The 288,358-nt window shown below is 38.2% G+C and overlaps 1 protein-coding gene across 2 annotated transcripts; it reads right to left on the bottom strand.

Moving 5' to 3' along the window:
* Positions 1 to 30,069: 30,069 nt before the first annotated feature.
* Positions 30,070 to 33,625, bottom strand: LOC147619369 (uncharacterized). 2 transcript variants are annotated; one of them, XR_015261843.1, is made up of 4 exons: positions 33,419 to 33,625; positions 33,119 to 33,336; positions 30,238 to 30,690; positions 30,070 to 30,206 (listed from the first exon to the last, which is right to left on the bottom strand). XR_015261843.1 is itself a non-coding variant. In XM_086772995.1 (3 exons), the coding sequence occupies exons 1-3, from the start codon at positions 33,509 to 33,511 to the stop codon at positions 30,405 to 30,407; spliced, it is 597 nt and encodes a 198-aa protein (XP_086629121.1). In that variant the 5' UTR covers positions 33,512 to 33,625; the 3' UTR covers positions 30,070 to 30,404. The 2 variants fall into 2 exon arrangements, 1 of the variants encoding a protein (XP_086629121.1); XM_086772995.1 differs by having other exon boundaries at positions 30,070 to 30,690.
* Between the last annotated feature and the right edge of the window lie 254,733 nt (positions 33,626 to 288,358).

The raw sequence follows: 288,358 nt of genomic DNA, 5'->3' as shown, positions 1-288,358 counted from the left end.
AAAGATCCCTGCAACCTCCGTGTAACGAATTCAGGGGTGCTAGCAGTAGAAGTAGTACTTCTTATGCAGTAGGGCAGAGCCTCTCACTTGGGGCCTCGCCCACGGATATGTGGACAAGAGACTAATCCCTCAGTTCTTCCAAAACCAAACCCAAAAAAACTTCCCTCGCCCAGTAGACATAGGAGATTCCTCGAGGATAATTTTATTCTAACGTAGTCAAGGTCATCACTAACCAAACTGATCCGACTAAACCCGTGAGTCTCATGGTCAGATCAAGGAAAAGACCTGCACTTGGATCATAGAGTCCAACACTTTTTTCCTCATCAAAGAGCACAGCCGTTGATTCTTTTCCATAGAACAAGGCTTATCCGAGATTTACTTCAACTATCGTAACTTAATAGAATTGAGTCTTATTTTAGGGATTAATCAGTCGAGCCTAACCCTATCCAATCCCATGGGTTAGCCAACTACCCAACAACTGTAGTGATAGGATCCATTTAGAAATTTGGTTATGTTTTGCCCTGGGTACCTAGAAAAAGAGTTCCTAGGCCCCCTAGCCAGTGCTCCAAGCAAACTTCAAGATAGTCACACCACTTACACACCCCAATATGAAATTACATGTTTCACAGATTTAGCTGTCTTTAAAACAATCTTTTAATGAAACCATAGTATCATTGATCATAATCCTCCAAAATATCCCGCTTGAATTCTAATTTCCAATCATTCCATCGGTGTACCTATGGCATCATTGGCAACCAGAACGCTCACCACCTGTTCACTCAAAGGGGCCTTTTCAATAGTTCCTAGCTCATAGTACCCGGCAATATAATCACATAAGAAAATCCAGATGGACTCTCCGTTGAAGATCAGCAAGATCAACCAACAGATCCATATAAAAGTGCCATGGTGGACTCATCCGTTGTTGAGGACCATCCATGCTTGAGTTCAGAAAACAACTATAACACCTTGTTCCATTTTTCTTTCTCGACGCGCACGTGCGTATCTTCGGTGACCCAAAGCCCGAGCGCTGTATGGTCAACACCCTCTAGGCTCCTTTGCAGGTCACCTAGTGCTTCACTCATAGGTTGCTTTCTTGGTCCCTCATCCACCATACCGAAAGCTCACCATTTAAATCGAACCGAGGCTGGTCAAGACCTCGACTGACCTTGCTACACGAGATGACCTCGACTGATCTTGCTACGCGAGATGTCCTCCGTTGACCCTGCGTCAGCTATTGTAACTTTATCACTTAGGTCTCCACGACCTCATTCACAAGATGGTCAAAATGCTTCCCCAGCATTCCTTGACATAAAACAGTCATTTAAAAACAAGTCACAAATACAGTTTCTAACAAACTCTCATCTTTCCACATTGTTCCACATCATTTCTCGTTATTCCACATTCTTCTAAATCAATTCACTTTGCTTATTCCACATCCAGTCAAATCTATTCCCATCATCCTTCATCCATTCTCATCCAATCATATCATACAACATCTCATCACATCTATCCACATCACATCACATCGCATCCATTCACATCTATCCATTCACCTCACATCTCATCCATTCACATCTATCTAGATCCACATCACATCTCATCCATTCACATCTATCTAGATCCACATCACATCACATCACATCTCATTCATTCACATCTACCTAGATCCACATTCATCCACCTTACATCTTATCCATCCATTCACATTACATCACATCCATTCAGATATCATTATATCACATTCACATCCATTCACATATCATCGCATCCATTGACATCACACCCATTCACATCCACCATACCCATTCACATCCATCACACCCATCTTACCCATTCACATCCATCACACCCATTTACATCCATCACATTCATTGCATCCTCATCACATCACATACATTCCATCCACATCCACCATACCCATTCACATCCATCACACCCATCTTACCCATTCACATCCATCACACCCATTCACGTCCATCACATTCATTGCATCCTCATCACATCACATACATTCCATCCACATCTATCCTTATCACATCACATTCATTCCATCCATATCACATCACATTCATTTTATCCACATTACATCATATCCACGTCTATTCACATCACATCTCATTCATTCCATCTACATTACATCACATCCACATCTATCCATATCTCATCCCATCCATTCACATCTCATCCCATTCATCCACATCCATCCATTCATTCACATTCACATCTATCCATATCCATCCATTCATTCACATTCACATCTATCCATATCCATCCATTCATGCACATGCACATCTATCCACATCCGTCCATTCATTCACATTCACATCTATCCACATCCATCCATTCATTCACATCTATCCACATCCATCCATTCATTCACATGCACATCTATCACTTTACATCTCATTCGTATCTATTTACATCACATCACATCACTTTACATCTCATTCGTATCCATTTACATCACATCACTCCCATTCACATATCATCACATCTTATTCACATCTCATCACATTCACATCCACATCACATCACATCACATCTCATCCACATCTCATCACATCCACTCACATCTCCTCACATCACATTCACATCTTATCACATTCACATCCACATCCATTTACATCTCATCCACATCTCATCACATCCACTCACATCTCCTCACATTACATTCACATCCACATCCATTTACATCACATCACATCTTATACACATCTCATCACATCCACTCACATCTCATCACATTCACATCTTACCACATTCACATCCACATCCATTTACATCACATCACATCTCATCACATCCACTCATATCTCCTTACATCACATTCACATCTTATCACATTTACATCCACATCCATTTACATCACATCACATCGCATCCACATCTCATCACATCCACTCACATCTTATCACATCACATTCACATCTTATCACATCGTATTCACATTGCATTCACATCTTATCACATTCACATCGACATCCATTTACATCACATCACATCTCATCCACATCTCATCACATCCACTCACATCTTATCACATCGCATTCACATCTTATCACATCATGTTTACATCTCCTCTTATCACATTCACATCTCATCTAATCACATCGCATCCATTTACATCCCGTCACATTTATTTACATGTATTCGGCTCTACATCACACCTTATCACATCCACTTTTAGTACTGTTTTCTACTTTCGATATCGATGGGACTTTTCTAAGTTTCTGCCAATTGCTTGGCCTAGTTAAATGTACTTTTCCTTGATGGATATTTTTATATTCTTTCTCAATTTCTCAAGTGAAATATATTCAATATTCTTATTTTGAGTAAAAGATTCATGGGATTTACAAAAATCAATTCTACCCATATTTTCCAATAAAATTAATAATGCTCAAAATTCCACTTTTGATAAATACTCATAATTTGAATTATGCCAAAAATTACTCTTTTACCATTTAATTACTTGGATATCAAATATCATGGAAATTTCTCTTTTTGCATAAAAATAAATTTACCAAAAATTCCTCTTTTACCATTTAATTACTTGGATCACAATTATCATGGGAATTTCTCTTTTTGCATAAAAGTAAATTTACCAGAATTTACTCTTTTCTCATAATCAACTAATTATGCAAAATTACAAAAAAAATATTTCTCGTGAATATGATAAAAATCATTCTTTTTGCATAGGATATCAATTCCTAGAATATGGTAGGAAGTCCTCTTTTAGCATTATGCATAAAAATAACATATGTATTTTTTTTCTAAAAAATTTACCATAGCTTTGCTGTGCTATTACTGATAATTCTCAAATTTTTCTAAAGAATAAAAACTGGTAATGGAAATATGATAGTAGTTCCTCTTTTATGCTTAAATCAAATTATGAATTTAAACCATAATCATAAACCTAATTATGATTATCCCACTAGATTAAGTTAACTCCATTATTTCTCTTTTTCCAAATTGATAGGATAATCTATTTCTCATTTAGAATCAATCAAAGTAGTTTTTAACTACTTATAAATAATCTAAAATAAATAACAATTATTTTGGTAACACAGAATCATAAAAATATCATTTTCTTAATCTCTAGCTTATCAAGCCTAGAGTTTAGCTTTGAATTAAGAGACTATCATTGAGAAGCATCCTTTTTCAAAGGATTTAGCCATAAAGATGGCTATTCTTATAGAGAGAGATATTTACTTAAAGAAAGCATTACAAATAAGCATAAAGATTAACTTTCTCTTAATTGAGCATTAAGACTTTAAGGGAAAGCTTGATTTGAATTAAAACAATTATTTAGAAAGCTTCTCAAGCTTGAGAGGGGTTGAGAAGAAGAAAGTCATTGAGATAAATTGAAAAAAATCATAAAAATTGATTTTACCTTCAAGTTTGGCTTGATTCTCTATTATCAGTGAAGCCCCCAACCAATCAATTGGTCCACCAAGAGTTGTTGTAGAGAGAGAGAGCTCCAAGCTCCCAAGAGAGAGAAAACTTTAAGGGATAATAGAAAATATGATTATTTTAATATAATACTGGCATGGTATAGCTCCAATATTTTTTTACAAAAGACTAAGGGTCTATTTATAGGTGAGGGAGGCCACTAGTCAAGTCCAACTAGGTTCTAGATATTTCTAGGTTTAGTTTTACTCAATTTGGACAAGATTTGGACCAGTTTGGCTCCCTTTTTTATTTGGTTTGATCCAGGACAGAGGAGAGATAAAAATATCACAACTTTTTTGAATTAAAAACCCTTCCACACATGTGAAAAGGATGCCTACCTCAAGAGTCCCCCTCTCCTTACCAAGGTGTCAAAAATGCATCATTATTTCAAAATATCTCATTTTTTTAGTAATATCTCATAATTTTTAACTAATAAACCTTGCTCAGTCAACTCTTCATCTTATGTAAGCATTTACTCATTTTTGGGTATTTTCTTTTATTCTTTGGATTTATCTCATCCCAACACTTGGATTAATCCAATTGGCCCATTGTATCCTTAATTGGACCATAATCAAAAAATTTCTGAAAATATAGACCCTTACGCTAAGGTCCCTTATACCATTTTCAATTAATTCCTAATGCACATTGGAAAGTTCATTTTGAACTTCTATTTTAGGGGAATCCATTTTAGACACTAGGAGGATTTTTATACCCAAAGATATCTAAATTTTGGACTATCTCTCTCTAGACATTTTCTCTCTCTAGGCCAAAACAGGGTAAAACAAGATCTTTCTCCTATTTCAGAGAGGGGAATAATTTCAAGAACACAAGGGGAGGTTCTTACACCTTTACACCTCAAAAGCTGGAGGGAGGAATCTTACATCAAACTCATGGCTCAACATATCCATTGTCTTCTGGATCATCTCTTCATTGTCACCTGAAATGGTTAAGTCATCTACATACAAAACAACCAAAACAATCTTGCCATGACTTTTTTTTAACATATAGGTTAGCATTAGCAGCACTTCTTATAAACCCAATCATTTTGAAAAATTGGTCTATCATGTGATACCATGCCCTTGGGGCCTGTTTCAGCCCCCGTACAATGCCTTCTTCAACCTGCAAACTTTGTTTTCTGATCTGGGCATCTCAAAACCTAGTGGTTGAGCTTCATATACCTCCTTCTTTGAGATGGCTGTTTAGAAATGCTGATTTGACATCCATGTGAAAGACTGGCCACTTTTTGTGAGCAGAAGGCAAGTACCGCCCTGATAGTTGTCATACGAGCTATGGGAGCAAAGGTTTCATCAAAGTCAAAACCCTCTACCTATGCAAATCCCTATGCAACCAAGCTAGCTTTGTATTTTTCAAGTGAGTCATCAGCCTTATACTTAGCTTTCCAAACCCATTTGGTGTACCAATTATCTTTCTATTTGGTATTTAATTGATTCCTAATGCACATTGGAGAATTTATTTTGAATTTTTATTTTTGGAAAATATATCTTAGATATTAGGAGAATTTTTATATACAAAAATATCTCAATTCCGAATTACCTCTCTCTAGGAAGGGAAAATAATATTTTCTTGCATTCTGAAATAGGGGATGATTACAGGGGATTGAGGTAAAAGCTTATTCATTATTCAGACTGAGGAGGAATCTTACATGTATTGAGAATGATAACAATCTAGGTAGACTCTAGATATATGCACATATAAGAGTGCACAACATAGTGAAGGTAGATCTAAGTTGTTGATCTCAATATGACTAAGAAGACTACCAACTAGTCTTTATGGTATTCAAGGGTTAACCTATGGTCTTTGTATATCTTCTATACCCATTCAAGTTGTCTAGATGCCCATTCAGGCTTCAGGTCCCATAACCTAAGGATAAGGTGTAAGATCACCTGATACCCAAGAGTGCAACCAAATCACCTCTACTTATATGCATTCCTATTTGGTATGGTGTCAAGACCATAAGCCAACATCCTTTATATAAACTAGGTACTTTGGGAACTAGTAATAGGTGTTGTGGTGCTCAACACAATGGTTTCTCATCATGCAAGAGCCTTACAAAATATTATAACCTATCACCCACATAGTGATAGTGATGAGGGTGGAGAATTGATTTCTAATAGCTTGATCATTTTGCCATCTCCACTCTGGTCATGCCACACTTGTTTGTCAACAAGCATGCATATAAATGCCAACAACTTTTGATGTCAAACCATTAGGCCATGATCTAGATCCATCAATTCATGTGCATACATCATGATCCCATTATCATTATGACTATATGAAACCACATTGGCTAACATTACTCCACACGTGGTAACTTCTTTAAGCCATATTGTTTTACCACACGCAATGCGTGTTATGTGAAATAATTATGGGAAATCTCTCAGCTTACGACTTGTGTAATGCTGGAAGGTAGTCAACCACTAAGCTTATAACTTGTGTAATGACATTGATGTACATTTAGGCTAGGAAATCAGCCTAGACTAACTGATTAGGCCCATGATATTAGTTGGGCGGTCGAGCATTATACAAATGAGTATTATATATAGGACATTTTGATTAATGAGAAAACACATAATCCCATTCATAATTGAGTTTGCGTCTTCTTGTTCTTATGATTGAGCTTGTATGCTCTTCTCTTCTTCTTTCTTGCATGCATGCTTAGGGACTATGTGGATGAGTGATGGTGTTGATGTATGCTCTATTCTCCCTCTCGCATTCTCTTATCTACTCTCTCATGCTTTCACTCACCATGGCATAGAAGTAGAGGTTGAGATTTCCATAGCTCTCTCTCTCTCTTTCCTCCCCATCCATTTGCAAAGCTTCTTTGTGGTTGACAATAAAGGAGGTAAGGTTGAGGATCCTAGCTCTCCACAAGAGAGAGTTACTCTACCAAGTGTGGCTTGAGGTGAAAACCAGCATGAACCTTGAATAAAGGAGGTAAGGTTGAGGATCCTAGCTCTCCACAAGAGAGAGTTACTCTACCAAGTGTGGCTTGAGGTGAAAATCGGCATGAACCTTGAATTCTCCTCTCCTTCTCTCTATCGTCTCAATATTCTCTCCTGTGAATATCTTTGGCACCGCCTATTGGGTGAAGTGCCTATGCTTAGGACTCCCTTGCTATACTTTACATTTAGAGCATTGACATGACCAGGTTAGAGTGCAAATCCACCAGTTTAGACTCTTGATTTGTTAATGTTTTATGGTTTATTTTGCTTACATGATGCAATGGAGCATAGAGCAACCCTTCCAACAAAAGTTACATGGATGCAAGTAAGTATTAAATTCAATTTTAGTTAATCAAGAATTAATTTACCCTCTAGGTAGTCCCCAATCTTTCCATGCATTATTGTTCCCAAAAGGATCTATTAATGGTAGTCAAGTTTGTGTTTTACATGACAATGGAAGCTTGCATGATTTCATTTTTGAAAAGCTTGTTAAAAAATTACAATTACACCCCTCTACATATAAAGTCAAATCTACATTTCAAGGAACTCGTCAATGGTATAAGTGAAGTTAAAAGTCTTCAAATTCAGATAGGGCCATACAAAGAGTATCGTAATTTCTTGATTGCACCATTGCATTCCATGAATAGTGTTCTTGGAATGCTATTCTATCACCAACACAATCCTAGCATTGACTACCACACTCACACTATGCAATTCACACATAATGGTGCCACATAATGGTGCATTAATTTCTCTTTCTAGTGATTTTTCACTTAAACGTTTTCTATTAATTACACACTCAAGACAAAAGTGCACTTTGGAAAGGAAACAATGCGTACATGATTTATGTGATAGAGGTAGATAAAGTTAATTAAACACTCACTGCACCCTAGCAACACTTTATTGATTCTTTTCATGATTATTTTGCTAATGATTATTCACCTAACTTACCTCTCTCACACACTGAGGATCACAAAATAGAACTCATACCTGGTAGTCAACCACCACATCGTGCGTGCCTTATAAACAAAATGCTTCACAACAACAAGAAATTCGTCACATTAAATTAATGAATTTCTAGATAAGGGTTTAATTCGACCTAGTAGTTTAGCATTTGGAGCCCCTATCTTGCTGGTCCAATAAAAAAAGACAAGACCTATCGAATGTGTGTAGATTACTGTGCATTAAATAAAGTGACCGTAAAATCATTACCCTATCCATAGAGTTGATGATTTACTTTGATAAGTTAAAAGGTGCTAGTGTCTTTAGTAAAATAAATTTAAAATCAGGATATCATCAAGTGCCTATGGATTCTCTTGACATTTATAAAACTGCTTTTTACACTCAATTTAGTCACTATGAATTTCTAGTAATGCCCTTTAGTCGTATGAATGAATTAGCTACATTTGTTCACATGATGAATAGAATCTTCTTAAATAATTAATACTTTGTACTTGTCTTTTTTGATGACATTCTTGTTTTTAGTCGCTCTAAAAAAGAACATGAGGATCATTTAAGAGCTGTTTTTAGACTTTTAATAAAAGAAAACCAATTATATGCAAAACCCTGACATAAGTTCTTTCATTCAAACTGAAATTGAATATCTTAGACATATTTTTTCTACTGATGGCATCCATGTTGACCCTAAGAAGACAGCAACTATTAGATTAGCCCATTCTTAAAAATGTCCATGACACGAGATCTTTTCTAGCACTCTCTGGCTTTAATAGGAAATTTGTACGAAAGTTTTCCCTCATTACCTTACCTTTGACTTTATTATTAAAAAAGAAAACTACTTTTTATTGGGGAGACATCCAACAAAAGTTTTTTGATTGTCTCAAACATCTTCTGACCTATGCCCTAGTCTTATAGCTACCTAATTTCACTAGACCCTTTTTGTAGTTGTCCATTGATGTTAGTGGATCCAGTATAGGAGCTATTTTAATGCAAGATGACCATTCCTTGGCATTTGAGAGTAGAAAGTTAAAACCCTCTGAGCTTAATTTACAATACCTATGATAAGGAAATTTTGTCCATAGTAGATGCTCTTCACATGTGGAAACACCATCTCATGGGTTGTGAATTCTTCATAAAGACTGACCAGTAGAGCATTAGACACCTTATTAGTTATCCCTTGATCTCCGACCGTCATATAAAACGGGCCTCATTTATTCAAAGATTTCACCCACCAATGATTCAGTATCAATTGATCTTGATTTTTCATCTGCTTGGAATGCACTTACGCATAACAACTTGCCTTTCAATAGTTACTCTTGTGCTGATGGTTTTCTATTCTTTAAAAAAAGGTTATGCATTGTTGCACCCTATAGAGAACTTGTTTTACAAGAAATACATGCATCACCTTATATAAAACATCATGGTATGCTCTTTACTTTGACTACTTATAAAGAAAACTTCTATTGGCCTATCATAAAAAAGGATGTAGCAAATTTTATTTTCACTTGCACTGTTATGAATGTGTTAAGCATCATCATGGAAAACCATATGGTTTTTTAATGCCCTTGCTAATTCCAAATGGTCAATGGGAAGAAATTTCAATGGATTTCATTACGGGATTTCATATCCTTTTTTCATATCTGGACCATAGTAGATAGATTTAGCAAACAAGCATATTTTGTTCCATGTAAGAAAACATTAACTGCTCCACTTGTTGTTGCTAAGTTAGTTATTAAAACTATTTTCACTCATCATGTTTTTCCTAGACTCATTATTTCTGAGAGAGATTCCTACTTTCACAATAATTTTTGGATAGATTTATTCCCTAATTTAGGTACAAAATGGACTTCAATTCGGCTTTCCATCCTCAGAGCAATGGCCAAACCAAGGCTACTAATAGCACTATTATTATAGATCTTCTACAATCTTAACTATTACTTCACCCTCTGATTGGGATGAGAATTCACATATCTTGTAATTTTCTTATAACAATACTCCCCATTATGCCACCATAGACAAATCCCCCTTTGAAATTGTCTATAGTAAAATGTTACCTTCCTAGCCCTGATAATCTTGCTCGTGAGACCATACCTAGATCTTGCCCTGATTTTACTTACTCTATTCAAAAGCTCAAGAAAGATATACCAAGCAACTTAACACCTATGCAATTTCAAAAAAATGATTATGTCTAGTTAATGAATTTAGAAACATAGACTCAAGAGCATTGAAAAGAACCCCAACTTAAACTCACTTCTTCATGATTTTATGGGCCATTTAAGATTTTTGAAAAAATTAATGACAATGCCTTATGATTAGAAATTCTATTATTGGCGTATACACAACCCTTTTCATATCAGTTTACTATGCCCATTTAAGAAAACTTTTCCAGTTTACCCTATTCTAGATGACCCACCCTTTTATAAGAATACTTTGAAATCTTAGTCCCCGAATCATCATTGACCATGACCTAGACCACGACACATGCTGGTATTATTTATCATCACTACTTGATTAAGTACAAAATCACTCTATTGAGGAAGTGAAGTGGCTCCCAGAATCATTGTTGTCCACCTACTGTGCCTTGATTATTACTTATCATTCACAGTTATCTTGATTCCAGCTTCAAGTATACAAACTCACCGATTGTGATAGTACACTATGTACACAGACTCGTCGACTGTGGTAGTATATAGATATCCACTCTTGTGTGTATAGACTTGCCAATTGTGGTAGCACACTATCAAGTCCATTGTGTAGATGCGTCGATTAATGCAACACATGTTGTGGAAAGAAGACTCGTCGATTTGAGGCATCTTTCTAAGTTCATGATCAACTGAGGATAGTTGCACTTCAACCTTGGGGCATGTTATAAAAATAAAAATTATTGAAATGGTATTTTTGTGATGTGTTTTTACTTATCATGAATACTTATTTTTGAGTATTTACCGCATGTGACGTACGATACTGGTCACACCGTGTTGGGTGGATAGTCATTGGATATAATATTTGGCATTTGTTTTTGATAGTAGATTAGTGGAAAGGCTAGTGCGAGCGAGTCGATGAGGGTTGCACATGTGTGCATTTTTTTGGCGACATATATTTATGTGATATTATATTTTTGTAGAAGATTTATGGCCGTTATTATTTTGGATTTATGGTGGATGTCATTTTTTTAAAGCCAAATGCTAGCTAAACACATTTGTTCATATGGTTTATTTACCCTTAGTAGGTTCATAGACCAATTTGTGTTTAAAGTTATAGCAAGGTTTATGTGTAAAAGTTTAGACTTTTTAATTTTAAAAAGCAAGGCTGAAAGTGGCATGTAAAAACTTTTTTTTTTATAGCCAAATGCTAGCTAAACACATTTGTTCATATGGTTTATTTACCCTTAGTAGGTTCATAGACCAATTTATTTAAAGTTATAGCAAGGCTTATGTGTAAAAGTTTAGACTTTTTAGTTTTAAAAAGCAAGGGTGAAAGTGGCATGTAAAGACTTTTTTTGGCTCACAACTAATGCAAAAAAGATATTTAAATATATTGCTTGAAAGCATGAGCCATCAAGAAAGTGGGGGAGATTGAGTGTGATTTTTTTGTGAGCTTTTGCATAATGTGATCTTTTTTTCCAATTTTTGCGAGCTTTTTTCCAACTCTCAAGACCATCACACAAAGTTTATCACATCAAGATCAACACCATAGCAACAATATATTACCTATCACATCAAGATCAACACCATAGCAACAATATATTACCTATCACTCAATATATTTACACATAACCTACATTATTTGAGGGACTACACTATTTAAGAGAAAAAGGAGACTCTACGAGGCTCAAACACATACATTAGATTCAATTTTGCCTATAGAATTTGGTAGTTTTTGACATCAGAAATGAGATGAGAAGGCCCAAAATGGTAGAATTGACTATAAACATGTCTATGTTCCAACCATCTTTTTTTGGCTTATATTTAAGAAATAGGGGTGCTGCCAGCCATCAACATCAAAAGGCCGAAAAATTGTAGAATCAATTGTAAACATGCCTATGTTCTGAATATCTTTGTTTGATTGATGTTTAGGAAAGAGGGGTGCTTCCAGCCCCTGGACCGTCAGCACACCGACACGCCTATGTTTCGACCATCTTTATCCGACTGATGTTCATGAAAGAGGGGTGCTGTGAGACCTTGGAATGGAAAAAGATGGTTAGATCATATGCATGTTTACAATTGATTCTACCATTTGTGAGTCTTCGACCGAGCTCATTTTTGATGTTAAGAATTGTCAAATTTTACAGCCAAGAAGTTTTAAATCTAATGATAGAATTTTGGGACTCCTTGAGCCCTCCTTTTTAAAAATGTCCTTCTTTTTTGTTTTAAGAATTTCTCCCAAATGATCTAGAGTTCAAAAAAGCTTATAAATTTAAAAAAAATCTAACACACAGAAGCTCACAAAAAAAATTCCTTGAGGAGATTTAACCCATTTTGGTGTCGTGAATGTTGTGTATTCTAGCAAGCTGGATATATTTTTATGCTTTGGTTTTGGACAAGTAACGAGAGAGAGAGAGAGAGAGAGAGAGAGAGAGAGAGAGAGAGAGAGAGAGAGAGAGAGAGAGAGAGAGAGAGAGAGCATATCTGGTTAACTAGGAATGCCTTCATATTTGATGCAAAAGTTGGTATTACAGCTCACATAGGTCATATAAAAGGGATACTATTGTGGCAAGTCTCTTCCTTGTGGTCAGCTCATTTGGTGGAGAATGACATGGCTATATATTGGATGAGGGTACTTTGAGCTACACCTGTGGTTGAGAGTAATTAGTGAGGGAAAGCTAGTACATCACATGGTGGACATGTGGCCATTTGTAAAGTAATTTTGGGAATATATATTCTATTACAAAAAGAGAGAGTGACATGGGGATTATTTTAATTATTTTTGTGTAAGAGAACCATCACCCTCTACCAACCTCTACCAACAAATGAACAAAGGAACATCACCCTCTACCAACTCTACCAACAAAGGAACATCAAGATGTGTTTGCATGGACCTACTAAGGACCTCTCGAGCATTAACCCAACCATTTGCACACATAGGATTCCTCATCCACCATTAGGGAAATTATGAGCTCATTTTGGGGCCCTCTAAGGAGTTTCATGCTCTTTCTCTCTCTAAAAAATGGGGCCATGGTGAAATTTGAGAACATCATTTCTAAATTTTTCGAAGTCAGTAGATTTAGAATGTACTCTTCAAGATCTTTCCAATGGTATATAACATGATGGGGTTCTAACATAGGATAGTGAAGCTTTTGTTGGGATGAGATAAATCCAAAGAATAAAAGAAATACCCAAAAATGAGTAAATGCTCACATAAGATGAAGAGTTGACTATGTACAAGGTTTATTAAATAAAAATTAAGAGATATTAGTTAAAAAATGAGATATTTAGAAGGAATGATGCACTTTTGACACCTCAGTAAGGAGGGGAAGCCACATCAAGTAGGTGCCTTTTTCTTCATCATTGCTAATTAAAAAAAATGTGATATTTTTCTCTCTCCTCTCTCCTGGATCAAACTGGATCAAAAAGGGAGCCAAATTGTCCAAATTGAGTCCAAATTGAGTCAAACTGAAGCTGGAAAGCTTTAGAACCCAATTGGACTTGGTTAGTGGCCTCCCTCACCTATAAATAGACCCTTATTCCTTTGTATTCTCATCTTTGAGCTATACCATGCCAGTATTATCTTAAAATAAGCATAATTCTATTATCCCTTAATTTTCCTCTTCTTTTGGGGAGCTTGGAGCTTCTCTCTCTCTCTCCAACAACTCTTGGAGTTTTCTCTTCTCCTCTTGCTTGACTGCAATCAAGAATCAAGCCAAACTTAGAGGTAAGATTACTTTTTACGGTTTTTTTTTCAATTATCTCAATGACTTTCTTCTTCTCAACCCCTCTCAAGCTTGAGAAGCTTTCAAAATGAGTGTTTTTATTCAAATCAAGCTTTCCCTAAGATTTTTAATGTCTAATTAAAATTAAGTTAATCTTTATGCTTATTTGTAATGCTTTCCTTAAGTAAATCTCTCTCTCTCTCTCTCTCTCTCTCTCTCTCTCTCTCTCTCTCTCTCTCTCTCTCTCTCTCTCTCTCTCTCTCTCTCTTAGAAAAAAGAGTAGTCATCTTTTTGCTAAATCTTTAGCAAAAGAATGTTTCTCAATGAATCTCTTATTTCAAAACTAAACTCTAGGCTTGATGAGCTAGAGATGAAGAATTGATATTTTTATGATTTTGTATTAGTAAAAATAATGGTGATTTCTTTTTTAGATTGTTTATGAGTATATAAAAATTACTTTAACTCATTCTAAATGAGAAAAGGATTATCCTAACAAATTGGAAAAAGATGAATGTTTAAATTAGCTTAATCAAAGAGAAATAATCATAATTATGCTTATAATTATGGTGAAAATTATGATATGAATACATAGTTTAAATTTAAGCTTAAAAGAAGAACTTTTATTATATTTTCATTACAAGTTTTTATTCTTTTAGAAAAAATTAAGAATTTATCATAATTGCAGCGAAGCTAAGGTAAATTGTTCAGAAATAAATACATATCTTATTGTTATGCATAATGCTAAAAGAGGAATTCCTACCATATTGTAGGTTTAGAAATTTTAAGCAAAAATAATGATTTTTGTCATATTCATGAAAGAATACTTTTTTGTATTTATGCATAATTATTTGTGTGTGGAGGGGGGGGGGGGTTCTATTGCATAGTGAACTCTACAATCATGGTAGCTATTTTTATGAAAGAAAAAGGAATCAAGAAACCAAGAAAAGACATTTTGAAGTCAACATTTCTAGGGTGCTCCATAACAATGAAGATGCTCAATTCATTTATGATGCACTGCATGATGAGTTTGAACATATTCATAGAACCTGGGATAAGCCTGTACCTACTCTCAAATACAAACTCAAGCTACCTTTTATGGTCTCGCCAATTAGAAAATACTGCAATCATAGAGTTCTTTCTCTGTAGAATGCCCACGGTAAGTGATGTTGCATAATGGCTTCAGTTTATACTGGGGGTGGCAATTACGTGGAGGAGTGTATTACATAGACAAAGGATTTTATAAAGTACTACTCACCGAAAATAAGTATAAGCTACAAATACTGAAAAAAATCACCATTGTACTTTGGAAATCAAATGGTGTATATCTTACCATGGATGCCCACTAAATATTAGTAAGGACTCATCAAACAGAGATGCCTAGTCTGGGTTGAAGTAATCAACTTTCCCAATTACATACGAGGGGATTTTCCTGGGCTTGCTACTTCTTTTGCTACAGTCATATGCCCACCTCATCCTTTGGGTAATAGGAACACATTTTGTATACTTTGGGACACGACTAAACCCCCGCCCTCATCCATTATAGTGAAAGTAGGTTCATATGGGTGAAGCATACTATGAGTTGAAATGGGGTCTAGTGCATGCTATAGGTGTGGTAAATTTGGTCATATGGACACTCAATGTCCCATAGTGTTACATCCTCCACCGCTTGCTGCTGCAGTCCCACAGTCGACACCAAACGTCAATGTGAAAGTTCACGCACCTCCTGTCGTAGGTGGGCAAATAGATAAGGCAAAAAAAGTAGCCTCATCTATTGCAAATTCAAACGTATCATCTTCACAAGCTATGCAAATGGGCAAAGAAAAGGGAAAATAAAAGTCAACAAATAATGATTGGCAAACACCTAAAAGACCAGTGTTGCAGTGCAAGAAACTATTGCCAGCAAGAAATTGGGCCTTGGATGCTTCCTCCTCGCACACGACTACGTTAAATTTACAAAATAATATTGTGGGCAAAAGTGGGAACAAATGGTGAAGGTATATAGAGTGCAAACTCTTATGGAAGTGCAAGCGACGGAATTGCTTAGGCACATGAAGATGCAATGCAAAAAAATATGTTACATAATGATAATGGTGGGGAACACATACAAATGGCAGATGCCTGAGCAGGCCGTGTCATCTATTTTCCTAAACATATTCTTCATAGTAATCCCTCTTAAATGCTTTACATACAATGTCAATGGCCTCTGTGATGTAAATAAATGGAGTCATTTTTAGTTCTATTATGTAAATATAGGTCACTTTGCTAGTTATAACATCTTTCATGCAGGCTTATTCAAGAATTGCCTTGTGAGTTATAATTGGTCTTAGTGCATTATGACCCAGATGGTCATTGGTTGTTGGTGGTTCAATGTTTGATAAATGTTGAGATGTATGAGTTTGCAACTCTTTATGCGCCAATCGCTTTAGTCAAGAGAGCAACGTTATGGGTGGAGATGCCCTTGACTGCATAATGCTTTCTTGTGTGGGGATTTTAACAATGCCCCTCAGCAAGGGGGGATGACTCGTCTGGACATTCACATATGGTAGCTTCTGAGAGGTTCCAGTGGAATGCAACGATAAACACTTTACAAGCTGTTGATTTGTGGACTCACATGTGCCCTAGGGTGTCCGGCTTCACTTTCCACCATAGGGCTTTTTCTCGATAAAGAGCCCCCTTGGATTGATGGTACTACAGATTAGTATGATGATTTTATATGCAAAATTTGGGTGTTTTTTTCATATGCAAAATTTGGGTGGATCACTCACAAGTGTTATTTAATCATGTACCATTGTGGATGGGGTTATGCTTTGGATTGCAATTAGATGATCATCCTCTACACCGTCATCGTCCTACTTCTAATCACAATAACTATTACCTCTCGCATGACATTTTCCACCATGACTTGGTTAAAGAGGTGATTACACTACTAAAGTTGCAAATACTGGAAAGTACAGATGTGGCTTGGTATCATTTTGCTCAAAGGATCCAACTCATCATTAGAGACTATGGTCACTGGTACATGCATGAAGAAAAACATAGGGTCCGTAGTAATGTAAAAGTAACTTGTCGGGCTTTGGAGGAGCTTGCTTACATGAGGAATCTTTCAAAGTTTGAAGAGGAGGATTTATACAATGCAAAACATGTTCTACTAAAAACAACATCCGTAAGCTAGAAAAGTAGCAAGTCAAAGCCAGGCAACAGCCATTCAAGGATAAGGGATTCTCTTCCAAGGATTTCTTCAAAATCTTACACTTTAAATGGTAAAAAGACACCATTAAACGTGTCAACACACCTCAACACAAACTTGGACATGTTCCAAACAACAGTTTGCTGATCGTCCCACTATGCACATGTCTTTGCTACTACAAGTCCTAGAAATGCATAAGTTTGGGTAGCCATGCATCAGTTTCTCTCTCATGTTTTATGCATAGTATCATAGGAAGAGGCACTGTCTATGGAACATTGCTTCACGGAGGAAGAATTGCAAGAGGCAATAAAACAATTGGGCACTTGGAAATCTCCAGGTTTTGGGATGGTTTAATTGTGGAATTCTTCTTGCACTTTTGGGATGACCTCAAACATTCGTTATTTTTTATGGTTAATGATGTCTGGTGTACTTGGGAAATGCCTAAATCATTGAAATAAGGGCTTGTAAAACTTCTTCCAAAAAAGAGCCTATGTGCGACCTTTTGCTGCTGTGACTGGCTGGTCAATAACCCTAATGCCCGTTTTATACAAATTGGTCACCAAAATGTTAGTCAATAAGGTAAAAGGGGTACTTTATGCAAGCTTACACAAGGCGCAATATGGTTTTGTCCCGTGAAAACATATAGCGAATAACATTGCAAATGCCTACATTGGGGTTGAATATACACAATATACAAAACAAGATGTGCTTATTTTGCAAGCGGACATAGAGAAGGCCTTTGACACAGTGCAATGGGGATTTTTTATTACAGAGACCATGTGTAAGATGGGGTTCAAAATTAAGATGTCCAATCTTGTGTTTTGGTTGTTTCAAGGCAGTGAGGCATCATGTAATCTTGATGGTGAACTCTTTGACTCGTGGTCTTTGGGTAAGTCCATGCGTCAAGGATGCCCCTTGAGTGCCTTATTATATTCCATAGCAACTCATCCTCGGCTTTTATAAATGGATCATCTTACTCAGCAAGGTGCACTTTATGGTCTTCAATTGCCATCTAGAAAGCATTTTGTGGCAGAGGCTTATGTAGATGATTCCTTCTTCATGCCACAAGATGATCCTCATGATCTCCATGTTGTAAATAGATGCCTTGGATATGTTTGACAGGACTGCGAATTAATTTCTATAAATCCAAGCTTATTCCTCTCAAGCCACAAGCTTGGCACAGTGACTTGTGGCCAAGGGCTCTTGTTTCCTCCAATCAACTAGTTAGACATTTGGGTTACCCACTTGCATGGCACATGTCATTCAAACTCCAAGTTGATTGCGTTCTCCAAAGAATAAATGCTAAATTGTAGTACTGGAAGTTGGCCACGTGGCCTCTACATGTTAAACTCCATATTGTGCAGTCCATTCTCATTGCATATGTACAATTCTTCTTTCCGCTGTGCTTTCTTGGCCAAAGAAGCACTTGGATGAGTACATGTCTTCTATACTAGAGATACTTTGGAAAACTAAGCACAATACTAAAGGCCTCAGATTGCTGTGAAAGGACAAGCTATGCACACCAAGAAATCATGGGGGCGTCAACATTATCGACCTTCGTTTTGCGAGGGTGGCTCACGGATTTTCTAGCTCAAAAATAGCCATGGGTGGCCACAAATGTTAGCAGCCATGTGCATCACTTTGAAGTCCGCCACATTTGGTGCATGGACCATAGATTACTGGGAGGTGGTTTTTGGGCCCTTTAGAGAAAAAATTATAGGCTGACCCTATAGCTCTAGGCTACTCATGGACTGGAAATTACTCACAGAGAAACTAGAATGGCATGAAAGACCACCCATGGTTGGAAACACCTTGCGGCTAGAAAGCATACATTGGAGTAGGTTGTTTCGTGCTCCGTTAGGCCTTCTTAAGCCAAGGAAAGCTTTCTTCCTGTCAAAAAAGGGAGGGTGTACGTTTTGTGGTGGCAGACATGGTCAATGATGAAGGCTATGTTATCTCCTTCCTAGTAGCATGCCAAAGGTATGGGTTAGGCATGCACTACAGGTCCCTATGGCATCTCATATGCACCCTCTTACATCCTCTTCAACCAGTGGCTCTGCTGAATCATGAGGAGCGTTTGAAGGACTGGCGGGTTGCTTTCCACAACAAGCTACAGGGTTACATGAACCAACAACTAAAAGGGTCTCTATCAAACTGCTTACTCCTCAGATCGTAGATCATGCTAATGCACTTTGGACAATGCACAAAACAGATAGATGGTGGGTGGTTGTTTGAGGAGCATACGAAAAAATGGTTTGCCACCACTGAAAGAAAGAATGTTCCTTTGGAGATGCATTGTGGGAGTTTTGTCTATCAGCATATTCTTGGAAAAGAGGCACATTGCTATGGCAAGATGTCATTGTTGCATGCTACACAATGAGATAGTGCCCCATTTGCTATGGTGTTATGATTTCTCTCATGTCCTCCTAGATAGACTGTTAGTAGGGAATCTTCTCACACGATTCTTGGGAGCTCAATTTGGGAAGACATTATGGCTTTTCACTTAGATTCCACAACGATATACCAACTTTGGGGTATTCTTCACGTCGACTACTTTTTTGGGCACTATGTACAACATAGCAAAATAGAAATTAGATGCATTATGGACACATTCCTCTGGATCAATATGCTTACTTCTAACGCTTGTTGAGACAGTCTCTTCATGACTGACAAAACTTGCAACAAATAGACAACCAGCAATACGTGGCCTTCTTTAACTGCTTCTAGAGGCAGTCAAATCCATGGCCCCTACATAGGGCCCTTAGTTGTATCATGATGTTCTGTTTGTGGGTTTTCACCTCATATGAGGATTCCCAATGGTAATATAAGAATTACTAAAAAAGTGTGTGTGTGTGTGTGGAGAGAGAGAGAGAGAGAGAGAGAGAGAGAGAGAGAGAGAGAGAGAGAGAGAGAGAGAGAGAGAGAGAGAGAGAGAGAGTATGAGTGGAGGGAGAAAACATGGAGAGGTATGAAGTGAGGTGAAGCCTATCAACAGAGAGAACATGGAGAGGTAGGAAGTGAGCCTATCAAGCTCCAACTACTAGGATGGTTAGGTGAGTGGAGGGAGATAACATGAAGAGATAGAAAGTCAAGTGGAGCCTATAAGGCAAGATGAAGAGAAAGGATGTTTGTAACATGGCTAGAAGGAAAAGAGGAGGTGGGATGCCTATTTGGCTATTCCCATTGAGGTCTTCTACTTTTAACACATGTTGCATGAGCATCACCATCATGAGCCTATAATTTGAAAAAGATTAATTAAATTGATTGTTTTTGTTAGGGGCTCTACAAGTTATCATTTTTCTTTGGCACCCTTTCTATGTAAGAACAGCTTCTTGGTGAGCAATATAATGGATCACCAATAAAAAGCATCTCTATTGGATTGTATGTCTAAAACTAGGCATTCCTTCTTAACCTTTCAATATCACACCTTCTAACGAGTGGTTAGTAAGATAAATTGATTTCCACCCAATAATGTATTAGTAAGACACAACACCATCAACCTTGATTACCTTTTATCTTAACTTGTAAATCACATCTCCCATTGCTATATGTCATTGAAAGAGACACCTAGGTTTCGTTGGTAAGTATAAGTATGTAGATAACTGTTCTCTCTCTCTCTCTCTCTCTCTCTCTCTCTCTCTCTCTCTCTCTCACGCACACACACACACACACATGTATAACACATGCATAGGCAGTAGAGTCCCAGGCACTTGCACATGCACACACACGCGCACACCGACATGCAAATGCACATGCACACATGTTGCACACACGTTGTAGCCATATTTGGTGGTGATGTGTGTGAACACACTAGGACCAGTCGAGGCACTTTTGCCCTCTTTAGGAGGTTTTTTCCCACATGTTAGTATACACCCATCTTGAGGTATACTTATCCTTTTTGTATACACTAGGACCAGTCAAGGCACTTTTGCCCTCTTTAGGAGGTTTTTTCCCACATGTTAGTATACACCCATCTTGAGGTATACTTATCCTTTTTGTATGGCACACATTCATTATCTATCTATCATCGCATTATATGCTCTCTTGAGCTTCTCCACTGTGTGTGTGTGTGTGTGTGTGTGTGTGTGTGCATTCCTGCAACCCTATTTCTAACATTTGGATCAGGGCATACGCTCCTCGCTCCTGTGCCTTACTCCTCACCTCGAATCGCCTATCTTCTTGAATCGGATCAAGGAGCCCTTTTGGGAGAAGAAAGAGGATGATGAAGTGTGCAGTACTTTGTATTGAGTATTTTATATTTGACTTTTTTGGTTATATTTTTTTTCCAGGCGCGTTTTGAGGGCCGTTCTTGCAGTGTTCAGTTTTCAACAAACATCTTTGGGGACTCGATTTGCACTGTTCTTCATCAGATTCTAGACTAGTTTTGTCAGATTTACTACAAACAGGTGTGCAGATACACAAGAAAGAATCTACAGGCATTGATCTTTGCATCTTACGAGTAAAATTTCTACTCACTATACTTTGCATTTCTTTCATACACCTTGCAAGTCTCCATTGTCAGCGACCTTATTTTAGCAGCCACCTTGGTTGCATCAAACAACACTCAGCACTTTGCAAGTTTCATGATTATGTGCTTAGGTATTATAAAAAATGGCAGACATTGATGTATTTCGGATATTATCTGAGGATAGGCTTGACGAGACCAACTACCTGTTATGGTCGTATATGATGTGGCATGTATTGGTAGCCAAAGGGCTATGGAATGTTGTGGTTGGTATTGAGAAACATCCTGGTTCCTCTCATGAACATAATGCAAAAGACACATCTATAGACATGGACTCGATTTCACATGGTGCATTACCACAGCATAGCATACCTCCTACATAGGAATAAACAAAGTGTGATGGAAGAGATGTGCAAGCACATGTGTTGCTTGCTTTGTCAGTTAAGAGTAATATCATTCCTCACATTCGGTCATGTAGGACTCTTAAACATGCTTGGGATGTACTTGTGTCATTGTACCAGGTATGTAATGAAAGCACGTGTTGCTTATATACACAAGCAGTTAGAGTCAGAGCATATGGATGAGGCATATGGATGAGGGAAACTCCATGGACAGTTTCCTTACAAAAATCAAGGATTTTAAGGAGCAATTGTGAATGAAATATATCCTGACAGTTCATTGGTGCCTACTGTCTTGAATGGGTTACCGGACTCATATCAAGGTTTTTCTTCTACCATCAAACTCATAATGAAAGGCAATCCAAATGCCTTGAAGTTTGAGGAGTTAGTTTTTGTGCTCTTGCAAGAAGAGCGATCCAAGCAAAACAGATCAATCATGCGTACACGAGATTAGGCTTTTGCTTCCAGTCAACAAAGAAGCGAAGGTAAATCCTTTCCTCAAGATACAAGCCGAAATCAAATTCATCGGGCAAGCCTATAGACAAGGAAGGTGACAAAAGAAAGACAAATGACAAATGCAACTATTGTAGGAAACCTGGTTACTACATTAATGAGTGCAGGAAATGGCTAGAGAAGAAGAAAAAGAAAGACTCAGATATGGTTGTTAGGTGATGCATCAACATCCAATATAGAAAACAAAAAATCTGCAAACTATGCACATGATGATTGGGCTTTCATTGTGCAATATGCAATTATGACCTGTCACATAATCATGTATGCATGGCTGTTATACAGAAGTACATGTTTGGTATTTTGACAGTGGTGCTAGTAAGCACATTACTTCTCATCGCAGTTTGTTCTCATCCCTTGAATCTTCTCCAACAGGAAAACACTGTAACATGTGCAAACAACTCGTCAAATCTTATAAAAGAAGTTGGTAAAATTGTTCTCACTCCTACAAATGGTGGAGCAATTACGCTTTCAGATGTATATAGGTATTATATGTAGAAGGAGTTGGTAAAATTGTTCTCATTGTTGAAAACGATGGAACAATCACGCTTTCAGATGTATACATGTACCAAGAATCAAGAAGAACTTAGCCATTACTAAGATTGGCTTAGTGGTTCAGTTTGAGGATAACAAATGTATTGTTCATGATTGCAATGATGGCAAGACAATTGTTGCTTCTGGTACTTTGTCTCATGGCTTTTATAAGCTAGATGTATATGAAAGACAAAGGCATGCTACATGTACGGTTTTTGCCACAAAGGCAATGGGGTGATGTTAAGTTGTGGCATGCACACTTTGGTCACTTGTTGAACTTTGGCAATCTGTTGCATTTGCATAAACATGACATGGTGTTTGAGCTGCCACATCTTGAAGCCCCTATCAAACATGTTTGTGAGGGGTGTATTCTTGGAAAATTGCAGCAGGCATCATTTTCCAAAGATGGTTCAATTAGAGCTGTCCAAAAATTGTAATTTATACGCAGTGATATATGTGGTCCTATGAGGACACCATCTATTGGGTGCTACATGTATGGTTTTTGCCACAAAGGCAATGGGTGATGCTAAGTTGTGGCATGCACGCTTTGGTCACTTGAACTTTGGCAATCTACTGCATTTGCATAAACATGACATGGTGTTTGAGTTGCCACAACTTGAAGCCCTATCAAACATGTTTGTGAGGGCTGTATTCTTGGAAAATTACAGCAGGTATCATTTTCCAAACATGGTTCAATTAGAGCTATCCAAAAATTACAATTTATATGCAGTGATGTATGTGGTCTTATGAGGACACCATCTATTGGGGGCTACGTCTATTTTGTTATATTCGTTGATAATTAGTCGTCTAGGCATACCTAGGTATATCCATTGAAACAAAAAGCACAAGTTTTTATGTGCTTTAGACACTTTGTTGATATGGTTCAAAATGCTTCTGCATGTAAGATTGGTACCCTGCGTACTGATGAAGGGAGAGAGTATATATCTAAGGAGTTTCATGCATACATGGCTGATAATGGGATAAAACAACAATGTATTGTGCGCTATAAATCTCAGCAAAACGGTGTAGTTAAACGTAAAAATAGGTCTCTCGTGGAGTTGACACGTTGTATGGTTAAAAGTCAGGAGTCACCTCATGGTTTCTGGCTAGAAGCAGTCATGTGTGAAACATATGTTTTGAACATGTATCCTACAAAGGCTTTGCATACAATTACGCCTTTTGAAGCTTGGAATGGCAGAAAGCCCTATGTGGCTCACTTACGCATTTTTGGTTCTTACTCTTATGCACTTGTACTTGAGCACCTTCGCCAAGGCTTGATGATAAGGTGGTTAAATGTATTTTTGTGGGATACAGCTCGAATAGTATTACCATATGGCTCTATCATTCTACTACCAAGCGGATTCTTGTGAGTAGAGATATTGTATTTGTGGAAGATGCAATTCAACCCTTGCTTTCATGTAAAAAATAGCAAAATATATGTTCGCAGGACATATTCGACACTCTCCTTCCATTGTTCAATGCAAGACTAATTAATATAGAGCATTTGGATACTCCAAGGAATGAAAATCAACCTACATAGGTTACAAATTAGCATGTTTTTCAGCCCACAAATCAGTCTATTGATGAGGCAAATGTGGATGATGCAATTGATGAGGAAAGAAGGAAAATTGTGGAGTATAAAAGTATGCCAAAATGGTTAGTGTAAACACTACGTGACAGCGAATTGGCCACTTCTTTGCCTAGCAAAAAACGTGTAGGCTTTCATCATGCATCTCGTGTTGAACGGAGCTTATATACTCTTATTTCCAGTTTATGTGATGAAGAGGAACCTATCTCCTTTGATGAAGCAAAGGAATCTGAAAATTGAATGAGTGTTATTCAATCTGAGTATGATTTGATACTCGAAAATAATACATGGGATTTGGTAGACTTGCCTCTTGGCAAGAAGGTCATTGGTATAAAATGGGTTTACAAGCTCAAACGTAAAGCGAATGGTAGTGTTGAGCAGTACAAATACAGGCTTGTTTGCAAAGGGTTATGCACAAGAGAAAGGCATTGAATATCGTGAAACCTTTGCAACCACATGTTGTATGACTACCACCATGTGGACTATCATTACATTCGCAGGCAGCACATGAAGGTTGGAATGTACTTCCGTTGGATATCAAAACTGCTTTCTTGAATGGAGATTTGTATGAGGTCTATGTATCTCAACCTCATGGTTTTGTTCAAAAAAGTCAGGAATCAAAAATATGAAAATTGAAGAAAGATTTATATGGTCTTAAGCAAGCTCCCAGAGCATGGTATGAAAATATACATGCATACTTGGTTGTACATGGTTTTTGCAATAGCCCAACTGACAGCACCCTCTATATTAAGGGGACTAAGAATGTTTTATTGGTCATCGTGTTATTCATTGATGACATGCTGCTTAATGATGATCATATTTCAACTTTTATATATAGCTGATTTAGAGAAGTCTTTTGAGATGTCAGAACTTGGACCGTTACACTATTACTTGGGCATTGAGTTTTGATAGCGTAATGATGGCATTGTTATGCCGTAGCTAAAAGCATAGATACATTGTTGAAGAGGTTAACTCTTGAAGACTGGAGCCAGGTTTACGACTATGTCTTGAAGATGTAGGTGACTCATTTGATGTTGGCTTGTATCAAGAAGTTGGATGATGCCTTATCTTTTTGTGCAACACCAGGCTTGACATTCAGTATGTGGTCTTAATATTGAGCAGATTTATGTATAGCCCAGGCACAAAGCATTTGGCAGCCTGTCAAACGAGTGTTCTGTTACCTAAAGGGCACGATACACTTTCATTTGTTTTATCCCAAGGGGGGTAAATCACAGTCACATGCATTTACAAACTCAGACTCGACTGGATGTTATGACACACGTGTGTCCACGAGTGTTTTTTGCTTTCGACTTGGTGATTCGTGTATATCATGGCTTAGCAAGAAGCAACCCACCATAGCCACTTCTAGCTGTGAATTTGACTACATGGCAACGTTAACAGAGCAATTGAGTGTGTTTGGCTCATGTGTCTTATTGTTGATTTGGGTATTGGCGAGTTCTCACCCCACTACCATCTTCACTGACACAGAGCTCTATGGCAGTTGCGAGGAATCTGATTTTTCATGCTTGCACAAAGCACATTGAGGTGCACTATTATTATGTCAAGGATAGATGCTTTGCAGGGAAAATCAGCTTGGCTTATGCGCCAACACATGACAACTTGGCAGATTTGTTCACGAAGGCTCTCCCATGAGAGAAGTTTGAAGCTTTTCTTCGCAAAGCTTCAAACTTACTTACCTTTGGGGACTAGTTTGGGCTCCCTATCACAGTCCAAAGAGCATAGCAAATCTATGTATTTCTAGTGCCAGCTCACCCCTTGTTCACACCATCACTCCAAAAGAAAATTTGTAGCCATATTTGGTAGTGATGTGCGTGTGAACACACTAGGACTAGCTGGGGCACTTTTTCCCTCTTTAGGAGGGTTTTTCCCCGTGCTAGTATACACCCATCTTGGGGTATACTTATCTTCTTTGTACAGCACACATTCATTATCTATATATCATCTCATTGTGTACTCTCTTGAGCTTCTCCACTATGTGTGTACGCATGCAAGAATGCGCGTGCACACGCGCGCATTCTTGCAACCCTATTTCAACACACACATGCGCGCATACACGCACATGCATACACAAGAAAATGAAGGGAAAAAAAGTATAAAAATCCTATCGAAAATATAACGCAATCAAAAATTTTAATCCTAGCAATACTTTTACTTTTTTCCAATATTCTACTTTAGTGTGAAAGTAGAAGCCTCATATAAAGTAAGCCCAAATTTTATATGATCAATAAGTGGTGAAGAATCCAACTTAAACAAGTTCCCAAAGGGAAAGCATGATAGGAGTACCAATATTTAGTGAGGTTTTGAGCTCATTTTGTGGGAAGTTAGCTTGTAGTAGGATGTAAAACTTTTGCACCTTATTTTGAATTTAATTAGCTTGTAGTAGGATGCAAAACTTTTGCATCTTATTTTGGACTTTAAGGATGTAGATTACTAGGTTTGTTAATGTATTTTGAAGTTTTATTTAGACTCAAATTAAACTACCTATTTTTAAAATTTCAATACCTCTCCTTAAAAAATCATAATACCTATAGTTTGTCATAATTAACCAAGTTGCCATAATACCTCTCCTTAAAAAAATCATAATACCTATAGTTTGTCATAACTGACCAAGTTGCCATAATACCTCTCCTTTAAAAAATCATAATACCTTGTCATAATTGACCAAATTGCCACACACGTAATCTTGTATATTCTTATTCTTATGAAAAAATGATTTTGTTGCTCTACACATCTAAAGTAGATGTATATATACTTAGCAAAAATCTCAAACAATTAGGCGTATGCATAGAAAAGGAATCATGATACTAAGAATATTTTCTTTATGTTTTGTACAGAACCTTAAAAATACCTTTAAGGGAACACTTCATAATTATCCCCACTTTGCACGAAACAATGTGTGGTTTGATTTAGTAATAGCTTTCATACTGAGCTAGTGCATGGTGGTTTTGGACTAATATTATTTATGTATTTAAAAAACCTTTGGTTTGTTTGCCCTACCATCATGTCATTTTAAGGTGAATTGGCATCACAACAATTCAAGGAAAATTGTGAAAATCATGCTTGTGTGCAATTTGAGCTTCTTTTGATTTAGGCTAGGTTTCACCGTTAATTTTTTCTTGGGAGCTTGCAACTAGGTCACTAAGAAGATGACATGGCACAATGCACAAACACTTTGGGTCATCAAGGTTGCCTTTGAGGTGGCAAGGAAATCCTTTTTATAATTGTTTGTAGCCCGCATGAAATTAAAATGTCACTTGTAAAACTTTCTTGGCCTTACTATATGAACAACTTCTTGTCTTTCTCCATGCCTTGCAAAAGATGAGACATCAAAAAGTGGTGTTTGTAACAAGAGGCTACAATAAGGACCACAGATACTACACAATGTGTGCCGTCCTTTTATGCATCTGCTTGGTATCACGATTCACTAATCTATATGCTCGTGCTATCTTTTTTTCATCGTTAATTGTTGCCTTCTCTTCATGCTCTCTCTCTCTCTCTTTTCTCCACTTCCAATCTTTTCTTCAAAGTGCTTCCAAAAGTGAGACCTTAGGATCACCCCTCCCTTACACACAAATAGTAAAGAATCAAAAAAGCATTCATATAGCTACTTGTCTTTATTGAACCAAAAAAGTGAGACATTAGGATCACCCCTCCCTTACACACAAATAGTAAAGAATCAAAAAAGCATTCATATAGCTACTTGTCTTTATTGAACCAAAAAATAATAATCAATGAGACATTACAATCACAAAGCAAGAGGGCCGTGGCTGACTTCTAATCCTTGATTACTTCTAGCAAAAATCTCTCAAAATCTCTTTTATGCTTTTAGATACTCTTAGTATGAGACAAAGTGAGCTTTCTAGTGTGATGAGGCATGGCACACTGTCTTTCTTGCTTGCTTTTAGGGTTTAACGTAGGGTTGGGTGGCCCTTGGACATCACGAACAGATGTGCCCATTTCTTTTGCCATGCTTGAGAAGCAAAGAATGGAGTCTTTGTTCTCAAAAATTAGAGGGCTAATCCCTTTCATCTTTTGTCTTAGGATTTAGTAGATTTTGACAATGATTAATCCTTAGGTGAAGATATTTCCTAGCCAATATCTCCTTCTACTTTGATCACAAGGACCGCAAGTACTACAGATACCTAGACAAGCTATGGTCTAAGATCATTGTAGTTGAGAGTTTATGCACTCTTATGTGTGTACCTGTAGTATTCATGAGTAGTAATGTCCATTTCTGTTATCATCTCTAGTCTTGGTGTGCTTTTTGTACGTGGGTTTTTCTTTGTATTGTATTGCTGTAAGAGTGAGTAGAGTTGAGTTGGCATCTATGTGATGTTATTTGGTAAGGTGGGTTGAGCACGGTTAATACCCTTGGTGGCCCCTTGTAAGCTAAAGTTACTTGTAACCCTTCTAAACAGTATAGGAATCGCTTGAAGAACCTTTGGCACCTTGATTCTTGGTTACACCAATTTGGGGTTGCTCACCGACTTCCCCATCAACCGCAATATCTTTATTGACTCTTCAATAGTTGATCTATTTTAAGCAATGTGCTGTTTTCCGATATTGTTGTTCACGTAGCATTGATTGCAAGTAGCATTATGGTTGTGACTTGAACACCGTTTCCATTGTAATACCTCATTCCAAACAGAGGACACTCACCAATTTTGTGTATTATTATGCTTCTTTGTCCATGGGTTTCTCTTTGTCTTAACTATTGCAAGAGTGTTGCAGTGTGTGCTTTTGTACACCAAACAACGTTGCTGTCATTGACCCCTTGTTTTGACCTTCCAAACAATATATGATCCTCTCCCGGGCTACATTCAGAGTCTAACTTTCTTTTACACTCCTTTTGCTCTTGTTGACCCTTTGTTTTAGCCCTTCTTAGCAATACATGATTCTCTCTCTTGGCGACATACTACAAGAGAAGGGTAAACCACTGCATACTACACCATTCGAACACCCCGGTAGAATCCAAAAAATTGACACCGTTTTTCTATATTCAGCCACGGGGAAAGTACAAGTCCACTTTTGTCAATGCTGAATGTAACAAGAAGACATTACTATGTGAAAATTCCACAGATGGACAACACCACCTTTAAATAACAATCAAGCACAATAACTGAAGTAATAAAAATAAGAGAGCAAAAGCCACATCGTTATGTCAATAGAAAAGAAACAGAATTGTTTCTAGTGAGCAAATTCTGTGTAGGTCTAAATATACATAACGTGCCATGCAAAAGCCAAAATCATATATTGACATACTTGCTACACTCTCATCCCATTTAACCCAGGAGACCACAACATTCTCATGAATCTCGTATCTTGTAACCCTAAAGTCGTATCGTAAACATCTTTCGCCATTTCAACTTCTCTAGTAATTTACTAAGACCTTCCAAGGACTTCTAACAAAACTCTCACAGCGTAACTTGATAAAATAAAAACTAACTGTGCATAACAAAGTGTTCAAGCTTTAGTAGCAGGATGAGCAGCAACGTTTGTGATCACTTCACCATAGGATCCCTTCCCATCATCCTCATGCCTATCCACGTGGTCTTCCCTGGCATTCATGGTCAACATTTGGCAAACCAACCCAAAAAGGGTGGTGTCCAATGCCAAAAAGGCAGCACCCCCCATGAGGCCAGTTTTTGCAGTGGGACAATGGGGGGTAGAGTGAACAAAATTAATCCGATGAAAATTCTCTATGATGATCGCCCACAACAGAAGTGCCTCCGCCACAAAGAAAAGGAGACTAACATCACCAAGAATATTACACAATTAGTAGAGACCTTGATTACTGAGTCACCAAGAAGCTTGCAGAACATTTCAGAAAGAAAGTTTTCAATCCAAGTTGCTCTACATATTTTGGTACAATGAACAGCTGAGCACTATTGAGAATGGGTACCCTCTCTAAAATTTTAACTCCATCTTCAAATCTTAGAAAACCATGTGCCAATGTAAAACAAAAAAGAGCAAAAATATTCTTTTCTTTTCCAAACTTTGTTTTAAAAAAGCAGTGAGATAGGCAGGCAGAGGAAGGGGCAGCTGACAATAGAAAGAGTTGAAGCACCAGAAGTAATATGCTGTCATTATATAGCTGGTCACAAACCCCTGATTTCTTGGCATTAGGTGCATGTCTCGCTTGGGTATGTATATGATCATATGGGTGGTGTCCATATGGAGTCCAAGAGCATGACAGGATGTCGTTATCCATGGAGTACAAGAAAGGAAACGAGTGATTCTCTTAGCTTACAATTGCATATAGGATACCTGCTGTATGTTTTGGCCTTTCCTTTACTTGGTGTGAATTGTTTTATGTGGACAATGCGCCCAGTAGAGAGCAGGAAAAAGCAGGCTTCACGCATGCAAACCCTAGAGCAGGGCTGGTTGACCCATCTGGGACCATATTTAAGCCAAAAGATTTCATCTAGCGCAGGTCGACTACATACAGGACTGTCCCAGGGTCAGTCTCATCAATCTATCACACTGTCCCAAGGCTGGTCATCAATATTTGGGAAATCTCCACTGCTGGTCAAGTCCCAACAAGGCTGTAAATGTCATGTGCATCCCGCACTCGGATGCCACATGGACATCTGTATAGCAAGTGCAGGACCTGGAGTGGTAATTGGTCCCTGTGAGCCCCAATCCGAAACGAGTCAAACTAGGGTTCCACACTAAGCGTCGAAGGTCAGGTGTACAAATCCCATACATGGTCTTTGTGCAAGTCCCACACATGGAGCAGTGCCAGTCCATATTGTGAGTCACCCTCTGGAATGATGACAGTTGTACCGGGCATTGATAAGCTTCTAGCCAGATGCAAGGGCACCTACAAAACATATAGATGCAAGTAGAAATGCATAAAGTGTAGGGGTATGCCATGCTGCCCTACACTTAGGCCACCTGGGGCATGCCATGGGCCATGCCCCATAGTGTTACATGCGGAAACCCTAGGTAGTCTTCTTTCAGCCCCATGCACTACAGAGGAACTCTTGATGCAAGAACAATCAGCAATAGAGAGAGAGAGAGAGAGAGAGAGAGAGAGAAGATGGCTGTATTTTATGTATATTCATAGTGTATTAAAAAGGTTACAAAATCGTAGGCCTTCCCAAAAGGGGTAAAGAAACCCTACTCTAGGACCTACTCCATCAATGAGTGAGATGAATCAACTGAATGCTAGACTTAGCCTTTTACAGGCCCTTTGGCTGCCCAAGAATCTGGCCGACTGCTGGTCGGCCAGCAGAAAATCCCAATAATTTCCATAGGCTACTGACCTGCTCTAGAAGTACTCCAGCAGTCGGCCAGCGGAAAATCCCAATAATTTCTATAGGCTGCCGACCTGCTCCACAAGTACTCCACATCTGGCCAACAGAATCCTTGTCCTCTGAAGTATCTTCTCTACCTTGTCTGGCCTTCGCATGAACCCTAATCTAGCTGTTTATCTGCTGCCTATCAAGGTTAGCCTTAGATTATGCGCCATGTACATGTGTGCACATGACATCCCTTCCTGCTAAACTTGATGATGGGATTCCAGCTTCTGACCCCGGATGACTGTCATCGTCCCATGTCTCCACATATGGTGACTCTTGAATGAATAGTTATGTCCTTTGGACGTAGAGATGTGTCCTTTGATCAATAGATGTGTTGAATATGAGGAGACAAACCTGGCCAGCCCTTGGCTGAGTGCCTAAACAGGGCTACTTTAGCAGCCCCAGACAAATGGTCACCCAACCTACTCCATCTTGGCTGTGCACATTTCTGATGTCGCTCCATGTGTTCCCAACTTTTAGCTTTAATAGGCCAAATGACTGCAGGGTTCACGGGCATGCATCTCATATAAATCCCTGTGCAAATCTATCCTCACTACTGTCCCCTTCATCAATAGGGCTCACTTGTGTTTGAAACACTCCTTAACCTAACTCTAGCATATCCTAATGGACATGACTCATGCATCTGATGTCTGGGCGGTTGCATATGACATAAAAAGCAAAACTTTCCCAAATGATTATAGCCCAATAAGACCCTTAAAATGACTGCAAACCACAATGCAATATGAAACGGCAGAATGGTCAAGCCTACATGAAGACCAAACATTCGAAGAACTTTGGACAAAGCGATGAGATTTAAGAAGAATTTGGACAACAGTTATAAAGCAAACATGGTAAAAAAGCATTAAAACTCACCAAGAGAGGATGCCAAAGACAACAAGGAGTGTGCTCCTTGCGAGGGCCGCCAAAGGGACAGCCTTCTTGTTGTAGGGGAAAAAGATGGATACCACACTGAGCACCCAGGCCACAGCCAAGAGGACCGCCGAGAAAGCGCCCAAAGCTATATAGGGATCATGAGATGGGTATATGCACACGGTAACATCTTCTTGCTGGGTTGCAGTGCCATTTGCAGGCTGCTCCAGAACCAACAAGAAAGAATTACCACACAAAACACATGTATTCAGAATTAGCGTTAGGGTTTTGAAAGAAGAGTACCTTCTTGTTTTCGCCTATGACGCCCAGCACAAACGAGAGGATGCCAAAAAAGGCAGTTGCACAGGCTAGGATTCCTGCTTGGCCCAGCGCCATTACCACTTGCAATCGAACTAGTTATAACTCGATCTTCAAAATTTTATCTTGCTTTCTGGCCTGCCAAAGGCAAAGGTCTTAGTGTTTGGTTAGGGGAACTTCTTTGGAAGGGAAGAGTTATCAATTATTTATTCTCTAGGGGGTATTTTATTATTTTGCAAGGAAGGGGGATTTATTGAGGGTTATCAATTATTTATGTCCCATCTCTCTCTCTCTCTCTCTCTTTTTATTTCATCATTTTATTTAGTTATTTAATTACTTTCTCCTCATTCCTCTCTCTCTTTAGTTATTTAGTTACTTTCTTTTCCTTTCTCTTTCTCTCTTTTCTTCATAAACTAATATTATTACTTTCTTTCTTTTCATTTTTTTTATGGTAGGCCATCTTAAATTTTTTAATTTTTGTATTTATTATCTATATGTTTGGTGGGAGAGTCCCTAAGTATAAACAGCCAAATTACTTTTATTGACCAACTCTGTGGAATTATTTAAAATACATCTTTATATATTATCTTAAGGAAGAGTTTCACAAAGCTATCACATGGCACGAATATTGAGATTTGGGAAGAGGAGAAGGAGGTTCGAGGAGGTTGGAGAAACTTGGGATAAATTTTGAATTTTAGAAAGCTGAAAACATACTGAGCACGAGTAGCAGACTAGTGGATAGTGAAAATTAAAGCTTTCTTCTTTTCATATCATCAAGTACATAGTGAAGAAAAATTGTGATTTTTTGGGATCACATTGGTTACCTCTAGGATTCTCAATTTAATTTATAGGGCAAATTACAGTTCTAATACATAGCTGTTTGGACTATATTTGGATCAAAGGCTTTAATTAGCCAATTTCTCATTGTTTTCCAAAGTGTTTGGATATGCATTGCTTCATAAACATATATATGGTGTAATACAATTCATCTTCGGCTCAAAAATCAATTAGAGCTCCAAATTTTAGGTCTTAATGAGAATTCTAAAATATGTGGCTATCTCAAAAAAATTAACTTTGGGGATTTTTATAGCTAATCAAAATATTATAGACTAGTACCAAATATTGCACACATGTTCTATACAATGTTATGCTTTACTGGTGCATTTTGCGAGAGCCAATCACATATACACCTATCATTTTAGGCACTTTCTTTTAGACTAAAGTTTACAAAGTTTGAACCATATTTATTACTAAAGTTGAGACCATCACTTTGTCTTTTAACCGGTGACTTTAGTGGAGACCGGTGACTTTAGTGGGGAGACATTGATTTATTTGTATAATAATTAAAGTAAAGCACCATATAAGCTCACACTATTGTTGTATTTTGGGTGTCAAAGACTGAACAACTAAAAAGAGATTTTATGAAGTAAATTTAAATGAGTTAATAATTAATGCAATAAATTTATGAAGACATGCCTTAGAAGAGAAATGTAAAATACAGCCCTCATTCACAAAATATTTTTTTTTTAGTAAATCCTTGAAAAGACATATTTATGTCCTACTAAGCTACCAAACTAGTGTTAAATATGTAGCTTCATCCTAGTTCATTCTAATACATGTGACGTGGATTTCGTATTTTGGCTAACTAAAACTCTTAAAAACAATAAATCTAGTGTGATTCTACATTGAATGTATTTAAAATTGACAAAAGAGAGATTCTTGTTTTTGTGATTTCATAAGGCATCATGGAACCCATGCTATAATGATGGGGAAGGCTAGATGGAAGCTTAGTTTTTATTGTGAGCAAGGGTGATGCTACTCTATTATAGCTATGATGAGATGATCAGGAAGGTTAGATGGTAAGCTTGGCTTTTATTATGAGCAAGGGTGATGCTACTCTAGTATATAGCTTAAAAAAACATAAGGGAAAACTAAAATATAAAGGATTGGGTGCTATAAGATCAAGCTTAGTCCACCACTCAAAAATGTTACAACAACTACAAACTTAAGATAAATAGTAACCACGTAAAGCATTGATGTTTTAGAGAAGAGCCGATCATATGGCTCTGAGAGACATATCTAGTAGATGGTCTTGACCTTGCCCTCATAGTAGTGTAGTTGGATGAGTATCAAATGAAATAAACATCCTTGGAGAGAAGTATCAAGTCAATTCGAAAGCATCTCATGTGATTATTTCGAATGTGGAATTAGTTGCCATCTTTGTCTATGAAGTTGGATCAATTACAAAGATAAATAGAGTATCTCAAGAATCACTAATGCCAAAAAAGAAAAATTATAAGGATAGATTACACATACATCCCCCAAAGATTCTTATTGAGCTCAAAAGTAACAATCTTAAACACCCCCTTGTCACTTAGGGAAGAAGCCCAAATTTCTTTATATCACAAATAATGAGATATCTTTGGGTCCGTTTTGGTATACGTGAAAGATCTCCCTTCTTTATAGGAATGATTACGCACCCATAAAGACTTGAATTAATATGAAGGACTACATTAAGGTCACCCTTTTGGAGAGCTAGAGGAGCAGATATCTAAATTTAGATGTGAGAGAAATGAATAGAGAAGAGTTTAAGAAGTAGAGATTAGAGTTAGCAATAAGTAACTCAATGGAAACATGGAAAAAAAAGAACTTAGCTATGATACTAATGTAATGCTCCTTGCATCAATAGCTTGAGGACTTGTAAGACTAGAACTTTGATTCTCCACCCAACCATATCCCAAATGGATCCTAAACACGTGGTTATATAAGCCTAGGTGATGCATGACCTTCCACCTTCAGCCCCTTGACCTTTCAATGGCTAGGAATGGCCCTTTCACTATCCAATACCTCATCAACTCTCCCTAGAATGGGGCGCCTACTTTTGTGGCCTTTGGGCTTCCCTTATGCACCATCTACATCCCTTTTACATTGACCTTAATTCCTATTAACCATTGCTTTAGGTATTTCCAATTTGAAATCCCTTGAACCTTATTTATATACAAACATTTTACATATAAATAATCTTTTTTAGTCTTACCTTATAGTGTTCCCTGTCAGTCTCATAACAAGGACCTCCTCTCAATGAAGAAAGTTCCTCTAAGCTTAATACAAGTGTTGGTCAAACCTCACCACACAAAAAAGCCCAAAGCCCTTAAAGTTTTCATTCCTGACATGGGCAAAAATAGTGTTTCTAAAGAGGATGCTACCACCCTCATGTGACTCAAAGGACAAAGAAGGTTGTTGCTTACTCGATAGTAGCACCAAGCAGAATAAAGCAAAAAGAAAAGGGGTTGCCTACTAAATTGTTTCACCAGAGGCCAAAATGTGCCAAGGGCATAAGAGTCAAGAGTCACGTTACAAAAGGCCAAATTGTGCTCAAGTGTAAATCCTAAGCACGGCACACACACACTTTTTCAAAAGGTCTTCTCCTTTTGAGTCGTTTGTGCTATAGAGGCAAGCATAATGGTCAAGTTAGGTTACCTATGCAGGATGTGGTAGGCATAAGGGTCAAAATTCGAGTCAGGTCAATCGAGTAATGAAGTAGGTCTTGCTCACACACTAAGGACTACAATTAAATGAAAGCTCAAATTTAAAAGCCTCTTAGGTACCTTCCTAGATGGGGGGGCACCAGGAAGAGGACGGAAGGGAAACCTTCCTATGCTTGGCCTAGTATACGACCCATCGCCTTAAGAATTCCATGGTAAAATCCTCTCTCCCACTATGACAAAATCTCTAAAGTAAAAACCTCATGATCACGACTTCCCAGAGACCCTCACTAACTAATCTTGCACCACATGCTTTATGCATCCAATTGCATCCATAGGTGTGCCTATATCACATGGACACATGTATTAGGCACCTTGATTTTGTTATGAACCTTACCCAAACACCTAACGAAGTTGAAGAAATCCCAAGTGAATAAAGAGGAAAAATTACAACTGGCAAGTTTTGGATCGATCCAAACCCATTTGACCATCCCAACATTTGGATCACACCCTTGTCCTGATCATCAATTGTGGCTTTTGCTGATCTAAACTGTGAATTGCTGATCTTAACTTTCTTCAATTTTAAATCCAAATCACAAAGGTTCCAATCGTGCTTGTTTTGATTGTCAAAGTTTTGATCGTGTCATCAGATCGTCTCATCAAAATCTTACAAGTTTTGATCTTCACATTCTAATCATCATCTTTCAGATCTCGACACATTTTAATTGTTATCATTTTGATCACCCAAGTTAGATCGCACGCATTCAAATTCGTAGGTTTTGATATCACATCCAAATTGCACACATTTGGATTGCCCTTGTTTTGATCATGGAGGTTTTGATCGCGCTCGTTTTGATCGTGCAGTTTTTAGATCATGCAGTTCCGATCGTCTAGTTTTGCAAATGCTAGCCCTGATTACCTACCTTAGGTACTTGCCAACTGGACTAGGATTTTTATAAATAGCTATAGACTCTAGCTAGAAGCCATTTACTTGCACTAGCAAGATCTCAACATAGAAGCACACATAGCTCTGTCAAAATCAATCTAGATCGACTCGCTTGCTCACCCATGCCTTCAACATGCTTCTCTGTAATGATTGGCATCTCTAATTGGTTTATAACTTTATTTCAACCCAATCATCATTAGAGGCATCACATCCTAGTAGGGAAGGAGCTTATCCCCTACACATTAATAGGTCTAAGCCCTCCTCAAAGTGAGTACGAGCCAAGTAAGCACAAATATCACACAAGGAACATAGTAGGCCTCACAACCTTCTTATCCTCAGAAGTTGAAGTCTTGATAAGTTATCTTTTACAAGAAAATTCTCAACTTTGGAGACACTTATTAGAATGTATATCTAACTAGATGGCTAGGAACCTAGAGCTCAAACACCTCCTCATCACTGTCATCAAATTGATTTGAGCAATAGAGGGTTTTATGTTGAAGAAGATAAGGCATGAGCCCTTTCATCTTTGTCAGCCCAAGAATCAATCTCATCTTGAGGAGAAGTTGCATCGGGAGAGGCATCAGTACTAGAAACAATACCCCATAGCTGATGATACCGAAGGAGAGTCTTCATCGGTAGTGCCCAATCAAGATAATTGGTTCCATCTAAGGTAGATTCCTTGGGAAGTTGAGGAATGGATGAAGAGATGATATTCCGTGTAGAAGCCATGAATCCTCCTCTTGAATTTATAACAAAAAGGTTGCAAGTAGGTACCCAGGGGTTGCCACTCCTCCCTAGATGCTAGGTGAGGTGAAAGAAAGATGTAGAACTATACTCCTGTGTCGGAGATCAAGCCACACAGGTGAAGACGCGGGAGTCGACCCGATGCGCGATGAAGTAAGGGAGGGAGATGCTAATGGAGTAAGTGCATGATGCTACCACTAGTCCCACGTAGGGATAGAATATAAAACCAAAAAACAAAAATCAACTTGCATTAAGCTATAGAGAGAGAGGACTGGGAATGAAAAATGCAGAATAAGGGGGCTGCATGAAAAAAAACATAGGTTCTAGGGTTATCCAAGAGATGAAGGAAAGAGGCTAAAAATAGAATAGAATCAGTGCTAAGAGAAGCTCTAATGTGTGCTTGAAGTAGACCTCCAAAATGCAACCACCAAGGGAGCAAAGGAGAAAAAAATGTACGCTAAAAACTCTTCTTGCTGATCTGTGGAAGCACAAGCAAGGGGACTCTAGGAGAAAATTATAGATTTCATCGAGTTTTTGGGGTTTTATAAGAAAGCCCTTATTTCTCCTCAACCTCATTTGATGAGATCTAAAGAAATTAGGCATTTTCCTTAAATCATCAATCAATTGATCAAACTCCATGGATCGGTGCTAGAGGTGGATCTCAGTTCATTTGTAGAGAGACAGGGATGCAAGCCTCAAGACATGCAGACTTTTAGAGGAGTTACTTTACCCTCGACCACATCTTCACCTTCGTGCCATCATTGAGGAGGGTGGATCACATCGAGGATTTACCAGGTTTCATCTCAATTAAAGCACTAGAGTATGTAAACTTGCCAGCTTGCTAGCTTGCAAGCAAGTAGGCTTGTGGTGGACTCACTTGCATGTAGACCTTACAAGCTTGAAAAGTTGCAAGATTTCAAGATTACACGCTTGTAGGCAAGTAGGTCTATGGACTTAGGGCCTTTTACGTCTCTTGCAAGCTTACACAATTACGTGCTTGTAGGGTTATGGACATGTCCAACCTATCAAGGAGTGGGAGAGTGGGCAAGTGGCCAAGAGGTGGAAAAATAATCTTTCCAACTTGCAAGCAAGTAGACTTGAGGACTTATCGGTTTGTGGGATTGCTACTAGTAGAGCAGGTGGGCAAGAAGGTTTGTTTGCTACTATAATCTTGTAAGTGGACAAACAGGCAAGCAAGCAAGTGGACAAACAGGCAAGGAAACGGACTGTTAATCCCATTTTGGATTAATAAACATGATCCTCAAATTGAGGACATTAATAAGTGTCATGAAACGGCACTATAAAAGTTGTACATTGAGATATTGGCCACCCAAGGCCTAGTTAAGTAAGCTTTGGGCACCCAAGTGTGAATAAGGGCCAAATGTATATAAGGCATTTTCTCATAATGAAAAGACACAATCCCCTTTGTGCTATAGAGAGCTCTTCCTTGTGTCTTGAGAGAGATTGAGAGAGAGAGAGAGAGAGAGAGAGAGAGAGAGAGAGAGAGAGCATTCTAGAATTGTTCCTCTTCTATGCTTGTATGATTCATGCTTGTGTAGGAAAGTGAGAGAGAGTGATGATTGCCTTATGCGGCGGTGCGAGCAACTCTACGGTTACAGCGTGGAGGTGGAGCTTAACAAGTGAGCTTGGAGGTCTCAAGGGACTCAAGTTCAAAGCATTAGTAAGTGCCCTACGATAGTTGTGATCTATTGCTCAGCCTTTAGGTGAATGCATTGAGTTCCCTCTTGGAGGTGTGGTAGCCCATAACACTTTTGGCGCTGTTGCTAGGGAAACACCTTTGTTTCTTCCGTCCTCTTGGAGTTTCAGCTCCCATTGCATAAGATTCATGATTGCCATTGCATTCTGGTAGTGCATTGTGTAGAAAATGAATGGATAAGATTTGTGTGGAAGTAAGAAATCGTGTGAAATTGGTTGTGTTGTTGTGTATGTGTGTAGTGGAGTGGTCTTCGAATAGAGTTTCACTATTTTTTCTTGTTAATTTTGATATTCGCATCATTGGAAGCATCAATGTGAATGAACAGGTTGGTGTTCTATTTTTTTTTCCAAAAATTCACAAAAATCAAAAACATAAGGAGCCATTGACTATGCCGTGAACTTGTATTCCACTCCTTAGGCGTGGCACAATCAATTTGGGATCCATTGGATAAGTATTTTGCACCCAAAATACGTAACATTCGACGCGGGAAGTTTCCATGTGAAACTGCAGAAAACGCTCACGCCGTGAAGTTTTTCTACAACTTCATGCCGTGAATCGCTCCTGACATCAATGTCGCAATTAACATCGCAAATCATGGGATTGCCTTGCCAAAAATAGATAGCCTTATCCTGACACCTTTGACACCACAAAGTCTGACAAGATTTTGAACACGTGAAAGTTCAGAAAAATGTTCACGTTGTGAACTTTTTCAGAACTCTTCATGGCGTGAGCCAATTAGAAAACCTTCATGGCATGTGAACCCTTTTTTGTTCACGATATGAACTTTTCCTGCAAACTCACCAACGAACATTCAGGCCAAGACCATAAAGGTCGATAAGGAAGGGACACCTACAATAAGGAAGAGGGGTTCTGACCCTAAACACAAAAAAATTTTGAACACGTGAAACTTCAGAAAAATTCACACCATCAACCGTTTTTTGACACTTCACGTCGTGAACTATTCTCTGCTATCTCACGGCCTCAGAAATAGAGCGATAGAATTGGATCAAAATTAAATTGGATCAAAATTAAATTGGATCAAAATTAAATTGGGTCAACAAAGTAACTTATCAAATCATACATACATGCACTTAAGATCTGGAAAACTCATCAAAGACGATCTTACACCTGATGATAGTGCATCGAATCACCCAAGATCTTCCTATCAAAAAAGTATGGGTTCAGGTCATTCAGCAAAGCACACACCTAAGTGTCTTATGGAACAACCTGACCACCGTTGAAACTAGTAGTGAAGAATCCATGGAAGAAGGGTTGAGGTACTCTGGGTTTGGGAAAGAGGAGAAACCACCCTCCCCAACCAGGTCCAGTGGTATTATTGATATCGCCCGAGGATTTTTTGGTCTCCAAACCAGTCACATGACAAAGAAGCGCAATTTGCGAGCATGGGTCTGTCAACTAGTGCCTGGACTCGGTCCGTGGCGATGACAAGAAGTGCCCATCCAAACTTAGAATTCTAGGCTGTCAAACACCGGCACCTCCCGAATGAGACGGGACATAGAAAGTGTGGCCAAGACGGGTCAAATATTCTTCCCCACTGTAGAGCGGTTCTCTCTACCGTGCAATATAGTGCTCATAGAGTACTACCGATCAACAAATGTGTTAAGAAATACAATGTCAATCCGAGGACTCGACCCGATTAGTGCATGAAGGCTTATCCCATGAGGGAGAGCTCACATACACAAACCACCACTTGACGATTCAACCATTCAACACGTCAATCAATGCTGCTTGAGAACTCAAGAGCTTCACTCAATAGCTTATGAGAATGGCCAAAAACGACCACTTTCTTTAGCTAACATCTCTTTTGTAGAGATGTCACTAACCCTAACCCTAGGCCTCTTTCACACATGGGCGGACAACCCCATAAGTGAGCCTTGCTTAATACACTTAGAACTCTCATTTAGAACCCACATTGGCCTAAAACGATTTACATTGCACTTCGGCACAAAAATATGGAAAAATTATGTGCGTCTTTATGTTCCCATGGCTACAATCCCGCTCTCTCGCATTAATTGCTTCCGGCCTCCTTCCATAATCCATGTTGCCGTGAGTGTTCTCGTGGAACATTTTTCCCTTCCTAAATCGCGCACGTCCTCGGGGCGGTAGAAGCAAAAGCTGCAAAAAATAATGGAAGACAAGTAAAGCCTAAAAAAAAACCCAGCAATGAGGACAATCTCACACGTGAGCATGCAAGTGAAAGGTCGATTAGAGTTTTAAAGAGTGTTAAAAGAAGTGAGTAAAGACTAGTCAAAGTGAGACTAAGTGGTAGATAGTGCTATGCAAAGGCAAGTGTGGTTATACACCGCAGGTTATGACCGCAGTCTCAATGTCCTACAAGTGTTTAAGTTATTCCTAAGTGGCAACCCTACTCCTAAATATGAGCAATGGTGATTGGACCTTTCTTTATTTCTCTTTTGTGTGTGTGTGTGTGTGTGTGTGTGTGTGTGTGTGTAAAAGATGATAAAGAGGAAGGTTCCATCCCAATGAGACCCAAGCAATGGCCAAGAGACCTCCGCCAAGAGAATCTAAAGGCCGCTAAGTATCTCAAGGGCGACAGACCCTTTTCTTTCTTTTTGACATAAGGAGTACCCCATGAAGATGAGGGCATCGGTCTCGAGGGCCCATAATGTACCCCAGAGTCCTACCAGCATCTATCAAGGCGATAGAGTCCTTGAAGGTCTTCTTCGTAATCTTTTAGACGTCAGTGTTCACCCCATGGAAACCAAGGCATCGGCCCCAAGGTGCTAAATGTTGAGATATCGAGCTCTAGTGAGGCGGTGGACACTGATGACCCGCCTGGGGGATAGGCCCCGCACTTACACCACTGGCATGGTTGGTGAGATCTTGGGTGATATGCGGCCAGTGGGATGACAGGCTATGTGACAGCCATTCTAGAGACTGGCATAGTTATAGCGCCAGCTCATTTAGTCGGGTTCACACTATAGAGAACCCGTGTATGTATTGGTTGAGTACCTTTCATATTGTGTGTACTCTTATCTTGTATATGGTGTGTTGAGTGTTGAGTAGAGAAGAAGAAGATTTTCAGCCTCTCACCTTGTGTGTTCTCTATTAGGGTTTTGTGAGTGTGTGTGTGTGCTTGCAAGAGCTCAAGCTCTCTTCCCCCCTGCATCTTTTCATGGTATCAGAGCCTGGTTCGTGCTAAGGGCTGAGCTGCAAGCAAGAGAACCACAAGAAGCGGTACGAGGGTAAGAGCTACAACTACTCTTCCCTATTGTGTTGGTGACTACACCCTTGTCGGGAGCTCTACGGGAGGCACCGGCAAACGATCTCCGATTGAGGAGCTTTCTTCGCGGGAGTGAAGCTACAGGGCAACTATATAGTCCTTCGGACTGAAATTCCCGGGCCGAAAACGCGTTTCGGGCGCGTCCGGACCTCCGTTTTTCAGAAAGCAGGCGATTTCGAGCACTGCGGGTAAGTCACCGATTCTCTGCAGATTCTGTTTTAAGAACTGCAGGAAGACACATTGACTGTGCAGACACTGTGGGTGCTGCAAAGAGGTCTACAGTTGCCATTGGGTGTATGTATGTGCATTGAAGTCACTGGTTGTGACATTTGAAAGTACTACAGTACCGCTGTGCAGAAAATACAGCATTTGTGCAGAAAAACCAGAGTGCAGTTTCTGGTAAAATTGTGTGTTTGGCAAGATGTCTAATGATGGCATAACACAGATTGTGGCTGAGAAGCTGGACAAGAATAACTTCCATGCTTGGAGGTTCAGGCTGACTAATTTCCTGATGGGAAAAGGCTATTGGGACTACATTGAAGGTGAGCATGAAGAGGCACCGGAGATACCGGATATAAATCCGACTGCTGCAGATGTGAAAGAGTTTAAAGACTGGAACCAAGGAGCCAGGAAAGTAATGTATTGGCTTTCCATTAGTATACAGGACACCATGATTGGGCACATTCAGGATGCCAAGTCCCCCAAGGAGGCGTGGGACACTTTGGTAAAGCTTTATGAAACAAATACCAAGGCACGTAAGATACAGTTGAAGAATGAACTTCATACTGTCGAGAAAAAGAGCATGTCTGTGAATGACTATGCGTTGAAGATAAAGGGCATTGTGGAATCCCTTGCATCTATCGGTGTATCAGTAGATGATGATGACAAGGTGGAAGTCTGTCTACGTGGTCTCGGGCCACAATACAAGGCGTTTAAGACGTCTATCCAGACTCGGGAAAACATTCCCAACTTTACAGATTTGGTGTCTATGCTGATTATCAAAGAGAAGAACTTGGGTGAAGACCAACAGTCTTCACAAAGCAAAAACAGTTCAGAGCAACAGGCCTTCTACACGAGTTCAGGAAGAGGACGAGGTAGAGGAGGCCGTGGACGCGGTCAAGGAGGTGGCCGAACAGGTAATCAGAATTATGGCCAGCAGCAGCAGCAACAACAACAACAGTCCCAGAATCAACAACAACAACAACACGCAGGTGGAAGAGGCAGATTCAGAGGCAGGGGGAGTCAAAGAGGCCGTTGAAATTGGCAAAGGCAATATAATGATGCACGTGAATGCTACTATTGTGGTAAGCCAGGACATGTGCAGTCAGAATGTTATAAGAAGCAGGCTGACATGCAAAATGGGAAAGTGCAGCAAAACAACTATGCATCCTCAAGCAGAAATAATGAGGACAATGAAAGGTTGTTTGTTATGCAGCATGTTGTAAATGCCATGTCTGAAAATGTTGATGCAGCACAAAAAGATAATGTATGGTATGTGGACTCAGGCGCTTCGAACCACATGACGAGTCATGGGGAGTGGTTCAAGGAGATGAAGAACCCGGAAAGACCAGGTTTTGTGGAAATAGGGGATGACACTGCTCATCCAATTGCCCACGTTGGAGATGTGCCATTATCTATGCAGGATGGCAAAGTGAAGTACCTTGCAGATGTACTTCATGTACCGAACATAACAAAGAATCTGGTTTCAGTTGGCCAGATGATTGAGCAGGGTTTGCAGGTTCGGTTTAACCCTGATGGGTGTTATGTTGAAGATTTCAAAGACAAGTGCAGGTTGGTTGCAAAAGGCAACAGAGTGGGCAGAATGTTTACGTTGGATGTAGACATGCCTGAAATGAGTGCTGCGATGTTTGCAAATGGTTCAGGAGTTGTTGCAGACACACACATATGGCATAAAAGAATTGGACACGTAAATGTGCAGAGATTGAAGTCTATGCAGACAAAAGGAATTGTGACAGGGCTGCCAAAATTTAAAGTGGAAGGTATGCAGAAAATATGTGAAGCATGCCAATTTGGGAAGCAAACAAAGCATGTGTTTCCACGTAACAGATATGTGAGCAGAAATGCACTAGATATTGTGCATTCAGATGTATGGGGTCCTACGAAGACCGTGTCTATGGGAGGCTGCAGGTACTATGTCACTTTCATTGATGACCACACAAGGAAAGTGTGGGTATATTTCATGAAGGAGAAGAGTGAGGTTTTCACTCACTTTCAGAATTTCAGAGTTTTGGTTGAAAAGCAAACAGGAAAATATGTCAAGTGCCTAAGGTCAGATGGAGGGGGAGAATACTTCTCCAATGAGTTCTCTGAATTTTTGAAGAAGAATGGTATTCGGAGACAGTTCACATGCAGATATACTCCGCAGCAAAATGGAGTTGCTGAGCGGAAAAACAGGCACATTGCTGAGATTGTGCGAGCATTGATGGAAGAGAAGAATATGCCGCATTGCTATTGGGCTGAGGCTGTTTCTACAGCAGTATACATCATGAACAGGACTCCAACTGCAGCCATACATGATGTAACTCCAGAGGAGAAGTTTACTGGCAGAAAACCAGATTTGTCTCATATGAAAGTTTTTGGATGCATTGCATATGTGCATGTGCCAGATGAGCTGAGAACTAAGCTGGATCCGAAAGCTGAAAAATGTGTGTTTATTGGATATTCCCTTGAGCAAAAGGGATACAGGTGTTATAACCCTGCTACACGTGAGTTGAGGGTAAGCAGGGATGTTGTCTTTGATGAGATGAGCAGTTGGTATGCTATTGAAAAAGAAGCTATTGGGGCTGATGTGAGTGGAAGTGTGGTTGCACAGAATGCAGGTCAGCAATCACAGTCTTTGAGTGGACCAGGAGAGTCCTCATCTAGTGGGTCTATTGATAGACCATGGAGTGGCAGGCTGCGTCATAATACCAGCCCTGCAAATGTGATTAGTACATCACGTAAAGGAAAAGAGAAAGTGGTTGAGCCCCTTGGTATGCCTGACATTTCTGCAGGGCATTCTCATGTTGATGGAGAGTCTAGTGGCTCAGATATGAGTCTTGATGAGGAGCTTGGGATCCCAGCTATGAGAACACCTGGTGTAAAGAAGGCTATGGAAGCCATGAATGAGAAGCTGCGAAGATCAGGGAGAGTGAAGAACCCTGTGCAGAGATTTACATATGATGGTTATGTGGCACATCATTATGCATATATGGCAAAAGTTGTGCAGGTTGTAGAGCCCACATGCATTGATGAGGTTGTTGGAAATGTGTGTTGGGAGAAAGCTATGGATGAGGAGATGGATGCACTATATGGAAATGAAACTTGGGATTTAGTGCAATTGCCTGAAGGCAAGAAAGCCATTGGATGCAAGTGGGTGTACAAAGTTAAACATAACAGTGATGGAAGCATAAACAGGTACAAGGCTAGATTGGTAGCCAAAGGATATGCGCAGACATATGGGATTGATTATGAGGAAACTTTCAGCCCAGTTGCCAAGATGGCAACGGTGAGAGTTGTGATAGCAGTGGCTGCATCAAAGCAATGGTCTTTACATCAGATGGATGTAAAGAATGCATTCTTGCATGGGGATTTGCAAGAAGAGGTGTATATGTTGCAGCCACCTGGTTATGAGGATGTGGGTCACCCCGAGCATGTTTGCAGGTTGAAGAAAGCCTTGTATGGCTTAAAGCAAGCACCAAGAGCATGGTCTGACAAGATTTTTGAATATCTTGTCACTATTGGCTTTCATGTAGCCAATGCAGATTTCTCATTGTACGTGAGACATGGTGATAGAGGGGTTGTGCTTGTTGTCATCTATGTAGATGACTTGATCATTACGGGGGACCATGATGCAGAGATCTTTGATGTAAAGATCTTGCTTAGACAGAAGTTCGAGATGAAGGATCTGGGGGAGCTCAGATATTTCTTGGGCATTGAGGTGATTAGGTCACCACATGGTATTGGATTACTGCAGAGACAGTATGGCTTGGACATGTTGTCCAAGTATGGTATGACAGGCTGTAAGCCTATTTCTGTGCCATTGGATCAGAATGGCAAGTTGAGTGCAGATTCAGGAGAGATCTTGGAGGATCCTACTATGTACAGGAGCATAGTAGGAAGTTTGATCTACATGACGATCACCAGACCAGATTTGAGCTATGCTGTTGGGTTGGTGAGTCAGTTTATGCAGGTTCCACGGAAACCGCATTTGGATGCAGTCAGACGCATACTGAGGTATGTGAGGTCTACTTTGCATTGTGGACTATTCTATGAGACTGGGACAGAGATATGTGTACATGGGTACACAGATGCTGATTGGGCTGGTAGTATCTCAGATAGAAGATCTACCAGTGGATTCATGTTTTCTTTAGGGAGTGCTGCTGTGACTTGGAGCAGCAAGAAGCAGCCTACGGTTGCTCTATCGAGTACAGAGGCCGAGTACAGAGGAGCTGCTATGGCAGCATGTGAGGTAGCTTGGTTGAGAAAGCTACTTGCAGATTTGGGTCTATCAGTGGATAGACAAGTTGTCATTTTTTGTGACAACATTAGCAGTATACAGTTGGCCAGGAACCCAGTCTTTCATGCTCGTACGAAGCACATAGAGGTCCACTACCGCTTCGTCAGAGAGAAGGTCTTGGCAGGAGACCTTGACCTTGTTTATGTCAGCACAGAGGATCAGGTAGCTGACATCTTCACCAAAGCATTGGGTACAGAGAAGCTCCGCAGATTCAGGGCTTCGCTTGGTGTACATGAGATGGAGTTGAGCTCGAGGGGGAGTGTTGAGATATCGAGCTCTAGTGAGGCGGTGGACACTGATGACCCGCCTGGGGGATAGGCCCCGCACTTACACCACTGGCATGGTTGGTGAGATCTTGGGTGATATGCGGCCAGTGGGATGACAGGCTGTGTGACAGCCATTCTAGAGACTGGCATAGTTATAGCGCCAGCTCATTTAGTCGGGTTCACACTATAGAGAACCCGTGTATGTATTGGTTGAGTACCTTTCATATTGTGTGTACTCTTATCTTGTATATGGTGTGTTGAGTGTTGAGTAGAGAAGAAGAAGATTTTCAGCCTCTCACCTTGTGTGTTCTCTATTAGGGTTTTGTGAGTGTGTGTGTGTGCTTACAAGAGCTCAAGCTCTCTTCCCCCCTGCATCTTTTCAAAACCCAAGGTCCTACCAAGCATTCCACATGGCTGTAGACACGTCATGTCTCGATTCACTTGTATATATTTTTTAGGGCATGATTTTCGTAATTTTTTTATTAATCGTAGCACCTAGCCCATACCTAAGAGGTAGCTACCACTAGGGATAACTAATATACTTCGAGAGCATAAGAACTTGGCATACTCCGTTGGCATATATCCTACACCATCTTCAAATAGAAATACCTTCTACTAAGTCCTCTAAGAATCTAGAAATCACTCACCACATCGTAACAACTAATTTAAAACTTAAACCAGCCGTGTGAACATGCAAACAATATATGCAAAAGTGAAAAGCACATAAAGAACAAAAGATTATGATTTGAATACACCTGTTGTAGTGCTCGTTGATGTTGTTCGTTTGCATTGATGCATTGCTGATGTTGTGCAGATTGCTTCTCTTTGCTCTTTGTAGGCATTGCATGTCTCCTCCCTTCCTAATTTGTGTGCATGGTAGGTGGACTATTGGGGCATGTTTGTATGCTCTTGTTTAGCTGAGATCTCTGCAAAATGTCTTATTAACAAACAAGAAAAGAAAAGAAAAGAATAAAATTTGTTATTGGTGCCAATCACCAAATATAGCCGAGGGGAAAAACCTAGTGGGAGAAAAGTGCCCTGGCTTGTTGATCTTATTGTGGAGTTGATGAGCTTACCCTTGCACTGGTGGTGGATCCGTGTCCACTTCTGCTGGGAAGATGGTATCAATCACTTCAGGATGCAAGGACAATCCTGTAAGCCGGCCTTTGGAGAAGGTGGTAGAGGAAGGAGTGCTTCCTCACTAAAATATGGCATTGGTTCTATGGGAAGGTTAAGCAGACAATTTCGATTTTGGAATTGCTCAATATAGGTACTCATAGTGATCCAAAATTGACATGTTGAGGCTGGGGGAAGGAGGGCTTGCAAGATAGGTGGTTGCAAGTCATTTATGCATGTATCCCTCCATTGTTGTGCTTGAACCTCCTCAGGTAATCTATGTTGATTTTGTCCTCGGTCTGGTACTCTCACATCAAGAAGGTTATGGCGTTGGGGTGTAATTCCCACAATTTGTTTCATTAAGCCCGTGCCATATCGTCGAAAGTAAGAGCGGCATAGCCAACAAATGTGTGAAGCTTCTCCTAATACGAGTCGTGCACACTCTTGACAATGTGGAAATGGATGATGCTGTTGATAGAATAAAGTGACAAAGTGATGCCCACAATAATTTTCACCTACGGGAGCATAAAAGTGCCTAGAATGAGTTTGAAAAGGAGGAGCACTATAACCCCCGCGATGTTCAGGTTGAGTACTATCAGGGTCAATGCATGGTGGACATGTATCTTGCCACAACAAGTATCCATCAGGAGGTATCTGGGCGTAGAACAATGAAATTTAGAAACTTCAAACTTTATACACTCATATCCATCATTACAATCCCTATCAAAAACAATGTAGATAAGGTCATCTCAAAAAGAACACAATCCTGTAAAGGCATAAGGAACCTCATTAGTAAAAGTGAGGCTATTCAAACACTGATCTACCAAAGAGTTTCAATTGTAGTGTTAATGCCTTACCTTTGGTTTTGTGTATGTCCTTTGTAAGAGGTGGGAAGGATAGCAATTGTCGAGGAATTTGAGCAAGATAAGAGGATTTAGGCAGTGAAGTGCTAGAATCTATGCTCAAAGGAGGCTAATGTAAAGTTGGATTTGTCTTAGGTACACAAGTTGATGGTGGAAGTGTGTAACAAGGAGAAGTTGGGACAACTGGTGATTCAATACATGTTTGGGGAAGGTCAACACAAGGAGATTTGTAGGTGCTATCACAACCACCTATCCTATCTTGAAGAGGTTGTGTTGATTTCCTTTGCACCCATTGATATGAAAAACCAAGAGTGGCTTTTGGAATCTTATTGATACACTCTTCTGGCTCTAGCAAACCATGGCATTTGGGAAGCCAAAGTGCTATTACACCCTCATAATAGCCTTGTGCTTTAAGAACATGCTTTGGGACCCAATGAGTAACAATCTGAGGTTTAGGCTTGAAAAAGATATGCTTTTTAGGAGGTTTAGCAACTAGGCTAGATGGTACAAGTTTGTACGCATCTTTGGGTAGCCAAATTGACGATTCCTTCTTGCCTGGCCTTCTTTGAGCAGTGACTAGAGTAGTTGGAACATGCCAGCCATGGCCCTCACTTGAGGACTCATCGATTATCCACATCATTTGTCTTGGAGCTTGAATAGCAGATGTTGAAAGTGGGTTGTGTAAGGTAGAACTACCACCCTTTTGACATGATAAAACTCATGGAGCAGCAGATCCCAAGATGCAATCAGAATCAATTTGCAATTTTAATTGTCTATTCTTCCAATCTAATGAACAATTGGTAGCACTTAACCATGATCGACCAAGAACAGCCTCTACCACTGCCTTGGACTTACTAGCCACATAAAAGGGAACTGACATCTGGTGATCCTGAATGGACATCATAATGACACATTTTCCCTCTATAGGGTTATCTTCACCTGAGAAGCTTCGTAAGTCAATAGGAATGTGCACAAGTGTTGGTTGTCCCAAGGCTACCCATGTGCCAAATGAGAGAACATTATAATCTGCACACCAGAGTCAATTAAAGCAGAGACAAAGTAGGTAGTCTCATGAAGATGAAGACACACGCGAATATTGAAAGGATGGACATATTGTTCATCAGTAGCCAACTGTAAGGTCAACACAGAAGCCTTGCGACACTCTTTGGCTTTTGCAACTCTAGCTTTAGCTTCTTCTTGAGCTTGACGTTTAAGTAGGTCATGTGCTTCTTTCCGTGTGTTGGCAGCATGCATTTGTTGAAGCATGGCTTCAGTCAGTGGTTCATTGTATTTCTTGAGAGGACGACTTCCATTAATGAAGTTAGGCATTTGCTCACCCTCTAGTGTCTCTAAACACACTGCACCACTAGGAGTAAGCTCATTAATCACAAACGGTCCTAGGCCACGTTTCTTGAGCTTTCGCTTATGCTTCTTAAGTGTGTACAAGAGCACAAGGTCCCCCTTTTTGAATCGACCAGTTGTTACATTTCGATCATACCATTGCTTTTGTCTCCTCTTCTCATACATCCCCATTACCGCCAATAAGCGGGTCTCATCAAGCTTTGGAAGAATTGCATCTAGCCCAAAAGCAAGCTCAAATGGGGTTGTGCCCACAGATGTTTTATAGGCTGTTCTATATGCCCAAAGAACTGAGTGTAACTTTTGCTCCCAATCAGTCCTATGTCCCTCAACAATCTTTGTGAGTGCTGTGCAGAGAATATTGTTAGTACTCTCAGCTTGACCATTGGTCTGTGGATGATAGGGTGCAGAACGCTTTGTGAATTACCCTAAAGTCTTAAAGTAAAAACTCTATGACCTCATTCACAAAGTGCACACCTTGATCACTAACAATTTCAATAGGTAAGCCATAGCGTGTAAACACGTTCTCATACAAGAACTTGGCTGTGGTTCTGGCATCATTTTTGACTGTAGCCTTTGCTTCTACCTATTTGGTCAAATAGTCAGTTGCGACTATAATATATTCGGCATGCGTGTGACGAGCTGGAGGTTTAATGGGACCGACAAAATCAATACCCCATTTGGCAAAAGCACGTGTGCTTAACATAGGCCGCAATGGCATATTGTCCTTCGTGATGGGAGGTTTGGCCCTTTGACAATCGCCACAACGTTTTACATATTCTTCGGCATCGATTTGTAAGGTTGGCCACCAAAGCCCAGACCACCTAATCAACTTAGCTGTGGTATTGCCCGAAAAGTGTCCACCCCCAACACCTGCATGTGTATGAGTCAAGATTTTCAAGTAGTCAGCTTCACATACACACATGCGCAAGTTGCCGTCCTTGCCCCTCTTGTAGAGTTGGCCCTCTATCAGCATATAGTTGGTTGCTTCAACTTCAATAGCACGCTTTCGATGTTTAGGAATTGTTCGATCAGTATGACCATGCTGAAGATATTCCACAATATACTTACTCCAACTTGGTGTAGTTGAATTTTGGAATAATGTGACATTATGAATTGGTTGTTGAATTTGACATGAAGCACAGTTACGAACAAATTTTTTAGCATCCGCATGCATGGTAGGCCACCATTGCCCATCCTCCTGAGTTATACGTCCGTAGTAGTAGCTGATGCATGGATTCCACCAATACCCTCATGTGCCCATTCCATGATCTCCTCATATTGGTTAGGGTTAGGTATAAGCCGCAACACTCCATCATTACCCTGATGATATAATCTCCCTGAGATTAACTTGAATGGTCGCCATAGGTCCACATTAGGACCCGCTAGTTGTATCTGCCCATTTGTCAAAATTTCTAAGATGGGTTCAGACCATTTAGGAGCTGTCCCTACAAGGAAAAGTGTTGAATCTAACATATCATCATCCACACCCACAGGAGCTTCTCCAGAGGTGATTCGGGACAAGTGATCTGCCCTAAGATGAGTTGTTCCTTTTCGGACTGCCACTTCAAAATCAAACTCAAGAAGGATGACAAACCACCTCACAATCCTTCCTGTTGCACAAGGCTTATTCACCAAATATAGCAGTGCTTGATGGTCCACAAAAAATATAAATTTGTTTGCCAAAAGGTAATGGCGAAACTTTTTCACTGCATATATCATGGACAAACCTTCTCTTTCTATTGTGGTATAATTCTTCTCAGCATTGTTCAACTGTCGACTAGCATATGAGATTGGAAAATCCTTATTATGTTCTCCCGATTGAGCCAAAATACATCCAATTGCAAAGTTTCAAGCATCAATATGGACATGAAAGATTTGGTTCCAATCTGGTGCCCGTAAGATGGGTGCAGACACTAATGCTTGCTTCAACTTTTCAAAGGATTCTTCACACTCGTCAGTCCAATTAAACTTTACAAGAAGAGCATATAATGGTCTGGCTAGGACAGCGTACATGTAGATGAATCGACGATAATAGCCACAATGTCCCATGAATATTTGTACCCCTTTAGCGTTGATAGGCCGAGGTAATGAGACAATGACATCAATTTTATCCATATCTGTTGAAATCCCATTGCGAGAAACAATATGGCCTAAAATTTTCCCTTGTCTTACCATGAATTTGCACTTGTCAGGATTCAAGCATATACGATAAACTTGACACTTTTGAAACACAAGTCTGAGGTGTTCTATATGATCATCACGCTCTTGTGAGTGAACACATAAATCATCCATGAAGATCTCAAGAAATAGTCTAAGGTACTCCTTGAATACATGACTCATTAACCGCTGAAAGGTTACCGGTGCATTTGTTAGACCAAATCGCATAACACGATAGGCAAAGATGCCATCTTCAGTAGTAAAGGCTGTCTTGTGTTGATCCTTTGGATCAATTGACACTTGATTGTAACCGGAGAATCCATCCAAGAAACTATATGCCTTTTTCCCTGCAAGTCGTTCCAAAGTATATATGGGAGAATTTGCGTCGATGTATGGCATGCTTAACCATGGCAACTATGGGGAAACACCGCAAGAAGAGGAGAGGGGGGGTTTTTCCGCCGCAAAGAACTATTGTTGATTGCTTTAGTCCGACCCATAGAATAAACACTTTTGGAGTTAAAGAATTAGAAGATAGAATATTTGACTAGTTTATGACTAAGAGTTTATATTTCCCTACGTTTAGAATCAGATTTTCATGTAAACATGAAAGTTTTAGACGCAAGAAACTCTACAAGAGTGTATGAGACTCTAGAAAGCTAAAATTCCTTTCATTTTTGAGCACTAGGCTGCTTTTGGTAGTTTCATGTTGAAAACACAACTTTGGCTGTTTCGAATGCTCTCAAAGAGACCTTAGAACTCATTTTTAGAGAACCATCACTCAAACGTGCTTTTTATAGAGCATTGAAAGTCCTAAAACTCTGTAGTTTTGACTTTTCTCTAATTCCAAATAGATTGGAAGATATTACTCTCCCAAAGAGGCTAGTTGTTAGGCTTTGCCTTAGAAATTATTATCAAGAGATTGACTATCTTATCTATATAGACTGGATGGACTAACTCATAAGCATAGTTACGACTTAGCTATAGTGACTAGAGATAACCTTGCTCGTTAGAACATGATAATTGATTATGTTAAAAACAAGGATTCCCATGTGACTTAAAAGATAAAGAGAAGTTAAAGACTCTTTAAATTAAAAGCTTGTTTTATACTTAAAATTGATTGTGACGATTTGAATATGCATGCCTTGAAAGATTATGGACTAGAGATGAGTGTGAGATGATATTTATGAGTTATGATTGCTTTTTTAAAAGATGAATGATTAATATGCACATGTATGAGTGATTGATATGCATGTGTATGATGAGACTCGACATGAGATTTTGAGATTCGGGTCGGCCGTCCTTAGATAGGGAATGCTGGACAGAGAACAAGATTTATACCCTCTAGGAGCCATGTGGTAGAACCCAGAGAGGACGAGATTCAAAAAGAGGCATACCCATGATAGCTGCGATGCGAGTGTGGAGGTTGGGTGGATGGGCATTGGAGAAAGCCCTAGATTGGCTAGATTTTGGTCATTATGACTAACCATATTGTCCAGCATGGTGATGATGATAGAATCTTGAGATAGACACATACATTGTGATTGATTAAGATGACATGCTGTAATTGATAGAGATTTATATCATGTGAATGTTTGTTGAGATTACATGATTCTTTGCTTATGTGATAAGAACCTTGGATATGGTATGCATGCTTCTTTGCTATTTCAAAAGGTTGATTTGATTGTATTTCTATGTAGAGAGTAGGATTAAGTGAGTTTAATGTTTTCTTAGATGAAGTTGTACGATTAAGATATGGCTAGATTCGGAATTATCACAGTTGGTATCAGAGCATTGTTTGTGTAGTCTGTAGGTCTTGGGTGATACATATTATTTTCTATTTTTTTGATACAACCAAAAGTATATTGTCTTTGAAAAAGCTTTTGCAAATTTTTTGTATAGTCACAAGATGGCTCACAAATCCATTTCATGAATGAGAACGAAAATTTTATGCAGAATAAGAGACTGTAGATGGATCACATATTTGTTTCCACATATGATAGAAAAGGTGTGGCGTGATTTCCATTGTGTACAAAAGGTTCATAAAACTTTTGAGTGCAAAAACAAGCCAGCATCACGTGCGGTACATGAGGGATTAACTACGGGAGATCAAAAACTAAGGCAGAGTACGCAAGAGAATGTATGTGGATTTTCAAGTAATGACAACACTCGGAGTAAGAAGAAAAGCTACTACAACTATGATCGAGGAGATTAAAGAATATGCACATGTCAATGCTACTGTTCAAGCAGGTAAGTCTAAAAACCAAGCTTCAATTATTAAAATTCCTATCAAGATTACGAATCAAGTGTTGATTGACTCGGGAAGCACTTATAGTTTTCAATCACCCACATGGTAAAAAAGTTAGGAACAACTGAATTTTACCAAAAGAATCGTATGGTAGAGCGTGCTTCGAGAAAGCAACAGACATGTAAGGAGTATGTCAAGAATATGTTTTCTGTTCATAGGCAACCTCAAGTCAAAAGCTGATTTTCCATGTGTTGGCTTTGGGAAGATATGTCAAGAATATGTTTTCTGTTCATAGGCGACCTCAAGTCAAAAGCTGATTTTCCATGTGTTGGCTTTGGGAAGATATGATGCCATATTAGGGATACATTGGTTAGTGCCTAGAAAGACTAAGATATAGAAGTGGGTTTGCATGATTAGAGATGATTTGATGGTAAGGATTATTTCTTATAGTGTCAAAGATGTGATGTAGAATTTAGAATGATATCTACTTTGTAGAGCAGAGTAAGAAAAGTATTTCGCATAGTATACTATTTGCTTATTGATAGTGTTAAAATTAAGTGAAAATCCAAGATTGAGTTTTCAATTAGTTAGTATACTCAAAGGAAGCCTTTGAGTGTATAGATGGACATGAAAATCAAAATTTGATAATAAAGTAAAACATGACCTGTTTTGGAGTCCACTTTCACATACAGCTTATTTTGGCGATTCCGCTCGTGGTGGGTTGTAGAGTGCACATATTTTGGTAATTTTAAGTACCCACACAACTAGTATATGATAACTGTGCGCGTGAAGTTATTCCTATTCCAGATTGCTGTCCTCTGACAGTAGATCTGAGAAGCTTGCTAAATCTATAAGCAGCTCTTCCATAACTTCTGGAGAGTAGACATGGATTCCCAATCAATCAAGACATCAACAAATATATCGGAGAAGTACACAGGGAAGTACACAAACACTCTTTTTATTATTTTTCTTTAAATTCTTTTGAGATTAAATAAATATATTAATAAGCGTGTATATGGGAGAATTTGAGTCAATGTATGGCATGCTTAACCATGACAACTATGGGGAAACACCGCGAGAAGAGGAGAGAGGGGGTTTTCCCACAAGAACTATTGTTGATTGCCTTAGTCCGCCGACCCATAGAATAAACACTTTTGGAGTTAAAGAATTAGAAGATAGAATATTTGACTAGTTTATGACTAGATTCTGGCTATTTTGCAAAGAGTTTATCTTTCCCTACGTTTAGAATCAGATTTTGATGTAAACATGAAAGTTTTAGACGGCAAAAGAAACTCTACAAGAGTGTATGAGACTCTAGAAAGCCAAAATTCCTTTCGTTTTTAAGTTATTCGAGTGCAAAGTGGAGCACTTGACTGTTTTTGGCAGTTTCATGCTAAAAACACAACTTTGGCTGTTTCGAATGCTCTCAAAGAGACCTTAGAACTCATTTTTAGAGAACCATCACTGAGATGTATTTTATAGAAGAGAATTAAAAGTCCTAAAACTCTGTAGTTTTGACTTTTCTCTAATTCCAAATAGATTGGAAGATATTACCCTCCCAAAGAGACCAGTTATTAGGCTTTGCCTTAGAAATTATTATCAAGATTGACTATCTTATCTATATAAACTGGATGGACTAATGCATAAGCATAGTTAAGACTTAACTATAGTGACTAGAGATGACCTTGCTCGTTTAGAACATGATAATTGATTATGTTAAAGACAAGGATTCCTATGTGACTTAAAAGATAAAGAGAAGGTAAAGACTTTAAATAAAAGCTTGTTTTATACTTGAAATTGATTGTGGACTGATTTGAATATGCATGCCTTGAAAGATTATGGACTAAAGATGAGTTTGAACTGATATTTAAGAGTTACGATTGCTTTGTTTTGAGATGAATGATTGATATGCTTGCGTATGATTGATTGATATGCATGTGTTTGAGTTTATATATATAGGTGAGATCTAGGTCAAGTTAGGGTGTGATATAGATAGCTCCAACAAGATTGACAGATCAAGCACCATTCTATCTCTCTCTTCAGATAGAGATGGGTGTTAAATTTACAGCAATGTGATGAGCTATAGTGGATCAAATGCTAGAACCAACATCATTAACAAAGAGATTAGATGATAATTAAGATGTGATTAGTGAGTAATTAACTGATAGCTTAATGTAAGCATGGATAATCAAAAACCAGCAAATTCTCAATAGGCCAATGCCTCAATTTATAGAGTTTACATCCAAGCATCCAATCCCACTGATTTCTCCTTGATTCACTCCACCTCTTTTGCTTGATTCTCTCCACCTCTTCCCAAAATATCTCCACACCTCCTAAATCTCCTCATGCTACCCTTTATTCTCTCCCAGTAGATACTTCTCACCTTTTCACAGGTCCTCTCACATTCACAGATTCTCTTTTACAGTCTCTAGCCAAGGGCTTGTTCTGACACACACCCTATTCACTTGTATATTTCAACAATGGGGTTGGCCAACCCTACCCCAACCTTGCTCAGCTCTCCAATGTTGGGTCATCTACTGCATAAATGCAGCGGCCAATTGCTCGACTTGTTGTCCAGATAATGTGGACTCTTTTCCCTTTCGGTCGGTCAGATTTTGTATTAGTGGCCTTGAAAGAGGCTTCAGATGTACCCTTATGAAGTTCTTGGGAACGTGTTCCCTTGCAGTTTTCTTCAAAGTCCATAGCACTCCTACAACATTGCTCAAAGGAGGTATGTCCCAAGGTATACAATGAATTGTGTAAGGGTACGTTATCCAGACCCTCTAGGAATCTCCCTATTAGTCTTTCATTAGAGAACTTGTCTCTGGCACTACAGCGCAAGTGGAGATATCTGACTCTATTGATATAGTCTTGAAGGGTCACCCTCCCTTTGTGTAATGTAACGTAGTTGTTCAACAGAGCTCCATCGGGTACCTTGGCGAGAATATTCTACCTTTTGAAGGCCTCTTTCAAGGCTTCAAAGGTGGCCTTATCCTCAACTTTTAAGGACCTAAACCATTGGCTTGCTTTACCATCCAAAGGCACTCACCTTAGCTTGATCCTCTACGTGGCCAAAGGCTTGACAAATTTGGTTGAACATCTCCAAATGTGGGATGGGGTCTCCAGTCCCATCAAATTTAGTGATTTAGCGAGTTTGTTTCGATCTAATCTGGATGCACGTGTAGGTTGCATTGGTGTCGGGGGCATGATGCCCACAACTACCTCCTCCCTAGAAAATGAATGGATAAGATTTGTGTGGAAGTAAGAAATCGTGTGAAATTGGTTGTGTTGTTGTGTATGTGTGTAGTGGAGTGGTCTTCGAATAGAGTTTCACTATTTTTTCTTGTTAATTTTGATATTCGCATCATTGGAAGCATCAATGTGAATGAACAGGTTGGTGTTCTATTTTTTTTTCCAAAAATTCACAAAAATCAAAAACATAAGGAGCCATTGACTATGCCGTGAACTTGTATTCCACTCCTTAGGCGTGGCACAATCAATTTGGGATCCATTGGATAAGTATTTTGCACCCAAAATACGTAACATTCGACGCGGGAAGTTTCCATGTGAAACTGCAGAAAACGCTCACGCCGTGAAGTTTTTCTACAACTTCATGCCGTGAATCGCTCCTGACATCAATGTCGCAATTAACATCGCAAATCATGGGATTGCCTTGCCAAAAATAGATAGCCTTATCCTGACACCTTTGACACCACAAAGTCTGACAAGATTTTGAACACGTGAAAGTTCAGAAAAATGTTCACGTTGTGAACTTTTTCAGAACTCTTCATGGCGTGAGCCAATTAGAAAACCTTCATGGCATGTGAACCCTTTTTTGTTCACGATATGAACTTTTCCTGCAAACTCACCAACGAACATTCAGGCCAAGACCATAAAGGTCGATAAGGAAGGGACACCTACAATAAGGAAGAGGGGTTCTGACCCTAAACACAAAAAAATTTTGAACACGTGAAACTTCAGAAAAATTCACACCATCAACCGTTTTTTGACACTTCACGTCGTGAACTATTCTCTGCTATCTCACGGCCTCAGAAATAGAGCGATAGAATTGGATCAAAATTAAATTGGATCAAAATTAAATTGGATCAAAATTAAATTGGGTCAACAAAGTAACTTATCAAATCATACATACATGCACTTAAGATCTGGAAAACTCATCAAAGACGATCTTACACCTGATGATAGTGCATCGAATCACCCAAGATCTTCCTATCAAAAAAGTATGGGTTCAGGTCATTCAGCAAAGCACACACCTAAGTGTCTTATGGAACAACCTGACCACCGTTGAAACTAGTAGTGAAGAATCCATGGAAGAAGGGTTGAGGTACTCTGGGTTTGGGAAAGAGGAGAAACCACCCTCCCCAACCAGGTCCAGTGGTATCATTGATATCGCCCGAGGATTTTTTGGTCTCCAAACCAGTCACATGACAAAGAAGCGCAATTTGCGAGCATGGGTCTGTCAACTAGTGCCTGGACTCGGTCCGTGGCGATGACAAGAAGTGCCCATCCAAACTTAGAATTCTAGGCTGTCAAACACCGGCACCTCCCGAATGAGACGGGACATAGAAAGTGTGGCCAAGACGGGTCAAATATTCTTCCCCACTGTAGAGCGGTTCTCTCTACCGTGCAATATAGTGCTCATAGAGTACTACCGATCAACAAATGTGTTAAGAAATACAATGTCAATCCGAGGACTCGACCCGATTAGTGCATGAAGGCTTATCCCATGAGGGAGAGCTCACATACACAAACCACCACTTGACGATTCAACCATTCAACACGTCAATCAATGCTGCTTGAGAACTCAAGAGCTTCACTCAATAGCTTATGAGAATGGCCAAAAACGACCACTTTCTTTAGCTAACATCTCTTTTGTAGAGATGTCACTAACCCTAACCCTAGGCCTCTTTCACACATGGGCGGACAACCCCATAAGTGAGCCTTGCTTAATACACTTAGAACTCTCATTTAGAACCCACATTGGCCTAAAACGATTTACATTGCACTTCGGCACAAAAATATGGAAAAATTATGTGCGTCTTTATGTTCCCATGGCTACAATCCCGCTCTCTCGCATTAATTGCTTCCGGCCTCCTTCCATAATCCATGTTGCCGTGAGTGTTCTCGTGGAACATTTTTCCCTTCCTAAATCGCGCACGTCCTCGGGGCGGTAGAAGCAAAAGCTGCAAAAAATAATGGAAGACAAGTAAAGCCTAAAAAAAAACCCAGCAATGAGGACAATCTCACACGTGAGCATGCAAGTGAAAGGTCGATTAGAGTTTTAAAGAGTGTTAAAAGAAGTGAGTAAAGACTAGTCAAAGTGAGACTAAGTGGTAGATAGTGCTATGCAAAGGCAAGTGTGGTTATACACCGCAGGTTATGACCGCAGTCTCAATGTCCTACAAGTGTTTAAGTTATTCCTAAGTGGCAACCCTACTCCTAAATATGAGCAATGGTGATTGGACCTTTCTTTATTTCTCTTTTGTGTGTGTGTGTGTGTGTGTGTGTGTAAAAGATGATAAAGAGGAAGGTTCCATCCCAATGAGACCCAAGCAATGGCCAAGAGACCTCCGCCAAGAGAATCTAAAGGCCGCTAAGTATCTCAAGGGCGACAGACCCTTTTCTTTCTTTTTGACATAAGGAGTACCCCATGAAGATGAGGGCATCGGTCTCGAGGGCCCATAATGTACCCCAGAGTCCTACCAGCATCTATCAAGGCGATAGAGTCCTTGAAGGTCTTCTTCGTAATCTTTTAGACGTCAGTGTTCACCCCATGGAAACCAAGGCATCGGCCCCAAGGTGCTAAATGTTGAGATATCGAGCTCTAGTGAGGCGGTGGACACTGATGACCCGCCTGGGGGATAGGCCCCGCACTTACACCACTGGCATGGTTGGTGAGATCTTGGGTGATATGCGGCCAGTGGGATGACAGGCTATGTGACAGCCATTCTAGAGACTGGCATAGTTATAGCGCCAGCTCATTTAGTCGGGTTCACACTATAGAGAACCCGTGTATGTATTGGTTGAGTACCTTTCATATTGTGTGTACTCTTATCTTGTATATGGTGTGTTGAGTGTTGAGTAGAGAAGAAGAAGATTTTCAGCCTCTCACCTTGTGTGTTCTCTATTAGGGTTTTGTGAGTGTGTGTGTGTGCTTGCAAGAGCTCAAGCTCTCTTCCCCCCTGCATCTTTTCATGGTATCAGAGCCTGGTTCGTGCTAAGGGCTGAGCTGCAAGCAAGAGAACCACAAGAAGCGGTACGAGGGTAAGAGCTACAACTACTCTTCCCTATTGTGTTGGTGACTACACCCTTGTCGGGAGCTCTACGGGAGGCACCGGCAAACGATGTCCGATTGAGGAGCTTTCTTCGCGGGAGTGAAGCTACAGGGCAACTATATAGTCCTTCGGACTGAAATTCCCGGGCCGAAAACGCGTTTCGGGCGCGTCCGGACCTCCGTTTTTCAGAAAGCAGGCGATTTCGAGCACTGCGGGTAAGTCACCGATTCTCTGCAGAACTCTGTTTTAAGAACTGCAGGAAGACACATTGACTGTGCAGACACTGTGGGTGCTGCAAAGAGGTCTACAGTTGCCATTGGGTGTATGTATGTGCATTGAAGTCACTGGTTGTGACATTTGAAAGTACTACAGTACCGCTGTGCAGAAAATACAGCATTTGTGCAGAAAAACCAGAGTGCAGTTTCTGGTAAAATTGTGTGTTTGGCAAGATGTCTAATGATGGCATAACACAGATTGTGGCTGAGAAGCTGGACAAGAATAACTTCCATGCTTGGAGGTTCAGGCTGACTAATTTCCTGATGGGAAAAGGCTATTGGGACTACATTGAAGGTGAGCATGAAGAGGCACCGGAGATACCGGATATAAATCCGACTGCTGCAGATGTGAAAGAGTTTAAAGACTGGAACCAAGGAGCCAGGAAAGTAATGTATTGGCTTTCCATTAGTATACAGGACACCATGATTGGGCACATTCAGGATGCCAAGTCCCCCAAGGAGGCGTGGGACACTTTGGTAAAGCTTTATGAAACAAATACCAAGGCACGTAAGATACAGTTGAAGAATGAACTTCATACTGTCGAGAAAAAGAGCATGTCTGTGAATGACTATGCGTTGAAGATAAAGGGCATTGTGGAATCCCTTGCATCTATCGGTGTATCAGTAGATGATGATGACAAGGTGGAAGTCTGTCTACGTGGTCTCGGGCCACAATACAAGGCGTTTAAGACGTCTATCCAGACTCGGGAAAACATTCCCAACTTTACAGATTTGGTGTCTATGCTGATTATCAAAGAGAAGAACTTGGGTGAAGACCAACAGTCTTCACAAAGCAAAAACAGTTCAGAGCAACAGGCCTTCTACACGAGTTCAGGAAGAGGACGAGGTAGAGGAGGCCGTGGACGCGGTCAAGGAGGTGGCCGAACAGGTAATCAGAATTATGGCCAGCAGCAGCAGCAACAACAACAACAGTCCCAGAATCAACAACAACAACAACACGCAGGTGGAAGAGGCAGATTCAGAGGCAGGGGGAGTCAAAGAGGCCGTTGAAATTGGCAAAGGCAATATAATGATGCACGTGAATGCTACTATTGTGGTAAGCCAGGACATGTGCAGTCAGAATGTTATAAGAAGCAGGCTGACATGCAAAATGGGAAAGTGCAGCAAAACAACTATGCATCCTCAAGCAGAAATAATGAGGACAATGAAAGGTTGTTTGTTATGCAGCATGTTGTAAATGCCATGTCTGAAAATGTTGATGCAGCACAAAAAGATAATGTATGGTATGTGGACTCAGGCGCTTCGAACCACATGACGAGTCATGGGGAGTGGTTCAAGGAGATGAAGAACCCGGAAAGACCAGGTTTTGTGGAAATAGGGGATGACACTGCTCATCCAATTGCCCACGTTGGAGATGTGCCATTATCTATGCAGGATGGCAAAGTGAAGTACCTTGCAGATGTACTTCATGTACCGAACATAACAAAGAATCTGGTTTCAGTTGGCCAGATGATTGAGCAGGGTTTGCAGGTTCGGTTTAACCCTGATGGGTGTTATGTTGAAGATTTCAAAGACAAGTGCAGGTTGGTTGCAAAAGGCAACAGAGTGGGCAGAATGTTTACGTTGGATGTAGACATGCCTGAAATGAGTGCTGCGATGTTTGCAAATGGTTCAGGAGTTGTTGCAGACACACACATATGGCATAAAAGAATTGGACATGTAAATGTGCAGAGATTGAAGTCTATGCAGACAAAAGGAATTGTGACAGGGCTGCCAAAATTTAAAGTGGAAGGTATGCAGAAAATATGTGAAGCATGCCAATTTGGGAAGCAAACAAAGCATGTGTTTCCACGTAACAGATATGTGAGCAGAAATGCACTAGATATTGTGCATTCAGATGTATGGGGTCCTACGAAGACCGTGTCTATGGGAGGCTGCAGGTACTATGTCACTTTCATTGATGACCACACAAGGAAAGTGTGGGTATATTTCATGAAGGAGAAGAGTGAGGTTTTCACTCACTTTCAGAATTTCAGAGTTTTGGTTGAAAAGCAAACAGGAAAATATGTCAAGTGCCTAAGGTCAGATGGAGGGGGAGAATACTTCTCCAATGAGTTCTCTGAATTTTTGAAGAAGAATGGTATTCGGAGACAGTTCACATGCAGATATACTCCGCAGCAAAATGGAGTTGCTGAGCGGAAAAACAGGCACATTGCTGAGATTGTGCGAGCATTGATGGAAGAGAAGAATATGCCGCATTGCTATTGGGCTGAGGCTGTTTCTACAGCAGTATACATCATGAACAGGACTCCAACTGCAGCCATACATGATGTAACTCCAGAGGAGAAGTTTACTGGCAGAAAACCAGATTTGTCTCATATGAAAGTTTTTGGATGCATTGCATATGTGCATGTGCCAGATGAGCTGAGAACTAAGCTGGATCCGAAAGCTGAAAAATGTGTGTTTATTGGATATTCCCTTGAGCAAAAGGGATACAGGTGTTATAACCCTGCTACACGTGAGTTGAGGGTAAGCAGGGATGTTGTCTTTGATGAGATGAGCAGTTGGTATGCTATTGAAAAAGAAGCTATTGGGGCTGATGTGAGTGGAAGTGTGGTTGCACAGAATGCAGGTCAGCAATCACAGTCTTTGAGTGGACCAGGAGAGTCCTCATCTAGTGGGTCTATTGATAGACCATGGAGTGGCAGGCTGCGTCATAATACCAGCCCTGCAAATGTGATTAGTACATCACGTAAAGGAAAAGAGAAAGTGGTTGAGCCCCTTGGTATGCCTGACATTTCTGCAGGGCATTCTCATGTTGATGGAGAGTCTAGTGGCTCAGATATGAGTCTTGATGAGGAGCTTGGGATCCCAGCTATGAGAACACCTGGTGTAAAGAAGGCTATGGAAGCCATGAATGAGAAGCTGCGAAGATCAGGGAGAGTGAAGAACCCTGTGCAGAGATTTACATATGATGGTTATGTGGCACATCATTATGCATATATGGCAAAAGTTGTGCAGGTTGTAGAGCCCACATGCATTGATGAGGTTGTTGGAAATGTGTGTTGGGAGAAAGCTATGGATGAGGAGATGGATGCACTATATGGAAATGAAACTTGGGATTTAGTGCAATTGCCTGAAGGCAAGAAAGCCATTGGATGCAAGTGGGTGTACAAAGTTAAACATAACAGTGATGGAAGCATAAACAGGTACAAGGCTAGATTGGTAGCCAAAGGATATGCGCAGACATATGGGATTGATTATGAGGAAACTTTCAGCCCAGTTGCCAAGATGGCAACGGTGAGAGTTGTGATAGCAGTGGCTGCATCAAAGCAATGGTCTTTACATCAGATGGATGTAAAGAATGCATTCTTGCATGGGGATTTGCAAGAAGAGGTGTATATGTTGCAGCCACCTGGTTATGAGGATGTGGGTCACCCCGAGCATGTTTGCAGGTTGAAGAAAGCCTTGTATGGCTTAAAGCAAGCACCAAGAGCATGGTCTGACAAGATTTTTGAATATCTTGTCACTATTGGCTTTCATGTAGCCAATGCAGATTTCTCATTGTACGTGAGACATGGTGATAGAGGGGTTGTGCTTGTTGTCATCTATGTAGATGACTTGATCATTACGGGGGACCATGATGCAGAGATCTTTGATGTAAAGATCTTGCTTAGACAGAAGTTCGAGATGAAGGATCTGGGGGAGCTCAGATATTTCTTGGGCATTGAGGTGATTAGGTCACCACATGGTATTGGATTACTGCAGAGACAGTATGGCTTGGACATGTTGTCCAAGTATGGTATGACAGGCTGTAAGCCTATTTCTGTGCCATTGGATCAGAATGGCAAGTTGAGTGCAGATTCAGGAGAGATCTTGGAGGATCCTACTATGTACAGGAGCATAGTAGGAAGTTTGATCTACATGACGATCACCAGACTAGATTTGAGCTATGCTGTTGGGTTGGTGAGTCAGTTTATGCAGGTTCCACGGAAACCGCATTTGGATGCAGTCAGACGCATACTGAGGTATGTGAGGTCTACTTTGCATTGTGGACTATTCTATGAGACTGGGACAGAGATATGTGTACATGGGTACACAGATGCTGATTGGGCTGGTAGTATCTCAGATAGAAGATCTACCAGTGGATTCATGTTTTCTTTAGGGAGTGCTGCTGTGACTTGGAGCAGCAAGAAGCAGCCTACGGTTGCTCTATCGAGTACAGAGGCCGAGTACAGAGGAGCTGCTATGGCAGCATGTGAGGTAGCTTGGTTGAGAAAGCTACTTGCAGATTTGGGTCTATCAGTGGATAGACAAGTTGTCATTTTTTGTGACAACATTAGCAGTATACAGTTGGCCAGGAACCCAGTCTTTCATGCTCGTACGAAGCACATAGAGGTCCACTACCGCTTCGTCAGAGAGAAGGTCTTGGCAGGAGACCTTGACCTTGTTTATGTCAGCACAGAGGATCAGGTAGCTGACATCTTCACCAAAGCATTGGGTACAGAGAAGCTCCGCAGATTCAGGGCTTCGCTTGGTGTACATGAGATGGAGTTGAGCTCGAGGGGGAGTGTTGAGATATCGAGCTCTAGTGAGGCGGTGGACACTGATGACCCGCCTGGGGGATAGGCCCCGCACTTACACCACTGGCATGGTTGGTGAGATCTTGGGTGATATGCGGCCAGTGGGATGACAGGCTGTGTGACAGCCATTCTAGAGACTGGCATAGTTATAGCGCCAGCTCATTTAGTCGGGTTCACACTATAGAGAACCCGTGTATGTATTGGTTGAGTACCTTTCATATTGTGTGTACTCTTATCTTGTATATGGTGTGTTGAGTGTTGAGTAGAGAAGAAGAAGATTTTCAGCCTCTCACCTTGTGTGTTCTCTATTAGGGTTTTGTGAGTGTGTGTGTGTGCTTACAAGAGCTCAAGCTCTCTTCCCCCCTGCATCTTTTCAAAACCCAAGGTCCTACCAAGCATTCCACATGGCTGTAGACACGTCATGTCTCGATTCACTTGTATATATTTTTTAGGGCATGATTTTCGTAATTTTTTTATTAATCGTAGCACCTAGCCCATACCTAAGAGGTAGCTACCACTAGGGATAACTAATATACTTCGAGAGCATAAGAACTTGGCATACTCCGTTGGCATATATCCTACACCATCTTCAAATAGAAATACCTTCTACTAAGTCCTCTAAGAATCTAGAAATCACTCACCACATCGTAACAACTAATTTAAAACTTAAACCAGCCGTGTGAACATGCAAACAATATATGCAAAAGTGAAAAGCACATAAAGAACAAAAGATTATGATTTGAATACACCTGTTGTAGTGCTCGTTGATGTTGTTTGTTTGCATTGATGCATTGCTGATGTTGTGCAGATTGCTTCTCTTTGCTCTTTGTAGGCATTGCATGTCTCCTCCCTTCCTAATTTGTGTGCATGGTAGGTGGACTATTGGGGCATGTTTGTATGCTCTTGTTTAGCTGAGATCTCTGCAAAATGTCTTATTAACAAACAAGAAAAGAAAAGAAAAGAATAAAATTTGTTATTGGTGCCAATCACCAAATATAGCCGAGGGGAAAAACCTAGTGGGAGAAAAGTGCCCTGGCTTGTTGATCTTATTGTGGAGTTGATGAGCTTACCCTTGCACTGGTGGTGGATCCGTGTCCACTTCTGCTGGGAAGATGGTATCAATCACTTCAGGATGCAAGGACAATCCTGTAAGCCGGCCTTTGGAGAAGGTGGTAGAGGAAGGAGTGCTTCCTCACTAAAATATGGCATTGGTTCTATGGGAAGGTTAAGCAGACAATTTCGATTTTGGAATTGCTCAATATAGGTACTCATAGTGATCCAAAATTGACATGTTGAGGCTGGGGGAAGGAGGGCTTGCAAGATAGGTGGTTGCAAGTCATTTATGCATGTATCCCTCCATTGTTGTGCTTGAACCTCCTCAGGTAATCTATGTTGATTTTGTCCTCGGTCTGGTACTCTCACATCAAGAAGGTTATGGCGTTGGGGTGTAATTCCCACAATTTGTTTCATTAAGCCCGTGCCATATCGTCGAAAGTAAGAGCGGCATAGCCAACAAATGTGTGAAGCTTCTCCTAATACGAGTCGTGCACACTCTTGACAATGTGGAAATGGATGATGCTGTTGATAGAATAAAGTGACAAAGTGATGCCCACAATAATTTTCACCTACGGGAGCATAAAAGTGCCTAGAATGAGTTTGAAAAGGAGGAGCACTATAACCCCCGCGATGTTCAGGTTGAGTACTATCAGGGTCAATGCATGGTGGACATGTATCTTGCCACAACAAGTATCCATCAGGAGGTATCTGGGCGTAGAACAATGAAATTTAGAAACTTCAAACTTTATACACTCATATCCATCATTACAATCCCTATCAAAAACAATGTAGATAAGGTCATCTCAAAAAGAACACAATCCTGTAAAGGCATAAGGAACCTCATTAGTAAAAGTGAGGCTATTCAAACACTGATCTACCAAAGAGTTTCAATTGTAGTGTTAATGCCTTACCTTTGGTTTTGTGTATGTCCTTTGTAAGAGGTGGGAAGGATAGCAATTGTCGAGGAATTTGAGCAAGATAAGAGGATTTAGGCAGTGAAGTGCTAGAATCTATGCTCAAAGGAGGCTAATGTAAAGTTGGATTTGTCTTAGGTACACAAGTTGATGGTGGAAGTGTGTAACAAGGAGAAGTTGGGACAACTGGTGATTCAATACATGTTTGGGGAAGGTCAACACAAGGAGATTTGTAGGTGCTATCACAACCACCTATCCTATCTTGAAGAGGTTGTGTTGATTTCCTTTGCACCCATTGATATGAAAAACCAAGAGTGGCTTTTGGAATCTTATTGATACACTCTTCTGGCTCTAGCAAACCATGGCATTTGGGAAGCCAAAGTGCTATTACACCCTCATAATAGCCTTGTGCTTTAAGAACATGCTTTGGGACCCAATGAGTAACAATCTGAGGTTTAGGCTTGAAAAAGATATGCTTTTTAGGAGGTTTAGCAACTAGGCTAGATGGTACAAGTTTGTACGCATCTTTGGGTAGCCAAATTGACGATTCCTTCTTGCCTGGCCTTCTTTGAGCAGTGACTAGAGTAGTTGGAACATGCCAGCCATGGCCCTCACTTGAGGACTCATCGATTATCCACATCATTTGTCTTGGAGCTTGAATAGCAGATGTTGAAAGTGGGTTGTGTAAGGTAGAACTACCACCCTTTTGACATGATAAAACTCATGGAGCAGCAGATCCCAAGATGCAATCAGAATCAATTTGCAATTTTAATTGTCTATTCTTCCAATCTAATGAACAATTGGTAGCACTTAACCATGATCGACCAAGAACAGCCTCTACCACTGCCTTGGACTTACTAGCCACATAAAAGGGAACTGACATCTGGTGATCCTGAATGGACATCATAATGACACATTTTCCCTCTATAGGGTTATCTTCACCTGAGAAGCTTCGTAAGTCAATAGGAATGTGCACAAGTGTTGGTTGTCCCAAGGCTACCCATGTGCCAAATGAGAGAACATTATAATCTGCACACCAGAGTCAATTAAAGCAGAGACAAAGTAGGTAGTCTCATGAAGATGAAGACACACGCGAATATTGAAAGGATGGACATATTGTTCATCAGTAGCCAACTGTAAGGTCAACACAGAAGCCTTGCGACACTCTTTGGCTTTTGCAACTCTAGCTTTAGCTTCTTCTTGAGCTTGACGTTTAAGTAGGTCATGTGCTTCTTTCCGTGTGTTGGCAGCATGCATTTGTTGAAGCATGGCTTCAGTCAGTGGTTCATTGTATTTCTTGAGAGGACGACTTCCATTAATGAAGTTAGGCATTTGCTCACCCTCTAGTGTCTCTAAACACACTGCACCACTAGGAGTAAGCTCATTAATCACAAACGGTCCTAGGCCACGTTTCTTGAGCTTTCGCTTATGCTTCTTAAGTGTGTACAAGAGCACAAGGTCCCCCTTTTTGAATCGACCAGTTGTTACATTTCGATCATACCATTGCTTTTGTCTCCTCTTCTCATACATCCCCATTACCGCCAATAAGCGGGTCTCATCAAGCTTTGGAAGAATTGCATCTAGCCCAAAAGCAAGCTCAAATGGGGTTGTGCCCACAGATGTTTTATAGGCTGTTCTATATGCCCAAAGAACTGAGTGTAACTTTTGCTCCCAATCAGTCCTATGTCCCTCAACAATCTTTGTGAGTGCTGTGCAGAGAATATTGTTAGTACTCTCAGCTTGACCATTGGTCTGTGGATGATAGGGTGCAGAACGCTTTGTGAATTACCCTAAAGTCTTAAAGTAAAAACTCTATGACCTCATTCACAAAGTGCACACCTTGATCACTAACAATTTCAATAGGTAAGCCATAGCGTGTAAACACGTTCTCATACAAGAACTTGGCTGTGGTTCTGGCATCATTTTTGACTGTAGCCTTTGCTTCTACCTATTTGGTCAAATAGTCAGTTGCGACTATAATATATTCGGCATGCGTGTGACGAGCTGGAGGTTTAATGGGACCGACAAAATCAATACCCCATTTGGCAAAAGCACGTGTGCTTAACATAGGCCGCAATGGCATATTGTCCTTCGTGATGGGAGGTTTGGCCCTTTGACAATCGCCACAACGTTTTACATATTCTTCGGCATCGATTTGTAAGGTTGGCCACCAAAGCCCAGACCACCTAATCAACTTAGCTGTGGTATTGCCCGAAAAGTGTCCACCCCCAACACCTGCATGTGTATGAGTCAAGATTTTCAAGTAGTCAGCTTCACATACACACATGCGCAAGTTGCCGTCCTTGCCCCTCTTGTAGAGTTGGCCCTCTATCAGCATATAGTTGGTTGCTTCAACTTCAATAGCACGCTTTCGATGTTTAGGAATTGTTCGATCAGTATGACCATGCTGAAGATATTCCACAATATACTTACTCCAACTTGGTGTAGTTGAATTTTGGAATAATGTGACATTATGAATTGGTTGTTGAATTTGACATGAAGCACAGTTACGAACAAATTTTTTAGCATCCGCATGCATGGTAGGCCACCATTGCCCATCCTCCTGAGTTATACGTCCGTAGTAGTAGCTGATGCATGGATTCCACCAATACCCTCATGTGCCCATTCCATGATCTCCTCATATTGGTTAGGGTTAGGTATAAGCCGCAACACTCCATCATTACCCTGATGATATAATCTCCCTGAGATTAACTTGAATGGTCGCCATAGGTCCACATTAGGACCCGCTAGTTGTATCTGCCCATTTGTCAAAATTTCTAAGATGGGTTCAGACCATTTAGGAGCTGTCCCTACAAGGAAAAGTGTTGAATCTAACATATCATCATCCACACCCACAGGAGCTTCTCCAGAGGTGATTCGGGACAAGTGATCTGCCCTAAGATGAGTTGTTCCTTTTCGGACTGCCACTTCAAAATCAAACTCAAGAAGGATGACAAACCACCTCACAATCCTTCCTGTTGCACAAGGCTTATTCACCAAATATAGCAGTGCTTGATGGTCCACAAAAAATATAAATTTGTTTGCCAAAAGGTAATGGCGAAACTTTTTCACTGCATATATCATGGACAAACCTTCTCTTTCTATTGTGGTATAATTCTTCTCAGCATTGTTCAACTGTCGACTAGCATATGAGATTGGAAAATCCTTATTATGTTCTCCCGATTGAGCCAAAATACATCCAATTGCAAAGTTTCAAGCATCAATATGGACATGAAAGATTTGGTTCCAATCTGGTGCCCGTAAGATGGGTGCAGACACTAATGCTTGCTTCAACTTTTCAAAGGATTCTTCACACTCGTCAGTCCAATTAAACTTTACAAGAAGAGCATATAATGGTCTGGCTAGGACAGCGTACATGTAGATGAATCGACGATAATAGCCACAATGTCCCATGAATATTTGTACCCCTTTAGCGTTGATAGGCCGAGGTAATGAGACAATGACATCAATTTTATCCATATCTGTTGAAATCCCATTGCGAGAAACAATATGGCCTAAAATTTTCCCTTGTCTTACCATGAATTTGCACTTGTCAGGATTCAAGCATATACGATAAACTTGACACTTTTGAAACACAAGTCTGAGGTGTTCTATATGATCATCACGCTCTTGTGAGTGAACACATAAATCATCCATGAAGATCTCAAGAAATAGTCTAAGGTACTCCTTGAATACATGACTCATTAACCGCTGAAAGGTTACCGGTGCATTTGTTAGACCAAATCGCATAACACGATAGGCAAAGATGCCATCTTCAGTAGTAAAGGCTGTCTTGTGTTGATCCTTTGGATCAATTGACACTTGATTGTAACCGGAGAATCCATCCAAGAAACTATATGCCTTTTTCCCTGCAAGTCGTTCCAAAGTATATATGGGAGAATTTGCGTCGATGTATGGCATGCTTAACCATGGCAACTATGGGGAAACACCGCAAGAAGAGGAGAGGGGGGGTTTTTCCGCCGCAAAGAACTATTGTTGATTGCTTTAGTCCGACCCATAGAATAAACACTTTTGGAGTTAAAGAATTAGAAGATAGAATATTTGACTAGTTTATGACTAAGAGTTTATATTTCCCTACGTTTAGAATCAGATTTTCATGTAAACATGAAAGTTTTAGACGCAAGAAACTCTACAAGAGTGTATGAGACTCTAGAAAGCTAAAATTCCTTTCATTTTTGAGCACTAGGCTGCTTTTGGTAGTTTCATGTTGAAAACACAACTTTGGCTGTTTCGAATGCTCTCAAAGAGACCTTAGAACTCATTTTTAGAGAACCATCACTCAAACGTGCTTTTTATAGAGCATTGAAAGTCCTAAAACTCTGTAGTTTTGACTTTTCTCTAATTCCAAATAGATTGGAAGATATTACTCTCCCAAAGAGGCTAGTTGTTAGGCTTTGCCTTAGAAATTATTATCAAGAGATTGACTATCTTATCTATATAGACTGGATGGACTAACTCATAAGCATAGTTACGACTTAGCTATAGTGACTAGAGATAACCTTGCTCGTTAGAACATGATAATTGATTATGTTAAAAACAAGGATTCCCATGTGACTTAAAAGATAAAGAGAAGTTAAAGACTCTTTAAATTAAAAGCTTGTTTTATACTTAAAATTGATTGTGACGATTTGAATATGCATGCCTTGAAAGATTATGGACTAGAGATGAGTGTGAGATGATATTTATGAGTTATGATTGCTTTTTTAAAAGATGAATGATTAATATGCACATGTATGAGTGATTGATATGCATGTGTATGATGAGACTCGACATGAGATTTTGAGATTCGGGTCGGCCGTCCTTAGATAGGGAATGCTGGACAGAGAACAAGATTTATACCCTCTAGGAGCCATGTGGTAGAACCCAGAGAGGACGAGATTCAAAAAGAGGCATACCCATGATAGCTGCGATGCGAGTGTGGAGGTTGGGTGGATGGGCATTGGAGAAAGCCCTAGATTGGCTAGATTTTGGTCATTATGACTAACCATATTGTCCAGCATGGTGATGATGATAGAATCTTGAGATAGACACATACATTGTGATTGATTAAGATGACATGCTGTAATTGATAGAGATTTATATCATGTGAATGTTTGTTGAGATTACATGATTCTTTGCTTATGTGATAAGAACCTTGGATATGGTATGCATGCTTCTTTGCTATTTCAAAAGGTTGATTTGATTGTATTTCTATGTAGAGAGTAGGATTAAGTGAGTTTAATGTTTTCTTAGATGAAGTTGTACGATTAAGATATGGCTAGATTCGGAATTATCACAGTTGGTATCAGAGCATTGTTTGTGTAGTCTGTAGGTCTTGGGTGATACATATTATTTTCTATTTTTTTGATACAACCAAAAGTATATTGTCTTTGAAAAAGCTTTTGCAAATTTTTTGTATAGTCACAAGATGGCTCACAAATCCATTTCATGAATGAGAACGAAAATTTTATGCAGAATAAGAGACTGTAGATGGATCACATATTTGTTTCCACATATGATAGAAAAGGTGTGGCGTGATTTCCATTGTGTACAAAAGGTTCATAAAACTTTTGAGTGCAAAAACAAGCCAGCATCACGTGCGGTACATGAGGGATTAACTACGGGAGATCAAAAACTAAGGCAGAGTACGCAAGAGAATGTATGTGGATTTTCAAGTAATGACAACACTCGGAGTAAGAAGAAAAGCTACTACAACTATGATCGAGGAGATTAAAGAATATGCACATGTCAATGCTACTGTTCAAGCAGGTAAGTCTAAAAACCAAGCTTCAATTATTAAAATTCCTATCAAGATTACGAATCAAGTGTTGATTGACTCGGGAAGCACTTATAGTTTTCAATCACCCACATGGTAAAAAAGTTAGGAACAACTGAATTTTACCAAAAGAATCGTATGGTAGAGCGTGCTTCGAGAAAGCAACAGACATGTAAGGAGTATGTCAAGAATATGTTTTCTGTTCATAGGCAACCTCAAGTCAAAAGCTGATTTTCCATGTGTTGGCTTTGGGAAGATATGTCAAGAATATGTTTTCTGTTCATAGGCGACCTCAAGTCAAAAGCTGATTTTCCATGTGTTGGCTTTGGGAAGATATGATGCCATATTAGGGATACATTGGTTAGTGCCTAGAAAGACTAAGATATAGAAGTGGGTTTGCATGATTAGAGATGATTTGATGGTAAGGATTATTTCTTATAGTGTCAAAGATGTGATGTAGAATTTAGAATGATATCTACTTTGTAGAGCAGAGTAAGAAAAGTATTTCGCATAGTATACTATTTGCTTATTGATAGTGTTAAAATTAAGTGAAAATCCAAGATTGAGTTTTCAATTAGTTAGTATACTCAAAGGAAGCCTTTGAGTGTATAGATGGACATGAAAATCAAAATTTGATAATAAAGTAAAACATGACCTGTTTTGGAGTCCACTTTCACATACAGCTTATTTTGGCGATTCCGCTCGTGGTGGGTTGTAGAGTGCACATATTTTGGTAATTTTAAGTACCCACACAACTAGTATATGATAACTGTGCGCGTGAAGTTATTCCTATTCCAGATTGCTGTCCTCTGACAGTAGATCTGAGAAGCTTGCTAAATCTATAAGCAGCTCTTCCATAACTTCTGGAGAGTAGACATGGATTCCCAATCAATCAAGACATCAACAAATATATCGGAGAAGTACACAGGGAAGTACACAAACACTCTTTTTATTATTTTTCTTTAAATTCTTTTGAGATTAAATAAATATATTAATAAGCGTGTATATGGGAGAATTTGAGTCAATGTATGGCATGCTTAACCATGACAACTATGGGGAAACACCGCGAGAAGAGGAGAGAGGGGGTTTTCCCACAAGAACTATTGTTGATTGCCTTAGTCCGCCGACCCATAGAATAAACACTTTTGGAGTTAAAGAATTAGAAGATAGAATATTTGACTAGTTTATGACTAGATTCTGGCTATTTTGCAAAGAGTTTATCTTTCCCTACGTTTAGAATCAGATTTTGATGTAAACATGAAAGTTTTAGACGGCAAAAGAAACTCTACAAGAGTGTATGAGACTCTAGAAAGCCAAAATTCCTTTCGTTTTTAAGTTATTCGAGTGCAAAGTGGAGCACTTGACTGTTTTTGGCAGTTTCATGCTAAAAACACAACTTTGGCTGTTTCGAATGCTCTCAAAGAGACCTTAGAACTCATTTTTAGAGAACCATCACTGAGATGTATTTTATAGAAGAGAATTAAAAGTCCTAAAACTCTGTAGTTTTGACTTTTCTCTAATTCCAAATAGATTGGAAGATATTACCCTCCCAAAGAGACCAGTTATTAGGCTTTGCCTTAGAAATTATTATCAAGATTGACTATCTTATCTATATAAACTGGATGGACTAATGCATAAGCATAGTTAAGACTTAACTATAGTGACTAGAGATGACCTTGCTCGTTTAGAACATGATAATTGATTATGTTAAAGACAAGGATTCCTATGTGACTTAAAAGATAAAGAGAAGGTAAAGACTTTAAATAAAAGCTTGTTTTATACTTGAAATTGATTGTGGACTGATTTGAATATGCATGCCTTGAAAGATTATGGACTAAAGATGAGTTTGAACTGATATTTAAGAGTTACGATTGCTTTGTTTTGAGATGAATGATTGATATGCTTGCGTATGATTGATTGATATGCATGTGTTTGAGTTTATATATATAGGTGAGATCTAGGTCAAGTTAGGGTGTGATATAGATAGCTCCAACAAGATTGACAGATCAAGCACCATTCTATCTCTCTCTTCAGATAGAGATGGGTGTTAAATTTACAGCAATGTGATGAGCTATAGTGGATCAAATGCTAGAACCAACATCATTAACAAAGAGATTAGATGATAATTAAGATGTGATTAGTGAGTAATTAACTGATAGCTTAATGTAAGCATGGATAATCAAAAACCAGCAAATTCTCAATAGGCCAATGCCTCAATTTATAGAGTTTACATCCAAGCATCCAATCCCACTGATTTCTCCTTGATTCACTCCACCTCTTTTGCTTGATTCTCTCCACCTCTTCCCAAAATATCTCCACACCTCCTAAATCTCCTCATGCTACCCTTTATTCTCTCCCAGTAGATACTTCTCACCTTTTCACAGGTCCTCTCACATTCACAGATTCTCTTTTACAGTCTCTAGCCAAGGGCTTGTTCTGACACACACCCTATTCACTTGTATATTTCAACAATGGGGTTGGCCAACCCTACCCCAACCTTGCTCAGCTCTCCAATGTTGGGTCATCTACTGCATAAATGCAGCGGCCAATTGCTCGACTTGTTGTCCAGATAATGTGGACTCTTTTCCCTTTCGGTCGGTCAGATTTTGTATTAGTGGCCTTGAAAGAGGCTTCAGATGTACCCTTATGAAGTTCTTGGGAACGTGTTCCCTTGCAGTTTTCTTCAAAGTCCATAGCACTCCTACAACATTGCTCAAAGGAGGTATGTCCCAAGGTATACAATGAATTGTGTAAGGGTACGTTATCCAGACCCTCTAGGAATCTCCCTATTAGTCTTTCATTAGAGAACTTGTCTCTGGCACTACAGCGCAAGTGGAGATATCTGACTCTATTGATATAGTCTTGAAGGGTCACCCTCCCTTTGTGTAATGTAACGTAGTTGTTCAACAGAGCTCCATCGGGTACCGTGGCGAGAATATTCTACCTTTTGAAGGCCTCTTTCAAGGCTTCAAAGGTGGCCTTATCCTCAACTTTTAAGGACCTAAACCATTGGCTTGCTTTACCATCCAAAGGCACTCACCTTAGCTTGATCCTCTACGTGGCCAAAGGCTTGACAAATTTGGTTGAACATCTCCAAATGTGGGATGGGGTCTCCAGTCCCATCAAATTTAGTGATTTAGCGAGTTTGTTTCGATCTAATCTGGATGCACGTGTAGGTTGCATTGGTGTCGGGGGCATGATGCCCACAACTACCTCCTCCCTATTTCCACGGCTAATCTTAACATTTATGGGGTTAGCCCTTCCATGGCTAGAATAGGTTTAGGTTGTGGGTGGTCCAAATCAACCATCCAAGGACCTGTATAAACTTGTTAATAGTGATTAATCACTAGAATTCTACAAAACATGAATAAGAGATTGAATGAAACATAGAACATGCACATGAATGGAATTAACACAATTGATACTTCCCTTCTCTTCTATTCACAATAGCAAGATCGATGATGCTCTGATACCATGTTGGAAATACATGAACACGAAGAGATAGGGATTTAGTGACTCAGAGAGAGAGAAGGAGGAATAGAGTTACACCATATATGCTCCTCCCAAAAGACTAGTTCATATTGATTATGAGTTTGTATATATAGGTGAGATCTAGGTCAAGTTAGGGTGTGATATACATAGCTCCAAGAGCCCCCTACCCCAAGCCTTGAGCTTCTACCCAAACTTAACCACCTCATTAGAACCACATCTAAAAGCCCCCCATCCTCGAATTCATTCCACAAGGATCAAGATCCTAACCACTACTAGCTGCACATGAAGAAGAAAGTGAAAACAATGGAAATGATTCATGCATGTCCTTGTCTGTATATGAACATAAGCTCACATACCTGCCAACTTTGTAGGATAAGGACATGTATGCTAGTCATGCAAACAATAGGGGAAAATGTATCATGATAATCAACACCTGCAACTTGTATCCTTTCACAACCAAACGAGCTTTGAACTTATCAAAAGATCCATTAGCCTTTGTGTTTGTTTTATATACCCATTTTGACATGATAGAAACACGATTAGGAGAGGCAAATCAATAAGAACCCATGTACCTTTGGAAATCAAAGAGTAATATTTGGCTTGCATAGCCTCGTGTGAGTGATCCTATTGTGGAGAAGAGATAGCTTCCGTACAAGTTGCCAGATCTTCATGAATATTCATAGCATCATGAAAACTATCATGATACACATGATTTGAACCATGTTCAATATCAATGGGAAGATCAATGTATATATCAAGATTATCACTGGAATCCTTCGTAGGGTCTTCAAAATCCTTCGTAGTAGGAGAAGAAGGATGCACAACATCTTGAGAGATATAATGATTATCAAACATAAAAGGAAAAGTAGTGAGTAAGGATTGTGTATTATGAGAATCCTTACTAGACCATGTACCTCCCATCAAACGTTCATTGAATATAGCATCAGGACTGGTGATGACTTTCTGAGAAGTAGGATCATAAAATTTGTATCCTTTAGAACTACCAGAATATACAATAAATATAACTTTCAAGCCAAGAGGATCCAACTTTTGTCTTGTTTCTTTTGGCACATGAATATAAGAAATGCATCCAAAGGTGTGAAAATGTGATATAGAAGAAGTTTTCCCTATCCAAATTGTAATGGGAATCTTACCACCCAGCAGGTGCAGTTGTGGGAAGATTATTTTGAACAAAGACTATTGTATGAACTGCTTTAGCCCAAAAGCTCCTGTGGATAATCCAAAATGAATAAGCATACAAAAGCTCCTGTGGATAATCCAAAATGAATAAGCATACATTTCATAGATTAAGGATGGTTTGATTCTTATGCTCTCTAATGCCATTTTGTTAAGGAGAATATGGAACAATGAACTCGTGAGATGAATTCCTTGTTCAATACAATAGTCATCGAAGAGATTTGAAATATATTCTCCACCGTTGTCACTATGGAGAGTCTTGATAGAGTGACCAATATGAAGTTCAACTGCTTTCTGATATTGCTTGAATATGGATAAGGATTTAGACTTATGCCTCAGAGAAATCATCATTGAAGGTAATGAAATAACGATAGTGAGATTTAGAGGGAGGAAAAGGTCCACAAATATCCATATGAATGAGATCTAAAAGGGCATGTGAATGTGTAGAGGTAGAGATATGAAAAGGTTGTCGCTCGCGATGATGCTTGCCAAGAGCACAATACTCAAAGATGCCCATATGAGGACGAGCTTTAAGATCCATACCTCTATCAAGATTACGACGATGAATATCAAGAAGCTTTAAAAAATCCAAATGGACAAATCGATGAGACCATAACTTGCAATCAAGATCTCCTAGAGCAGTAACAACATTTACAACATTATCATTCAAAGAGAGCTCAAACAGATTACCACATCGAGGAGCTACTGTGATAGTATGTCTATTCTTCTCAATTCGACACTTTGTATGATCAAAACCAACAAAAAGACCTAGATGAACAAGCTGGGTAACAGAAAGAAGATTCCTTTGAAGATCTAGAGCATCAAAACTCCTCGCAATATTCTGGTGTAGAGGAAAGGGTGCCAAGATATAGATCACCAACACCCATGACTTAACAAGTAGTATCATCAGCAAGATACACCAATTTCTTAATTGTAAGAGCATGATAATTATGAAACCATTGAGATTAGTAAGTCATATTACCAGTAGCACCAGAATCAACAATAAAAAGAGAACCATATCGAACAAGAAGTACTCTTCCAGGAGAAATATCATGAGATGAACACAGTTTACCTCCTGATGATTATGCTCATCACTACTTATATGTTCAGTAGCATATACGCAATTGCGATCTTGATCATATCGCCTTTTGAAACAACAATAAGATGGATAACTTGTATGACCACAATAGTCACAAGCAGTATGATTTTTGGAGGAATTCGAATGGAATTGCTTGGTGGTAATGCCATGTTCCTTATCATATTGACGTGCCCAACAATCAGAGATAGTATGACCACTCTTTATCAGAATAGGAACAATGTTTATTGGGATATGAAAGTCGAGAAGAATTTTCACCTTGATAAGAGTGACTGCCATGAGTAAACCATGAAAAGGAACGCTTACGAGCAATACAAGCTGTTTTGGAATCTGCAACAACTACTTGTGTATTCAAAACAGTGTCAGAATTCTCTGTACGACATTCACGTCGTTTCAACGAGAGAAATACAAGCAGTGTCAAAATCAATGCCATCCTTGTTAGACAGAATAGTGACAATATTATCATATGAATGATAATATTGTGATTTCTTGCAATAGGAGCACCAATAGTAGCAAGTTGATTGATGATGTCTTTGAAGGATTCAATATGCAAAGTCATAGGAGTATCGACTTTTTATTGTAAATTATTGAGGATATCACAAAGATAAAGAATTTATGTAACAGATTTCTTCTCAAAAGTAGTAAGACGATACTGCTATATATCATGAGAAGTAGGAAGATTGAATACATCCAGCATAAGAGAATCATGAAGAGCAAATAAGATATATCGTGACGAGCAGCTTTCACGATAGATGCAATTCGAATAATGAGTTTACCATTGCTAAAAATAGGACGAACAGTAAGAGCGTTATCCTGTTCTGTATCAATAGGTTGAGATGGACAAACAAGATTGCCCAAAACAATATCAGTAAATAAGAGCGTTATCCTATTCTGTATCAGTAGGTTGAGATGGACAAACAAGATTGCCCAAAACAATATCAGAAAGATCGTCACCTTCAAGTATCAACATCATCTTGGCCTTCCATCTGGGAAATCCTTGGCCTTGAAATAGGGGAACAGATCATTGACCAGATCGAAAACCATTAACGAGAATAGAAGCTACCATCTAAAATGGAGAGAATATGTATAGACCGAGATCATAAAATTTGTAGACCATGAAACGAGAACATAAACAAGGAGGACCCTGAAAGTTATATGAGATACGTGCATGAAAAGCGAGTGACAATGAACTCGTCAAATATAGAGCATGATTTACGAGTTACGCGAAAAGCAAGTGGCGATGACGTAGTACCCAAAAATAGACAAAACGTGATATACAATAAGAGAGTAACGCCAAAAATAGTTGGAGCACAGCTATTTTGAGACATGGAGGAGCCCAAAAATTGGCTATTTTTGGATTAAAACATGAAAATAACGTACCACATGAAAAATGAGCAAACGTTTGTTGCACAAAAAACGCCATAACTTTGAACTCCAAACTCCAATGAAGCCAAGCAAATACTCAAAATTTACCACACAAGCTGCACGTTCCCTGTTTTCCGGTTTTAAATGTTGTTTATCTAAAATCACATAACTTTTGATAGGAATATTAGATTGACAAACCAATTGACTCTATAGAAAGCTTGCGATGCCACACGCCAAACAATGGTTTTGGCACCAATTGCGTTTCTATAATAAAATTCCAATTAGGATAAGATAGGGTCATCTAGATCGATCATCCAAGGACTTGCATAAACTTGTTAACATTGATTAATTACTAGAATTCTACAAAACATGAATAAGAGATTGAATGAAACATAGAACATGCACATGAATGGAATTAACACAATTGATACTTCCCTTGTCTTCTCTTCACAATAGCAAGATCGATGATGCTCTTATACCATATTGGAAATACACGAACACGAAGAGATATGGACAAAGTGACTCAGAGAGAGAGAGAAGGAGGAAGAGAGCTACACCATATACGCTCCCAAAATACTAGCTCATATATTGATTATGAGTTTGTATATATAGGTGAGATCTAGGTCAATTTAGGGTGTGATATATATAGCTCCAACAAGCTTGACAGATCAAGCACCATTCTAGCTCTCTCTTTGGATAGAGATGGGGTTGGCCAACCCTATCTCAACCTTGGTCGCCTCTGCAATGTTGGGTCATCTACTGCATTTTCACTGGCCAACTACTCAACTTGTTGTCCAGATGTGGAGTCTTTTCCCTTTCGGTTAGATTTTGTATTGGTGGCCTTGAAAGAGGCTTCACATGTACCCTCATGAGGTTCTTGGGAACGTGTTCCCAAGAACTTCATGAGGGTACATCTGAAGCCTCCCTTTGTGTAATGTTATGTAGTTATTCAACCGGGCTCCATCGGGTACCTTGGCAAGAATATTCTACCTTGAAGGCCTCTTTCAAGGCTTCAAAGATGGCCTTATCCTCAACTTTCAACAAGGACCTAAACCATTAGTTAGGTTTACCATCAAGGGTGAGGCCAAAGGCACTCACCTCAACTTGATCCTCTACGTGGCCAAAGGCTTGACAAATTCGGTTGAACATCTCCAAATGTGGGATGGGGTCTCCAGTCCCATCAAATTTAGTGATTTAGTGGGTTCGTTTCGCTCTAATTTGGGTGCACATGCAGGTTGCATTGGTGCTGTGGGCATGATGCCCGCAACTACCTCCTCCCTATTTCCACGTAAAATTGGATATATTTGAGGCCCAAAACATTGACAACACACACATCCTTCCCTCATCAAGGCATCATCTTTAGCTTGCCTCAACCTCTCCATCACTTGCACTCATCATTTGCTTCACTAGCGTCTTGGCTTTGTTCCTTCAAATGTGCTCATGAAAGTCATTGTACCCCTGAATTCATACACTCTTATTCTTATTATAGGTTATGAATTTCTACTAGTCAATGGCAATGATGATTTTTCCCTTTCTTTCAGATGAATGCCATTATTATGAATCTTGCATATTGGAGGCCTTGGCCTTTGAGTGTGATTTCTCTCTCTCTCTCTCTCTCTCTCTCTCTCTCTCTCTCTCTCACACACACACACACACACACACACACACACACACACACTTTTTCCAAGGGTCCATGGGCGAAGGTGGTGGTGGGGTGGTTTCAATATTGTTAATATATCAAAGGACATATTGCATATTGGAGGCCATGGCCTTTGAGTGCTCTCTCTCTTTCTCTCTCTCTCTCTTTCACACACACACACACACACACACACACACACACACACACGTGCTTTCTCTAAGGCTCCATGGGCGAAGGTGGTTGTGGGGTGTTTTCAATATTCTTAATATATCAAAGGACCACTACAAGGAAAAGCGATTATAGGTGCATTTTTAGATGCATTTTGACAACGTGCTTTAAATTGTTACGAACGCGTCTATAATCGCATCTAAAAGCACATCTACGGACATGCATCTATTTACGTGTCTATATTAGCATCTATAAGCATGTCTATATTGATATAGATGCGCATATAGTGATGAAAAACAGGTAGAGGGAGAGGAACACACACACAGGAGCAAACCCTAATGTATATTGCAAACCCTAACCATAGAGGAAAGCCATCTCCCTTCTCACACAATGCATAAAGCCATAATCCATAATACACAACACACACACTATGTGTTGTGTCCACACACAGCTAACCCTAGCTAATGTCCACACACAGCTAACCCTAGCTAATGTCCACACACTATGACCAGCTGGACGTCGTCATTTATGTCTCACACATGTTCCTACCTAACATGCCAGCACATAGCGCAGCTAGCACAAGCTGACATTGAGCTTGAATCTCAACAACCCCTCTCAAGTTCATGATGTACTGCCATAGATGAAGATGTAGTGAGCTTGGGCTATCAAAGCTCTCAACACTCCCCCTCAAGCTCATCCCACATACTCCCAACATAGTACGGAAGTACTCAAATTTCTCCCTGCTAAGTGGCTTTGTAAAGATGTCGACCACCTGCTCTTCAGTCTTCACATAGTGCAAATCCACTATACCATCCAATACTTTCTCTCTGACAAAATGATACTGGACCTCTATGTGTTTGGTCCCCACATGAAAAACTGGATTCTTGGCCAACTGTATGCTGCTCATGTTGTCACAATGAATGAAAACCTTGCCATCAATAGGCTCACCCAAATCAGCCAAGAGACTCTTTAACCATACTCCTTCACATGTAGCAATGGGTGGCTGCACCCCTGTATTCAGCCTATGTACTAGATAAAGCAATAGTAGGTTGTTTTTTGCTACTCCAACTCTCACCACCGCACTTCCAAATGTAAAGGCATAACCACTAGTAGACCTCCTGTCATACGAGCTACCTGCCTAATCTGCGTTTGTGTAGCCATGTACATCCAAGCCTTTACCATGCTCATAAAGAAGACCATAATGTGTAGTGGTCTTTACATATCGCATAATGCGTCTCACTACATCCAAATGAGGTTTTCTGGGGCTTTGCATAAATTGGCTTACTAGTCCCACAGCATAACTGAGATTCGGGCATGTGATAGTCATGTAAATAAGACTGCCAAACCATTTTTCTATACATAGATGGATCATCCAACTCTTCACCAAAATCAGCCCGCAGCTTCACATTCTGCTCCAAAAGTGTACTCATTGGCTTACACCCTGTCATCCCATATTTTGCCGACATATCCAATGCATATTGGCGTTGCACTAACCATGTACCTGCATGGTCTTTGATCACTTCAATCCTAAGAAAATATCTCAATTCACCCAAGTCTTTCATGTCAAACTGCCCACTCAATGCCTTCTTCACATGCATAACATCTGTAGCATGATCTCCTGTGATAATCAAGTCATCCACATAGATGACAAATAAGACGATCCCATGATCTGTTTTCTTCACATAGAGTGAAGAATCTGCTGAAGAAACCTGAAATCCAAGGGAGATAAGATATCGGCTTATCCTATAACTCCATGCATGAGGTGCTTGCTTCAAACCATATAATGCTTTCTTTAATCTGCATACATGAGTGGAATACTTCGAGTGTATATATCCTTTTGGCTGTGCCATATAAACTTCCTCTTGTAGATCACCATTTAGAAATGCATTTTTCACATCCATTTGATGCATTTCCCAACCATTTGTTGCAGCCATAGCAATGACTGCTCTCACTGTTCCCATCTTTGTAACAACTGGACTAAATGTTAAACCATAGTCCAAGCCTTGGGTTTGTGCATAACCCTTAGCTACCAATCGCACTTTATGGTGCTCAATGGAACCATCTGGCTTGCATTTCACCTTGTAAACCCATTTGCAACCAATGACATTTTTACCTTGTGGTGGTAAGGCAACTAAATCCCATGTTTCACTATGAACCAAAGCGTCCATCTCAACATCCATTGCCTTCTCCCATACATGCTTCCCAATAGCTTCTATATAGTATGTAGGTTCCACATGCTTCACCAAAGAGGTCATATATGCATAATGCATAGCAAAATCACGATATGTCGACCAGTCAACTGGATACCTAACCCTTTGGGATCTCCGTAATGCATGCGGATCACTCTGAATACCTATCACTCTAGCATGTGGAGGCACATATCTATCTTTCCTTGCACACCTGGTGTGCATAAAACTGGTATGCCAAGTTCCTCATCCAAACTCTCTGAACTTGATAACTCATAACCTGTAATGCCAATTCCTTCAACTTTCTTTTTCCCTTTATCCACAGCACCAATGCTCACACTCTCATGCCTCAAGCGTCCTGACCATGGATGTATAGTGCTACTCTCAGACTCTGCTGGCCCAGACATAGAAATAGAACTTGCTTTATGGCAAGTTCACATGCACATCAGCATCAATGGAATCAATGACACCCTCATCCTTTGCTTTGTACCAACTAGCAAGTTCATCAAACACCACATCTCGTGAGATAACCACTTGCCTAGTTTGTGGATTGTAGCATTTATATGCCTTGCGATCTTGTGCATATCCAACAAACACACACTATCCAACTTCCTCTTTCTCTCATCAGGCACATGTACATAAGCTATGCAACCAAACACTTTGAAGTCTCCAATGTCTGTCGTCCTAAAACCTGTAAGGGCTGCATGTTTTGCGTACTTCCATGTATGGCTACTGTGGGTGTCTTATTAAGTACATACACCGCAGTGGGCACACGCTTCTGCCCAATAATAGTCTGGCATGCTCTTTTCATTGAGTATCACCCTGGCCACATCACAAATGACTCTATTCTTTCTCTCAGCAGCACCATTTTTCTGAGGTGTGTACTTGCAAGTTAACTGCCTTCTTATGCCATGCTATGCATAACTTCCACCACTTGCATAATTTCCACCATGTTGTGTATAATGTCCACCATGTTGTGCTCTACCCCCTCTCAAATCATTTTGTTTGCGGAAACAATCACGTGCCATATGACCAAATTTTCCACAGTAATGGCATTCCACATTTTGCATAGATGTTTGTTGGCCTTGCCAACGTCCTCTACCACCACGAGGATTACCTCTGCCTCTCTGAGGTGTATATCCACGACCACCTCTAGCACCATATGTAGGCTAAAAATTCTATTGTGGTGACCTGCCTTGCCATCCACGACCATTACCATGGACACGTGATGCAAATCTCCCCCTGCCTCTAAATCCCCTTTGTGAATAGAAAGCCTGATTTCTGCCATTATCATCATGGCTAGTAGATGCATCATGAAAAGAGTCACTGAGTTTGATTTCCTCAACAAGCAAGAGTGAAACCAACTCATCAAATCTGGTAAACCTGTACTCCGAACCGAGATGAATGTATCAAAAGACTTATACTCCTTGCCAAGACCACGCAAGGTAATGTCTACCAAATCATCATCAGGCATGGGGGCATTGATTGTTGCCAATGCATTTGCATACTTCTTTATCTCTTGTACATAATCATGGATGCTCCTTCCTTTTCGTTTCACATTATGAATCTGTTGTCTCATCTGAGACTTACGAGCACTACTAGTGTTTGTATCAAACAGCTTTACCAATGTATCCCATGCATCCTTGGGATTCTCAGCATCATGTATATGTATGAGTATAGCATCTGAGATACATATAGACAGGTAATGCAAAACTTTGTATGCTCTTTTTGACCATTGCTTAAGAGCTACAACCTGTTTGCTGTGTAGGTTGTCGGGGTAGTTCCGGCTCGGGCTCCGCACCTGTAAACAAGGTTCCAAAAACTTTTTCCCTTTAGAAAGCTTTTGATCCTGTACTTCCATGCCTGGAAGTTCTTCCTATCCAACTTTTCACCCCCACAATTTGTACTGGGTTGTCTGACATATTTGCTCAATGATGCAAATGTACCTTCTGCACATGTCCAAATCTGTAAACAAGCCTTCCTCAGCTCAACCACACTCTAATAAGTGTTCCAGATACTCCAAAGTACTCAACAAACTTCACTTTTGATGTAGAAAATCAAACTGATTGCATCCAAAATGAACTGGCATACGTAGTCCAAAGGTACCCTATTTTGGCGCAGTTTCCAAGGCTTCAAATTGCAATGCAGTGGTTCAATAAAGTGTCAATAACTTGCATTGACACTAAAAAAGCTCAATGTTGCATATCAACACCAACTAAGGTGCGTACATACCAAATTTGTTAGATCCCCTTCTCTGTTTTGAGAAAAACCAGTAAAACCATAAAAGACCAGTAGTAAAATTGCTCTAATTCCTTTGATTCTTGTCCAAATTGAGAGACTAGGCATTCATTATCTTAGCATTGATGTCTACTAACTCCATGTAAGAGGAATTAGACCAATTGTTTAAGATGAGAGAGTAATTAGCCGATTAATCACCCTCTATTTCACTAATCACAATAGACAGCCTGTTTAATCAGCTCATTTCTAGCTCCATAATGCATAATTGCTTCAACCAATCATATAGAAACCTTCTCAAGTATGTGTATCACACAGTTGCTAAGTAATTTTTGGGTTTAATCAATCACACAAGTAGTATTTAGCCTCCACTTGTCAAAATGGTGAGAAAACTGCTCTGTTTCCTCCCTACAGGCTGCGCCGCCTGCTCCTAAGGTGATTCAAGATGTTTAGAGTGGCTATTGAGAGCATAGGTGAGTTTCCAACACTCTTAGGCATGTACACTATCTATCAATTGAGTGATTTTTGTAAAAAACCGGCGTTAATTTCATCCACAATGAGCATCACTTCTCAGTTTTTGTGAAGGCTTCAAACCAGTGATTTTCCTCTCACATAAATGCATCAACTTGGCTCCAAATTAAATGTAGTGCTTTCACATGAGTTTTCCTCTCACATAAATGCATCAACTTGGCTCCAAATTAAATGTAGTGCTTTCACATGAGTTGCCAATACATTAATCCTTGTCACATACATGTTCCTTTGCCAGATTGCATCTATTTTCATAATACATCAGTGCTTTCAAGCTCCAATGGAAAGCTTGCAAAAAACCAAAATTTTCTTTTGCTTTGGGCAACCCTGATTTTGTTGGAATTAGGGTTGCAGGAAAGCACACAAAGCTTAGAGAAGAAGAAGCAAGAATGCACACAACACAAAGTGTGTTAGATTGTGTCAATGTACAAAGATAAGATAGCCCTAGAGTGATGGGCGTATATACAAACCGGGGGAAAAAACCTCCTAAAGAGGGAAAAAGTGCCCCAGCGTTCCTAAGTGTGTTCACACACATCACTGCCTATATATATGGCAACAAATCCCCCCTGGGAGTGATGGTGTGAATGAGAGTTGGCACTTATGTATAGGGAAGTGCCATGCCCGAAGTAGATCAGTCCACAAAGGGAAGCAAGCCCAAAGCTTTGCGGAAAGCTTCGAACTTCTCACACGAGGAAGCGCCTTTGTGAAAAGATCGGGGCGAGGTTATCCTGTGTTGGCACATAGGCCAAGCTGATCTCTCCTACTGAGAGTCTCTCCCTGACATAGTGATAATGCACCTCAATGTGCTTTGTGTGAGCATGAAAAGCTAGGTTTCTTGCAACTGCCAATGCGCTCTGACTGTCAGTGTAGATAGAGGTGGCAGGCTCCTGTCCAACCCCCAAATCAGCCACCACCATAAGCCGTCTGAGCCACACACACTCAACCATAGCTTGAAAGCTGTCCTGTACTCAGCTTCACAACTAGAAGTGGCCACAGTAGGTTGCTTCTTGCTTAACCAAGATATGCATGAGCTACCGAGCATAAAACAAAAACCACTTGTTGACACTTGTGTCATAGCAACCAGCCCAATTTGAGTCTGAAAAAGCATGTAAATCTGGTGGCAACAATCCCCCCTTGGGATAAAACAACCCAAGATGTATGGTGCCACTCAAGTAGCGAAAGATGCATTCAACTGCCTTCCAATGCTGAGACCCTGGGCTATGCATAAACCTGCTCACCTGTGAGACTGCAAACTGAATGTCCGGCCTCGTAATGCATACATAAATGAGGCAACCAACAGCTGTCTGATAGAGTGTGACATCAAAGTGATCTCCAGCATCATGAAGACTCAACTTCAAACCTGTCTCCATTGGAGTAGCAATAGGCTTGCAGTCTTCAAGGCCAAATCTCCGCAACAATGTTTCAATATACTTTGTCTGACACACAAAGCAATACCTCCATCACACTACTTAAATTGTATCCCCAAATAATGATGCAAATGCCCCAAATCTGACATCTCAAAAGAGGCATTCAAATCAGCCTTAAAATCAGCAATATGACTCTCATTTGGTCTTGTGAGCAGCATGTCATCGACATAGAGAGCAATGATTAGATGTACATCATCCACACGTTTAACATACAAGGTGTTTTCTATTGGACTATTCTGAAAACCATGTGTAGTCAAATATGCATGTATCTTTTCATACCAAGCTCGTGGAGCTTGCTTTAAACCATATAAAGCCTTTTTCAACCTGCACACTTTGTTTTCCTGCCCTCTTTGAACAAAACCACGAGGCTGCATTACATACACCTCCTCATGCAAATCTCCATTCAAGAACACAGTCTTTATGTCCAAGTGATGTACATTCCAACCATTATGAGCTACCAATGCACAAATGCTATGAATGGTAGTCATACGACAAGTGGGAGCAAAGGTCTCATCAAAATCAATGCCCTTTTCTTGAGCATAACCCTTTGCAACAAGTCTAGCTTTATAGCAATCAACACTGCCATCTGGCTTTCGTTTCAACTTAAAAACCCATTTACATCCAATGGCCTTTTTACCAATAGGCAAATCACACAAAGACCATGTACCATTCTTCATTATAGCATCATATTCACTTTGCATTGCAGCCAACCAATTTTCTGATTTTTGTGCCTCATCAAATGAACGAGGTCCTTCCTCTTCACACATACTAGACACAGCCAAAACAAAACAATATGATGCATAAGAGGCATGCTGAAAACCTGAATGAGTACGACTAGAAATAGGTGCATCAATTTTACTATCACGCAAGGTTTGCACTAGCCATTTAGGCATACTTCTAGCCTGCTCATTTTCAGCCCTATCCTCATAAATTACATCCTATAAATCTGCATCAGAAAATAGGCTGATCTATGATGTCGTTTGAAATCTGCATAGGCTGAATATTTACCTCATTAGGACTTACATTTGAATTTCCACCTGTAAATAGAGGCAACAGCGTATCAAATACCATCCCGTGAGCTCACACTTGTGTCTTTGGTACATGATAACAAAGGCTGCACAGCATCTTCCACAAAAATAACATCTCGACTAATCAAGATATGCTTTGACTGCGGATGATACAATCTGTAACCCTTGCTCTCAACACTGTAACCAACAAAAATGCATTTGACAGCCTTATCATCCAATTTTCTACGTTGTTGCACAGGCACTAAAGCATAGGCCAAGCAACCAAAGACACGCAAGGCTTCCTGCCATGCCAAGCTTTGTATGGAGTAATAGACTACAAGGCCTTAGTGGGGCACCTGTTGAGTACATATGCAGCACACACATGACAGCCTCAAGCCAAAACGCATGTGGCAAAGCTTGGCTCTTGACCATACATCGTGCCATCTCCATAAGTGACCTGTTTTTCCTCTCAGCAACACCATTTTGCTGAGGGGTATACGGCACTGTACATTGGTGTTTTATCCCACGACTAGCTAGAAATGCATCAAACTCTTTAGACATGTACTCCCCCCCTCCTCGATCAGAACGGAGGGTGCCCACAGTACAATTGGATACATTTTCAACCATAAGCAAAAACTGTCTGAAGCACAAAAACACTTCGGACTTTGCCTTCAGTGGATATACCCATGCATGCCTTGAGTAATCATCAGTGAAAGTCACGAAGTACAAGTGTTTACCAAATCACGGAGTTTGCATAGGCCCACATACATCACTATGTAGTACAAGTTGCAATTTGCGAGTCGCCCGCACAGAACCATCCTTTGGAAATGCAGAATGCTGCATTTTGCCCAACATACAACCTTCACAAACATGTTTCAATGGTGCCTCAAGAGGGGGCAATGAAGCAACCATATCAAATTTCTGCAAGTGCAGCAAACTAGCAAAGTTCAGATGACCAAAACGAGCATGCCATAGTTTTGCATCTGAAACTGCCTTTTCATCAGAAACTGCATTTGCTGAATCTTCCACACACTTGTCATAAGAATTGAGCCTATACAGCCACGAAACAAGGTGCCAGATGCAATAATCATATCACTAGAAGTCAAATCATGAACAGTACATCTGTCATCCACAAATTTGACTACCCAAGTCTAGCAAGCGCAGAGACAGACAATAGATTCTTCTTTATCCTTGGCACATACAAAGCATCTGAAAGTGTGAAAGCGCTGCCATTTGCAGCATTAAGCATAATTTTACCAATGCCCTTCACTGGGTAAGAAGCATTATTGGCACATGTGACAGTATTCCCATTAGGGACAGCCTCAAGACAAGTGAACATATCACGATGCGAGGTAATGTGCTAGCACCACTGTCAAAATACCATACATCAGAGTCAAGAGAAACTGCCAAACATGCATCATGTACAGATGGGTCAAATTGGCAGCAATACACGCTAAACGCCCATTCTATATCCTGCACAACATTTGTAGAATCTGCATTTGTAGAAGCATTCGCTATTGTGGCTGCATTTGACTCTTTCTTCTTTGCCTCTTTAGCCTTCTTAGGGCAATTCTTAATGACATGATCAGTTGCCTTACAATAGTTGCACCTGATCTTTTTCTTGCCTTTATCAAGAGCCTTCTCACACTTAAAGGAGAAGAAGTTGCAGACCTATTAATAGGAGAAGAAACAATGGAAGGGGCTGCCTTACCACTTCTTCTCTGCTGGGCAGCAATAAATGCCTGATCAACTGCACGCTGCCTAGCCCTCTTTTGCTTGGATTGCGCTTCTTGCAAGAGCTTGTTAACTAAAGTATCATACTTGACAACATCAGGTCTGTCCTCAGTAACAAGTCTCCATGTGGAAGCAAAAGTCTGATATGACTCAGGTAAAGTATCATACTTGACAACATCAGGTCTGTCCTCAGTAATAACAAGTCTCCACGTGGAAGCAAAAGTCTGATATGACTCAGGTAAAGCATCAAGAACAGTCTACACAAGAGAATGATCAGGAATAATCTCACCTGCAAAAATCAATTGTTCCTTGAGATCTTTAATCTCAGCAAGAAAAGCATTCATGTCATCATCTTCCTACATAATCTTTGATTCTAGCTCTTTACGCAGGTAAGAGATTTTTACCTCGTTACGACCTGCATACAAACCAGCTAGAATATCCCAAGCTTGTTTTGCTGTTTTAGCTGAACGAATATGTGGAGTGATGTTACGTTTGACAGAAAGTGCAATCACAGCATGAGCCTGCGCATCTTTACCATCCCAACGAACTTGTTCAGCAGTGGGTAAAATAATAGCAACAGTAGAGCTGCTAGAACCTGCAACATCCTCAACAGATCCTACATCCACAGAACCTGAACGTACATCCATACCCTGCACAATGTTCCACACTCCTTTTGCAACCAAAACATGCTGCATCATGTATGCCCAAAGTGGGTAGTTGCTGTCTCCATCCAATTTTTCATCAACAAAGACAACATGCCAAATACATCATTGCTGTTATCAGCCATGGCCACTGACTGAAATTGATGCAAAAGCTACCTGTAATGAAGCAAAGACTGAACAGAAAACAACTTGTGGTATGTAGCACGGTCCACAATAGAATACGTATGCCTGTTTTGCAGAAAATTGCAATGTCAAAATTTCTGCATAAAATGACGAAAACACGTGCAGAACTTGAAATGCATAAACGGAGCCCAAAAAGACCTCAGATGCAATTTTTGAGAATGCCAAGCCCTATGGGATTATCTGCAAAGTATAGGGTCCTGCAAAAAGCGCTTGTGAAAGCTCACTTCAATTAGAGAACGTGAGTCGAAGCGTGTTGGCGGTAGCCCTAGGAGCCGATGCCTGCTCTGATACCAATTGTTGGAATTAGGGTTGCAGGAAAGCAAACAAAGCTTGGAGAAGAGAAGCAAGAATGCACACAACACAAAGTGTGTTAGATTGTGTCAATGTACAAAGATAAGATAGCCCTAGAGTGACGTATATACAAGCCGGGGGAAAAAACCTCCTAAAGAGGGAAAAAGTGCCCCGACGGTCCTAAGTGTGTTCACACACATCACTGCCTATATATATGGCAACAGATTTGCCTTGTTTGTGCTTGAATCACCTGCAATCCGCTCAAGGGTGTTTAGTAGTCCTTACACTCGGTAGGCCAAGCTCTTAGATTTGATAGAAATCGGTGTGCTCCAAGCTTCATAGCATCAATGGCAAGCTTCACAGCTTCTTCTCCCTCTTCTCTCACTCACTCACTCACTCATCATCTCATAAATCCTAATAGAGAGCACCAGGCTCTGATACCATGATGAAAAACAGGTAGAGGGAGAGGAGACACACACACAGGAGCAAACCCTAATATATATTACAAACCCTACCATAGAGGGAAGCCATCTCCGTTTTCACACAATGCATAAAGCCATAATCCATAATACACAACACACACTATGTGTTGTGTCCACACACAGCTAACCCTAGCTAATGTCCACACTCTATGACTAGTTGGACGCGGTCATTTATGTCTCACACATGTTCCTACCTAACATGCCAGCACATAGCGCAACTGGCACAAGCTGACATCGAGCTTGAATCTCAACAGCCCCTCTCAAGCTCATGATGTACTTCCATAGATGAAGATGTAGATGAGCTTGGGCTATCAAAGCTCTAAACATATAGATGCCAATATAGATGCGTAAATAGATGCATATATAGACATCCAAATAGATGCTAACATAGACGCTAATATAGACGCCTAAATATATGCACATATAGATGCTTAAATAGACACATATATAGAGTCCCTTATAGCCTCTGTTATAGACGCACTCTGAAATTTTGCTAAATTTCTAGAGAGCTGCCTGTGCAGATGTACAGCTGCACTTTTTGCATAGGCAGCTCTCTGGTTTAAGGTTTTGCTTACTTGTACATAGACGAATCAAGATTAGCAAAGATATCAAAATAAAAACTTAAATTAAAGATAGATATGTACAAAAAGATTTGTGAACACACTTTGAATATTGATTAAAGAAGATGAGAAATTACATTTTATATCCAAAAATTTCTCTATACATGATCGTAGACACATAAGGCTTGTATAAAAACAAAGATACATAAAGAAGATGAAAAATTTCATCTTATATCCAAGAAATTATCCATACATGATGGTAGCCACATGAGGCTTGAAAAAGAAACATAGTTGCATAAACCAAAACTATACATGAAGAAAAACTACTCGGAGAAGTCATCACTCTCCGAGTCATCTTGTCCTCCTTCTTGTCCACCTTGTTTGCCTACACAAAGTAAACATATATATAAATAAAAATAGAAAGTAATATAAAGGTCGAAACATATTACCTGCATTGGTGTTCTCCTTGCTCGATTGTATTATTCGTTAGAGATGATCCCTTCATCGTGAAGGTAATCCCATGTATCTCCTCTACTGTGGGCGCGATGATGGGTAGGATCTCTGCCCACAATGTCACACTACATCACAAGACAAACATTATAACACAACTCAAATAGAGAGAATACAAAGAAAAGACATGAAGTTGCACTAGACATACAAACTCGGCCTCCCATGATGCACGACCTCCAAATCCAAAGTGCGACGATCCATATCGGTTCATTTGTATTCGTCGTGCTTCTCTTTGTTGGTTCACTACTCCTTCCAAGAGCTCCTCCTTGGCTTTCTTCCACTCACCCCTATGAGCAGTAGATGGCTTGTCATGTCCATTTTGACTGGAATCTATTCTGGCTTTCTCCTCCTTTGCACGTCTCCTTATTAGAGACCTCCTATTCTTAAGTATGTCTTTGATTTTGTGTTGCGCCCGTCTATTGTTAAACCTTTGGTTGTGAGGATTAGGATACCTCTTGTGGACAGCTTTAATGCAATCATCCACTAGGCTCTTCCTTTGCTGCTTAAAATAAATAAAGCAGTCTTTATAGTGTGCAAAAACTACTTGGCGGCGCAAGTAGTTTACCACCTCCTTCCCACGAGTCATCAACTATGCCGCCCACATTTGTGATATCATAATATGATATATCACCATGATGTGGTGGTGACTCTGAGCTATCCCCACCCCCAAAGCACTGCCCCTAGGCATCCTCTATCTCCTCTACCTCCACTCTCAGTGCTAGTGCAGCGTGAGGTACGACCACCACTATCTCCATGACTACCCTCCCTACGACGATGGCTGCCACTCTAATGAGAGCCATGATGACTGTGAGGTGTCACATCTCTTGAAGGTGCAAGTGTAGGAGATGTTGTAGCACTAATTGGGGCTGACGGAATGTAAAGACAGGTGAAGTGCCTAGCAAGGGTAAAGTGCCTGTGTGGCAAGGGACTCTATTGAGATTTGGGCAGACCTGATGAGGGGTGCCTGCTACTGCATAGGCTGCCAATTTCTCGGGGGTGGGATTATAGCCAAAGATGCCCTCTACCTCTCTAGCAAACCTGTGGGTCTGTGTTGTGGGACAAGAGGATGAGGACCCAGGCCACATCTATACAAACAAATAAAATATTAAAAAAATATTATGAAATGAAGACTTTCTAGCTCTTTAAGTCAATTGACGTTGGGAATCATCTCATTCTTCACAACACACAAAAAATAAACAAATATTAAGAAAGCATGTAAGCCATTATGCAAGCCGGGAATCATCTCATTCCCGACACTATACGTCATGCAAGCCCTATGCAAGCCATTACGCAAGCCTTGCATAAAGCATTATGCATTAGGCCTTATGCATAAAGCTTATTCATGAGGCCTTAAGGATGAGGCCTTATACATAAAGCACTATGCATAAGGCCTTAAGCATAAAACTATGCATGAGGCCTTATGCATAAAGCTACCCATGAGGCCTTAAAGCTATGCATGAGGCCTTATGCATAAAGCTATGCATAAGGCTATGCATGAGGCTAACAAAAGGGTGAGCAGAATATTAGTAAAGCTTATGCATAAAGTGATGCATGAGGCATTATGTTTAAAGTACTATGCATAAGCTTAAAGTACTATGCCTTAAGCATAAAGCTTATGCATAAGACCTTAAGCATAAAGCTATCTCTATGCATAAGACCTTAAGCATAAAGCTATGCATGAGATCTCTATGCATTATGAATGCATGCATAGAACTTAATCTATGCATTAAGCTCTACCAATAGAGCTTAATGCATAGATTAAGCAATGCTTTAGCTTATGCATAAAGCATGCATGAGGCCTTATGCATAAAGCTTTAAGCATAATGCTTTATGCATGAGGCCTTATGCATAATAAATATTCAAACATAATGCTTTATGCATGAGACCTTATGCATAATAAATATTTAAACATAATGCTTTATGCATGAGACCTTATGCATAAAGCACTATGCATTATGCCTTAAGCATGAGGCCTTAAGCATAAACTATGCATGAGGCCTTATGCATAATGCCTTAAGCATAAAACTATGCATGAGGCCTTATGCATAAAGCATGCATGAGGCCTTAAGCATAAAACTATGCATGAGGCCTTATGCATAAAGCCTATGCATGAGGCCTTAAGCATAAAACTATGCATGAGACCTTATGCATAAATCTATGCATGAGCCCTTATGCATAAAGCCTATGCATAAAGCTATGCATGAGGCCTTATGAATAAAGCATGCATAAAGATTATGCGCAAACCTACAAACAAAACAAATCCCCAGTACCCAAGGGTGCAATAATAATAGAGGAAAGATAGAAAAGCACTTACCTCTTTTTTGTGATGTTGAAAGAGAGGATTAGAGGACCTAAGAAACCAACAAAAGGGTAAGGAAAGGATTAGTAATTCATACATACAAAAGCTTATGTAAGCTATGCTAAAGCTTATGCAAGCTATGCCGCTGCAAACATTGCCGCTATGCAAGTCTTATGCAAGCTATGCTAAAGCTTATGCATAAAGCATGTATGAGAACTTATGCATAAAGCTATGCATGAGGCGTTATGCATAAAGCATTATGCATAAGGCTTATGCATAAAGCATGCATGAGGTCTTATCCATAAAGCCCATGCCATAAAGCTATGCATGAGGTCTTATGCATAAAGCCTATGCATGAGGCCTATGCATAAAGCACTATGCAAGCCACGCTAACCTAAACTAAATCGTACTCGGGCACTATGCATTAAGCATACATGCATAGAGCTTAATGCATGGAGCTTAATCTATGCATAGATCTCTATGCATTATGAATGCATGCATGGAGCTTAATCTATGCATTAAGCTCTACGAATAGAGCTTAATGCATAGATTAAGCTCTATGATTAAGCTATGCTAAAGCTTATGCATGAAGCATGCATGAGGCCTTATGCATAAAGCACTATGCATAAGGCTTATGCATAAAGCACTATGCATAAGGACTTAAGCATGAGGCCTTATGCATAAAGCATGCATGAGGCCTTATGCATAAAGTTATGCATGAGGACTTTTACATAAAGCATTATGCATAAAGCATATGCATAAAACTTATGCACAAACCTACAAAATAAATCCCCAGTACCCAAGGGTGCAATAATAATAGAGGAAAGATAGAAAAGCACTTACCTCTTTTTCGTGATGTTGAAAGAGAGGACTAGAGGACCTACAAAACCAACAAAAGGGTGAGGAAATGATTAGTAAGGCATACATACAAAAGCTTATGCAAGCTATGCTGCTATGCAAGCCTTATGCAAACTATGCCGCTATGCAAGCCTTATGTAAGATATGCTAAAGCTTATGCATAAAGCATGCATGAGGCCTTATGCATAAAGCTATGCATGAGGCCTTATTCATAAAGCTTATGCATAAGGCTTATGCATAAAGCATGCATGAGGCCTTATGCATAAGGCCTCATGCATGCTTTATACATAAGATTTATGCAATAAGGCCTCGTGCGTGCTTTGTGCATAAGCTTTAGCATAGCTTGCATAAGGCTTGCACAGCGGCATAGTTTGCATAAGGCTTGTGCATAAGGCATGCATGAGGCCTTATGCATGAGGCTTATGCTGCATAAAGCACTATGCAAGCCACGCTAGCCTAAACTAAACCGTACCCTGGCACTATGCATTAAGCATGCTTACATAGAACTTAATGCATGCATAGATTGAGCTCTATGCATGCATAGATTGAGCTCTATGCATGTATGCATAGAGCTTAATGCATGCATAGAGGCCTATGCATAGAGCTTAATCTATGTATCTCTATGCATTATGAATGCATGCATAGAGCTTAATCTATGTATTAAGCTCTACGAATATAGCTTCTTCGTAGAGCTTAATGCATAGATTAAGCTCTATGATTAGAGCTCTATGCATAGAGGACCTACAAAACAAAACCCCTCTTTTTGGTAGATAAAAATAGAGGAAAGAGAGGATAAAAAGATACGAAAGCACTTACCTCTTTTTGGTGATGTTGAAAGAGAAGATTAGAAGACCTACAAAACCAACAAAAGGGTGAGGAAAGGATTAGTGATGCATCCATACAAAAGCCCTAAGAACTTAATCCATACATACAAAATCCCTAAGAACTTAATGCATACATACAAAATCGAAAAGATTAAGCTCTATGCATGCATTAAGCTCTATGCATAGAGCTCTATGCATGCATTAAGCTCTATGCATTATGAATGCATGCATAGAGCTTAATCTATGCATTAAGATCTATGTTGTAGGGTTCCCCCCTTCCAAAATAGGGGAAACACTTAAGATAGTCCACTAAGTCTTATCTTGGAGAAAATTTCCTACTCATCGACACCTTAACCCATGTAGATTCAAGGATACGATTCATAGGTAAGACCTAGTTCTACCCCGTAGGGGGAGCGTGGTCTTCTAAAAATCAAATCACCCATAGGGTAATTAATCATAATTTGGACAACTACTAGTCTTGATTCATAGAGACAACGCTTTTTCCTCATCCATGTAAGGCACAGCCGCTGGCCTAGTCTTCTAGAATAGAATTGCTTGAGAACCTGTTTATCTAGCATAGGGCTTTCACTTAATATGTTGGAAAGCTATGCGACTAATCGGGTCCACCCGTCCGTAGGATGGTGCCGTCGGGGCATTCCATGCTCCCACTTTTCACCCTACTCATGCGTCAATTTGTTTTCTAATTAATCCTACCACATTGTTTGACATAAATAAACATGTTCCTTAATTAAGGCTCTTTTCACAAGGTTTGTTAAAACAACCTTTTTCCACAGTACTATAATGCCAAAGACAAGATTTATAAAAAAAAGTTTATACATGAATCAATTTCATACAAGCCAAATTGGCTCTCTTATTCTTTTCCTTTATACTATCAATGATCTAGAATTCGGCCTTCCAACCTCTACATGCTGGGCAAAACCCTACGGGACCAAACACCTTATCGTCGGGGCCGCTGGTGGGGGCGAGGACTTAAGCCGGCGTGTCGTCCTCTCAAGCTTTGTCGCTCGATCCTCCCATCCCTTAGAGGGATGTCTACGCACTAGGGTGGGCTAATTCACTGCACTAGCCTGGGCCCTCAGAATTAGGCAGCATCACAATCACTTGCCTCAATTAGCAAACCTCATTCTCCCAATGGTATGAGGGATACCATGGACCAACTTTGGGCCTTACTAACGTCTCCATCGTTCGGCTATACAAGCACAAGAACGGGGCAGCGTCAAGGCAGGGAGGGTTGTACATGTACCTTAATTTAACCAAGATAACAATTCATTTACTCAACTAAACCATAGGACTAGAATCCATGTTACCTTCTTAAGAAAACAATCCTTTTCACAAAGATTTTAGCATTTCAACTTGAGATTGTGGATAAGACATTCTTTATTAAGGCATAAGCTGTTGTTTAAAAGAATACAAACTTTAACTAGTAAATCAATTAAATAGATCACCATTAACAATTAATAGAGAAGCCGAGGCCATACCTCAACCCCTAAGAATGATATATAATTGAAAAACAAAATATGTATATACCTTATAGAAATTTATCATTTATCGTTGCGTTTGCTCGTTAACAAGAGCTTTAGAACTTGACAAATGAGAATAGAGTCTTCTAATACCTTCTCTTACGATTGAAATCATCTGATCATCCCCAAGCTTTATCTCCTCTTACTAGTACTGTGACTTTTTGCTTTTTCGAAGGTCTATCAAAATAGCCTTCTCTTTGCAGGGCTACGGTATACTATTCTTTCTTTTAAAAAAAGAAAATCTATGGAGTTTTTGGTCTCTTCCTCCGAAAGACCATAGCAATCTAAGCTTCTCTTCTAAGAGATTAGATAAGAATGAAGGGATATATACATCTCAAGCTGCTCTAGGATTACCTTGATGCTACCTGCTGCCTTCTTATAGTTTTCCCTATGTAGAGACCCTGATAGAATCAAGAAATTGTTTCAGCCATAACTCTCTGATAAGAACTCAGAATATGGTTGTATAGCCAGTCAAAAGAACTAGAAGGCATCTAGTCTACAAGCTAGAATAGGCAAAGACGTCTATATAGTCGCAAACGTGCCATCTTTAGAAACGCATTGCTTTTCCATATTTTTAGTATGCATGGACTCTAAATATGTAAAATTACTCTAAATACGACCTCCTATCACCTAAATTCGAATTTCTATTTTTGGAGATACTTATCTCTTAATAGAACTATTCTTGTCTTCTTATTTCTATTTTTGGAGATACTTATCTCTCAATAGAACTATTCTTGTCTTCTTATTTCTTTTAGGATTTTTGGAGCTAATATTTTTATTCTAACACTTTCCTAATGTTTCTAGTCTTATTGTCTCACTCTTCTCTAAGTGCACTCTCTTTTCTTATTGAAATCTATATTAAAAGAGACACATACATACATGGCTTGGGAGGGACCTTACATTCTCCCCCACTTAGAAGATTCGAGATGTCCTCATCTCGCGAGCTGGGGTAATACCTAAGTAAATCCTCCCGTCTCTTTCAAAGTGGTGTCCCCCCACTAGGTAGAAATCTTCTTTTATCTAAACATTGTTCTGAGTCCCTTATTTCATGTGTTTGGCTTGTTTTGTTGTGCCTCCAAAAGGTCTATTATTCTAAAGTTAATTGGCCTTATTATCCTAAGTTCATGCATCCATATACCTTTCATATGATATGAACCTTCGAATTCCTTATTCTATACCCCCGTGTAATATGGTACTTAACAAATTGTCATGGAAAAACGTAAGGGAATCAATCCTTTACGCAATCTAACCTATGATAGCAATTTCATAATCTTAGTATCGTCTTGTAGAATACCTCCATTCATCATGCACATTACTTCACATGAATCTTGCACCAATCCTTTTGTATTTACTCATAGAAATACTTGTTGAATTTGGTTATCTTTAACCCTGCTCTCCTTATTTCTTGACCTAATTTTGCTCTAGCTCATGATTTCTTGTAGCCAAGGGTGGGCTTGACGTTCCTCTTGAATTAGACCTCTTCTTGATTAACATGGAAGGACTCATGTCCTTCTCGACACTTTCTATATAAAAAAACTTTATCGTAGTCTCTGGCTATAATTATGGCTTCTGAAATAGAGGATGGTTTTGCATTCTTGACGAGATTATTCAATGGTAGATTAAGCTTCTAAATGAATCGATGGAGAAGAGTTACCTCATCTATCTCTAGAGCAAATTGGAGAAGTTTAACAAAATTTTGGTGGTATTATTTTAGGGTCTTCCTTTCTTGGGTTAGCTCCAGAAATTCATTCAATTTATCCTCTTGATATCCTGGAGGACAAAACCTTTCTCGAAGGTGTACTTTCATGGCATCCCATAACTGATTCTGGTTCCCGTTGGTTAGATTGACAACAGTGCTTCCAACTAATTTGTCATTTCTTACCATTTTTAGACGAGCAAGGGTGAACTTTCTTCTTTCATTGTATCCACCACGAAAAGTTCAAAAACTATTAAATACTTATCATAGCGCCACATCTAAAGGCTCTCTGGATTAATATATCTGAGATCTTCATTTTTTGACAATTATACATCTGGTGCCTTGGGATTGACACATCAAAAGATTATCAGGATTAACACATTTGAGATGATTAGTTTTCTAAAAATTACACATCTAGTATCTTGGGATTAACACATCTAAGAGCATAATCCTCTGGGAATTCCACATCCGAAGTTAGACCCATGTTTTGTCTGTGAGATGGGTTCAAGATCTTGGATGATCGTCCTAGTGTAAAGCATCCAATGGATGGCATTCACACATCAACTATTCAAACCTTAATGGAGTTATAATCTTAATAATTTATAATATGCAAATTAATGAGAGATATCCTGAAAATTTCTCTAAACAAAGTTTCGGTCTATCCTTCTGGTCACTCAGTCTCTCACTAGTTTCTCTCACTCAGTCTCTCACTAGTTTCTTATTTTGATCACCCTATGTTTTTTTCTCAAAAGGTTTCCTCCCCAATCTTATTTCTCAAATTTATTGTACAAATATCTTGCGTGTGCACCCCCAAGATATAAGCACAATTTCATAGGATGATTGTCTCAACATGTAAGGATATTCAAATCACTTCTATGGCCAGTAGAGATGATTGATTCATCCTCATATGATAAACAATCACTTGTTTTAATCCCTTGATAGTTAAACTTTGAAAAACAAATCCTAGGAGCTAAGATCGGCTCTGATACCACTTGTAAGGTTCCCCCTTCTTCCAAAATAGGGGAAACACTTAAGATAGTCCACTAAGTCTTATCTTGGAGAAAATTTCCTAGTCATCGACACCTTGACCATGTAGAGATTCAAGGATACGATTCATAGGAGGTAAGACCTAGTTCTATTCCACAGGGGGAGTGTGGTCTTCTAAAAATCAAATCACCCATAGGGTAATTGATCATAATTTGGACAACTACTAGTCTTGATTTGTAGACGCTTTTTCCTCATCCATGTAGCAAGGCACCTGGCCTAGTCTTCTAGAATAGAATTGCCCGAGAATCTGTTTATCTAGCGTAGGGACTTTACTTAATATGTTGGAAATCTACGCAACCAATCGGGTCCACCCGTCCGTAGGATGGTCCTGTCGGGGCATTCCATCCTCCCACTTTCCACCCTACTCACGCATCAATTTGTTTTCTAATTAATCCTACCACACTGTTACATAAATAAACATGTTCCTTAATTAAGGCTCTTTTCACAAGGTTTGTTAAAACAACCTTTTTCCATAGTACAATAATGCCAAAGACAAGATTTATAAAAAAAGTTTATACATGAATCAATTTCATACAAGCCAAACTAGCTCTCTTATTCTTTTTCTTTATATTGTCGATGATCTAGAATTCGGCCTTCCAACCTCTACATGCTGGGCAAAACCCTACGGGACCATACACCTCCGCTGGTTGGCGAGGACTCAAGCCGGCCTGTCGCCCTCTCAGGCTCCGTCGCTCGATCCTCCCATCCCTCAGAGGGATGTCTACCCACTAGGGTGGGCTAATTCACTGCACTAGCCTGGGCCCTCAGAACTAGGGAGCATCACAATCACTCGCCTCAATCAGCGAACCTCATTCTCCCAATGGTATGAGGGATACCATGGGCCAACTCCGGGCCTTACTAACGCCTCCTCTGCTATACAAGCACAAGAATGCCACAACCTCAAGGCAAGGAGGGTTGTACTTGTACCTTAATTTAACCAAGATAACAATCCATTTACTCAACTAAACCATAGGACTAGAATCCATGTTACCTTCTTAAGAAAACAATCCTTTTCACAAAGATTTTAGCATTTTAACTTGAGATTGTGATAAGACATTCTTTATTAAGGCATATGCTATTGTTTAAAAGAATGCAAACTTTAACTAGTAAATCAATCAAATAGATCACTATTAACAATTAATAGAGAAGCCGAGGCCATACCTCAACCCCTAAGAATGATATATAATTGAAAAACAAAATATGTATATACCTTATAGAAATTTATCGTTTATCGTTACCATTGCTCATTAACAAGAGCTTTAGAACTTGACATATGAGAATAGAGTCTTTTAATACCTTCTCTTACGATTGAAATCATCCGATCATCCCCAAGCTTTATCTCCTCTTACTCGTACTGTGACTTTTCTCTCTTTTGAAGGTCTATGAAAAAATAGCCTTCTCTTCCAAGGCTACGGCATAATATTCTTTCTTTAAAAGAAAACCTATGGAGTTTTTGGTCTCTTTCTCCGAAAGACCATAGCAATCTAACCTTCTCTTCTAAGAGATTAGATAAGAATGAAGGGATATATACATCTCAAGCTCTAGGATTACCTTGATGCTACCTGCTGCCTTCTTATAGTTTTTCATGTGTAGACACCCTGACAGAATTAGCAAATTGTTTGGCTATAACTCTCTGATAAGAACTTAGAATATAGTTGTATAACCAGTCAAAAGAACCGAAAGGCATCTAGTCTACAAGCTATCGTGATGAGTAGAATAGGCAAAAACGTCTGTATATAGCTGCAAACATGCCATCTTTAGAAACGCATTGCTTTTCCACATTTTTAGAAAAATGGTCAGCCATAGAAAGGAGGTTATGGTAAAATTTTCTTAAATTTTGTGAAATAAATTTTATTTCAAAAAGAGTAATCCCCATCGTTTGTGTATTCTAAAACTGTTATTTTCATTCTAGGCATAGAAAAATGCATAGTAGAAATATTTTTTTATTATAAAAGTGTGATTTTTATTAAAATTAAATTCTATGCATAGAAAGATGCATATTGACTATTATTTTATTATTATAAAAGAGTGATTTTCATTAGACTTAAATTCTATACATAGAAAGATGTATATTGGATAAATGTTTTTATTATAAAAGTGTTATTTTTATCAATATTGATTTTTATGCATAAAATGATGCATAAAAGAGTTTTTTTTAATTATAAAAGTGTTACTTTCATCAATATTGATTTTTATGCGTAAAATGATGCATAAAAGAATTTTTTATTATAAAAGTGTTGCTTTCACCAATAATGATTTTTATGCATAAAATGATGCATAAAATAATTTTTTTATTATAAAAGTGTTACTTTCATCAAAATTGATTTTTTTAATGCATAAATAGATGCATAAGAGGATTTTTCTTTTATATAAAAGTGTTATTTCCATAGAAGAAGGATTTTATGCATAAATAGATGCATACAGAATTTTTATATCAAAATAAGAGTTCTCTTTAATCCTATGTTTAAATCCCATGAATATTGGAAAATGAATAAGTAAATACTCAGTGAAGGAAAATTATACCGTTTCATATTCTCTAGGATATGGTAATGAGAAAATTCAAAAAAATTATCGAAGTCGGAATTTTAGATAAATGATTAATTTATTCCTCATAGGAATTCGTGACTAGTTTTGAATTCAGTTAAGCAAAATACTCAATGAATGAAATTCGTGACTAGTTTTGAATTCAGTTAAGCAAAATACTCAATGAATGAAATTCAGTTAAGTAGTAATTGAAATATTACCCTTCGAGAAAGATAGTTCAGGGAGAACCTTTCCAGACTCAAACCCTAAATCAAACTATGACCAAGACATAACTCCTTCGTCAGTTTCAAAAAAAGATGATGTGACCAGTTCAGTAATCTTCTACACTCAAATCACCCACCGAATCTGAAACTAAATTGACACCTCTTGTATTACGGAATTAAGATATACTCATTGTATTCAAAAGAAAATCAAAACTAAAAACTTGCATAGAAACCCTATTTTCTTAAAGGACTATCTTACGCCAAAATGCTGGAGGGAGCATTTGGTATATGTGTTTTCTAAGGGAAGTTTGGTTGCAACAGCTGGAGGGGAGTGTTCAAAGGATGGCTCAAGCGGCAAAAACCTGCCCAGGTCTTGACTAGCCTGGGTATGGTGTAAAATGGTGTGCTTCCAGTTGACATCCTTTTCCCTTTATCCTTAGCATGAGGATTGACATTTTCTTACTTGAAAACCACAATAGGTACATGAGGATTGACATTTTCTTACTTGAAAACCACAATAGGTACATGCATCTTGTAGCCATACATAGCCTCAAAAGGTGACATCGCAATGCTCACATGGTAAGTGCTATTGTAAGAAAATTCTACCAAATACAATGACGTACGATGGGCGAGGGCCGACGAAGCGGTCCCTGAGTGAACTGCCAGGACAACTAAGGAGGATCCTGGAGGGTTCTCACCAGGCGATGTACGGGCTCGCGTGCTTAGGACACCCATGCGTATGTCGTGGAAGATATATATATGTATGATGACGAGAAAATTATTGTAATGTGTTAGTGGATCTCGTTGCTGACCTGCTGGTCTCAACAGAGAGTCCATAGTGATACCATTTTGTGAGAAACAAGGATTGAATGGAAATTTTGAGTTATGACATCTGTAACCAATAATTGTTTGTCAATGGATTGTTTTATAAATTCAAGTTTAAAGAGGAGTGTGTGCGTATCTGTATTCTAAAGCAAAAGTTAAGAAAGGCATTCAATTATGGGTGGGTGAGTTCTTGACTGGTTCTACCAATTCCAATGGTTGGGTGGTGGCTAACCCATGGGCCGGATGGCTGGAACCATTATAGTTTTAATAATAAAATTGATCAATAGGAATACGCTTAGAACTCGAATAGTTAAATAATAACCTGAAGACTTCTCAAATGAATAGATCAATGACTATGCCTGATTCAATTAGGAAAAAAGCGTTGATTCCTTCAAGTTAAGTCTGTAATAGTTTCCCTTCTATCTAGTTTATTTAGATGAAGGTTAGTTTAGTATCTTGACCTCGTTAGAAAAATTCGTTAAGAAATTCAAAATGGTGGAATCGTCCCCGTTTTTTCCAGGCATGGGAAATTTTCCCGGTTTCGGTTTTTGGAATGACCACCAGTTAGTCTCTAGCCTGGACATTCGAGGGGGAGGCCCCGAGTGGGAAACCCTGCCCCACACAAGAGGGAGCTGCTTTCGCTACCAGCCAATCGAGAATTCGGTGTGCGGAGGGGGCAGTGGGATCTCACATTATATATGAAGTTTTGATGTAGATATACTTTTAAAAAGTAAGTATGTAGATTATTTTGAATCGAAGAGAGGGGATTTTTTTTAAAAAAATCTATGTATGCCATCTCTCCTCTCTCTCTCTCTCTAACAAACATACATGTCTCTTTATCTCATACTCACACCTGCATCTCTCTCTCTCTCTCTCTCTCTCTCTCTCTCTCTCTCTTAAATCAAGGTTAACACAGACCACCGACACACCCCTGCATTTGCAAACAAGCTTAATGGAAGTGTGCATTAGTCACAAGTGGAGATGAGCCAAGACATGCACAAGCAGTGTATAATCACTAAAGGATATACACATAATGGGGACCGCCTAATGGATCCATGTTCGCCCTCACTTATATGTTGTCTTTCTAATCTAAAATTAATAACTTGTTTGAATTATTGTATTTCCCACATAATTTTACTTAGTGATGTACTCAAGCAAAGACCGAGACAATTGAAAGAGTTGGCTAGTCTAACTAAACACCCAACATGTGCTTAGACTAGCCTGGATAAATCTAGAGAATAAGTGGGCACCCAATTAGTTATTAGGTGTGGACTCCAAAACTTATAATTCCCTTGTATATAAGTGAATTTCTCTAATGAGAAAGGGAAATTGACTTGAGTAATGATTGAGAGTGTGCTCTTGCTGTGCTCTAGCTCTCTACCCTATCCTTTCCCTTTTGTTGGTAGTGCTTATGTGCTAGTGAGAGTGTGTGAGTGAGACTTAGAGAGGGGGCTATTTTCTCTATGCTATGGAGCATGGTCTTGCAACACTTGGGAGTTCCAAGCTCTATGTGGACAACTTTTGTTAGTAATTAGGATTAGTATTAATGTTGTTAAGAATTAGTTAGAACTAATGTTTTAAGCTACAATTAAATTAACTAGCTTGGTTAAACTAACTAGAATAAGGCTAGGTTAGTCTAGGGCTAGCAAAGCAAGAAAAAAGCCACGGCATGTGGAAGAAAAACAAGTGAGTAGGTGTCTTGGAGAGAAGACGCAAGGAATATTTGAGCATATGGATGACCCCATAGGCCTGGTATGGCATTTATTCTTTCCAACAATGCTAGGTACACACAGATGCATGACATTCCTCCAATTGACACTCTTGGCGAGCGTTACCTCTTGGCTTCAACGCTTGGCACAAACATGCATTGGTAGCATAGGGTGCCGCATCACCACGTTAGTGCCTATACCCGGCTTGCTTTTGCGTATACTCAGATACTCTCCACCATTGCCTGGCTCGCAAGGCATCCTTCCTCCTTGCCATGCACACTTCTATAACCAATCTCCACCATCTAGGTGCAACACAAATCTGTGGCACACAACCTCTCACAAGCTCCCTCCAATCATCTTCTTTCCCGCCAAATTATTTTTTCTCTCTTCAAAAGGTGCCGGTTGTGGCTATTGAAGTTCTAGGCTTTTCATCATGTGGTGCTCCCTCTCCAAGGGTCCCTCTAAATCGGCCTTCTAGGCATTCTCTAGGCCCATGGGACCGATTTGGAGGGAGCCTCTCTGAGCTCCCTCCAAATCAGCACTGCTCTCTCCAATCACCGATTTAGGCATAGCAGAGACCCGGTTGTGGTCCTTAATGGATCTACTCAATCTAGACTAGGACTTGGCTTTGCATCAACCCCTATTGCAGTTTCCTACAAACTCATATGAATAAAGAATATACCTAATCTTGAACTTCTAGAGAGTCTAATTTATCCAAACCTAATTTTGACCACCAATCATTAGAGGATAAAAATACGAGGAGGTGTTATTTGCAAGTTGTGGAATGTCTATCCAAATCCCAAAAAACGTTTTCCTAGTTTAAACATTGGGATCGTGGCTAAATGTGCTAAGATGGTTAGTACATGACTTATTTAGACTTGGCATATTCTCCAGTTTGCTGCCCTTAGCTTTTATGAGCATCTAGAAGGTCTTAGATGGCTATGAGAGATGCTCCCAAAATCCTACTTGGCACTCTGCCAAGTAGGATTTTTCTTGTGCATGCTATGTGACACAAGTTCTTTAGCATCTTTGAGGGTCAAGAAGGTTTTAAAAGGCATGGGAACTATGCCCAATCCTTATGGAACTATGTTGTTAACTAGTATGGGATGGGAACTATGCCTAATCCTTATGGAACTATGTTGTTTTCTAATATGGTCCACATTAAATGATATAATCAATTGGTAATTTTGAGGTTGTTGGACAACATGGTCGACCTACATCCATGCCAATCCTAAGTACTATATAGACTTGTTTGGCAAACTTTATTCATCATCAAGTTCCACATATCCAAACAGTATTGTAAGCAAGGATATTGAACTACATCCATGCCAACCCTAAGTACTATATAGACTAGTTTTCAAATATTGAACTACATCCATGCCAACCCTAAGTACTATATATATAGACTAGTTTTCAAATATTAACTTTTTTGGAAAAATTTATTCATCATCAGGTTCACTCTATTAAAATATTTTTGTAAGCACGGCATCTTCCTCCATTCATAGTCCACATAGTTACCATCAGAGCTCCTAACCTAGACCACATGGTTTGGTTTAAAAAAATTATCAGTTTATAATCACTTACAAGTAATAATATTGTTCACTCGCCTTTTCTTTCTTCAACTCAATGCTTTGTATTATGAAAATTTTCTCTCACTTTTTATTACATGGTATTAACTCAGTACATTGTGAAGATTCTGCAAGTTTCTTGTTGTGTTTTCTTATATGGTATTAGAACTTTTGCTCTAGGCAAAGCTTGCTTTGACCGTTATTCAAATGCTAATTGGGAAAGCTCTAACTTGTCCATGTGATCCACCAGTGGTAATTGCTTCTTTATCAATGGCTGTTTGGTATCTTGGGCTAGCAAGAAACAATGCTGTATTGCAGTTTCTACTACAGAGTCTAAATATGTAGCTGCATCTTTAGCAGCTCGTGAATTGGTTTGGTGTCATTCTCCTTCCTCAAGCACTCCTCTTAGATGTGACAACCAAAGTGCTATTAGTCTAGCCAAGGACTACGTGCAACATAGCAAGTCCAAGCATATTGCAGTTCATTATCACTATGTTCGACATGAAGTAAGGAAAGGAGCAGTAATGGTAGAACATTGTCCAACTGATCAAATGATTGCAGACATTCTCACCAAAGGACTCCATGAAGCTCGGTTTACACTTTTGCGATCAGAACAACTTGGAGTTGCGGTGGCCTCTCTTTTTGGAGATTAGCACATCTCACGTCATGTCAATTTTGCCTAGACTTGTACATAGCCTATAGACTTTAGGACACTTCACACATTACTTCACATCATGCACATTTATTCTTTGTACTTTGTATATAGAAGCACATTGCACATGGACTTTAATGTGGCATTGTACATTTATATGTAGGAGCTCGGGTTTTTCCTTGTGCTTCCAAGGGTCGCAGCTGGATACCTTTATTTGAGTGGGGGTGTTGGAGCTATATATAGCTAGCCCTAACTCACTCTAGGTCTTGCCTATATATATGTGACTTGTGACTAATATGATTCATTCTTGTGGAGCGTATGTGGTGTCTCTTGTCTCGTCTCTCTCCCTCTCTCAACATTTATATGGGTAGAGTATATCTTTGCTTGTTCCATAAATGTGGGATTATCCAATTTTTCCATATGGCTTCATGATCACCTACTCACTCCGTGCCTCTACATGTGCTCTATGGCACCACACTTCTCAACACCCCCCCTTGGTGCCATATCTCTAGGCTACTCAAGGTGGTCGGAAGTGAGTTACAACAAACATTACTCCCCCTGGAAGCTCAATTGGCTACTCTCAGGTGGTTAGGTAGATACACACTACAAATAAGATGAAATGATGAGATAGGTGTCTACTCATATGGTGACCCCTCTTTTACAACAAATGACTAGGGTAGTGGGTGGTGATGTTTGCCTCCTTGCTCATTAGAAGAGTTGATCACTAGGGATCTCTTTGTACTTGGTGGTGGTCAAAGTAGTCCCTATAAAGTTGCCTTTTCTTTTCTTCAATTTACAATTTTCTTCGTTGTGCCCAAACTTGTTTGTAATGAAGCAACAACTTTAGATTAGGTCTAGGACCATGGTCATGGGCTCAATTATAAAAGGGGACTCATGGACCACTATTGTATCTTTTGGACATCTTTTGATATTGGTCATCTTGACTCTGGAATGCTATTTTCATCTTTTGGTGAAAGGCTAAATCACTTAGGCTTTGTGTATATTTCTTGCTAATTGCATGTTAATCAACATAACGATTTGTCCCAAATCTCAGCTTATGGTTGTTAGAAATAATCCAATCATTTCCCCTAAGCTATATCACATAGGATTTAATGTATTAGAATCACCTCCTTGCTAGCCAGTTGTGATTATGCTACCTCATCAATGATGTCATCCAGAAATGTATCAAGTCACATCGACACTATGTACAAGCTCATTTGGATCAATGCAATCATATCCCTTTTTTTATCATGAATGCCCCACCCTAGTTTCTAATTTGGTATCAAAGTATAGGTCATTATTTAAACCTTTTAGACTTCTATTTTGGATCTTAGCTACCCGCCAACCCATTGCCACTCAGCAATTTGGAGCCTTCTACCCATTTCCACTCATCAATTTGGAGCCTTCTATTTCTATTTTGGAACACGCGCCAGCCGCCCATCACGTGGCATCTAGTTGGTCACCGTAGTAGTAGATACTGTTGCGTAGCCCACCAACTGCTATGTATTACAGCCCTAGCCATTGCCTCATGCTTGCTGTATAACTTAGCGATGCCATGCCTTTTACATCTTGCCTCAGCCCACCTCTCCGGTGCATACAGTCGTCTGCTCACTAGTCTACCGTTTTCATAACTCCTCTTTTAGCAGCAGCTTAGCCCATCAATTCGTCGTCTACTTTCACAGTCGTCGCCCCACCCCATAACTCGTACAGCACCACGCCATTGCTTGCTTGCAGTACCAACCTCAAAAATGTTTGGCCACCTTCAACATCTACTGTGGGCAAGCTTGACCACATGCTCATTTTGCTTAGCCACATCTGCCCGCCTGTCTACACTAAGACCAGACGTACGACTCCAGTCCGCAGGCCGCCTTTTTTCGTGTTGCCCACTTTAATTAATCCTTAAAGTCTTGGGTAAGGCTTAATAAAGCCTTACTATAACGCTTAATAAAAGCCTTATTGTAAGATTTAACAAAAGCCTTATTAAAAAAGGGCTTGGAAAGAGCCTCCATTAGAATATCCTACTGCAAAAATCCAAAAAAGGGAGGAGGAGAACTTGCCTACATCAGAGCAAAAATAAAGAACAGAAGAAGAGCTTGGCAATGTTTGCAAAGATTAAAAAGAAGGTACAAATCAATTTGAGGCTTTTTTGTTTTTTGTTTTTTTTGAAAAATCCAGCTTAACTGAAGCATTAATCTCAATTTGTACATGATTTTTCAAAATTGAAAGCATTTAAGTGCCACATTTTATAAAGGGTTTACAGACACTGCCCTGAGCGTCTTATCTCAGTGGTAAGACCACCCTTAAATAGCATCTACTCTAATCATGGCTACCAACGTAAAGTCCCCCGACAAAATCAATGGCCAAGGTTTTCACACGTGGCAGACCAAAGTCAAGGAACATCTCATGAAGAAAAATCTTTGGGCATTAGCTAAACCAACAGAAGGGGAAGATGGTGTGTCCACTAGAGTTGTCATAGCCGCAAATCAAGCACGAGATGAACAAGCCCTAAGCATCATTGCTTGAAGAAACTCGCGAAACGGCACATGCAGCTTGCCCTTTCACGGAACATCCCACGGCTTTGTAGAATAGAGAGGGTTTCATATTAAGGCTAATGCAAATATGTAGCAAGTGTTTCCTCAAGGATGCCATTCAAGCTTCCAATGGTGAGATTTAAGCCTCTTCCTTGGGATTTTATCCATGGCAAAAATGCTTGAAAATTTTTACAATTTCTTGAAGAATCATGCTTTTCTCACTTCCTTCTAACCATTCATACCTTCAATGCTTGATTCCAACCAATATTTAGGGTTTCTTGGTTCTCTTGAATGATTTTGGGATTCTCTTCAAAAAAATTAGGAAAACCTCATGTTTTTTTTTGGAGATCCAGGGTATTTATTCTCTTCAATCAACAATCCTTCCTCTATCCATCCATACCACTCTTGCATCATAATGAATAGGGGATTAGGGTTTCTTGAATGGATTAGGATTTTGGAGATTTATTGCTTGAATTAGGGATTTCTAGATGGAATATTTACTAAAATTTCAACCTTAGTTGAACACCATAGCCTTCTTCTTGATATGCATAATAATCCTTTCAACTTTAAATACCATTTGGAGGGATTTCTATCAATAATTTCATCAACACATGCATTCTTGGAAGTTAACCTTGCTTGATGAAATTATTGATACCAATGCAAGGATCAAGACTTATCAAGAGTATGCATGATGAAATTATTGAGATCGGCAAGCAAAATCTCTACACTGACTTCCCTTAATCCAATAAAGTGGCAATGATTCCTACATACAAGTGGCAATGGGTTCAAGGACACTTGGCAATCAATGGTTCACAATGTGGTTATGCAAGGATGCATAGTTGATCTTGTTGGTTGCATTGATTTGGGTTTGTATTGGTTGAGATCCGCTTGCAAATGCAATAAAGGCATGGTAAAATTTTGTCAAAAGTGAGTCAAGATGCATTGAAAGGATGCAAATTGGATGCTAAATGATATTTTGGTATGCCGGAATGCATTTGTGCAAGGGTGTGCAAAGGGGATGTTTGCGGTTGACATTTGGGCATAATCTACAAGTTTTGTAAAATTAAATTCAATCCAAGGGGGTTTGGGCTAACCCAAATTGGATACCTACACTTTATTTCCCATCCCAACATCTTCCAAATGAGCCAAACAACATACCATTTGGAGCTTTTGGTGAGTGGTTACACCCATTTTCATGGGCAGCCTTGTTTTGGCAGTTTGTATACCAAAAGTGATCTTATGGACTGAACTTGATGGGTGTGTAGTACTCCTCAAAAGGATACTATCAAGCTAAAGATTGCCCAAATTGGAATCTTGAGTAGGGAGTTACAACCCATTTTGAGTGAAGGCTTGCTTTATGAAAACCCAAAACAAAGAGTATTAGGGCCAAGACTAAACTTATACTAATCACATAGGCTTATTTCTCATCTCGTTACCTTTATATAGAGCCTTAGTTTGTTCAAATTCAGATAACCCTAGCTCCATTTATTGGCAATTTTCTCAAAACAATCCATTATGGCCCACCAGCAAGCCAAAAAGGTCAACCCCGAAAGCTATCATTAGTCACAAAAGACATGGAAGGGGAGGAGTTAATGGAGCATGGCAACATGGTTATAATGGAGGAGTTAGAAGAGAAATTGATTGTGACAAGCACTCACAAAAGCACTTCTCCATTAATTGGGCAAGATTCAAAGGAAGTTAAAGAGGAGGAAAATATGGGAAGCACTCATAAGCACACTTCTCAAGGTGCACAAGCCATTTCAAACGATACCCTCTTACAATTGCCTGTGGAAAGACTATATTTCAAGCCACTTATGGAGAGATTGGATGTCATCAACCATACCTTGAATACAAGGTTTGAATTCATGACTACCAAGATTGAGACTATTGAAGACCAATTGGAGCAACACCATGAAGATGCCAATGATGGTAGAATTGGTGGTATGCATGGGAGAAAGCAACCTATTCACGAAGCTTCTCATGGTGGTCATAATAAGGAAGGCAAGCAAGCTATGCAAGAGGCTTCATTGAAAACCTCTTCGTTTGGATTTATAAGTAATGCTAGGAGACCCCTCGTCAAGGACATCAGACCTCTTCATTTCAGCTTGGTACCTCTCAATTGTATGGCAAGCACTCACAAGTAGCATTCAAGCTTATGAATACATATCATGGAGACACCAAGAAGGTACCATTATACCCAAAAGAAGATACACCCATGGAGGTGGAAGAGGATATGCGTTGGGATGAGGGAAGAGTCAAGGATGATTGGGAGCACATGTCTTTTGTACAAAGACAAGTGGCGGCTCATGATAGTTGGATGGAACTACCTAATCTCATCAAGTGGGAGTACAAGGATTTCTCTTGAAATTCTTGCAATCTTACTCCAACTTGCAAAAATTCAAACCTTCTCCACATCAAGCAAGACCAACCGGACACTTTTCATCTTCAAAGGCAAATGGATAGAAATGCAAGTATCAAAGGCCTTTGTCAATTGAGAGTCAAGATAAAAGACAATATTCTTTTGAAGATATAAGGAATATAGAGCATCATGGTGGGCAATGCTCAAAGTAAAAAGGTTGTGGATGCAAAAGGATTACATGACCTTTTCTCCAAGTACAAGATTTCAACAAATTTTATAAATTACTTTAAATAAGTTAACTACAAGTTAATACATCAACCTTAGAAGAAGAATTAAACAAAAAACTTAAATGAAAAAATATTTATGAACACAAGAAAAAAGCAGTGGGTGCAATCTGCCCCCCCATATGTAAGACCCGCGGTCTCACATATGAGTATTTCAATGATTTATTAAGGTATGAAGTAATTTGATACAATCATATATCTTCTCATCAGAGGAGAAAAGAGAAGATAGAAAGAAAAGAGAGCTTCATGCAAGAAACCTGCAATTCTTACAAACCATGTTTAATCTCTCTCTCTCTCTCTCTCTCTCTCATGAAATAATTAAACCATATAAGGAAAACAATAAGAGAACTAATACTCCCTATAGATGTTTGCTTGTCGTCTCAGCCTGTCTTGGCTCTTTGTATACAAGTACATGCCTGCAACTTGAAGCCGCTGTAGCTCTCTGGTCTTTCGTCAGAATATAGTCGAGTTGGTACTTAAAATTTAGTCGTTTCGCTAAATTCAACCGTATGCAAAAACCAACCTACTTTTTGGAGATCTTTATCATAAATATGCTATTTTTAACATAAATTTATTTTCTCATATACTCTCATCTCTAACTATAATTTTTATTGAATAAATATAATTAAATTCTCAAGAAAGTTCACTCACATAACAGTCCTCCCAGTTAAGAAAGCAACTGTCCTCAGTTGCGTAGCTTCCAAAATCTGGTCTAGAAATTTGACAAAAGAAAAGTCCAACAAACTAGCACGGTTGTACACATGGTACATTAGATCATACATTACCAATAAAGTGTGTTTGGCAAGTCCTACCAAAACCATCAACAACAAAGTATGCATGTTGTTAAATATATTTCTTTTTTTTCTTCAAAAAATAATAACAGTTAATAAGAAGCATACCCGTCATACCAAAAGCCCGATATTGTTGTTAATATATCAACCATCTTGATCCATTGTCTTATATTCATGCCATATTCACCCTGGCTAATGAGCAACACATGCTCACACTCTCTCCAACTATACAAGTGGTCCACCATCACACAATGTTAGCAGCTCTCACAACTACTAACACCAACAGAAATCATGAGTACTAACCCGTACTCAAGTCCAGTTTTCACATGCTCACACTCTCTCCAACTATACAAGTGGTCCACCATCACACAGCTCACAACTACTAACACCAACAGAAATCATGAGTACTAACCCGTACTCAAGTCCAGTTTTCTCTAAGCCATGGGTATCCCCAATGACCCCAGAGGGTGAACAACACATCAGATCAGTGCCTCTTTCCCGAGAAAACAATTGTCATCCAGTGTGTGGCTGAGAAAACTCTTCTCAATAATTACTCACACCATATCACCACCACACGTCCCAGCCATTCCGGCTTACGAGCACAAAGACCGTCAATCTCACCAACCTACACAAGGTTGTCCATTCAAAAACATTTACATTAGCAATGCATGCTAAAGTAATACGATAGCACATAAGCATTAAATCCAACACTTAGTTCCAGCCATCCCTAATTTCATATGTCCTACACATGGAATATTCGTCAGTGGTTTGGAGCTCTTGTACTTGTTGGGCATGAAGTGTAGTTAGCTCATTTGTGTGGGTGACCTCTTTCTGAAGCTGCCACCTTAGCTTTTCATAATTTTGCCTTAAGGTCTTTCTTTGATTCTTTGTACAATTGTTTGGCTGAGGACCATGTTATTGTTTTCCAAGGCTTTATACCTGTTCTCTTGCTCCTCCGTGGCCTTCAAGCTTTTTGTAAGATTCCTCCCCAGCCTCTCAAAATGTCCAACATATTCCCCTCTAATCAATTCCCTCTTCAGAAATATAAGAGATCTTGTCTCTGCTGCCTGTTTTGGCATAGAGAGAGAAAATATTCTAGAGAGAGAATATTCATATTTTTAATATTTTTGGATAGAAAATTATCTCATCTTATTAAAATAAGTTCCCCTGAAACAGAAATTCAAAAAGAACTTTCCAATGTGCAATTGGAATTAATTGGAAATGGGTATAAGGACCTTAGCCTAAGGGTATAAGGACCTTAGCCTAAGGGTCTAGATTTTCAGAAATTTTTGGATTATGGTCCAATTAAGGTTCCTATGGGCCAATAGCATCAATCCATGTGTAGGGAGGAGATAAATCCAATTTGTAAAAGAAGATACCTAAAAATGAGTAAATGCTCACATAAGATGAAGAGTTGACTATGTACAAGGTTTATTAGTAAGAAACTATGAGTAATATCAAATATATGAGATATTTTGGGTATCCAAAAATGAGTAAATGCTCACATAAGATGAAGAGTTGAAAATGTACAAGGTTTAGTAAAAAACTATGAGCAATATTAAAAATATGAGATATTTTGGGTATAATAATTCCATTTTGACACATCTGTAAGGAAGGGGAGTCCATTAAAGGAGGTGCACATTTCACATGCTTGAATGAGTTTTAAACTCAAAATTAATGTGATATTTTTATCTCCTCTCTCTTGAATCAAACCAAATCAAAATGGAACCAAACCGAATCAAAAAGGAACCAAAATAGATCCAAATCTAGTCCAAATTTAACCAAACTGAATTTGGAAAATTCTAGAATTCAGTTAGCTTTGGTTAGAGCTTCCTTCTCCTATAAATAGAACATGAGTCCTTTGAAAAAAATAGAAGAATTTTACTATACTAAAGTTATGCTGAAATAATGCTAATTTCTACTATTCTCTAAAATTCTCTCCAAATTGAAGAAATTGGAGCTTCCCTCTTTCTTCAATCCCCATTGGTGGCTCCATCAACATACTTAACCAATTGATTGGTTGGGGGCCTCTATCGTGAACAAAGAATCAAGCAATTTGTAAGGTAATTAGTGAATTTTGATCATTTTCTATAATTTCTCAATGTTTCTCTCTTCTCAACCCCTCTCAAGCTTGAGAAGCTTAATTGGAATGGTTTTTGAATGCTATTGAAGTTAATTGATGAGTGGTGGTGAAGAGTTACATAATTTGATGAATGCTATTGAAGTTAATTGATTAATGATAGTTAAGAATTACATAAATTTCCATTTATGCTTAATTCTAATGGTTTTTATGTAATTTCTCTCTCTCACTCAAGAAATGGTCATATTCATGACCCATTCTCAATCCAAATGAAGCTTTTCATAAAGCTTTTCCTTAATCCAAGATTAATCTATGCTTGAGGTCAAATTAATGGCTTTTTTCTATGTTTTTAGTTTATGTATTTCATGAATATTGATGATTCAACCCATTATTGGATTAATGATCCAATTAGGGATCATTCTAATCATTTCCTTAATGATAAGCTTTATCTTTCAAAATAAATTGAGATTTATCAGTCATAGTAGCGGAGCTATGGCAAAATTTTTATAAAAATTACACATAAAATAATTGTATTCAAAGCATGAAAAGAGAACTTCCTACCATATTCTAGGAATTATCATCCTAGATTAATTGAAAGAATTTTATTGTAATTATGGAGAAATTGATTTTTATGTTATGCATAATTGATGATTATTTTATTGTAAAAGTGTTACTTTTATCATAATTGGATTTCATGCATAGAGGTATGCATAAAAGAATTATTATTTTAATATAAAAGTGTTTCTTTTATCATATTTGGATTTCATGCATAGAGGTATGCATAAAAGTTGATTATTTTATTATAAAAGTGTGACTTTTATCATATTTGGATTTCATGCATAGAGGTATGCATGAAATCCAAATAGAGGTATGCATAAAAGTTGATTATTTTATTATAAAAGTGCGACTTTCATGCATAGAGGTATTTCATGGATTTCATGCATAGAGGTATGCATAAAAGTTGATTATTTTATTATAAAAGTGCGACTTTTATCATATTTGGATTTCATGCATAGAGGTATGCATAAAAATTGATTATTTTATTATAAAAGTGTGACTTTTATCATATTTGGATTTCATGCATAGAGGTATGCATAAAAGTTGATTATTTTATTGTAAAAGTGTGACTTTTATCATATTTGGATTTCATGCATAGAGGTATGCATAAAAGTTGATTATTTTATTGTAAAAGTGTGACTTCTATCATATTTGGATTTCATGCATAGAGGTATGCATAAAAGTTGATTATTTTATTGTAAAAGTGTGACTTTTATCATATTTGGATTTCATGCATAGAGGTATGCATAAAAGTTGATTATTTTATTGTAAAAGTGTGACTTTTATCATATTTGGATTTCATGAATAGAGGTATGCATAAAAGTTGATTATTTTATTGTAAAAGTGTGACTTTTATCATATTTGAATTTCATGCATAGAGGTATGCATAAAAGTTGGTTATTTTATTGTAAAAGTGTGACTTTTATCATATTTGAATTTCATGTATAGAGGTATGCATAAAAGATATTCTTTTTATACTAAAAGTGTGATTTTCATCATAAATGGATTTTATGCATAACTTAGATGCATAAGAGAAATTCTTTTTATTCTAAAAGTGTAATTCCTACCAAATTGAATTTATGCATAAGAAGATGCATAAAAGATTGATTTTTAAATTCAAAGTGTCATTCTCATCTAAATTGAATTTATGCATAGGAAGATGCATAAAAGAATGGAATTTCAATTCAAAAGTGTTATTCTCATCCAAATTGAATTTATGCATAGGAAGATGCATAAAAGATGGATTTTTAATTCAAAAGTGTCAATTCTCATCTAAATTGAGTTTATGCATAGGAAGATGTATAAGAGATGGAATTTTAATTCAAAATTGTCATTTTCATTTAAAATGAATTTATGCATAAGAAGATGCATAAAAGATTGATTTTTAAATGAGATGTGATAATATGTGATAAGATGCGTATGGGAAGTGATAGGATGTGAGAAGAGGTGTATGAGATGTGATAAGATGCGTATGGAAAGTGATAGGATGTGATAAGAGGTGTATGAGATGTGAAAAGATGTGTATGAGATGTGATAGGATATGATAAGAGGTGTATGAGATGTGATAGAATGTGTTAAGATGAGTTAGGATGTGTTAAGATGTGTATGGGACGAGGTAGAGAGTGTATTTGATGGGATAAGATGTATATGAGATGTGTTAGGGCGAGAATGGATGTAGTATGGATGTATGGATGTAGATACGGATGTATGTATGTATGTGGATGTGGATGTATGAATGAGGATGTGAAAATGGATGTATGTATGTAGATGTGGATGTATGGATGTGAATGTGAATGAAGATGTGGATGTGGATGTATGGATGTAGATTCGGATGTAGATGTATGTATGTGAATGTGGATGTATGAATGAGGATGTGAAAATAGATGTATGCATGTAGATGCGTATGTATGAATGTGAAATTGGATGTATGTATAATGTGGATGTATGAATGAGGATGTGAAAATAGATGTATGCATGTAGATGCATATGTATGAATGTGAAATTGGATGTATGATGTGGACGTACGAACATGGATATGTATGTAGAATAATGAATGTGAATGTGTATGTGAAATAATGTGTAGTATATATGAGTGAATGGATGAGAATGAGTACACATTGAATGGAATAGGGAATAAGTAATGTGGTCCGAGAGTGGATAATGTGGAAAGACGAGAGTTCGTTATAGAAACTGTATTTTGTGACTGTTTGTAAATGACTGTTTTATGTCAAGAATGCTGGGGAAGCATTTTGACCGTCTTGAGGATTAAGGTCATGAAGACCGAACTGATAAAGTTGCAACTGCTGAGACGGAGAGTCAATGGAGGACGTCTCGCGTAGCAAGGTCGATCGAGGTCTTGACCAGTCTCGGTTCGATTTAAATGGTGAGCTTCCGGTACGGTGGATGAGGGACCAAGGAAGCGGCCTATGAGTGAAGCGCTAGGTCACCTGCGAAGGATCCTAGAGGGTGCTGACCATATGGTGCTCGGGCTCTCGGTCGCCGAAGATACCCACACGTGCGTCGTGGAAGATATTGGAACAAGGAGTAAGAGTTGTTTTCTGAAACCGGGCATGGATCTGGTTGATTGACCTTGCTGGTCCTCAACGGATGAGTCCATGGCTCTTTTATATGGATTTGTGGGTTGATCTTGCTGATCTTCCACGGGGATTCCATTCTATTATATGAATATATTGCCGGTTACTATGAGCTAGGAACTATGGAAAAGGCCCCTGAGTGAACAGGTGGTGAGCGTTCTGGTTGCCAATGATGCCATAAGTACACTGCGATGAATGAATGACGGGAAATAAGGATTCAACCAGAGACTTTGAGGATTGTCATCAGTGACATAATGGTTTCATTAAAGGATTGTTTGAAAGTTAATTGATGCTGAGAAAAAGGCAATTTCATATTGGGTGTGTAAGTGGTGTGACTAGTTTTATGTTTGTATGAACTTCCGGCTAGGGGGCCTAGGAACTCTTTTCCCTGGTACCCGGGACAAAACCTAACCAAATTCCTAATTGGATCCCATCACTACAGTGGTTGGGAGGTTGGCTAACCCATGGGACTGGATGGGGTTAGGCTGGACTGATGGATCCGTAAATCAAGACTCAATTTCTGTTATTACGATAGATGAAGTAAATCCCGGATAGTAATTGTTCTATGGATAGGAATCAACGGCTATGCCTCTTGATGGGGAAAAAAGCGTTGATCCCAATGATCCAAGTGCAAGTTTCATCCTTGATTGACCAAGTACCTTTAAAGGTGCAGTCAGATCAGTTTGATCAGTAATGGTCTTGACTACGTTAGAGTAAAAAGTTATCCTGGTGGAATCGCCCGTGCTTTCTGGATAAAGGAAGTTTTTCCGGGTTCGGTTTTGGAAAAATCGACGGATTAGTCTTTTGTCCGGATATCCATGGACGAGGCTCCGAGTGTGGGACCCTGGCCCACGCAAGAAAGGCTACTTCCGCTGCTAGCACCCTGAATCCATTGCGCGGTGGAAACAGGGATCTCACAGTTGGTATCAGAGCAAATTGGCTAATAAAGATCAACTGAAAAAGCCAAATATGTCAAAAATTTATCAAGTAGCACAAAAAGGTTATAATTGTGTGATATAATTCATACAAATTGATATTCAAACTAATTTCGTAAATTAGTAATTGGGTCTTCAAATGGAAGTACCGCAATTATATGGAACCCTGACTTGCTTGAGGCTTAGACATGATAGTATTTACCTTATAATTCCAAGTATCATGACTACCCGTATATACCGAGGGTATAACTGCAGCTCTTTACCGGCAGTATATACGAGTAAATCTAAGACTTGAAATTATAAACATTAATGCTATCTAGTTGATGAATTCGAATGTGGTTGATATGATTTTTAATTCTGTTTGGGAACTGATGAATTGATTTGGATTCTGATTGAAAAATGATGATCCCTGAAAATGGGTTGAAATGTAATAAGCTGAGCGAAACCACAATGTGGATGATTGGGACGAGTCCCTGTAATGATAAATGATGAAAATGATTTCAGCAAATCACTATGAGATTAGTGGATTGTGCTGTCAAATTGCTACTGTTAATACTTGAGACGATAGATCAAGTTAAGGGATGACAACTTGAGAACTTGCTTAACTAAAATTCCCATGGAGGAATGTTTAGGAGGAAATTTTTCGGTCTAATGGACCATTATCGTGTTAAAGATATGAATGATATGATCTGAATGAATTGTTATTTAATGATGAGTTCTATATAAGGGATATTTATCCCCATATTCTGTTTGGGTTGACCGGAATATAAGGAACCCCAGAATAAATTGGATCTTAAGCAAAAGAGTTGTCCTCTACTTGCGAGATGAGGACATCTTGCACTTTTTAAGTGGGGTAGAATGTAAGATTCCTTCCCCAGCCTTAGAGGTATACAGGAGTAAGAATCTTCTTTTCTGATCTAATAATTATTTCTTCTCTAAATAAAAGAAAGATTCTGTTTAAAAAGGGAAGACACTTTCCCAGAATACCTTCTCAGGAGCCCACTTGTTTTAAGGATTCAGAACGATGAGTTCAGAAGTGAGAACCGGTATTTTGGATGCCAAGGTTTTGGTCATCAGTTAAAAGACTGCCCGAATCCTACCATGATAAGGACACAGGGAAGTCTAGAACCCAAATTCAGAGACCAATTCCTTCATACCAATCTAATCAGGGTCCGTCTCTCGGACAAGATTGCTTAACTCCATTAACCAGGTCCGAACCATTGATTAGGGTCGAGATGACCAGTCAAATGCTTGGCGACATAGAGCAACAAATGCAGGCAATTCATAAAGATATAAATGCTACCCAGGATTGACAGAAACAATATACAGATAAGAAGAGGACAGTCAGAGAATTCAAAGAAGCAGATATGGTCTTCATTGAGTACGGACTAAAAGAAGTTCTTTATCTCTTGGGGAGTATAAGTAGTTATCCCCCAGATATTGTGGACCAAAGAAAGTAAGTGACTTAGCCTACGAACTTCTTTTAACTCCTCATCTCAAAGTTCTTAATACCTTCTATAGAAATATGTGCCAAACCCAAATCATGGAAAGATGGTAAAACTTCAGTGGCAAGATACCGTTGGCTTCTAGGTTACGCTAGCTCCTTCCTTTATATAAGTCGTAACTTTTACTTATCGCTCACAGTAATCTTACTTCCATCGATCTCCCTTCTTCTTAATCTCCTTCATGGCTTGGCAACAGGAATTAGTTTTATCCATGATGATTTCTCACCTTCAAGACGCAAGCGAGTCTGTGAAGAAGGATTTTATAGAACAGTATGAGTGCTCACTTTTTCCTCACTTGGGAACGTCTGTAGCTCAGACCAAATGGCGGACCTATCAAGACATAACTAGGGTAACACCTTGGGGTCAGCAGCACTTTCGTAACAATGTCCGCTTGGCCATGGTTATTGAAGCCTTGGGTTTGGGTCCCCGATACTACTGCGTCATGAGATCAAGACATCTTGGGTTTTCTGAGCGGGTCTTCTTACTGGCGTGTTTTCTTCCTCATCAGAAGATATGCCTTTACCCCGTTTTTGGCTTGCCTCTCAGAGGTCCTTTTGTTAGATCACCTCATACCACTGAGATAGGTGCGGCAATAACCAACAGAATTATTCCCATAGATGAGTTACCTTATACGTGCGCAGCTTGTGAGTGCTGCTTTTGTGATCATATGATGGACGGGCTTATGGAAGTGTAAAGAGTTCTTCTATCTTTACTGTATATGTTTCAAGAATGAATAAAGTTTAAATCTTGTTCTTGTCTTGACCCTTACTCTCTTTGAGACTTTTCTTGGTGGTTAATCTTAATTAAATTTTTCTCTAAGTTTCATATTCGTGCATCTTGCGAAATTATCCCAAGTTTGCGAGATTAGGATATCTCGCGTTTTTCAAGTGGGAGAGAATGTAAGATTCCTCCCCAGCCTCTCAAAATGTCTAGCATATTCCCCTCTAATCAATTCCCTCTTCAGAAATATAAGAGATCTTGTCTCTGCCTGTTTTGGCATAGAGAGAGAAAATATTCTAGAGAGAGAATATTCAGATTTTTAATATTTTTGGATAGAAAATTATCTCATCTTATTAAAATAAGTTCCCCTGAAACAGAAATTCAAAAAGAACTTTCCAATGTGCAATTGGAATTAATTGGAAATGGGTATAAAGGACCTTAGCCTAAGGGTCTAGATTTTCAGAAATTTTTGGATTATGGTCCAATTAAGGTTCCTATGGGCCAATAGCATCAATCCATGTGTAGGGAGAGGAGATAAATCCAATTTGTAAAAGAAGATACCCAAAAATGAGTAAATGCTCACATAAGATGAAGAGTTGACTATGTACAAGGTTTATTAGTAAGAAACTATGAGTAATATAAAAAATATGAGATATTTTGGGTATCCAAAAATGAGTAAATGCTCACATAAGATGAAGAGTTGAAAATGTACAAGGTTTAGTAAAAAACTATGAGCAATATTAAAAATATGAGATATTTTGGGTATAATAATTCCATTTTGACACATATGTAAGGAAGGGGAGTCCATTAAAGGAGGTGCATATTTCACATGATTGAATGAGTTTTAAACTCAAAATTAATGTGATATTTTTATCTCTCCTCTCTCTTGAATCAAACCAAATCAAAATGGAACCAAACCGAATAAAAAAGGAACCAAAATAGATCCAAATCTAGTCCAAATTCAACCAAACTGAATTTGGAAAATTCTAGAATTCAGTTAGCTTTGGTTAGAGCTTCCTTCTCCTATAAATAGAACATGAGTCCTTTGAAAAAAATAGAAGAATTTTACTATACTAAAGTTATGCTGAAATAATGCTAATTTCTACTATTCTCTAAAATTCTCTCCAAATTGAAGAAATTAAAGCTTCCCTCTTTCTTCAATCCCCATTGGTGGCTCCATCAACATACTTAACCAATTGATTGGTTGGGGGCCTCTACCGTGAACAAAGAATCAAGCAATTTGTAAGGTAATTAGTGAATTTTGATCATTTTCTATAATTTCTCAATGTTTCTCTCTTCTCAACCCCTCTCAAGCTTGAGAAGCTTAATTGGAATGGTTTTTGAATGCTATTAAAGTTAATTGATGAGTAGTAGTGAAGAGTTACATAATTTGATGAATGCTATTGAAGTTAATAATGATAGTTAAGAATTACATAAATTTCCATTTATGCTTAATTCTAATGGTTTTTATGTAATTTCTCTCTCTCACTCAAGAAATGGTCATATTCATGACCCATTCTCAATCCAAATGAAGCTTTTCATAAAGCTTTTCCTTAATCCAAGATTAATCTATGCTTGAGGTCAAATTAATGGCTTTTTTCTATGCTTTTAGTTTATGTATTTCATGAATATTGATGATTCAACCCATTATTGGATTAATGATCCAATTAGGGATCATTCTAATCATTTCCTTAATGATAAGCTTTATCTTTCAAAATAAATTGAGATTTATCAGTCATAGTAGCGGAGCTATGGCAAAATTTTTATAAAAATTACACATAAAATAATTGTATTCAAAGCATGAAAAGAGAACTTCCTACCATATTCTAGGAATTATCATCCTAGATTAATTGAAAGAATTTTATTGTAATTATGGAGAAATTGATTTTTATGTTATGCATAATTGATGATTATTTTATTGTAAAAGTGTTACTTTTATTATAATTGGATTTCATGCATAGAGGTATGCATAAAAGAATTATTATTTTAATATAAAAGTGTTTCTTTTATCATATTTGGATTTCATGCATAGAGGTATGCATAAAAGTTGATTATTTTTTTATAAAAGTGTGACTTTTATCATATTTGGATTTCATGCATAGAGGTATGCATAAAAATTGATTATCTTATTATAAAAGTGTGACTTTTATCATATTTGGATTTCATGCATAGAGGTATGCATAAAAGTTGATTATCTTATTATAAAAGTGTGACTTTTATCATATTTGGATTTCATGCATAGAGGTATGCATAAAAGTTGATTATCTTATTATAAAAGTGTGACTTTTATCATATTTGGATTTCATGCATAGAGGTATGCATAAAAGTTGATTATTTTATTATAAAAGTGTGACTTTTATCATATTTGGATTTCATGCATAGAGGTATGCATAAAAGTTGATTATTTTATTGTAAAAGTGTGACTTTTATCATATTTGAATTTCATGCATAGAGGTATGCATAAAAGTTGATTATTTTATTGTAAAAGTGTTACTTTTATCATATTGGATTTCATGTATAGAGGTATGCATAAAAGATATTCTTTTTATACTAAAAGTGTGATTTTCATCATGAATGGATTTTATGCATAACTTAGATGCATAAGAGAAATTCTTTTTATTCTAAAAGTGTAATTCCTACCAAATTGAATTTATGCATAAGAAGATGCATAAAAGATTGATTTTTAAATTCAAAGTGTCATTCTCATCTAAATTGAATTTATGCATAGGAAGATGCATAAAAGAATGGAATTTCAATTCAAAAGTGTTATTCTCATCCAAATTGAATTTATGCATATAGGAAGATGCATAAAAGATGGATTTTTAATTCAAAAGTGTCAATTCTCATCTAAATTGAGTTTATGCATAGGAAGATGCATGAGATGGAATTTTAATTCAAAAGTGTCATTTTCATTTAAAATGAATTTATGCATAGGAAGATGCATAAAAGATTGATTTTTAAATGAGATGTGATAATATGTGATAAGATGCGTATGGGAAGTGATAGGATGTGAGAAGAGGTGTATGAGATGTGATAAGATGTGATAAGATGCGTATGGAAAGTGATAGGATGTGATAAGAGGTGTATGAGATGTGAAAAGATGTGTATGAGATGTGATAGGATATGATAAGAGGTGTATGAGATGTGATAGAATGTGTTAAGATGAGTTAGGATGTGTTAAGATGTGTATGGGACGAGGTAGAGAGTGTATTTGATGGGATAAGATGTATATGAGATGTGTTAGGGCGAGAATGGATGTAGTATGGATGTATGGATGTAGATACGGATGTATGTATGTATGTGGATGTGGATGTATGAATGAGGATGTGAAAATAAATGTATGTATGTAGATGTGGATGTATGGATGTGAATGTGAATGAAGATGTGGATGTGGATGTATGGATGTAGATTCGGATGTAGATGTATGTATGTGAATGTGGATGTATGAATGAGGATGTGAAAATAGATGTATGCATGTAGATGCGTATGTATGAATGTGAAATTGGATGTATGTATAATGTGGATGTATGAATGAGGATGTGAAAATAGATGTATGCATGTAGATGCGTATGTATGAATGTGAAATTGGATGTATGATGTGGACGTACGAACATGGATATGTATGTAGAATAATGAATGTGAATGTGTATGTGAAATAATGTGTAGTATATATGAGTGAATGGATGAGAATGAGTACACATTGAATGGAATAGGGAATAAGTAATGTGGTCCGAGAGTGGATAATGTGGAAAGACGAGAGTTCGTTATAGAAACTGTACTTTGTGACTGTTTGTAAATGACTGTTTTATGTCAAGAATGCTGGGGAAGCATTTTGACCGTCTCGAGGATTAAGGTCATGAAGACCGAACTGATAAAGTTGCAACTGCTGAGACGGAGAGTCAATGGAGGACGTCTTGCGTAGCAAGGTCGATCGAGGTCTTGACCAGCCTCGGTTCGATTTAAATGGTGAGCTTCCGGTACGGTGGATGAGGGACCAAGGAAGCGGCCTATGAGTGAAGCGCTAGGTCACCTGCGAAGGATCCTAGAGGGTGCTGACCATATGGTGCTCGGGCTCTGGGTCGTCGAAGATACCCACACGTGCGTCGTGGAAGATATTGGAACAAGGAGTAAGAGTTGTTTTCTGAAACCGGGCATGGATCTGGTTGATTGACCTTGCTGGTCCTCAAACGGATGAGTCCATGGCTCTTTTATATGGATCTGTGGGTTGATCTTGCTGATCTTCCACGGGGATTCCATTCTATTATATGAATATATTGCCGGTTACTATGAGCTAGGAACTATGGAAAAGGCCCCTGAGGGAGGGAAGTTGGCAGTGAAGGAGGGTTGCTGGTGGGGCGTCCTCTAAAGAGAGAGAGAAAGTGCATTGGGTGTTTTGGTTGCCTGCAGGTAGAGGTGCTGATGTGTGGGCTGGAGACATGTGAAATCCCTGTCCCCACCGCGCAATGGATTCGGGGTACTAGCAGTAGAAGTAGCACTTCATGCGTGGGGCAGGGTCCCACACTCGGGGCCTCGTCCACCACGGATATCCGGACAAGAGACTAATCCGTCGGTTTTTCCAAAACCGAATCCAGAAAAACTTCCCTTACCCGGAAAGCACGGGCGATTCCACCAGGATAACTTTTTACTCTAACGTAGTCAAGATCATTACTGATCACGCTGATCCGACTGCACCTATAACGATACTCGATCGAATCAAGGAAGAAACTTGCACTTGGATCATTGGGATCAACGCTTTTTTCCCCATCAAGAGGCACAGCCGTTGATTCCTATCCATAGAACAATTACTATCCGAGATTTACTTTTTCTATCGTAATAATAAAAATTGAGTCTCGATTTACGGATCCATCAGTCCAACCTAGCCCCATCCAGTCCCATGGGTTAGCCAACCGCCCAACCACTGCAGTGATGGGATCCAATTAAGAATTTGGTTAGGTTTTGTCTTGGGTACCAAGGAAAAGAGTTCCAAGGCCCCCTAGCCGGAAGTTCATGCAAACATAAAACTAGTCACACCACTTACACACCCAATATGAAATTGCCTTTTTCTTAGCATCAGCTAACTTTAAAACAATCCTTTAATGAAACCATTATGTCACTGATGACAATCCTCAAAGTCTCTGGTTGAATCCTTATTTCCAATCATTCATTCATCGGTATACTTATGGCATCATTGGCAACCAGAACACTCACCACCTGTTCACTCAGGGGCCTTTTCCATAGTTCCTAGCTCATAGTAACCGGCAATATATTCATATAATAGAATGGAATCTCCGTGGAAGATCAGCAAGATCAACCCACAGATCCATATAAAAGAGCCATGGACTCATCCGTTGAGGACCAGCAAGGTCAATCAACCAGATCCATGCCCGGTTTCAGAAAACAACTCTTATTCCTTGTTCCAATATCTTCCACGACGCACATGTGGGTATCTTCGGCGACCCAGAGCCCGAGCACCGTATGGTCAGCACCCTCTAGGATCCTTCGCAGGTGACCTAGCGCTTCACTCATAGGCCGCTTCCTTCGTCCCTCATCCACCGTACCGGAAGCTCACCATTTAAATCGATGGTCAAGACCTCGGTCGACCTTGCTACGTGAGACGTCCTCCATTGACTCTCCGTCAGCAGTTGCAACTTTAACAGTTAGGTCTTCATGACCTTAATCCACAAGACGATCAAAATGCTTCCCCAACATTCTTGACATAAAACAGTCATTTACAAACAGTCACAAAATACAGTTTCTAAATCGAACTCTCGTCTTTCCACATTATCCCTCCTTAGTCCACATTCCTTATTCCACATTCCATTCAATGTGTACTCATTCTCATCCATTTCCTCATATCGACGACACATTAATTCACATACACATTCACATTCACATCCATACATCCACATCTACATGCATACATCCATTTTTACATCCTCATTTATACATCCACATCCCATATCCACATTCATACATACACATCCATATCCACATCCATACATCCACATCCATACATCCACATCCACATCCACATTCACATCCATACATCCACATCTACATGCTTACCTCCATTTTCACATCCTCATTTATACATCCACATCCCATATCCACATTCATACATACACATCCATACATCCACATCCACATCCACATGCATACATCCACATCCACATGCATACATCCACTATCACGTCCTCATTCATACATCCACATCCACATACATACATACATCCACATCCACATTCCCATTCACATCTATACATCCACATCTACATCCACATACATACATACATCCACATCCACATTCCACATTCACATCTATACATCTACATTCACATACATCCACATTCACATTTTCATTCACATCTATACATCCACATACATACATACATCCACATCCACATTCCACATTCACATCTATACATCCACATCTACATCCACATTCACATACATCCACATTTTCACATTCAAATCTATGCATATACATCTTCATGCATACATCCATTTTCACATTCATACATCCACACTCCCATCTCCACATCCACACATCCATTTTCACATTCCCATTCATATAACCCCATATGCCTTCACATCTAATCTTTTACATCACATCCATTCTCGCCCTATCACAACCCATATACATCTTATCCTATCACATACACTTCTTACCTCATCCCATACACATCTTATCACATCTTAATTCATCTTATCACCTCCTAACTTATTTCATAAGCATCTTATCACCTCTTATCACATCTTATACACCTCTTATCACATCCTATCACATCTCATATCTATTTATAGAATACAAGAGAATTCTTATATTTGATATAAGATTTCTTTACACATTTATTTATGCATAAATTCTATTTAAGGAGATTAGTACTTTCGAAGTAAAAATCAATCTTTTATGCATCTTCCTATGCATAAATTCATTTTAAATGAAAATGACACTTTTGAATTAAATTTCAATCTTTTATGCATCTTCCTATGCATAAATTCAATTTAGATGAGAATGACACTTTTGAATTAAAAATCAATCTTTTATGCATAAATTCAATTTGGTAGGAATTACACTTTTATAATAAAAGAATTTCTCTTATGCATCTAAGTTATGCATAAAATTCATTTATGATGAAAATCACACTTTTAGTATAAAAAGAATATCTTTTATGCACACCTCTATGCATGAAATCCAATTATGATAAAAGTAACACTTTTATAATAAAATAATCAACTTTTATGCATACTTCTATGCATGAAATTCAATTGTGATAAACGTAACACTTTTATAATAAAATAATCAACTTTTATGCATACCTCTATGCATGAAATTCAAATATGATAAAAGTAACACTTTTATAATAAAATAATCAACTTTTATGCATACCTCTATGCATGAAATTCAAATATGATAAAAGTAACACTTTTATAATAAAATAATCAACTTTTATGCATACCTCTATGCATGAAATTCAAATATGATAAAAGTAACACTTTTACATTAAAATATTCAACTTTTATGCATACCTCTATGCATGAAATCCAATTATAATAAAAGTAACACTTTTACATTGAAATAATAATCTTTTATGCATACCTCTATGCATGAAATCCAATTATGATAAAAGTAACACTTTTACATTAAAAAAATAATCTTTTATGCATACCTCTATGCATGAAATCTAATTAAGCATAATATAAAAATCAATTTCTCTATGATTACAATGAATATCTTTCAATTAATCTAGGATGATAATTCCTAGAATATGGTAGGAAGTCCTCTTTTCATGCTTTGAATGAAATTATTTTGTGTAATTTTTATAAAAATTTTACCATAGCTCCGCTGCTATGACTGATAAATCTCAAATTATTTTGAAGGATAAAGCTTATCATTAAGGGAATGATTAGAATGATCCCTAATTGGATCATTAACCCATAATGGATTGAATCATCAATATTCAAGAAATACATAAACTAAAAGCATAGAAAAAAAAAGCCATTAATTTGGCCTCAAGCATAGATTAATCTTAAATTAGGGAAAAGCTTTATGAAAAGCTTCACTTGGATTGAGAATAGGTCATGAGAATGACCATTCTTTGAGTGAGAGAGAGAAATTACATAAAAACCATTAGAATTAAGCATAAATAAAAATTTATGTAATTCTTTACTATCTTTCATCAATTAACTTCAATAACATTCATCAATTTATGTAATTCAAGTACTACCATTCATCAATTAACTTCAATAGCATTCAAAAACCATTCCAATTAAGCTTCTCAAGCTTGAGAGGGGTTGAGAAGAGAGAAACATTGAGAAATTATAGAAAATGATCAAAATTCACTAATTACCTTACAAATTGCTTGATTCTTTGTTCACGGTAGAGGCCCCCAACCAATCAATTGGTTTAGCATGTTGATGGAGTCACCAATGGGGATTGAAGAAAGAGGGAAGCTCCAATTTCTTCAATTTGGACAGAATTTTAGAGAATAGTAGAAATTAGCATTATTTTAGCATAACTTTAGTATAGTAAAATTCTCCTCTTTTTTTCAAAGGTCTCATGTTCTATTTATAGGAGAGGGAAGCTCTAACCAAAGCTAACTGAATTCTAGAATTTTCCAGATTCAGTTTGGTTGAATTTGGACTAGATTTGAATCTAGTTTGGTTCCTTTTTGATTCGGTTTGGTTCTATTTTGATTTGGTTTGATTCAAGAGAGAGGAGAGATAAAAATATCACAATTTTTATGAGTTTAAAACTCATTCAAGCATGTGAAATATGCACCTCCTTTAATGGACTCCCCTTCCTTACATATGTGTCAAAATGGAATCATTATACCCAAAATATCTCATATTTTTAATATTGCTCATAGTTTTTTACTAATAAACCTTGTACATTTTTAACTCTTCATCTTATGTGAGCATTTACTCATTTTTGGATACCCAAAATATCTCATATTTTTAATATTGCTCATAGTTTTTTACTAATAAACCTTGTACATTTTCAACTCTTCATCTTATGTGAGCATTTACTCATTTTTGGATACCCAAAATATATCATATTTTTGATATTACTCATAGTTTCTTACTAATAAACCTTGTACATAGTCAACTCTTCATCTTATGTGAGCATTTACTCATTTTTGGGTATCTTATTTTACAAATTGGATTTATCTCCTCCCTACACATGGATTGATGCTATTGGCCCATAGGAACCTTAATTGGACCATAATCCAAAAGATGTGGAGGTGGATGGATGCATGTAGATGTAGATGTATAGATGTAGATGTGAATGGATATGTGGATATATGCATGTAGATGTAGGTGTATAGATGTAGATGTGGATGTAGAGGTGGATGTATGCATGTAGATGTAGATGTATAGATGTGGATGTGAATGTGGAGGTGGATGTATGCATATAGATGTAGATGTATGGAGGTGAATGTGAATGTGGATGTGGATGTATGCATAGAGATGTAGATGTATGCATGTAGATGTGAATGTACGCATAAAGATGTGGATGTATGGATGTGAATATACGATATGTGATATGAGGGAATCTGAAATGATGAGATGGAAATGATGTGATGGGATGAGTATACATATAAATGGAATATAGAATAAGTAATGTAGATTGATGAGGGATAATGTGGAAAAATGAAAGTTAAAATAGAAATTGTATTGTAAACTGTTTGTAAATGCTGTTTGTAAATGATTGTTTTATGTCAAGAATGCTGGGGGGAGCATTTTGACTGTCTTGTGATTAAGGTCGTGATGGTAAAGTTGCAACTGCTGACGGGGAGTCAATGAAGGACGTCTCGCGTAGCAAGGTCGGCCGAGGTCTTGACCAGCCTCGGTGCGATTAAAATGGTGAGCTTCCGGTACGGTGGATGAGGGGCCAAGGAAGCGGCCTATGAGTGAAGCGCTAGGTCACCTGCGAAGGATCCTAGAGGGTGCTGACCATACGGTGCTCGGGCTCTGGGTCGCCTAGGATACCCACGCGTGCGTCGAGGAAGATATTGGAACAGAGTTGGAGTTGTTTTCTGAAATCGGGCATGGATCTGGTTGATTGACCTTGCTGGTCTTCAATGGATGAGTCCATGGCTCTTTATATGGATCTGTTGGTTGATCTTGCTGATCTTCAACGAGAGTCCATCTTGATAAGTGATTATATTGCCGAGTATTAAGGGCTAGGAACTATTGAAACGGCCCCTGAGCGTTCTAGTTGCCAATGATGCCATAGATACTCTGATGAAGGAATGATGGGGAATGAAGAATCAATTGGATAAATTGGAAGATTGTGATCAGTGATACTATGGTTTTATTAAAGGATTGTTTTAAACTGGTTGAATCTGTGAAAAAGGCAATTTCATATTGGGTGTGTGAGTGGTGTGACTAGTTTTATTTTGCATGAACATCCGGCTAGGGGGCCTTGGAACTCTTTTCCTTGGTACCCGGGACAAAACCTAACCAAATTCTTAATTGGATCCCATCACTACAATGGTTGGGCGGTTGGCTAACCCATGGGACTGGATGGGGTTAGGCTGGACTGATGGATCCGTAAATCGAGACTCAAACTTTTGTTTTTACGATAGATAAAATAAAATCCGGGCAGTAACTATTCTATGGATAGGAATCAACGGCTGTGCCTCTTGAATGGGAAAAAAAGCGTTGATCCCAATGATCCAAGTGCAAGTTTCTCCCTTGATCTGACCAAGTATCTTATAGATGTAATTGGATCAGCTCGATCAGAAATGATCTTGACTACGTTAGAGTAAAAAGTTATCCTGGTGGAATCGTCCGTGCTTTCCGGTAAAGGAAATTTTTTCGGGTTCGGTTTTGGAACAACCGACGGATTAGTCTCTTGTCCGGATATCCATGGGTGAGGCCCCGAATGTGAGACCCCTGTCCCGCGCCGCGAGAAGTGCTACTTCCGCTGCTAGTATCCCGAATCTGTTGCTCGGTGGGAACAGGGGGATCTTACAGCCCGAGCACCGTATGGTCAGCACCCTCTAGGATCCTTCGCAGGTGACCTAGCGCTTCACTCATAGGCCGCTTCCTTGGTCCCTCATCCACCGTATCGGAAGCTCACCATTTAAATCGAACCGAGGCTGGTCAAGACCTCGGTCGACCTTGCTACGCGAGACGTCCTCCATTGACTCTCCGTCAGCAGTTGCAACTTTAACAATTAGGTCTTCATGACCTTAATCCAGAAGATGGTCAAAATGCTTCCCCAGCATTCTTGACATAAAACAGTCATTTATAAACAGTCACAAAATACAGTTTCTAAATCGAACTCTCGTCTTTCCACATTATCCCTCCTTAGTCCACATTACTTATTCCACATTCCATTCAATGTGTACTCATTCTCATCCATTTTCTCATATCGACGACACATTAATTCACATACACATTCACATTCACATCCATACATCCACATCTACATGCATACATCCATTTTTACATCCTCATTTATACATCCACATCCCATATCCACATTCATACATACACATCCGTATCCACATCCATACATCCACATCCACATCCACATTCACATCCATACATCCACATCTACATGCTTACCTCCATTTTCACATCCTCATTTATACATCCACATCCCATATCCACATTCATACATACACATCCATATCCACATCCATACATCCACATCCACATGCATACATCCACTATCACATCCTCATTCATACATCCACATCCACATACATACATACATCCACATCCACATTCCCATTCACATCTATACATCCACATCTACATCCACATACATACATACATCCACATCCACATTCCACATTCACATCTATACATCCACATCTACATCCACATTCACATACATCCACATCCACATTCCCATTCACATCTATACATCCACATCTACATCCACATACATACATACATCCACATCCACTTTTCACATTCACATCTATACATCCACATTCACATACATCCACATCCACATTCCCATTCACATCTATACATCCACATCTACATCCACATTCACATCTATGCATATACATCTTCATGCATACATCCATTTTCACATTCATACATCCACACTTCCATCTCCACATCCACACATCCACATACATACATCCATTTTCACATTCCCATTCATATAACCCCATATGCCTTCACATCTAATCTTTTACATCACATCCATTCTCGCCCTATCATAACCCATATACATCTTATCCTATCACATACACTTCTTACCTCATCCCATACACATCTTAATTCATCTTATCACCTCCCAACTTATTTCATAAGCATCTTATTACATCTTATACACCTCTTATCACATCCTATCACATCTCATATCTATTTATAGAATACAAGAGAATTCTTATATTTGATATAAGATTTCTTTACACATTTATTTATGCATAAATTCTATTTAAGGAGATTAATACTTTCGAAGTAAAAATCAATCTTTATGCATCTTCCTATGCATAAATTCATTTTAAATAAAAATGACACTTTTGAATTAAATTTCAATCTTTTATGCATTTTCCTATGCATAAATTCAATTTAGATGAGAATGACACTTTTGAATTAAAAACCAATCTTTTATGCATCTTCTTATGCATAAATTCAATTTGGTAGGAATTACACTTTTAGAATAAAAGAATTTCTCTTATGCATCTAAGTTATGCATAAAATCCATTTATGATAAAAAATCACACTTTTAGTATAAAAAGAATATCTTTTATGCATACCTCTATGCATGAAATCCAATATGATAAAAGTAACACTTTTACAATAAAATAATCAACTTTTATGCATACCTCTATGCATGAAATTCAAATATGATAAGAGTAACACTTTCATAATAAAATAATCAACTTTTATGCATACTTCTATGCAAGAAATTCAATTGTGATAAACGTAACACTTTTATAATAAAATAATCATCTCTTATGCATACCTCTATGCATGAAATTCAATTATGCTAAAAGTAACTCTTTTATAATAAAATATTCATCTCTTATGCATACCTCTATGCATGAATTTCAATTATGCATAATATAAAAATCAATTTCTCTAGGCTTACAATGAATATCTTTCAATTAATCTAGGATGATAATTCCTAGAATATGGTAGGAAGTCCTCTTTTCATGCTTTGAATGAAATTATTTTATGCGTAATTTTTATAAAAATTTTGCCACAGCTCCACTGCTATGACTAATAAATCTCAATTTTTCTAAGGGATAAAGCTTATCATTAAAGAAATAATTAGAATGATCCCTAATTGGATCATTAATCCATAATGGATTGAATCATCAATATTCATGAAATACATAAACTAAAAGCATAGAAAAAAGCCATTAATTTGACCTCAAGTATAGATTAATCTTGGATTAAGGATAAACTTTATGAAAAGCTTCATTTGGATTGAGAATGGGTCATGAGTATGACCATTTCTTGAGTGAGAGAGAGAAATTACATAAAAACCATTTGAATTAAATATAAATGAAAATTTATGTAACTCTTAACTATCATTAATCAATTAACTTCAATAGCATTCATCAAATTATGTAACTCTTCACTACCATTCATCAATTAACTTCAATAGCATTCAAAAACCATTCCAATTAAGCTTCTCAAGCTTGAGAGGGGTTGAGAAGAGAGAAACCTTGAGAAATTATAGAAAAGATCAAAATTCACCATTTACCTTACAAATTGCTTGATTCTAATTTGTTCACGGTAGAGGCCCCCAACCAATCAATTGGTTAAGTATGTTGATGGAGCCACCAATGGGGATTGAAGAAAGAGGGAAGCTCCAATTTCTTCAATTTGGAGAGAATTTTAGAGAATAGTAGAAACTAGCATTATTTTAGCATAACTCTAGTATAGTAAAATTCTTCCTTTTTTTTCAAAGGACTCATGTTCTATTTATAGGAGAGGGAAGCTCTAACCAAAGCTAACTGAATTCTAGAATTTTCCAGATTCAGTTTGGTTGAATTTGGACTAGATTTGGATCTAGTTTGGTTACTTTTTGATTCGGTTTGGTTCCATTTTGATTTGGTTTGGTTCAAGAGAGAGGAGAGATAAAAATATCACATTATTTTTAAGTTTAAAACTCATTCAAGCATGTGAAATATGCACCTCCTTTAAAGAACTCCCCTTCCTTACATATGTGTCAAAATGGAATCATTATATCCAAAATATCTCATATTTTTAATATTGCTCATAGTTTTTTTACTAATAAACCTTGTACATTTTCAACTCTTCATCTTGTGTGAGCATTTACTCATTTTTGGATACCCAAAATATCTCATATTTTTAATATTTCTCATAGTTTTTTACTAATAAACCTTGTACATTTTCAACTCTTCATCTTATGTGAGCATTTACTCATTTTTGGATACCCAAAATATCTCATATTTTTGATATTACTCATAGTTTCTTACTAATAAACCTTGTACATAGTCAACTCTTCATCTTATGTGAGTATTTACTCATTTTTGGGTATCTTCTTTTACAAAATTGGATTTATCTCCTCCCTACACATGGATTGATGCTATTGGTCCATAGGAACCTTGATTGGACCATAATCCAAAAATTTCTGAAAATCTAGACCCTTAGGCTAAGGTCCTTCATACTCATTTCCAATTAATTCCAATTGCACATTGGAAAGTTCTTTTTGAATTTCTGTTTCAGGGAAACTTATTTTAATAAGATGAGAAATTTTTCTATCTACAAATATTCAAAATCTGAATATTCTCTCTCTAGAATATTCTCTCTCTAAGTCAAAACAGTTAGAAACAAGATCTTTTATATTTCTGAAGAGGGGATTGATTACAGGGGAAGATGCTGGACTTCGCAAGATGCACGAACATGGGACTTAGAGAAAAATTTAATTAAGATTAACCACCAAATAAAAAAGTCTCAAAGAGAGTAAGGGTCAAGACAAGAACAAGATTTAAACTTTATTCATTCTTGGAACATATACAGTAAAGATAGAAGAACTCTTTACACTTCCATAAGTCCATCCATCATATGATCACAAAAGCAGCACTCACAAGCTGCGCACGTATAAGGTAACTCATCTATGGGAATAATTTTGTTGGTTATTGCCGCACCTATCTCAGTGGTATGAGGTGATCTAACAAAAGGACCTCTGAGAGGCAAGCCAAAAACGGGGTAAAGGCATATCTTCTGATGAGGAAGAAAACACGCCAGTAAGAAGACCCGCTCAGAAAACCCAAGATGTCTTGATCTCATGACGCAGTAGTATCGAGGACCCAAACCCAAAGCTTCAATAACCATGGCCAAGCGGACATTGTTACGAAAGTGCTGCTGACTCCAGGGTGTTACCCTAGTTATGTCTTGATAGGTCCGCCATTTGGTCTGAGCTACAGAAGTTCCTAGGTGAGGAAAAAGTGAGCGCTCATACTGTTCTATAAAATCTTTCTTCACAGACTCGCTTGCGTCTTGAAGGTGAGAAATCATCATGGATAAAACTAATTCCTGTTGCCAATCCATGAAGGAGATTAAGAAGAAGGGAGATCGATGGAAGTAAGATTACTGTGAGCGACAGGTAAAAGTTACGACTTATATAAAGGAAGGAACTAGCGTAACTTAGAAGCCAACGGTATCTTGCCACCACTGAAGTTTTACCGTCTTTCCATGATTTGGGTTTGGCACAGTTTTCTATAGAAGGCTTTAAGAACTTTGAGATGAAGAGATAAAAGAAGCTTGTAGGCTAAGTCACCTACTTTCATTGAATTCAGATATAAGGCTTACAATATCTGGGGGATAACTTCTTATACTCCCCAAGAGATAAAGAACTTCTTTCGGGCCGTACTCGAATGAAAACCAAAACCTTGGTATCCAAAACACCGATTTTCACTTCTGAACTCATTGTTCTGAATCCTTAAAACATGCGTGACTCTTGAGAAGGATTCTAGGGAGAGGGTCTTCCTTTTTTAAATAGAATCTTTCTTTTATTTTAGAGAGGGAATAATTATAAGATCAAAAAGGGAGATTCTTACTCCTGTATACCTCAAAGGCTGGGGAGGAATCTTACATTCTACCCCACTTAAAAAAGTGCGAGATGTCCTCATCTCGCAAGGTAGAGGACAGCTCTTTTTCTTAAGATCCAATTTTATTCTGGGGTTCCTTATATTCTGGTCAACCCAACAGAATACTGGGATAAATATCCCTTAGAACGCATCATTAAATAACAATTCATTCAGATCATATCATTCATATCTTTAACATGACAATGGTCCATTAGACCGAAAAATTTCCTTCTGAACATTCCTCCACGGGAATTTTAGTCAAGTAAGTTCTCAATTTGTCATCCCTTAACTTGATCTAACGGTCAAGTGTTAACAGTAGCAATTTGACAGCACATGAAACTAATCTCATAGTGATTTGCTGAAATCATTATCATCATTTATCATCACAGGGACTCGTCCCATTCATCCTCATTGTAGTTTTGCTCAGGCTATTATATTTCAACTAAATTTTAGAAATCATCATTTTTCAATCAGAATCCAAATCGATCAATTCAAACAAAATTAAAATCATATCAACCACATTCGAAATCATCATCTGGATAGCATTAACGCTTATAATTTCAAGTCTTGGATTTACTCGTATATACTGCCGGTAAAGAGCTGCAGTTATACCCTCGGTATATACGGGTCGTCATAATACTTGGAACTATAAGGTAAATACCATCATGTCTAGGCCTCAAGCAAGTCAGGGTTCCATATAATTGCGGTACTTCCATTTGAAGACCCAATTGTACTAATTTATGAATTTTCAGATTGAATATCAATTTCTATGAATTATATCACACAATTACAACCTTTTTGATTCTTGATAAATTTTTGATATATTTGGCTTCTTTGTTGATCCTTATTAACCAAAAAGCTCTAATACCAACTGTGAGATCCCTGTTCCCACCGTGCAACGGATTCGGGGTACTAGCAGCGAAAGTAGCACTTCTAGCGCGAGGCAGGGTCCCACACTCGGGGCCTCGTCCACGGATATCCGGACAAAAGACTAATCCATCGGTTTTTCCAAAACCGAACCCGGAAATACTTCCCTTATCCGAAAAGCACGGGCGATTCCTCCAGGATAACTTTTTACTCTAACGTAGTCAAGACCATTAGTGATCAAACTGATCCGACTACACCTATAAAGATACTCAGTCAGATCAGGGAAGAAACTTGCACTTGGATCATTGGGATCAACGCTTTTTTCCCCATCAAGAGGCACACCCGTTGATTCCTATCCATAGAACAATTACTATCCGGGACTTACTTCATCTATCATAATAACAGAAATTGAGTCTCGATTTACGGATCCATCAGTCCAGCCTAACCCCATCCAGTCCCATGGGTTAGCCAACCGCCCAACCACTGTAGTGCTGGGATCCAATTAAGAATTTGGTTAGGTTTTGTCCCGGGTACCAAGGAAAAGAGTTCCAAGGCCCCCTAGCCGGAAGTTCATGCAAACATGAAACTAGTCACACCACTTACACACCCAATATGAAATTGCCTTTTTCTTAGCATCAGCTAACTTTAAAACAATCCTTTAATGAAACCATTATGTCACTGATGACAATCCTCATAGTCTCTGGTTGAATCCTTATTTTCAGTCATTCATTCATCGGTATACTTATGGCATCATTGGCAACCAGAACGCTCACCACCTGTTCACTCAGGGGCCTTTTCCATAGTTCCTAGCTCATAGTAACTGGCAATATATTCATATAACAGAATGGAATCTCCATGGAAGATCAGCAAGATCAACCCACAGATCCATATAAAAGAGCCATGGACTCATCCGTTGAGGACCAGCAAGGTCAATCAACCAGATCCATGCCCGGTTTCAGAAAACAACTCTTATTCCTTGTTCCAATATCTTCCACGACGCACGTGTGGGTATCTTCGGCGACCCAGAGCCCGAGCACCGTATGGTCAGCACCCTCTAGGATCCTTCGCAGGTGACCTAGCGCTTCACTCATAGGCCGCTTCCTTGGTCCCTCATCCACCGTACCGGAAGCTCACCATTTAAATCGAACCGAGGCTGGTCAAGACCTCGATCGACCTTGCTACGCGAGACGTCCTCCATTGACTCTCCGTCAGTAGTTGCAACTTTAACAGTTAGGTCTTCATGACCTTAATCCACAAGACGGTCAAAATGCTTCCCCAGCATTCTTGACATAAAACAGTCATTTACAAACAGTCACAAAATACAGTTTCTAAATCGAACTCTCGTCTTTCCACATTATCCCTCCTTAGTCCACATTACTTATTCCACATTCCATTCAATGTGTACTCATTCTCATCCATTTCCTCATATCGACGACACATTAATTCACATACACATTCACATTCACATCCATACATCCACATCTACATGCATACATCCATTTTTACATCCTCATTTATACATCCACATCCCATATCCACATTCATACATACACATCGGTATCCACATCCATACTTGTGGTGGCACATTTCATCTCTACAAAGGTCAAGTATACGACATCCGTGGTTGCAGTTAATTCCAATTGCACATTGGAAAGTTCTTTTTGAATTTCTATTTCAGGGGAACTTATTTTAATAAGATGAGAAATTTTTCTATCTACAAATATTCAAAATCTGAATATTCTCTCTCTAGAATATTCTCTCTCTAAGTCAAAACAGTTAGAAACAAGGTCTTTTATATTTCTGAAGAGGGGATTGATTACAAGGGAAGATGCTGGACATTTTGAGAGGCTGGGGAGGAATCTTACAAACTCAATTGGTTACACACCTTCTTGATACGGTGAATGATCATTTGTATGATAATATTGTCACTATATTATCTAACAATGATGGAATTGACTTTGAGCATACATGTATTTCTTTGATTGAATATTCTCAACGTCATGATCGTCAGACGTCGGTAACTCATGAAACGGTCATGATTGCCCAAGAGTACACAGAATCAGAGACATCCTTTGTTGTCCGGAGACATCCATTTCAGGAGCACCCTTCTTCCTCCTCCCAATTTACATCTCGTGGCTTCCAAAGAGGAGGTAATTCTTCTCGTTTGAGATTTCCTCAAAAGCATTGTTCTTATTGTGACAAAATTGGTCACTTGGTATCTGAATGTTGGGCACAAGATTACGATGAAGAACACGGTATTACAAATAAGCAACCTCGTTTATCAAAGGGTTCTTTCTCTTCTATAACCTCTGAATATTGTGGGAGCACAAGGCATTCATCCAGTCAATGCTTCAAGAGGCATTATGATGAAGCTCGAAATCAAGCTTATGCTACTCAACAAAATCCTCATGAATGAAGACAATGTTCATCAAGAGGCTAATTTGGTTCATTATAATGTCTCTCCAGAAAAGGTACTACATGTTCGTGATGGTTCTCTCTTTATTGTTGATTCTGGTGCTACTGGCAACATGACATCAATTGCAATGGTTACACAATTATCATCCAATTCCTATCAAACAAGAAAGTGATTTATCTTGCTGATAATACAACTTGCTAAGTAATGGGTATTGGCGACTTGTATTTAAGAACTTCTTCCTCAACCAAAATACTGCGAGGAGTCTTATATGCTCCTGATTTACAAAGAAACTTACTTTATATTGCGCGGCTTGTGGATCTTGGTCTATTTGTTGGATTTGATAATACAAAGTGTCGCATCGAAAAGGATGGCACCACTATTGCGGTTTCTCCTCAACATGGTAATCTCTTTGAACTTTCATTGAATGAGGATGTTGCAAATGTTGTTACAGCTCTAGGAGATCTGGATTGTAAGCTATGGCATCATCGATTTTCTCACTCAGATTTCTCAAAGCTTCTTGATATTCATCGTCATGATCTTGTGAGAGGTATGGACCTCAAATCTCACCCGCATATGGGGATATGTGAATATTGTGCTCTAGGCAAACATCATCCTAAGCCATTTCCAATGTCTACAAATATTCATTCAAATAATCTTTTGGATCTCATTCATACTATATTTTTGACCCCTTTCCTCCATCCAAGTCTTGCTACCGTTACTTCATTACTTTTATTGATGACTATTCACAATATACAAATGTCTTTTTGCTATGACATAAATCAGAAGCATTGGACACATTTAAGAGGTACCAAATATCTGTGGAGAATCACACTGGTCGAAAAGTCAAAATTCTTCGAAGTGATAATGGTGGTGAATATATTTTCAACTTATTTTATGATCATTGCATCAACCATGGCATCCACCATGAGTATACCATTCCATATTCTCCCCAACAGAATGAAGTTGCAGAGAGAAGGAATCATACAATTTTGAATGAAATCGGATGCATGCTTATTCATTCTGGATTATCTTGCTCTTTTTGGGCAAAAGCAGTATTGACAGCCGTCTTTGTTCAAAATCATCTTCCAACTACTGCACCTTCTGGTAAGATTCCAATCACAGCTTGGACAGGCCAAACTCCTTATGTTGCACATTTCAAAGTCTTTGGGTGTATTTCTTATATTCATGTCCCAAAAGAGACACGACACAAGCTCCTTCTTGGTTGCAAGCTCTACTAGCAGTATTTCTATAAATATTGAGGCTGAATCATTAGCTTTAAATCAACCCTATGCTAATCTTGTTGGTTGTCTTCAATTTGTGGGCATGAGCACTCATCCTGATATTCTGTTTGCAGCAAATCTGTTAGGACAATACTTGTCCTCTCCATCTATAAGACATTGGTCTCAAGCTAAACATATTTTGAAGTACTTGAAGGGCACTGCAGATTTCGGACTTGAATATCATCGTCTCAAGAAGACATATCTTCATCAAATTCTCTTAATCTTTTGGGTTATCCCAGATGCTGATTGGGCAAGCTCTAACTTGTCCATGCGATCCACCAGTGGTAATTGCTTCTTTATCAACAATGGCTATTTGGTATCTTGGGCTAGCAAGAAACAACGCTGTATTGCATTTCTACTATAGAGTCTGAATATGTAGCTGCATCTTTAGCAGCTCATGAATTGGTTTGGCTTCGACAATTTCTTGTTGATATTGGTCATTCTCCTTCCTCAAGCACTCCTATTTGGATATGACAACCAAAGTGCTATTAGTCTAGCCAAGGACTACGTGCAACATAGCAAGTCCAAGCATATTGCAGCTCATTATCACTATGTTTGACATGAAGTAAGGAAAGGAGCAATAATGGTAGAACATTGTCCAACTGATCAAATGATTGTAGACATTCTCACCAAAGGACTCCATGAAGCTCGGTTTACACTTTTGCGATCAGAACTTGGAGTTGCGATGGCCTCTCTTTTTGGAGATTAGCACATCTCATGTCATGTCAATTTTGTCTAGACTTGTACATAGCCTATAGACTTTAGGACACTTCACACATTACTTCACATTATGCACATTTATTCTTTGTACTTTGTATATAGAACCACATTGCACATGGACTTTAAGGTGGCATTATACATTTATATGTAGGAGCTCGGGTTTTTCCCTTGTGCTCCCAAGGGTTTTTTACTCAATCACAGGGCTGGAGACCTTTATTTGAGTGGGGGTGTTGGAGCTATATATAGCTAGCCCTAACTCACTCTAGGTCTTGCTTATATATATGTGACTTGTGACTAATATGATTCATTCTTATGGAGCGTATGTGGTGTCTCTTGTCTCGTCTTCATTCTTATGGAGCGTATGTGGTGTCTCTTGTCTCTTCCTCTTGATTATCACAAAAAATTTCTTTTGAAACATATGATTAACAATAATCTAAAAATAATTATCACTAATCATGTGATCAATAAAATGCCTTCTGAAATTCGGATTAAGAATAATCTAGAAATAATTAATATACTATCACTTCCTAGACAAGGATCTAAGCCACCAAGAACTTATATATGTGACTTGTGACTAATATGATTCATTCTTATGGAGCGTATGTGGTGTCTCTTGTCTCGTCTCTCTTCCTCTTGATTATCACAAAAAATTTCTTTTGAAACGTATGATTAAAAATAATCTAAAAATGATTATCACTAATCATGATCATTAAAATGCCTTCTGAAATTTGAATTAAGAATAATCTAGAAATAATTAATATACTAATCACTTCCTAGACAAGGATCTAACCCAAGAACTTTAATACCAGTTGAAAGTGGGTGATCACCATGGATTCATAAAGCTAAGATGAGGGACAATCACCATGGATTAATACAAGGTTTAGGAGATAATCTCATACAATGGCCATGATGCCTAAGTAAGCTAACCTCCCACCAAGAGGAGGAAATGGCCTTCCATAAGTCAAGGTATGAAAGCCAAGAGGCTTCAAGAGTCAAGATGGCCAAATATCATAAAACATCAAAAAGGTACAATAGTGGTCCACGAGCCCCCTTTTATACTTGATCCCATGACCATGGTCGTAGATCTAATCTAAAGTTGTTGCTTCATTACACTTACCTGTATGACATCTCTATTGTCAAAACGAGAAAAATGAGGCCTTTCCCACTTTCCAAAGCCACAAGCCTCATGATGAAGAGAACAACCTTGATGAATTCTTAGAAATGTAAACCAAGGAAGACAATGAGGACCAAAGCCACAAGCATAATGACGAAGAGGACAACATTGATACATCCTCAAAAAAGTAAACAAAGGAAGAAAAAAATGACCAAAGCAACAAACTTGACATTGAAGAGGAAGACCTTGAGGAACCTCACAGGGGATAGCACTCGTTTCTAGAGAAGAAGTCCTGCAAGCTTATTAAGCCCCACTATACTTTGAGCGAGAAAGAAACATAATAGTTTCTAGAGAAAAAAGTACCATTTTCAATAAAAGAATCATGTAAGCCAATCAAGCCCCCTCTTTAGACACTTTGGAAAATAGAGTAAATCTTGAGAAACCAAAACCACCCACCACTCCAACTGATCCAAGTCTACCACCCCCCACACATGACCCTTCTACACCATCCTCCATGGCAGCCCCCTAGTCAAGCCTCAAGCTTCCAAAGCAGCCAAACCATGTCATTAACCACATCTAGAAGCTCCCCATCCTCGAATTCTTGCATTATGGATTGGGATCCTAATGAGGTACCACTGCCAACTACTCATGAAGAAGCCAATCTATGAATATAATCTCGCATACTTGCCAACTGTGCATGATCTCACATACCTACCACATGTGTAGATCTCACCTTCCAATGCAGTGACTTCCATAACCTCCTAGATACACCCTTTGACATGGCTAAAAGCTATCTAGTGAAATTAACATATGGATCATATGTTTGCCTAGTGGAAGATCAACCACCTCGTGGCACAGCTAAGGAGGCTGCCACTTTGTTAATACCTGAGACTTCTGATCTGCAGGTGTCATACAAGGGTCTAAGCTAATTGGTGAGGCACAATCTATCTCCTAAACGATCGCAAAATGTGGTGGGGTGTACATTAACCCCAAAAACATGCCAATTCAAAGAAGGTGGTCTTGACAGAAGTCACCACAAGAAAAGAGTGTCACGTGTCCAACTCAGTGAAGGTCTGAACTTCACCTAGCTGGTAGACCTTCACGGCATGGTGAATTATTTCCACAACAATAGATTGGTCACTTTTGAAGACATTCATGCACCAATTGAGTTGATAGATTTCTCACAAGCCCTTTATCAAATCTTTCTATGAGATCAATGGGATATTTGGAATCAATTTAGGTTGGTATGTCTCCCCCCATGTTGAGACTTGCCAACTACTTTCAGAATTCTATATGGTCACCAAACAATCAGGTCTAAAAACTTTATCTTGAGGTGCCACACACAAGCTTCTTAAACTAACAGTCAAAGAAAGCAAGAATAAAAGAGTAAAAGAATGCAACCATGAGTGAAATTCTTCATGTTGGAAGAGTGCAGACATATGGATACAACTTTAGCCCATTACCCATGCACGTCACGTCCACACTTCACTATGGGCATCACATGTTTTTCCTATATAGCACCTAATGGTATGTATGCACACATGCACTTGCAACTAACCTTGTCAATGCTAATCCTCTAGGTATATCTCTAGATGGGGGGGAGGGTGCAAGCCTCACATTAAGCCTTATCCAAATGGGGGGTGCGGCCTAGCCCATGGTATAATCCAATGCTTGGAGAACCATGACCTTGTAGGTGCTCCCAAAGTGCCTTACTGAACGCCAACACAACCTCGCAATTGGTGGTGGATTCGACATGAAGAATCCTAATCTCTAAGAATCACAATATAAGATGCATATTATCTGGTCACACCAAGATGCCTAGAACCACCACCGTCTACCTATGTAAATTATTCCATGGTGGTCGTGGCTCTCATTTTGTCAATCATAAGGTGTAGAACAACTACCTAATTTTGAAGGATCCATGCGACTTCCACAACCAATGCAGGCCTCACATTGTGAAGAACCTTTACATATCATGGACCATCCACACCCTTTTCCCCCGGTGCCTCCACCACATGGACTTAGTTAATGCAAGGATAGAGTCAAAATTAGGAAGGGAGATATGTTAAGCACTACGTACGTTAACATGGTTTCACCCACTAGACCTACCTTAAGGCGCTTTTCCATCTTACACGCTTGAACATGCACTTGGCCTTTGTAAGACGATGTTGGAATATATAAAGAGGCCTTACCTTGTGCTTAATGTTAAATAGGGAAATTCTATGAGCTCCATGTACATTCTTGCTTAAGACTAGTAATAGAGGCTAGAAGTTTTAGTTTTTTCCAGCCTAGTGTGAAAACTAGTAACTTGTATATAAGCTACTTTTGACAAGAAGTAGCTAGGAGAATCGTTCCCTTACAAAAGGATACTTGTGAGATCCCCTCCTTCTCTACCATTGCTTAGGTGTGTTCTATTGAGTATTGCAAGTAGTGTTTATTGATGATTCCCAAGAAGACGAACACAATGTACCTCGATGACAACCCTAGAATTGTGTCGATTAATAGTTGGCACAACCTCATCCAACACTTGTATATCTCCTCTGCAATGCCCTCCCATCAGTTATATGTAAAGTCAACTGCTATAAACACCAGCATCACGATTGCGGAGAGGGTGTTGTACCCCTTGGCTATAGGAAACAGTGGAATCCCTTGTAGCACTTTGCTCAACCACTTTGTCTCTCTTAGCAGGCAATGCTCCACGAGATGTATGTCACCCGCCTCGTGCGTCATCAAGCCACCACTACACAGGAAGAAAAGAATCGCTTGGTGGGTTGTGGCTAGCCTGGCCATGTTAAATACAAGGCCAATCTTCAATGTCTCACCATAGATTGGCAAGCCTTCCTCCACAGTCGTTTTGACGCGGGGCTAGCCATAATGCAAGGCACCGACATGACAAAAAGCAAGCAGGGCCTACCGCTGCATGGGCTGTTGTGGCAAGCTCAAGACAAAAGGTGAGGCTGGTTGGCGTATGAGAGGCTGAGAACAAGGGAAAAGCAAAGAGAAAGGCTACCAAAGGTTGGAGAAGTGCACCATAGCCACGCTAAAAAATAGGCAGGGGGCGCCTCTGTGCTGGGCAACCAAGCACAAAGCTTGATTTCTTGAAGAGGCTATGAGCTTGAGGAACACCTATGGGCTCTTGATACCAAGAAAGAAATTGGAAGGTGCACAACTGAAGCCTTGAAAGGATGAAAGATGTGAGTTTTGTGGCAATTTGGATGTTTACCATCCAAATTTCTACAAAAGTTGTTCACAAGTTTGTGGTGTTGAAAGAGGAAGAGAGACGAGACAAGAGACACGACATACGCTCCACAAGAATGAATCATATTAGTCACAAGTCACATATATATAGGCAAGACCTAGAGTGAGTTAGGGCTAGCTATATATAGCTCCAACACCCTCACTCAAATAAAGGTCTCCAGCTCCGAGTAAAAAAAACCCTTGGGAGCACAAGGGAAAAACCTGAGCTCCTACATATAAATGTACAATGCCACCTTAAAGTCCATGTGCAATGTGATTCTATATACAAAGTACAAAGAATAAATGTGCATGATGTGAAGTAATGTGGGAAGTGTCCTAAAGTCTATAGGCTATGTACAAGTCTAGACAAAATTGACATGATGTGAGATGTGCTAATCTCCAAAAAGAGAGGCCGTCGCGCAACTCTTAGTTCTGATCGCAAAAGTGTAAACCGAGCTTCATGGAGTCCTTCGGTGAGAATGTCTGCAATCATTTGATCAGTTAGACAATGTTCTACCATTATTACTCCTTTCCTTACTTCACGTCAAACATAGTGATAATGAACTGCAATATGCTTGGACTTGCTATGTTGCACGTAGTCCTTGGCTAGACTAATAGCACTTTGGTTGTCACATCTAAGATGAGTGCTTGAGGAAGGAGAATGACCAATATCATCAAGCAATTGTTGAAGCCGAACCAATTCACGACGAGGAGCTTCTAAAGATGCAGCTCCATATTCAGACTCTGTAGTAGAAACTGCAATAGAGCGTTGTTTCTTGCTAGCCCAAGATACCAAACAACCATTGATAAAGAAGCAATTACCACTGGTGGATCGCATGGACAAGTTAGAGCTTGCCCAATCAGCATCTAAATGACCCAAAAGATTAAGAGAAATTGATGAAGATATGTCTTCTTGATGGTGATATACAAGTCCAAAATCTGCAGTGCCCTTCAAGTACTTCAAAACACGTTTAGCTTGAGACCAATGTCTTGTAGATGGAGAGAGGACAAGTATTGTCCTAATAGATTTGATGCAAATAGAATATCAGGACGAGTGCTCGTGCCCACAAATTGAAGACAACCAACAAGATTAGCATACGGTTGATTTAAAGCTAATGATTCAGCCTCAATATTTGCAGAAGTACTCCTAGTAGAGCTTGCAAGACAAGGAGTGTTTGCTGAATGTGCAGTAGCCAATCCAAACTTTTGAACCATATCTTGGATAAACTTTGTTTGACAAAGAAGCAAAATACCATTGTGACGATACCTTTGAACATGAATACCAAGGCATGAATGGATGTCGCCAAGATCCACCATATTAAAGGATGAGGATAAGACCTTTTTTACTTGTTGCATGAAAGATAGATTATTAGACACAAGTATAGTGTCATCAACATAAAGGGCCATTATCACAAAATGGTTATCCACATTGCGCTTGATATAAAGATTTGGATTAGAGAAGTAAGAAACAAACCCCTGAGATGTGAGAAATTGATCAATCTTGATGTACCATGATCGTGAAGCTTGTTTTAGTCCATACAAAGCACGATGGAGTTGGTATACAAGATGTTCCTTTCCAGGAATTGTAAATCCTTCAAGTTGCTCCATATACATTTCCCCCTTTAAGTCTCCATTAAGAAAAGCCATCCTAACATCCATTTTATGTATTTCTAAATCAAACTGATGAGTTGCAAAAGCTAGTAGTACTCGAATGCTTGTACTACAAACTACGGGTAAAAAAGTGTCATGATAGTCAATCCCTACAATTTGTGAGTATCCCTTTGCAACTAAATGAGCTTTGAATTTATCAAAGGATTCATCTACCTTTGTTTTAGTCTTGTAAACCCACTTACATTTGATAGGAGTACGATCAGAAAGGTAGATTGGTAAGAACCCATGTACCTTTCGAGATCAAAGACTCATATTCAGCTTCCATGGCCTCCTTCCATTGTTCCTTTTGTGGTGGAGAGGACATAGCTTCTGCATAAGTTAAAGGATCTTCACAAATAGCCAATACATGATTAAAGGTTTCAAGATCATCATCATATACATGATTTGCACCGTGCTCACGTTCATTAATGTATTTCTAAATCAAAACTAAGTTGCAAAAGCTAGTAGTACTCGAATGCTTGTACTACGAACTACGGGTGAAAAAGTGTCATGATAGTCAATCCCTGCAATTTGTGAGTATCCCTTTGCAACTAAACGAGCTTTGAATTTATCAAAGGATCCATCTGCCTTTGTTTTAGTCTTGTAAACCCACTTACATTTGATAGGAGTACGATCAGAAGGTAGATTGGTAAGAACCCATGTACCTTTCGAGATCAAAGACTCATATTCAGCTTCCATGGCTTCCTTTCATTGTTCCTTTCGTGGAGAGGACATAGCTTCTGCATAAGTTGAAGGATATTCACAAATAGCCAATATATGATTAAAGGTTTCAAGATCATCATCATATACATGATTTGCACCGTGCTCAAGCTCAATAGGAAGATCAACATATAGATATCAAGATCTGTAGTAGCAGTCTCCTTTGAAACCGTAGGATGAACATCAATAGACTTGTCTCCAATATCCATCAAAAGAGTGTTGTCATCATGCAAATCATTGTCCAAAAGTAGAAAAGGAAAAGAAGCGAGTAATGTTTTTGTATCATCAGCATCATCTGTGGACCACGAACCTCCCATCAATTGCTCATTGAATATAGCATCTCGACTAATAATTATCTTTTGAGAACTTGGATCGTAAAACTTATAACCCTTTGAGTTGTGAGAATAACCAATAAAAATAACCTTCAAACTTGAAGGTTCTAGCTTGTGTCCTGTCTCTTTTGGTGGAACATGAATATAAGCAATACACTCAAAGACTTTGAAATGTGCAATATAAGGAGTTTGGTGTGTCCAAGATGTGATTGGAATCTTACCAGAAGGTGCAGTAGTTGGAAGATGATTTTGAGCAAAAACAACTATCAATACTGCTTTTTTGCCCAAAAAGAGCGTAATAAACCAGAATGAATAAGCATCCATCTGATTGCATTCAAAATTATACGATTCTTTTGCTCTACAACTCCATTCTGTTGGGGAGAATACGGAATGGTATACTCATGGTGGATGCCGTGGTTGATGCAATGATCATGAAATAAGTTGGAAATATATTCACCACCATTATCACTTCGAAGAATTTTGACTTTTTGACCAGTGTGATTCTCCACAGATATTTGGTACCTCTTAAATATGTCCAATGCTTCTGATTTATGTTGTAGCAAAAAGACATTTGTATACAGTGATTAGTTAGTCATCAATAAAAGTAATGAAGTAACAGTAGCAAGACTTGGATGGAGGAAAGGGTCCACAAATATCAGTATGAATGAGATCCAAAAGATTATTTGAATGAATATTTGTAGACATTGGAAATGGCTTACGATGATGTTTGCCTAGAGCATAATATTCACATATCCCCATATGCCGGTGAGATTTGAGATCCATACCTCTCACAAGATCATGACGATGAATATCAAGAAGCTTTGAGAAATTTGAGTGAGCAAACCGATGATGCCATAGCTTACAATCTAGATCTCCTAGAGCTGTAACAACATTTGCAACATCCTCATTCAATGAAAGTTCAAAGAGATTACCATGTCGAGGAGCAACCGCAATAGTGGTGCCATCCTTTTTGATGCGACACTTTGTATTATCAAATCCAACAAATAGACCAAGATCCACAAGCCGCGCAATAGGAAGTAAGTTTCTTTGTAAATCAGGAACATATAAAACTCCTCTTTGGTTGAGGAAGAAGTTCCCAAATACAAGTTGCCAATACCCATTACTTGGCAAGTTGTATTATCAGTAAGATAAACCACTTTCTTTATAGGAATTGGATGATAATTGTGTAACCATTGCAATTGATATGTCATGTTGCCAAGTAGCACCAGAATCAATAATAAAGAGAGAACCATCACGAACATGTAGTACCTTTTCTGGAGAGACATTATAATGAACCAAATTAGCCTCTTGATGAACATTGTCTTCATCACTCATGAGGATTTTGTTGAGTAGCATAAGCTTGATTTCGAGCTTCATCATAACGCCTCCTTGAAGCATCGACTGGATGAATGCCTTGTGCTCCCACAATATTCACAGGTTGCAAAAGAGGAAGAACCCCTTGATAAATGAGGTTGCTTATTTGTAATAGTTTTGTCACAATAAGGACAACGCTTTTGAGGAAATCTCAAACGAGAAGAATTACCTCCTATTTGGAAGCCACGAGATGTAAATTGGGAGGAGAAAGAAGGGCGTTGCTGAAATGGATGTCTCCGAAAAACAAAAGCTGTCTGTGATTCTGTGTACTCTTGGGCAATCATGACCATTTCATGAGTTACCAACGTCTGACGATCATGATGTTGAGAATATTCAATCAAAGAAATACATGTATGCTCAAAGTCAATTCCATCCTTGTTAGATAATATAGTGACAATATTATCATACAAAGGATCCTTCACCATATCAAGAAGGTGTGTAACCAATTGAGTTCGAGGAATAGGATCCCCTGCAGAGCAGAAAGTTGATTCATAATACCTTTGAATGATTCAATGTGACTAGACATGGATGTACCTGCCTTGAATTGAAGCTTGCCCAGAAGATTACGGAGATACAGAATCTCTGTAACAGTTTTCTTTTCAAACACAGTGATAAGATAGTCCCATATAGCATATGACGTGGATAACGGATAAACATCTAGCATGAGTGAATCATTAAGGGCAAAAAGTATATACCGAGACGAGCAACCTTATCATGACGAATCCACTGTGCATGATCAATTTTCCACTGTTCATGTAAGATTCCTCCCCCACCCCCTTTTTGATGTCTAGTATCTTTCCCTGTAATCAATCCCTCTTCAGAAATATAAAGACCTTGTTTCTATCTGTTTTAGCCTAGAGAGAGAAAAATATTCTAGAGAGAGAATATTCAGATTTTGAATATTTTTGGATAGAAAAATATCTCTTCTAATTCAGATGAGTTCCCCTGAAACAGAAATTCAAAAAGAATTTTCCAATGTGCAATTGGAATTAATTGAAAATAGGTATAAAGAACCTTAGCCTAAGGGTCTAGATTTTCAGAAATCTTTAGACTATGGTCCAATTAAGGTACCTATGGACCAATAGCATCAATCCATGTGTAGAGAGGAGATAAATCCAACTTGTAAAAAGAAAATACCCAAAAATGAGTAAATGCTCACATGAGGTGAAGAGTTGAAAATGTACAAGGTTTATTAGTAAAAAACTATGTGCAATATTAAAAATATGAGATATTTTGGGTATAATGATTTTATTATGACACATATGTAAGGAAGGGGAGTCCCTTAAATGCTCACATAAGATGAAGAGTTGAAAATGTACAAGGTTTATTAATAAAAAAACTATGAGCAATATTAAAATGATTCCATTTGACACATATGTAAGGAAGGGAGTTCTTTAAAGGAGGTGCATATTTCACATGCTTGAATGAGTTTTAAACTCATAAAAATTGAGATATTTTATCTCTCCTCTCTCCTCATTCAAGTCTAGTTCCAAAAAGTTAGCTTAACTGACCTAAAAATGGTCAAAAATTGACCAAACTGATTTGGAAAATTCTAGAATCAGTTTGTTTGGTTAGGAGCTCAATTTTTTCTATAAATAGAAGCCTCCCCCTTGTTGAAAAATATATAGTGTTTATGCATCGTTACTCTACTCCACCTAAGCCAAGAACTGTGAATTCATTTAATAATTCACTAGTTTTTGGAGCTTCCCTCTTTCTTCAATCCCCATTAGTGGCTCCATCAACATACTTAACCAATTGATTGGTTGGGGGCCTCTACCGTGAACAAAGAATCAAGCAATTTGTACGGTAATTAGTGAATATTGATCTTTCTATAACTTCTCAATGTTTCTCTCTTCTCAACCCCTCTCAAGCTTGAGAAGCTTAATTGGTATGATTTTTTTTAAATGCTATTAAAGTTAATTGGTGAATAGTAGTGAAGAGTTACATAATTTAATAAATGCTATTGAAGTTAATTTTTATTTATGTTTAAATTCTAATGGTTTTTATGTAATTTCTCTCTCTCACTCAAGAAATGGTCATACTCATGACCCATTCTCAATCCACATGAAGCTTTTCATAAAGCTTTTCCTTAATCCAAGATTAAGCTATGCTTGAGGCCAAATTAATGGCTTTTTCCTATGCTTTTAGTTTATGCATATTGATGATTCAATCCATTATAGATTAATGATCCAATTAGAGATCATTTTAATTATTTCCTTAATGATAAGCTTTATCCCTTAGAAAAAATTGAGATTTATCAGTCATAGCAGCGGAGCTATGGCAAAATTTTTATAAAAATTATGCATAAAATAATTTCATTCAAAGCATAAAAAGAGGACTTCCTACCATATTCTAGGAATTATCATCCTAGACTAATTGAAAGAATTTCATTATAATCATGGAGAAATTGAATTTTTATATTATGCATAAAGAATAAGTTTTTATATCAAAAGTGTTACTTTTATCATTTTTATTTACATGCATAGAAGTATGCATAATGGATAAATCTTTATATCAAAAGTGTTACTTTTATCATTTTTATTTACATGCATAGAAGTATGCATAATGGATAAATTTTTATATCAAAAGTGTTACTTTTATCATTTTTATTTACATGCATAGAAGTATGCATAATGGATAAATTTTTATATCAAAAGTGTTACTTTTATCATTTTTATTTTCATGCATAGAAGTATGCATAATGGATAAATTTTTATATCAAAAGTGTTACTTTTAGCATAATTGAATTTCATGCATAGAGGTATGCATAAGAGATGAATATTTTATTATAAAAGTGTTACTTTTACAATAATTGAAATTCATGCATAGAGGTATGCATAAGAGATGAATATTTTATTATAAAAGTGTTACTTTTACAATAATTAAAATTCATGCATAGAGGTATGCATAAGAGATGATTATTTTATTATAAAAGTGTTACTTTTAGCATAATTGAATTTCATGCATAGAAGTATGCATAAAAGATATGGGAAGTGATAAGATATGATAAGATGCATATAAGATGAGTTAAGATGTGATAAGATGTGTATGGGATGAGATAAGAAGTGTATGAGATGAGATAAGATGTATATGGGTTGTGATAGGGTGAGAATGGATGTGATATAAAAGATTAGATATGAAGGCATATGGGGTTATATGAATGGGAATGTGAAAATGGATGTATGTATGTGGATGTGTGGATGTGGAGATGGGAGTGTGGATGTATGCATGTGAAAATGGATGTATGCATGAAGATGTATATGCATAAATGTGAATGTGGATGTAGACGTGGTTGTATAGAAGTGAATGTGGAATGTGGATATGGATGTATGTATGTATGTGGATGTATAGATGTGAATGGGAATATAGATGTGGATATAGATGTGAATGTGAATGTAGATGTGGATGTATATGAATGTGGATGTAGATGTGGATGTATAGATGTGAATGTGGAATGTGGATGTGGATGTATAGATGTGAATGTGGAATGTGGATGTGGATGTATGTATGTATATGGATGTAGATGTGGATGTATAGATGTGAATGTGGAATGTGGATGTGGATGTATGTATGTATGTGGATGTAGATGTGGATGTATAGATGTGAATGGGAATGTGGATGTGGATGTATGTATGTATGTGGATATGGATGTATGAATGAGGACGTGATAGTGGATGTATGCATGAGGATGTGGATGTATGAATGAGGACGTGATAGTGGATGTATGCATGTGGATGTATAGATGTGAATGGGAATGTGGATGTGGATGTATGTATGTATATGGATATGGATGTATGAATGAGGACGTGATAGTGGATGTATGCATGTGGATGTGGATGTATGAATGAGGACGTGATAATGGATGTATGCATGTGGATGTCGATGTATGGATGTGGATATGGATGTGTATGTATGAATGTGGATATGGGATGTGGATGTATAAATGAGGATGTGAAAATGGAGGTAAGTATGTAGATGTGGATGTATGGATGTGAATGTGGATGTGGATGTGGATGTATGGATGTGAACATATGATATGTGATGTGAAGGAATATGAAGTGAAGAGATGGAAAATGATGTGATTGGATGAGTACACATATAAATGGAATGAGGAATAAGTAATGTGGATTATATGAGGGATAATGTGAAAAAATTAGAGTTAATATAGAAATTGTATTTGTAAACTGTTTGTAAATGCTGTTTGTAAATGGCTGTTTTATGTCAAGAATGCTGGGAAAGCATTTTGACCGTCTTGTGATTAAGGTCGTGGAGACCTAACTGATAAAGTTGCAACTGCTGACGGAGAGTCAATGGAGGACGTCTCGCGTAGCAAGGTCGACCGAGGTCTTGACCAGCCTCGGTTCGATTAAAATGGTGAGCTTCCGGTACGGTGGATGAGGGACCAAGGAAGCGGCCTATGAGTGAAGCGCTAGGTCACCTGCGAAGGATCCTAGAGGGTGCTGACCATACGGTGCTCGGGCTCTGGGTCGCCCAGGATACCCACGCGTACGTCGAGGAAGATATTGGAACAAGGAGTAAGAGTTGTTTTCTGGAACCGGGCATGGATCTGGTTGACTGACCTTGCTGGTCCTCAACGGATGAGTCCATGGCTCTTTTATATGGATCTGTTGGTTGATCTTGCTGATCTTCAACGAGAGTCCATCTTGATAAGTGATTATATTGTTGAGTATTATGGGCTAGGAACTATTGAAACGGCCCCTGTGTGGACAGGTGGTGAGCGTTCTAGTTGCCAATGATGCCATAGTAGATACTCTGATGAAGGAATGATAAGAAATCAACTGGATAAATTGGGAGATTGTGATCAGTGGTACTATGGTTTCATTAAAGGATTGTTTTAAAGTTAGCTGATGCTAAGAAAAAGGCAATTTTCATATTGGGTGTGTAAGTGGTGTGGCTAGTTTTATGTTTGCATGAAATTCCGGCTAGGGGGCCTTGGAACTCTTTTCCTTGGTACCCGGGACAAAACCTAACCAAATTCCAAATTGGATCCCATCACTACAGTGGTTGGGCGGTTGGCTAACCCATGGGATCGGATGGGGTTAGGCTGGACTGATGGATCCGTAAATCGAGATTTAATTTCTATTATTACGATAGATGAAGTAGATCCCGGATAGAAATTGTTCTATGGATAGGAATCAACGGCTGTGCCTCTTGATGGGGAAAAAAGCGTTGATCCCAATGATCCAAGTGCAAGTTTCTTCCTTGATTTGAAAAGGTGCAGTCAGATCAGTTGATCCATGATGATCTTGACTACGTTAGAGTAAAGAGTTATCCTGGTGGAATCGCCCATGCTTTCTGGGTAAAGGAAGTTTTTCCGGTTTCGGTTTTGGACAAACCAACGGATTAGTCTCTTGTCCGGATATCCGTGGGCGAGGCCCCGAGTGTGGGTCCCTGCCCCGCGCATGAAGTGCTACTTCCGCTGCTAGTACCCCGAATCTGTTGCACGGTGGGAACAGGGATCTCACAGTTGGTATCAGAGCGAATTGGTTAATAAAGATCAACTGAGAAGACAAATATGTCAAAAATTTATGTAGAAACACAAAAAGGTTGTAATTGTGTGATATAATTCATACAATTTGATATTCAAACTGAAATTCGTAATTTGGTAATTGGGTCTTCAGATAGAAGTACCGCAATTATATAGAATCCCTGACTTGCTTGAGGCCTAGACATGATAGTATTTACCTTATAATTCCAAGAGCCACGACTACCCGTATATACCAAGAGTATACTGCAGCTCTTTACTGACAGTATATACGAGTAAATCTAAGACTTGAAATTATAAGCGTTAATGCTATCCAGATGATGAATTCGAATGTGGTTGATATGATTTTTAATTCTGTTTGAGAATCGATGAATTGAATTGGATTCTGATTGAAAATTCTGATTGAAAAATGATGATTTCTGAAATTAGTTGAAATATAAAAATCTGAACAAAACCACAATGAGGATGAATGGGACGAGTCCCAGTGATGATATTCATAACTGGAATGATGATAATGATTTCAACAAATCACTATGAGATTAGTGGATTGTGCTGTCAAAGCGCTACTGTTAACACTTGACTCGGTATATCAAGTTAAGGGATGACAAATTGAAAACTTGCTTGACTGAAATTCCCGTGGAGGAATGTTCAGAAAGAAAAAAATTTCGATCTGATGGACCATTATCGTATTAAGGATATGAATGATATGATCTAAAATGAATTGTTATTTAATGATGAGTTCTATATAAGGGATATTTATCCCCGTATTCTGTTGGGTTGACCAGAATATAAGGAACCCTAGAATAAATTAGATCTTAAGAAAAAGAGTTGTCCTCTACTTGGCGAGATGAGGACATCTCGTACTTTTTTAAGTGGGGTAGAATGTAAGATTCCTCCCCAGCCTTCAAGGTATACAGGAGTAAGAATCTCCATTTTTTATCTCTAAAATAAAAGAACGATTCTGTTTAAGAAAGAAAGACCCTTTCCCTAGAATACTTCTCAAGAGTTCCACCTGTTTTAAGGATTCAGAACAATGAGTTCAGAAGTAAAAATCGGTGTTTTGGATACCAAGGTTTTGGTCTTCATTCGAGTACGGCCCAAAAGAAGTTCTTTATCTATTGGGGAGTTTAAGAAGTTATCCCCCAGATATTGTGAGCCTTATCTGAATTCAAAGAAAGTAAGCGACTTAGCTTACGAGCTTCTTTTATCTCCTCATCTCAAAGTTCTTAATGTATTTCATAGAAATATGTGCCAAACCCAAATCATGGAAAGACGGTAAAACTTCAGTGGCAAGATACCGTTGGCTTCTAAGTTACGCTAGCTCCTTCCTTTATATAAGTCGTAACTTTTACTTATCGCTCACAGTAATCTTACTTCCATCGATCTCCCTTCTTCTTAATCTCCTTCATGGCTTGGCAACAGGAATTATTTTTATCCATAATGATTCCTCACCTTCAAGACGCAAGTGAGTCTGTGAAGAAGGATTTTATAGAACAGTATGAGCACTCACTTTTCCCTCACTTGGGAACTTCTGTAGCTCAAACCAAATGGCGGACCTATCAAGACATAACTAGGGTAACACCCTGGGGTCAGCAGCACTTTCGTAACAATGTCCGCTTGGCCATGGTTATCGAAGCCTTGGGTTTGGGTCCCCGATACTACTGCGTCATGAGATCAAGGCATCTTGGGTTTTTTGAGCGGGTCTTCTTACTGGCGTGTTTTCTTCCTCATGAGAAGATATGCCTTTACCCCGTTTTTGGCTTGCCTCTCAGAGGTCCTTTTGTTAGAACACCTCATACCACTGAGATATGTGCAGCAATAACCAATAGAATTATTCCCATAGATGAGTTACCTTATACTTGTGCAGCTTGTGAGGACTGCTTTTGTGATCATATGATGGACGGGCTTATGGAAGTGTAAAGAGTTCTTCTATCTTTACTGTATAAGTTCCGAGAATGAATAAAGTTTAAATCTTGTTCTTATTTTGAATCTTGCTCTCTTTAAGACGTTTCTTGGTGGATTAATCTTGATTAAAATTTTTCTCTAAGTCTCATATTCGTGCATCTTGCGAAATTATCCCAGTTTGCGAGATGAGGACATCTCGCATTTTTTAAGTGGGGTAGAATGTAAGATTCCTCCCCCACCCCCTTTTTGATGTCTAGTATCTTTCCCTGTAATCAATCCCTCTTCAGAAATATAAAGACCTTGTTTCTATCTGTTTTAGCCTAGAGAGAGAAAAATATTCTAGAGAGAGAATATTCAGATTTTGAATATTTTTGGATAGAAAAATATCCCTTCTAATTCAGATGAGTTCCCCTGAAACAGAAATTCAAAAAAAATTTTCCAATGTGCAATTGGAATTAATTGAAAATAGGTATAAAGAACCTTAGCCTAAGGGTCTAGATTTTCAGAAATCTTTAGACTATGGTCCAATTAAGGTACCTATGGACCAATAGCATCAATCCATGTGTAGAGAGGAGATAAATCCAACTTGTAAAAAGAAAATACCCAAAAATGAGTAAATGCTCACATGAGGTGAAGAGTTGAAAATGTACAAGGTTTATTAGTAAAAAACTATGTGCAATATTAAAAATATGAGATATTTTGGGTATAATGATTTTATTATGACACATATGTAAGGAAGGGGAGTCCCTTAAATGCTCACATAAGATGAAGAGTTGAAAATGTACAAGGTTTATTAATAAAAAAACTATGAGCAATATTAAAATGATTCCATTTGACACATATGTAAGGAAGGGGAGTTCTTTAAAGGAGGTGCATATTTCACATGCTTGAATGAGTTTTAAACTCATAAAAATTGAGATATTTCATCTCTCCTCTCTCCTCATTCAAGTCTAGTTCCAAAAAGTTAGCTTAACTGACCTAAAAATGGTCAAAAATTGACCAAACTGATTTGGAAAATTCTAGAATCAGTTTGTTTGGTTAGGAGCTCAATTTTTCCTATAAATAGAAGCCTCCCCCTTGTTGAAAAATATATAGTGTTTATGCATCGTTACTCTACTCCACCTAAGCCAAGAACTGTGAATTCATTTAATAATTCACTAGTTTTTGGAGCTTCCCTCTTTCTTCAATCCCCATTAGTGGCTCCATCAACATACTTAACCAATTGATTGGTTGGGGGCCTCTACCGTGAACAAAGAATCAAGCAATTTGTAAGGTAATTAGTGAATATTGATCTTTCTATAACTTCTCAATGTTTCTCTCTTCTCAACCCCTCTCAAGCTTGAGAAGCTTAATTGGTATGATTTTTTTTAAATGCTATTAAAGTTAATTGGTGAATAGTAGTGAAGAGTTACATAATTTAATAAATGCTATTGAAGTTAATTTTTATTTATGTTTAAATTCTAATGGTTTTTATGTAATTTCTCTCTCTCACTCAAGAAATGGTCATACTCATGACCCATTCTCAATCCACATGAAGCTTTTCATAAAGCTTTTCCTTAATCCAAGATTAAGCTATGCTTGAGGCCAAATTAATGGCTTTTTCCTATGCTTTTAGTTTATGCATATTGATGATTCAATCCATTATAGATTAATGATCCAATTAGAGATCATTTTAATTATTTCCTTAATGATAAGCTTTATCCCTTAGAAAAAATTGAGATTTATCAGTCATAGCAGCGGAGCTATGGCAAAATTTTTATAAAAATTATGCATAAAATAATTTCATTCAAAGCATAAAAAGAGGACTTCCTACCATATTCTAGGAATTATCATCCTAGACTAATTGAAAGAATTTCATTATAATCATGGAGAAATTGAATTTTTATATTATGCATAAAGAATAAGTTTTTATATCAAAAGTGTTACTTTTATCATTTTTATTTACATGCATAGAAGTATGCATAATGGATAAATCTTTATATCAAAAGTGTTACTTTTATCATTTTTATTTACATGCATAGAAGTATGCATAATGGATAAATTTTTATATCAAAAGTGTTACTTTTATCATTTTTATTTACATGCATAGAAGTATGCATAATGGATAAATTTTTATATCAAAAGTGTTACTTTTATCATTTTTATTTTCATGCATAGAAGTATGCATAATGGATAAATTTTTATATCAAAAGTGTTACTTTTAGCATAATTGAATTTCATGCATAGAGGTATGCATAAGAGATGAATATTTTATTATAAAAGTGTTACTTTTACAATAATTGAAATTCATGCATAGAGGTATGCATAAGAGATGAATATTTTATTATAAAAGTGTTACTTTTACAATAATTAAAATTCATGCATAGAGGTATGCATAAGAGATGATTATTTTATTATAAAAGTGTTACTTTTAGCATAATTGAATTTCATGCATAGAAGTATGCATAAAAGATATGGGAAGTGATAAGATATGATAAGATGCATATAAGATGAGTTAAGATGTGATAAGATGTGTATGGGATGAGATAAGAAGTGTATGAGATGAGATAAGATGTATATGGGTTGTGATAGGGTGAGAATGGATGTGATATAAAAGATTAGATATGAAGGCATATGGGGTTATATGAATGGGAATGTGAAAATGGATGTATGTATGTGGATGTGTGGATGTGGAGATGGGAGTGTGGATGTATGCATGTGAAAATGGATGTATGCATGAAGATGTATATGCATAAATGTGAATGTGGATGTAGACGTGGTTGTATAGAAGTGAATGTGGAATGTGGATATGGATGTATGTATGTATGTGGATGTATAGATGTGAATGGGAATATAGATGTGGATATAGATGTGAATGTGAATGTAGATGTGGATGTATATGAATGTGGATGTAGATGTGGATGTATAGATGTGAATGTGGAATGTGGATGTGGATGTATAGATGTGAATGTGGAATGTGGATGTGGATGTATGTATGTATATGGATGTAGATGTGGATGTATAGATGTGAATGTGGAATGTGGATGTGGATGTATGTATGTATGTGGATGTAGATGTGGATGTATAGATGTGAATGGGAATGTGGATGTGGATGTATGTATGTATGTGGATATGGATGTATGAATGAGGACGTGATAGTGGATGTATGCATGAGGATGTGGATGTATGAATGAGGACGTGATAGTGGATGTATGCATGTGGATGTATAGATGTGAATGGGAATGTGGATGTGGATGTATGTATGTATATGGATATGGATGTATGAATGAGGACGTGATAGTGGATGTATGCATGTGGATGTGGATGTATGAATGAGGACGTGATAATGGATGTATGCATGTGGATGTCGATGTATGGATGTGGATATGGATGTGTATGTATGAATGTGGATATGGGATGTGGATGTATAAATGAGGATGTGAAAATGGAGGTAAGTATGTAGATGTGGATGTATGGATGTGAATGTGGATGTGGATGTGGATGTATGGATGTGAACATATGATATGTGATGTGAAGGAATATGAAGTGAAGAGATGGAAAATGATGTGATTGGATGAGTACACATATAAATGGAATGAGGAATAAGTAATGTGGATTATATGAGGGATAATGTGAAAAAATTAGAGTTAATATAGAAATTGTATTTGTAAACTGTTTGTAAATGCTGTTTGTAAATGGCTGTTTTATGTCAAGAATGCTGGGAAAGCATTTTGACCGTCTTGTGATTAAGGTCGTGGAGACCTAACTGATAAAGTTGCAACTGCTGACGGAGAGTCAATGGAGGACGTCTCGCGTAGCAAGGTCGACCGAGGTCTTGACCAGCCTCGGTTCGATTAAAATGGTGAGCTTCCGGTACGGTGGATGAGGGACCAAGGAAGCGGCCTATGAGTGAAGCGCTAGGTCACCTGCGAAGGATCCTAGAGGGTGCTGACCATACGGTGCTCGGGCTCTGGGTCGCCCAGGATACCCACGCGTACGTCGAGGAAGATATTGGAACAAGGAGTAAGAGTTGTTTTCTGGAACCGGGCATGGATCTGGTTGACTGACCTTGCTGGTCCTCAACGGATGAGTCCATGGCTCTTTTATATGGATTTGTTGGTTGATCTTGCTGATCTTCAACGAGAGTCCATCTTGATAAGTGATTATATTGTTGAGTATTATGGGCTAGGAACTATTGAAACGGCCCCTGTGTGGACAGGTGGTGAGCGTTCTAGTTGCCAATGATGCCATAGTAGATACTCTGATGAAGGAATGATAAGAAATCAACTGGATAAATTGGGAGATTGTGATCAGTGGTACTATGGTTTCATTAAAGGATTGTTTTAAAGTTAGCTGATGCTAAGAAAAAGGCAATTTTCATATTGGGTGTGTAAGTGGTGTGGCTAGTTTTATGTTTGCATGAAATTCCGGCTAGGGGGCCTTGGAACTCTTTTCCTTGGTACCCGGGACAAAACCTAACCAAATTCCAAATTGGATCCCATCACTACAGTGGTTGGGCGGTTGGCTAACCCATGGGATCGGATGGGGTTAGGCTGGACTGATGGATCCGTAAATCGAGATTTAATTTCTATTATTACGATAGATGAAGTAGATCCCGGATAGAAATTGTTCTATGGATAGGAATCAACGGCTGTGCCTCTTGATGGGGAAAAAAGCGTTGATCCCAATGATCCAAGTGCAAGTTTCTTCCTTGATTTGAAAAGGTGCAGTCAGATCAGTTGATCCATGATGATCTTGACTACGTTAGAGTAAAGAGTTATCCTGGTGGAATCGCCCATGCTTTCTGGGTAAAGGAAGTTTTTCCGGTTTCGGTTTTGGACAAACCAACGGATTAGTCTCTTGTCCGGATATCCGTGGGCGAGGCCCCGAGTGTGGGTCCCTGCCCCGTGCATGAAGTGCTACTTCCGCTGCTAGTACCCCGAATCTGTTGCACGGTGGGAACAGGGATCTCACAGTTCAAAAATAGGACCTTCGGTAATAATAACATCATTCTGAAGTGGATCAATAGGTTGAGGAGGGCATGCAAGAATACCAAGAACAATATCTGCTAATTCGTCTCCTTCCAAAATTAATAGCATCTTGTATTTCCAACCAGGAAATCCTTAGCCTTGGAAAAGAGGAACAGAACGCTGCCCAGAAGGAAATCCATTAACAAGTATGGTGGTTTGCCATGTTAGGTTGTGAGAACACGTACAAGATAAGATCGCAGGACTTGCAGACCATGTACGAGATATGAGAAACGCAGCCAAAATAGGCATGCACCAGACGACGAGCATAGAGTGATTGTGTAAAGAATAGAACGTGAACCAAAATTAGAGCTCTAAAAGTGGAGACCCGTGTCTCATGCACGAAAGCAAACTTAGAGGTCCATAAAAGACGAAAATAATAATAAGAAAAAGCATCGCGTTAAGACGCAACTTGCACGGCAAGTTTTATATCTAATTGTAGCTTGTACAGCAAGCATCTATCTGAAGCTTTCACACGGAAAGCTTTAACGATCAAATCCTGCTCTTACGACTCAGACACAACTACCACTTTGCTCTCACAAAGAACTTGTTTTACTATTTTAGATGCAGTTTGCGTGAACTGTCCTAACTTTTGACTCAGAACTCCGATTGACAAACCGTTTTGATAGGTTTTGGTTTTAAGGACGTGATTAAGAAACAATTCTCATTACAACAAGTGGAGCTATAAAATCATGTAGGCAACATATAATCAAAGAACCAATCAACCCTACACAAAACTGTTACCAAAGATCAATCTTGTAAGACATGAAATCATAATCATAAATTGAATAAGAAGACGTAGATGTTTCCCTTATGATTAGAATCGCTCTGATACCATGTTGAAAGAGGAAGAGAGACGAGACAAGAGACACCACATACGCTGTTTAAAGAGGAAGAGAGACGAGACAAGAGACACTACATATGCTCCACAAGAATGAATCATATTAGTCATAAGTCACATATATATAGGCAAGACCTAGAGTGAGTTAGGGCTAGCTATATATAGCTCCAACAAAATGTGGCTACATAATCTTTCCATTGATGGACTTGTAGATGCTGGCTTGTTTTTGCACTCATTAGTTTATGAACCTTTTCTACACAACAAAAATCACGCCGCACCTTTTCTATCATCTCTGGGAACAAATATGTGACCTATCTGCAATCTATTTTGCATAAAATTTCCCTTCTCAAAATGAATTTGTGATCTATCTTGTGACTATAAAAGAAATTTGCAAAGGCTTTTTCAAAGAAAAGATACCTCTGGTTGTATCACCAAAATAGAAAATAACATGAGTCACCCAAGACCTGCAACATCCTTAATTAAGTGCAGACTGCCCAACCTATGCTATGATACACCAACTGTGACGGTCGTGAATCTTCCTATATCTTAATTGTACAACCTAATCTAATAAAACATTAAACTTGCTTAATCCTACTATTTCCACATAGCAATACAATCAATTCAACCTTCTTCTGAAATAGTAAACAAGCATGCATGCCATATCCAAGGTTCTTATCACATAAGCAAAGAATCATGTAATCTCAAACAAACATTCACATGATATAAATCTCTATCAATTACAGCATAGCATCTCAATCAATCACAATGTGTCTATCTCAAACATTCTATCATCATCACCATGCTCGACAACATGGTTAGTCACATAATAACCAAATCCAGCCAATCTAGGGCTTTCTCTGATGCCCGTCCACCCAACCTCCACAGTGGATATCGCGACTATCCTGGGTATGCCTCTTTCTGAATCTCTTCCTCTCTGGGTTCTACCACATGGCTCCGAGAGGGCATAAATCTCGTTCTCTATCCGACGTTCCCTATCTAAGGACGATCGACCCGAATCTCAAAATCTCAAGTCGAGTCTCATCATACACATGCATATCAATCAGTCATACGCATGCATATCAATCAGTCATACGCATGCATATCAATCATTCATCTCAAAACAAAGTAATCATAACTCATATATATCATCTCACACTCATCTCTAGTCCATAATCTTTCAAGGCATGCATATGCAAATCAATCACAGTCAATTTCAAGTATACAACACGCTTTTAATTTAAACAGTCTTTAACTTCTCTTTATCTTTTACGTCACATGGGAATCCTTGTTTTTAACAAAATCAATTATCATGTTCTAAAACGAGCAAGGTCATCTCTCGTCTCACTATAGCTAAGTCTTAACTATGCTTATGTGTTGGTCCATCCGGTCTATATAGATAAGATAGTCAATCTTGATAGCAATTTCTAAGGCAAAGCCTAATAACTCGTTTCTTTGGAAGAGTAATATCTTCCAATCTATTTGGAATTAGAGAAAAGTCGAAACTACATAGTTTTAGGACTTCTAATGCTCCAAAAAAGCACATCTCACTGATGGTTCTCTAAAAATGAGTTCTAAAGTCTCTTTGAGAGCATTCAAAACAGTCAAAGTTGTTTTCAACATCAAACTGTCAAAATTAGCCAAGTGCCTCACTTTGCACTCGAATAACTAAAAAACGAAAGGAATTTGAGCTTCCTAGAGTCTCATACACTCTTGTAGAATTTCTTGCTGTCTAAAACTTTCATGTTTACATCAAAATCTGATTCTAAATGTAGGGAAAGATAAACTCTTCGTAAAATAGCCCCTCGTGAAGGTTTTATCTAGAATCTAGTCATAAATGTAAGATCCCTGTTCCCACCGAGCAACAGATTCGGGATACTAGCAGCGGAAGTAGCACTTCTCGTGCGGGACAGGGGTCCCACATTCGGGGCATCACCCACCACGGATATCCGGATAAGAGACTAATCCGTTGGTTGTTCCAAAACTGAACCCGGAAAAACTTCCTTTACCGGAAAGCACAGGCGATTCCACCAGGATAACTTTTTACTCTAACGTAGTCAAGATCATTTCTGATCGAGCTGATCCAATTACATCTATAAGATACTTGGTCAGATCAAGGGAGAAACTTGCACTTGGATCATTCGGATCAACGCTTTTTTCCCCATTCAAGAGGCACAGCCATTGATTCCTATCCATAGAACAATTACTGTCCGGGATTTATTTTATCTATCGTAAAAACAAAAGTTTGAGTCTCGATTTACGGATCCATCAGTCCAGCCTAACCCCATCCGATCCCATGGGTTAGCCAACCGCCCAACCACTGTAGTGATGGGATCCAATTAATAATTTGGTTAGGTTTTGTCCCGGGTACCAAGGAAAAGAGTTCCAAGGCCCCCTAGCCGGATGTTCATGCAAAATAAAACTAGTCACACCACTCACACACCCAATATGAAATTGCCTTTTCACAGATTCAACTAGTTTAAAACAATCCTTTAATAAAACCATAGTATCACTGATCACCATCTTCCAATTTATCCAGTTGATTCATAATTTTTCCATCATTCCTTCATCAGAGTATCTATGGCATCATTGGCAACTAGGACGCTCACCACCTGTCCACTCAGGGGCCGTTTCCTAATCCCTAGCCCATAATACTCGGCAATATAATCACTTATCAAGATGGACTCTCGTTGAAGATCAGCAAGATCAACCAACAGATCCATATAAAGAGCCATGGACTCATCCATTGAAGACTAGCAAGGTCAATCAACCATGTCCATTCCCAATTTCAGAAAACAACTCCTACTCTTGTTCCAATATCTTCCTTGACGCACGCGTGGGTATCCTAGGCGACCCAGAGCCCGAGCACCGTATGGTCAGCACCCTCTAGGATCCTTCGCAGGTGACCTAGCGCTTCACTTATAGGCCGCTTCCTTGGCCCCTCATCCACTGTACCGGAAGCTCACCATTTTAATCGCACCGAGGCTAGTCAAGACCTCGGCCGACCTTGCTATACGCGAGACGTCCTTCATTGACTCTCCGTCAGCAGTTGCAACTTTATCAGTTAGGTCTCCACGACCTTAATTACAAGATGGTCAAAATGCTCCCCCAGCATTCTTGACATAAAACAGTCATTTACAAACAGCATTTACAAACAGTTTACAATACAATTTCTATTTTAACTTTCATTTTTCCACATTATCCCTCATCAATCTACATTACTTATTCCATATTCCATTTATATGTATACTCATCTCATCACATCATTTTCCATCTCATCATTTCAGATTTCTTCACATCACATATCATATATCATCCGCATCTACATGCACATTCACATCCATACATCCACATCTATATGCGTTGTCGTGCCACGGCACGTCTATGGTGTGAAACCATGCATGTGAGGCTATTAAATACAAATCCAGATGCATGGGATTAAGTGCCTGTGTACATATGGGATGTATGGCGTGTGGAGAGTTTTGCTTTGGAATGCGTTGCCAGATGTACAGGGTGGAATGGTTTGTGTTGAGCTTGTTGCAGGCCTGTCGGGTGAGAGGTCAGATGATGGAGATGATGTCAGCTGTTCGATGACTCGTATGTGTGCGCGGCCGTTTGATATGTGTGGGCGCGTCAATAATACAATGAGCACTCAAGGTTGCTATTTGAAGAGGTATGAGGTGCATGGGCAAATAAAGATGAAGTGGCCAAGGTAGGCATGGGCATTGGTGTGAAAGGGAGTATAGTGGCCATTATTGAGACTCTAAATATATATATATAATATAGTACAAACATGGCCTACAAAAAGAAATGGCCACGTAGCAGCCAACCTTGCTGCCAGCACATGCTGTAGAAGGTTGGCGAAGCGAGCTGGTGGGGGGCGGTAGGAAAAAGAAGCGCGGCCGCTTTGGAAAGGGAGAGCTCTCTGACGGGCAAGGAGAGGATATATGCAGAAAACAGGAAAAACTCAGAACCAGAGAGCAGATAAACCAGAGACTTTAAAAAGTAGAGTTTATCTTCTGTTCATGTCATGTAGGATTTCAAAATACAGAGGAAATGCACCTAGTGATACGCCTCTTGTAATTTTCGACAAATAAAGGTGACGGGCTGCAAACTGGATATAGAGAGCAGCTAGGGGGGGGCTCTGATCGAACAGCAGGAAAAAAGACGTTTGAAGAGCAGTGCAGCTGCAGGTATACAAGGAAGGGAGCGGCCGTGTGGAGCGGCAGGTGCTCTCAGACACTCACAAACTGTGACCAACAGCAGCAGGTATACAAAGGGGGAAGCTTCTCAAGCAGCGGCCACAAGGGCTGTGGGGTGGAGCAAGTAGGCGTGGAAGATAAGCGAGCCGCCTTGTAGTAGAAGACTGGGGAGAGAAGAGTTGTGGGAAGTCGATGCGTGGCCGCCTGGGGGTTCTAGAGACGGGCGCTGCAGCTGCTGCAGAAGTAAAGAGGAGGCGCCTTGTTTAAAGAAAGGGGAATTCAGCGGGAGCTCTCTGGCGCAGCAGAAAGACAGTGCCAAGGGAAGCAAAGCATGGGCTGCATTAACTGTTGTGATTTTCATTTGATCTTTGGTCTCTGCGGGCCGTAGTGCCATAGGCTGCATGGCAGCATCATCTCGGGCGCCTTGTGCGTGAGCAGTGTCTGATTGGACAACCAGGTCAGCACCTGCGGCTTCACTGGTCTGCTGTGGGTTTGATTGATCTGCACAAGGATTGGATCATCTTGTAACGTATCACTTCATCTGTTGGGGATAGGCACCATGGGCATCTTCTGCTTCTAACAAAGGTGACAAGCACAGAAGTCACTGGGAGTCTTTTTATGTGAATTCTTTGTATTTGTGGCGGCCATTTCACAGAGGTTGGTGATGCCAGAGTGAGTGTGTGTTTTTCTTTGCTGATGCCGGCTCTCAGAGCCTGAGGACTCCATTTTATGTGCATTGTTCATGGGTTGCTGCATCAACAGGGAGTGTGTGTATGCTTCATTAGGTTACTACCGCTGAATAATTTATGGTGCTAATTTGGCTTGCTCATTCATAGCCGGTGGAGCTTGTGTTGTGAATGAAGATTGTGCTATGCCTACATGTGTTATGTATGAGGCACTTGGATAAAGGGACAGGTGATCTATGATTTGAGTTAATCAAGCTCTTGGTTTGTGACTTATGTGTAATCATCAAGCTGAATGTGGGAATAAATTGAAGTGAATTGGCACATGTACATGTCAACAAAAATGGTGATGTCTTATGCTCCTTGAAGAGCTATCCGTTTTGTTTCCTTGTTGGGATTTTGGAAGCTACTCTCACAGCCAGAAGTCTCGCACTTTCCCAGCGACACCGCCCACGTCACGACAGCTTTGGTGAACCCGACGTGAAACCGCTGGGGTGAGAGTACGTAGAGATGGCTAGCAAAATGGAGCATTTATATGCAGAGATGAAAGAGCTTGAAGAGCGGTTCAGGAAGATTGAAGAAGAAAAGCGAATTCAGGAAGCGGTGGAAATTGCGGTGCAATTGGTATATAACAGGGTCAATATATTTGATGGTTTTGATCCAGAAAGCTATCTAAGGTGTTACGAGACAGAGATGAAGAATCAAGGGGTTCCAGAAAACATGATGATTGCATCTTTTGCATACCTTATAAGTCCTGATTTAAAAGATGAAGTGCTGGAACTAGCAGAGTATCACTCCAAACGATGGAGTGATTTTGCAGATGCACTTATTTATGCGAGTTCCATGAACCTAAAGCAGGAGCAACTTACTTGGGAAAAGAAAAAGCAAAAGGGTGATGAAATGAGGTATAATGTGAGCTGTGATAGTGTTCCAGCAATGATCCGAGCCAATTTAGAAGCGGTTGTTGATGCATGTCTTATGGAGGATAATCAATTGCTATTCAAGGCTGATACAGAGATTGTGGAGGCTGTTTATGCTAAATTAGGGCTGCAAAAAGCCATTATAGTGAGCAACAAGGCCTTCACAGTGACAAAAGCAATGCTTTGCTACAGCCTCATAAAGATGCAATGGGTGAACTGTGCAAGTATAATCTGTCTTCCTTGTTTGAGGGTGCAGACATACAGGGTCCTATAATCATACCACATGATGTGTGTATGCCTATAGCTTTAGGACAGGTGCTCAAGACCCAGTACACGAGGAAGAGGACATTGCTAATAGTTTCCTCTTGGGCTGTGAAGCATGTAAGCTGTGTAAACTTGAGGATTCTCATGACAAAAGTGCTCCTTCGAAGGGTATTCCTCAGGTGTCGTATCATATGTGTGAAGAACAGCAGGAACCAATGCTTCTTGCTGAAAGCATGATTGTAGAGTTTGAAGATCTAAGACAAGAAGAAGATGCTATCATTACTGCATTCTTATCTGGTTATGATGCTTATAAGCAGGATGATGTACATGAATATGCATGCGAGGAAAATAAAATATTACAAGATGGGCCACAAGTATGTGTGATTGATTTAGAGGGGGTGAGTGATATGGGTGATTCCAACAGTGATGTTGCTTCTAAAGCTGGTTGCCAAGGTTCTTTGGATTTGGGTTATCCTGGAATGCTAACTGGGTGTTCCAACAATAAACAGGGTGATGCTATGTCATCAGTGTCAGGGTTACCTTGCAACCACATTTGTGAGCAGCAATCTCAAGCTTGGAAGCCTGTTTATGATGATGATTTGGAGAGGGAAATTGAATCTGTCTTTTTGGATCATACAGGGTTCAATGACATACAGATTCAAGGGTACTTGGGTGAGGGACCCATAATTCTAAGCCCATCTGCAGACAGGTATCAAGAAATATTGGGAGATAACATGCAGGATATGCAAAGTGTGGTCACAGAGCCTCGAGAGGCTGCATATGAGCAACCAAATGGATATAGCTATGGGGGTATGAATGTTCATGATAATCAACATGTGGGATTGCAAGATGATAATGGCTTCAATGTGATTGATCCTGAATTGGATGCTATCCAAGATGATGCATTGGATGATTTCATGATATATAATAGATCCCCATCAGCTTTGGGCTCTTCTATGCTTGATGCTAGTCAACTGTCGGTTGCAAGTGAGGATGTGCAGGTGTTATGTAAGCCAAATGATTGTGATGAGATTGATCCAGAGCTGGAGGCTATTCTCGATGATGCCTTGTTGGACTTTGTATGTGTTGATGGTGTGGATGCTTTGCATACTTTGCAACGGCCTAAAGAAGAGGTATATAATAGCATAGAGGAAGCCAATGAAGACCATGCTTTTCCGTCTTTGGATGAGAAGAATGAATGTTTGTCAGTGGGTGAACTGGATCCGGGCAAGGTAGATTTGGATGGGATGCTACCAAGTGTGTGTTCCATGCTGTTAATGCAGTTGTTACTTGGTGTGGCCATACAATATGTGGTGCAAAGGCTTCAAACATGGCCTGAGGAAAATTTTGAAGGAAATTATTTTGAAGAGCATCCCACTTTGAATGATGAGGATAATTATGCATATGCAGGGAATCTAAGTGAGGATAGGGCTTCATATGAGCAAAGGATATGGCACATATGCCAAAAGCGATTGGTATTTGATCCAAGTGGGAAAGCAGAACCATTCAGATGTGATTGCTAAGATATAAATATCTTGCAGGCTAGGGGGGTAGGTTAAGATGTCATGCTATGTTTCAACAAAGGATAACCCCTTGTGAGTGGCACTATGTATATTCTTCTACTGTTTCATGTTTACTAGGGTGATACCAACTGGGTAAGGATTGACAGGGTTTAAGACGCCTAGTTGGATGCTTGTACATATACCAATGTTGGTGAGCAAATAATGCATGGACACTGATTTCCAGGACCTGTGTGGCACATACTGGAGGATGTGCAGGTTTAGAGGGGGTGGATGTCGTGCCACGGCACGTCTATGGTGTGAAACCATGCATGTGAGGCTATTAAATACAAATCCAGATGCATGGGATTAAGTGCCTGTGTACATATGGGATGTATGGCGTGTGGAGAGTTTTGCTTTGGAATGCGTTGCCAGATGTACAGGGTGGAATGATTTGTGTTGAGCTTGTTGCAGGCCTGTCGGGTGAGAGGTCAGATGATGGAGATGATGTCAGCTGTTCGATGACTCGTATGTGTGCGCGGTCGTTTGATATGTGTGGGCGCGTCAATAATACAATGAGCACTCAAGGTTGCTATTTGAAGAGGTATGAGGTGCATGGGCAAATAAAGATGAAGTGGCCAAGGTAGGCATGGGCATTGGTGTGAAAGGGAGTATAGTGGCCATTATTGAGACTCTAAAAATATATATATAATATAGTACAAACATGGCCTACAAAAAGAAATGGCCACGTAGCAGCCAACCTTGCTGCTAGCGCATGCTGTAGAAGGTTGGTGGGGGGCGGTAGGAAAAAGAAGCGCGGCCGCTTTGGAAAGGGAGAGCTCTCTGACGGGCAAGGAGACGATATATGCAGAAAACAGGAAAAACTCAGAACCAGAGAGCAGATAAACCAGAGACTTTAAAAAGTAGAGTTTATCTTCTGTTCATGTCATGTAGGATTTCAAAATACAGAGGAAATCAGGCTGCACCTAGTGATACGCCTCTTGTAATTTCCGACAAATAAAGGTGACGGGCTGCAAACTGGATATAGAGAGCAGCTGGGGGGGGCTCTGATCGAACAGGGAAAAAGACGTTTGAAGAGCAGCGCAGCTGCTGCAGGTATACAAGGAAGGGAGCGGCCGTGTGGAGCGGCGGGTGCTCTCAGACACTCACAAACTGTGACCAGCAGCAGCAGGTATACAAAGGGGGAAGCTTCTCAAGCAGCGGCCACAAGGGCTGTGGGGTGGAGCAAGTAGGCGTGGAAGATAAGCGAGCCGCCTTGTAGTAGAAGACTGGGGAGAGAAGAGCTGTGGGAAGTCGATGCGTGGCCGCCTGGGGGTTCTAGAGACGGGCGCTGCAGCTGCTGCAGAAGTAAAGAGGAGTCGCCTTGTTTAAAGAAAGGGGAATTCAGCGGGAGCTCTCTGGCGCAGCAGAAAGACAGTGCCAAGGGAAGCAAAGCATGGGCTGCATTAACTGTTGTGATTTTCATTTGATCTTTGGTCTCTGCGGCCGTAGTGCCATAGGCTGCATGGCAGCATCATCTAAGGCGCCTTGTGCATGAGCAGTGTCTGATTGGACAACCAGGTCAGCACCTGCGGCTTCACTGGTCTGCTGTGGGTTTGATTGATCTGCACAAGGATTGGATCATCTTGTAACGCATCACTTCATCTGTTGGATAGGCACCATGGGCATCTTCTACTTCTAACAAAGGTGACAAGCACAGAAGTCACTGGGAGTCTTTTTATGTGAATTCTTTGTATTTGTGGCGGCCATTTCACAGAGGTTGGTGATGCCAGAGTGAGAGTGTGTTTTTTTTTGCTGCTGCCGGCTCTCAGAGCCTGAGGACTCCATTTTATGTGCATTGTTCATGGGTTGCTGCATCAACAGGGAGTGTGTGTATGCTTCATTAGGTTACTACCGCTGAATAATTTATGGTGCTAATTTGGCTTGCTCATTCATAGCCGGTGGAGCTTGTGTTGTGAATGAAGATTGTGCTATGCCTACATGTGTTATGTATGAGGCACTTGGATAAAGGGATAGGTGATCTATGATTTGAGTTAATCAAGCTCTTGGTTCGTGACTTATGTGTAATCATCAAGCTGAATGTGGGAATAAATTGAAGTGAATTGGCACATGTACATGTAAACAAAAATGGTGATGTCTTATGCTCCTTGAAGAGCTATCTGTTTTGTTTCCTTGCTGGGATTTTGGAAGCTACTCTCACAGCCAGAAGTCTTGCACTTTCCCAGCGACACCGCCCACGTCACGACAGCGTACATTCACATCTACATGCATACATCCACATCTCTATGCATACATCCACATCCACATTCACATTCACCTCCATACATCTACATCTACATGCATACATCCACCTCCACATTCACATCCACATCTATACATCTACATCTACATCTACATGCATACATCCACCTCCACATCTACATCCACATCTACATCTACATGCATACATCCACCTCCACATCCACATCTACATCTATACATCTACATCTACATGCATACACCCACATCTCCATTCACGTCTACATCTCTACATCTACATCTACATGCATCCATCCACCTCCACATCCACATCTACATCTATACATCTACATCTACATCTACATGCATACATCCACATCTCCATTCACATCTACATCTATACATCTACATCTATACATCTACATCTACATGCATCCATCCACATCTCCATTTACATCCTCATCTATACATCTACTTCTACATGCATACATCCACATCTCCATGCATACATCCGCCTCCACATTCACATCCACATCTATACATCTACATCTACATGCATACATCCACCTCCACATCTACATCCACATCTACATCTACATGCATACATCCACCTCCACATCCACATCTACATCTATACATCTACATCTACATGCATACATCCACCTCCACATCCACATCTACATCTATACATCTACATCTACATGCATACATCCACATCTCCATTCACATCTACATCTACATGCATACATCCACCTCCACATCTACATTCACATCTACATCTACATGCATACATCCACCTCCACATCCACATCTACATCTATACATCTACATCTACATGCATACATCCACATCTCCATTCACATCTACAACTATACATCTACATCTACATGCATCCATCCACATCTCCATTTACATCTTCATCTATACATCTACTTCTACATGCATACATCCACATCTCCATGCATACATCCACCTCCACATTCACACTCACATCCATACATCTACATCTATATGCAAACATCCACATCTCCATGCATAATAAAATTCTTTTAATTAATCTAGGATGATAGTTCCTAGAATATGATAGGAAGTCCTCTTTTTATGCTTTGAATGAAATTATTTTATGCGTAATTTCTATAAAATTTTTGCCATAGCTCCGCTACTATGACTGATAAATTTCAATTTTTTCCAAGGGATAAGGCTTATCATTAAGGAAATAATTAGAATGGTCTCTAATTGGATCATCAATCCTTAATGGATTGAATCATCAACATACATAAACTAAAAGCATAGAAAAAAGCCATTAATTTGGCCTCAAGCATAGCTTAATCTTGGATTAAGGAAAAGCCTTATGAAAAGCTTCATTTGGATTGAAAAGGGTCATGAGTATGACCATTTCTTAAGTGAGAGAGAGAAAGACCATTAGAATTAAATATAAGTAGAATTTTATGTAATTCTTTACTAGATCATTAATTAACTTCAATAGCATTTCAAAAACCATATCAAGTAAGCTTCTCAAGCTTGAGAGGGGTTGAGAAGAGAGAATCATTGAGAAATTATAGAAAAGATCAAAATTCACTATACTTATCTTATAATTTGCTTGATTCTTTGATCACGGTAGAGGTCCCCAACCAATCAATTGGTTTAGTATGTTGATGGAGCCACCAATGGGGATTGAAGAAAGAGAGAAGTATCAAAAACTAGTGAATTATTAAAGAATTCACAGTTCTTGGCTTAGGTGGAGTAGAGTAACAATGCATAAGACACTATATCTTTTTCAACAAGGGAAGGCTTCTATTTATAGGAAAAATTGAGCTCCTAACCAAACAAACTGATTCTAGAATTTTCCAAGTCAGTTTGGTTGAATTTGGACCTAGTTTGGTTACTTTTTGATTCGATTTGGTTCCATTTTGATTTGGTTTGGTTCAAGAGATATGAGAGATAAAAATATCACATTATTTTTGAGTTTAAAACTCATTCAAGCATGTGAAATATGCTCCTCCTTTAAAGAACTCCCCTTCCTTACATATGTGTCAAAATTCTATTGCTCATAGTTTTTTTTACTAATAAACCTTGTACATTTTCAACTTTTCATCTTATGTGAAATATGCACCTTCTTTAAAGAACTCCCCTTCCTTACATATGTGTCAAAATTTTATTGCTCATAGTTTTTTACTAATAAACCTTGTACATTGGAAAATTCTTTTTGAATTTCTGTTTCAGGGGAACTTATTTTAATAAGATGAGTTATTTTTCTATCCAAAAATATTCATAATCTGAATATTCTCTCTCTAGAATAATTTTCTCTCTCTAGGCTAAAACAGTTAGAAACAAGGTCTTTATATTTCTGAAGAGGGATTGATTACAGGGGAAGATACTAGACATCAAAAAGGGGTTGGGGGAGGAATCTTACATTCTACCCCACTTAAAAAATGCGAGATGTCCTCATCTCGCAAACTGGGATAATTTCGCAAGATGCACGAATATGAGACTTAGAGAAAAATTTTAATAAAGATTAACCACCAAGAAAAGTCTTAAAGAAAGCAAGATAAGAACAAGATTTAAACTTTATTCATTCTCGGAACTTATACAGTAAAGATAGAAGAACTCTTTACACTTCCATAAGCCTGTCCATCATATGGTCACAAAAGCAGCACTCACAAGCTGCACAAGTATAGGGTAACTCATCTATGGGAATGATTCTGCTGGTTATTGCCGCACCTATCTCAGTGGTATGAGGTGATCTAACAAAAGGACCTCTGAGAGGCAAGCCAAAAACAGGATAAAGGCATATCTTCTCATGAGGAAGAAAACACGCCAGTAAGAAGACCCGCTCAGAAAACCCAAGATGCCTTGATCTCATGACGCAGTAGTATCGGGGACCCAAACCCAAAGCTTCAATAACCATGGCCAAGCGGACATTGTTACGAAAGTGCTGCTGACCCCAGGGTGTTACCCTAGTTATGTTTTGATAGGTCCGCCATTTGGTCTGAGCTACAGAAGTTCCTAGGTGAGGAAAAAGTGAGTGCTCATACTGTTCTATAAAGTCTTTCTTCACAGACTCTCTTGCGTCTTGAAGGTGAGAAATCATCATGGATAAAACTAGTTCTTGTTGCCAAGCCATGAAGGAGATTAAGAAAGAAAGGAGATTGATGGGAGTAAGATTACTGTCAGCGACAAGTAAAAGTTACGACTTATATAAAGGAAGGAGCTAGCGTAACCTAGAAGCCAACGGTAACTTGCTACTGAAGTTTTACCGTCTTTCCATGATTTGTGTTTGACACATTTTTCTATAGAAGGTATTAAGAATTTTGAGATGAGGAGATAAAAGAAGCTTGTAGGCTAAGTCACCTACTTTCATTGAATTCAGATATAAGGGTCACAATATCTGGGGGATAACTTCTTATACTCCCCAAGAGATAAAGAACTTCTTTTAGGCCGTACTCGAATGAAAACCAAAACCTTGGTATCCAAAACACCGATTCTCACTTCTAAACTCATTGTTCTAAATCTTTAAAACAGGTGGGACTCCTGAGAAGTATTCTAGGGAAAGGGTCTTCCTTTTTTAAACAGAAACTTTCTTTTATTTTAGAGAGGGAATAATTATAAGATCAGAAAGGAAGATTCTTACTCCAGTATACCTCGAAGGTTGGGGAGGAATCTTACATTCTACCCCACTTAAAAAGTGCGAGATGTCCTCATCTCGCAAGGTAGAGGACAGCTCTTTTTCTTAAGATCCAATTTTATTCTGGGGTTCCTTATATTCTGGTCAACCCAACAGAACACTGGGATAAATATCCCTTATATAGAACTCATAATTAAATAACAATTCATTCAGATCATATCATTCATATCTTTAACATGATAATGGTCCATTAGACCGAAAAGTTTCCTTCGGAACATTCCTCCATGGAAATTTCAGTCAAGTAAGTTCTCAATTTGACATCCCTTAACTTGATCTACCGATCAAGTATTAACAGTAGCAATCTGACAGCACAACCCACTAATCTCATAGTGATTTGCTGAATTCGTTATCATCATTCTAGTTATGAATATCATCACAGGTACTCGTCCCATTCCCCCTCATTTTGGTTTCATTATATTTCAACTAATTTTTAAAAATCAACATTTTTCAATCAGCATTTTCAATCAGAATCCAAATCAATTCATCAATTCTCAAACAAAATTAAAAATCATATCAATCACATTTGAAATCATCATCTGGATAGCATTAACGCTTATAATTTCAAGTCTTAGATTTACTCATATATACTGTCAGTAAAGAGCTGCACTATACTCTCGGTATATACGGGTAGTCACACGGCCCTTGGAATTATAAGGTAAATACTATCATGTCTAGGCCTCAAGCAAGTCAGGGATTCTATATAATTGCGGCACTTCCATCTGAAGACCCAATTACCAAATTACGAATTTCAGTTTGAATACCAAATTGTATGAATTATCTCACACAATTATAACCTTTTTGTGTTTCTTGATAAATTTTTGATATATTTATCTTCTCAGTTGATCTTTATTAACCAAAGGCTCTGATACCAACTATAAGATCCCTGTTCCCACCGAGCAACAGATTCGGGATACTAGCAGCGGAAGTAGCACTTCTCGCGCGGGACAGGGGTCCCACATTCGGGGCCTCACCCACGGATATCCGGATAAGAGACTAATCCGTTGGTTGTTCCAAAACCGAACCCGGAAACACTTCCTTTACCGGAAAGCACGGGCGATTCCACCAGGATAACTTTTTACTCTAACGTAGTCAAGATCATTTCTGATCGAGCTGATCCAATTACATCTATAAGATACTTGGTCAGATCAAGGGAGAAACTTGCACTTGGATCATTGGGATCAACGCTTTTTTTCCCATTCAAGAGGCACAGCCATTGATTCCTATCCATAGAACAATTACTGTCCGGGATTTATTTTATCTATCATAAAAACAAAAGTTTGAGTCTCGATTTACGGATCCATCAGTCCAGCCTAACCCCATCCGATCCCATGGGTTAGCCAACCGCCCAACCACTGTAGTGATGGGATCCAATTAATAATTTGGTTAGGTTTTGTCCCGGGTACCAAGGAAAAGAGTTCCAAGGCCCCCTAGCCGGATGTTCATGCAAAATAAAACTAGTCACACCACTCACACACCCAATATGAAATTGCCTTTTCACAGATTCAACCAGTTTAAAACAATCCTTTAATAAAACCATAGTATCACTGATCACCATCTTCCAATTTATCCAGTTGATTCTTAATTTTTCCATCATTCCTTCATCAGAGTATCTATGGCATCATTGGCAACTAGGACGCTCACCACCTGTCCACTCATCAGGGGCCGTTTCCTAATCCCTAGCCCATAATACTCCGCAATATAATCACTTATCAAGATGGACTCTCGTTGAAGATCAGCAAGATCAACCAACAGATCCATATAAAGAGCCATGGACTCATCCATTGAAGACTAGCAAGGTCAATCAACCATGTCCATGCCCGATTTCAGAAAACAACTCCTACTCTTGTTCCAATATCTTCCTCGACGCACGCGTGGGTATCCTTGGCAACCCAGAGCCCGACACCGTATGGTCAGCACCCTCTAGGATCCTTCGCAGGTGACCTAGCGCTTCACTCATAGGCCACTTCCTTGGCCCCTCATCCACCGTACCGGAAGCTCACCATTTTAATCGCACCGAGGCTGGTCAAGACCTCGGCCGACCTTGCTACGCGAGACGTCCTTCATTGACTCTCCGTCAGCAGTTGCAACTTTATCAGTTAGGTCTCCATGACCTTAATCACAAGATGGTCAAAATGCTCCCCCAGCATTCTTGACATAAAACAGTCATTTACAAACAGCATTTACAAACAGTTTACAATACAATTTCTATTTTAACTTTCATTTTTCCACATTATCCCTCATTAATCTACATTACTTATTCCATATTCCATTTATATGTATACTCATCCCATCACATCATTTTCCATCTCATCATTTCAGATTTCTTCACATCACATATCATATATCATCCGCATCTACATGCACATTCACATCCATACATCCACATCTATATGCGTACATTCACAGCTACATGCATACATCCACATCTCTATGCATACATCCACATCCACATTCACATTCACCTCCATACATCTACATCTACATGCATACATCCACCTCCACATTCACATCCACATCTATACATCTACATCTACATGCATACATCCACCTCCACATGTACATCCACATCTACATCTATACATCTACATCTACATGCATACATCCACATCTCCATTCACATCTACATCTACATGCATACATCCACCTCCACATCTACATCCACATCTACATCTACATGCATACATCCACCTCCACATCCACATCTACATCTATACATCTACATCTACATGCATACATCCACATCTCCATTCACATCTACAACTATACATCTACATCTACATGCATCAATCCACATCTCCATTTACATCTTCATCTATACATCTACTTCTACATGCATACATCCACATCTCCATGCATACATCCACCTCCACATTCACACTCACATCCATACATCTATATGCAAACATCCACATCTCCATGCATAATAAAATTCTTTTAATTAATCTAGGATGATAGTTCCTAGAATATGGTAGGAAGTCCTCTTTTTATGTTTTGAATGAAATTATTTTATGCGTAATTTCTATAAAATTTTTGCCATAGCTCCGCTACTATGACTGATAAATTTCAATTTTTTCCAAGGGATAAGGCTTATCATTAAGGAAATAATTAGAATGGTCTCTAATTGGATCATCAATCCTTAATGGATTGAATCATCAATATACATAAACTAAAAGCATAGAAAAAAGCCATTAATTTGGCCTCAAGCATAGCTTAATCTTGGATTAAGGAAAAGCCTTATGAAAAGCTTCATTTGGATTGAAAAGGGTCATGAGTATGACCATTTCTTAAGTGAGAGAGAGAAAGACCATTAGAATTAAATAAAAGTAGAATTTTATGTAATTCTTTACTATCATTAATTAACTTCAATAGCATTTCAAAAACCATATCAATTAAGCTTCTCAGGCTTGAGAGGGGTTGAGAAGAGAGAATCATTGAGAAATTATAGAAAAGATCAAAATTCACTATACGTATCTTATAATTTACTTGATTCTTTGATCACGGTAGAGGCCCCCAACCAATCAATTGGTTTAGTATGTTGATGGAGCCACCAATGGGGATTGAAGAAAGAGAGAAGTATCAAAAACTAGTGAATTATTAAAGAATTCACAGTTCTTGGCTTAGGTGGAGTAGAGTAACAATGCATAAGACACTATATCTTTTTCAACAAGGGAAGGCTTCTATTTATAGGAAAAATTGAGCTCCTAACCAAACAAACTGATTCTACAATTTTCCAAGTCAGTTTGGTTGAATTTGGACTAGATTTGGACCTAGTTTGGTTACTTTTTGATTCGATTTGGTTCCATTTTGATTTGGTTTGGTTCAAGAGATATGAGAGATAAAAATATCACATTATTTTTGAGTTTAAAACTCATTCAAGCATGTAAAATATGCACCTCCTTTAAAGAACTCCCCTTCCTTACATATGTGTCAAAATTCTATTGCTCATAGTTTTTTTTACTAATAAACCTTGTTCATTTTCAACTCTTCATCTTATGTGAAATATGCACCTTCTTTAAAGAACTCCCCTTCCTTACATATGTGTCAAAATTTTATTGCTCATAGTTTTTTACTAATAAACCTTGTACATTTTCAACTCTTCATCTTATGTGAAATATGCACCTTCTTTAAAGAACTCCCCTTCCTTACATATGTGTCAAAATTTTATTGCTCATAGTTTTTTTCTAATAAACCTTGTACATTTTCAACTCTTCATCCTATGTGAAATATGCACCTTCTTTAAAGAACTCTCCTTCCTTACATATGTGTCAAAATTTTATTGTTCATAGTTTTTTACTAATAAACCTTGTACATTTTTAACTTTTCATCTTATGTGAGCATTTACTCATTTTTGGATACCCAAAATATCTCATATTTTTAATATTGCTCATAGTTTTTTACTAATAAACCTTGTACATTTTCAACTCTTCATCTTATGTGAGCATTTACTCGTTTTTGGGTATCTTCTTTTACAATTTGGATTTATCTCCTCCCTACACATGGATTGATGCTATTGGCCCATTGGAACCTTAATTGGACCATAATCCAAAAAAAATTTCTGAAAATCTAGACCCTTAGACTAAGGTTCTTTATACCTATTTCCAATTAATTCCAATTGCACATTGGAAAATTCTTTTTGAATTTCTGTTTCAGGGGAACTTATTTTAATAAGATGAGTTATTTTTCTATCCAAAAATATTCATAATCTGAATATTCTCTCTCTAGAATAATTTTCTCTCTCCAGGCTAAAACAGTTAGAAACAAGGTCTTTATATTTTTGAAGAGGGATTGATTACAGGGGAAGATACTAGACATCAAAAAGGGGTTGGGAGAGGAATCTTACATTCTACCCCACTTAAAAAATGCGAGATGTCCTCATCTCGCAAACTGGGATAATTTCGCAAGATGCACGAATATGAGACTTAGAGAAAAATTTTAATCAAGATTAACCACCAAGAAAAGTCTTAAAGAAAGCAAGATAAGAACAAGATTTAAATTTTATTCATTCTCGGAACTTATACAGTAAAGATAGAAGAACTCTTTACACTTCCATAAGCCCGTCCATCATATGGTCACAAAAGCAGCACTCACAAGCTGCACAAGTATAGGGTAACTCATCTATGGGAATGATTCTGCTGGTTATTGCCGCACCTATCTCAGTGGTATGAGGTGATCTAACAAAAGGACCTCTGAGAGGCAAGCCAAAAACAGGATAAAGGCATATCTTCTCATGAGGAAGAAAACACGCCAGTAAGAAAACCCGCTCAGAAAACCCAAGATGCCTTGATCTCATGACGCAGTAGTATCGGGGACCCAAACCCAAAGCTTCAATAACCATGGCCAAGCGGACATTGTTACGAAAGTGCTGCTGACCCCAGGGTGTTACCCTAGTTATGTTTTGATAGGTCCGCCATTTGGTCTGAGCTACAGAAGTTCCTAGGTGAGGAAAAAGTGAGCGCTCATACTGTTCTATAAAGTCTTTCTTCACAGACTCTCTTGCGTCTTGAAGGTGAGAAATCATCATGGATAAAACTAGTTCTTGTTGCCAAGCCATGAAGGAGATTAAGAAAGAAAGGAGATTGATGGGAGTAAGATTACTGTGAGCGACAAGTAAAAGTTACGACTTATATAAAGGAAGGAGCTAGCGTAACCTAGAAGCCAACGGTAACTTGCTACTGAAGTTTTACCGTCTTTCCATGATTTGTGTTTGACACATTTTTCTATAGAAGGTATTAAGAATTTTGAGATGAGGAGATAAAAGAAGCTTGTAGGCTAAGTCACCTACTTTCATTGAATTCAGATATAAGGGTCACAATATCTGGGGGATAACTTCTTATACTCCCCAAGAGATAAAGAACTTCTTTTAGGCCGTACTCGAATGAAAACCAAAACCTTGGTATCCAAAACACCGATTCTCACTTCTGAACTCATTGTTCTAAATCTTTAAAACAGGTGGGACTCCTGAGAAGTATTCTAGGAAAAATCTTACAATAAACTAGTCAAATATTATAATTTCTAATTCTTTATCTCCAAAAGTGTTTATCCTATAACTCTTTAGACTAAGGCGATCATTTTTAATTAATAAATTCAACCATTAAGCGTTCCATACCTCAGCTCAGATTCTCTCATATACATGCTTATCGATTTATTTATTTAATCTCAAAAGAATTTAAAGCAAAATAATAAAAATAGTGTTTGTGTACTTCCTCAATATATTTTCTGATGTCTTGATTGATTAGGAATCCATGTCTACTCTCCAGAAATTATGGAAGAGCTGCTTGTAGATTTGGCAAGCTTCTCAAATCTCCTCTAAGGGCTGCAATCTACAACATGTATAACTTCACGCCGCACAATTATCAGATACTAGTCGTGTGGGTACTTAAAATTATGAGAACGTATGCGGTCTACAATATAAGATAGGTAAAATTGCCAGGATCAGATGTATGTGAAAGTCGATTCTAAAAAATAGGTCACGTTTCACGTTTTTATCAAATTTTTATTTGCATGTCCATCTACACACTTAAAGACTTCCTTTGAGTATACTAACTAATTGAAAACTCAATCTTGAATTTTCACTTAATTTTAACGCTTAGAATCTTTAATTCTGGAAAACCATTGAAAACCTGCTGGAATTCATTATATTACTGAAATCTATAGCATCCAAAACTTAGGATTATCTTTAATCATAACTTGGTTAATCTCGGAGGTATGTTACATTCTCTCCCCGTTAAGGAATCGTCGTCCTCGACGATAAAAGCATCTTATTTTCAATTATTAGACCCTGAGAAATAGTTTTTCTTACTCAGCTATTATACTTGATATAGTACGTGAGAAGTCGTATGCTTTTGACTTTCAAGAAAACTATAAATATCCATATGTCTTCGTCTTGAGATTTCTTCAAGTAGGCTTTGAAAGAACGACTTGACGACTTACTTGTCTAAGATCTTGACTTGATATAATAAGCTCTTAACTTGATTCTTCATTTGTTACCTATCTCTTGAATATAATATTAAGCTCTTAACTTGATTCTTCATTTGTTACCTATCTCTTGGATAGAATCAACATACTCCATAATCACTGTATCTATTAGAATCTCAATACTATAGCATTATTTTCTCTCAGTATTGTGCTCTCTTTCATTTATATCTCCGATAGATCTTATCTTAGATAAACGATTTTATATGTTAAGCTAGTCATGTATACGCTAGAGTTTAGTTGGTCTCCTAAACTCGTCTTAATTCCATAAAATTTAACTCAAAATAAGAAACTAAATAGATCTTCACGCATTACACAAGGTATCTTGATCTTGTAAATCAGTTACTATCCATGTCATAAACAAGCCTTCTTGGAATCACAACTTAATAAACAATAATAAATCTGATGAAAAACATTATCGTCGTATTGTCTTAAACTTCAAGGTAAACGATCAATTTGCAAACTCTTATTTTCACTTTGCTTGCAGCTTTAGACTTGGTCAAATTTCTTCAACAAGAGAGCGATCTTGAATTGATATAATAAGCTCTTAACTTGATTCTTCATTTGTTACCTATCTCTTGGATAAAATCAACATACTCTATAATCACTGTATCTATTAGAATCTCAATACTATAGCATTATTTTCTTTCAGTATTGTGGTCTCTTTCATTCATATCTCCGATAGATCTTATCTTAGATAAACGATTTTATATGTTAAGCTAGTCATGTATACGCTAGAGTTTAGTTGGTCTCCTAAACTTGTCTTAATTCCATAACATTTAACTCAAAATAAGAAACTAAATAGATCTTAGGTAAGTTGCATAGCACCTTCGCAAAAGCCCGAGAAAATGTCTCAATATATTGAACCTAACCAGTCGGAGCTGCATGTTTATGGTTTAATTTCCCATGCCGACGTTGATTGGTCGGGCCGCTCCGGCAGGCATGCACAACGAGCGTATCCACCAAATGTAATATCCAACACCGGATATTTCACCAAGTGGCAAAAGAACACAAACCCTACAAAAGAGTCAAAACAAGCTAATAGAAAGCCAAAACCCACCACACTCACCAGCTCAAGGCTAACCAAGTGAAGAGAGAGAACCTTTCACCTGTTGTTAAAAACTTAGTTTCTTACCCACCATCTCGTAGAAGAGGTAACTACAAAAATGGTAGCTAACACTTGAGAAGACCCACTTCTCACTGTCACCACAAGAGTTGTTCACATAGATCTTGGAACTCCCAAGTGTTGCAAGACCATGCTCCACCACATAGAGACAATAGCCCCACTCACACACTCTCATTAGCACATAAGCACTACCAAAAGGGTAAGAGGATAGGGTACATACTAGAGCACAAGGCACAAGAGCACACTCTCAAAATCAACACTCAAGTGAATTTCCCTTTCTCATTAGACAAATTAACTTATATATAAGGAAGTTAAAATTTTGGGCATCCACACCTAATAACTAATTGGGTGCCCACTTATTCTCTAAAATTATCTAGGCTAGTCTAAGCACAAATTGGGTGCTTAGACTAGCCAGCTCTTTCACTTCGCTCGGTCATCCCTTGAGTACATCATTAAATACAATTATGTGGGAAATACAATAATTGGAACAAATTATGAATTTGCGCTTAGGTAGACAACATATAAGTGAGGGTGTACAAGGATCCTTTAGGTGGTCCCCATTATGTGTGTATATCTTTTAGTGACTATACACTGCTTGTACATGCTCTTGGCTCATTGTAGATGGCTCATCTCCACTTGTGAGTAATGCACACTTCCATTAAGTTTGTCATAGATGCAAGTGTGTGCATTATTGATACATGTCGGTGGTTTGTGTTAACCTTGAGTTAATATAGATAGAGAGAGAGAGTGTGAGATCCCTGTTCCCACCGCGCAACGGATTCGGGATACTAGCAGCAGAAGTAGCACTTCTAGCGCGAGGCAGGGTCCCACACTCGGGGCCTCGTCCACGGATATCCGGACAAAAGACTAATCTGTCGGTCTTTCCAAAACCAAACCCGGAAAAACTTCCCTTATCCGGAAAGCACGGGTGATTCCTCCAGGATAACTTTTTACTCTAACGTAGTCAAGACCATTAGTGATCAAACTGATCCGACTGCACCTATAAAGATACTCGGTCAGATCAGGGAAGAAACTTGCACTTGGATCATTGGGATCAACGCTTTTTTCCCCATCAAGAGGCACAGCCGTTGATTCCTATCCATAGAACAATTACTATCCGGGACTTACTTCATCTATCGTAATAACAGAAATTGAGTCTCGATTTACGGATCCATCAGTCCAGCCTAACCCCATCCAGTCCCATGGGTTAGCCAACCGCCCAACCACTGTAGTGATGGGATCCAATTAAGAATTTGGTTAGGTTTTGTCCCGCGTACCAAGGAAAAGAGTTCCAAGGCCCCCTAGCCGGAAGTTCATGCAAACATAAAACTAGTCATACCACTTACACACCCAATATGAAATTGCCTTTTTCTTAGCATCAGCTAACTTTAAAACAATCCTTTAATGAAACCATTATGTCACTGATGACAATCCTCATAGTCTCTAGTTGAATCCTTATTTCCAGTCATTCATTCATCGGTATACTTATGGCATCATTGGCAACCAGAACGCTCACCACCTGTTCACTCAGGGGCCTTTTCCATAGTTCCTAGCTCATAGTAACCGGCAATATATTCATATAACAGAATGGAATCTCCGTGGAAGATCAGCAAGATCAACCCACAGATCCATATAAAAGAGCCATGGACTCATCCGTTGAGGACCAGCAAGGTCAATCAACCAGATCCATGCCCGGTTTCAGAAAACAACTCTTATTCCTTGTTCCAATATCTTCCACGACGCACATGTGGGTATCTTTGACGACCCAGAGCCCGAGCACCGTATGGTCAGCACCCTCTAGGATCCTTCGCAGGTGACCTAGCACTTCACTCATAGGCCGCTTCCTTGGTCCCTCATCCACCGTACCGGAAGCTCACCATTTAAATCGAACCGAGGCTGGTCAAGACCTCGATCGACCTTGCTACGCGAGACGTCCTCCATTGACTCTCCGTCAGTAGTTGCAACTTTAACAGTTAGGTCTTCATGACCTTAATCCACAAGACGGTCAAAATGCTTCCCCAGCATTCTTGACATAAAACAGTCATTTACAAACAGTCACAAAATACAGTTTCTAAATCGAACTCTCGTCGTTCCACATTATTCCTCCTTAGTCCACATTACTTATTCCACATTCCATTCAATGTGTACTCATTCTCATCCATTTCCTTATATCGACGACACATTAATTCACATACACATTCACATTCACATCCATACATCCACATCTACATGCATACATCCATTTTTACATCCTCATTTATACATCCACATCTCATATCCACATTCATACATACACATCCATATCCACATCCATACATCCACATCCACATCCACATTCACATCCATACATCCACATCTACATGCTTACCTCCATTTTCACATCCTCATTTATACATCCACATCCCATATCCACATTCATACATACACATCCATATCCATATCCATACATCCACATCCACATCCACATTCACATCCATACATCCACATCTACATGCATATATCATTTTTCACATCCTCATTCATACGTCCACATCCACATACATATATCCATATCCGTATCTACACCCATACATCCACATCCACTTCCACTTTCACATGCATACATCCACATCTACATGCATACATCCATTTTCACATCCTCATTCATACATACATCCACATCCGTATCTACATCCATTCTTGCCCTATCACAACCCATATACATCTTATCCCATCACATACACTTCTTACCTCATCCCATACACATCTTATGACATCTTGACTCATCTTATCACTTCCTAACTCATCTCATATGCATCTTATCACATCTTATCACATCCTATCACATCTCATACACATCTTATCACATCCTATCACATCTCATACACCTCTTATCACATCTTATCACATCCTATACACCTCTTATCACATCCTATCACATCTCATACACATCTTATCACATCCTATCACATCTCATACACCTCTTATCACATCTTATCACTTTCCATACACATCTTATCACATCTAAGATCACATCTCATACACCTCTTATCACCTCTTATCACTTTCCATACACCTCTTATCACATCTTATCACTTTCCATACACATCTTATCACATCTAAGATCATATCTCATACACCTCTTATCACATCCTATCACTTCCCATATCTATTTATAGAATACAGGAGAATTCTTATATAAGATTTCTCCACACATTTATTTATGCATAAATTCCATTTAAGGAGACTAACACTTTCGAAATAAAAATTAATCTTTTATGCATCTTCCTATGCATAAATTCATTTTAAATGAAAATGACACTTTTGAATTAAAATTCAATCTTTTATGCATCTTCCTATGCATAAACTCAATTTGGATGAGAATAACACTTTTGAATTGAAATTACATTCTTTTATGCATCTTCCTATGCATAAATTCAATTTGGTAGGAATTACACTTTTAGAATAAAATAATTTCTCTTATGCATCTAAGTTATGCATAAAATCCATTTATGATGAAAATCATACTTTTAGTGTAAAAAGAATATCTTTTATGCATACCTCTATGCATGAAATTCAATATGATAAAAGTAACACTTTTACAATAAAATAATCAACTTTTATGCATACCTCTATGCATGAAATCCAAAATTGATAAAAGCAACACTTTTATAATAAAATAATCAACTTTTATGCATACCTCTATGCATGAAATCCAAATATGATAAAAGCAACACTTTTATAATAAAATAATCAACTTTTATGCATACCTCTATGCATGAAATCCAAATATGATAAAAGCAACACTTTTATAATAAAATAATCAACTTTTATGCATACCTCTATGCATGAAATCCAAATATGATAAAAATCACACTTTTATAATAAAATAATCAACTTTTATGCATACCTCTATGCATGAAATCCAAATATGATAAAAGTCACACTTTTATAATAAAATAATCATTTTTTATGCATACCTCTATGCATGAAATACAAATATGATAAAAGTAACACTTTCATAATAAAATAATCAACTTTTATGCATACCTCTATGCATGAAATCCAAATATGATAAAAGTCACACTTTTGTAATAAAATAATCAACTTTTATGCATACCTCTATGTATGAAATCCAAATATGATAAAAGTCACACTTTTATAATAAAATAATCAACTTTTATGCATACCTCTATGCATGAAATCCAAATATGATAAAAGAAACACTTTTATATTAAAATAATAATTCTTTTATGCATACCTCTATGCATGAAATCCAAATATGATAAAAGAAACACTTTTATATTAAAATAATAATTCTTTTATGCATACCTCTATGCATGAAATCCAAATATGATAAAAGAAACACTTTTATATTAAAATAATAATTCTTTTATGCATACCTCTATGCATGAAATCCAAATATGATAAAAGTAACACTTTTACAATAAAATAATCATCAATTATGCATAACATAAAAATTAATTTCTCCATGATTACAATAAAATTCTTTCAATTAATCTAGGATGATAATTCCTAGAATATGGTAGGAAGTTCTCTTTTCATGCTTTGAATAAAATTATTTTATGTGTAATTTTTATAAAAATTTTACCATAGCTCCGCTACTATGACTGATAAATCTCAATTTATTTTGAAGGATAAAGCTTATCATTAAGAAAATGATTAGAATGATCCCTAATTGGATCATTAATCCAATAATGGGTTGAATCATTAATATTCATGAAATACATAAACTAAAAGCATAGAAAAAAGCCATTAATTTGACCTCAAGCATAGATTAATCTTGGATTAAGAAAAAACTTTATGAAAAGCTTTATTTGGATTGAGAATGGGTCATGAGTATGACCATTTCTTGAGTGAGAGAGAGAAATTACATAAAAACCATTAGAATTAAGCATAAATGGAAATTTATGTAATTCTTAACTATCATTAATCAATCAACTTCAATAGCATTCATCAAATTATGTAACTCTTCACTACCATTCATCAATTAACTTCAACAGCATTCAAAAACCATTCCAATTAAGCTTCTCAAGCTTGAGAGGGGTTGAGAAGAGAGAAACATTGAGAAATTATAAAAAATGATCAAAATTCACTAATTACCTTACAAATTGCTTGATTCTTTGTTCACGGTAGAGGCCCCCAACCAATCAATTGGTTAAGTATGTTGATGGAGCCACCAATGGGGGTTGAAGAAAGAGGGAAGCTCCAATTTCTTCAATTTGGAGAGAATTTTAGAGAATAGTAGAAATTAGCATTATTTCAGCATAACTCTAGTATAGTAAAATTCTTCTATTTTTTTCAAAGGACTCATGTCCTATTTATAGGAGAGGGAAGCTCTAACCAAAGCTAACTAAATTCTAGAATTTTCCAAATTCAGTTTGGTTGAATTTGGACTAGATTTGGACCTAGTTTAGTTACTTTTTAATTCGGTTTGGTTCCATTTTTGTTTGGTTTGGTTCAAGAGAGAGGAGAGATAAAAAAATCACATTATTTTTGAGTTTAAAACTCATTCAAGCATATGAAATATGCACCTCCATTAAAGAACTCCCCTTCCTTACATATGTGTCAAAATGGAATCATTATACCCAAAATATCTCATATTTTTAATATTGCTCATAGTTTTTTACTAATAAACCTTGTACATTTTCAACCCTTCATCTTATGTGAGCATTTACTCCTTTTTGGATACCCAAAATATCTCATATTTTTAATATTGCTCATAGTTTTTTACTAATAAACCTTGTACATTTTCAACCCTTCATCTTATGTGAGCATTTACTCCTTTTTGGATACCCAAAATATCTCATATTTTTAATATTGCTCATAGTTTTTTACTAATAAACCTTGTACATTTTCAACTCTTCATCTTATGTGAGCATTTACTCATTTTTGGATACCCAAAATATCTCATATTTTTAATATTGCTCATAGTTTTTTTTACTAATAAACCTTGTACATTTTCAACTCTTCATCTTATGTGAGCATTTACTCATTTTTGGGTATCTTCTTTTACAAATTGGATTTATCTCCTCCCTACACATGGATTGATACTATTGGCCCATAAGAACCTTAATTGGACCATATTCTAAAAATTTCTGAAAATCTAGACCCTTAGGCTAAGGTCCTTTATACCCATTTCCAATTAATTTCAATTGCACATTGGAAAGTTCTTTTTGAATTTCTGTTTCAGGGGAACTTATTTTAATAAGATGAGATAATTTTCTATCCAAAAATATTAAAAATCTGAATATTCTCTCTCTAGAATATTTTCTCTCTCTATGCCAAAACAGGTAGAAACAAGATCTCTTATATTTCAGAAAAGGAAATTGATTACAGGGGAATATGCTGGACATCAAAAAGGGGGTTGGGGGAGGAATCTTACATTCTACCCCACTTAAAAAACGCGAGATGTCCTCATCTCGCAAACTGGGGTAATTTCGCAAGATGCACGAATTTGAGACTTAGAGAAAAATTTTAATTAAGATTAACCACCAAGAAAAGTCTCAAGGAGAGCAAGATTCAAAATAAGAACAAGATTTAAACTTTATTCATTCTCGGAACTTATACAGTAAAGATAGAAGAACTCTTTACACTTCCATAAGCCCATCCATCATATGGTCACAAAAGCAGCACTCACAAGCTGCACAAGTATAAGGTAACTCATCTATGGAAATAATTCGGCTGGTTATTGCCGCTCCTATCTCAGTGGTATGAGGTGATCTAACAAAAGGACCTCTGAGAGGCAAGCCAAAAACGGGGTAAAGGCATATCTTCTGATGAGGAAGAAAACACGCCAGTAAGAAGACCCGCTCAGAAAATCCAAGATGTCTTGATCTCATGACGCAGTAGTATCGGGGACCCAAACCCAAAGCTTCAATAACCATGGCCAAGCGGACATTGTTACGAAAGTGCTGCTGACCCCAGGGTGTTACCCTAGTTATGTCTTGATAGGTCCGCCATTTGGTCTGAGCTACAGAAGTTCCTAGGTGAGGAAAAAGTGAGCGCCCATACTGTTCTATAAAATCCTTCTTCACAGACTCGCTTGCGTCTTGAAGGTGAGAAATCATCATGGATAAAACTAATTCTTGTTGCCAAGCCATGAAGGAGATTAAGAAAGAAAGGAGATCGATGGAAGTAAGATTACTGTGAGCGACAAGTAAAAGTTACGACTTATATAAAGGAAGGAGCTAGCGAAACCTAGAAGCCAACGGTATCTTGCCATTGAAGTTTTACCGTCTTTCCATGATTTGGGTTTGGCACATTTTTCTATAGAAGGCTTTAAGAACTTTGAGATGAAGAGATAAAAGAAGCTTGTAGGCTAAGTCACCTACTTTCATTGAATTCAGATATAAGGCTCACAATATCTGGGGGATAACTTCTTATACTCCCCAAGAGATAAAGAACTTCTTTCGGGCTGTACTCGAATGAAAACCAAAACCTTGGTATCCAAAACACCGATTTTCACTTCTGAACTCATTGTTCTGAATACTTAAAAACAGGCGTGACTCCTGAGAAGTATTCTAGGGAGAGGGTCTTCCTTTTTTAAACAGAATCTTTCTTTTATTTTAGAGAGGGAATAATTATAAGATCAAAAAGGGAGATTCTTACTCTTGTATACCTCGAAGGCTGGGGAGGAATCTTACATTCTACCCCACTTAAAAAAGTGCGAGATGTCCTCATCTCGTAAGGTAGAGGACAACTCTTTTACTTAAGATCCAATTTTATTCTGGGGTTCCTTATATTCTGGTCAACCCAACAGAATACTGGGATAAATATCCCTTAGAACTCATCATTAAATAACAATTCATTCAGATCATATCATTCATATCTTTAACATGATAATGGTCCATTAGACCGAAAATTTTCCTTCTGAACATTCCTCCACGGGAATTTCAGTCAAGTAAGTTCTCAATTTGTCATCCCTTAACTTGATCTAACGGTCAAGTGTTAACAGTAGCAATTTGATAGCACAATCCACTAATCTCATAGTGATTTACTGAAATCATTATCATCATTTATCATCACAGGGACTCGTCCCATTCATCCTCATTGTAGTTTTGCTCAGGTTATTATATTTCAACTAAATTTCAGAAATCATCATTTTTCAATCAGAATAATTAAGAATTTGGTTAGGTTTTGTCCCGGGTACCAAGGAAAAGAGTTCCAAGGCCCCCTAGCCGGAAGTTCATGCAATCATAACACTAGTCACACCACTTACACACCCAATATGAAATTGCCTTTTTCTTAGCATCAGCTAACTTTAAAACAATCCTTTAATGAAACCATTATGTCACTGATGACAATCCTCATAGTCTCAGGTTGAATCCTTATTTCCAGTCATTCATTCATCGGTATACTTATGGCATCATTGGGAACCAGAACGCTCACCACCTGTTCACTCAGGGGCCTTTTCCATAGTTCCTAGCTCATAGTAACCGGCTGTGAGATCCCTGTCTCCACCATGCGACGGATTCGTGGTACTAGCAGCGAAAGTAGCACTTCATGCGCAGGGCAGGGACCCACACTCGGGGCCTCGTCCACGGATATCCGGACAAGAGACTAATCCGTCGGTTTTTCCAAAACCGAACCCGAAAAAACTTCCCTTACCCGGAAAGCACATGCGATTCCACCAGGATAACTCTTTACTCTAACGTAGTCAAGATCATTACGGATCAACTGATCTGACTGCACCTTTAACGGTACTTGGTCAAATCAAGGAAGAAACTTGTACTTGGATCATTGGGATCAACGCTTTTTTCCCCATCAAGAGGCACAGCCGTTGATTCCTATCCATAGAACAATTTCTATCTGGGATTTACTTCATCTATCGTAATAATAGAAATTAATTCTCGATTTACGGATCCATCAGTCCAGCCTAACCCATCCAGTCCCATGGGTTAGCCAACCGCCCAACCACTTAGTGATGGGATCCAATTAAGAATTTGGTTAGGTTTTGTCCCCGGTACCAAGGAAAAGAGTTCCAAGGCCCCCTAGCCGGAAGTTCATGCAATCATAAAACTAGTCACACCACTTACACACCCAATATGAAATTGCCTTTTTCTTAGCATCAACTAGCTTTAAAACAATCCTTTAATAAAATCATTATGTCACTGATGACAATCCTCAAAGCCTCTGGTTGAATCCTTATTTCCAGTCATTCATTCATCGGTATACTTATGGCATCATTGGCAACCAGAACGCTCACCACCTGTTTGCTCAGGGGCCTTTTCCATAGTTCCTAGCTCATAGTAACCGGCAATATATTCATATAATAGAATGGAATCTCCGTGGAAGATCAGCTAGATCAACCCACAGATCCATATAAAAGAGCCATGGACTCATCCGTTGAGGACCAGCAAGGTCAATCAACCAGATCCATGCCCGGTTTCAGAAAACAACTCTTACTCCTTGTTCCAATATCTTCCACGACGCACGTGTGGGTATCTTCGGCGACCCAGAGCCCGAGCACCGTATGGTCAGCACCCTCTAGGATCCTTCGCAGGTGACCTAGCGCTTCACTCATAGGACGCTTCCTTGGTCCCTCATCCACCGTATCGGAAGCTCACCATTCAAATCGAACCGAGGCTGGTCAAGGCCTCGATCGACCTTGCTACGCGAGACGTCCTCCATTGACTCTCCGTCAGCAGTTGCAACTTTATCAGTTCGGTCTTCATGACCTTAATCCTCAAGAGACGGTCAAAATGCTTCTCCAGCATTCTTGACATAAAACAGTCATTTACAAACAAACACAAAATACAGTTTCTATAATGAACTCTTGTCTTTCCATATTATCCACCCTCGGACCACATTACTTATTCCACATTCCATTCAATGTGTACTCGTTCTCATCCATTCACTCATATAGACTACACATTATCTCACATACACCTTCATATTCATTATTCTACATACATATCCATGTTCGTACGTCCATATCATACATCCAATTTCACATTCATACATACGCATCTACATGCATACATCCACATCCACATTCATACATCCATACCTCCATTTTCACATCCACACATCCACATTCATATTCATACATCCACATTCACATGCATACATCCATTTTCACATCCTCATTCATACATACACATCCACATACATACATACACATCCGTATCTACATCCATACATCCACATCCACATCCACATTCACATTCATACATATACATCTACATGTATACATCCATTTTCACATCCTCATTCATACATACACATCCACATACATACATACACATCCGTATCTACATCCATACATCCACATCCACATCCACATCCACATTCACATTCATACATATACATCTACATGTATACATCCACATTACATTCATACAACCATATTACATCCATTCTCATCCTAACACATCCCATATACATCTTAACACATCCTAACTCATCTTAACACATTCTATCACATCTCATACACCTCTTATCACATCCTATCACTTTCCATACGCATCTTATCAAATCTTATCACATCTCATACACCTCTTATCACGTCTTATCACATTTCATATCTTTTTTAAGAGAATTCTTATATTTGATATAAGATTTCTGTACACATTTATTTATGCATAAATTCCATTTAAGGAGACTAACACTTTCGAAACTAAAATCAATCTTTTATGCATCTTGTTATGCATAAATTCAATTTGGTAGGAATTACACTTTTAGAATAAAAGAATTTCTCTTATGCATCTAAGTTATGCATAAAATCCATTTATGATGAAAATCACACTTTTAGTATAAAAAGAATATCTTTTATGCATACCTCTATGCATGAAATCCAATATGATAAAAGTAACACTCTTACAATAAAATAAACAACTTTTATGCATACCTCTATGCATGAAATTCAATTATGATAAAAGTCACACTTTTATAATAAAATAATCAACTTTATGCATACCTCTATGCATGAAATTCAATATAATAAAAGACACACTTTTATAATAAAATAATCAACTTTTATGCATACCTTTATGCATGAAATTCAAATATGATATAAGTAACACTTTTGATATAAAAATTTATCCATTATGCATACTTCTATGCATGAAATAAAAATGATAAAAGTAACACTTTTGATATAAAAATTTATCCTTTATGCATACTTCTATGCATGAAATAAAAATGATAAAAATAACACTTTTGATATAAAAATTTATCCTTTATGCATACTTCTATGCATGAAAATAAAAATGATAAAAATAACACTTTTGATATAAAAATTTATCCTTTATGCACAATTCTATGCATGAAAATAAAAATGATAAAAATAACACTTTTGATATAAAAATTTATCCATTATGCATACTTCTATGCATGAAAATAAAAATGATAAAAATAACACTTTTGATATAAAAATTTATCCTTTATGCATACTTCTATGCATGAAAATAAAAATGATAAAAATAACACTTTTGATATAAAAATTTATCCATTATGCATACTTCTATGCATGAAAATAAAAATGGTAAAAGTAACACTTTTGATATAAAAACTTATCCTTTATGCATAATATAAAAATTCAATTTCTCCATGATTATAATGAAATTCTTTCAATTAATCTAGGATGATAATTCCTAGAATATGGTAGGAAGTCCTCTTTTTATGCTTTGAATGAAATTATTTTATGCGTAACTTTTATAAAAATTTTGCCATAGCTCCGCTGCTATGACTGAAAAATCTCAAAATTTTTTAAGGGATAAAGCTTATCATTAAAGAAATAATTAGAATGGTCTCTAATTGGATCATTAATCCATAATGGATTGAATCATCAATATACATAAACTAAAAGCATAGAAAAAAGCCATTAATTTGGCCTCAACCATAGCTTAATCTTGGATTAAGGAAAAGCTTTATGAAAAGCTTCATTTGGATTGAGAATGGGTCATGAGTATGACCATTTCTTGAGTGAGAGAGAGAAATTACATAAAAACCATTAGAATTAAGCATAAATGGAAATTTATGTAATTCTTAACTATCATTAATCACTTAACTTCAATAGCATTCATCAAATTATGTAACTCTTCACTAACATTCATCAATTCACTTCAATAGCATTCAAAAACCATTCCAATTAAGCTTCTCAAGCTTGAGAGGGGTTGAGAAGAGAGAAACATTGAGAAATTATAGAAAAGATCAATAATTACCTTACAAATTGCTTGATTCTTTGTTCACGGTAGAGGCCCCCAACCAATTAATTGGTTAAGTATGTTGATAGAGCCACCAATGGGGATTGAAGAAAGAGGGAAGCTCCAAAAACTAGTGAATTATTAATGAATTCACAGTTCTTGGCTTAGGTGGAGTAGAGTAACGATTCATAAACACTATATATTTTTCAACAAGGGGGAGGCTTCTATTTATAGGAAAAATTGAGCTCCTAACCAAACAAACTGATTCTAGAATTTTCCAACTCAGTTTGGTCAATTTTTGACCATTTTTAGGTCAGTTGAGCTAACTTTTTGTAAGTAGACTTGAATTAGGAGAGAGGAGAGATGAAATATCTCAATTTTTATGAGTTTAAAACTCATTCAAGCATGTGAAATATGCACCTCCTTTAAAGAACTCCATGTGTCAAAATAGAATCATTATACCCAAAATATCTCATATTTTTAATATTGCTCATAGTTTTTTACTAATAAACCTTGTACATTTTCAACTCTTCATCTTATGTGAAATATGCACCTCCTTTAAAGAACTCCCCTTCCTTACATAGTGTCAATATGAAATCATTATACCCAAAATATCTCATATTTTTAATATTGCTCATAGTTTTTTACTAATAAACCTTGTACATTTTCAACTCTTCATCTTATGTGAAATATGCACCTCCTTTAAAGAACTCCCCTTCCTTACATAGTGTCAATATAAAATCATTATACCCAAAATATCTCATATTTTTAATATTGCTCATAGTTTTTTACTAATAAACCTTGTACATTTTCAACTCTTCATCTTATGTGAGCATTTACTCATTTTTGGGTATCTTCTTTTACAAATTGGATTTATCTCCTCCCTACACATGGATTGATGCTATTGGCCCATAGGACCCTTAATTGGACCATAATCCAAAAATTTCTGAAAATCTAGACCCTTACGCTAAGGTCCTTTATACCCATTTTCAATTAATTCCAATTGCACATTGGAAAGTTCTTTTTGAATTTCTGTTTCAGGGGAACTTATTTTAATAAGATGAGATAATTTTCTATCCAAAAATATTAAAAATCTGAATATTCTCTCTCTAGAATATTTTCTCTCTCTAGGTTAAAACAGTTAGAAACAAGTCTTTTATATTTCTGAAGAGGGATTGATTACAGGGGAAGATGCTGGACATTTTGAGAGGCTGGGGAGGAATCTTACACCCGCAATATATTCATATAACAGAATGGAATCTCCGTGGAAGATCAGCAAGATCAACCCACAGATCCATATAAAAGAGCCATGGACTCATCCGTTGAGGACCAGCAAGGTCAATCAACCAGATCCATGCCCGGTTTCAGAAAACAACTCTTATTCCTTGTTCCAATATCTTCCACGACGCACGTGTGGGTATCTCCGGCGACCCAGAGCCCGAGCACCGTATGGTCAGCACCATCTAGGATCCTTCGCAGGTGACCTAGCGCTTCACTCATAGGCCGCTTCCTTGGTCCCTCATCCACCGTACCGGAAGCTCACCATTTAAATCAAATCGAGGCTGGTCAAGACCTCGGTCGACCTTGCTACGCGAGACGTCCTCCATTGACTCTCCGTCAGCAGTTGCAACTTTAACAGTTAGGTCTTCATGACCTTAATCCACAAGACGGTCAAAATGCTTCCCCAGCATTCTTGACATAAAACAGTCATTTACAAACAGTCACAAAATACAGTTTCTAAATCGAACTCTCGTCTTTCCACATTATTCCTCCTTAGTCCACATTACTTATTCCACATTCCATTCAATGTGTACTCATTCTTATCCATTTCCTTATATCGACGACACATTAATCCACATACACATTCACATTCACATCCATACATCCACATCTACATGCATACATCCATTTTTACATCCTCATTTATACATCCACATCTCATATCCACATTCATACATACACATCCATATCCACATCCATACATCCACATCCACATCCACATTCACATCCATACATCCACATCTACATGCTTACCTCCATTTTCACATCCTCATTTATACATCCACATCCCATATTCACATTCATACATACACATCCATATCCATATCCATACATCCACATCCACATCCACATTCACATCCATACATCCACATCTACATGCATATATCATTTTTCACATCCTCATTCATACGTCCACATCCACATACATATATCCATATCCGTATCTACACCCATACATCCACATCCACTTCCACTTTCACATGCATACATCCACATCTACATGCATACATCCATTTTCACATCCTCATTCATACATACATCCACATCCGTATCTACATCCATTCTTGCCCTATCACAACCCATATACATCTTATCCCATCACATACACTTCTTACCTCATCCCATACACATCTTATGACATCTTGACTCATCTTATCACTTCCTAACTCATCTCATATGCATCTTATCACATCTTATCACATCCTATCACATCTCATACACATCTTATCACATCCTATCACATCTCATACACCTCTTATCACATCCTATCACTTTCCATACACATCTTATCACATCTTATCACATCCCATACACCTCTTATCACATCCTATCACATCTCATACACATCTTATCACATCCTATCACATCTCATACACCTCTTATCACATCTTATCACTTTCCATACACATCTTATCACATCTAAGATCACATCTCATACACCTCTTATCACATCTTATCACTTTCCATACACCTCTTATCACATCTTATCACTTTCCATACACATCTTATCACATCTAAGATCATATCTCATACACCTCTTATCACATCCTATCACTTCCCATATCTATTTATAGAATACAGGAGAATTCTTATATAAGATTTCTCCACACATTTATTTATGCATAAATTCCATTTAAGGAGACTAACACTTTCGAAATAAAAATTAATCTTTTATGCATCTTCCTATGCATAAATTCATTTTAAATGAAAATGACACTTTTGAATTAAAATTCAATCTTTTATGCATCTTCTTATGCATAAATTCAATTTGGATAAGAATAACACTTTTGAATTGAAATTCCATTCTTTTATGCATCTTCCTATGCATAAATTCAATTTGGTAGGAATTACACTTTTAGAATAAAATAATTTCTCTTATGCATCTAAGTTATGCATAAAATCCATTTATGATGAAAATCACACTTTTAGTATAAAAAGAATATCTTTTATGCATACCTCTATGCATGAAATTCAATATGATAAAAGTAACACTTTTACAATAAAATAATCAACTTTTATGCATACCTCTATGCATGAAATCCAAATATGATAAAAGTAACACTTTTACAATAAAATAATCAACTTTTATGCATACCTCTATGCATGAAATCCAAATATGATAAAAGTAACACTTTTATAATAAAATAATCAACTTTTATGCATACCTCTATGCATGAAATCCAAATATGATAAAAGCAACACTTTTATAATAAAATAATCAACTTTTATGCATACCTCTATGCATGAAATCCAAATATGATAAAAGTCACACTTTTATAATAAAATAATCAACTTTTATGCATACCTCTATGCATGAAATTCAAATATGATAAAAGTCACACTTTTATAATAAAATAATCAATTTTTATGCATACCTCTATGCATGAAATCCAAATATGATAAAAGTAACACTTTCATAATAAAATAATCAACTTTTATGCGCTTGCTATTTTATACTAACCTTGTTACTTTTATGCGCTTGCTATTTTATACTAACCTTGTTTATTCGACCACATCTAAGGCCTAAGGATTCAGTAGTAATAAAGTGAAACTTGCAAAACAATTGTACATTAATACATTTTGTCTATAAAAACACCACCAACTCACTATCACCATGTTGTACTAAAATAAGGAGAACATCATTTTGTGATATTAGGTAAGTTGCATAGCACCTTGGGCATCAGGGTAATGCCCAACAAAAACATTGTTGGAGAAGCTCAAGAATGCATGTGACCTCAAATGTACCACCTTATCATTAATAGAATGAGGGATGTGACCACCATCGAATGATGTGCATAGGTAGACCGTGGTTCTAGGCATCTTGGCACAACCAGATAATATGGGGCTTATATTGTGATTCTCATATATTATGCTTCTTCGTGTTGAATCCATTGGCATTTATGAGGTTGTGGTGGTGTTCAGTTTAGGTGGAGGTAGAGGTTTCAAATGCTTGACCATTTTTCTCCTCCAACACATCAAATCATTCCCTCTTCTTACTCACTGGCTTCTCAATATTTCCCTTAATAGAACTTCTTCACACTTTTTAACGCTTGCTATTTTATACTAACCTTGTTTATTTGACCACATCTAAGGCCTAAGGATTGAGTAGTAATAAATTGAAACTTGCAAACAATTGTACATTAATACATTTTTGTCTATAAAAACACCACCAACTAACTATCACCATGTTGTACTAAAATAAGGAGAACATCATTTTGTGATATTAGGTAAGTTGCATAGCACCTTGGGCATCAGGGTAATGCCCAACAAAAACATTGTTGGAGAAGCTCAAGAATGCATGTGACCTCAAATGTACTACCTTATGATTAATAGAATGAGGGATGTGACCACCATCGAATGATGTGCATAGGTAGACCGTGGTTCTAGGCATCTTGGCATAACCAGATAATATGGGTCTTATATTGTGATTCTCATATATTAGGCTTCTTTGTGTTGAATCCATTGGCATTTATGAGGTGGTTTCAAATGCAGTAAAGCACTTTGGGGGTACCTGCAAGGTCAAGGGTTCTCTAAGCATTGGATTATACCATGGGCCAGGCGGCACCCACCATTTGGATGGGACTTAACATGAGTCTTGCACCCTCCCCCCCATCCAAGGACATACATAGAGGGTTAGAATTGACAAGGCTTGTTTCAAGTGCATGTCTGCAGACAGACCATTAGGTGCTATATGTGAAAAACATGTGTTGTCCATAGTGCAGTAGTGTAGAGGTGATGTGTATGAGTAATGGGTTGGAGTTGTATCCATGTGTGTGCACTCTTCCAACACAAAGACTTCAACTCACAATTACATTCTTTTACTTCTAGTTTAAGAAGCTTGTGTGTGGAACCTCAAGATAAAGTTTTTATACCTAATTGGGGTCCATGTAGTAGGCAAGGCTCAACATGGGGTGAGACATACCAACATGCATTGGTTTCAAATATCCTGTCGTCGGCGGTCTCATAGAATGATTTGATGAAGGGCTTGTGGTAAATCCATTGATTGGATTGGTGCATGACCTACTGCCATGTCTTCAAAGTTGACCACCATGACCATGACCACATCTGTTTGGGTAGAGATAGAGGTTGCATGTGAAGCAAAGCACTTTGGGGGCACCTTCAAGGTCATGGTTCTCTAAGCATGGATTATACCATAGGCTAGGCTACACCAACCATTTGGATGGGGCTTAACGTGAGGCTTACACCTCCCCCCCATCCAGAGATATTCCTAGAGGGTTAACATTGACAAGGTTAGTTGCACGTGCATATGTGCACATACCATTAGGTGCTATATGTGAAAAACATGTGATGCCCATAGTGAAGTGTGAAGGTGACTTGCATGGGGAATGGGCTGAATTTGTATCCATATGTCTGCACTCTTCCAACACAAAGATTTACACACAATTTCATTCTTTTACTCTTTTATTGCTACTTTCTTTGATTGTTAGTTTAAGAAGCTTGTGTGTGGCACCTTAAGATAAAGTTTTTATACCTAATTGGGGTCCATATAGAATTTTCAAAGTAGTGGGCAAGGCTCGACATGGGTTGAGATATACCAACCAGAATTGGTTCCAAAGATCCCATTGGTCTCATAGAAAAATTTCATAAAGGGCTTGTGGGAAATTCATCAATTGGATTTGTGCATGATCTAGTATGTCTTCAAAGGTGACCAATCTATGGCCATGGAAGTATTTAACCATGCCATAAAGGTCTATCTACTAGATCTGAAGTTGGGATACTACAACAGAATGAGGGTCTACCAACGAAAATAGTAATGTTTTTATAACTAGAAGGGTAGCTAGGTGTCGAGCCACTTTTGTTACTAGAAACACTGCTATTTTTACTGCAATGGGTTCGCTGCTCAACAACGAAAATATTGCTGTTGAGCAGCTAATGCTCTGCACAACAGCAAAAAAAGAGCTGGGCCAGACTGGGGAGTCTGCATAGAACTCCCCACTCTGGCCCAGTTCTTTTTTTTAAAAATTAAAACAAAGTCATAGTTTTAGATTTGTAACATAAACACAAATATAAGAAACAAATACATTGTGGAGAATGAAATCGAGCCCAAAAAATTATTATATTTTAGAAATTATTGGGCCTTTAGCCATACATACATTAAGTTTTTACAATTAAGAGGTATGAAGAGGTGTCTAACTGGAATCCTCATCAGATTCTGAGTGATCTTCATCATCCAATTCCTCATCCTCTTGCTCCTTCACACTGATAATCTGGATCCTCCTTTTCTTCTTCCCCTTCATCCTACATACATGCCATCAAGCGTAAGGTAAGCAAGAGCATTAAAATACAATTAGACATAGAAAAGAGAATGGTTTAGGCAACACATTACCTCATCAGCTTGAGTCCCCAAAACAGACTCATCCAAGCGTACACCTCATGTATGCATTCACGCCTACAAATTGCGGACCGGGGGCTCTATACCCATTGTCATATTCATCCTTTGTTGGGTCACACCCAACAACCTTCCTCTACAAAAAATAATTAAGAAAATATGGAATTATTTTAAGAAAACAATATAATACAAAATGAAATGAAAGGAGAGAAGAAATGATACTTACAAAATGAGAAAGAAAGGAGGATTTCTCACTGGAGCGGATGTGCAAAGCCCCTCGCTTCTGTAGTCACGGAGCACTCGCCGTTGCTTGTTGTTGAAAAGTGCCTCGGTGCTTTCTCACAAAACCGTGTACGTGCCTCCACTCCTCGACCGTACACACGTTAGGCGTATCTAAATTATTCTTTGCTGCTCTCTTGAAATTTTCTCTCCTATTAGAGAGCAAAATCTTGATGCGCCGCTTCATCCAATCCTCAGAGAAGCACAGACGCGCATGTGGCAGGAGGAACTCTGACTTAAGTACATTGATAACATATTGCCTAGAAAGTTATCTTATGCTTTCCACTTTTTGAAGGAGTTCATGAACTCCAGGTTCACAAGTACATACATATAATTCATGAATTTCTTTCCTCGTGCATCCATCACAAGAGCACCATCCGCATCCACGGTGTATGTTAGGAGGAGTGGATCGAATGGTGGAATGTGTCTCCAAGGGGCTAGCTCATAATGTGTAGATGAAGAGCCCCCCTGTTGGGGAGAAGCATCGAGAGACCTATTGCTGCTTTTGCCAAAGCAGAAGCAGCCTGCTCCCCCTCACTAGCACATCTACTACCCCCAGACTCCCAACTACGTCGTCCTCGTGGTGGTGAAGATGGACGTGAGGGAGTGAGGGTGGGACTAGTAAAGGAAGGTGGTGCAGGCTCATCGGTGCCATGAAGAAGAAGAGGAGGCGGTAGAAAACAGAAAATTTTTGGAGGTGACACGCGTCTAAAGGCTACAATAGCAAAGTGCCATGATGAGATGGAAGCACTTAAGGTGTAGATCTTAACTCTGCAGAAAGCTCTTCTAGCTACCTCATCTACTCCTACCAAAGTAGTCGCTCCGTCTTTTACACCAAAGGTGTATGGCAAGGAGAAGAAAGAGAAGACACAAGAATGTGTGGATTCTTGACTTAATAGGTGGACTACACACTTTGCTTTTCACCCTTTCACACTGATGCATAGAAACTACAGATGGCACAGGGATTATTAAAGGGGAAAGCTTTGACTTGGTGGAAGAATCTAAAAGAAGATTCTATTCCCACTACTTGGCAAGGATTTGAAGATGCATTCAAGAAGGAGTTTTTCCAACCTGAGGATGAATTCAAAGTTATTGCCAAGCTAGTTAAAAATAGCATGGCTAATCAGTCTTTTGATAATTATGTGCAAAAGTTTAGACAGTTGGCTCTGCCAAAGCCAAGTCTGATGATCATACCTTGTGTGGTATTTTCATCAATGGTCTATATCATGATTATCAATACAGGGTGAAGAAGTGCAAAGTTAAAATGGATGAGGATGCTATTCAGGCTGCTTAGGTTTTCACAAGACAATGGTTGGTGCCAATTCATCAAAACTAGCGTCAAGTGAAAAGAAATCCATGTTCACTTATTCAAATAGTGGATAGAAAAGAAAATTGGTTTTCACACCAAAACCTAAAAATGGTGATAACGCCAGTAAAAAACCAAAGTTTGTAAGGAAAATCTCACATGCTTTAAATGAAAAGAGAAAGGGAATACAAATAAATTTTGTCCTTTGAATGGAGCTACAACAACTTCAGTAAAGGCAGCATCATTGAAAAAGTTCATTTCGAAGAAATCTATACACAATATTACATAACTTCAAGGTAAATTCTCTGAAGTCAATATTACACATCTTGAAGGAACCCAATGTTCAGATTGTACTTTCAGTAAAGATGTTTATGGTCCAAACGAATTATTTCGTGTTTATGGATCAGTGAAAGGATATAAAGTTCATATTTTGTTTGATCCTGGTAGTACTCACAATTTTATTGACAATATTATGGTACATAGGATGAAGCTCGAAACCATGTAGAATGATCACATGTACAAGGTCAGGATGGCTAGAGGACAAGTCCAATTTTGAGACAAGAAGGTGTTAAAACTACCGTTAGATATCCAATTGTACTCAGATAGGCTTTATTTCCATGTCATGAGCTTGGGTCATGTAGATATAATTTTGGGAATGGAATGGTTTCATAGCAAAAATATGGATTTTTCTATTGATTGGGTTAAATTTTTTACCATAAAAATACTCTAAAAATTTATAAATAAATAGAAAAAATACCAAAAATATAGAAATTCAAGGAATTCCTTCTACCAAAAATATCCATAATAAAATGTATGGTATTTTGGTAAAAATTCCATAAATGCACCAATGTTTTTTGGAAAAAATAGCATTGATCTCATGAAATTTTCCCGCAACATTGATTTGTCCATTAAATAGAAGAAACTTGCATTCCAATTGCCATATCAACGATCCACATGCATAATCACAAAAACAAACCAATAAAATAACATTTTTATTTAGTAAATACTAAAATTTACTTTAAAAAATGCTAAAATGAAATAAGAAAGAAAAATCAACAACAATTAACTAGAGATTGCTATGATACCACTGTTAAAACCCTAAGATCTCTCTTGTTAATAACCATGCATAAACATGCATGAACCAGGCATAAACTCATCCACCCAGCCACCCCCGAGCCTAAGGGATACACACATTTATTACAATGAAGTACCGCATACCTTACCTTGGTGTTCCATACCACCAAGAGATATGACATCATTCTAATAACACATAGCTCTAGTGTGAAATGGCATGAGAGTAGATACAATTCTCTACACAAGAGAACATCCCTTCAGTGTGCCCCATGCCCCTATTATATAGGAGAACTCTCAAGTGACTCTTGAATCTTCATTTCCCATGTGTGACCCTTGGATGCCTGACCCTTAAGGCTGGCCCTAACCCATGCTCCACTAGAGCTTGTTCCCATGCTCCCATGCTCACAAGCCTAATGTGGGCTAGCCTTCTAGTATATGCACATATAATGTTAACATAACATACTTCCCCTCTCTCAAAAAATTGCACTCTTTCAATGAAAAGAAGGAAATCTATGCTGAACATTCTCAACTAACTCCCAAGTCGAATCTTGTATTTACCTATCTTTCCACCTAATTTTAACCTCAGGAATTATTTGACTACAAAGTTTCTTTTCCTTGAATTCAAGTACCTTTTCAGGTTGGAACACATGATAAATCCTCGACTTCAATGAGTTCTTGAGGAGTAACCGTGTTATCCTCACCTCTTAGTTTCTCTTTCAATGTACTGACATGAAAGACTGGATGAACTCTAACATGTGGAGCCAGTTTTAGTTTATACGTAACCGTGCCAATCTAATGTATAACTTGAAATGGATGACAATATCTAGGAGATAATTTTGAGCATTTTCCTATTGATAAAGTCTGAGAGTCTTTAGGAACTTCAAAATAAACCAACGCTCCTATTGCAAAAGACCGAGGCAAGCGTCCTCTATCAGCATCAACAAACCATGCCCTATCTTGAGCACTCATGATAGAATCGCGAGCTTTGGTTAGCATTTCCTGCATATCACACAAGAAATACCTCGATGCATCAAGCTCAATGTCCTTAAGACCGACATCAATTGGTGCCTTGGGTTGATAACCATACATAAGCATGAACGGACTAAAACCAGTAGTAGCCGTATGTTTAGAACTGTTATAGGCAAATTCCATCATTGGAAGATACTTTTCCCAATTTGATGGTTTTCAAGAGACATATGCACGAAGCATATCCTCTACAATCTGATTCACATGCTCTGTTTGCCCATCAGACTACGGATGATCAGAGGAACTCATACTCAAGGTAGTTTTCTTGTTGTAAACCATTAGGAATAAAGTAAGAATACATGGCATTATAACGGCAGGAACCAGGGATCCATCGGCAGCCCAATGTACCCACATCTACATAGGGATTTATCGACATCTTGAGTTACCCATATCAACATAGGAGTCATTAATGTCTCGATGAGTCACACATGTACATCCGTAAACCATCAGGTGGACTATATAAATCACCTAAAGGACAGAACTAGAGAAAGAAATGCCAACAAAGGAAGAATCCAAAACTCCTTAATTCAAACACAACAAAATAAACTCATTGAACTTTTAAATAAACCAATTCTCCTGGCGCAAAAGACCGAGGTGAGCATCCTCTATCAGCATAAAACTCTACCCTATCCTGAGCACTCCTGATAGAATTCCGAGCTTCGGTCAGCATTTTCTACATATCGCGTAAGAAATCCCTCGATGCATCAAGCTCAATGTCCTTAAGACCGACATCAATAGGTGCCCTGGGTTGATACCCATACATAAGCATGAACAGACTAAAACTAGTAGCGGTATGTTTAGAACTATTATAGGTAAATCTTATCAGATACTTTTCCTAATTTGATGGCTTTCCAGAGACATATGCACGAAGCATATCCTCTGCAATCTGATTCACATGCTATGTTTGCCCATCAGACTGCGGATGATCAGAGGAACTCATACTCAAAGTTGTTTCCAATTTCTTGAAAACTTCTTGCCAAAATGTAACATACCTCTGAGATTAACCAAGTTATGATTAAAGATAATCCTAAGTTTTGGATGCTACAGATTTCAGTAATGAATTCCAGCAGGTTTCCAGTGGGTTTTTCAGCAGTAAAGATTCTAAGTGTTAAAATTAAGTGAAAATTCAAGATTGAGTTTTCAATTAGTTAGTATACTCAAAGAAAGCATTTAAGTGTGTAGATGGGCATACAAATCGAAATTTGATAAAAAAGTAAAACATGACCTATTTTTTGGAATCGACTTTCACATATAGCTGATTATTGTTTAGTAAGTTGTGATTCTAAGAGGGCTTGTTTATGACATGGATAGTAACTAATTTACAAGATTAAGATACCTTGTGTAATGCCTCAAGATCTATTTAGTTTCTTATTTGGAGTTAAATTTTATGGAATTAAGACGAGTTTAGAAGACCAACTAAACTCTAGCATATACATGACTAGCTTAACATATAAAATTATTTATCTAAGATAAGATCTATTGGAGATATGAATGTAAGAGAGCATAATACGGAGAAAAAAGAATGCTATATAGTATTAAGATTCTAATAGATACAATGATTATGGATTATGTTGATTTTATCTAAGAGATAGGTAAGAAATAAAGAATCAAGTTTAGAGCTTATTATATCAAGTTAAGATCTTAGACAAAAAAGTCATCAAGTCGTTCTTTCAAAGGCTACTTGAAGAAATCTCAAGACGAAGACATATGGATATTTATAGTTTTCTTGAAAGTCAAAAGCATACGACTTCTCAAGTACTATATCAAGTATAATAGCTGAGTAAGAAAAACTATTTCTCAAGGTCTAATGATTGAGGATAAGATGCTTTTATCGAGGACGATGATTTCTTAACGGGGAGAGAATGTAACATACCTCCGAGATTAACCAAGTTATGATTAAAGATAATCCTAAGTTTTGGATACTATAGATTTCAATAATGAATTCCAGCAGGTTTTCAATGGTTTTTTAGCATTAAAGATTTTGAGTGTTAAAATTAAGTAAAAATTCATGATTGAGTTTTCAATTAGTTAGTATACTCAAAGGAAGCATTTAAGTGTGTAGATGGACATGCAAATCGAAATTTGATAAAAAAGTAAAATGTGAGTGCAGGTCATACAAGATTCTAAGCTAATTGGTGAGGCACAATCTATCTCCTGAATGATCGCAAAATGTGGTAGGGTCTACATTGACCCCAAAAACATGCCAATTAAAAGAAGGTGGTCTTGACACAAGTAACCACAAGAAAAGCATGTCACGTGTCGAACTCAGTGAAGGTCCGAACTTCACCTAGCTGGTAGACCTTCACGGCATGGTGAATTATTTCCACAACCATAGATTGGTCACTTTTGAAGACATTCATGCACCAATTGAGTTGATAGAGTTCTCACAAGCCCTTTATCAAATCTTTCTATGAGATCAATGGGATATTTGGAACCAATTTAGAATGGTATGTCTCACCCCATGTTGAGACTTGCCAGCTACTTTCAGAATTCTATATGGACCCCAATTAGGTCTAAAAACTTTATCTTGAGGTGCCACACACAAGCTTCTTAAACTAACAATCAAAGAAAGCAGGAATAAAAGAGTAAAAGAATGCAACCGTGAGTGAAATTCTTCATGTTGGAAGAGTGCAGACATATGGATACAACTTTAGCCCATTACCCATGCACGTCACATCCACACTTCACTATGGGCATCACATGTTTTTCCTATATAGCACCTAATGGTATGTATTCGCACATGCACTTGCAACTAACCTTGTCAATGCTAACCCTCCACGTATATCTCTAGATAGGGGGGAGGATGTAACCCTCACATTAAGCCTTATCCAAATGGGGGGTGCGGCCTAGCCCATGGTATAATCCAATGCTTAGAGAACCATGACCTTGCAGGTGCTCCCAAAGTGCTTTACTGAACACCAACACAACCTCGCAATTGGTGGTGGATTCGACACGAAGAATCCTAATCTCTAAGAATCACAATATAAGATGCATATTATCTGGTCACGCCAAGATGCCTAGAACCATCACCGTCTACCTATGTAAATTATTCCATGGTGGTCGTGGCTCTCATTTTGTCAATCATAAGGTGTAGAACAACTACCTAATTTTGAAGGATCCATGCGACTTCCACAACCAATGCAGGCCTCACATTGTGAAGAACCGTTACATATCATGGACCATCCACACCCTTTGCCCCCGGTGCCTCCACCACATGGACTTAGTTAATGCAAGGATAGAGTCAAAATTAGGAAGGGAGATATGTTAAGCACTACGTAGGTTAACATGGTTTCATCCACTAGACCTACCTTAAGGTGCTTTTCCATCTTACATGCTTGAACATGCACTTGGCCTTACCTTGTGCTTAATGTCAAATAGGGAAATTCTACGAGCTCCATGTACATTCTTTCTTAAGACTAGTAATAGAGGCTAGAAGTTTTAGTTTTTTCTAGCCTAGTGTGAAAACTAGTTATAAGTTACTTTTGACAAGAAGAGAATCATTCCCTTATAAAAGGATACTTGTGAAATTCCCTCCTTCTCTACCATTGCTTAGGTGTGTTCTATTGAGTATTGCAAGTATAGTTCGTCGATGATTCCCAAGAAGATGAACACAATGTACCTTGATGACAACCCCAAAACTGTGCCGATTAATAGTTGGCACAGCCTCATCCAACACTTGTATATCTCCTCTCCAATGCCCTCCCACCAGTTATACGTAAAGCCAACTGCTATAAACACCAGTGTCACGATTGCGGAGAGGGTGTTGTACCCCTTGGCCGAAAGAAATAGTGGAATCCCTTGCAGCACTTTGCTCAACCACTTTGTCTCTCTTAGCAGGCAATGCTCCACGAGATTTATGTCGCCCGGCTACACAGGAAGAAAAGAATCGCTTGGTGGGTTGTGGCTAGCCTGGCCATGTAAAATACGAGGCCAATCTTCAATGTCTCACCATAGATTGGCAAGCCTTCCTCCATAGTCATTTTGACGCGGGGCTAGCCATAATGCAAGGCACGACAGGACAAAAAGTAAGTAGGGCCTACCGTTGCACGGGCTGCTTTGGCAAGCTCAAGACAAAAGGTGAGGCTGGTTGGTGTATGAGAGGCTGAGAAGAAGCGAAAAGCAAAGAGAAAGGCTACCAAAGGTTGGAGAAGTGCACCATAGCCACGCTCAAAAACAGGCAGGGGGCGCCTCTGTGCTAGGCAACCAAGCACAGAGCTTAATTTCTTGAAGAGGCTATGAGCTTGAGGAACACCTATGGGCTCTTGATACCAAGAAAGAAACTGGAAGGTGCACAACTGAAGTCTTGAAAGGATGAAAGATGTGAGTTTTGTGGCAATTTGGATGTTTAACATTCAAATTTCTACAAAAGTTGTTCACAAGTTTTGTGGCGATTTGGATGTTAAAAAGTATGGCACAGACATGAAGATATTTATACTCATGCTTTTGATACTGACTTATACTCATGGCTACAATCATATACTATGCTGATGGGGCTACAATATATTCATGGCCACAATAGGTCCGTGGCAATGAAAGTGAACATACGAGCACATCCTTGACCAATTTTCTCCTCCAACACATCAAATCATTCCCTCTTCTTACTCACTGGCTTCTCAATATTTCCCTTAATAGAACTTCTTCACACTTTTTAACGCTTGCTATTTATACTAACCTTGTTTATTCGACCACATCTAAGGCCTAAGGATTGAGTAGTAATAAAGTGAAACTTGCAAACAATTGTACATTAATACATTTTTGTCTATAAAAACACCACCAACTCACTATCACCATGTTGTACTAAAATAAGGAGAACATCATTTTGAGATATTAGGTAAGTTGCATAACACCTTGGCCATCAAGGTAATGCCCAACACATCAAATCATTCCCTCTTCTTACTCACTAAGTCAATATTAGGTAATTTGGGAAAAATCTCACATTTTGGGAATCAATTACTCCATATAGTTTTGGATATATCTTAAACATACTAACTCCAAATTTGTCGGAGATCATAGATTTAGATTCTACTCTTCAAGATCTTTCCGATGATATGTCAGATGAGGGGGTTTTGACAAACTTTTGGACAAGTTCTCCATGCTCCCATTTTTCAAATGGGAATGGGATTTTTCCCAAATTATCTAATATGGTGTTCACTGGCTTCTCAATATTTCCCTTAATAGAACTTCTTCACACTTTTTAACGCTTGCTATTTTATACTAACCTTGTTTATTCGACCACATCTAAGGCCTAAGGATTGAGTAGTAATAAAGTGAAACTTGCAAACAATTGTACATTAATAGATTTTTGTCTATAAAAACACCACCAACTCACTATCACCATGTTGTACTAAAATAAGGAGAACATCATTTTGTGATAGTAGGTAAGTTGCATAGCACCTTGGGCATCAGGGTAATGCCCAACAAAAACATTGTTGGAGAAGCTCAAGAATGCATGTGACCTCAAATGTACTACCTTATGATTAATAGAATGAGGGATGTGACCACCATCGAATGATGTCCATAGGTAGACTGTGGTTCTAGGCATCTTGGCACAACCAGATAATATGGGTCTTATATTGTGATTCTCATATATTATGCTTTTTCGTGTTGAATCCATTGGCATTTATGAGCTTGTGGTGGTGTTCAGTTTAGGTGGAGGTAGAGGTTTCAAATGCTTGACCATTTTTCTCCTCCAACACATCAAATCATTCCCTCTTCTTACTCACTGGCTTCTCAATATTTCCCTTAATAGAACTTCTTCACACTTTTTAACGCTTGCTATTTTATACTAACCTTGTTTATTCGACCACATCTAAGGCCTACGGATTGAGTAGTAATAAAGTGAAACTTGCAAAAAGTTGTACACTAATACATTTTTGTCTATAAAAACACCACCAACTCACTATCACCATGTTGTACTAAAATAAGGAGAACATCATTTTGTGATATTAGGTAAGTTGCAAGCACCTTGGGCATCAGGGTAATGCCCAACAAAAACATTTTTGGAGAAGCTCCAGAATGCATGTGACCTCAAATGTACTACCTTATGATTAATAGAATGAGGGATGTGACCACCATCGAATGATGTGCATAGGTAGACCGTGGTTCTAGGCATCTTGGCACAACCAGATAATATGGGTCTTATATTGTGATTCTCATATATTAGGCTTCTTCGTGTTGAATCCATTGGCATTTATGAGGTGGTTTCAAATGTAGTAAAGCACTTTGGGGGTACCTACAAGGTCAAGGGTTCTCTAAGCATTGGATTATACCATGGGCCAGGCCGCACCCACCATTTGGATGGGACTTAACATGAGTCTTGCACCCTCCCCCCCATCCATGGACATACATAGAGGGTTAGAATTGACAAGGCTTGTTTCAAGTGCATGTCTGCAGACATACCATTAGGTGCTATATGTGAAAAACATGTGTTGTCCATAGTGCAGTGTAGAGGTGATGCCAGCATGAGTAATGGGTTGGAGTTGTATCCATGTGTGTGCACTCTTCCAACACAAAGACTTCAACTCACAATTACATTCTTTTACTTCTTTCTTTTACTGCTAGTTTAAGAAGCTTGTGTGTGGAACCTCAAGATAAAGTTTTTATACCTAATTGGAGTCCATGTAGTAGGCAAGGCTCAACATGGGGTGAGACATACCAACATGCATTGGTTTCAAATATCCTGTCGGTCTCATAGAATGATTTGATGAAGGGCTTGTGGTAAATCCATTGATTGGATTGGTGCATGACCTGCCATGTCTTCAAAGGTGACCATGACCATGACCACATCTGCTTGGGTAGAGGTAGAGGTTGCATGTGAAGCAAAGCACTTTGGGGGCAGCTTCAAGGTCATGGTTCTCTAAGCATTGGATTATACCATAGGCTAGGCTACACCAACCATTTGGATGGGGCTTAACGTGAGGCTTACACCTCCCCCCCATCTATAGATATTCCTAGAGGGTTAACATTGACAAGGTTAGTTGCACATGCATATGTGCACATACCATTAGGTGCTATATGTGAAAAACATGTGATGCCCATAGTGAAGTGTGAAGGTGACTTGCATGGGGAATGGGCTGAATTTGTATCCATATGTCTGCACTCTTCCAACACAAAGATTTACACACAATTTCATTCTTTTACTCTTTTATTGCTACTTTCTTTGATTGTTAGTTTAAGAAGCTTGTGTGTGGCACCTTAAGATAAAGTTTTTATACCTAATTGGGGTCCATATAGAATTTTGAAAGTAGTGGGCAAGGCTCGACATGGGGTGAAATATACCAACCAGAATTGGTTCCAAAGATCCCATTGGTCTCATAGAAAAATTTCATAAAGGGCTTGTGGGAAATTCATCAATTGGATTTGTGCATGATCTAGTATGTCTTCAAAGGTGACCAATCTATGGCCATGGAAGTATTTAACCATGCCATAAAGGTCTATCTACTAGATCTGAAGTTGGGATACTACAACAGAATGAGGGTCTACCAACGAAAATAGTAATGTTTTTATAACTAGAAGGGTAGCTAGGTGTCGAGCCACTTTTGTTACTAGAAACACTGCTATTTTTACTGCAATGGGTTCGCTGCTCAACAACGAAAATATTGCTGTTGAGCAGCTAATGCTCTGCACAACAGCAAAAAAAGAGCTGGGCCAGACTGGGGAGTCTGCATAGAACTCCCCACTCTGGCCCAGTTCTTTTTTTTAAAAATTAAAACAAAGTCATAGTTTTAGATTTGTAACATAAACACAAATATAAGAAACAAATACATTGTGGAGAATGAAATCGAGCCCAAAAAATTATTATATTTTAGAAATTATTGGGCCTTTGGCCATATATACATTAAGTTTTTACAATTAAGAGGTATGAAGAGGTGTCTAAATGGAATCCTCATCAGATTCTGAGTGATCTTCATCATCCAATTCCTCATCCTCTTGCTCCTTCACACTGATAATCTAGATCCTCCTTTTCTTCTTCCCCTTCATCCTACATACATGCCATCAAGCGTAAGGTAAGCAAGAGCATTAAAATACAATTAGACATAGAAAAGAGAATGGTTTAGGCAACACATTACGTCATCAGCTTGAGTCCCCAAAACAGACTCATCCAAGCGTACACCTCATGTACGCATTCATGCCTACAATTGCGGACCGGGGGCTCTATACCCATTGTCATATTCATCCTTTGTTGGGTCACACCCAACAACCTCCCTCTATAAAAAATAATTAAGAAAATATATAATTATTTTAAGAAAATAATATAGTACAAAAGGAAATGAAAGGAGAGAAGAAATGATACTTACAAAATGAGTAAGAAAGGAGGATTTCTCACCAGAGCGGATGTGCAAAGCCCCTCGCTTCTATAGTCACGGAGCACTCGCCGTTGCTTGTTGTTGAAAAGCGCCTCGGTGCTTTCTCACAAAACCGTGTATGTGCCTCCACTCCTCGACCGTACACACGCTATGCGTATCTAAATTATTCTTTACTGCTCTCTTGAAATTTTCTCTCCTATTAGAGAGCAAAATCTTGATGCGCCGCTTCATCCAATCCTCAGAGAAGCACAGACGCGCATGTGGCAGGAGGAACTCTGACTTAAGTACATTGATAACATATTGCCTAGAAAGTTATCTTATGCTTTCCACTTTTTGAAGGAGTTCATGAACTCCGGGTTCACAAGTACATACATATAATTCATGAATTTCTTTCCTCGTGCATCCATCACAAGAGCACCATCCGCATCCACGATGTACGTTAGGAGTGGATCGAATGGTGGAATGTGTCTCCAAGGGGCTAGCTCATAATGTGTAGATGAAGAGCCCCCCTGTTGGGGAGAAGCATCGAGAGACCTATTGCTGCTTTTGCCAAAGCAGAAGCAGCCTGCTCCCCCTCACTAGCACATCTACTACCCCCAGACTCCCAACTACGTCGTCCTCGTGGTGGTGAAGATGGACGTGAGGAAGTGAGGGTGGGACTAGTAAAGGAAGGTGGTGCAGGCTCATCGGTGCCATGAAGAAGAAGAGGAGGCGGTAGAAAATAGAAAATTTTTGGAGGTGACACGCGTCTAAAGGCTACAATAGCAAAGTGCCATGATGAGATGGAAGCACTTAAGGTGTAGATCTTAACTCTGCAGAAAGCTCTTCTAGCTACCTCATCTACTCCTACCAAAGTAGTCGCTCCGTCTTTTACACCAAAGGTGTATGGTAAGGAGAAGAAAGAGAAGACACAAGAATGTGTGGATTCTTGACTTAATAGGTGGACTACACACTTTGCTTTTCACCCTTTCACACTGATGCATAGAAACTACAGATGGCACAGGGATTGTTAAAGGGGAAAGCTTTGACTTGGTGGAAGAATCTAAAAGAAGATTCTATTCTCACTACTTGGCAAGGATTTGAAGATGCATTCAAGAAGGAGTTTTTCCAACCTGAGGATGAATTCAAAGTTATTGCCAAGCTAGTTAAAAATAGCATGGCTAATCAGTCTTTTGATAATTATGTGCAAAAGTTTAGACAGTTGGCTCTGCCAAAGCCAAGTCTGATGATCATACCTTGTGTGGTATTTTCATCAATGGTCTATATCATGATTATCAATATAGGGTGAAGAAGTGCAAAGTTAAAATGGATGAGGATGCTATTCAGGCTGCTTAGGTTTTCACAAGACAATGGTTGGTGCCAATTCATCAAAACTAGCATCAAGTGAAAAGAAATCCATGTTCACTTATTCAAATAGTGGATAGAAAAGAAAATTGGTTTTCACACCAAAACCTAAAAATGGTGATAACGCCAGTAAAAAACCAAAGTTTGTAAGGAAAATCTCACATGCTTTAAATGAAAAGAAAAAGGGCATAGAAATAAATTTTATCCTTTGAATGGAGCTACAACAACTTCGGTGCTTAGACAAAAGGCAGCATTGAAAAAGTTCATTCCGAAGAAATCTATACACAACATTACATAACTTCAAGGTAAATTCTCTGAAGTCAATATTACACATCTTGAAGGAACCCAATGTTCAGATTGTACTTTCAGTAAAGATGTTTATAGTCCAAACGAATTATTTCGTGTTTATGGATCAGTGAAAGGATATAAAGTTCATATTTTGTTTGATCCTTGTAGTACTCATAATTTTATTGACAATATTGTGGTGCATAGGATGAAGCTCGAAACCATGCAGAATGATCACATGTAAAAGGTCAGGATGGCTAGACGACAAGTCCAATTTTGAGACATGAAGGTGTTAAAACTACCGTTAGATATCCAATTGTACTCAGATAGGCTTGATTTCCATGTCATGAGCTTAGGTCATGTAGATATAATTTTGGGAATGGAATGGTTTCATAGCAAAAATATGAATTTTTCTATTGATTGGGTTAAATTTTCTACCATAAAAATGCTCTAAAAAATTATAAATAATTATAAAAAAATACCAAAAATTATAAAAATTCAAGGAATTCCTTCTACCAAAAATATCCATAATAAAATGTATGGTATTTTGGTAAAAATTCCATAAATGCACCAATGTCTTTTGAAAAAAATAGCATTGATCTCATGAAATTTCCCCGCAACATAGATTTGTCCATTAAATAGAAGAAACTTGCATTCCGATTGCCATATCAACGATCCACATGTGTAATCACAAAAACAAACCAATAAAATAACATTTTTATTTAGTAAATACTAAAATTTACTTTAAAAAATTCTAAAAATGAAATAAGAAAGAAAAATCAACAACAATTAACTAGAGATTGCTATGATGCCACTGTTAAAACCCTAAGATCTCTCTTGTTAATAACCATGCATAAACATGCATGAACCAGGCATAAACTCATCCACCCAGCCACCCCCCGAGCCCAAGGGATACACACATGAATTACAATGAAGTACCACATACCTTACCTTGGTGTTCCATACCACCAAGAGATATGACATCATTCTAATAACACATAGCTCTAGTGTGAAATGGCATGAGAGTAGACAATCCTCTACACAAGAGAACATCCCTTGAGTGTGCCCCATGCCCCTATTATATAGGAGAACTCTCAAGTGACTCTTGAATCTCCATTTCCCATGTGTGACCCTTGGATGCCTGACCCTTAAGGTTAGCCCTAACCTCAACCCTTAAGGTTAGCCGTAACCCATGCTCCACTAGAGCTTGTTCCCATGCTCCCATGCTCACAAGCCTAATGTGGGCTAGCCTTCTAGTATATGCACATATAATGTTAACATAACATACTTTCCCTCTCTCAAAACATTGCACTCTTTCAATGAAAAGAAGGAAATCTATGCTGAACATTCTCAACTGACTCCCAAGTCGAATCTTGTATTTACCTATCTTTCCACCTAATTTTAACCTCAGGGATTATTTGACTACAAAGTTTCCTTTCCTTGAATTCAAGTACCTTTTCAGGTTCATGTAGAACACATGATAAATCCTCGACTTCAATGAGTTCTTGAGGAGTAACTGTGTTCTCCTCACCTCTTAGTTTCTCTTTCAATGTACTGACATGAAAGACTGGATGAACTCTAACATGTGGAGCCAGTTTTAGTTTATACGCAACCGTGCCAATCTAATGTATAACTTGAAATGGACGACAATATCTAGGAGATAATTTTGAGCATTTTCCTATTGATAAAGTCTGAGAGTCTTTAGGAACTTTAAAATAAACCAACGCTCCTATTGCAAAAGACCGAGGCAAGCGTCCTCTATCAGCATCAACAAACCATGCCCTATCTTGAGCACTCATGATAGAATCGCGAGCTTTGGTTAGCATTTCCTGCATATCACACAAGAAATACCTCGATGCATCAAGCTCAATGTCCTTAAGACCGACATCAATTGGTGCCTTGGGTTGATAACCATACATAAGCATGAACGGACTAAAACTAGTAGTAGCCGTATGTTTAGAACTGTTATAGGCAAATTCCATCATTGGAAGATACTTTTCCCAATTTGATGGTTTTCAAGAGACATATGCACGAAGCATATCCTCTACAATCTGATTCACATGCTCTGTTTGCCCATCAGACTACGGATGATCAGAGGAACTCATACTCAAGGTAGTTTTCTTGTTGTAAACCATTAGGAATAAAGTAAGAATACATGGCATTATAACGGCAGGAACCAGGGATCCATCGGCAGCCCAATGTACCCACATCTACATAGGGATTTATCGACATCTTGAGTTACCCATATCAACATAGGAGTCATTAATGTCTCGATGAGTCACACATGTACATCCGTAAACCATCAGGTGGACTATATAAATCACCTAAAGGACAGAACTAGAGAAAGAAATGCCAACAAAGGAAGAATCCAAAACTCCTTAATTCAAACACACCAAAATAAACTCATTGAACTTTTAAATAGACCAATTCTCCTGGCGCAAAAGACCGAGGTGAGCATCCTCTATCAGCATAAAACTCTACCCTATCCTGAGCACTCCTGATAGAATCCCGAGCTTCGGTTAGCATTTTCTACATATCGCGTAAGAAATCCCTCGATGCATCAAGCTCAATGTCCTTAAGACCGACATCAATAGGGGCCCTGGGTTGATACCCATACATAAGCATGAACAGACTAAAACTAGTAGCGGTATGTTTAGAACTATTATAGGTAAATTTTATCAGATACTTTTCCTAATTTGATGGCTTTCCAAAGACATATGCACGAAGCATATCCTCTGCAATCTGATTCACATGCTATGTTTGCCCATCAGACTGCGGATGATCAGAGGAACTCATACTCAAAGTTGTTTCCAATTTCTTGAAAACTTCCTGCCAAAATGTAACATACCTCTGAGATTAACCAAGTTATGATTAAAGATAATCCTAAGTTTTGGATGCTACAGATTTCAGTAATGAATTCCAGCAGGTTTCCAATGGGTTTTTCAGTAGTAAAGATTCTAAGTGTTAAAATTAAGTGAAAATTCAAGATTGAGTTTTCAATTAGTTAGTATTCTCAAAGAAAGCATTTAAGTGTGTAGATGGGCATACAAATCGAAATTTGATAAAAAAGTAAAACATGACCTATTTTTTGGAATCGACTTTCACATATAGCTGATTATTGTTTATTAAGTTGTGATTCTAAGAGGGCTTGTTTATGACATGGATAGTAACTAATTTACAAGATTAAGATACCTTGTGTAATGCCTCAAGATCTATTTAGTTTCTTATTTGGAGTTAAATTTTATGGAATTAAGACGAGTTTAGAAGACCAACTAAACTCTAGCATATACATGACTAGCTTAACATATAAAATTATTTATCTAAGATAAGATCTATTGGAGATATGAATGTAAGAGAGCATAATACGGAGAAAAAAGAATGCTATAGTATTAAGATTCTAATAGATACAATGATTATGGATTATGTTGATTTTATCTAAGAGATAGGTAAGAAATAAAGAATCAAGTTTAGAGCTTATTATATCAAGTTAAGATCTTAGACAAAAAAGTCATCAAGTCGTTCTCTCAAAGGCTACTTGAAGAAATCTCAAGACGAAGACATATGGATATTTATAATTTTCTTGAAAGTCAAAAGCATACGACTTCTCAAGTACTATATCAAGTATAATAGCTGAGTAAGAAAAACTATTTCTCAAGGTCTAATGCTTGAGGATAAGATGCTTTTATTGAGGACGATGATTTCTTAACGGGGAGAGAATGTAACATACCTCCGAGATTAACCAAGTTATGATTAAAGATAATCCTAAGTTTTGGATACTATAGATTTCAATAATGAATTCCAGCAGGTTTTCAGTGGTTTTTTAGCATTAAAGATTTTGAGTGTTAAAATTAAGTAAAAATTCACGATTGAGTTTTTAATTAGTTAGTATACTCAAAGGAAGCATTTAAGTGTGTAGATGGACATGCAAATCGAAATTTGATAAAAAAGTAAAATGTGAGTGCAGGTCATACAAGATTCTAAGCTAATTGGTGAGGCACAATCTATCTCCTGAATGATCGCAAAATGTGGTAGGGTCTACATTGACCCCAAAAACATGCCAATTAAAAGAAGGTGGTCTTGACACAAGTAACCACAAGAAAAGCATGTCATGTGTCGAACTCAGTGAAGGTCCGAACTTCACCTAGCTGGTAGACCTTCATGGCATGGTGAATTATTTCCACAACCATAGATTGGTCACTTTTGAAGACATTCATGCACCAATTGAGTTGATAGAGTTCTCACAAGCCCTTTATCAAATCTTTCTATGAGATCAATGGGATATTTGGAACCAATTTAGAATGGTATGTCTCACCCCATGTTGAGACTTGCCAGCTACTTTCAGAATTCTATATGGACCCCAATTAGGTCTAAAAACTTTATCTTGAGGTGCCACACACAAGCTTCTTAAACTAACAGTCAAAGAAAGCAGGAATAAAAGAGTAAAAGAATGCAACTGTGAGTGAAATTCTTCATGTTGGAAGAGTGCAGACATATGGATACAACTTTAGCCCATTACCCATGCACGTCACATCCACACTTCACTATGGGCATCACATGTTTTTCCTATATAGCACCTAATGGTATGTATTCACACATGCACTTGCAACTAACCTTGTCAATGCTAACCCTCCACGTATATCTCTAGATAGGGGGGAGGATGTAACCCTCACATTAAGCCTTATCCAAATGGGGGGTGCGGCCTAGCCCATGGTATAATCCAATGCTTCGAGAACCATGACCTTGCAGGTGCTCCCAAAGTGCTTTACTGAACACCAACACAACCTCGCAATTGGTGGTGGATTCGACACGAAGAATCCTAATCTCTAAGAATCACAATATAAGATGCATATTATCTGGTCACACCAAGATGCCTAGAACCATCACCGTCTACCTATGTAAATTATTCCATGGTGGTCGTGGCTCTCATTTTGTCAATCATAAGGTGTAGAACAACTACCTAATTTTGAAGGATCCATGCGACTTCCACAACCAATGCAGGCCTCACATTGTGAAGAACCTTTACATATCATGGACCATCCACACCCTTTGCCCCCGGTGCCTCCACCACATGGACTTAGTTAATGCAAGGATAGAGTCAAAATTAGGAAGGGAGATATGTTAAGCACTACGTAGGTTAATATGGTTTCATCCACTAGACCTACCTTAAGGCGCTTTTCCATCTTACACGCTTGAACATGCACTTGGCCTTTGTAAGACGATATTGGAATATATAAAGAGGCCTTACCTTGTGCTTAATGTCAAATAGGGAAATTCTACGAGCTCCATGTACATTCTTGCTTAAGGCTAGTAATAGAGGCTAGAAGTTTTAGTTTTTTCTAGCCTAGTGTGAAAACTAGTTATAAGTTACTTTTGACAAGAAGTAGTGTGGGGAGAATGATTCCCTTATAAAAGGATACTTGTGAGATCCCCTCCTTCTCTACCATTGCTTAGGTGTGTTCTATTGAGTATTGCAAGTAGCGTTCGTCGATGATTCCCAAGAAGACGAACACAATGTACCTTGATGACAACCCCAAAATTGTGCCGATTAATAGTTGGCACAGCCTCATCCAACACTTGTATATCTCATGTGCAATGCCCTCCCACCAGTTATACGTAAAGCCAACTACTATAAACACTAGTGTCACGATTGCGGAGAGGGTGTTGTACCCCTTGGCCGCCGTAAGAAACAGTGGAATCCCTTGTAGCACTTTGCTCAACCACTTTGTCTCTCTTAGCAGGCAATGCTCCACGAGATTTATGTCGCCCGACTCGTGTGTCGTCAAGCCACCGCTACACAGGAAGAAAAGAATCGCTTGGTGGGTTGTGGCTAGCCTGGCCATGTAAAATACGAGGCCAATCTTCAATGTCTCACCATAGATTGGCAAGCCTTCCTCCATAGTCGTTTTGACGCGGGGCTATAATGCAAGGCACCGAAAGGACAAAAAGTAAGCAGGGCCTACTGCTGCACGGGCTGCTTTGGCAAGCTCAAGACAAAAGGTGAGGCTGGTCGGCGTATGAGAGGCTGAGAAGAAGTGAAAAGCAAAGAGAAAGGCTACCAAAGGTTGCAAAAGTGCACCATAGCCACGCTCAGAAATAGGCAGGGGGCGCCTCTGTGCTAGGCAACCAAGCACAGAGCTTGATTTCTTGAAGAGGCTATGAGCTTGAGGAACACCTATGGGCTCTTGATACCAAGAAAGAAACTGGAAGGTGCACAACTGAAGCCTTGAAAGGATGAAAGATGTGAGTTTTGTGGCAATTTGGATGTTTAACATCCAAATTTCTACAAAAGTTGTTCACAAGTTTTGTGGCAATTTGGATGTTGAACGTCCAAATTGCTATAAAAGTTCACTTCTCTCTAAAAAAGACAAACACATCTTCCCATCTTCCAAAAATTTACCACGTGTTTTTTAAAATAATAAAGGCCGTCACTATCTTGTGCCTTGGCTCCATCGTCGTGCTACTGTTTCCTTTACTGCCATTGCCAACGCTCGAGTCTACACCTACACCATCATAGTTTCTGTTGCCCATGCTCGATTCTATGCCTACACCATCGTCGTTGCTACCACGCCAATGGAAACTACACCATCGTAGTTGCTGTGAACTGTCCTCTACTTTGGTCTACGTCATGTGCTGTCCTTGCCTACGCTGCCTACACCAAGCTAGGAGTTGTCGTCTGCTACATCCTACCTACACTGCCTACGCTGCCCACACCATCGTAGTTGCCGTGAACTGTCGTCTACTTCGGTCTATGTCATCTACTATCCTTGCCTACGCTGCCTACGCTGCCTACACAAAGCTAGGAGCTGTCGTTTGCTACATCCTACCTACACTGCCTACGTTGCCTACACCAAGCAGAGCTACCATTGCCTACGCCGCCTACACCAAGTTGAGAGCTATGCCAAGAGCTACATCGCCTACACCAAGAGAGCTACACCACAATAGTGGAGGGAGATCAAAATAATAATGATAGGCAAGAAAGATCCCCAACCCTGAAACAAATACTTGATCCCTAGTTAAGTTTTTGGTACTAAAATAAAGTGCTTCTGCAAAGCTAGTAGGATTGGTAGGACTTTATATTTGAGAATTGATACTTTGTAATTGAATAAGGTGCATATGCACCAATAATAGGATATTATATTATGATTTTGATAGCTTTTAGTCGTGCTAGGTTTTGTCTTAGCAAACTAGACACTTTGTATGTCAATTAGACTTTACTTAATATATTTTTTAGTAATCTTTTTAATATTACATTCTTTTTTTTGAGTTTAATTGGTTCAATCTTACTTGTGATTTGAAATTGTTGTTGAAAAGTGTTAGAGCACTATTTATTATCTTCAAATGATGCTCCATTGTAATTTGTTTGTTCAATTATAGATTTTGATACGTCATTCATGAGAAATCATAATGATTGCAACATTGCAAAACGTTACAATTTTCTTGACATTATTTCTCAAAGATTAAGCTTTACCGTATAAAAGAATGTAACATTGCACAAGCTTTACAATTTCATTAACTTAAAATTTGCTAACTATATCGCTTGATTTTTTTATAAGTTACTTTTGACAAGAAGTAGTGGGGAGAATCATTCCCTTATAAAAGGACGCTTGTGAGATCCCCTCCTTCTCTAGCATTGATTAGGTGTGTTCTATTGAATATTGCATGCTTGATGGATACTTGCTAGATATGACTGTTTTTAAGTTTCCTGCTTGCATTAGCTTCCCCTTCTTCTCCTAGCTTTTGTGAGAGAGAAGCATATTCGGTGAAGGATTCTATGTATTTCCCTCCGTCTGGGTGAAGAGAGCTCTCCCTTCAAACGGAGAAGAAAAAAACTTTTAAAAAACTGTCATAGACATGAAGATATTTATACTCATGCTTTTGATGCATGTTTATGGTTTTTCCCATGCCGGCGTTGATTGGTCGGGCCGCTCCGGCAGGCATGCACAACGAGCGTATAAAAAGCCAAGACAAAGCAGCTCATTCGAGAGTTAATCAATCCTGCCATCGACTTTCGAGTAGTCCGAGCTTTGTGAGCGCCGCAGCAGAAGAAGGCTGCGCATCAGTCAAGTGCGAGAGACAGCAGCGCCCTCTTATTATAATAAGCCCGCGTAAATGTATGATAAGTATAGAAGAGCTAATTGGTCTGTAGGCTGGCGTTGAGACTGACTCATGTGTAATGTATTGCAGGCACTACTACTAGTACTACGCCAGTTGCATTGGACCTGATTATCAGCTCACCATGGTGAGGTGGTGGAAGCGAATTTGTTAACATTTTCATGCGTTGACGGCAGCACCAAGGTGAATAATATTGGCTTCGACTGTTGTGATGTGATATCATGAGCAGGCAGGCCGTGGAAGAAGAGATCCGGCGCTGACGTCATACTTCGTGGGCGCTTGCCATGCCCTGCTGCACATGGACAGACACCTCTCCTTCTCTCCAGAAAGCAGATTGCGTTGTTTGCGCAGGGTGTCGCTGCCACCTACGCTCCTGATATTGACGAGCATTATGTAGCGGGACCAGCTGAGCATTGTGGTTCTTCATCCCCTGCAGCACCACGTCAACCACAAGGGCAGCCATCCGCTAGTGAGGAAGAAGTTCATGAGCAACCACCTGAAGCTCATATAATGACGCCCTGGCCTCAGCCTGATGAGGATGAGCAGTGGCAGCGCATCTTCGACAACGTTACACTAGACCCTGGAGATAATAGCCTCACTTGGCTCTAGCCACTCTGGCACTAGGAGATTACTCTATTACTGCCAGCTCTGAAGTGCTTCTTTCTTGGGAGGGCTCCTCCAGCTTGTTGTGCATGGGGGGGAAGCCTTCTCTTGTTACATCCCGGTTTTATGACATTGTATTTTAGTGTTCCCTTTTTTTTCAAAATGGCGACCTTTAATTTGGACAAAGCATTATTATCGTGTGTTACTTTTGGCACAATATTTAGCAACGTCATGACCATGCTACATTTTATGCATTTGGCTAAGTGAACTAGCCCGGTTGCCAGTGGGAAAAAAAAAGGCTATAACTAACATATCATGTGTATAACTTGTAAATTTATATTAATTACACGCAATGCTCGAATATGCTAGTTTGGGATTTTAAACTTTGCAATTGGATATATTTGAGGCCCAAAACTTTGACACGCGCTTCCCTCATCAAGGCATCATCTTTAGCTTGGCTCAACCCTTCCCCCCCTTTCACTCATCATTAGCTTCACTATCATCCTTGCTTTGCTCCTTGAAATGTGCTCATCAAAGTCATTGCAACTCCGAATCCATAAGCTCTTATTCTTATTATAGGTTAGGAATTTCAACTAGAAATGACATGAATGCCATTTCTAGTCAATGGCAATGATGAATGTTCCCTTTCTTTGACATGAATGCCATTATTATGAACCTTGCATATTAGAGGCCATCGCCATTAAGTGCATGCTCTCTCTCTCTCTCTCTCTCTCTCTCTCTCTATTTGTGGGCATAAGCTCCATTATTATGAACCTTGCATATTAGAGGCCATCGCCATTAAGTGCATGCTCTCTCTCTCTCTCTCTATTTGTGGGCATAAGCTCCACTTTCATAAGCTCTTGTTGCCAAAAACCTTCTCCAAAAATATCACTGAGAGCAAGAAGATGAGGAAGTGTTTCCACTATGGGCATCAAGGCCATATGAAGCAAGACTATCCAACAACTCCTCCTAAGGGATCGGTAAGGTTGCAGTAGTAGCTATGTTGATAGCCGCGCCTTCTACTTGTTGTATATGCACTTCTAGCTCTTCTTCTTTTCTCATTGTGCATCAGATTTAAGCTATTTAACATAAGTTCGACCACAAAGATGTGGTTCTCGGTAGTTGATGACAATTTTATTTTATGGTGATGCATAGGTGGATTTGGTGCGGGCTACCTTCATTAAGAAGCATGACAGGTGACAGAGGTTGATCTTGATGGAGTTCTATCAATGGTGCTTTTGATTCACCTTCTTGGAGGGGCAAAGAACAAATGGGTTATTGAGCATATACCGCCCACCACAGTGATTAGATTTAGGAGCTAAGAGGAGGAATGGCCTTTGAAGGTTGGACCTCTACAAAATTCATCATGTTGGGACCTCTCTTGTTATTTGACTACCATGCCACAACTTTCCATGATAAACATAAAATTTTGGTTGTTTCTCACTTAATGCATGGAGATCCCGTGAAGGGTTCGGAGTGCTAAAAAGTCATGTGTTATGTTGTTCATTGATGTGATTCTAAGAGGTGGGGGTTGTGGTCCTAGAATTGGTGGACTAGGTAATGGTTGGTTTGTAATTGCCCCTTGGAACTTTTTATTACTTAGTTATTATTGGCTACGTCTATGTGGCATGGAAAAGAGCTTGTGATTGTGGGATTGCGGTGAAGCAAGCAAAGCAAGTTGCGCTCTGATGGTCATGACTCTTTGGTGTGCAAGACAATATATGGACTCATGGCCATACTTACCACAAAAGCTACAGTTCCCATAAAACTTGGTCTTGAATGTGGGATATTCAGTGCTGCTACAACCTCCAAAACATATTGAACACCATCGTTGCTCCCATTTTGAAGTACATGTGCACATTTTGTGGTTGCTTAAGAGGGTTATTGTTAAAAAGAGGTGAGAGGTGAGAGTGGTGAGAGAAAATGGATGGAAGTTATTCACATATCAATTGAACTTTACTCATCCATACCTTGAATTCTATCCACTTCTGTGTGCCTTCACACATTTGATCCCCGTATCTCTTCGAGCTTTGCACACTCCTCATTTGGGGGAAGTATTTCACATGTTTGCTTTGATGTTCACATGCGATGTGTGTATCATGAGTTTTGTTTATGCACTTTGGGCTTGTTCACATGCGACCACCGTTGTCTTGTTCATTGTTAGCCTTGATTCATGCACATTTTTGCATTGCTTGCATTTTCTCACACTATTTTTGCTTTTCAAACTTGGATCATGCATGCTAGTTGCACATTGTGGGCCTGTATCACACATTTGGAGATTTTGTGAGTTTTTTTACTCACCATAGGCTTTATTGGTGATTGTTCACATGAAACCATGGGTTGTTCCTATTACTTTTATCCTTGATTTGATTGCCATGGTGTGAATCAACATCGTCATCGACATCATTTTGATATGAATTCTGATTGTGATAGTAGAAGAGCCGCTCATGAATTATCATCATCGCTCTACGATTGCTATTATGATTTGTCTTCTTGTGTCATGTATTACATATCTTTTGTCGCATTTGCACATGCCTTTGGTATTTTGAGGCTTAGACATCTACATCTTCACTCGTCGACTTCTTGCTATCATGAGGCAACATTTTCATACCAGTATTGGGTGTTTGAGTTTCATAGTTTGATGCCTAGTCATTTTCGGCATGTGATTGATCGTAAGGAGATATGTGCCAGGTGGCCTAGGTTGCCCTCACATGATGATTTCATCACTTCATTGCTTGGCTACATCAACAAGGATGGTTTAGTTTTGTTAACGTGGGATGATTCTTCTGTTAGTGACGTGATTGAGTTTCCCATAGTCTTGATTCATCTGATTATGTTTTTGATGTGAGGAAGTGGACTACACCGACGTGGATACTCACATGAGGATGATGATGATGTTCGTAATTTAACCAAAGATGATTATATGGGTGATGATGATCATGGTGGTCATTCAAGGGATACATTTAGTGAGTTATGGCATGAGAGGATTGGATCCTTAGAGGACGTGTATCGAGCATGCTTACACTTTGGCTTCTATTATAGTGGTGGGGTGTTTGCATGGGTCTTGATAGCTTCTACCACTCACCCCCACGACATCGACTAGACATCATCTCATTGATTCTCATTTACCTAGACCGACCTATTCATTGTATTATGATGGGGATGATGTTGTATTACACACACACACACACATGATGACATTGATGCATCACACACACATGCACATGATGCCTCTTCTTCTCTTTGAGTCATCCTAGGAGATTGGTGGTATCACATCCTTCCTTCAGGGTGTCACCCGATCTCCAGCCAAAATAACCTCCCTTTATAAAACTAAAAAAAGACCTTTTCTACCTTCCTTCCTCAAAAAAGGGTTTCTTCTTGATTCCTTCAATCTCCCCATTCTGGAGCCCCTTTTTTGTCCCTTGTGTCCTTCTGGATCACTCCCCACATCAATGCGAATAGCTTTCCTTTTTAGCAGGCACATGGTATATCCACATGCTCCAATTGTTTGATTTCAAACTACAGAGACTATCTCAGTAACCACCTCAAGCCCTCTACAACTAGGACCATACCATACCATACACAGCTCTATCTACTTCTACCAAGACCTTGTATTGGGTATAAAGCTACATCAAGAGACTCCTCAAAAAAATGTCATCATGGCTTGAGCTCAAACACACATACCATTCGTGCAAGTAGACAATGCTATAAAGATACAAAATGTAATGATATAAAACCAAAACACACCCAACATACAAACAAAGGAAACATGCCATAACACCTACTCTAGATACAAGCCAACTGTCATTTCTTGGAACAAAAACACTAGAATACTATACATATGTACATGTTTTTTTGGTTTGATTTCTCAGCCTCACACTATGTCTCTGCTATGCCTAGAGGGTGGATAACCACAATCGACACCTCTCGGAGAGACGAATGTCAATTTGTATAGTGAACTTGTGAGAGGTTGTGCGCCACGGACCTGTGTTGCACCTAGAAGGTGGAGATCCATTATAGAGGCATGCATGCTAGGCACAACAAGCCAAGGAGGAAGGAATCCTTGTGAGCCAAGCAATGTAGAGTAGTTGAGTTTATGTAAAAGCAAGCCTATGTTAGCAAGGCATGTTTGTGCCAAACGTTAAGCCAAGAGGTAACGCCCGCCACCAACAGTGCCAATTGGACGAATGTCATGGGTCTCTATATGCACTAAAGCGTGGAGAGGAAAGAAGAAATGCCATATGAGGCTAGTGGAATTATGCATACACTCAAAGTTTCCTTGTGCCTTCTCCCCAACCCACTAACTCGCTCATTTTTATTCCACACGCCGTGGCCTTTTGCTTGCTTTTCTAGCCCTAAACTAACCTAGCCTTATTCTAGTTAGTTTAACTGGGCTAGTTAGTTTAACTATAGCCTAGCCTAGTTAGTTTAACTGGGCTAGTTAGTTTAATTATAGCCTAGCCTAACTAACCTATTCATTAACACTAACTATTATTAACACCTTGGAGAGAGTAGTGCCAATTTGGAGGGATCCTTGGAGAGGCATTGTGCCATGTGATAGAGAGCCCGGTGGATAGCAACAACCGGCACCTTTTGGAGAGAGCATCTCTGATTTGGAGGGAAAGAAGGTGATTGGAGGGAGCTTGTGAGGGGTTGTGTGAACCATGGATTTGTGTTACACCTAGAAGGTGGAGATGAGTTATAAAGGTGTGCACACAAGGCACAACATGCTAAAAAGGAATTAATCCTTGTGGAGAGTAGCTCAGTATATGTGAAAACAAGCCAAGTATAGGCACTAGCATGGGCAATGGGCACCCTATGCTATCAAGGCATGTTTGTGCTAAGCGTTGGATCCAAGAAGTAACCCCCACCAATTATAGTGTCGATTGGAGGGATGTCATGGGTCTATGTACGTCAAGCATCAAGAGGAAAGAAGAAATGCCATATCAAGCTTGTGGAGTAGTGCATATGCTCAAAGATTCCTTGCCCCTTATCTCCAAGCCACCAACTCGCTTATTTTGCTTCCACATGTTGTGGCATTCTGCTTGCTTTTCTAGCCCTAGACTAACCTTGCCTTATTCTAGTTAGTTTAACCGAGCTAGTTAGTTTAACTAGAACCTAAGGTAGCTAATCTAGTGATTAATAATAATTGTTATAAACACTAACTTATTACTAACACTAATTAATACTAACTACTAAACTAACCCTAAATATTAACATTAATTCCAACTCATTATCAACATTAATACTAATCCTAATTACTAATACTAATGCAAAACCTTATTACTAACACTAAATAATATTATTAATAATAATACAGTAATCCACCCAAACCACAACAACCAAGCTAGTACCTGTCCAATCGACGAAGATGGTCAGGTGACCAATGGGAAAGCAAGTCTCCTCTTTGTCAACTCAATCCTAGGGACTTTCCCACCACACATGGGCACTCAAAAGCTCAATTTGCCCAACCCTTTCAACCACAAGAGCCTCATCCAGACACTCCACCCAGCCCCTCGACTTCATCCTCGAACCAAGGGATAGTGCTACAAATGTGAGAGCTTATCCAACCACTCAAAGATACACTCAAGGGCAGGGATTTCACTGACGTAAACGAGAACATGTGAACATGTTAAGAACATATGTTAATAACACAAAAAATCTTGTGATCACATGTTATATTCACAAAGCTTTCACAAGGGCCTAAAAAAATTATCTTTGTCGGGCATAAAAAATCTTCTTAGGTGGCCACTGACCTGCTATTATGTGAAGATGGTAACATGAGAACATGTGAATAGCTTATTCCCATGTGTAGCCAAGCTTTTAAGGGGTTCCCAAATGGCAAGAGACCTGTTATTTTGTAAACGGTAACATGAGAACATGTGAATAACTTGTTCACATGTGTTATTATCACAAAAAATCTTGTGATCACGTGAATATTAAATCCCTGCTCAAGGGTAAGCTCACAAATTTCGCCAAATGGACCACTCAATAAAAAACCCTATTTATTTTTTTAGGAGTGCTAACTAATAAGTATATGTAAGTCCTCACCCCCACCCAAAACAAATAGAGTCTCTAGGTGATTAGGAATATCTAGGTGATTAGGACCACACGAACACCTTTTCCCCTTGCCTATGCACAACACATGCACTTCTCACTGGGCTCAACCCTATGTGCACACACCACAAAAAGCTTCATCATCGACAACCATCCAGGTACATCTCTGGATGGGGGGACCATGGTGTGTGCAAGCCTCATCAATGGTACGACCCATCGCTTGGATCTTCATAATCACCCCCGCTTCACCTGCATAATTGTGCTTCATGCCTAATCCATCCTACCCATAACTTCTTCTTATGCTCAGCATCTCTGGATCCTATGTCTCCTACCAACACAGGATTCCACTTCCATGAGCTACAATGAAAGACGAAGATAACCCACAACAAGAAAAAGAGAGAACACTACAACCTGAAACTCAACCCCCATGAGAGCAAAGATACCCATTACGACGTCTTAACAAAGATGATCGAGCTTCTTGAACATCACCGTACATCTAGCATCTCAGAGTGCAAGTAATCTCCATGCGCGTTTCCTCCTTGTCCCTATAGAATTCCCCCCTTACCACTTGCTTTACTAGAACCATTGTTTTACTAACCTCTCCTTAATAATACCACCTACCACTTGGATAATGGTCATTAAGTATTCCATACTAGTCTACTCATTTAAGTACTATGACCCCTCTAACAAGGCTATCCCACCGCAAAAAGGAGAAAAAAAATAACACCAAAAAGGAGAAAAAAAAATAACACCAAAAATAAAATAAAGAGTACTACTAGGCCCATACAAGCAAGCCAACTCATAAGAGCCCATTAGACTAGCTGGATACTTAATTGCCAGTACTCCACTACTAACATCTTTCCATCTCACTAACTCCCCCAACCCCTCTCATTTTCAGAGAGAGAGGAGAACCAACCAAGCGATACACTTCCCAATGTGCCTCAGCAACCTCTTACTGATCACGAGCATGTGATCGAGTTTAGGAAGGGGAGTATGTTAGCCACACATTGGTTAACACATTCCTATGACAACTATGTCCGCACAATTATGTAATGGGCACTGGCACTATATTGTAAATCCCATCATTTGATGAGGGAAATGCCCTAAAGACGCTCCCAAGTATTGAGCTTTGAAGGATAGACAAGGGGATCTTGGTCAGTTGGCCAAACCAAAGAGAGAATCCTTGTACCTATATTCTGGGTGCCTCAGGTCACTTACTCCCGGGTGGCCTAGTGGGAAAAGGATTGGAACTATAAAAGCCAATTTCTCTAGTTTGTAACTCATTCTCCCATTTGTGCAATAGAAGTGGAGTGTTTTCTCTCCCACTCTCTTGCAACTCTATCTAGCACGCGTGGTGAGGAGCATGGGGTTAGGGTTTAGTGCTAATAATCACTTGTTCTCTCATGCTTCCCTCTTGCTTCTTCTCTCCCTCTTGCTTGAGTGATTAGGCTACCAACGCGATCTTCCGCGGAGATCCCACACGATCTTTACAAGAGAGGTTGCACCTCCCGTTGGATTAGAGCAACCACCTTGGTGTGACACGAGTGTGGGAGGAGGGCGATGACGAGCAGCTACAGTAGAGCTCTTGAACCTAGGTAGATAGGCAACTTCCCACACGACATGTTAGGGTTTCCTTAACAGTGACACGGAGTCACCATCATAATATTTTCCAAGCCCATTTAGTGTAACTGACACCAAGTCATTATCATCATCAATAACTGCTTCATGCTCTAATGGAGGCAAGAGCATCTTGCCATCCTTTTCACCTTGAATGACTAATCATTGTACATAAATTTTTTCTTTACACATTATTCAACTCTCCTACTTGTTGAGGATAGAGTCCTTGAGCTTCTAGTAGCTTTGTTAGGGGATCCATCACTGTGTTCAAACTACCAAGATGGCATGAGTGTTGGGAGTTTCACTTGACTCTCTTTGGCTTTTAGGGGATTAGGGTGTGTCTGACGGTACAATATTTGGTGGAAGATCCTATATGTAGGTTTAACCCATTCAACAAAAGATTGTTGGTTGGATTTGACTTCCAGTAGGATAAGGTTTGGTTTGATTTTTGGTTGGATTTGAACTCGAGGGGTGCACTACTAGAAAACCCTTGGTATCACGTGCGTTCAAGAGGTTTTTAAAAAACCCCTTAACTAAATTTTTCCCCAATAAAACAACCCCTCTTTACTTATGAACTAACGGATTTTTTTCTAAAGTTAACTTGATAGGCAAGGTAAATTCCATCCATATGCTCACAAAGATCCATTGTCATGCCTCTGTCAAAGAGCTTTGACTCCTTATGCCTCGTGTAAAGAGCTTCCACCCCTTGTGCCCAGCCTATTCCCTTGTGCCCAGCCTATTCCCAGCTTAAAGCATAGCATCTCACTGAAAACCCTAAGACTTAACCTACCCAAAGAAACACAAATAAAAGACATCTCAAAATTCATCCATTTCTTCCCCTAGGCTAGTAGCCTTAACTACCCACACATTATTGGCACTAGCCCACCAACCGCAACCTCAATCTCCTATAGCCATATTCTCCATTCGCTATTCCATTCAAGAGGAAGCCCCTCTCATCTCCACAAGTATATGTTTGAGCCTCCTGACTTCTTTTCACCTAACCCACATCCAAGAGAGGCCCCTAAGCTAAAGATGCCCATCAAGATAGTTACCAACTTACCCATCATAGAAGGCTCCACCCTCCCCAAAACTGTCACCCACTTCTACGTCATTCCAATCTCTTACCACATCCACTTTGGTTGTCACCATTCCACCCTTAGGACCATCCCATACCCACCTCAACAAGACATTCAAAAAGATGTTATAGATTATTCTCTCACTGACCATCTTAATCCACTCAGACTAACCCATGACTTCATAGCTCCCATAAGCACTTCAAAAATTGACACTCACTAGTGGATCAAGATTATCAGCAATGTAGCCAAGAGTCACTAGTGGATCGAGATTATCAGCAATGTAGCCAAGACTTCCAAGAACCACATCCTCTAGAAATAAGATCTAAAGACCTAGGATGAATATATTTAGGAAGACTACCAAAAGCGTAGCCACTCCCAAATAGATGCACCCATGAGAAGAATGCCAAGATCAAAGTGAAGCTCCAAAGAGAAAAACATGCAATCCATTACCCTCACAATGAGCTTGTGCCAGTTTAAAGAGTTTGAATTGTGCGGAGGTATCCACCTGTGTCAGACATCAACTGTCAGACATCAACTGAGTGGACTAGTGCTTTAATTTGGTGTTTGTGCTTGTGTTGTGGTGCTGGTGGTTGTTCCCTCCTCATGGATTTTTTTTCCACATAGTTCTTTCGCTTCTCACCAGCACCTGTCCTCAAAATTCTCAAATATGAAATAATAATTTTCAATTTGATCTAAAAATGTGAAGCAGCTAAGATGTGACACTCTTAAATACCTACATGACTTTTTAACTTCTAAATCCTTCAAAATAGAATGCGTTTACGTATTTCAAAACGAGAGAAGTTAAAAAACAGAAGAACTTGATGTAGACATCACATTCTCGAATATCTTTTTACCCACACCTACCTCTATGCTCTAAGAGTGTGGTTGTTAAGTTTCGTCATTTTCATTTAGTACACAGGGATTTATGAATTTTCTCTTCATTTAGAGACTTCTCTAAATTTTTAGAATAAGAAAAATTTGGTTTAATTTTATCTGAGTTATTCTGTTTTTTTTTATATTTTGACCATCTTCTTGTTCTAAATATGATTTAGTCATGTGTGAAATAAGAGATAATAGTTGAGTTTAATGATGTTATTTCTGTGTTATTTGGATTGTTCATTAGTGATTTTTTGAGTGAAACAAGAGGGTGAAATATAATTGTTGATTAATAGTTATGATTTAGTTCTTGGATATATTAAAGTCTATATATTATGTTCAGTAATGTTATTTCTTATTTAAGCTATGTTATTTGTTGATTTTTTGAGTTATACAAATGTATAAAAGCAAATTTGGGGTTAAAAGCTGTGTTTAATGATGTTTGTTTTCCTATTCTGTGACCATCTTATTATTCTAAATGTCATTTAGTCATGTGTGAAATTGAAGTCAATAGTTGAGTTTCATGATATTATTTATATGTTATTTGGTTGAAACAAGTGTGTTATTTTGATTAAAACTTATGATTTAGCTCTAGGTTATATTAAAGTTATATCTAGTTAACGTTGTGTTCAATAATGTTATTTCGGGTTAAAGTTGTATTATTTGTTAAATTTTTTAGTTGTACAAATGTATAAAAACTATTTTTTTGTTAATAGTTGTGTTTTGTCCAAAGATAGTTTTTGGTTAACAACTATACTTTTCCAAATGCTCATTTTAGGATGTAGGACGGAATTGGAAGAGACACATTCACTTCCAATCAGAGACCAAGTATGCACCACTATACAAGAGAATGACAAAAAGTGAAAAGCAAACAAAGATAATGCAACAAGAGAGAAATATAGGGAAAAAAACATGTTGATTTTTGGATTGAGGGATGTATTTGTCCACCCCATCCAATTACCCAAATACCTCCACAATTTAGTGGGCTTACATCTTTTATTAAGTATGTGTGTGAAGGTAATGTAGGGTTACTAGGATACACTAGGAGGCTAGCAATGCAAGATCATAGTGTTTACACATCTGTTTGGTACACCATGATGGGCATGGATGCAAGGATCAAGGAACTCAAAAAATCACTAGTTGAAAAGGAGAGAGAGTATTAGAGTTTGCAATATGCGATTCATGTTATGAAAAATGTGGTGCATGTTGTTGAGTTAGACAAGGAATAATTACATTGATAAATGCAGGGTTTGGAGAAGAAGAACAAAAAGACGATAGCAATGCTTGCAAACACTGTCGTTGTTGGACTCTCAACGAAAACAAAAGAAGCACGTGAGCGTGTGAGGTTGCTCAAACCACTTCATGAGTTGATGAAAGGGAGTGGGAAATATAATCGTCGAGTCTATGCACAATGTGCAAACATGAAGAATATATTTTCCAACCTAAGTGAAGGGGTTGATGATGCAGTTGCAAAGTTCCTAAGCAAATGTATGGTGAAGTCTACATTGGAAAACCCCAAATTCAAAACCATTGGTGATGATGTTACAAGAGTAAGCTTGAAGGAGGTAAACAATATCTTCATAGCTACAGATGCTCAAGGCATATGTGACAAGATAGGGATTAGCTCCGAATCCTATGCTAGGATTTATAAGCAATTGGATGTAGCGTTTAAGGTTGTTCTTAACAAGAGACGGGCGGTGCCCATCCCTAAACCATTCTATGTGAAGCAGAACACGAAAATATCTTAATGCGAAAGTCTTAGACACAGTTGGTGAGCTAATACATTTGGAATATACACATATGCTTAAGTCTGGATCAAAGGTAGTGCCCTTTAAATTACATGTAGACAATAACTTTATATTAGATGTATGTAAGCTAGAAGTATCAATGGTGAAGTTCTACAACATGTTTATCGAAGAGTGGAGAGGTAAGCTTCAATTTGTTTTGAGGCTTGATGAGAGTGAAGTCGTTAAGGGCCAAAAGCTTAAATGTGTTAGCTTGACACTAATGAAAAGGGGTGTTGGATCCTGAAATCAATTCAAAACATCCAAAATATTTCAGTCTGCAATCGGAGAATGAAATATGGTGGCTTGCTGCATTTGAGGTACCAAAGGAGGACCATGAAGTACTTAAGATTTTTTTAACTTAATAGAGATACCAGATATTGTACAACGGCAAAACAATGGTGAAGTTTTTCAAGTCGATCCATTTGGTGAATATGAGGTAGAATGGCATCTTGCTGGCGATTTGAAAACATTGAAATGTATGTTTGGTGTTTCAAATTCAGCAATAGTTGAGTTCCCTTGCTTATATTGCATGCAATCTAGAAAGAAAGGTAAGGATGGGAAGAAACAATGGATTGCAAGGATAGCACAATGTGGTGCTCCAACACGTGACCAGTGCGTTCAAAGGAATGGAATGTTGGTGCCATTAGATCCTAAGTGGGATCCTATTTTAGAAAGTGGGATCCTATTTTAGAAATACCCTTAACAAGGGTCCACATTTTCACCTTGCATTGCATAGTAAGGATAATAGAGAAAGTTAAGGATGGGAAGAAACAATGGATTACAAGGATAGCACAATGTGGTGCTCTAGCACGTGACCAGTGTGTTTAAAGGAACAGAATGTTGGTGCCATTAGATCCTAAGCAGGATCCTATTTTAGAAATACCCTTAACAAGGGTCCACTTTTTCACCTTGCATTACATAGTAAGGATGATAGAGAAGTTGGTATTTGAGTACGTGTGCTTTTCCTACAAGAGTCAAGAGGCATCCAAGGGTCACACATGGGAAATGGAGAGTCAAGAGTCACTTGAGGGCCCTCCTATATAATAGGGGCCTGGGGGTTCTCTTGTGTAGAGTATTGTATCTACATTCTTACCATTATCTCTTGGTGGTATGGGACATCAAGGTTAAGGTATGAGGTACTTCATTGTAATTCATATGTACAACCCTTGGGCCCCGGGGTGGTTGGGTGGATGAGTTTATGCTTGGTTTATGCATGTTTATGCATGTTGATTATCTAGAGAGATATTAGGGTTTTAATAGTGGTATCAGATGAATCTCTAGTTAATTGTTGTTGTTTTTTCTTTCTTATTCCATTTTTAAGCATTTTTAAAGGTATATTTTAATATTTACTAAATAAAAATGTTATTTTATTGGTCTGTTTTGGTGATTACACACGTGGATCATCGATATGGCGGTTGGAATGCATGTTTCTTCTATTCAATGGACAAATCAACATTGCGAGGGAATTTCGTGAGTTCAATGCTATTTTTTTTAAAAAATAATTATTGAAAATAATAATTTATGAAATTTTTACCAAAATACCACACATTTTAGTGCGGATTTTTTGGTAGAATGAATTCCCTAAATTTTTGCAATTTTTGGGAATTTTGCCTAGTTATTAAAAAAATTTGAGCATTTTTATGGTTTAAAAATATATTTTTTGCATTTTGGCAGGTTTTCCGTAGAGATGCTATCAATTTTCTACTGAAATGCAGTACGAGGTAGCCAATTGATGCATTGGGTTCTCTCTTGTGCGCGCAAAATTCTTTTCTTTCCTCAAAATCTAGAATTTCCTTCTATTTCTCTCTCCCGCGTGTGTGAACGCCTCTTAGAAGGCGTAGTTTGATTAAACATTAATCATAATTAAATTATAATTATGATTAAAAAAAGTTTAATTAAAATATTAATAATCGTTCTCTCTGTTAACAGAGAAGGAGGGGTGGAGAGAGAAAGAAAGAAGGAATGGAGAAGAAGGGGAGGAGAGAGGAGCTCTCCTCCCTCTCTCTCACTATTCGCAACGCGCCGAAGGGGGGGGAGGTAGCGCTGCAGGCCGCCGGGTGGAAAAAGCCACCTCCCCATAAAATTGTATTTAAGGTTTAAATAAAATCTTAAAAAAGCTTTAATTAAAGCTTCTAAAAATATTAAAAGAAAGAGTTTTTTTTCTAAAAAAATAAAAAAAAAAGCTTGAAAAAAAAGAGAAAAAGAGATTTGAATTTTGTTTTCTTCTCTGAAATTTTTTTCCCCTAAAAATTCTTTCTTGGAGCCCTTTTGCTTTCCAATTTCCAGGAAACCTATTGAGCTTCCGAATTCCGAGAATCTTTTGACCTTTCGGATTCTGGAAACTTTTGCCCTTTCACATTCCGATTTTTTTTTGTCTTTTTATTTTCCTGAAACTGTTGGCTTTCTGAATTCTAGGAAGACCATTGGGAACCATTGGGATTCAGAAATTTTTGAACTGTTCGTATTCTAATGCGTTCGGGGTAAATTACAAATTTTTAAAAATTTCTCGAAATTAGTGAAAAATTATACAAAGGTTATTTTAAATTTTTAGAAAATCAGGGATTGGTGATTGGCATGTGGTGTGTCCCTTTGGGTGCCCGTGACCCTTCAAATTCCTTTCAAAATCTATTTTTTGTCCACAAAAAAAAGAAATCCATTAAAATTGTAAATTTTCATTGGATTTGAGAATTGTGGGGTGGAATTGAAAATTTCATGAACAATGGGATTCTCAGGAGAAATTAGGAAAATTCTAGAAATTATTTTTAGAAATCCTAGAAATTGATATTTTTAAAATATTAATGGTATTTTGGTATTTTTTTGGTAAACATTTTCTGGAAAAATAGAGGTTTGGAGTGCCATAAGATAGGTTTGGTGGAATTCAATATTAGCGTATTTAGAGGCCCTAGAAAATCAGGGAAAATTAGGAAAAAATCATGGTAATTCTTTTTTCTCGAGAATTCTTTTTTTCGAGGATTATTTGATGTTCTAGTACGTTTTTATGTATTCACACTAGATAAATGCGAGTTATTCGCATATTATTAATGCGAGCATGCCTTGTATTAATAATTTATCTGTTTGGATTGATTCTAGATGGTGTTTTCATGATTTTTCTTTTTGCCAACATCTAGTCACCAAATTCTAATTGAAGCACTTTTCTTATGTGCAGTTGATTCTAGTGAATTAATTTGCTAGAACTTTTAGTCAAGAGGGGTCAAGAGAAGGGTAGAGAACAGTATAATCCAAATTCATAGAGAACTCATTTACCATGGCTCATATTGACTTTTGGATCAATGACAATGTCGATGACATGAGTGACCATCCTAATTCGAGAAGTGAAGAGATTAAGTTCCATGAAGAAGAAGAGGAGGCGGTAGCAAAGAGCAAATTTTTGGAGGTGACACAGCATCTCGAGGCTACAATAGCAAAGTGCCATGATGAGATGGAATCACTTAAGGTGTAGATCTTAACTCTTGCAGAAAGCTCTTCTAGCTACCTCATCTACTCCTACCAAAGTAGTCGCTCCGTCTTTTGCACCAAAGGTGTATGGCAAGGAGAAGAAAGACAAGACACAAGAATGCGTGGATTCCTAGCTTAACAGGTGAACTACACACTTTGCTTTTCACCCTTTCACTTATGCACAGAAACTACAGATGGCACAGGGATTGTTAAAGGGGAAAGCTTTGACTTGGTGGAAGGATATAAAAGAAGATTCCATTCCCACTACTTTGCAAGGATTTGAAGATGCATTCAAAAATGAGTTTGTCCAACTTGAGGATGAATTCGAAGTTATTGCCAAGCTAGTTAAAAATAGCACGGCTAATCAGTCTTTGGATAACTATGTGCAAAAGTTTAGATAGTTGGCTGCCAAAGCCAAGTCTGATGATCATACCTTGTGTGGTATTTTCATCAATGGTCTATCTCGTGATTATCAATACGAGGTGAAGAAGTGCAAAGTAAAAATGGATGAGGATGCTATTCAGGCTGCTTAGGTTTTTCACAAGACAATGGTTGGCGCCAATTCATCGAAACCAGCGTCAAGTGAAAAGAAATCCACGTTCACTTATTCAAACAGTGGATAGAAAAGAAAATTGGTTTTCACACCAAAACCTAAAAATGGTGACAACGCCAGCAAAAAACCAAAGTTTGTAAGGAAAATCTCACATGCTTTAAACGCAAAGAGAAAGGGCATACAAATAAATTTTGTCCTTTGAATGGAGCTACAACAACTTCGGTGCCTAGACAAAAGGCAGCACTGAAAAAGTTCATTCCGAAGAAATCTATACACATTAAAAACTTCAAGGTAAATTCTCTAAAGTCAATATTATGCATCTTGAAGGAACCCAATGTTCAGATTGTACTTTCAGTAAAGACGTTTATGGTCCAAACAAATTATTTCATGTTTATGGATCATTGAAAGGATATAAAGTTCATATTTTGTTTGATCCTGGTAGTAGTACTCACAATTTTATTGACAATATTATGGTACATAGGATGAAGCTCGAAACCATGCAGAATGATCACATGTACAAGGTCAGGATGGTTGCAGGACAAGTCTAATTTTGAGACAAGAAGGTGTTAAAACTACCGTTAGATATCCAATTGTACTCAGATAGGCTTGATTTCCATGTCATGAGCTTGGGTAATAAAGATATAATTTTGGGAATGAAATGGTTTCATAGAAAAAATATGAATTTTTCTATTGATTGGGTTAATTTTTTTACCATAAAAATGCTCTAAAAATTTCTAAATAATTAGAAAAAAAACCAAAAATGTAGAAATTCATGGAATTCCTTATACCAAAAATATCCGTGGTAAAATGTGTGGTATTTTGGTAAAAATTCCATAAATGATTATTTTAAACCATTTTTTTGGAAAAAATAGCATTGAACTCACACGAAATTCTTCCCCCGCAACGTTGATTTGTCCATTAAATAGAAGAAACACACGTTCCAATTTCCATATCAACGATCCACGTGCGTAATCACAAAAATGAGCCAATAAAATAACATTCTTATTTAGTAAATATTAAAATTTACTTTTAAAAAATGCTAAAAATGAAATAAGAAAGAAAAATCAACAATAACTAACTAGAGATTGCTATGATACCACTGTTAAAACCCTAAGATCTCTCTAGTTAATAACCATCCATAAACATGCATGAACTAGGCATAAACTCATCCACCTAGCCACCCCCGAGCCCAAGGGATACACACATGAATTACAATGAAGTACCACATACCTTACCTTGGTGTTCCATACCACCAAGAGATATGACATCATTCTACCAACACATAGCTCTAGTGTGAAATGGCATGAGAGTAGATACAATCCTCTACACAAGAGAACATCCCTTGAGTGTGCCCCATTTTCCTATTATATAGGAGAACTCTCAAGTGACTCTTGAATCTCCATTTCTCATGTGTGACCCTTGGATGCCTGACCCTAACCTCAACCCTTAAGGTTAGCCCTAACCCATGCTCCACTAGAGCTTGTTCCCATGCTCCCATGCTCACAAGCCTAATGTGGGTTAGCCTCCTAGTATATGCACATAACATACTTCCCCTCTCTCAAAACATTTCACTCTTTCAATGAAAAGAAGGAAATCTACGCTGAACATTCTCAACTGACTCCCAAGTCAAATCCTGTATTTCCCTATCTTTCCACCTAATTTTAATCGTAGGGATTATTTTACTACAAAGTTTCCTTTCCTTGAATTCAAGTACCTTTTCAGGTTTATGTGGAACACATGATAAATCCTCGACTTCAATGAGTTCTTGAGGAGAAACTGTGTTATCCTCACCTCTTAGTTTCTCTTTCAATCTACTGACATGAAAGACTCGATGAACTCTAACATGTGGAGGCAGTTTTAGTTCATACGCAACCATGCCAATCTAATGTATAACTTGAAATGGACGACAATATCTAGGAGATAATTTTGAGCATTTTCCTGTTGATGAAGTGTGAGAGTCTTTAGAAACTTTAAAATAAATCAACGCTCTTGTTTCAAAAGACTGAGGCAAGCGTCCTCTATCAACATCAACAAACCATGCCCTATCTTGAGCACTCATGATAGAATCTCAAGCTTCAGTCAGCATTTCCTACATATCACACAAGAAATCCCTCGATGCATCAAGCTCAATGTCCTTAAGATCGACATCAATTGGTGCCTTGGGTTGATAACCATACATAAGCATGAACGGACTAAAACCAGTAGCCGTATGTTTAGAACTGTTATAGGCAAATTCCATCATTGGAAGATACTTTTCCCGATTTGATGGTTTTCCAGAGACATATGCACGAAGCATATCCTCTACAATCTGATTCACATGCTTTGTTTCCCATCAGACTACGGATGATCAGAGGAACTCATACTCAAGACAGTTTTGTCATTGTAAACCATTCAGAATAAAGCAGGAATACACGGCATTATAACGGCAGGAACCAGGGATCCATCGGTGGCCCGATGTACCCACATCTACACAGGGAGTTATCGACATCCTGAGTTACCCATATCAACATAAGAGTGATTAATGTCTCGATGAGTCACACATGTACATCTGTAAACCATCAGGTGGACTATATAAATCACCTAAAGGACGAAACTAGAGAAAGAAATGCCAACAAAGGAAGAATCCAAAATTCCTTAATTCAAACACAACACGATAAACTCATTGAACTTTTAAATAAACCAACGCTCCTGGCTCAAAGACCGAGGTGAGCGTCCTCTATCAGCATAAAACCGTACCCTATCCTGAGCACTCCTGATAGAATCCCGAGCTTTGGTCAGCATTTTTTGCATATCACGTGAGAAATCCCTCGATGCATCAAGCTCAATGTCCTTAAGACCGACATCAATAGTAGGTGCCCTGGGTTGATACCCATACATAAGCATGAACAGACTAAAACTAGTAGTCATATGTTTAGAATTGTTATAGGCAAATTTCATCATTGGAAGATACTTTTCCCAATTTGATGGATTTCCAGAGACATTATGCATGAAGCATATCCTCTGCAATCTGATTCACATACTATGTTTGCCCCCATCAGATTGCGGACGATCAGAGGAACTCATACTCAAAGTTGTTTCCAATTTCTTGAAAACTTCCTGCCAAAAATTATGTAACATACCTCCGAGATAAACCAAGTTATGATTAAAGATAATCCTGAGTTTTGGATGCTATAGATTTCAGTGAATTCCAATAGGTTTTCAGTGGTTTTTCAGCAGTAAAGATTCTAAGTGTTAAAATCAAGTGAAAATTTAAGATTGAGTTTTCAATTAGTTAGTATACTCAAAGAAAGCATTTAAGTGTGTAGATGGACATGCAAATCAAAATTTGATAAAAAAGTAAAACATGACCTATTTTTTGGAATCGACTTTCACATATAGCTGATTATTGTTTATTAAGTTGTGATTCCAAGAAGGCTTGTTTATGACATGGATAGTAACTGATTTACAATATTAAGATACCTTGTGTAATGCCTCAAGATCTATTTAGTTTCTTATTTGGAGTTAAATTTTATGGAATTAAGACGAGTTTAGAAGACTAACTAAACTCTATGGAAGAGAGCACAATACGGAGAGAAAAGAATGCTATAGTATTAAGATTCTAATAGATACAATGATTATGGAGTATGTTGATTTTATCTAAGAGATAGGTAAGAAATGAAGAATCAAGTTAAGTGCTTATTATATCAAGTTAAGTGCCTATTATATCAAGTTAAGATCTTAGATACAATGATTATGGAGTATGTTGATTTTATCTAAGAGATAGGTAAGAAATGAAGAATCAAGTTAAGTGCTTATTATATCAAGTTAAGATCTTAGACAAGCAAGTCATCAAGTCGTTCTTTCAAAGGCCACAGTGAAGAAATCTCAAGACAAAGACATATGGATATTTATAGTTTTGTTGAAAGTCAAAAGCATATGACTTCTCAAGTACTATATCAAGTATAATAGCTGAGTAAGAAAAACTATTTCTCAAGGTCTAATGATTGAGGATAAGATGCTTTTATCGAGGACAATGATTTCTTAACGACGACGGGGAGAGAATGTAACATATTTTCGAGATGAACCAAGTTATGATTAAAGATAATCCTAAGTTTGATGCTACATATTTCAGTAACGAATTCCAGCAGGTTTTCAGTGGTTTTTCAACAGTAAAGATTCTGAGTGTTAAAATTAAGTGAAAATTCAAGATTGAGTTTTCAATTAGTTAGTATACTCAAAGGAAGCATTTAAGTGTGTAGATGGACATGCAAATCAAAATTTGATAAAAAAGTAAAACGTGACCTATTTTTTAAAATCAAATTTCACATACAGCTGGTTTTGGTGATTTCGCCTGCGTAGGGTTATAGACCACATGCGTTTTGGTAATTGTAAGTACCCACACAACTAGTATCTGATAACTGTGCATGAAATTATAGCTGTTGCAGATTGCATCCCTGAAGGAGATCTGAGAGGCTTGCCAAATCTACAAGTAGCTCTTCCATAATTTTTGGAGAGTAGACATGGATTCCCAATCAATCAAGACATCACAAAATATATGGGGGAAGTACACAAACACTCTTTTTATTATTTTGCTTTAAATTCTTTTGAGATTAAATAAATAAATCGATAAGCATGTATATGAGGGAATCTGAGTTGAGGTATGGAATGCTTAATGGTTGAATTTATCAATTAAAAATGATCTTCTTAGTCTAAAGACTCATAGAATAAATACTTTTGGAGATAAAGAATTAGAAAATATAATATTTTACTAGTTTACTAGAGTCTAGGTAAAACCTTCATGATGGGCTATTTTGCCAAGAGTTTATCTTTCCCTACGTTTAAAATCAGATTTTGATGTAAACATGAAAGTATTAGCACGAAATTCTACAAGAGTGTATGAGACTCTAGAAAGCCAAACTTCCTTTCGTTTTTTAGTTATTCGAGTGGTGCAAAATGGGACACTTGGCTGTTTTTGATAATTTGATGCTGAAAACACAACTTTGGCTGTTTTTGACAGTTTTATGCTGAAAACACAACTTTGGCTCTTTTGAATGCTCTCAGAGAGACTTTAGATTTCATTTTTAGAGAACCATCACTGAGACGTACTTTATAGAGCATTAGAATTCCTAAAACTCTGTAGTTTTGACTTTTCTCTAATTCCAAATAGATTGGAAGATATTACTCTCCCAAAGAGACCAGTTATTAGCCTTTGCCTTAGAAATTGCTATCAAGATTGACTATCTTATCTATAAAGACCGGATGGACTAACGTGTAAGCATAGTTAAGACTTAGGTATAGTGACTAGAGATGACCTTGCTCGTTAGAACATGATAATTCATTATTTTAAAAACAAGGATTCCCATATGACTTAAAAGATAAAGAGAAGTTAAAGACTCTTTAAAATAAAATCTTGTTTTATACTTGAAATTGATTATGATTGATTTGAATATGCATGCCTTGAAAGAATATGAACTAGAGATGAGTGTGAGATGATATGTATGAGTTATTATTGCTTTGTTTTGAGATGAATGATTGATATGCACACACGTGTATGACTGATTGATATGCACACGTATGACTGATTGATATGCATGTGTATGATGAGACTCGACTTGAGATTTTGAGATTCGTGCCGTTCATCCTTAGAGAGGGAATGCCAGACAAAGAATGAGATTTATGCCCTCTAGGAGCCATGTGGTAGAACCCAGAGAGGACGAGATTCAAAAAGAGGCATACCCAGGTCCACTGTGGAGGTTGGGTGGACGGGCATCGAAAGCCCTAGATTGGCTAGATTTTGGTCATTATGACTAACCATGTTGTCGAGCATGGTGATGATGACAAAATGTTTGATATAGATAAAATTTTACCAAAAGAATCTTATGGTAGAGCTTGCTTTGGGAAACCAATAAGTATCCACATGACTAGTATCTGATAACTGTGCGCGAAGTTATACCTGTTGTGCAGCCCTTACAGGAGATCAGAGAGGCTTGCCAAATCTACAAGCAGCTCTTCCACAATATGTGGAGAGTAGACATGGATTCCCAATCAATCAAGACATCAAAAAATATATGGGGGAAGCATACAAACACTCTTTTATTATTTTACTTTAAATTCTTTTGAGATTAAATAAATAAATCGATAAGCATGTATATGAAAGAATCTGAGTTGAGATATGGAATGCTTAAAAATTAAATTTATTAATTAAAAATGATCACCTTAGTCTAAAGACTCATAGAATAAACACTTTTGAAGAAGATAAAGAATTAGAAAATATAATATTTGACTAGTTTATGACTAGATTCTACGTAAAGCCTTCATGAGGGGCTATTTTGCGAAGAGTTTATCTTTCCCTAAGTTTAGAATCAGATTTTGATGTAAACATGAAAGTTTCAGATGGCAAGAAATTCTACAAGAGTGTATGAGACTCTAGAAATCCAAAATTTCTTTCGTTTTTGAGTTATTCGAGTGCAAAGTAGGGCATTTGACTATTTTTGACAGTTTCATGCTGAAAACACAACTTTGGCTATTTTAAATGCTCTCAAAGAGACTTTAGTACTCATTTTAAAGAACCATCATTAAGACGTGCTAATAGCATTTGAAGTCCTAAAACTCTGTAGTTTCAACTTTTCTCTAATTCCAAATAGATTGGAAGATATTACTCTCCTAAAGAGACCAGTTATTAGGCTTTGCCTTAGAAATTGCTATCAAGATTGACTATCTTATCTATATGCTAGCTAAAGTTGGGAGCTTCACTGAGTTCGAAGACAAGTCACTCTTTTCTTGTGGCAACTTGTGCCAAGACCACCTTCTTTTAATTGGCATATTTATGGGGTCAATGTAGACCCCACCACATTTTGCGATCATTCAGGAGATAGATTGTGCCTCACCAATTAGCTTAGAATCTTGTATGACCTGTAGTTTGGAAGTTTCATGTATTAACAAAGTGCCAGCCTCCTTAGGTGTGCCACGAGGTGGTTGATCTTCCACTAGGTGAATAGGTCGATCTTCCACTAGGCAAACATATGATCCATATGTTGATTTCACTATATAGCTTTCAGCCATGTCAAAGGGTGTATCTAGGAGGTTATGGAAGTCACTGCATTGGAAGGTGAGAGAACTACACAGTTGGCAGGTATGTGAGATCATGCACAATTGGCAGGTATGTGAGCTTATATTCATAGATTGGCTTCTTCATGAGTAGTTGGCAGTGGTACCTCATCAGGATCCCAATCCATAATGCAAGAATTTGAGGATGGGGGGCTTCTAGATGTGGTTAATGACATGGTTGGGTTGGGGTAGAAGCTTGAGGCTTGGCTAGGGGGCTTCTATGGAGGATGGTGCAAAAGGGTCATGTGTGGGGAGCAGACTTGGATGAGTTGTAGTGGTGGGTGGTTTTGGTTCCTCAAGATTTTCTTTATTCCCAAAGTATTTAAAGAGGGGGATTGATTGGCTTACATGATTCTTTTATTGAAAATGGTACTTTTTCTCTAGAAACTATTTTGTTTCTTTCTCGCTCAAAGTGTCTAATAGCGGGGCTTAATAAGCTTGTAGGACTTCTTCTCTAGAAACGAGTGCTATCCCCTTCGAGGTTCTTTAAGGTCTTCCTCTTCATCAATGTCAAGTTTGTGACTTTGGTCATTCTTTTCTTCCTTTGTTTACTTTTTTTAGGATGTGTCAATGTTGTCCTCTTCATCATTATGCTTGTGGCTTTGGTCCTCATTTTCTTCCTTGGTTTGCTTTTCAAAGAATGCATTAAGGTTGTCCTCTCCATCGTGAGGCTTTTGGCCTTGGAAAATGGGAAAGGCCTCATTTTCCTCATTGATAGTAGAGATGTCATACAGGTAAGTGTAATCAAGCATCAACTTTAGATTAGGTCTATGACCATGGTCATGGGATCAAGTATAAAAGGGGGCTCATGGACCACTATTGTACCTTTTTGATGTTTTATGATATTTGGCCATCTTGACTCTTGAAGCCTCTTGGATTTTATACCTTAGCTTATGGAAGGCGATTTCCTTCCTCTTGGTGGGAGGTTAACTCACTTAGGCATCATGGCCGTTGTATGAGATTATCTCCTAAATCTTGTATTAATCCATGGTGATTGTCCCTGATCTTAGCTTTATGATCACCCAATTTTAACTGGTATTAAAGTTTTGGGCTTAAATCCTTGTTTAAAGAGTGTTTAGAATATTAATTATTTTTAAATTATTCTTAATCTAATTTTCAGAAGGCATTTTATTGATCATGATTAGTGATAATCATTTTTTAGATTAGTGTTAATCTTATGTTTAAGAAGACATTTTTTGTGATAATCATTTTTGGATTACTATTAAATTAATTTTTCAAAATACATTTTCTTGATCATGATTAGTGCTAACCATTCTCGGATTAGAGATTTTCACAGTTTTCACAAAATGTATTTTCTTGATTTTCTTACATTTCTAGATTTTCTTGAATTTTGGAGAAATTTTGCATGAAGTAGAGTTTATTTTTATCAAATCTTCACACAAGCCCTAGTTTCCTACTATCATTTGCAAGATCCTTTGAGTCCTTTGCATTCTTGGGGAGATTCTTGGTTGCTCTACAGTTTTTGGTGAAAGATTCATCAAGAAAGGTTCTGATTATCAAAGAAATTGGAGACATAGTGAAAATATTACAAATTTTGGTGCAATTTTGAACAAAAATCAACTGATTGAAGATCTATTACAGAGTTATTACAATTTTCTTACAGATTTGAGCGCAAAATTTAAGATCAATGTAAAAATTTTAAAGATTTCAATGTAGAATTTAAATTCGAGCAGATATTATGTACTCTTTGAAGCACTGGATTTGTAAAGATTTAAAAAAAATATGAAAATCAAGTTTTTTGCATGGATTTGGAGTAAAGTTATACTATAAATCAAGTTTACAATAATTTTAGTAATGGAAGGTTTGATTGGATTTCAAATCTTTGCCTAAAGGAGGTGTAAGCATGTAATCTTTACTGCCTATTACCATTTATGTTCATCTTTGTGCAACATCATTACTAATTAGAAGAAATATGGACTCTCCATTTTGCCTCTTAAGGGATTTCTCTATCTTCCATGATTCAAGGAAAAGTGGTGAAAAAATGCTATATTATTTCCATTCTCTCTCCTCTTTTAGAATCAAGGAGATCTCTTTATATTTTTTTCTATAAGAGATTTACCTATTATTTTATTGTATTACTGTCCCATGTTGAAAGTTAGAACCACCTGTCCTCAAAATTCTCAAATATGAAATAATAATATTCAATTTGATCTAAAAATGTGAAGCATCTAAGATGTGACACTCTTAAATACCTACGTGACTTTTTAACTTCTAAATCCTTCAAAATAGAATGTGTTTACGTATTTCAAGATGAAAGAAGTTAAAAAACGAAAGAACTTGATGTAGACATCACATTTTTGAATATCTTTCTACCCATGCCTACCTCTATGCTCTAAGAGTGTGGTTGTTAAGTTTTGTCATTTTCATTAAGTATACAGGGGTTTATGAATTTTCTCTTCATTTAGAGACTTCTCTAAATTTTTAGAATAAGAAAAATAGGGTTTTTCAGTGTAGGGAAGTTTTAGTATGCTTTGATGAGATATTGCTTTAGGTTTTTTACTTTCCCTCCTTTGTACAACGAAAACTCAAATCTTTGTTTGTTTTCTTTAGTAGCTATGCTCAAAATATTTCTTCCCCTTTTAAACCACATTAATGACTTTAGATCTTCTCAATCACGAGGTTTCTTCTCTTCTCTAACAAATAAAATGAAGGGTTTGTTGATTATTTGGTGCCATCTAGTTGGAACCACATATTCATCTTCCCCTTTAATCATCTTTATGTTCATTAATCTCTGCAATAGAATTAAAGAACAAGAGACCAATGGAGGTATGTCCATCTTGTTACGTGTTATGTTATTTTATTATGGTTTAATTTTATCTGAGTTATTATGTTTTTTTTCTATTTTGACCATCTTCTTATTCTAAATATGATTTAGTCATGTGTGAAATAAGAGATAATAGTTGAGTTTAATGATGTTATTTCTATGTTATTTGGATTGTTTATTAGTGATTTTTTGAGTGAAACAAGAGGGTGAAATATAATTGTTGATGAATAGTTATGATTTAGTTCTCGGATATATTGAAGTCTATATATTATGTTCCATAATGTTATTTCTCATTTAAGATGTGTTATTTGTTGATTTTTTGAGCTATACAAATGTATAAGAGCAAATTTGGGGTTGAAAGTTATGTTTAATGATGTTTGTTTTCCTATTCTGACCATCTTATTATTCTAAATGTCATTTAGTCATGTGTGAAATTGAAGTCAATAGTTAAGTTTCATGATACTATTTATATGTTATTTGGTTGAAACAAGTGTGTTATTTTGATTAAAACTTATGATTTACTTCTAGGTTATATTAAAGCTATATCTAGTTAACGTTATGTTCAATAATGTTATTTCGGGTTAAAGTTATATTATTTGTTAAATTTTTTAGTTGTACAAATGTATGAAAACTATTTTTTTTGTTAATAGTTGTGTTTTGTTCAAAGATATTTTTTGGTTAATAACTTTGCTTTTTACAAATGTATGAAAACTATTTTTTTTGTTAATAGTTGTGTTTTGTTCAAAGATATTTTTTGGTTAATAACTTTGCTTTTTCCAAATGCTAATTTTAGGATGTAGGCCGGAACAGGAAGAGAGACATTCACTTCCCAATCAGAGGTCGAGTATGCACCACTATACAAGAGAATGACAAAAAGTGAAAAGCAAACAAAGATAATGCAAGAAGAGAGAAATGTAGGGAAAAAACATGCCGATTTTTGGGTTGAGGGGTGTATTTATCCAGCCGATCCAATTACCCAAATACCTCCACAATTTAGTGGGCTTACATCTTTCATTAAGTATGTGTGTGAAGGTAGTGTAGGGTTATTAGGATACACTGGGAGGCTCGCAATGCAAGCTCATAGTGTTTACACATCTGTTCGGTACACCATGATGGACATGGATGCAAGCTCATAGTGTTTACACATCTGTTCCGTACACCATGATGGGCATGGATGCAAGGATCAAGGAACTCACAAAATCACTAACTGAAAAGGAGAGAGAGTATTAGAGTTTGCAAGATGCGATTCATGTTATGAAAAATGTGGTGCATGTTGAGGTAGACAAGGAATTGAAAAATGCAGGGTTTGCAGAAGAAGAACAAAAAGATGGTAGCAATGCTTGCAAACACTGTTGTTGTTGGACCCTCAATGAAAACAAACATTAGGAACTCAATGGAGTCTTTTTGGGCCCTTTAATTTGCCATGAGGTTATGGAAACGTTTAACTTTTTGACAAATAGGAGCCCGCCATGTAAGCAAAAACCAATGGTTTGTAAGAGAGGTGTAAGAGTGATCAAAGGGTGCACTTTTTTTCCCAAAAAGGGGAGGGGGCAATTTTACAATTTTCGGACCTCCATAACTTCTACATACAAGCTCCGATTTGAGCGGAGATTACAGATCCGTGATCTACGCATCAAGAGCTTTCCATAGATATGTTACATGATATGGTTTTATCCGCTAGATTTTAAATTCCATTTTTCTCCCAAAATTCAAATTCGAATAAAGTAGCCGTTTTGAAGCTTCAAATTAGAAAACGTTTCTTCTTAAGAGAAAAGGTTTGACTCCCTTAAACTGCCAAATAAAAGGGCCCAAGAAGACTCCATTGAGTTCCTAATGAGAAGCACGTGAGCATGTGAGGTTTCTCAAACCACTTCATGAGTTGATGAAAGGGAGTGGGAAATATAATCGTCGAGTCTATGCACAATGTGCAAACATGAAGAATATATTTTCCAACCTAAGTGAAGGGGCTGATGATGCAATTGCAAAGGTCCTAAGAAAATGTATGGTGAAGTCTACATTGGAAAACCCCAAATTCAAAACCATTGGTGGTGATGATGTTGCAAGAGTAAGCTTGAAGGAGGTAAACAATATCTTCATAGCTAGAGATGCTCAAGGCATATGTGACAAGGTAGGGACTAGCTCTGAATCCTATGCTAGGATTTATAAGCAATTGGATGTAGGGTTTAAGGTTGTTCTTAACAAGAGACAGGCGGTGCCCATCCCTAAACCATTCCATGTGAAGCAGACACGAAAATATCTTAATGCAAAAGTCCTAGACACAATTGGTGAGCTAATAACATAGCTAATAGCATATGCTTAAGTCTGGAGGAAGTGCCCTTTAAATTACATGTAGACAATAACTTTATATTAGATGTATGTAAGCTACATGCATCAATGGTGAAGTTCTACAACATGTCTATCAAAGAGTGGACATGTAAGCTTCAAATTGTTTTGAAGCTTGATGAGAGTGAAGTCGTTAAGGGCCAAAAGCTTAAATGTGTTAGCTTGACACTAATGAAAAGGGGTGTTGGATCCTAAAATCAATTCAAAATATCCAAAATATTTCAGTCTGCAATCGGAGAATGAAATATGGTGGCTTGCTGCATTTGAGGTACCAAAGGAGGACCATGAAGTACTTAAGATTTTTTTAACTTAATAGAGAGATACCAGATATTGTACGATGGCAAAACAATGATGAAGTTTTTCAAGTCGATCGATTTGGTGAATATGAGGTAGAATGGCATCCTGCTGGCGATTTGAAAACATTGAAATGTATGTTTGGTGTTTCAAATTTAGCATCAGTTGAGTTCCCTTGCTTATATTGCATGCAATCCAGAAAGGATGGGAAGAAACAATGGATTGCATGGATAGCACAATGTGGTGCTCCAACACGTGACTAGTGCGTTCAAAGGAATGGAATGTTGGTGCCATTAGATCCTAAGTGGGATCCTATTTTAGAAATACCCTTAACAAGGGTCCACATTTTCACCTTGCATTGCATAGTAAGGATAATAGAGAAAGTTAAGGATGGGAAGAAACAATGGATTGGAAGGATAGCACAACGTGGTGCTCTAACACGTGACCAGTGTGTTTAACACCATATTAGTGAATTTGGGAATTTCCCAATTCTCATTTTTGAATACTTAAAAAAGGGGGACATGGATAACATGTTTGTAAGTTTCTCAAAACCCTATCATATGACCTATCGTTGGAAAGCGCTTGAAAAATGGAATCTAAAGAGCTATAAAGCGCTCATTTTGGATTAGTGGTGTTCAAGTTATGGTTAATCCAAACTTTTGACCACGTGTCCCAAACTTGTGGGAAATTCCCATATTCCCCAATATGGTATTGTTTAAAAGAATAGAATGTTGGTGCCATTAGATCCTAAGCGGGATCATATTTTAGAAATACCCTTAACAAGGGTCCACTTTTTCACCTTGCATTACATAGTAAGGATAACAAAGAAGTTGGTATTTGAGTACGTGTGCTTTTCCTACAAGAGTCAAGAGGCATCCAAGGGTCACACATGGGAAATGGAGAGTCAAGAGTCACTTGAGGGCCCTCCTATATAATAGGGGCATGCGGCACACTCAAGGGAGGTTCTCTTGTGTAGAGTATTGTATCTACATTCTTGGCATTTCATACTAGGGCTGAGTGCTGCTGGATTGGAGTCATACCTCTTGGTGGTATGGGATATTAAGGTTAAGGTATGAGGTACTTCATTGTAATTCATGTATGCAACCCTTCGGCCCGGGGATGGTTGGGTGGATGAGTTTATGCTTGGTTTATGCATGTTTATGCATGATGATTATCTAGAGAGATATTAGGGTTTTAATAGTGGTATGAGAGCAATCTCTAGTTAATTGTTGTTGTTTTTTCTTTCTTATTTCATTTTTTAGCATTTTTAAAAGTAAATTTTAATATTTACTAAATAAAAATGTTATTTTGTTGGTTTGTTTTGGTGATTACACATGTGGATCATTGATATGGCAGTTGGAATGCATGTTTCTTCTATTCAATGGACGAATCGATGTTGCGAGGGAATTTCGTGAGTTCATTTTTTCTTTAAAAAAATTATTTAAAATAAGAATTTACAGAATTTTTACCAAAATACCACACATTTTATCACGGATATTTTTGGTAGAATGAATTCTCTGAATTTTTACAATTTTTAGAAATTTAACCTAATTATTTTAAAAAAATTAAAGCATTTTTATGGTTTTAAAAATATTTTTTTTAACATTTTGGCAGGTTTTCCGCAAGTTTTCCGTAGAGATGCTATCAATTTTCTGCTGAAATGCAGTATGGGGCAGCCAATTGATGCATTGGGTTCTCTCCTGTGTGCGTAAAATTCTTTTCTTCCCTCAAAATCTAGAATTTCCTTCTATTTCTCTCTCCCGCGTGTGTGAACGTCTCTTAGAGGCGTTTGATTAAACATTAATCATAATTAAATTATAATTATGACTAAGAAAAGTTTAAGTAAAATATTAATAATCATCCTCTCTATTAACAGAGAAGGAGGGGGTGGAGAGAGAAAGAAAGAAGGAATGGAGAAGAAGGGGAGGAGAGAGGAGCCCTCCTCCCTCTCTCACGATTCGCAACGTGCCACCCAAGGGGGGGGTAGCGCTGCAGGCCGTTGGGTGGAAAAAGCCATCTCGCCATAAAATCGTTTTTATAAGGTTTAAATTAAGGCTTAAAAAAGCTTTAATTAAAGCTTCTAAAAATATAAAAAAAGAGAGTTATTTTTCCAAAAAAATTTAAAAAAAGAGAAAAAGAGATTTGAATTTTTTTTTCTTCTCTGAATTTTTTTTCCCCTGAAATTTCTTCCTTCGAGCCCTTTGGCTTTTCAATTTCTGGAAAACCTATTGAATTTTCGAATTCCGAGAATCTTTTGACCTTTCGGATTCTGGAAACTTTTTCCAAATTTTTTTTGTCTTTTTATTTTCCTAAAACTGTTGGCTTTTTGTATTCTGGGAAGACCATTGGGAACCGTTGGGATTCAGAAATTTTTGAACTGTTTGTATTCTAATGCGTTCGGGGTAAATTAAAAATTTTAAAAATTTCTTAAAATTAGTGAAAATTATACAAAGGTTATTTTAAATTCCTAGAAAATCTAGGATTGGTGAATGGCATGTGGTGTGTCCCTTTGGGTGCCCGTGACCATTCAAATTCCTTTAAAAATCTATTTTTTGCCCAAAAAAATAAGAAATCTATTAAAATTATAAATTTTCATTGGATTTGAGAATTTTCAGGCGGAATTAAAAATTTTGTGAACAATGGGATTCTTAGGAGAAATTAGAAAGATTCTAGAAATTATTTTTAGAAATCCTAAAAATTGATATTTTTAAAATATCAATGGTATTTTGGTATTTTTTGGTAAAACTTTTCTAAAAAAATAGAGGTTTGGAGTGTGCCATAAGATAGGTTTGGTGGAATTCAAAATTAGCGTATTTTGAGGGCCTAGAAAATTATAAAAAATTAGGAGAAAATCATGGTAATTCTTTTTTCTCGTGAATTCTTATTTTCGAGGGTTATTTGATGTTCTAGTACGTTTTTATGTACTCACACTACATAAATGCAGGTTATTTGCGTATTATTAATGCGAGCATGCCTTGTATTAATAATTTATCTGTTTGGATTGATTCTAGATGGTGTTCTCATAAATTTTTTTATTTGCCAATATCTAGCCACCAAATTCTAATTGCAGTATTTTTCTTATGTGCAGTTGATTCTAGTGAATTAATTTGCTAGAAGTTTTGGTCAAGAGGGGTCAAGAGAAGGAAGTCAATATTAGATAATTTGGGAAACATCTCATATTTTGGGAATCAATCACTCCATTTAATTTTGGATATATCTTAAACGTGCCAACTCCAAATTTGTCGAAGATTGTAGATCTAGATTCTACTCTTCGAGATCTTTCCAATGATATGTCATATGAGGGGGTTTTGACAAAATTTTGGACAAGTTCACCATGATCCCATTTTTTAAATGGGAATGGGATTTTTCCCAAATTATCTAATATGGTGTTAAGGGTAAAGAAAAGTATATCCAGATTTATAGAGAACTCATTTACCACCATGGCTTATATTGACTTTTCAGTCAATATGAGCCTTTCTTGAGTCCTTGTAGATATCTTTTGCAAACAAAATCCCATATCAGTGTTGTGAACTTTATTTGATTCGATAACCATATCATGATGGGCTTGCACCACTCAGCCATGTGCCACTCAACCCCGTGCCTATCAAAGGCATGGTTTTCCTCGACTGAGCAAGCGGGGTAGATTTCCCCCACGGCGTGACTGGCCAAGTGGGGTAGTCTGCCCCCATGGCGTCAACTAGCCCGACTGTAAGCCTGCCTACATATAAGATTAAAATATAAGACAAATAGAATGCATAAAAGATTAACTTTATGTATGTGAAAAGGTTTGATGAAACCATACCTGTGTCTATGTAAACTACGACCAAGCTTGTTGCCCATATCGTTCATTTATAAAATGGACAACAACAGATTGGCCACATCGAGATCTTGTGAGACGGGTCAATCAACATTACTACTACATACATACATAGGAAACAAAAACAGATTGGCCACATCGAGATCTTGGACGGGTCAATCGACATTACTACATACATACATAGGAAACAAAACACCATTTCTCTAACCCAAACCTTACTTAAATCTTAGATAAAAAATATAACCTATGATATTAAGACATTGTAAAGACCTCCTACAATACTTCTTAGACAAGAAGGGTGGATAGCGCCCCTTTCGGATGATAGCTTCTGAGGACTTTCCACACACTCCCCACTATTAAAGAAAAAGGAAACTCCTCTTTTGCAAGAGAAGGATAGTGAGAAGATTGAGGGCTCCCCCTCCACTATAACCACCTACTTTTGGATAACTACTCCTAACTTGACATAAGTAGCATTGCATAAGTCCATTTCCTAAACCCCGCACCCAAGGGTGCAATAAACATGAGGTTAAATGAATAAGGCCACTTACCTCAACAATGTCAAGACAACCAAGAGAAAAAAAACAACACAAGCTTAGACAAAAAAAATAACCTGTGATATTAGGACATTGTTATGACCTCCTACAATACTACTTAGACAAGCAGGGTGGACAATGCCCCTTTCGGTTGATAACTTCTAAGGACTTTCCACACACTCCCCACTACTAAAGCCAAAGGCAACTCCTCCTTTGCAAGGTAAGGATAGTGAGAAGATCGAGAGCTCCCCCTCCAATATAACCACCTACTCGTGACCACTCCTAACCTGACATAAGCAGTATTCTAGATGCCATATAACAACGCCTCATATCTCTATGCATAAACCATAGCGTACGCATAGGCCATATGTCATATACATACAGCCTAGGCATAAGGCCATATGTCATATACATACAGCCTAGGCATAAGGCCTATGCATATGGCCTATGCATACACCCGTATGCATAGGCCTTATGCATAAGCCGTATGCATAGGCCTTATGCATACGGCATACGGCCTATGCATAAGGTCATATGCATATGCATAGGGCTATTACATATGGCCTATGCATATGGCCTATGCATAAGGACGTAAGCCGTATACATAGGCCTATGCATACACCCATAGGTCTTATGCATAAGCTGTATGCATAGGCCTTATGCATACGGCATACGGCCTATGCATAAGGTCGTATGCATATGCATAGGGCTATTACATATGGCCTATGCATTAAGGCCTATGCATATGGCCTATGCATAAGGCCGTATGCCGTATACATAGGCTATATGCATAAGCCCTATGCATAGGCCATATGCATAAGCCTATGCATAAGGCCTTTGCATAGGGCGTATATGCATAGGCCATATGTATATGGCCTATGCATACAACCTATAGCATACGACATATGCCCTATGCATATGGCCGTATGCATAGGCCCTATGCATAGGCCATATGTGCATAAGCTGTATGTCGTATACATAGGCCGCATGCATACGGCCTATGCAAAAGCCCTATACACAAGGCCTATGCATATGGCCTATGTATATGGCATATGGCCCTATGTATAGCCCGTATATGCATAGGCTTTATGCATAGGCCTTATAGGCTCTTGACCTAAACCTAATCCCCGACACCCAAGGGTGCAAAAACACAAAGAGGGAAAGCATAAACAAAGAGGACTTACCTCTACTAGCCGAATCCATATGAACCATATGTGTGGCCTATGCCCTTGGAGGTTGTTTGCTTGAATAGACCTACAAGAGATTATCATAATAAATCAAAACATTAGTTCATTAGTTCATACGGCCTATGCATAGGGCCTATGCATAAGCCCTATGCATAAGCCATATGCATACGCCCTACGCATACCCATATGCATACGGCCTATTGCATAAGAGGGCTATGCATAGCCTATGCATAGGCCTATGCATAAGGCTTTGCATAAGCTCTATTGCATAAGGCTATGCATAAGCCCTATTGCATAAGAGGGCTATGCATAGCCTAGCCCTATTTTATAAGAGGGCTATGCATATGCCTTATGCATAGCTTAACCCTATGCATAAAGAGGGCTATGCATAGATAAGCCCTATGCATAAGCCCTATGAATAAAGAGGGCTAGCCCTTATGCTTAGCCTTATCCTATTGACCTAACCCTAATCCCCGGCACCCAAGGGTGCAAAAACACAAAGACAAGAAGTGCAAATGAAGAAAGAGGGCTTACTGTATGAGAGGCTATGCCCAAAACCTTGCTCACTTGAATAATCCTACAAAAAAGAAATATAATGAATAAAAAAGTTAGTCCTCATTTAATTGGTTATGTAAGCATTATCACACAAATATTAATGCACACAGGTATGCACTAATGTGAATGTCTCCATCTATGTATTGCTATAAATTTTTCATTTTCATCTCGATAGGTTTACTGGTATACTTAGATTCAGCCAGATTTTCAAAGCCAGAGCAAGCACCTGTGCAAGCACCAACACAAGCGTCAGAGCAAGTGCCAGAGCAACTCCTTGAGGGATTTGTACGAAAACTCCAATTGACAAGGGACGAACGTGACAAACTTATAATGGTAATTGGGAATGCATTAGGGGAAGGTTGAGGTCTATAGGGGCCCTTTAAGATGCCATGTGATTAAAAGGTTATTAAGGAAAAGGGCCAATCATGTGATGCCATGTAATCAAGACTGAAGAGAACGTAAGAAGAGATAATGCAGTAGCTCTTGAGGCCACCGCAGTGGACATCATTCATCGCAGCATAGTTAATCCTCTTGTACTATGCCGCGATGAAAAAGATCCCATGATCATTTTCAAGTACTAGAACGGCGGTAATCTCCGTATAATTGGATGTGGGTATGCACCATAGATTGCAAAAGAGCTCCCCCTAAGAATTTTGTGAGTTTAACCAGGGATCCCAATGACAAGCTGCACTTCCAAAAACATATCTTCCACATTACTAATGCCCTAATGCACACAATGGAATATATGCACATCATGGATTTACTCCATATCTATTTGCATGCCGGTAATGTCTTCATTCACTTCTCAACAATAAATGATGAAGTTTATGTTGGTATAGGAGATTGGGGAAGGTATACATGGTCCCTGACACGCAAGCATGCAGTTCCCTTGAAACAAGACACTGCCCTAGCAAAGGCAAAGGCCAGACAAAATTGGCCTTGGATGGCACCTGAGAGCCTGTGTATGCGTCCACCTCCCTTCAGGAGAGCATAAGATATCTTCTCCTTGGGATATGTAATATCCAAATTGTGCCGGGTGGTTTCTTTCTTGCCGTCTAATCCAAAAAGAGGTTTCCTGAGACTCATAGAGCTTGCGTGTAAGAGAGCCACCAATGAAGACCCAAATAAAAGGCCGTTGGCCTATGAGTTGGTGATGTGTTTAGCCAAAGCCCCCCAATACGATGTATCTCTACCTTGCCATGATAGCATACGCCCTTTTGAGTTTTGACTAAGTCAATTGTACTTTGTAAACAAATCAAGTAATTGTGATTTGGATATTGGTTATGTAATGTCTCTTTAAAGTGATTCAATTTTCGGTGAATGTGAATATATCTTTCATGTTTTTCATTTCTCGGTGAATGTCTAATGTCTTATTGATTGTCTATTGTCTCATTGATTGTCTATTGTCTCCTCACTATGAAACCTTGCAAAGAGAGAATGAAGAGCTAAGGATAATCATAAGAGCGTAAGAGGCAAAGCTTTTGCGCTCGAGCTTTTGCGGTATGAAGAAAAGTATGGAGCATTGCCAAATGAATCTCCTCATTTTCAATTGAACAATCTTCTTAACAGGGCCATTTCACCATCGCAATTAACTTAGGCGATGATTAAATTTCGTAGACATGATCCTCCTATATTAAAATTTTTTCAACATTGATCCCCATATATTAAACTTTTGTAGACATGAACTTTACTACAAATTTTATAACTATGCATAGTAATGAAAAGAACTACTTGGTGTTCTTTTAATTGATTATGGCTTGTGTTTGAAATAGAAGTTTTGAAGTACTAAGTCTTGTTATTTTAATCATACCGAAGAAAAACAGGAGCTATATCATCGATCTCCGATACATCAGAGGCATTTGAGTCTATCTCCCATTCTTCTTCTTCTTCTTCACTTCCCCTTTCATCGGCAATCACTTCATGTCTTTGCTTTTGGAGCTTGCAGTATATCTCCTTCTACCGCTCGGATTGCAATGGATTGGGGCTTATGTAGCACCCTTATATTGCAAAAGCAGTACACAAGCACCGAAGCTCTTGTTGACTTTAATCTGCTATGTCTTTTTTTGTGAATGAAATCATATGCTGACCAATTTCTCTCGCAACTACCTGACGATGCAGCCACGCTCAACACACGCACAGCAATGTGTTGCAATTCAAATGTTTGATTGCATATTCTTTCCACCACATTGGGGGACTTAAGTGTTTTATGGCATCCAAACACCATTCATCACCAAAGTTTTCAATTCTACTGCTAAATTGGACACACTGGTGATAAGCATATTTTCAATTCTATTGCTAAGCTTGTCCATGCCTGAAAACATTGATTTGCCACACAGCTTCATGTAGAGTAGAGTTCGAACCAACAGAAGCCTTTCTAACACATAATAGCTTGTCACGAATCTGGTGGCACACAATATTTGCAAGCACTTATCACTCTTAGTTTGAAAGAGTGCATAAGTAAACTGATGTTCGCGAATCTGGTGGCACACAATATTTGCAAGCACTTATCACTCTTAGTTTGAAAGAGTGCATAAGTAAACTGATGTTCGCGAATGAATTTCACAATATGGTTAGATTCTACAAGAGTTGTTAATTGATGGTTTTTTGACAACTTCTCCATCTATCCAATGTAAATAGTACATCCTAATCCTGGCACAAAATCAAGCATTGTACATGCAAGGCTTTGCTCCATTGTATGCTTTACTTTATCCAAGTACTCTGTGCGCATTTTATTGTAAGGTGGAATAGTAAATTTTGATCTTTCTTTTGCTATGCAAAACAACGCATCTTGAAATACAAGGTTACGCATGAAATTAAATGATATCCCATAAGAAACAAATGCTTTTTTTCACTTTAAATGCATCTCTGTGAGATCCCTATTCCCACCGAGCAACGGATTCAGGATACTGGCAGCGGAAGTAGCACTTCTCGCGCGGGACAGGGGTTCCACATTCGGGGCCTCACCCACGGATATCCGGATAAGAGACTAATCCGTCGGTTGTTCCAAAACTGAACCCGGGAAAAACTTCCTTTACCGGAAAGCACGGGTGATTCCACCAGGAAAACTTTTTACTCTAACGTAGTCAAGATCATTTCTCGGGGGGTGCACTATATGGAAGCCCCTCCTACGACGTGCGTTCAAGGGGTATTTAAAAAACCCCTTATCTGTGAATTTTGAGCTGATAAAACTACCCCTTTTTCTTTATAGACTTACGGGTTTTTTTCCAAAGTACAATTAAAATACCCCTCTTGTAATTGTATTTCTGTAAATTTACCCAATATTTTGGATTAAAAAAACCCCACCTAATGATCGCACGTGTGGTAGACTTACATTTTTTGAGGTGCACCCCCCGAGGATCATTTCTGATCAAGCTGATCCAATTGCATCTTCAAGATACCTGATCAGATCAAGGAAGAAACTTGCACTTGGATCATTGGGATCAATGCTTTTTTCCCCATTCAAGAGGCACAGCCGTTGATTCCTATCCATAGAACAATTACTGTCCGGGATTTACTTTATCTATCGTAATAACAAAAGTTGAGTCTCGATTTACGGATCCATCAGTCCAGCCTAACCCCATCTGATCCCATGGGTTAGCCAACCGCCCAACCACTGTAGTGATGGGATCCAATTAGGAATTTGGTTAGGTTTTGTCCCGGGTACCAAGGAAAAGAGTTCCAAGGCCCCCTAGCCGGAAGTTCATGCAAACATAAAACTAGTCACACCACTTACACACCCAATATGAAATTGCCTTTTTCTCAACATCAACTAACAATCTTTTAATGAAACCATAGTATCACTGATCACAATCTTCCAATTTATCCGGTTGATTCAATTTCCCATCATTCCTTTATCAGAGTATCTATGGCATCATTGGCAACTAGAACGCTCACCACCTGTCCACATAGGGGCCTTTTCAATAGTTCCTAGCCCATAATACTCGGCAATATAATCACTTATCAAGATGGACTCTCGTTGAAGATCAGCAAGATCAACCAACAGATCCATATAAAGAGCCATGGACTCATCCATTGAAGACCAGCAAGGTCAATCAACCAGATCCATGCCCGGTTTCAGAAAACAACTCTTACTCCTTGTTCCAATATCTTCCTCAACGCACGCGTGGGTATCCTAGGCGACCCAGAGCCCGAGCACGGTATGGTCAGCACCCTCTAGGATCCTTCGCAGGTGACCTAGCGCTTCACTCATAGGCCGCTTCCTTGGTCCCTCATCCACCGTACCGGAAGCTCACCATTTTAATCGAACCGAGGTTGGTCAAGACCTCGGTCGACCTTGCTACGCGAGACGTCCTCCATTGACTCTCCGTCAGCAGTTGTAACTTTATCAGATAGGTCTCCACAACCTTAATCGCAAGACGGTCAAAATGCTTCCCCAGCATTCTTGACATAAAACAGCCATTTACAAACAGCATTTACAAACAGTTTACAAATACAATTTCTATATTAACTCTCATTTTTCCACATTATCCCTCATTAATCCACATTATTTATTCCACATTCCATTTATATGTGTACTCATCCAATCACATCATTTTCCATCTCTTCACTTCAGATTCCTTCACATCACATATCATATATTCACATCCATATCCACATCCATACATCCACATCCACATCCACATTCACATCTATACATCCACATCCACATCCACATTCACATCCATACATCCACATCTACATGCTTACCTCCATTTTCACATCCTCATTTATACATCCACATCCCATATCCACATTCATACATACACATCCACATCCACATTCACATCCATACATCCACATCTACATGCTTACCTCCATTTTCACATCCTCATTTATACATCCACATCCCATATCCACATTCATACATACACATCCATATCCACATCCATACATCCACATCCACATGCATACATCCACTATCATGTCCTCATTCATACATCCACATCCACATACATACATACATCCACATCCACATTCCCATTCACATCTATACATCCACATCTACATCCACATACATACATACATCCACATCCACATTCCACATTCACATCTATACAGTCACATCTACATCCACATTCACATCTATACATCCACATCTACATCCACATTCACATACATCCACATCCACCTTCCCATTCACATCTATACATCCACATCTACATCCACATACATACATACATCCACACTCCCATCTCCAAATCCACACATCCACACTCCCATCTCCACATCCACACATCCACATACATACATCCATTTCCACATTCCCATTCATATAACCCCATATGCCTTCACATCTAATCTTTTACATCACATCCATTCTCGCCCTATCACAACCCATATACATCTTATCCTATCTCATACACTTCTTACCTCATCTTATACACATCTTATCAAATCTTAATTCATCTTATCACCTCATAACTTATTTCATAAGCATCTTATCACCTCTTGTCACATCTTATACACCTCTTATCACATCCTATCACATCTCATATCTATTTATAGAATACAAGAGAATTCTTATATTTGATATAAGATTTCTTTACACATTTATTTATGCATAAATTCTAAGAATAAAAGAATTTCTCTTATGCATCTAAGTTATGCATAAAGTCCATTTATGATGAAAATCACACTTTTAGTATAAAAGAATATCTTTTATGCATACCTCTATGCATGAAATCCAAATATAATAAAAGTCACACTTTTAAAATAAAATAATCAACTTTTATGCATACCTTTATGCATGAAATTCAAATATAATAAAAGTCACACTTTTAAAATAAAATAATCAACTTTTATGCATATCTCTATGCATGAAATCCAAATATGATAAAAGTAACACTTTTATAATAAAATAATCAACTTTTATGCATACCTCTATGCATGAAATCCAAATATGATAAAAGTAACACTTTTATAATAATATAATCAACTTTTATGCATACCTCTATGTATGAAAATTAAAAATGATAAAAGTAACACTTTTGATAAAAATTTTCCTTTATGCATACTTCTATGCATGAAAATTAAAAATGATAAAAGTAACACTTTTGATATAAAAAAAATATCCTTTATACATACTTCTATGCATGAAAATTAAAAATGATAAAAGTAACACTTTTGATATAAAAAATTTTCCTTTATGCATACTTCTATGCATGAAAATTAAAAATGATAAAAGTAACACTTTTAATATAAAAAGGTTATCTTTTATGCATACTTCTATGCATGAAAATTAAAATTGATAAAAATAACACTTTTGATATAAAAATTTATCCATTATGCATACTTCTATGCATGAAAATAAAAATGGTAAAAATAACACTTTTGATATAAAAATTTATCCATTATGCATACTTCTATGCATGAAATAAAAATGGTAAAAATAACACTTTTGATATAAAAACTTATCCTTTATGCATGATATTAAAATTCAATTTCTCCATGATTATAATGAAATTCTTTCAATTAATCTAGGATGATAATTCCTAGAATATGGTAGGAAGTCCTCTTTTTATGCTTTGAATGAAATTATTTTATGCATAATTTTTATAAAAATATTGCCATAGCTCCGCTGCTATGACTGATAAATCTCAATTTTTCTAAGGGATAAAGCTTATCATTAAGGAAATAATTAAAATGATCTCTAATTGGATCATTAATCCATAATGGATTGAATCATCAATATACATAAACTAAAAGCATAGAAAAAAGCCATTAATTTGGCCTCAAGCATAGCTTAATCTTGGGTTAAGGAAAAGCTTTATGAAAAGCTTGATTTGGATTGAGAATGGGTCACGAGTATGACCATTTCTTGAGTGAGAGAGAGAAATTACATAAAAACCATTAGAATTTAAACATAAATGAAAATTAACTTCAATAGCATTTATTAAATTATGTAACTCTTCACTACTATTCACCAATTAACTTCAATAGCATTTAAAAAACCATACCAATTAAGCTTCTCAAGCTTGAGAGGGGTTGAGAAGTGAGAAACATTGAGAAATTATAGAAAAGATCAATATTCACTAATTACCTTACAAATTGCTTGATTCTTTGTTCACGGTAGAGGCCCCCAACCAATCAACAAGGGGGAGGCTTCTATTTATAGGAAAAATTGAGCTCCTAACCAAACAAACTGATTCTAGAATTTTCCAAATCAGTTTGGTCAATTTTTGACCATTTTTAGGTCAGTTAAGCTAACTTTTTGGAACTAGACTTGAATTAGGAGAGAGGAGAGATGAAATATCTCAATTTTTATGAGTTTAAAACTCATTCAAGCATGTGAAATATGCACCTCCTTTAAAGAACTCCCCTTCCTTACATATGTCATATTTTTAATATTGCTCATAGTTTTTTACTAATAAACCTTGTACATTTTCAACTCTTCATCTTATGTGAAATATGCACCTCCTTTAAAAGAACTCCCCTTCCTTACATATGTCATATTTTTAATATTGCTCATAGTTTTTTTACTAATAAACCTTGTACATTTTCAACTCTTCATCTTATGTGAAATATGCACCTCCTTTAAAGAACTCCCCTTCCTTACATATGTCATATTTTTAATATTGCTCATAGTTTTTTACTAATAAACCTTGTACATTTTCAACTCTTCATCTTATGTGAAATATGCACCTCCTTTAAAGAACTCCCCTTCCTTACATTAAAGAACTCCCCTTCCTTACATATGTCATATTTTTAATATTGCTCATAGTTTTTTACTAATAAACCTTGTACATTTTCAACTCTTCATCTTATGTGAGCATTTACTCATTTTTGGGTATCTTCTTTTACAAATTGGATTTATCTCATAGTTTTTTACTAATAAACCTTGTACATTTTCAACTCTTCATCTTATGTGAGCATTTACTCATTTTTGGGTATCTTCTTTTACAAATTGGATTTATCTCCTCCCTACACATGGATTGATGCTATTGGCCCATAGAACCTTAATTGGACCATAATCCAAAAATTTCTGAAAATCTAGACCCTTAGGCTAAGGTCCTTTATACCCATTTCTAATTAATTCCAATTGCACATTGGAAAGTTCTTTTTGAATTTCTGATTCAGGGGAACTTTTTTTAATAAGATGAGATAATTTTCTATCCAAAAATATTAAAAATCTGAATATTCTCTCTCTAGAATATTTTCTCTCTCTAGGTTAAAATAGTTAGAAACAAGTCTTTTATATTTCTGAAGAGGGATTGATTATAGGAGAAGATGCTGGACATTTTGAGAGGCTGGGGAGAAATCTTACAATCTCCAATGTTGCAGTTCGATCAAAAGCAGAATATAGTGGACTAGATTGTTTGCTCACACCATTACTTCATCTTGAGGGAGCAGTCCACAACATAGGAGGCATCGAGTGCATGTTAGAGGGTTTCCCAATTTGCGAAGGATCATTCTCTTGCTGAGCTAATGCATTCTCTTGCTGAGCTGATGCATTCTCTTGCTAAATTGATGCATTCTCTGATGCTACTGATGCATTCACTTGTGGACATATCGCATCCTCATCCTGACCAATGCATCCTTGAGAGCATGATTCCTGTAATATGTCGCGATATTTGTTACCTTTGGTTGCCATGGATACTGCCTTGGTTTTTAGTTTTGCAGCATACTTATACAACTTAGTGCTAATGTTAGGTGGTGGTGGATTAGAACAAGCTACAACATTAACACTGACTCTGAATAGATGCTCCTTAACCCTCATTGCACTGCCATGAAATTCATGGCCACAAGACTTACACTTAACATGAGATGTGTATCTACCACGCTTCAACTCTTCTACATAGTCCCACTTAGGCCCTCGCGATCCACCCATCATAATCTAAAGCTGTTTAAAGCACAAAATGCCTCATGAGCAACTTTACATCAATAAATGATTATTGATGCCATGGAATAACCTACACATCTACCATTATGCATTCTAAACTTTAAAATTTCTAATTCTAATTCTGAATTCATATTGAAAAATAATTGTATACGCAAACAAAGAAGCAAATACAAATAACAACAAATATCCACACTTATTGAATCCTACTACCCCAATGCCATTTATGAAGCTAGCTTCTAACACGGTCTATCAACAATGTCCCACCCCTTAGACCCGAGTGTGAACTATGCTCGAACACAAGGGATTCTAGCTTTTTCAATTTAATAACCTATACCCCAGTGTGAACTATGTTCCAACATAGGGGTTCTAGCTCCTTTAAGTAACCTAAACCCTAGTGTGAACGATGTTCAAACAACACAAGGGATTCTAGCTCCTTTAATTAACCTAAACCGTAGTGTGAACCATGATCCAACACGAGGGATTCTAGCTACTTTAATTGACCTAAGCCCTAGTGTGAACAATGTTCCAACACAAGGGAACCCTAGTGTGAGCCATGTTCCAACACAAGGGATTCTAGCTACTTTAATAAGCCCTAGTGTGAACAATGTTCCAACATAAGGGATTCTAACTACTTTAATTGACCTAATCCCTTGTGTGAACAATTTTCCAATACAAGGAATTCTAGTTACTTTCATTGATCTAAACCCTAGTGTGAACAATGTTCAAACACAAGGGATTCTAACTACTTAGACTCACTAACCCTAGTGTGAACAATGTTGAAACACAAGGGTCTCAACCTACCTAAATTGCCTTATTTAATAGTTCTAACTAAATTGGATTTTTTTTCTTACCACAAGTAGCAAGAGGTAGATTTCTGGCACCCGGGGAATTGTACAATGACAATGCGGCCCATAAGCAAGCTTATATAGCTAATAGTCATTGTTGTAAGATCCCTGTTCCCACCGAGCAACAGATTCGGGGTACTAGCAGCGGAAGTAGCACTTCTCGCGCGGGGCTGGGATCCCACACTTGGGGCCTCACCCACGGATATCCGGACAAGAGACTAATCCGACGGTTGTTCCAAAATCGAACTCGAAAAAAACTTCCTTTACCGGAAAGCACGGGTGATTCCACTAGGATAACTTTTTACTCTAACGTAGTGAAGACCGTTACTGATCAACTGATCCGACTGCATCTATAAAGATACTCGGTCAGATCAAGGAAGAAACTTGCACTTGGATCATTGGGATCAACGCTTTTTTCCCCATTCAAGAGGCACAGCCGTTGATTCCTATCCATAGAACAATTACTGTCCGGGATTTACTTTATCTATCGTAATAACAAAAGTTGAGTCTCGATTTATGGATCCATCAGTCCAGCCTAACCCCATCCAGTCCCATGGGTTAGCCAACCGCCCAACCACTGTAGTGATGGGATCCAATTAAGAATTTGGTTAGGTTTTGTCCCGGGTACCAAGGAAAAGAGTTCCAAGGCCCCCTAGCCGGAAGTTCATGCAATTATAAAACTAGTCACACCACTTACACACCCAATATGAAATTGCCTTTTTACAGATTCAACCAAAAACAATCCTTTAATAAAACCATAGGATCACTGATCACAATCTTCCAATTTATCTGGTTGATTCAATTTCCCATCATTCCTTCATCAGAGTATCTATGGCATCATTGGTCAACTAGAACGCTCACCACCTGTCCACACAGGGGCCTTTTCAATAGTTCCTAGCCCATAACACTCGGTAATATAATCACTTATCAAGATGGACTCTCGTTGAAGATCAGCAAGATCAACCAACAGATCCATATAAAGAGCCATGGACTCATCCGTTGAGGACCAGCAAGGTCAGTCAACCAGATCCATGCCTGGTTTCAGAAAACAACTCTTACTCCTTGTTCCAATATCTTCCTCGACGCATGCGTGGGTATCCTGGGCGACCCAGAGCCCGAGCACCGTATGGTCAGCACCCTCTAGGATCCTTCGCAGGTGACCTAGCGCTTCACTCATAGGCCGCTTCCTTGGCCCCTCATCCACCGTACCGGAAACTCACCATTTTAATCGCACCGAGGCTGGTCAAGACCTCGGCCGACCTTGCTACGCGAGACGTCCTCCATTGACTCTCCGTCAGCAGTTGCAACTTTATCAATTAGGTCTCCATGATCTTAATCACAAGATGGTCAAAATGCTTTCCCAGCATTCTTGACATAAAACAGCCATTTACAAACAGTATTTACAAACAGTTTACAAATACAGTTTCTATATAAACTCTCATTTTTCCACATTATCCCTCATCAATCCACATTACTTATTCCACATTCCATTTATATGTGTACTCATCCCATCACATCATTTTCCATCTCATCACTTCAGATTCCTTCACATCACATATCATATATTCACATCCATACATATATCCACATCCACATCCACATTCACATCCATACATCCACATCTACATCCATGCATCTATTTTCACATCCACATCTACATGCACATTCACATCCATACATCCACATCTATATGTGTACATTCACATTTACAAGCATACATCCACATCCACATTCATACATCTACATCTACATGCATACATCCACATCTCCATGTATACATCCATATCCACATTCACATTCACATCCATATATCTACATCTACATGCATACATCCACCTTCACATTCACATCCACATCTATACATCTACATCTATATGCATACATCCACCTTCACATTCACATCCACATCCACACCTATACATCTACATCTACATGTATACATCCACATCTCCATGCATACATCCACATCCACATTCACATTCACATTCATACATCTATATCTACATGCATACATCCACATCTACATCCATGCATCTACATCCACATCCTCATTCACATCCATACATCCACATTCACATTCACATCTACATGCATACATCCACCTCCACATTCGCATCCATAATCTCACCCTATCACAACCCATATACATCTTATCCCATCACATATATTTCTTAGCTCATCCCATACACATCCTATCACTTCTTAACTCATCTTATCACATCCTAACTCATCTCATATGCATCTTATCACATCTTATCACTTCCCATATCTTTTATGCATACCTCTATGCATGAAAATCAATTATGCTAAAAGTAACTCTTTTATAATAAAATATTCATCTCTTATGCATACCTCTATGCATGAATTTCAATTATGCTAAAAGTAACTCTTTTATAATAAAATATTCATCTCTTATGCATACCTCTATGCATGAAAATCAATTATGCTAAAAGTAACTCTTTTATAATAAAATATTCATCTTTTATGCATACCTCTATGCATAAAATTCAATTATGCTAAAAGTAACTCTTTTATAATAAAATATTCATCTCTTATGCATACCTCTATGCATGAAAATCAATTATGCTAAAAGTAACTCTTTTATAATAAAATATTCATCTCTTATGCATACCTCTGCATGAATTTCAATTATGCTAAAAGTAACTCTTTTATAATAAAATATTCATCTCCTATACATACCTCTATGCATGAAAATCAATTATGCTAAAAGTAACTCTTCTATAATAAAATATTCATCTTTTATGCATACCTCTATGCATAAAATTCAATTATGTTAAAAGTAACACTTTTATAATAATATATTTATCTTTTATGCATAATATAAAAATTTATTTTTTCCATGATAACTATGAAATTCTTTCAATTAATCTAGGATGATAATTGCTAGAATATGGTAGGAAATCCTCTTTTCATGCTTTGAAATGAAATTTTTTTATGTGTAAATTTTTATAAAATTTTGCCATAGCTCTGCTACTATAACTAATAAATCTCAATTATTCTAAAAGATAGGTTATCTTTAAGAGAATGATTAGAATGATCCCTAATTGGATCATTAACCCTTAATAGATTAAATCAAAATTATCATAAACTAAAAGCATAGATAAAAAAAACTATTAATTTATTCTCAAGCATAGATTAATCTTGGATTAAGAAAAAGCTTTATGAAAAGCTTCATTTGGATTGAGAATGGGTCATGAGTATGACCATTTCTTAAGTGAGATGGAGAAAAAACCATTAGAATTAAACATAAATAAAAATTTATGTAATTCTTTACTATCATTAATTAATTAACTTCAATAGCATTTCAAAAACCATACCAATTAAGCTTCTCAAGCTTGAGAGGGGTTGAGAAGAGAGAAACATTGAGAAATTATAGAAAAGATCAAAATTCACCCTACTTACCTTACAATTTGCTTGATTCTTTGTTCATGCTAGAGGCCCCCAACCAATCAATTGGTTTAGTATGTTGATGGAGCCACCAATGGGGATTGAAGAAAGAGAGAAGTGTCAAAAACTAGTGAATTATTAAAGAATTCACAGTTCTTGGCTTAGGTGGAGTAGAGTAACAAAGCATAAGACACTTTATTTTTTTCAACAAGTGAAGGCTTCTATTTATAGGAAAAATTGAGCTCCTAACCAAACAAACTGATTCTAGAATTTTCCAAGTCAGTTTGGTCACTTTTTGACCATTTTTAGGTCAGTTAAGCTAACTTTTTGGAACTAGACTTGAATGAGGAGAGAGGAGAGATGAAATATCTCAATTTTTATGAGTTTAAAACTCATTCAAGCATGTGAAATATGCACCTCCTTTAAAGAACTCCCCTTCCTTACATATGTGTCAAAATGGAATCATTATACCTAAAATATCTTATATTTTTAATATTGCTCATAGTTTTTTACTAATAAACCTTGTACATTTTCAACTCTTCATCTTATGTGAGCATTTACTCATTTTTGGATACCCAAATATCTCATATTTTTAATATTGCTCATAGTTTTTTACTAATAAACCTTGTACATTTTCAACTCTTCATCTTATGTGAGCATTTACTCATTTTTGGGTATCTTCTTTTACAATTTGGATTTATCTCCTCCCTACACATGGATTGATGCTATTGGCCCATAGGAACCTTAATTGGACCATAATCCAAAAATTTCTGAAAATCTAGACCCTTAGGCTAAGGTCCTTTATACCCATTTCCAATAAATTCTAATTGCACATTGGAAAGTTCTTTTTGAATTTCTGTTTCAAGGAAACTTATTTTAATAAGATGAGATAATTTTCTATCCAAAAATATTAAAAATCTGAATATTCTCTCTCTAGAATATTTTCTCTCTCTAGGTTAAAACAGTTAGAAACAAGGTCTTTATATTTCTGAAGAGGGATTGATTATAGGGGAAGATACTAGACATCAAAAAGGGGGTTGGGGGAGGAATCTTACATTCTACCCCACTTAAAAAACGCGAGATGTCCTCATCTCGCAACTTGGGATAATTTCGCAAGATGCACGAATAAAGATTAACCACCAAGAAAAGTCTCAAGGAGAGCAAGATTCAAAATAAGAACAAGATTTAAACTTTATTCATTCTCGGAACTTATACAGTAAAGATAGAAGAACTCTTTACACTTCCATAAGCCCATCCATCATATGATCACAAAAGCAGCACTCACAAGCTGCGCATGTATAAGGTCATCTATTGGAATAATTCTGTTGGTTATTGCCGCACCTATCTCAGTGGTATGAGGTGATCTAACAAAAGGACCTCTGAGAGGTAAGCCAAAAACGGGGTAAAGGCATATCTTCTCATGAGGAAGAAAACACGCCAGTAAGAAGACCCGCTTAGAAAACCCAAGATGTCTTGATCTCATGACGCAGTAGTATCGGGGACCCAAACCTAAGGCTTCAATAACCATGGCCAAGCGGACATTGTTACGAAAGTGCTGCTGACCCCAGGGTGTTACCCTAGTTATGTCTTGATAGGTCCACCATTTGGTCTGCGCTACAGAAGTTCCAAAGTGGGGGAAAAGTGAGCGCTCATACTGTTCTATAAAATCTTTCTTCACAGACTCTCTTGCGTCTTGAAGGTGAGAAATCATCATGGATAAAACTAATTCCTGTTGCCAAGCCATGAAGGAGATTAAGAAAGAAAGGAGATCGATGGGAGTAAGATTATTGTTACGACTTATATAAAGGAAGGAGCTAGCGTAACTTAGAAGCCAACGGTAACTTGCCACTGAAGTTTTACCATCTTTCCATGATTTGGGTTTGGCACATTTTTCTATAGAAGGCATTAAGAACTTTGAGATGAGGAGATAAAAGAAACTCGTAGGCTAAGTCACCTACTTTCTTTGAATTCAGATAAGGCCCACAATATCTGGGGATAACTTCTTATACTCCTCAAGAGGTAAAGAACTTCTTTTGGGCTGTACTCGAATGAAAACCAAAACCTTGGTATCCAAAACACCGATTCTCACTTCTGAGCTCATTGTTCTAAATCCTTAAAACAGGTGGGACTCCTGAGAAGTATTCTAGGGAAAGGGTCTTCCTTTTTTAAACAGAAACTTTCTTTTATTTTAGAGGGAATAATTATAAGATCAAAAAGGGAGATTCTTACTCCTGTATACCTCGAAGGTTGGGGGAAGAATCTTACATTCTACCCCACTTAAAAAAATGCGAGATGTCTTCATCTCGTAAGGTAGAGGATACTCTTTTTCCTAAGATTCAATTTTATTCTGGGGTTCCTTATATTCTGGTCAACCCAATAGAATACTGGGATAATTATCCCTTATATAGAACTCATCATTAAATAACAATTCATTCAGATCATATCATTCATATCTTTAACATGATAATGATCCATTAGACCAAAAAAATTTCCTTCTGAACATTCCTCCATGGAAATTTCAGTCAAGTAAGTTCTCAATTTGTCATCCCTTAACTTGATCTACCGGTCAAGTGTTAACAGTAACAATTTGACAGCACAACCCACTAATCTCATAGTGATTTGCTGAATTCGTTATCATCATTCTAGTTATGAATATCATCACAAGGACTCGTCCCATTCATCCTCATTGTGGTTTCGTTCAGATTATTATATTTCAACTAAATTTCAGAAATTATCATTTTTCAATCAGAATTTTCAATTAGAATCCAAATCAATTCATTAATTCTCAAACAAAATTAAAAATCATATCAACCACATTTGAAATCATCATCTGGATAGCATTAACACTTATAGTTTCAAGTCTTAGATTTACTCGTATATACTGTCAATAAAGAACTGCAGTTATACTCTCGGTATATACGGTAGTCACGGCCCTTGGAATTATAAGGTAAATACCATCATGTCTAGGCCTCAAGCAAGTCAGGGACTCTATATAATTGCGGTATTTCCATCTGAAGACCCAATTACCAAATTACGAATTTCAGTTTGAATATCAAATTGTATGAATTATATCACACAATTACAACCTTTTTTGTGCTTCTTGATAAATTTTTGACATATTTGGTTTCTCAGTTGATCTTTATTAGCCAAATGCTCTGATACCAACTATAAGATCCATGTTCCCACCGAGCAACGGATTCGGGGTACTAGCAGTGGAAGTAGCACTTCTCGTGCGGGGCAGGGATCCCACACTCAGGGCCTCACCCACCACGGATATCCGGACAAGAGACTAATTCGACGGTTGTTCCAAAATCGAACCCGAAAAAAACTTCCTTTACCGGAAAGCACGGGTGATTCCACCAGGATAACTTTTTACTCTAATGTAGTCAAGACCATTACTGATCAACTGATTCGACTGCATCTATAAAGATACTAGGTCAGATCAAGGAAGAAACTTGCACTTGGATCATTGGGATCAACGCTTTTTTCCCCATTCAAGAGGCACAGCCGTTGATTCCTATCCATAGAACAATTACTGTCCAAGATTTACTTTATCTATCGTAATAACAAAAGTTGAGTCTCGATTTACGGATCCATCAGTCCAGCCTAACCCCATCCAGTCCCATGGGTTAGCCAACCGCCCAACCACTGTAGTGATGGGATCCAATTAAGAATTTGGTTAGGTTTTGTCCCGGGTACCAAGGAAAAGAGTTCCAAGGCCCCCTAGCCGAAAGTTCATGCAATTATAAAACTAGTCACACCACTTACACACCCAATATGAAATTGCCTTTTTACAGATTCAACCAAAAACAATCCTTTAATAAAACCATAGTATCACTGATCACAATCTTCCAATTTATCCGGTTGATTCAATTTCCCATCATTCCTTCATCAGAGTATCTATGGCATCATTGGTCAACTAGAATGCTCACCACCTATCCACACGGGCCTTTTCAATAGTTCCTAGCCCATAATACTCGGTAATATAATCACTAATCAAGATGGACTCTCGTTGAAGATCAGCAAGATCAACCAACAGATCCATATAAAGAGCCATGGACTCATTCGTTGAGCACCAGCAAGGTCAGTCAACTAGATCCATGCCCGGTTTCAGAAAACAACTCTTACTCCTTGTTCCAATATCTTCCTCGACGCACGCGTGGGTATCCTGGGCGACTTAGAGCGCGAGCACCGTATGGTCAGCACCCTCTAGGATCGCTGGTGACCTAGCGATTCACTCATAGGCCGCTTCCTTGGCCCCTCATCCACCGTACCGGAAGCTCACCATTTTAATCGCACTGAGGCTGGTCAAGACCTCGGCCGACCTTGCTACGCGAGATGTCCTCCATTGACTCTCCGTCAGCAGTTGCAACTTTATCAGTTAGGTCTCCACGACCTTAATCACAAGATGGTCAAAACGCTTTCCCAGCATTCTTGACATAAAACAGCCATTTACAAACAGTTTACAAATACAGTTTCTATATAAACTCTCATTTTTCCACATTATCCCTCATCAATTCACATTACTTATTCCATATTCCATTTATATGTGTACTCATCCCATCACATCATTTTCCATCTCATCACTTCAGATTCCTTCACATCACATATCATATATTCACATCCATACATATATCCACATCCACATCCACATTCACATCCATACATCCACATCTACATCCATGCATCTATTTTCACATCCACATCTACATGCACATTCACATCCATACATCCACATCTATATGTGTACATTCACATCTACAAGCATACATCCACATCCACATTCATACATCTACATCTACATGCATACATCCAAATCTCCATGTATACATCCACATCCACATTCACATTCACATCCATACATCTACATCTACATGCATACATCCACCTCCACATTCACATCCACATCTATACATCTACATCTAAATGCATACATCCACCTCCACATTCACATCCACATCCACATCTATACATCTACATCTACATGTATACATCCACATCTCCATGCATACATCCACATCCACATTCACATTCACATTCATACATCTATATCTACATGCATACATCCACATCTACATCCATGCATCTACATCCACATCCTCATTCACATCCATACATCCACATTCACATTCACATCTACATGCATACATCCACCTCCACATTCGCATCCATAATCTCACCCTATCACAACCCATATACATCTTATCCCATCACATACATTTCTTACCTAATCCCATACACATCCTATCAGTTCTTAACTCATCTTATCACATCCTAACTCATCTCATATGCATCTTATCACATCTTATCACTTTCCATATCTTTTATGCATACCTCTATGCATGAAAATCAATTATGCTAAAAGTAACTCTTTTATAATAAAATATTCATCTCTTATGCATACCTCTATGCATGAATTTCAATTATGCTAAAAGTAACTCTTTTATAATAAAATATTCATCTCTTATGCATACCTCTATGCATGAAAATCAATTATGCTAAAAGTAACTCTTTTATAATAAAATATTCATCTTTTATGCATACCTCTGCATAAAATTCAATTAAGCTAAAAGTAACTCATTTATAATAAAATATTCATCTCTTATGCATACCTCTATGCATGAAAATCAATTATGCTAAAAGTAACTCTTTTATAATAAAATATTCATCTCTTATGCATACCTCTATGCATGAATTTCAATTATGCTAAAAGTAACTCTTTTATAATAAAATATTCATCTCCTATGCATACCTCTATGCATGAAAATCAATTATGCTAAAAGTAACTCTTTTATAATAAAATATTCATCTTTTATGCATACCTCTATGCATAAAATTCAATTATGTTAAAAGTAACACTTTTATAATAATATATTTATCTTTTATGCATAATATAAAAATTTAATTTTTCCATGATTACTATGAAATTCTTTCAATTAATCTAGAATGATAATTGCTAGAATATGGTAGGAAATCCTCTTTTCATGCTTTGAAATGAAATTTTTTTATGTGTAAATTTTTATAAAATTTTGCCATAGCTCCGCTACTATAACTAATAAATCTCAATTATTTTAAAAGATAGGTTATCTTTAAGGGAATGATTAGAATGATCCCTAATTGGATCATTAACCCTTAATGGATTAAATCAAAATTATCATAAACTAAAAGCATAGATAAAAAAAACTATTAATTTATTCTCAAGCATAGATTAATCTTGGATTAAGAAAAAGCTTTATGAAAAGCTTCATTTGGATTGAGAATGGGTCATGAGTATGACCATTTCTTAAGTGAGAGAGAGAAAAAACCATTAGAATTAAACATAAATAAAAATTTATGTAATTCTTTACTATCATTAATTAATTAACTTCAATAGCATTTCAAAAACCATACCAATTAAGCTTCTCAAGCTTGAGAGGGGTTGAGAAGAGAGAAACATTGAGAAATTATAGAAAAGATCAAAATTCACCATACTTACCTTACAATTTGCTTGATTCTTTGTTCACGGTAGAGGCCCCCAACCAATCAATTGGTTTAGTATGTTGATGGAGCCACCAATGGGGATTGAAGAAAGAGAGAAGTGTCAAAAACTAGTGAATTATTAAAGAATTCACAGTTCTTGGCTTAGGTGGAGTAGAGTAACAAAGCATAAGACACTATATTTTTTTCAACAAGTGAAGGCTTCTATTTATAGGAAAAATTGAGCTCCTAACCAAACAAACTGATTCTAGAATTTTCCAAGTCAGTTTGGTCACTTTTTGACCATTTTTAGGTCAGTTAAGCTAACTTTTTGGAACTAGACTTGAATGAGGAGAGAGGAGAGATGAAATACCTCAATTTTTATGAGTTTAAAACTCATTCAAGCATGTGAAATATGCACCTCCTTTAAAGAACTCCCCTTCCTTACATATGTGTCAAAATGGAATCATTATACCCAAAATATCTTATATTGTTAATATTGCTCATAGTTTTTTACTAATAAACCTTGTACATTTTCAACTCTTCATCTTATGTGAGCATTTACTCATTTTTGGATACCCAAAATATCTCATATTTTTAATATTGCTCATAGTTTTTTACTAATAAACCTTGTACATTTTCAACTCTTCATCTTATGTGAGCATTTACTCATTTTTGGGTATCTTCTTTTAAAATTTGGATTTATCTCCTCCCTACACATGGATTGATGCTATTGGCCCATAGGAACCTTAATTGGACCATAATCCAAAAATTTCTGAAAATCTAGACCCTTAGGCTAAGGTCCTTTATACCCATTTCCAATAAATTCTAATTGCACATTGGAAAGTTCTTTTTGAATTTCTATTTCAGGGGAACTTATTTTAATAAGATGAGATAATTTTCTATCCAAAAATATTAAAAATCTGAATATTCTCTCTCTAGAAATATTTTCTCTCTCTAGGTTAAAACAGTTAGAAACAAGGTCTTTATATTTCTGAAGAGGGATTGATTACAGGGGAAGATACTAGACATCAAAAAGGGGGTTGGGGGAGGAATCTTACAATTGTTTCGATAGAATTGAATTTGAACGAAAGACATACGATAGAATACCTTTCGATCGTATCATATGCGATCGTTTAAATACCATACGGTCGATTTGCTGGGACTAAAACGTTAAGTCGACTAATGTCCGACGTGGCATGTAATATGATGTGGCATGGAATAATACAATTGTATTTTAATACGACTAATAACGTATAATACAACTTAGCTCTACACTTAAGAAGGTGGTGTATGATAAATGTCATCAATTTCTCCCTCCTTCACATCCCAAGTATGTGCCACATAATGCCTCACCACTTGTGATGTGACAACAGGTAGAGATTTGTTTGAGGCATGGAGAAGCACTCCCAATCCACCACCAAATGGGATGTCTAGACACTCAATCTTCTTTCGACTTCCATATTGGTGTGACATGAAGATCAATCATCTCTTAGATCCCATGCATATTTTCAAGAATGTTGCAACAAATATCTGGGACTATTTAATTTGTAAAAGAGATACAAAGGGTGCAAGGGATTACCTACAAAACATTGGACACCTTCAAAGTGCATGGCCAATTGAAAGTGAGAGTGGCAAAATAGTCCTACCAAAGGTATCATGGGTATTAACCAAGAGGCAGCACAATAAGGTGAAAAGTGTAATCGCCTCTTTTCGTACAGCAACGGGAGTAATGCATTCATTAAAAGGTGCCTTCACAAAGACCAAAAAGAAATAAGAGGAACAATTATATAGTCTCAAGAAAATGTCATAGAGGACAATCTTGAGTATTATGGAACTATTCAGGATATTATTGAGGTTGGATTTAGAGCATTTAGTCTATTTATCTTTAATGTCAAATGGTTTAAGGTAATAGATAGAGGTGCTCAAGTAATGGTGAAGAAACATCCAAATGGGTTCTTCCAAATTGATTCCACCAAGTTTTGGAATGATGAGAAAGATACCTTCATACTACCTCAACACTATCAAGAGGTTAGTAACCCAACCAATCCCAAATTAAATCTTGATGTAGTATAATAAAAGTGTAACCCCTTTGCTTTGTGATATTAGGTTGTGTTCCATGCCGATCGAATTGATCCAAAGTGGTGGTATGTTATACAAGTTTCCCCTCATTCAAAACATATCTTTCAAGATCAAGATGTGGAGGCCAAATCTTTGGATGAGGTGCAAGTACTACCTCAAATCGGCTCATTGGAAGAAGATGATGAAGAATAATTTTTGGATAGGGCCGATGAAGAGCACGAGGAACATCAATCAGAAGAAGTTGATGAGTCACCTATCCATCATGAGACAATGCTTCATTAGATCATGATAGTGATATTGATATTCATATTCATATTCATATAGAACCCCATCTTCTTTCGATTGATAAAAAGATGCTCAATCATGACAATGCTAAATCAATATGTGTTGCTTCATTGCACTGCTCCAGCAGCAAAATTTCATTGCTATAAACGTTGTGGAGTAGCGAAATTTTAGTGCGGAGTAGCGAATGGAATCCGCGACATCCCAACAAAAAAAGCACTACTCAAACACTGCTAGAAAATGCTATTATGCCCCCAACGTGTTGTAGTAGTGGGGCCTTCACTAAGATCGACACCAACCACTCTTTGCTTGTGGGCCGTGGCAACTTGTGCCAGGATCACCTTGTTTTAATTGGCATGTTTTTGGGGACAATGTAGATCCCACCACATTTGGTGATCATTGAGGAGATATATTATGCCACACCAATCAGGTTAGACTCTTGTGTGACCTCCAATTGGGAAGTCTCAGGGATCAACAAAGTGACAGCATCCTCAGGTGTGCCATGAGGTGGTCGATCTTTCACTAGTAAAATAGTTGGGACAAATAGGTCAATCTTCCACTAGGAAAATACATGGTCCATATGTTGATTTCTCTAGATTTACAGATCACAAAATATAACTTATACCTATTGCAGAACCTGTAATGCAGAGCTCCTTATTGTTTATATGTAGAGAGAAGTATTGAGCTAAAAATGCAGTTTGCAAAAATTTCTTGAGTAGGAATACTGTGTTGCCATGCGGTACTCCTAATCTCTTCGTGAAGTAGAAGGATGAGACTATGCGGCTGTGTGTTGATTATAGGAAGCTCGTTAAGTTAATGATGAAGAA

The sequence above is a fragment of the Cibotium barometz genome, chromosome 33 (genome assembly GCF_041138505.1).
Source record: "Cibotium barometz isolate CiBa-2024 chromosome 33, ASM4113850v1, whole genome shotgun sequence".
Lineage (NCBI taxonomy): Eukaryota > Viridiplantae > Streptophyta > Polypodiopsida > Cyatheales > Cibotiaceae > Cibotium > Cibotium barometz.
This window is presented reverse-complemented; position numbering and strand designations above follow the sequence as displayed.

Excerpts from the sequence above, each read along its gene's own strand:
- LOC147619369 (XM_086772995.1), bottom strand. The coding sequence starts at position 33,511 with ATGGCGCTGGGCCAAGCAGGAATCCTAGCCTGTGCAACTGCCTTTTTT. Across the intron at positions 33,337-33,418 it reads TCATAGGCGAAAACAAGAAG|CCTGCAAATGGCACTGCAAC; the intron begins GTACTCTTCTTT and ends GTTCTGGAGCAG. Across the intron at positions 30,691-33,118 it reads GTCTTTGGCATCCTCTCTTG|TCTCCTTTTCTTTGTGGCGG; the intron begins GTGAGTTTTAAT and ends TGGTGATGTTAG.